Source organism: Notolabrus celidotus, chromosome 11 (genome assembly GCF_009762535.1).
Source record: "Notolabrus celidotus isolate fNotCel1 chromosome 11, fNotCel1.pri, whole genome shotgun sequence".
Classification (NCBI taxonomy): Eukaryota; Metazoa; Chordata; class Actinopteri; order Labriformes; family Labridae; genus Notolabrus; species Notolabrus celidotus.
Window position 1 is genome coordinate 14124860 of NC_048282.1, and position 288358 is coordinate 14413217.

The window sequence follows — 288358 nt, forward strand, 5'->3', positions numbered from 1 at the left end:
ACAAAGAGAGCAAATACTTTATTTATCCATGCACCTACCATCCTCAAAGCAATCCTGTGTTTCTCTTTCTTTCTTTCTTTCTTTCTTCTTTCTTTCTTTCTTTCTTTCTTTCTTTCTTTCTTTCTACATTGCTTTATTTCGGGTATTATTTCTGTTCTTTCTTTCTTTCTCTCTATCAGAACGTTCTCCTATCACGTTCTGTCCTTTAATTCTGTATTTCTGTCTGTGTTCTTTGTTTCTTTGTTTCTTTCTTTCTTTCTTTCTTTCTTTCTTTGTTTTCTTTCTTTCTTTTTTCTTTCTTTCTTTCTTCTTTCTTTCGTTCTTTCTTTCTTTCTTTTTTCTTTATTTCTTCTTTCTTCTTTCTTTCTTCTTTCTTTCTTCTTTCTTTCTTTCTTTCTTTCTTTCTTCCAGTGCTTTCTGTCTGTTCTTTCTTTCATCTGTCCATCTTTCTTTGTCATACACAAGTACACATTGCAGTCTTTTGGATTGGAAATCTTTAATTACAAAATCAAATTTCAAAGATCAGGAGTTAGCCTACGTTTGGAAACAGTGTCGTGTAACTTCTCACTAAGAGAGTCATGAAATGGATATGCATGTAGACTATCTGTTACTAGTTATTCAGTAATGGCTATTTTTACATTTGAGTTGTGATGATGGGAAGAAAAGGCCTGAAGTCTGACTCATCCTGAAAGGTGGCTGTCTTTATTAAATAAATGAACACCATACAGCTGTTTTCTTTTAAATGTTGTAATGTTGGCCTGGTATAAAATTTACATGATGTCTTAAAAACGAACCTTTTTTCTTTACTATTTCTTTATTTTGTATAACCTACAGTACTGAATTGCAATTTGCATTATGACTTATGGAGTGACTTTGAACTACACCTCTTTTTCAATCATACTAAGATAATAATAAATACGCTTGTAAGAGAGCTTTTAAAAATTGTATGTTTTGATCATGTAAGGCGCATTAACAACTGTGACTGAGATATGGTGTTGTAAAAACTGTTTATCAGTCTGACATGATATAAGACTGAATACCAACAAACGTAACAGAACTCTGGTTGATAACTCTATCAAAAGACACTGTGCTTGAATGTATGTTAAAAGGATATACACGTCATCCTGTATCATCTTACTCGTTCTTTCTCTCTTATCACATCCTTCATCATCAATGCTTTAGTTTGTCTTCCTTCCCGTGAACTCACCATGCTGGCGTGTTGTCTCTCCTTCAGCGACCCAGTCACGCGTGATCTGCAGTGAGAATTTCTGCGGTCAGACTTTCTCACACTCAGCCTCATTAGCGACAGACAGATACAGGACAACTAATCTGACACGACAGCCCTTTAACAATACAGCATCTACAGTGAAAAGCCAAAAGGGTTTCACCCCACTCTGATGTGATGTGTTCACTGTAGACATGGCAGAGTGGGGTTTCTCCCTGTTTCAGTCGTTTTAGCTAACTTTATAAGATCGAAGGTCTTCATTTATTGTACACACAATAACTTCTGGCTGCGTCTTATTAAAGAGACAGAATAGCAGTGCCAATGCAAGGATAAAAGAAAGCACTATAAACACACTTCACAGTATTACAAAATCCAATCTAAACATTGACAGGTCACGTGTTACAATAACAACGGCCTCTTTATGGGATTTTGAAGTTCTTATAGATATGTTATCATTGTTCAAGCTTAGACATTAAATGTAGTCATGACATAATTCATGTATAATGCATTTCATATTATTCAGACAGGTTATCAAGTTAGCTTTATGCATTCACAAGTCACGTTTTTCAGTTCAGTTAAATTATATACTGCCGTGAGACCTACGTTAGCACGTTCGTTACACAAACAGGTATAAGAACAACTTTTGGAAAAGGATAAAATAACATACCAGGTTCTAACTGCATGGCCCCATGCCTGTCATTTAAAGCCCACGCTGCAGTGCTCTCAGGTCGTTGCTGGTTGATGACTGCAGTTGTATTGAGCGCCCTTTTCCAACACGAGGTTTAGGGCTCAATGACAGAGAAGCGCTGTGTTTGTGGGCGGGGACCCAGTGCAGACCACGCCCCCGATGAGTGGGTCCATCTCTCCTGTACAGAACTACACAACAAAAAGAAAAAAAATAGCCTTCATATAGAAATATAAAGTTCTTAAATTATATGAGAAAAATGTTGAATTTGCGACAATTTTCCCACTTTTTAAAGACCTAATAATGGCTGTATTTTGTTATTGATTATTTTGTCTCTTTAATATAAGTTAGAAATTATATTCAGATACTTTTTTGGTCATAAACAGCTTTATTTTCAATTTAAATGTATTCATAAACATCAATTTCTATGATAATATTCAGAAGAAATTAAGACAGGCAACCATAGTCATACATCCAGGACTGTCATAACAATGATGGAGACAAATTGAATCAGAAGCAAACTCTTTTTGTGGTGAAAAACCCTTTATTCCCATTTTATTTAATTGTTGTTAACAGTAAATAAATGAAATGTGTAATACTTGTAGATCATAAAATGATCTGAAAAACTAAAATAACATGAAAATATATAGGCTACCTTATCACCTGAAGACCAATTGAGAAGATGTTCTTCTCTCTCTTGGACATTGTAGAAACAACATTTTGATTTGTGTGTGTGTGTTTGAATGTGTTCTCGTGATTAAAAGCACCCTCCACTCTTTAATTTCCCCCCGGACAACTCTTAATGGTCCCCATGTCTCTGTAACTTCGGCATAATTCATCAGAGCAGGAAAGCCATCTGCTTCCATTGTTTGCCTGGCTCGTGCTGTTCTCGTGCCCCTGATATGGCAGCACAATGGATCCCCCTCAATCAGAAATCCAATATTCGAAAAGCCCGCCAACAAGCCTCCTGTCCAGCCTGTCCAATAGCTTGCATGCGGCAGGCGCAGCTCTAATCCTCAGTATAGTAGCATAGAATTAAACGCAAACATCTAGAAATAAACATAATAGTACTCACTGAAGTGTAGGATAGTTTCTCTCATGTCTTGTTCTTAAACACTCCGGGAAAGGGAGACTAAATTGCCTTTTGGAGAGTTCTTGTGGCATATCTGAGGAGGAGGGTGGAGACGCCAATGCGACGCTCTTACTTTACCTTTGTCAACTTTACACAGCAAAACAAATGAGCACCACCAGATGTGTGTTGTGTCTTAAAGCTTGGCTTTTGGCTTGGTTACGATATTCAAATCCTGTCTGAGCCATCTCCCATCTGATTTATGCAGCAATTACGCAAAAGGTTTTTTCCAACTCAGACGCCTGACTGACGCTTTGCACTGTTTTAGACTTATTGAAAGAGGGACAGAGACAATGCGTGATATGATAAAGTGCATTTAAACATAGAAAGGCATGGTTTATGTTTTCTATAAAAACTTTCCAATTCTGGTCATTGTCATTGAACATTATATACGCCTAGTTTTTTTTCCTTTTTCCGTGTTTACGCGATACTTTGATTACTTTGGGTCAAAAGCTGCCTGTTGAGTTTGTTCCTTTTCTCTTTAAAAAAAAAAAAAGATCTGCAGAGGGAACGAGCTTTAAAAAACCCCACAATATATTAGGCTTAAGGAGCTAAATCATTTGACACTATTATAAGATCCTTTTGTGGGATGCTGGATTCTATTTATGGATATGGTTCTGCATCCTGCACTGTAAATAACGTATTTGAAATGTTTATTTATCTGTACTGACAAAGTGAACGTTTCTTCTGCATTTTCTTCTCGTTTTATTTCTCAGTTTCTTTCCATTTAGATAGTTTGATTATTGCTGTTTTATTCAGAGACTGTACCATCATTTTCCTCTTAGACTCTTTTGTCAGCGTCTCATTTGTTACGTGACCTGAGAGATGCTGATGCAGGCTTCGTGACTGAATCCTGAATCAGTGACGTCAAATACACCTGTGCTGGAGGGGGAGTTTAAATATTGGTCTCTAGTGGCAGATGCTTTATGATACAGCGTTGTTTTAGGCTTGGGAAGCTTCTTGGTATATGTTGATAGGTCTTCTTTTGGCATCCCTAAAGACGCAACAACATCACCTCAATGCTTCGACAGAATACACGAAGAACAAAGAACGCTACCTAAAATATGTGCTCAAAATATTAACTTTTTTATTCTTAAAACAGTAACCTGTAAACATATATTACTCTACCTTTATATTCTACACTGCAGCCCCTGTTTAAAGTCAAACAAAGAGCATATCTATTTGTAACACACTATATTTACCCAATTCTTATTCACAGCAAAATATGTCAGAGCATTTAACAACAAAATATCTCACATCAACAGTTCAGGATTATTAAAGCACAAACACTTTGGAATAATTAGAAACATATAAAAATGAATGTACAATACCTGGGCACTGATAGCACCTGTTCAACCCAATGTGACCAACCATGCTCTTATATTAAGCGTAATATTTGGTTTGTATACATCAACAGTCCAAATATTACTTACTGGCTTTAAAGGCAACATATTGCCCAAAATCAATACCAACAGTGACTTCAGTAATAAACACAGCAAATACCTGCTTTTATAGAGGATATACGGCGCTGTTTTATTGTTGTGCATTTAGTTGTACTCTTCTCTGAAGTGGCAAATGAGTGTAAAGCTAAGCTAAAATAATTATAAGTTAATCCTTTTTTATTCATATAACACCATATCATATCAAAAGTCATATCAAGACACATAACAAAGAGCAGCTCTAGTCAAACTCATTGTTAGTTAGAGAAACCTAACTTGAAACCCCCAGGAGCACGCATGGTAACCTACTATATCAAGTGCTTGCTCTTAAGTTGCACTTGTTCCCCAGGATCTCATCGTTAGTACATGAATTCTAACTCTGGGAGAAGAAAGGATCTTTCTATAAGAATGTTTCCTTTTGGACCCCATCTTGTCCAGTGTCTTTTACATACTGTAGAAAGTTAAGAAAACTGAAATGTAGAAGGGCTTCATTTGGCTTCTCTCTGTGTTAGGTCCAGCCAGAGAAAACCTTTCTCCTTTTCATTAACACACACCTCAGAGTGTCAGCTAATCAGACAAGATGTCAAAGTCAAACTCTTGTTTCACATCTGGCTTTCAAATCACCCACTCCCTCTTCAGAACCATGGACAGAGGTCACCTCACAGCACACCAGCGCAGCTAGGTGAGCTATGGTGTCAAAAAGTTATCCTTATTTTACCTTTTCTTGTCCATGGTTCTTTCATGAAGCTGTTTTGGGGCCTTGTCTTTGTCTTTAAGAGGTGTAAATTCAGCTCGTAATTTTCCAAGTTAGATTCAGCAACAAGCCTTTTTACTGAGGGACTTTCAGTAGTGACCTTTAGACAACTTGATGTGCTACTAAAGACTGAAAGACTGTGATGTTGTGGAAAGCTGCTTATGTGTGTGTTTTTGTTTTCTATCAAAGCCTGAAGTTGTGTGCAGTTGAAGTCCCTTTTCACCCCAATTCCCCAAAAGTATGAATTGTATGTGAATTGTTGGTAAAAACTGTATTTAATTGTATGACAATCATTTCAATATTTAGTTAAAAATAGGGCAAAGACAACATTTTTTAGCAGAGAAATTGTACTGATTTGTGAGAAAAATACACTTGTTATGAATTTGATACATGGAAACCTTTTTTAAATGTTTAAAATTGTGTTGCATCACCACTTATTTTACATCATCTTGTAAACATTTTGGAATGAAGTATAACAGTTTCTGTAGTTTTAAAAGAGTAATGCCTGACATAGGTTCACCCGCTTAACAGTTCATGGTCTCCTTTTTTTCACGATGAGCTAAATGTTTTCAATGTGTGACAAGTCTTTATTTCTTCTATGAGCCATGCTGTTGTAATACAGGCAGAATATGGTTTAGCATTGTCTTGCTGAAATATCTAAGGCATTCCCTGAAAAAGTAATTGTCTAGATGGCAGCATATGTTGCCCCAAACTTGTTTATATTGTTCAACATTAGTGATGCCTACCCAGATGCTTAAGCTACCGATGGCATGGGCACTTATACATCCCATAGCATAAAGACTTCTGGCTTTTGAACTGTGCACTGATAGCAAGCCAGGTGGTCCCTCTCATCTCTAGAGCGGGGGATGCAGTGTCCATGATTTCCGAAAAGGGTTTCAATTTTTGATTTGTTAGACCACAGGACAGTTTTCCACTTCATTTCAGTCCATCTCTATTTGGGCTAGGGCTCAGAGAAATCAACTGGACGTTCCTGAATCATGTTTTTATTTGCATCGTACAGTTTTAATCTATGCAGCGACAAATTGTGTTCACAGACAGTGTGATGATGTGATTTTTTTTAGCATTACACAACTTTTTCAGTGTCTTGCAGGCATTAAATTTGAAATGAGTATGTATTTATTTCTTAAGAATACAATTCTAACTTTTAACAATTGATATGTTGTCTTTGTATTGTTTTTCAATTAAATATAGAGTTTAAATTATTTGAAAACCATCTAAATATTTTCTATTAACATTTTAAACAGTGTCCTAACTTTATTGTAATTTGTGTTGTATGTTAGTATTTCATGTTTGGTAAATGGTGGTAGCTGTAAAGTTGCTGCAATTGTAGCAGTGCAAGGCTTTGTCACTGGCTTTGAGCATGCTTCAAGGAAGAAGCATCCAAACTCAAATTATGAATACATTTTATCCATCACCAACAGTCAACTCACACACTTGAGTTGACACTAGTTAATTATATATTAATTTAAGAAAAAAGGTAAATTGGGAAATGGCATTTTGTTGATATTATACTCAAGGTAAATAACTTTTGCTGCCACACACACTGTAATAGTTTGAAGTGGTTTGATATTGTACTTTCAGCTGGAGGCACATCAAGTCTCTGGTGAAATGAGCAGAGAAGTCCTGAGAAAGCTTTTGTTAAAACCAACAACTGGGTCAGACTCGCCTCATGCAACAATGATTTTAATGTAGGGCTATAAACTATTGTTATGGGAGCTGGAACACTTGATAAAGCTCATATTTCAGCCAGACATCCAATTAAGACCTCCCTGTTCAAGCAGCTTGAAGCATCACAGCCACTGATCCTGCTGTCACTGCAGCAACATTAGAGAAGAGGGAGACATACTGAAATAAACACTTTATCAATGTTGTGAATTGTGTTGTTTCCATTTCCTTTTCTTTAAGATGGCTGGGGAAATAGTTTCAACCAAAGCCTATGAAAAAGTGTCATAATTAGCAGTCCAGGTGCCGATCTGTGGTGGGACATAGACAAAAAGTTCAGGGCAGAAAAAAATAGAAATGCTGGAATATAGTAGTGACACTGTACTCAAAACAATTTCCCTCAGATTTAAAATGGAAATTCAGTAGCTGTTTCTAATAGAAATAGGATGTATCATCCCAAGTACCATGCTTATATTTGTTTTGCTACACATAAACAATAGACAGTCATCAGAAGAGAAACGAGACAATGATGGATTAAAACAGTTCATCAGTATACTGGAAAAACTGTCATTATGACACATCCAATAGTTCTAGTTCCTTTCTTTAGCCTACCTGATATCCACATTATCCACAGTTAAATTCTTGGCTCAAATGTAATATATTTGAGAGGATTTTTCCCAAGTCGACCCTATCCAAATTAAAAGTGTAAGTTAACTTTACTGGCATAAAATTATTTAAACAGTATTTAAACTGTTATGTCTGGTATGCACCCATGACAATAGACGATAAATTGCATTTAGATATGTCTCTTAATATGAATCCTGGAGTAAATTAAGTTCCTCGTTGTTAAAGGCAGAACATTTTAAAATGAGTCAGGTTTATTGAGATGTAATTATAAACAGAACCTCACCAAATTCAATCCAACCCTAACTCAATTCAATTTAATCTACTTGTCTGAATGCTGAGTCAGACACAAACAGCAGCCAGCTGTACGGATGCTTCAGTGTGATGCGGATCATGTTGGCGTAGATTTCGGCTTGGGATGCCAAACATCCTTTCAGCTGAAAAAAAAAGCAATTTGAAAGTTGTGAATCTTCGAGGTTTGGAAGCCTCCACGTAGTAGCTTTGGAGACGATCACCTTCAACAAGAGAGTCATCGACGCTTATGGTTTCACGCATCAATAACCGTGCAGGCTCCATCTGTCTCGACACTGTGGCTCGTGTCAGCCTCATGCCTTTTATACAATCAGATATGTATTTATCACATGTCACTTTTGAACAATCAAGATCTAGTTTTAAAGTGATGCCCGGGGAAAATTAAATGTCATGTTTCGCTCCAAACAGGGCTTACCCACAAATGTTGGTGACGTTGGAATAAGCATTAATAACAGAAATGAAACATTTTGAGAGTGTGAAACGGATTCAATGTAATCTAAATTCAAAAGGAACTGGGTTTTATAGTCTGTAGTTTATGATTAGATTCTTACAGTGGCTAGCCGTGTTCCGATCCTTATTGGAATGCTTAAAAAATCTTGGTGAATCTACTTTTCTGCATCTTCCCACAAAGGATCCCTGTGCTCTCATCCTGCACAGATGGATACCCACGCTGTAACTAGGACAAAAAAAGGTCCCAAGCCTCTCTTGGACTTTTTTGTGTCTTATCTCTCCCGTTCCCAGACTGGACATGATGGCAGTTATTTGGGGCCCCATGGGGCAGGGCGCGTGCAAAACCTCGCATCTATAATGCTTTTTAAAAAAAGGACTGAAACCCTCAAGCTAGAGCGGAGCAGCTTGCAGCCGAGGTGCTGTTGAGTCTTCAACAAAATGAAATGAGCCTGTCACTACACGTGTTTGCCATTAAAACACACTGTAATAGAATATATTTTTCATCGTGTTGAACACTGAAGGCTTCTTTGGAAGTTGGGGGTACTAAAGTATACAATTTAATGCTTCAATTTGTGCGTAACACGTGTTACAACACATATACGAGTCCACAGTCATTCATGTTAACACTCATTTTAGTTATGTGACTTGTTGTGCTGTCCCGATTTCACTTAGTCTGGTTCTTATAAACTCAGTATTCGATGCGTTATAGTGTTTGTGCGCTGGTGCCCAAGCTTCCCTCCAAAAAACCCACATTGTTGGTGAAGGGAAACAAACACAAAGAGCAGTAGAGCTGTGGTCGGGATGCTGATGGAAGCAGCAGCAGCAGTATGGTTAGCCGGTGGGAGGCAGAGGGGACGGGGGGAGAGGAGGGGAGGGGGGCCGGAGACGGAGGAGGAGAGGAAAGGGAGGGGGGATTTCCCATCTGTTGCACAGTTGTGGCGCGTGCCGAACGCGTGAATCCTATGCTCGCTCACCTCGCTATTTGGTGAAATATATGCAGGTGCAGGGATAGAATAAGAGTATTTCAAATGGTCAAAATAAAATCAGTTTCTTTAAATATCTATATATTTCTATTCATGATTTTAAATAAAGTGTTTACAGCCTGGACGTTTGTGGGAACATCTTCCTCCCTAAAAGATGTTTAGTCTCTGGCTGAGTCGTTGTTCGGCTGTTTCTGCAGGGACGTCCGACTCGTTTACTGTATGGCTCTCTTTGTGTTACACAAACACGCAGATACGCACCTCTGCGCTTGAGTTGAAGGTTCGCACGTCACTCAGTCTCCTCCTACTCTGCTCCAGGTAAACACTGTGTAGTTGATATTGGAAACAAGCTGCTGATGGTTCCCAAGCAGATGTTAATCCATACATGGCGTCGCTTGGGTGTCTGTTTTATTAATTTTAGGAATAGATTAGTCCTGTCAACTTAGAATCACTCATCTGGCTTTGTGTTTCCTTTGTTGGGGGGAGGCAGGTGGAGTCTGTAAGCATAAAGAAGTTCACTAAATGTTCCTTTATGTTTGTTTCATTACATTTTTTTATTTTCTGTGTTGCAATACAACTTTCTTATAACCCATCAAACTTGAATGAGTATGTACAGAGTAAGCCGCTTATTTATAGATGTATTTACTACCACATTGACAAAATAATGCACATAAAGAACATCAAACTGTAGCTAAACCAGACAAAAAAGAACAAGAACATGTCATAAAAAGGTACTGAAAAGCAGCAATTTGATAAGCTGAAGCCTGTGAGTGAAGGAAAAGGAATACCGTTATACACTTTGTATGTGTAATTAGATCTTGGATGAACGTTAAAGCTTCAAATTTTAAACACTAAAACGCACGAGGAACTCCGCATACCAGCGGTATACGCAGGGGCCCCGACCTGACCAGATGGTCCCAGGGGAGCTCCGCTCAGTCCCAGAGGCATCGCCCCCCCTTGACAGACACTTTGCATGATGGCTGGTGTCCCCTCCCCTCCGACGCGCTGGGGACGTATAAATAGGAGCCTCCACGGCACTGAGGCACACTTCAGCTTAGCCGCTCCAAGAGCAAAGTACTCTCCTCAAAAAACAAAACACAACAGAAGCAAAAGAAATGAGTCCCAGCATCACTGCCGAGGCCACCCAGCCTCTTCCTGCAAGGTCCACCGTGGCACAGAGAAAACAGGCCAACGAACTGAGAAAGGTAAGGGAAAGAGACAAACTTCAGAGCTGTGTGATAAACAAATGTTTTCTGATTTCATTCCTCAAAAACATATTATGGATGACTAACGATTCTTAATTATTTCTTTCAGACTCTGAAACCTTTACTGGAGAAGAGACGACGTGCTCGTATCAACGACAGTCTCAATGACTTAAAAAGCCTGATTCTTCCTCTGATTGGCAAAGACAACGCTCGCTACTCCAAGCTGGAGAAAGCTGATATCCTGGAAATGACCGTCCGTTTCCTCAGAGACCTTCCCTCCACTCCAGCCAAAGGTGAGCGTCTTCTCCTGAGCTGCGATCTAACACTGCACTCATGTTTTATTCAAAATCAAAGGTTACAAATAAAATTCAAGCCACTAATCAACCTCTTTTCTTCCTCCAGACTCAGCAGAGAGTTACAGAGAAGGCTACAAAGCCTGCCTCCAGCGCGTCTCCGCTCTGCTCCCCAAAACAAGCCTGGATCAGGACGCGTGCCAGCGCGTGAACGAATTCGTCCAGCAGTCCAGGTCTTCGACTGTCACCCCAACCTGCCTGAACTGCTGTGCCCAGAGCTCCAAGACACTCCCTCAGATCCAACAGAGACTCTTGAGCCTGAAATCCAGCTTCAGCTCCAGACTGGAGAGCCAGTCCCGCAGTAACAGCGGCGCAGTGGCTCCCAGCCGCGAGCAGCCAGTCCCACAGGCTGTGAGCGCATCCATGTGGAGACCCTGGTAGATTAGATGGACATGTATCCAATGTGTGTTATTTATTATGTGATGTTACTTATGCTTATCATATTCTTATAACTGTAGACATAGCCATTAAGATTTATTGGATTTGCTGTATAATAATTGAATTCAGCATTTATCTCACTAGGCGTTTAATGCCAGTGAGCACACGAGCACAGATCTTAGCACAGGTCTATGAACGTTTTTAAATGCAATCCTCTTTGGGGTTTCAAAGATACGGGTTGTTGACACCACTTTTGTAAAACCCCAAGGGTTGTTTTGTTTGAGGTTTGCACGATGGACTTATTTCTTACTATACTTATTAGTATCTCGGTCTGTGCAAAAGAAGTCTGTAAACACTATGTGTTAAAATAATTTCCTAATATTTACTGACATCATGTGTGGGAAGAAAAACATGATTGTGACACTTCAAATGTTTTGTCATTGAGAAACCTTTTTTCAATAAAAATACACGAAAAGAAGATGGTTGTGTTGTTTGATCTTTAAGATTATTTTGTGGTCTCATAATCTTAATCTATTGACTAAAATCCTGACCTCTAGATGAGAGCAATCTCAGTATGAGAGCGGTGAAAAAGGCGCGCAAACGCATAAAGCCACAGGTCCGCTGAGCCCATTGACACTGATGAGCAGCTGCTCTATTGTTGCTGATGCGAGGCGCCTCTCATGTTGCCGCCAAATTGGTGGGAAGAGGTCGGACTGGTTGTTAGATGGAACACACACGGAGACGACTGCATTCTTCATTTACAATGAAAGATTCAGAATAACCCCAAACACACAAATGTTTCTCTGACTTGCAGGGTTTTTAATAAAAAGGGTTGTCAGACGATTTTACACCTCACTTCATAATAAACCCAGTGCCTATAAACTGTGGCTTTTTGCAGGGATGTTGGTTGATATCCTGAATTGTAAATGATACTGAAAAGTTGGTTGAACCCTTAAGCCATTTTTTGATATTTACTACTATGCTACTATTATAGCGTCTTCTGAACAAAGCACGTGTTGTATTAAATTATATTTTGCAATATTCACACAATTTCAAGACGTTCACACCTCTCTGAGTAAATTTGTTTTTCTTCATAAATGTGTTATAGGCGGTAGCTATGTATACTCTGTTAAACAGCAAAATTACTTACTGGAAGCAGAAAATAAACAAAACAACAACTTCTCCTGCCATTCTGACAAGATGTTTTTGAGACCAAGTCTAATTCTTGACTCTCTGAAGCTTTATATATTGTGGGCAGCCATTGCTTTTATTCACTTTAACATGGTTAGAAAATACCTTTGACATGAAAATGTTGACACATGTATACTAATCTGTATTCAGTGATATTCTGTTCATGCTGCAATGAAACTGGAGGTAGAGAAATTATTTAAAATCTCACTGTTGGTGCATTCAAAGTTTGTACATTTTCTGGGATTTGAAGCAGCACATATTGAATTCAACAAACTAAATCAGATGATCCTTCTTGCAGCATTCTAACTTACTATAAATGCAAATTGATTATGCACTGTATATAGGCAGACCAGCATTAAAATGTTGTTGATGGACCTACAACACACAGAGGCAATTTCTTAACACACCAGCTATGTTTCAAATTGTTTTTCTCTCTCAGTTGACTGTCAAACTGGGAGAACACAAACCATTGGCTCTAATCAGGAGGGAAATGTAGAAGGATGGTCAGTAATAATGCATTTACAGAAACAAACAGTTACAGTCATTTTAACGTAGATTTAAATGAAATTTTGAAATAATTATCACATGGCAACACATATGACATACTGTAATTGGTCCTGCTGTCTATTATAAAAAAAAAGAGTTTCAGCATCAAGATTGTTAGTGCCCTGTATTTTTGTTTCAGACTGATTCAACCTGCAGCTAAAATGCAGCTCCAAATTTTTGCCTTGAACAGTGCTACGATTAGGCTCATAGAACGAGGCATTAATTGAGTCCAAGAAAATATTTTCTGAGAAACTGCTAACTCAAATGAGAAATGGAGAATGTAGATCAGCAATGTTGGAAGTCAAAGTAGTGCAGGGATGTTTTGTTGATATTTGATGGATGCTGTATGTCAGCTTTTGGAAAAGCGACAGAAGGAGATACAAGGTCCAGCTATACCATAACATATGTCTGTGGGTGCCTTTGCCCTGCTTCCATTACTAAGAAAATAACATGTTAGTCAAGGCAAGGTATTTGTACAGCAACAAGGCATTTTAAAGTGCTTCACACAAAATATCAAAATAATCATTACAAAGAGCAAAACAAGAAAAAACGCAAACCTTATAAGAGGGTATGTAACATGATTGAGATAACCCATTAGAAGCCAAGATATGAAAAAGTCAGCTAAACAGAAGTTGAAACATGAGGGCAGTTATAAGAGTAAAAGTTGCAGTGTGGGGTTATGAAATGAAAATAGTTCACACATTTATTAAGATGAGTGCATAAAAGGCAGTTGTGAAAAGAAGAGTCTTCAGCCTTGAAATAAACAACTTGTCACTTTCTGGGAGTTTGTTTCAGATGTATGGAGCATCAAATCTTAAAGCTGATTCCACATATGCCTCTGATTCTAGAACAAAGAGCAGACCTGTCTCTGAAAACCTGAAGGTTCACAATATATTAAAAAAGCATGGACATGTTTTGGGGCTGAACAAATCAGGCTTTATAAACCCACAGTACATTTTTGAGTTATATTCTCTAACAGACAGGAAGCCAGTGTAAACACACTGAACATTACCATCATCAACGACCATTAGCTGACCAAGATGTCTGAAGACACAATAAAAAAAGAAGTTAAGCTACGACAAATCTCACAAAAAAGAAGAAGAAAAAAATAGCCAAACTAAGCCAACCTAAAATCTTACCAGAGTCCAAGCATTCTTTAATTATTTCTGGCTCAAAGTTTGTATGAAACCTATAATACAAAGAGAATAGAGCTACAGTACTTTATAGAACTAGACATATTTTTTTAACATTACATGTTCTGGCACCTGTTAAGGGATGAATTTAAATAACCATCTCTGACTCTGAAAAATATATGTTGTTCTTTTTAAGTTTTATCTTTGGATTGGACAGCTGAAGAGAGACAGGAAATATCAATAACAGTTTTATTACTAAAGCCCCTGACCGGACTGTGATCTGATTCTGGGTATGGGTATAAGACTTACCCTTGATGACCTTATAGGGCTGAATGGGATTTAAGTATGTGAGCAGGTCAAACATCAATGTCAGGAGCAGAGAGTGGGGAAAGACACGTAGCAAACTGTTGAGGCAGGGAGTCGAGCCACCAATTGCTTCGTTGGAGTACTGACTAATATTCTTAACTCTGATTTGGACAAATACTGATTGTGGTTAATTGAAATGATTCAACATGAACCAATGCAGCCAGAAACTACTTGCCTTTAGAATATTAGATATACTATATGCTCCCAAGACAAATGGTTCACCAAGAATATCCACTTGCAGCAACTGCCAGTCTTGTGATTAACAACAACTATTATTAAGAACTGATTTTCTCTGTGTCTGTGGTTATGTGAATCATGAGTTGTGTCCGTTGGTAATTGTCTTTTGGTGGTGAGTTTTGTTTTGCTGAGAAGGTTTAATAAAATTCTGAATTGGCCCTGTGATTTTGGATGGGTGTAATGTGACTGCATATGAAAAGAAATGTGTTTTATGGTGAAATATAGTCCCGCTGTAATGCACGAAAAAGCAGAATCAGATGGTTTAAGATATGTTGGTCAGGAATGTGAACTCAGATAGGTTTTTGAAATTAAGCAATTTGGAGGAAACTGGTCTAAAGCAATGCTTTGACAATGTAAGTCTTTTGAATGTCTGTTTAGGGTTTAAGCTATCTTTTTGTAACAGGGTGTATGTGCTATTGTTCTTTAACTAGACTTTCTTTGGTTAGCTTTGCTTTATTGGCAGTGTGTAAGAGGTTAACCTGTGATCTATGGAGTACTTGAGCTGTACAAACATATGGAGGCATTTACGGTGTCTTTAAAATCTTGATAAAGTGGGATGCCATTTTGATCAGCTTCAATAATACTAACTAGGACTCAGATGTACATTAGATTAATCTAGATGTCAGAATGAGATGGTGCACACCTCTGGCCAATGGCAGTTATATTGACCCTACGGTATTTTGGTGTCTGGTGGGGAGAGGTTCAGACCTAGAAAATAGTCTATATTTTGGCAGGTTCTTAAATTATGTTGGATGTGGCCTGTCTGGTAAACTGTAAATAGTACAATTTACTTGTGCATGTATAGCCATTTTTTAGGCTTGAGACTGATTGAAGCAATGAAGATGCTATGTTAAGTGCCCACCAGTATTACAGTAACTAATAATAGGCATACACTGATGGTTTTGCCACTAAGGAGCCATTTGGGGTTCAGTGTAGGATATAAGCATGTGGACTTGCAAGACCTAGGATTGAACAGCCAACCTTCTGGTTGAGATGCTGATTCTCCAACTGAACCACAGCCACCCAAAACAGTTATGTCTCTGTTGGGTTGTAAGTCATTTTGAAGGTACACTGACTGTTTGATTGATCCAAGCTCTACTTTTATGTTGAGTTGTACCCTAATCAGCCATGACACTATAACAACCTGCCTAGTTTTTTGTGGGCCTCTTCTTGTCAGGTCAGGTCGGGGCCAAAACAGCCCTGAACTGATGAGACATAGCTCCACTACACCTCTAAAGGAGTGATGTGGTATCTGGCACCAAGAAATTAGCAGAAGATCCATAAATCCTGTAAAACAGGGTACACACTACTAGATAATCCAAAATTGCCCAAATTTTGGAATTTGGAGTCAGCAAAGGTCAGGTTTTTTGATCGGTTCTAAAATTATCCTGTCAGATTTTCCCATGGGGTGGGGTATGTTAAGAGGGATTTTAACCTCCAGGATCTAATCTGACTGATCAGGCTACACGGATTTGAAATTTTTAATATAAAAAGAGTTCAACATTTATAACCAGAAACCCTTTTATGTGGGTGAAACCTTTAGGAAACCTTGTAAATTGTCACATAAAACAGCTGGAAACATGCTGACAGAGGAAGGAAGCACAACAAATGCAGCCGTGGTAAAACAAGTATACACAAAGACTATACTTGGATGGATGTCAGAAATGGAGGACCAACTTGTTGTTTGTGGCAACAACAGAGGTGTTATACAAAGTGTCCCGTAAAACATATCACAATTTAAAGGACAAGGAGAGGAGTTGAACAGAAATTGCAACTGCAATAGATGTACCAAATAGCAAAGCAGGTTGACAAACATCCAATCATCTGCCATGTTGGTTTACTCTAAAGTCACGCTTGACCATAAGAGATTTGGCAACATATGCAGTTTTGAGATTCTGGACTCTGGTGGTTGGTGAAAGGAATCTGCTAGTGTGTAGAGTGTTGTGTAGGACACATCATTGCGTACCACACACTAAAAACTGTCTAATCTGTCATTATGTGTCATCATGTATGGGGCATCTCACACTTTCAAAATCTGTTAAGATTTTAAAAATCTATGAATGTGTGCCAGGCTTAAGTTGCAAGGTGGGGCCTCTATGAATCAGATTAGATTTCCCAGCACATCCCACAGATGCTTGATCGGAATAAGATCAGATTTCAGTCCAAGTCAACCTTTGGAGACCAAGTCAACACCTTGAACTTCTGGCTACCTAACTCTATTTATTGCACTGGTCCACTTGTGCCAGCATAGAGAACAAGCTGCAATTCTACTAATCTCACACCTTTCTATCAGAACCAGCATGAACTTTTCCTGCAAATGTAACTCCAGTAGCTCTTCTGTAGGCCCGAACATCCAGGCCAGTCTTCACTCCCCATGTGCATGCAGCTGCCCATTTCTTTGTTTCTGGTTTCCTTCCTTGGAATACCTTTGGTAAGTATTGACCACTGGAGAACATCTCACCAAAGCTGCAGTTTTAGAAATAGTCTGACACAGACAACCAGTCATTTCAATGTGCCCCCCTCAAAGACCCTCACACCTTCACCCCTGCCTGATTTTCCTGCTCCCAACACATCAACTGTGAGGATAAAATGTTAATCTGCTGCCTGACATATCCCACCCACTGACTGGGGACATCGTAACACCTCACCTGTCAGTGGCCATGCTGTTATGGATGACAGGTGTATCTTCTGCTAAATTGCTCTTTAGTATTAGATATCAGCTAGTTGTCAGTATGCTTTTACTGTCTGTTCAGAGTCAAGATTTTGTATCTTTTATGGGGCAGTTTTCTGGTCCAAATGGGACATCTGAGATCCCACAATTTATATCATATAAACCCACAGGGCAACAGTTATTGTTACAGCAGGAGTACAGCAACTCATCTGAAACAGTTATCACGTTACTGCTATCAACCCCAAAAACTGAGAGGGAGCCCATCCCAGCTGTCACTGGGGGAGAGGTGGGGTACACCCTGGACAGGTGGTCAGCCTATCACAGGGTTTACATGTAGAGACATTGAAGCATTCATAAACACTGACAATTTAGAGTTACCAGTTCACCTAAAAAGCATGTTGTTCGACTGTGGGAGGAAGCCGGTGTACCAAGAGAGAACATGGAAACTCCACATAGATTTTGGGATTCCTATCATGCTGGGCAGGCAAGGGCTCCAACCACTGCACCACTGTGCAGCCCAAATATCTGCCTCAACCTAAAAACACAAAGTAGATCAGACATTTAGCCAATGGTTGATTTGTTGTTCAATATTCTTTTTTTTACCTGAAAACTGATCACTAGTTGCAAAGCTACCCTGTAACCCAAACAAGTAATTGAAAAAAATCGTAATCTCTTGAAAGAAACTGGTGCTACATAGAGATCAATGTCAGACCAACTACAATTGCATATTCAACAAACCAGCAGCCTCTGCCCCAGCAGAGCTTCTGCCACTAGACAGTGGAGGGAAGTGGGGGTGGGGTGGGGGGATGTTCAGGCATATGGAGGATTCAGCCAGGGAGAAAAAGGAGCTAGCTAGAGTGACCCAAAAGCAGAGGCTCCCTGGATGAAATGTTATTTGAGCATAGATAAATTGGTCTGTGGAAAATGTTGATTTTCCTGATCACAGTTTACAGATCTGACTGCATTGCAAGTTGCAGTCAGGTCCTTTAAAGAAGAAATCAGTGTCTGAAAGAATCATGGTAAACTTCACATCAATGTTAGATGCAATTGTCTGGGACTGCTGGAACAAGCTTCGTGCATGTAAAGGGAGCCCACTCACGTTCTCTCATTTACTTCAGAAAAAACATTTTTCAGTTTTTATATTCCAAAAGTCAAAAACTGGATATTGTTTTCAAAAAAGTGACACACTTCTTTCACTGTCTTTCACACTTTTTGTTCACTTTTGTTAGGTCATTTGAAAGGATTTATTTCATATTATCCCAAGATATCCTGATAAAGTTGCACTCTAATAATTGTGGACCCCAGGAAGAGTAGCTGCTGCGTTAGTGGCAGCTAATGGGGATCTGAATAAAGAAAGAAAGAAAGAATGCCTACCATCTTGCTCTCTACCATCTCTACACTGTAAAAAGGGATTTTAGGTTTTAGTTACCTCAGCTCACTTTCTCAAGTCAGTTCAACTTAAATGTCAGTTTTAATTGAAACATCAAGTAAAATAGTGTCCAACTAATCAGTCCAGCCAGAGTAGTTCAGGCCACATAGATTTCCTTGTTGATACAACTAGATGTAAGTATGGCCCCTGCACAAATGCACAGGAAACCCCTTATAGTCATTGGAGTGACCAACCTTTACAATGCCATGTGCTGCAAGAGACACTCGGTTTGGATCAATGTTTTAATACTTTTCTGCATGCAGTGCAGAAGCTGAGTGTTCACCAAAAGAGAAATGTTCGATGTGTGATATTTGTTGACTTTTTTACTACTTAGTTTCTGGTTTTATACCTACATAGTTCTTATATAGTGAGAGCACTCTTCTGTTATTCTGCTTACAGTTTTGTAAGCTAAGAGTTTACTTCTAGATAAATATTGAACAGGGAACAAGCTCGGTTGCTCTCTTCAGTAAGGCAGCATGGACATAGGGGACTGTGCCTCTGGAGTGGCAGACGGGTGTGGTGGTTCCCCTTTTCAAGAAGGGGGACCAGAGGGTGTGTTCCAACTATAGGGGGATCACACTCCTCAGCCTCCCTGGAAAAGTCTACTCTAGGGTGCTGGAGAGGAGAGTCCGGCTGTTGGTTGAACCTCGGATGCAGGAGGAACAATGCGGTTTTCGTCCTGACCGTGGAACACTGGACTAGCTCTACACCCTCGGGAGGGTGCTGGAGGGGGCATAGGAGTTTGCCCAACCAGTCCACATGTGCTTTGTGGATTTGGAGAAGGCTTAAGACCGTGTCCCCCGAGGTATCCTTTGGGGGGCCCCCCGGGAATATGGAGTGGATGGCCTGTTGCTACGGGCCATTCGGTCTCTGTATTGTCGGACCCAGAGTTTGGTTTGCATTGCCGGCAGTAAGTCAAAATCGTTCCCAGTTGGGGTTGGACTCCACGGGGGCTGCCCTTTGTCACCGGTTCTGTTCATAACTTTTATGGACAGAATTTTTAGGCACAGCCAAGTGGCAGAGGGTGTCCGGTTCGGTGGCCTTGGGATTCCATCTCTGCTCTTTACAGATGATGTTGTTCTATTGGCTTCAATGAACAGTGACCTCCAGCTTGCACTGGGACGGTTTGCGGAGTGTGAAGCAGCAGGGATGAGGATCAGCACCTCCAAGTCTGAGGCCATGGTGCTAAGTCGGAAAAGGGTGGCTTGCCCTCTCGGGGTCGGAGGAGAGTTTTTACCCCAGGCGGAGGAGTTTAAGTATCTTGGGGTCTTGTTCACGAGTGAGGGGAAGAGGGAGCGCGAGATTGACAGACGGATCGGGGCGGTGTCTGCAGTGATGCGGAGGCTGTACCTGTCTGTTGTGGTGAAGAGGGAACTGAGCCAGAAGGCAAAGCTCTCAATTTACCGGTCAATCTACGTTCCAGCCCTCACCTATGGTCATGAGCTGTGGGTAGTGACCGAAAGAACGAGATTGCGAATACAAGCGGCCGAAATGAGCTTTCTCCGCAGGGTGGCTGGGCTCGGCCTTAGAGATAGGGTTAGGAGCTCAGACATCCGGGAGAGGCTCAAAGTAGAGCCGCTGCTCCTCTGGATCGAGGGGAGCCAGATGAGGTGGTCAGGATGCCTCCCGAGCATCTCCCTTGAGAGGTGTTTCGAGCATGTCCGTCTGGGAGGAGGCCACGGGGAAGGCCCAGGACACGCTGGCGAGATCATATCTCTCAGCTGGCCTGGGAGCGCCTCGGTATCCTCCCAGAAGAGCTGGTGGAAGTGGCCGGGGAGAGGAGTGTCTGGGCTTCCCTGCTGAGGCTGCTGCCCCCGCGACCCAGACCCGGATACAGGGAAGAAGATGGATGGATGGATGGGTGGATGGATGGATGGATGGATGGATGGATGGATGGATGGATGGATGGAAGAAAAAAAATATTGAAAATTGCCAGCCTTACCTTTCAACTCTATAACAACCATCAGCTGAACTTCCACACGTTTAAAACCTTGAACTTGTATGACTAAATGGTACACACGATTCGATTACCTTGTAGAACTGTTCTCTGAGAAAGCATTTCTCAGCATCTCAAGATTTTGTATGTCCCTTGTTTCTAAATAAAAATGTGTAAATGGTATGATGGTGGTATTCTTCTGCAGTTATTTCACTTTATATCATAAAATATATCTCTGTCCACCACTACATTTTACAGACATGCCAAATTAAAGGAAATTGAAAGAAATTTGAAACTTACGGGACCTGTACCACCCCAACACAGAGAAGCTAAATATGAACTTTTTTTTTTTAACAAAAAACTGTAAAATGAAATATTTTATAGCTGAAAATTTTAGTTTGTAAAATGTAATCCAATTGTAACTTTTAAATGAATAAAAAAAATCAAGAATTTTCAAAATATAGATAATTTCAAACTATCTACATAAAAAGGTGCGCCAATGTTATATGCCACGTCGGAAATACTCAAAAAAATAGAATAAATTAATAATAAAGTAAACAAATTGCCTTTTTTCTCCTTGCCACTTCAGCAGTGTAAACAAAATCCTAGTGTGCAGTTTTGTTAATTTGACAATACAAAACAAATATAGAAAAACTCCGGGACTGCAACACATTTAGCAAGGGAATGAACATTTTCAACACAGGGCTACGTGTTTATATCAACATGTTATGCTAAATAGATCACAAACAGTAACTTAAAATCTGGACGTTAATTTGGTGCCTGTGACTGTTGCTCTATGTTCTCACACCTTTACTGCATATGTCACTCTTAAGGTTTCTCTCACCCTCATATTGTTGCCACAACCCTCAATATATCTCTTACTGCCCTCCAATTCACTCCAATTGCAGTGAAATGGAGAGAAAGACAAACTGTTATTTACCCCTGATCTAACAAAATACAGCCTCTCTCATAGTTTACCATCATTCTCTCTCTTTTGAGAACATTTTGAAATTCTGTTAAAACATATTCAGACATTAATCATTTGAAACTAAGACCATTCCATTTCTAAGTATATCAGTTCAACCTGCACATCCAAAAATATTTATTTTCTGTTAAATGATTTGGGATAAAACCCCTGCTCCAAGCGTTCCTCTGTGCCTCTTTTGCGTTCCACAAAAAGGTATTTGATGCTCCACACTCCACTTGTCATGTCTTGTCTAAATTGTTCATTCAAACAGTTTGTTTTTTTAGCACTTGAGCCTTTGTTGAGAGGTGGGTGCCAATCAGTTCCATCACAAGTTTTTGTAGAACCTTAAATGTGTACATCAGGGTTGTTGGGTAGCTCAAGTCCAATGAGTACATGAGGCCAAATAAAATGGCGAGTGCACTTGCAGTGTTACCAAGATCATGAAGCACTTCCACTCCTTCTATGATTATTCCAACATCTTCCAGGGGATCTGTGGGTTCTGCACCTTCCTTCTTTATGAGGAAGATTACCAGTGTCGTCTGCTCCCTGATTGCCTCCTCGGCCTCAACATCCTCAAGACAGAACGAATAAGCCTTCAGCAAAAACACACATGCACACACACACACCAGTAAAAAATCTCTTTTGCTAAGTTACATCTATCCAGGCCCCAGATTACTATCCCTCCAGACTACATTCAGTGTAGGTTGGTCTTTTCTAGTTTAGACATTAAATGCTGTTGGTTGCTTGGTTGTTGGTATCTAACCAGACTAGTTACATTTGAGAAACTAAACAGCACAATCCATTAAGAATACCTTCAAAAACAACCTGAAAACTGCCAGGGCTGTCAAATAACATTCTAAATTTGAATATATATTTTCGAATTGTAAAAAACACCAAGACATTCAAATATGAAAATTAATATTCAATACTTAAAATATGGGTGAGTAGTACTTGCCGTCTTCCTACGTTTGTACTTTTTTAAACAGAAAACACATTTTATTCTGTGATTTGCTGTCAATGACATACAATAGAGCCAACAGCAGCAACAATCATTACCAATATTAATGGCCAATACTGTAAATATTTTGGCTTTTATGAATACAAGTTACAACACAGGGGTTGTAATAGAGTTCAAATATCTGGTGTCCAACTCAGTGAACTGAGACATGAGAACATCATCAGAGTTATTTCAACTTGGCCTGAGACAAAGAAAAATATATTTAAAGATATCTCTTGAGACTGGAGATATGTGAAAGCAGGCATTTAAGAGAATATGTGGTAAATTGAAAGCTCCTACTGACATTATGAGAGTTGCAGGAGCTGCAGTTTTTGAAGCCTGGTGTTTAATACACAAAATCATAGATCTTTCTGAGTGTCCTTGAGCTCTCTTTTCTCGTAGGTTACTCTGGATCGTTGTCGTGGACATCCCAGACTCCAGCTGCTAAAGCTACTGCTATCTGTCTTACCACTATCATCTCTTTCTTATTCTCTTCCATCCCTCTTTCCAACCCCAACTCGGTTGGGGGAGATGACTGTCTATGGCTGTCTGGTTCTGCTTGAGGTTTCTGCATGTAAAAAGAACGTTTTTCCTTGCTGCTGTAACTTGCTAAATACTGCAAAGTGCCCTACTCATGGTGGATTAAGATGAGATAAGACAGAGTCCTGTCTGTAAAATGGGTCTGGATCTTATCCTGCCTTGATGTTGGGTCCTTGTTAATAATAGAACATAGTATGGTCTAGACCTGCTCTTTTTGTAAAACATCTTGGGATAACGTTTGTTAAGATTTGTCCCTATATAAATAAAGATTGACTGATTGATTGATTGGTTGAGAATATTTGCTTCTTTTTTATTTTGGCCATTCCCTCAATCCTGGGAAATGGTGATCTTGTTGCAATATTTTTTATATAAGTTTCAATGGGGTCAAATGTATTTGCATGTTTTGGCTTCTGATTGTACTTTGAATAAGATTAGTTATAACACATTTCCAGCTGGACCATGATGGTATATTGATCAAGTTTAAAAACTGAGAAAACTGAATGTTTTCTGTCAGGAGATGGGATGAGTGGCTCTCGTGGAAGCTGCAGTTAAAACAAAAGACAGTTTGCTGCTGCAACCTACACACCCTTCTGAAACAGACATGCAGTTGGATACTTTGCTCAAATGCGTTACTTTAAGCTTCCTTCACATTCGATATGAACGTATTTGCAATTGCATTGCGCAGTTTTCTGAATGTTTCAATTACTTCTGAGACAAAATACAACAGTAACAGATCTTTATAGAGGAGAAGAGTGGCTTCAATATCATGGAGGCATAACGACGCCACTATACGACCCAAGCTCAATGAGTGATGCCTGGCTTGTGGCTTGGCACTGAAGACAATAGAATAGGGCATTTTGTTTCAACAAGAGCACTGCGTAAAATTGCTGCCATTACGCGTTCCAGAAATCTAGTGTTTTCAGTTGGTAATTTGAGCACTTTAGACCTGATAATGTTCAATAAGTCGATCAAGCTCAGCTCACAGTTGCTTTATCGGGATATCTTACGTAAACTATTGTGTAGCTGGGAAAAACACAGAAGCAGCCGCTTTCCCTCTGCTCGCATCACGTTGCTGCAAAAGTTCAGGTGTCAGACAGAAGTCCCGTTTGCTGATCCTCCCCCATCAGTCCGCGTGTGATTCTTAATTCCCATGAAGTGTCGAAACATTTTCAGACAAAGGCTCCCTGTTATCCGGCCAGCACAGATGGGTTACCGACGCTGAATTTGCTCTAAAAGACAAAAGAGGACTCTAACCGTAAGAGTGGAACGGAGAAGAAGTGCACCTCCGCCCAACCCCCACCCTCTCCATCCTCCCTGCATCCCAGAGGGGCGGAGAGGGGCGCGTGCAGCAAGTGTGCCTTCTAGTCTTTGGTTAGTGCATCGCTTCGTTGATGTAAAAAAACAAAACAATACAATGTCTACATAATGGTCCTCACATCCTACCAATGTTGAATGTGTCTCTTGAAAGTTAAAAATGTTGAAACTTTTTTTTAACCAAACCCCAAATAATTTGTTGCAAACATTCATATTCCATTTTCACTGAAACATTTATAACTCAGACTTCCTTGGTGGTGATTTCATTCCTATTTATTAAACATGTTTTTATTTTAAATTCTGTGCAGGGTCGTTGTCACCATATCAGGATAAAAGTTCAGCTGTATGCTTATAAAGACGCCTCAGTGTGTGTTTTTCAGGTGTGTGAATTTGATATTATACGCTATACGATTTAAATTATAGCGTTTTTTCACAAAGACAGACATTCTGCTCTGCTAGACCAATATCTCAATTTCTATCAACAGATTGCGCTTTGTGTTTCGTCATCACCATACAATATTGATAAAAAAGCATATCATGATAGCTTGGACGCCAAAATATCCTGGAGACAAGCTGATATAGACAAATGCAGCATAGTTTCCAAACAGGGGGGGGAGGATGGTTTGTTTCAGTTGAACCCATGAGACACTTACAGATGGGGTACCCACGCTAAAACTGCGTCGAGATCATGTGTCGTGCGCGTGAAGTTACAAAAAAAAAAGTAGATCATGCAATACAGTGTGTGTGTGAGCGTGCGTATGGACGAGAGATGCATGGGTCCATGGTGAGACAGGGAGACAGGCTCTATAGGATGCTGGTGCAGAGCAGGTGGGGCGTGTGGGGGGTGGGGGGCCGATGGATGGAGTTGGGGAGGTGGGGTTGAAGGCTCGGTAACAGACAGCCATCTGGTCACTGTGGCGCGTGCGGCGCGCGTGGTTCCCCTGAGTGCAGTGGTATTTGATGGGCTGTCATGTCTTTCTGGTTTTTGTTCAATTAGGAGAGTCATAATTCTGCCCAAAGTTTTACTTTTACCCACCACGAGAGCACGATGATAGGTTATTAAACTCTCCAAGTCTACATATAAAACTTTTAAAATTAACATCACCAATAAGGCAAAGCCCATGATCTTTTTCTATTCTTATTTGAATCTGGCTATTGTCACTAAAGCACATGCACTCTCACCCTCCCTCTGTTTTCCTGCCCCCACCGCCCTGCGTGAGGCGTTGGCAGCAGCATAGTATACAGCCTACAGGTAGAGACTCCCCCTGGGCAGAAACAGCAGAAAAACGTCATATGCAAAACTATTGTTGTCAAAATGTAAGAGCAGATGTTATTTGAAAGTAGCGTGGCTTGGGTATGAGATTTGAGAAAGAGTCTGTATCTCTGTGCAATTTTCCATACACGCAAGCCTGACCCCTATGCCAGTGATGTATGTATTGCACCTTGTTGTTCCAAGTGTATACATTTATTTTAAGATCATGTCTAATTTAATATATTGTATCAAACTTAACTATAGCTTTTGTAATTAAAAAAAAATAAAGCTTTAAATATAGGCAAGGTCAAATTGTCGACATTATACAGCATGAGGCAACTAGCAGGCTGACAATTCTTCACAATGTAATCATTTATTTTTGTTCAAAAACTCGTTTTAATGTAGGTCTAGTTTGTTATGCTTCACAAGATAAGGAATAAATAAACAAGTATCTCTCCTTTCATTCCAAGCCAACAAAGAGCGGTGCGTAATTACCCGCGTAACTATCAGCAGTAGGCTAATCACATGCGCCTTGCATTTTACGAACATTTTCCATCCGCTATATTAAAAAATAACCTTAGTGTGTGCTTTTAAATGTAATATAAAATACAACGCTTGTAGACGTCGTATTTGGTGAATGAGTATTCGGAGCGTCCAAACTTTAAGCGTCTGTGCCCATATTTTTTGGAGCTTCTGGACAGTTTTTGTTTGATGGATCATAATGCAGACACGCTCTGCAGTAGTCACGCATGGATTAGTGGAAAGGACAGATGGTTATCTTCCCAAATTTAATGGTTTTGTGTTGTTTTCATCATATATTTGGCCACTCCAAATCGTTGCATGCGCTTGGGGGCGTATCCATGACGCACGAAAACCGACGCCACGGACCTGCATATATACCGCAGCCCGTGGCCGTTAGAGGCACATCTTCGCTGACTTGTGTTCTAAACACTTCTCTAGCACAAAGAAGACGCAGAAAATGTCTCCAAATATGACATGTGAATCTCTCCAGTCCTTTGCTCCAAGGCTTACTGTGGCCAAAAGAAAAGAGGCTCTTGAGCTCCGAAAGGTAAGCGAATTGATTTACTTTTGCTTCGTTATCTTTGATATTTACTCGGCTTTTCTACACTTGGTGGATTGAATGAATTCTAAATTGTTTATTTTTTCTTTCAGACTATGAAACCTTTGATGGAAAAAAGAAGACGCGCCCGTATCAACGACAGCCTTGACCATTTGAAAAATCTGATCCTTCCCCTCACAGGCAGAGATGTAAGTTGTTTTAAGGGTTTTAATTCATGCAGAAATAACTTTTTCAGATGTGCTGAAGTTAAGGCATTTGATTGCACGTGTTTGACATTGTTTTTGTTATTATTTTTTTGCAGAAAACTCGCTATTCTAAGCTTGAGAAAGCCGACATCTTAGAAATGACTGTGAGGTTCCTCAGCGACATTCCCCCTGTTAACAACAAAGGTGAGTTATGGTTCTGCCTGTCTAACACTCCAAATTCATGAAAATGTGAGCCTTACTCCTTTAGAAGCACGAACATAACATTTCATTTCCTTTTCGATTTTCGCAGATAACTACAGAGATGGTTACAAAGCCTGCATCCAGCGCGTCTCCGCTCTGCTCCCCAAAACGAGCCTGGATCAGGACGCGTGCAAGCGGGTGAACGAATTCATCCAGCGTTCCACGCCCGCCACCATCACACCAACTTGCCTGAAATGCTGTGCCCACAGCTCCAAGGCCTTCCCTCAGATACAGAAGAGACTTCAAAACCTGAAATCAAGCTTCAGCTCCAGACTGGAAAGCAGCAGCGCTGTGAATCCCAGCAGCGCGCAGCCAGTACCGCAGGCTGCGGGCGCACCCATGTGGAGACCCTGGTAGATTTCTTCAGGGTCCGAGTCTTCCGACAGTATTTGAAAGACTGCAAAGTGTTTCACATGTAGGTTACATGTCTAAACTGCATCACTTGTAAATATTCACAGTGATTCACCGCTTCTTATTGTTGATGAAAAGCTAGAATTCATCGTTAAATCGTATCGGTTGAGTATTATATACTTACATTATCGCGCACGAGTCTGTTGTCCTGTATCATTTGATATATTCAGATAGTCGTATTTCTTTAAATCTGCATGTATGTATCGGTTAAATATTTAGTCATCTTCGCGGACTAAGTAATAAGGGCCGTTGAAACAGCCCTGTAAGACCCAAAGGGTCATTATGTATGAATTTGCACAGAACATTTCATTCTGTGCAGATGGAACTTGTAGACATGTTATATGTCTGTATCAGTATCTCTGTTGAGGTGTGATTGATTTTTGCTATTTCCAGCAAATGTTGTACATATGTTATTATATAAAAATGAATAAACTGCATTTTCGTGGTTAAATCTTGTCTTGTTCTTTGTTACGTTTTTTGGTCATTCATCAGAACATAGCCTGACGCATAATGTCGAATATTTCACAGCCTAAAACACTTCAAGGAAAGACACGGAACATTACACAATGTGCCCTGTGTTAAAGAGACAAAAAATAGACACCGACAATAAATATAACACAGCCTCACACGGAGCATAATGGTAGCCTATAGAATTATGGCGCAAATTACAGAAAGAAAACCCAAAGAAAACTGTTTATAGGCTGTATAGTTGTAACTTGGTTTATATGAAAAATAAGGACAGTGGCACCTGCTTTGGTGCAGCAAATATGTTCTGCTGTTCACACAGAAAATCTCTTTGTTCTATCAACAAAAAAACAACAACTGTGCAACCCATCTGTCCAGCACATATAGGCCAGAAGTATGAACCGTTAAACACTGCTCCGGATTTGACTGTGTGGTCAATGGTCAAATGCGCCTATAACAGGTGACATGAAATACTGCGCCTGTGTGGATTATGCAGTAAAGTAAACGCGGTCTCTGCTGCCCTCTTCCGACGGATGCAGGTGATGAATCTGCTCTGGTTTCTATCCTCGTCGCCCTTTCTCGTCCCCATGTCGGCAACCTAGAGGCAGAGGCCACTCCATCCCAGCCAACCTCTAGTTATTATGTTGACTGTATCCAATAAAGCAGGGCTATTCAATTAAATATTTGGTCTGGCCGGATTACATTTTTTTTTTCTATTAACCTTTATTTAAACAGGTAAACAATCCATTGAGATCAGGATCTCTTTCACAAGGGTAACCTGGCCAAGAGGTCAGCAGCATATATCATAAAAAACAATCTGACTAAGTACATGAGCTGGACCGGACATTTTTAGCAGATAGTGAGCTGTTAACTAAGTTAACCATTTAAAAGAAAAACGAATAGATAAGATAACAGACACACTGGATGTTTATTAACATATTGCCACAACCAAAGGGGCGTAAACACAATAAAAGAGCAGTACTTAAACTAAACCTATGCTGAAATACTGCTTCTTTAAATTTTACATATCAAACACATAACTTCAACACATTTTGACAGGTAAATACAAGCACATGTTCAGGTGCATATGAACAAAAAAAAAACAAAGTGCATATTAGGAACACCCTGTTTTGTTTTGATCACATCTGAAAGTGCATAAAAAAGTAACTTGCTTAACAGCAACTTTCAGAACAAAAAACACAGTTTGTCCCTGTCCATATTTGGTCCCATCTGAGACAGTCACAACTTCAGTGCATATAATCAACAAACATAGTGTGCACAGTTTTTTCTTGCCGGACCCAAGTCACAATCACACGGCAGTTGCTTTCGGGCCACTCGAGGGTTGCTTTCGGGCCGCTAATTGAATAGGGCTGCAATAAAGGCTCCTCTTGTTACAGACACGCTGTATGAACTGTTAAAAAAAAAAACGTGACCACGTTACATAAAATATATTTTAGAGTTCATGTGAATATTTCTGACAGATGACTCATTTCTGACAGAAACTGTGACCACGGCTGCTGGCGGACGCTGGAGAGGTCTGGTTTCCCGTCACATCACTCAGATCTCGCTGCAATACGAGATCTACAAACCCCGAGACCTCCGCATCCTCATCGTCACAATGTCGGTACCGGCGCGGACGCGTGAGGCAGCATCCACACTTCAATTATGCAGGTAGGACCATAGAGAAGGACGTTTAATAGGAAACATAAAGGGAGAGGAAACCTCGTGTGTTAAGAACGTGCTGGTGGTCGACAAGTGACGAGGAAAGCGAGGCTACCAGCGTCATCGCTTCTTCCCTCAGTCAGATAATCCGCTTCGTGTCCCACAGTTATACTCAGTAGAGTATAGTCTGAATGCACACAGTCTGAAGTCTGCTGGTTATCAGTAAAATGACATTAGTTTACGTCTGGCCTATCAAACGACACGTTTTTATCTCGCCTATGCTGCCGGCAGAGGTGCAGAGTGCCTATTAGCATGTCGGATGTTATGACCTCACTACGATTAGCACATTACTGACTCGCTTAAATAGGACTCATCATGGTCGCCAACACTTCACCAAAACTAACAGAAAAGTTGTATTTCATTGCGAAAGCTTGGGCATATTGGCTTTTGTTAGTAGTTTATCCGCAATGTGCTATTAGCCAGCTGCTTCCTTGTTGTTATCCCCCCCTAACATTACAGTCAGAGAAAGAGCAATAAGAATACAAAGGAAGTAGCGGTTTCAAAGGTTGCACAGCTAGTGCAGTGGAAATGACTCATTGAAATACATTTGCAATGAATAGGTTTCATATTCCTGCAGTTTGCAGATATTGCTGTGCAGCTGCTCAACAGTAGGGGGAGCTGTACAGCTTTGTCAGATAACAGCTCTGTCTGCATGGTAAGACTTTCTACAATAGGAAAACACGTCACTAATATTACTTGAACTAAGGTACAAGCATTAATAAAAAAAACAATAAGTACATGATCAGTTACTCAGGTAAAAAGAACTGTGCTAATACAAGAACTTACTGTTTTTTATAATATTTACACAGTGATCATTTGACTTTGCTATCATGCTCAGGGTTGGATGTAGTAATAGAAAGGAAGTTGCATACACTGACGTTTACAAACTTAGGGAATTGGTCATTCTAGTTCCATAAGTTTATCATTTCAATGCCTCTCAATAGATCAGCAACTGAAAAGACCAAATTCAGTAAACCAGTGAAAGTTCACAATTTGAAGTACCATGATCTGGATATCATGGATAGGACAGAGGAGAACCACAGATATACTTTAAAAGTTAAAGGTACAGTGTGTTGCATTCAAAGGAGCAGTGTGTAGTGTCAAAAGGTACAGTGTGCAGTATTTAAAGGTGCAGTGCATAGTGTCTAAAGGGGCAGTGTGTAGTATTTAAAGGTGCAGTGCATAGTGTCTAAAGGTGTAGTGTGTAGTATTTAAAGGTGCAGTGCATAGTGTCTAAAGGTGTAGTGTGTAGTATTTAAAGGAGCAGTGTGGAGTAATTAATGGTACAGTGTGTTGCATTAAAAGGAGCAGTGTGTAGTGTCAGAAGGTGCAGTGTGTAGTGTCTAAAGGAGCAGTGTGTAGTAATTAATGGTACAGTGTGTTGCATTCAAAGGAGCAGTGTGTAGTGTCAGAAGGTGCAGTGTGTAGTGTCAGAAGGTGCAGTGTGTAGTGTCTAAAGGTGCAGTGTGTAGTATTTCAAGGTGCAGTATGTAGTAAAGATAGAGTGTGTAGTATTTAAAGGAGCAGTTCATAGTATTTAAAGGTAGAGTGTGTAGTATTGAAAGGAGTAGTGTGTAGTAGGCATATTTAAAGGTGCAGTGTGTAGTATTTAAAGGTGCAGTACGTAGTATTTAAAGATACAGTATGTATTATTCAAAGGAGCAGTGTGTAGTATTTAAAGGTACAGTGAAGCCTATAGAATTTAAAGGTGCAGTGCGTAGTATTTAAAAGTGCAGTGTGTAGTATTTAAAGATACAGTGTAGCCTTTAGAATTTAAAGGTGCAGTGTGTAGTATTTAAAGGTGCAGTGTCTAGTATTTAAAGATACAGTGTGTATTATTCAATGGAGCAGTGTATAGTATTGAAACTTACAGTGTGTATAATTTTAAGGTGCATTGCGTAGTATTTAAAGGTACAGTGTTTAGTATTTAAAGGTACAGTGTGTAGTTTTTAAACGTGCAGTGTGTAGTTTTTAAAGGTGCAGTGTGTAGTATTTAAAGGTGCAGTGTGTAGTATTTAAAGATACAGTGTAGCCTATAGAATTTAAAGGTGCAGTGTGTAGTATTTAAAGGTACGGTGTGTAGTATTTAAAGATACAGTGTGTATTATTCAATGGAGTAGTGTGTAGTATTGAAACTTACAGTGTGTATAATTGTAAGGTGCATTGCATAGTATTTAAAGGTACAGTGTGTAGTATTTAAAGGTACAGTGTGTAATTTTTGAATGTGCAGTGCGTAGTTCTTAACAGTACAACGTTTAGTATTTAAAGGTACGGTGTGTAGCATTGATAGGAGCAGTGTGTAGTATTTAAAGAGGGAACAAAAGATAATTCAGTTACTACCCTCAGATAACAGCTAGCATGAGAAATCAGCCACTGTATTATTGAGCAATAGTTAGGTCCAACAAAGTCATCTAAATGTACTTGTATGAAGGATACAATATTGCTGCTGATGACTAACCTGCCTAACCACTGAGACTTCAACTATGTGATGTGAATGAAGTAAGCTAACCATTACAGCTGCTGGTCTTTGTTTTAACATATGAAGGTGGTACCGTTGAATCACAAGCCAACAAAGCATGATTTTGTGGTAAATTCATACTAACACACAAGTGTACATAAAAAGTTTATTGTCTGCTGGGATGACATAAAAAAAAAAAGAGAGTGAGAAGGATATTATTTTGTGTTTGGCAACAGTCAGTAAATTTTAAGCTAACATTAAGGTATCATTTCTCATAGAAAGAGGTGGGAGGTAGTTGAATGCTAGCTGTTGTATGACTGTAAACAATTCACATATACAGTTTCTCCCCTGGCTGAGGTTAATGATTGTACTGTATTTTAATATTGTCACTGTCCTGTTTAATTAAGAAATAATGAACTGGTGCATGTTTATCTCAGTATGTGAGCTTGGTGGGTGATTTAGTTTGCACACTTTTTTGTGTACTTATGTTTTCTACCTTTGCCTTATTTAATAGGACAGTGGATAGAGTCAGAAATGTGGGAGAAGAAGGTGGGGATGACAAACAGTTATTGGCTGAGGGTTGGAGCTGAGTGCAGGATTGCTGTGTAGAATACTAGGCCTCTGTTTATTGGTCTAAGTCTAACACCTGAACTTTTTACTATATTTGAGTTCCTTGTCTTTTAGAACAGCAGCGGCCTCAAAGGTGTGGTCAGGTTTGTTTAACTGGAAGGGGTACTTTCTAAAACTTGTAACTGTATTTTTGTGAAACTGGTCTAAAGACAGGTTTTGTTGCACTGAATTCTTTTTTTTTTCACAGTCTTAGTCAGGTATTTTTAGTGTTGTTCTGTCTCTCATCTACTGCTCTTAAATTTAGTTGTGACAAATTGTATTGGCAAACCACTTCCCACTAACTAATTACTAACTAATCAGTGGGTGTGCTGGGAACCAGTCTGACTAGTCATGATGTTGGAGGCGGGGTCAATGTTAACACTGTATGACGTCACTCACTACAGCAACGTCAGGGCCTTTTAAAATTTTAGCAGATGTAAGAGTAAGGATCATTTAGGAGTGGAGCGTGTTTGAGAAAGACAGAGAGTCAGTCAGAGAGTGAAGATGCTTTGTATTAGACCTCCCAACAGACGGATGCGATATGAATTGGATTACAAAGCGTTACTCAGTGGGCAAAGTGTTCAACTCAGCAGGTAGTTCATCTCTGATGAATGCGACTCACACACAAACACTCACACCGTTTCATGAGAATTGTTGAACTTGGGCTATTTTTGAGGCTGCATCATGTGTTACTACTATTTAAATAGCTAAACATTTCAATTTTAAAATGGTGTTGCTTTGATGTAAATAATAGATGTAATATTAAGGTGAGTGTCCTTTTATAGAATACAGCATCATATAGGCTACATGAATCACACGAGGGTACAGCAATATGATTTTTTACTGTATTGTTGTCATTGTCTACACTAATCCAAGTCTGAGGTACTTGTGTGTCTTATGGTAAGAATGAGTGAAACCATGCCTACTTTGTTGGTTTGAGGCTTCTGCTTTGTTGATGTTTTGCAACTCTAAAATCCCCGGCATTTCTAAACTCTGACTCCTCATTAAGAGGAAGTCACTGGTACTCTGATTTTCATCACAAAAAGGAAAATAAATCATTTCCAGTTGCTTAAAGTGGATCTTGAGATGTTTCTTTTAAAGATGTAAGTAAAAAAACCCATTCCATATCAATATTGTTAAATATTATTACCCAGTTTTTGTGAAATAGAGGATTAATAGTGGTGTTAGGATACGGAAACCTTTGCTTTGAATCAACACACATGCACTCCCGCACACACATTCCTATAAAGTTTAACCATCTGATGAGTACTCAGATGTCTGTACATACCTGTGTGGTGTGTGACCTCAGAGTATGTAAACAGATTAGATTGTAACTGGTAAAACTAGTTTAACTGACACACTGAAGAATTCGGAAACAGCTGATTTACATGACCGCGTGTACAGACAGTAATAATGACACCGTGTGCAGTCATGAGGTAGACACAGAGGGCTGGGGATTGTCTCAAAGGAACATACCATTGACTCTGAAAATACTCTGTCACGTTTTATAAATCAGTGTTGGGAAGCTTTCTACACTTCCTCCTTTGTGCCAGACTCTATAGACGCACAATCCTACATATGTTAGCTTTTTTTTTTGCCAGAAAATATGATAAGCTGTCAAACATTGAAACCTGCTTTACACATGCTTTAAACTTTTCTTACATTTTGGCTCATTTCTGCACATCAGCATCATAGTACCAGCTGCTGTTTGAGGGGAAATCATAGCTCAAAGATATTTTACTCTTTATCTTTGATTATTCATAATTATAATAATATGAAAAAAGTGAAGTTTTCAGTGAGTAGTGTAGGTTAGGTTTGTCACATTCAATGATTGGTAGAGGTTTTATATAAACTGACAGAAATAATTAACTATTCAACAAAGATCAACAAAATTCTAACATAACAAAAGCATACAAGGAAAATCCCCTGAAGGACAGGCAGACGGGCAGCAATCCCCAACTCAAATGCCTCTCCTCCACTATAGGCAGAAGTGGACTTTTCAAGGCTAGGTGAACCTCATTGTCATCACAGTGTATTCACCTGCTGGGAATACAATGACAGAGAAAAGAGGGGAGGGAAAAACACACAAAACATACAGCCGAAACAGAAGTATTATTCCCACCGGATGTAATAAAACTCTGATAGAGAGAAAGGTCTTGTAGCACAAGTTGTAATCCTCCAATTAGATCTGACATGATGCTAACTAATGTTGTCTTTAATGCAGGATCATGGGGCCAAATGATGCCAACATTGTTGGCAATGTCCATGGGGGCATCATCCTCAAGATGATCGAGGAGGCAGGATGCATCGTGAGCACGCGACACTGCAACACACAGAATGGGGTAAGAGACCACAACTACACTAAGCACCTACTTTAGACTTTTCTATTATACCACTGTTGGCGATTAATGACTGTTTGACTTGCCTATGAAAAACAATAAGTCTCAGGTTTATTTCGATAGCAGAGTGCATTACAAATGATCAAATATTAAATGTTGCAGTTAAAAAATAGACTTGAAACAACATTGGCAAATAGAAAAAATTGAAAGAGAGAGATTCTCTCGCTCTTCCCATGAAGTGATGATCTTTGCCTTTAATCATAACCTTAAGAGTATATAGCTATGTTTTTTTGTTTTTAATATTTAAATGATAGATTAGATATAAAACATTCTTAATTATATGAAAACTTTGATTCCACCTCACTCATCAATGTTATATGTGAGCTCTGAGTCCCATCAGTCATGAATTAATGTTTGTCTTTGTTCAGTATTGCTTCACCCAGATTTGTTTTTCCTCTGTGCTGGTGTTACTTTTTACCTGGTGAACTTTAACCGACTTTTGACATTCAGAATGATCATCATTTGATTGTCATCTCACTTGCTACAACAATGTGTTCACTATTATGTCCTGTTCAGATAAGACATTCAGACAGTCACATGATATGTATGACTAAATATGTATTTACATGTACTGCAGCACATACAGTATGTGCTTCATGAAGACAAATTGAACAGTTAGAATTGAAAAATTAATTAACTTTTTTTAATTTCAAATCATTTGAGAAATATAAAAACCAAATTAAAGGTGACATGTCACGCTTTTTTCATCAATATATATTGGTCTAAGAGGTCCCCAAAACATGTCTTTAAAGTTTATGCTCAAAAAAACACTTTGAAATCAGATTTTGGTCTGCCTGAAAAATCCCTTTCTTCAGTCTTCCTCAGAACACTCTGTTTTCTCTCTGACCACGCCCCCTCAGGAAGTGGATGTGGTCTCGGCTCTCCAGCACGTTGATCTAATGTTTACATGTTGGCTGAATATACACGGCTGCTCACAGATCACGTTACTTCAACCCTCTGAATCTGATCCAGAATCTGATCCTGACGGAGAGGCGCCTGTAGCAGGACCTTTCTGAAGGATTGGTCACAGATTTAGTGTTTCTTGTTGTTTTATTTATCAGTATGTTGACGTGTGTCTTGGTACACAGCTACGAACATGTAGCTATGTGGCTATGCTAACTAGCGCTAGCACTTATCCATGATAAATAAAAATCATCCACTAGATCTTCAAATCTGCAGACGTGGGGAGTAAAACCGACCTCTGCCAGAAAGGCAGCAGGACCTTTCTGAAGGATCGGTCACAGATTTAGTGTTTCTTGTTGTTTTATTTGTCAGTATGTTGACGTGTGTCTTGGTACACAGCTACAGCTATGAACATGTAGCTATGTAGCTATGCTAACTAGCGCTAGCACTTATCCATGACAAATAAAAATCATCCACTATATCTTCAAATCTGCAGACGTGGGGAGTAAAACCGACCTTTGTGTTTATTAAGCACACATTTGTGCAGGTAATGAAAAACGGAGGAAGGGTTGAGTTGTATTTTATATAGTCTATGGGCTGAACAAGCTCCGAGCTCTGACTCCGTGACAGACCGGATATTGTTGTTACGTAACAAAAACACGGAAGTCTGAAACGGCTCGTTTTAGACACATTTACAGAAAGGTGTAGAAATCAAACAGGGGCAGAATGGATTTTTTTCATTCTTGGGGGGTTTGTAGACATGCCGAAACTCTCCAAAGTAAACAAAGTTAAACTTTAAGCTTCTGAACTAGATATGTGTCGACTGTGATTAAGCTCTGGATTCATCAGGGTGAAGACTACTCCATGTGCTTCATGTGTAATTGCTGAGACTCACCCTCGTTACTACAGGTATGCTACAGGTAACATACTGTAGATAATTGGGAGAGGGGGTACATTGTACAGCATTGACAAGGTGACAGTGGTTTTTCTTGCCTATACTGCTCATGGCATGCGAAAACGATCACTGCGCTCTGTCTTCACAGCCCAACTATGAGGAACAATGTCATACAATGTGATTGACTAAAGAATGCAAAATGCAGGATCAACATTACCTAGCACCACTTAGGAAACATGAAGTAGTGACACAGCAAGTTGAATCCAAAGAGAAATCTGTTAAGTGTGGTGTATTATTTTTTAGATTAAACTTTGATACATGACCAAAGTGTTATAATAATTCTGTTGCACATCAGGGGGATGATATATTATCATGTCAAAATCTGGCCCACCCTTTGTAAACATCTATTGTTAACAAGAAAGGATAGGACAGTGGATAGAGCAGAAATTGGGAGAGAGAGAGAGAGAGAGAGTGGGGAGTGAGTCAGTATCAGATGACATCTGCATGAGTTCAAGGATTGCTGTTTCTTCTCCTCAGGATCGCGGTGTGGCTGCTCTAGTTCGGGTGGAGAAGACAGAGTTTCTGTCTCCTGTATTCATTGGCGAGGTCACCCATGTCACCGCTGAGATCACTTACACCTCGAAGCACTCACTGGAGGTGCAGGTCCATGTCATGGCGGAGAACATCCTCACAGGTGACCTCTTTTGATGTTTGAAGATGGCATTAGATAATAAAATGCTGCCATTGTTTACTGCAGTCGTACATTTAGACTGATCTTGTCAGAATCTGATGCTCAACAATGTTCACCTTTAGCCTTGTTTTCACCCACATCACTACAGAGGAGGAAAAGAATGATAGACATTCACAGACAAGGGTTCAGAGACACACACACACACACACACACACACACACACACACACACACACACACACACACACACACACACACACACACACACACACACACACACACACACACACACACACACACAGAGATATAAACAACACACAGATATAAACAACACACATGCACTATTGGACCAATGTCAGACACCTGGGATGCTTTAGTTTCCAATGAAGCAAACAGATGCATTGGTGTGTTTTATGAAGAACAAACAGCCAAATAATAGTTCACAAAACATGGGGTATAAAGGTCAGAGTGAAGAGTATGGATTCAAAAGGTGTGTGAGCATTGACTACTGCAAGAAGGCAAACACACCCAGATCATGGTACATTGGCACAGTTGCCCTGTTATTGACTTCAGTGCAGTTCTGAGGTTTTACCAAAGGCTGTTATGTTGTTCTAAGCCCATAAAATTCAGTAAAATGGCAAATACAAATAACTCAGATCATTTTAATATTTTTCATATGTAAAAGATGTCACATATTTTGAAATCAAGGTAACCACAGAAGCGGTTTGGCTGGTGGAGCTGCAGCAAAAGCACACATTTAACTTAGCACATCAACGACCCCTCAGGTCAGTATAGTTCACAACAGAACAGATACTGATTTGAAGCAGAAAGTCATGATTACAGAAAGTTCAGTGACTCGTAAGTTAGTGTATTTCATTTTTTTTTTAAAAGTTGAACCATGTTTCTACTGTTTGGATAGAGGAGGCAGGCTTTTCTGACCTAGTCACCACTGGGAGCTCAAATGTTTGGCTTCACTTTGGGGGAGTGTTGTCCTTGTTTTCATACAGTCTATGTCTGATAACCATTTAAAGAGATAGGAAATAGATTCATTTACATTTGTTATTGTAGATTTCCTTTTTTTAAAACTTTGGTTATTGGCTTTTTCACAATTACAACAAAAAAGCTAACATTTCGTGTTCAAATGCACAAATAGAGACATAACACTGGACAGTCAACTTGCGGCATGTTTTTGTTCACATGTGCAGCTCATCCAGATCATGTCAGGAATTTTTCAGGATATTTTGTGCATATCTGAAAGGGCAATAGAGTCACTTTTCCAAATGCTGGTTATGTCATGCTGCTCTGATTCTGGTTAGGTCAGAATAAAAAAGGACCTCGCTGTGACATTCTGCTGTTTGGCCAGCAGAGAGCAGCACACAATAAAAAGTACAGCTCTGAGAAGCATGGCGGATGAGACGCAGCTTTCATGACATGCTGCATTACGTACTGTGACAGGGGAACAGAAACTCAGAGCCGTGTTGGTCCCCTGATTTAAATTGTATTCCAAGTGACCCCGTTTGTAAGTCATGTTTATAACAAAGATATATGTGCATTACACATAGTTCATGCACACATTAAGTATCAACACACATGAAATCTCTCTCTCTCTCTCTCTCTCTCTCTCTCTCTCTCTCTCTCTCTCTCTCTCTCTCTCTCTCTCTCTCTCTCTCTCTCTCTCTCTCTCACACACACACACACACACACACACACACGCACAAACACACATACACACATACACACATACACACGCACATACACACACACCACACTACACAGACACACACGCACAGCCGAGTCCCTTGAGTGAAGACGCAGAGAGGATCACACTGGGCTGACCGAGCATTATCTCTGAGCCTTTAAATGCCAATGGTGTGAGGGTGATGCACAAACTGTCTGTATTAGCCCAGTGTTAAGTGTTGACAGCTTTAAAACTGCATGAATATATATCAAAGAGGAGAAGGTCTACACATAAGAACATGGAAAGACTAAGACAATGCTGCGTTTTGATGCTCCTTATAGATGAGTTTCAGTGGAAGAGAGAGAGTTTTGTGATATTTTACCATGAAAACCTCACTTTTTCGTTTTTGTTCTTGTTCCTTCACCATTCTGAGTCAGAGGGCACCGTCCAGCTGTCCTGAAGGCACCGAGGAAGAGACAGATAAAAGGGGGAGAGGGGTTAAGACAGACAACTGAGAGGCACATGGACACATTGATGGGCAAATGATGACACAGGGAACGAGATAGAAAGAGTGAGAGTATGGAAGAAATAGAAGAGGGATGAAGGAAAGGAGGTGCAAGAAACAAAAGAAGTATCCCCTAGACAGCCGTTACCCTAGCAACAGGCTTATACTGGTTGGTTGGCTGGTTGCTGGGCTGGAAGCAGGTTGATGGAGGCGGAGGCAGGAATATGAGATGACAGGTTCAGAGCTGGGTATATACATACAGGCATCGGTACGGGCAGCCTGCTACAGGGCACGGCCTCTTAGGAAGGTCCAGAAGAGTGGAGGTTAGGAAGAGCAGACACTCAGAGCAGCATGTCAGGGACCTATTCAGATTTTCAATATCTGTTCAAGCATTTACAGATACAAGTTTGTTGTATTTACCAGTTATTTGCCCTTTAAGAGGCATATTTTCTACTACATCAAATTACACTCTTATAATCCACATGATCAGTATCTACCTCAGACCTGGCCCCCATGATACTTTGCATGAATTATGAGTACAACATCCGGAGTGTTCCATCAATTAATATGAAACCTGTGTTTTCCATAGACACTGGAGGCTTATCCTGATCACACAAGAGTGATTGCGAGATTAAAAACAAGGGAACATCATCTGTTGCACATTAAACAGGATAATGTGATCATCTTCTATAGAGGGATGGGAGGACAAAATGAGGAAATGGCCTTAGCTAAAGTACATTAGCATATTTAAGCTCTTTCATGAGCTCTGTTGTTACAAATGGCAAAGCAGTGGACAACCTGAAAAGCTCTTGGGCATATCCATATATACCAAAGACTGTATAAAATATGGACGTAGTATCCGTGACGTCACCCATCTGTTCCTGATCGCTGTTTTGAAGCCAATCGACGGCGGCAGCCATATTGGAAATGCGGAACTCAACCAGGCAGAGTGTGACACAAAGGGGCGGAGTTTGAACCTCCTAGCCAACAGCTATGTGTTCCTGTCCGGGTGTCAAGTCAGTCATGTCCTTATTTGGGCAAAAACTCGTAACATAATATCTTCTGAACCGTCACGTTAGAAAATAATTTACCCACCGTACAGTGTGTGCCGATAGAGAAATTAGCTACTGTAGCCAAGCCGCTTTTTGAACCAGGCTGTAAACATGTTTATTAATGCTGCAAAGATCGTCTTTTTTGAATTGGTGTCTATGTGGTTTCTGGTGTTTCTGCAGCCAGCCTCAAGTGGATTCGCGATGTATTGCAGTTTATAACACTTCCGCATGGGCTTCATCGTATGAGACCGGAGGTTGCCGCTTGATATACACACAGTGATATGGTCCAACTCTTTGACATCAAGCTTACCTGAATGTAACATTTATTAGGGCATGAGACTTCATCACAGCTGTAACTTAACTTGTGGTACTGTTGCTTAGGCTACATGTTTTTTTATTTAAAAGTGATATTTTTGAGCATTTTTGCCTTTATCGATAGGACAGCTGAAGAGAGACAGGAAATGTAGGGAGTAAAGAGTCGGTGAAGATGTGCAGCAAATGGTCAAGGCTGGGAGTCAAACCAATGACCTCTGCGACGAAGACTATAGCCCTTGTACATGGGGCGCGCTTAGACCACTAGGCCAACGGCGCCCAAGGCAACGTGGTTTTGTCTCTATTTATATTAGCTTTAGTTTCTGAGAATATTTGGAAAACATCTGGATTTTTCTTTGTCTGCATCGGGGAATATAATTGTCCTTCACACAGATAGTTGTAATAAAATGATGCCATAAGTAACTTTAACATTACATTCTAAACTGTAAAGACAATAGTAAAACTATCTTTCTGTTCCTTCCCACACCTGAAATCATATCGTTACCCAAAGGTAGTCACATCCTTTTTGATTCCTCTTCTGTAGGTAATGGAAACTTTACTGCTTATTACAGGGGACAATCATTTTTGTCTTAGGTACATGTTCATAAAACTACAGTTTAAGCCTTGACTGATCATTACCACCAATGGCACAACAGGTACAGAAATGTCTGTGGATTTAACTTCAGCATTGTGTACTAAAATAAAAAAGGCCATCTCCAGTATCCTTATTCTCTCCACAATACAATGTCTTTGGATCAGTGAAGCACATTTTTATTCCAACATGTTCTGTGCTGACCAAAGTTTAGATTTGCACAGTAAGTAAAGTTTATTTGTATAGCACCTTTCAAGAGCAGAGGTCGCAAAGTGCTTCACAATGGAATACTAAAGGGTAAAACAGAGGTTGCATTAAATACAGACAAACGACATAAAAGCAGACATTGATAAATTAAACTAAGGCAAGTCTAACCTGATGGATCTTCAACTGCTTTTGAAAAATGTCAACAATGTCCACAGTTCTACATTCCAGCAGGAGACTGTTCCAAAGTTTAGGAGCAACAACTTCAGAGGCACAGTCTCCTTTAGTTTTTCTGCCTGGTACGAGACACCAACAGCAAACCCTGATCAGATGACCTCAGAGTCCTGCTGGGGTTATGTGGCTTCAGCAGCTCTCTGATATAAGCTGGAGCCTGGCCATGCAGCGTTCTGTACACAGCTATGTAAATAAACAGAGGAAAAAGAGTTAGCTATTCTGGAGGTGTATGTGTAGTGTCAGGGCAGTCTTCGTGTCGCCTAGATGAGCATGGCTACAATTAGTGGAGAAGGCAGGTTGGGAGGTGACTTCCTCTGGGACACCCAACTTTGCTGACACAGTGTATGAAGCCTGCTCAGAAAAAATGAACATCTGTGATAGGAATGGCTCATTTTAGAGCCCAAGTTATAAATACAAACTGTGCTGTAAGCTCTGATTGAAATAATATGGCGGTTTATAAAACACAACAAATAAATCATAAATTAACTACTAATCCAAAAGAGGTAAAAGGAAAGGTCTTTATTGGATTTTCCAATGCAGAGTGGAACAAGAAGACAAGTTTATGCCCTCATATTAGAAATACATGGAGCTTCAACACGGAAAAAAGTGCTGGAGGAGATGTCGTGGTCTTTTGGGTCACAGCTATAGGAAGTAGGTCATATGTGTGCAAATGTATGTGCCTGTGCACTTGTGTGTGTAGCTTTGAGTTGGCACAGCTATTATTCATGCTAACATATGGATGTCCTTTTTATTATAGATGTATTTTATTTTCAAACCTCATAAACTTTTCCCATTTTTATTGAACTAAAACCGTAGAGTGCGTGATGTGGGCTGGAGCATGTTTGTGTTGAGATTGGAGGACTTTGTGCAGGAGATTATTTGTCAAATTAAAAAAAAAGGTTACATAAGCTTAATGTGCTTCACTTCGCACTATGCGTTTAAAACTCATTGATTTATAGATTTGTGTTTGTGTATGTATTGTGTAACACAGTATGCATATGCACAGTGGGTGTGTTCATCAGTGCTTTATTCATGCCTGTGTGTGTGTGTAGGTTTGTGTGTATGATTTCATCAGTGTTTGGCCCTTTAAAAGGTTCCTGCGGGGCCGAGGGGGAGAGAAGATAACGGGAGCAGACATTATTTGCTTCTGTCATGTCGACTTAGCGTCAGGCCTCACACACTGTGGCTCAGTCAGACACGGACGCCAAGTGGATGTACCTGCACACATGCTCCAACACGACGCACACACTTACCCAAAACATACTGACACACACATGCGGTAGAGGAGGGACAATCTGAGTCCATGTGGAGCCTGTGATGATACATTGTGCATAGGAAGAGTCACACTGCGACAAAAACTCCCTATCTTCCTTCTTCCTTCTAGAAGAAGTCTCATATTGAAGCAGATTGCGGCTTTACATGTTCCTGATGAATGGCGACGGCTTGAATAGGGATACAGAAGCAGAAATGTGACTGTCAAGTTGTTGACAATATTCAAAGTTTCCATTAAATTTGGCTGAATGCTTGTGTAAAATGCCTGTTTCTTGCAGTGTCGTAACACCTCATATACTGCACCAGTCAGTATATCGGACTCGGTTAACATGCACTTTTGTATTTCTGCATTCATCTTTATTCCACATGTACTTGTGTGTGTTTGTGTGTGTGTTTGTGTGTGTGTGTGTGTGTGTGTGTGTGTGTGTGTGTGTGGGATGTGTGTGTGTGTGAGAGTTGGGGGAGGAGGCAAGAATCCAGGTTCCACAGTCAGTCAGGCAGCATCTCGTCAGGCAGGCCTCAGTCACGGCCCCCCAGGGGAGGGCTGCCTACTGTGGGCACGAGCCGTGATGATTGTTCCCGCTGGGGGGATTGCACATGCGCACTAAGACACACACATGCGCACTTACACATGAACCCACACACATTGGCACACACCAATTTGCATATACCATGTGTGTACACACATGCAGTGACATACACATACACACCCCCCTCCAAAAAAAGAAAAACAGAAAACAGCACACAGTCACATTCACACACTGATTCAACATGATAAAAGTAGACCCCCCCCCCATAGAGAGATACATGTGCACAAGCACACACTCTGGCTTTTGCTCTCACACGGGCACAAAGATCTGCAGATGTGACATTTCCACACATGAGGAAGTCTCAGCATCATTTCACGAGTGCACACAGGTTTTTGCACAGCCACTGAACACACGTGCACAAAAGTCCAACCAACGTAATAATGCGTGTGTTGCATGCACACTCAGGTAAAATAACTTGCATACAGACAGCATACATAGATGCTGCCCCTTTAACACACACACACACACACATACACGCACAGAGCTGAAAGCAATGCGTTGTGAATTGAGGCTTAAAATAATCATGACAGTTCCTGCCATGATCCTGGTGTTTCACACAACTGCATGTACTCAAACAGAGCTACGTGCACAGAGAAATACAAAATCAGTAACCTTTGCTTTATGAGTTCATTGTCCTTTAATCAACTTCTTTTACAGTGAAAATAAGATGAATGAAAATATAGCAAATCTAATATAAACATAGAATATCAGATGAAAAGTAAAAATACTGGAAGACCTTTGGAAATGAAGTTGGAGCCTTGCCTGACTTTTAGCAGACAAGAATCTCCCAAGGGCGTAACTGAGGTCTGTAACAGGACAAACAACACTACAGCAGGAAGGTCATTTCAGTACAATAGAAACTGTTTTGTTGCAGCTGTTTGTTTTACAGTGTGATTCCCTAGTTTAGAATGTAGCTTGACTAGAGAGACACTCACAGTGCCTCTGATCAATGACTAGTATTGCACAGTCAAAATATACCTTTATGCTTGAATTGAGTTTTGATTTATCTGCTTCTGTCAAAATGCCTCATCCTAAAACTCCTGGCATGGTTTCATCTATTCCTATCGGGCCGAAACATCCCACAGTGGGACTGTAGTCTAGTTAAAAGTAATGGAGTCTTGGCTCAGCACAATGGAAAATCTGTGGTTTTGATCATGGGGATCAAGCAGTAAGAATGAGCCTTGCTGCACTGTGTCTGAGCTGGGGAACATGCTGTTCAGGAAGGAGAAAAGAAAACAAGGTTTTTTTTTCTACTCACAAGGAAGAAGAATGAAGGGGTTTGGGGGAGCGTCAAAGTGGAGAGCAAAGGGTTGAATGTGTAAAATGTGGCGATAAATCAAGTGAAACTGCTTGAGGTGAAAGAAATAGATGAGGGAGCAGTGGGCAGAAAGAGAGAGATTGCAAGGAAAGATAGGAAAAAGGTGGAAGAAAGGAAGTAAAGATGAAATAGTACAGATCCCTGTGTGGTGCAGACTGGGACTCAGGATTTAAAAGTCTTTGACAAAAGAAAATGTGAATTAAGGAAATTTAGGTAGTCATTTAGAGAGTGATTGATGCCTTTAAGTTAGATAAAAGAGAGTGGATGATGGATAAGCCGGGCAGAGGCACATAGGTGCCCCTGATTGAAGCACCTATGTGAATACTCAAATCAATGCTCACAAAGACTAATTTAAACTCGCAGAGCTGAGTGCTGTGAAATGCTGCTTATAAAACATAGCCTGCCTGTGTGTTTAAGGCTCCTTGAAAATTGTTCTCATATTGTTTGTTTTGTTGTTAACACCAGATTCACGCTTTATTTCCTCATGATTAGCTTAAAGTTACTTTTTTTTTGCTGGACTCGCCAACAAAGAGATTAATTTAATTCGCCTTGCTCATCCCTCATCAGATCGTTGGTCTCATCAAAAGTGGTTTCTGTTGTTTCCATGCTTACACCATCATGAATCATCATAGTTTTCGCTCAGGTGTTCTCTGTTTGCTGGCATTATATTTCAGTAAAATAAGCCAAGTGTTGCGAGCGGGATTGTCTGCTTTGTAATAGTCTTCTGCTCACATGCAGTTGTCTTCTGGCACATTCACGCACTCAGGGCGCTGCTGCACTAATACATCATCAGTTGAAGAGGAAAAAAAGAAACCGTGACTTCCAGGCGCCATTCATCTTAGCTGTCATCATAGCACTTTTTTACGTCCACAGAGCAGCTTGTTTAAAGGCTGAACTTGAAGAACCCAGAACAAAGTCACCGTGAAATTCACCTGTGTAGTGGGGATCTTGTGACAGAGTGTGGAAATTAGAGTGAGCAGGTTTTTGGAGTTTGTATTTCGGGTGGATCTAGCCAAAACCGTCCTATTCGCTAATTCTTTAATGCTAACTAAGTAAGCCAGCTGTCTCTGCTGCCACTTGAGACCCCGCCTTTGGGACTGACTTCAGTTTTCTGTCATATCATGGATTTAATTTCTCAGCTGATTTTAAAGGATTTTTTGTTTGACTGGATAAAATGTTTGTAAAAACATAAAAGTAGTGTTTTACACCTTTTTTTAATGGTTATGTTGTTGCTTTCCTTAACATGGTTTATGATACATTCATGAGGAGAAGAGGGGTAATATGTGATTTGGCAGGCATACTTTGAAGGTACAAAGAGGGTGCAGGTATGGGATGACATGGTCTAACAATGAAATGAACTTCATTTAACACAGGGGTATTTGAAATTGAAAGCCAGTTCCTGGTCACATTTTGGTCAAAAAGGTCAACAGTCGTACGGGGAATGGTTCCCTATCCCTCTCTTATTCACTCCTCGCCTTCCCACTTCCCCCCTCCAACCTAAACACAATCCCCTTCAAAGGTCCAGCAGGAGCTAATAATAGACTGGAGTCACTCAGTCTTGGTAGAGTCAAGGATATGTAAATGTGCCTTTTCTCCTCTCGGCAACTTCCTGGTTGCTGGCAAGGGCGGGAGCCAATGTGAGGTGGAGGAGGATGACAGAAGCGTGGTTGGCATGGCAACGTGACCCGGCTGTATGCACGGTTTTAACTCGGGTGTAAAATGCAAATGTTATTCCCAACAGGCCACAGCTCCCACTCGTTTCTCTTTACTCCACTTGTTCTGCTGTTAAGTCTCCGTTATGTTGACCAAGTCATGTCACAATTCTTCATGTTCATCAGGAGTGATTTATTCATGAGATGTCACTTATGCATATGTTTACAGCTCTAAGTTGTAAGTACAGTACAGTTGAAATACTGGTTTAATTGTATTGCATCAGTGAAAAGATTCCAAATCAAATCCTCCTCAGGCCTTATGAGACACAATAAACCTCCAAATTCATCACACTGTAATAGTAATCGTCAAAAACACTTATTTGAACCTGCTGGCCTTGTGCTGTCTTTAATCCACGCGCCTCCCTTATGTGCCTTCACAACACAACCTCAAAATAGCCCCCCTCTCTCTGTTAGCACATTAAGAGAAAAAGTGTAGGCAGCATAGAACGGATATCACTATAGCAACCTCTCCGCCTGATTGCTAGGAGATGTGTTCTACAAGTTATATGGTCTTAACTTTCTTCAGAGAGGAAGAGTTAGTGCCACCGCCTCCACCAGACAAAGTATCTCATGCAAGACATGGAGACTCATGAAAGAACTGGACAACATATTCATTACATACTTATATCCATACTGTCCATTTACTTCACCCGTTGATGTTGGAGATGGTTTAATGTTGAGATTGAACACAGAAGGGAGCACTGTAACTCCATTTGGATGGTTTATAATAATAATAATAATAATTCATAGGATTTATATAGCCCTTTTCTGAATACTCAAAGTTGCTTTACATAGAATAAAAGTAAAAATAAAACAGGTAAATAAAACAAAACAAGAACAGAGGTGGGGTGGGGTTATAGGTCATGTGCTTTTTTGAACAGGTAGGTCCTGAGGTGGTTTTTGAATGATTGAAGTGAGTCAGAGTTGTGGATGTGTCCCCCAAGGCGCGGTGCTTGGACTTGGTGATAGGGGACAGGAGACAACACTTTATACTGGACAATGACAATTATACACTTATTATGCAATATTCAGGACAGCTACATGCACCACACCTTGCCATCCTGTTCTAGTTCCTCTTTCTGTTTTTTTGGATGTTTGGCTTTTTTTAAGTAATTTTATGTCTTCTTTATTTTGCAGTACTTGCCTTTGCACTACATAGCACCAAAAATGCCATTTCATTCAGCTGTAATATGATTAATATACAATATATTCAGATAAATGACATTAAAGTTGAGTTGAAAAGGGAAGAAGTGAAAGGCTTATTTGAAACACTCATCCAAAATGTTCTCACACAAAAAATATTATCCAGAAAAATGACAAACTATATCAATGAACTAAACAAAGTTATAAGATCTATGCATTCAAATTATTCAAATCATTATCTATACAAAATGTTCAAAAAGCATTCTGTACTAACAAACTTTCTAAGATCTAATAAGTGTCACTACAACACAAGTTTATAACCGAAAAAGGTTCCCCACATGTTCTGCTGTTTTCTGCTGTTTGTCAGTACGAACTAAGTTTGTTGAAAGGCAAAGCAAGTAAGAAAAACAAAGTTATCTCTGACACAAAGCTGCTTTCAGCAGGCACATCAACATCCACTTCTATGAAGGGTATTACTTAAGATTAGATATAAACATTGTTCTGAAATACCTGTGAAATTATAATTATAATTATCGGTGCAATAAGAGTATCTCAATGTAAATATTTGTATGGTAAGCTAAATGGGTCATTTTTATGGTCCTTATAATAACAACATAATAATACAGAAAATTGAGGATTAGGGGATTATGCCAAACTTTGCACTCTGAAGGACAGAGTTTAGTGATTGTGAGCATTTGTTGTTCTGAACAGACATCATAGATTGTCTTTGAAAAAAGACGCTCATTATTTTCTGCTCCTTTGTTTGCTGAAGAAAGGCTCGTCTTTGCGCAGCGTGTCTGGATTTGTGAAAAACACTGGATTTACTTTTATTGGGGTGTTAATAAGAGTCTGTTTTGACAATGGCTATTTCAAAATTGCTTGCTTCATTGTTCTCCTATTTTAAAGACTTGTCAAAACTTCATGTTAGTTGGTTTACTGTCACAAACAGTAAGAACGTCCAAGAATTGAACCTTTTCTCTGTGACTGCAGGGGCGAAAAAGCTGGCCAACAAGGCGGCACTGTGGTACGTCCCCTTCTCTCTGCAGAATGTGGAGAAGATCATGGAGGTTCCTCCCATCAAGGTACGTGAAAACCTGGCTACTCTGACATTCATGAACTGAAGTTTGGCATTTTACCTGTCAGCCTGCTTCCCCTGTTTGACCGCCGTTCTCCATACCTGAAATGACACAAGCAAAATCCATGACAAGGGATGTCTGGTCAAGGTTACAATATTGACATTTAACAGTCTGAAAATCACTTTCACAAGACTTTGTTTGCCTTGACTGTCAGTGTAAAGAAATTCTTAATGTACCCATGATGAGACAAGTGTGAGTAAATGTGTACCTCTTTCCATGTGTTAATGTAAACATTCTGTCTGTAGTATGCCACTGCAGAGCAAGAGGAGGAGGGGAAGAAGCGTTACGAGGCTCAGAAGCTGGAGAGACTGGAGACCAAGGCGAGGCTTGAAGAGGTGGTGCCTCCTCTTCCCAACCCAGGTACAACCCCACATGCAAAAGACACACATCAGATATCTTAGGTGTTGCTCCATGTCTTTCCTGTATTTGATTCTCACAATTTCATCTAGAGTTTTATTATGTCTGAGTTTGCAAACACAGCAACACCTCCACTTAAGGTCAAAACACTACAGAGCATGTGATTCCGAACCAGTTTCCACTTTTTCTCAAATCTATGAGCAGAAACTAAAGTAGGTGTTGTAATAAGAGAACAACCATGTAACAATAATACGGGACACCATGTTCAGTGCTTGGGTTCGTCAATCAGATGAATCATATTTTTCTGGTGTTATACTAAGAATCATTTAGTTAAGTTAATGTGTTCAGTTCAAATACTGAGTTAAAGTAATGGTACCACACTGCCCTCAAGTGTTTCGGGGTAGTAGGGGAAAACGGGGTTGGTTGTCACACTTATTACTGTTTTGATGATTGCTCATCATCAAAACATCTTTCAATAGTCATTCCTACATTGAATTGAAGCTTAAGGTGTTGGCTTGAAATGTGTATCCCTCTCATTTTCCAACTCATTGTAACAAAGAGGCAATTAAGTATCAAAGACAGTAACGGGGATGGTTGTCACAAACTATGCGGTTGGTTGTCACAATGGTATTTTAATGGGAAAAATATTTAAAAAAAGGCAAGAAGGCAGAACTAAATTTGGATGTTTAATTGCACTGACAAGTGATATGCCTACATAACTTAATGTATTTTAACATAAAATGAGCAAGGAACATGAACAGGAAACACATCTTTAGGCCAGCCTATATAACAACATAAAGAACAAAACAAGTAGGCCTAACAATAATGGCCTACTCAACTAGGCTACATGCAGTCACTGGCTGAGTTACGGTGATGGCAAATGTAGGGTCTGCACACTCCAACTAATTTCACCATGCATGATTTTGCCAACCCCAACTGGATTTTTTTTGCTAGCATCAAGGCTAACAACCATCTAACAAGTAGTTAGCTAGCTAATACAAATCTAAACTATAGCTTTCCCCTCACACTTTGTAAGGGTAACACTTGTTTTGTTATAAACCCATCGTTTAAAGGCCTAGAAGAAAAATACTGAGGAGCTGAATATTTAAAATTTGACATGAAAAACACAAAGAGTCCTCTCACCTCAAGTTCAGCTGTCTTACTCCAGAGAAGACTATGTAGGTGAGCTCTGATCCTAATTCTGGAAATGTCCATACCCCAATTTGAGAGACAGCGCCCTCTGGTGGGGAGATATAACGAGTGTGCCAACCAACCCGTGTGACAATCAACCCCGTTCTCCCCTAACGCAGAGCTACACGGAGAGTAGTATGTAATGCTCGCGTCCCTGTTCGCCACGGCTGCGTAGGGTCAACGCAGAAGTGTAAACCAGACTTCAGATATTCTTTACTCTCATGTTCATTAGTGGGGCATTCTTACAATGTAAATGTATTATACCATCATGATACTAAAATTGCTAATCCATTCTTTAATTTTGTCATGCTTACTCAATCCTAGAGGACCGACCAAAAGGTATGTTACTCATCAAGCTGTGTGTCAGAACAGTGTATCGTTGGTCCCCATTGCCTACTAAATCTTTTTCAATTGATGATGAGTCACCTGAAGGAAATACACGGAGAGGTTCTGGATGCATTTTTTCTTACATTTCTTCTCTTGTGTGTGTGTGTGTGTGTGTGTGTGTGTGTGTGTGTGTGTGTGTATTTGTCCATTCTTGATGCAGAACGACACACAATTGGCTTCAGTCAGTCCACTCTGATCCATTTGGTGGGCCCCTCTGACTGCACACTACATGACTATGTTCAAGGCGGTGAGTCTACTCTTCTCTGTTTCATTTACAGATTGTAGTATGTGCAGACTGAAATCACTTAGAAAACAGAGATTTCATGTTTTAACAGAGACTGTTGAATTTCTTACTTAATACCAGAGTGAGTCTGTTACAGAGTCCGTCAAGAACCCTTGCCAAATTTTTTTTATTCTTTTACGGGCAGTTGGGCAATTCTTGAGTCCTGCTGAGAATTTACTTCCAGTAGTCTGTTGTATGGTGCAGGTGAAGTCTTGCAGTCCTCAACATTTCCCACACTGTTGAAGCTCAGAGATGCTGATCGTTCACATCCTGAAAAAACAACTAGCAGAGATGAAGGGAGCCGGTAGAGAAAGACACATCTGGCTGATCTTCTCAGGTTTCTGTTCCTCTGAGGTATCTGAGAATAAAAACAGAGCCAGAGGGCCAGTGAGCAGCAGTGTTTGTCTTTGCCTGCTGTATGTGTGAGTGGGCATACTTTGGTTACAGAATGAGACAATTAGTCAATATAATATCAAAGCTGTGTTTCTGTGAGCTTGTTGTGGATTTCTTTTCTCACTTAAATTGGCTTTAACTTGTGACCAAAATGTTTAACAAGGAGCGATTGATGTTTTCTAACTGAATCCTGTCAGAAAAACACTTAGAAGAGTGTTCTAAACCTACTGACTAAAGAGGCTTCCATCCCTTGTTTACATGAATCCAACCAGCATTTACATTTACAGTTTCCTGGAAGAGGCCGCTGCTCAAAATCTGCAAATGTACGGTTGTATACGAGGAAGAACTGCAGTTTAAAGGGATATATTCTCAAACAATGTTCTAATACACTAAAGGCAGACCAATCAATGGGCTTGCAGTCTGTGTCGATTCTACGGGTAGTTACATTTTGGAGGAGGAGCACATCAGCTACGTACGTAGGCCTCTGCGTAGGTACGGGAGCTACGCGGACCCCAGGCGTAGGCTATGCCGTCGATTCAACGCAGAAGTATAAATGAGCCTTAAGTATGGACAAATTAGGGTACATTTATCAGAACAGAATTGAATTGATGTCTCAACACTGACCACACTCTGTGATTGAGACAGTACTAAAAGCTGCTGACAGACCATTTCAGAACCCAAGTCGCTCTCTGCCACTTAATATCCATCAGATATCTCTATTGTTCTCCCACAGGTAAAACGAGGAGCTCATGATCAACATCAGACTGTTTAGTATTCAAGGCAGGGAATGTTCTGACCATACACAGCATGAGTACAGTATGGAAACACAGCAGGAGAGAGGATGAAACAGATACCTACAAGAGAGAACATATAGACAGAAGTAGAAAGACACAAAGGAATGACAGAGAGACAGAGGCCTGCAAACATAAAGATTAGGTGAGAAAGAGAAGACATTATATCAGCTGTGACTCATTGTTTTATAATTTCTACATGTATTTAACCTTCAATGGTTTCCCCATGCTTTCTGACAAGGTTCCTGTAAGTTTGGCATAAACCCCAGGCTGTATATTGGTACAGCATGTCCTGTGGCAGCACAGACAGGCAGAGAGGAAGAAATACTGCTGAATTTAATCCAAAGTGATGCGTCCTTGAGAGAGAATTTTATAGCTTTTAGTCACTATGTACCCCCTTTAATTTAATGGACATAGGATGTCAGAGAAAAAGAAAAAAAAAGCTGGTTCAATAATGTCTTAACATTTTTCAAAGAGAGCGTGATTACTTGTGGCTGTGGTGAGTTATTATCATGTATCTGTTAGAGTGTGTGTGGGCACTGTTTTGTCACTGAAAGAAGTGCTTGGGTTGCTGTAGCTGCTGTCACTTTGTCACATTCAGAGCACTCTGTGCTGTTTGGAACATTTCCTAAAGGTGAAGGACCTATTTGTTGTTGCAAAAGACCCTAGGGTTTTATAATTCAGCTAAAAGAGCTAAGGTAGCATGTGGAACATAGGAAACTGGTGCTTGCTTGTACTCATTTCACATTAAATAGAAGTGTTTGAATTAAAAGAACTGGGTCAGCAATAAGAACAGTTCTTCTTTGGAGAGCTGTCTTTGGGAACAGCTGACGATAATCCTGACTTCATGCAGAAATAATAAAGTGTACATATGAGAAACACAGAACTAGAAAACTTGCCTGGTATGGTAAGCGCAGTAAACAATACCTGCTAATTATAACTAACATCTACATAAAATAATACTACAATAAAACTTTTTTTTTTAAAAAGCTGCAAGCAAGATACACTTTTGTCTGATATTTGCATGAAAAAAAACTCTAAATGTGCCAAAATCAAAACACAGCTGAGGAGTCAAAGCCTGCCCAAGAGCAAGCAGTTCACACCTGTCACTCAGACCATTCACCTAATTATACAAATCTTAAATCCTTATCACATCAGTGGATGACATCAGAATTTTAATTGGATAAGGACATCCAAACTCCAAACTGTATTTTTGTAATAACTGGCTGCTGCAACATTTATTTATGCTGTGCAACTTGGCATGGATGGACTTGCCTTTCCAGCCAGCCTAAAGAGGCCTTTCCAGGTAGAGCAGTTTTTGGCGCTGCAGCATTGGCTTCATTCTTCAGACCAGGTTGTAGCTGTTTGTGAAGCAGAGGATGACAAGGATGAAGCAGGAATCTGACAACTAGCCCAACAAATGGAAAATACAAAGTCTTTGTAACAGGACATTTAAAGTGCTGATGACATTTCCAATTCTGTGCTTTGAGGACAAGATGGCTTGTTCAGACACTTAAAATTGTCATTGTGACCCGTCTTTTGACCTTGTTGGATAACTGACCAGGACAGCTCAATCATCTTTACACAACCGGTTTTATTATATGGAAAGTGTGTACAAAAAAGGGAACTGAGAGGCTCCTTGCTGGCCAAAAGATGAGGCTTTTTTTTTGTTCTGGTCACATTCATGAAAGCACTTCACTTCATCAGAATCTTTTGTACTAGCTTTTCACAAATAAGACCCCTTTGTTGCATTTGTTTCTCCTTTTGCTCTTTCCCAATCCAGATTCCTCAAAGTCAAGTTTAGGAGGTAAAAATGACAAACATTTCAGGCAGTAGCAAACTGTGATAAATTGCGAGATAAGAATGAGTTAAATTCGTATTTGAAGGTTCAGCCATCCATAACCAAAAACTTGGTTATCTGATGTCCCAAACAACAAAAAACAGCAAGGCCAGTCTGGAAACTATTTTGATGGCATCTGTAACAAATCCATCATTTTATCAGCACGGAGCAGATGCTTTTTATTCGTGGAGGTATATTGTTTCTGGCAGGTTATTTCTGCCTCTTAGTGCCATTTCTATTAAGGTCAGCTATGTAAAGAAGCCATCAGAAAGATGCACCAGCTAGTGAGGATGAAGAGCAAAGGGGAGATGTTGACTCAGAAGGAGAGAAGGAGACTGGACAGGACAGCATGGTGGAAGGAGGAGGAGGAGGGTGCAGGGTGGGACAGATAAATATCGCCTGTGTCATGGCTGCCTTTTTGATTTTGAGAGCTTGCTGAAAAATCTGTCCAATTAAAAATCAAATGTGGAACAAGCATCCAGGTCATTTAGAATACACACACACCAACACACTGCCACTCTCTCTATACATGCCATTGCTCATTAGACAATGTTCCCTGTTGTTCGCTGCTGCTGCTGCTTTCATACACTTATTATGTTTACATGACTGAGTCAGTTTGGGCAGCCAGAGTGCTTGCTCTCTCTTCTTCTCCTACTGTCTTACTCTCTCCTGATCCTCCTCTTCTCTTTACTCTTGTTGGAGGAAAGCAAACTTTCCTCCACATGTCAGCTACAGCCTTTACTCTTACAGCATGTCTCCGGTTACGTGGTGTGGAAAAGTGGCCTACTTAGCTGAAGCCTTAGGAGACATGCAGCACATGCAGGAACACATGAGCGAGAACACTCATGCATGCATGTTCATATTGTGAATGGAAACAGAGAATACCTTTTCACCTTGAGTACATTTCTTAGTCTTTTCTCTTCCAACCACGACCTCTGTAGGCCTCAGGGAATCTTCCATCGACGACTCCTGACTGATCAACGGCCGATGTAAAGAGCAGGACCAAAAAGTGACTACAGTAGCTTGACTTCACAGTCTGATAAAAACATTTCTGATAAAAACCCTAAATGTTACGCATGTGAGATGTTGAGGAGTGAAGGCCTGTGAGAGCCTGGGTATGAAATGAAATTCAATGAGCTGAACAAAACCCTAGAAATTTCCTCAAAACACTGCCAAGGATCAGAGAGCCAGAAACTTCTTGGATGCCCATTAACTCTGCGTTCCTTCTCTTTCCTCGTCTTTGTTGCTTCTTCTTTCCCATCCGCCCACCTCTCGTCATTATCTCTCTCTCTCCCTTCCTCTCTCCCTACTCTCTTCCCTCCTTCTTTCATGTTCTAAGGAAGCGTACCACCTGTTTCCATGGAAACAGCAGTTGATTGCCACAGGTGGACAACACTGTGGTCAGATTAAAGCACAGTGACCGAATAATGCAAGAAAAAACATGTTACATGTTTACTGACACAGGGGTTCTCATAGGAGCAAAGACATAAGAGACATATTTTTCTTATCATGTGTGAACAAAGAAAGCATAGGCCAGTGTTTGACCTCGCTGTTACTTTACACACTGCCTTTTGTTTTCTGAACACATCTGTGTGAAGCTCTGTGTGCACTGCATATGTGTTTGCATGATTGTGTGCGAAAGAGGGGAAAAAAATAAGTGTGCCTACAGAGTGGTTGGCATGCATGCATCGATTCAATGCACTGTGTGTGTGTGTGTGTGTGTGTGTGTGTGTGTGTGTGTGTGTGTGTGTGTGTGTGTGTGTGTGTGTGTGTGTGTGTGTGTGTGTGTGTGTGTGTGTGTGTGTGTGTGCGCGCGCGCGCGTGTGCGCATGTGCGCGTGTGTGAGAGACAGAGCCGGGCCCTGGATTGCCTGAGCACAGAAACACATCCATCACTCTAGCTCTACATTATCTGCCCTCTGCTCTGATCTATGCTCAGTGGGTATATAAACATGTCACTGCCTGAGACAGAGGGATTCAGTGAGACAGAGATATGTCCACTGGAGCTTGTGTGTTCGATCTTTGTCAGGAGTGTGTGTGTGTGTGTGCATGTGCGTGTACTAAGATTTGTGTTAGCATTACCTTTAATTAGTTTACCTCTCAATATTTGTCATCTAATCTAACATTGATTCAGAAATAAAAATACTGATGATGCATTTTTAAACTCTAGAGGAGAATTTTGGCATATCAGGACATCTGAGTGAAGAACTAGCTCCTCCCCTTTAAGTATGAACGATAGAAATATTTTGAGAACACTATTTAGTCCTTGAAAGAGTTAAAAAGGGAATGATTGTTAATCATGCTATGAAGAAGGGCAGAAGAGTTACCTTTAACAATTTAGTCATAGTATGAAAACATCAGTTATTGTGTTTTCAGTAATGGAGGTCCAATACCAAAAAAGGAGATTCAGTAAACTTATATTGATAGTAATACTGCAATGTGTAAAGGTTGCATGTTGTTCACTGCCTCTTCTTTAGTTTATATTAATTTTTCTGTCTGTCTGAGAGTTCAAATGAATAAGTACGTTTCAAGAGAATATCTCAACACCCAAACATCTGGTTTTGCTGAAGTGCAAAAGCATAGTCCTGACCACTGTAACAACACCCACTGATGGAGGATCAGAGATGAAACAAACTTGTAACTAGAGAGTGAAGTAAAACAACTTTTCATTGATTAGAAAATAAACTCTTGTTGCCCTGAATAGTGCTTGGGCACCAACATCCTCCACCAATCACAGGCTATGGCAGCATGTACAGGCTGAGGACGAAGCCTGGGGCTAAAATAAAGTCATCGAGAATGTTGCTGTGAGGATCATATCCAATATTTTTAACCACTCTGAGTGTCTCTCATATGAATTTCGATAGCTTGTTCTGAGTTCTGATTTTAGTTCCTACTTGGTGCCAGTTTTACCAAGCAAACAAGATTAACCAACCACAAAATAGAATAAAAGTCCTAAAATAGTCATTACCCGTTTAAGGACAAAGCACAGTATGACCATGTTTATTACTTTTATAAAGGTTCTACAGCTAGAAAGGTAATGTGTAGGAGCAGATGACCTTTACCATCGCAGCTAGAGATGCATTTTAGCTGCAGTGGCTCTATCTGACAGAATTTCCATTATAGGAATCACATCTCAGTGATGTTTTTTCCAAGCCTATGGTGTGCATGGAGCACACAGTTAAACAGTAACCATGACAGCACTGGCTCGCAATTTGCAAAACTTAATGCTGCGCACTAATTTGTCTAAGTGCTGAATAAAGCCCACCGAAGCTGGAATGGTAAATATACAAAGAATATGCAGCTTATGGGTCCTTCTGAGAGAAAGTGGGCGGGTTACAGGGTGGCTGTAATGTTAACCGGAGGTGTTTCTATAGTAACAGCTCATTAGGAGGCAGTTTGAGCTGTTTGACACTGTCCATGATTAAAGCACTTGTTGGGGAGGGGATAGAGGGGATAGAGGGGGGGGGGGGGGGGGAATTGTTAGTGGTAGATTAAGATAGGAACAGGGAAAGAGCAGGAAGAATTAGAGCTGCAAAGATAAGTTATGAAGGTTTAAGAGAATATGTGAAAGGTCATGCACGCTTCTCTGTTGATACCTTTTTGTCCCACACTTCTTCCCCTCTGATGAGAGAATGCCTTGCACAGTGTGTTGCATCTGAGCTGGTTCTAATTAAGAAAGGCTTGAAGTTAGTAGACAAGAGTTGATGGGCAACAAGAGCTGCCCAGCAAACTCCCTGCATTGTTCTCATGCCTCTTGCCCTTGGACAGAATTGTGCATAAAGATTTTGGGAAATGGTCAGAAGGAATCTTATCACAGAGGTACTTTGCCTTTGGCCAACTGGGCTGCACTTGGGACTTGGTTACTAATTGCCATTTTTTCCCCCATTCGGATTGAGCTGTCTTTCCTCTTCATACACACCAACTCCAGTCCTCCTCTCCCCCCTCCTGCCTTTCAAGTTCCCACCCCACGGCAAAGGGAGAGTCATAGTGTGCCATGTCACCCTGCAAATGTGTAACGCCAGGCCCAGGGCTGTCTTGGCCTCGCTTGTCCTCATTTGTAGTCTCACATTGAGCCTCACTCCAACCTTTTACATGGACTGTACAAGGAGAAGAGATTTTTGCATGAGTTGCATTCACAGTACCACTGATGGTAGTGATTAACTAAGATAAGCATCTTTGGTACTGAAGGACACTGCTGTCCTCCACTGATCTAACTCAAGTCACTACATAATTGTGTTCCTTATTCAAAAACTAAAGAGATGAAATCTTAATAAAAACATGGATCAGGACATTTGGTAGAAATAAATGATATAATAAAAAATAAATTTGGTACAATATATGTTAGGGCAGTATATGATGATGGCAAGCTCAGCAGCAAGATGGTCAACACAGGACAGGGTGATATATTTACATGACATCTCATGTTGATGCAGTGAAATCTACAGTTAAATCACTGAAACATGGCCAATTTGTTTTATTCTCAGCTCTCCCATGAGAACTTACTTTAGCTAAACAACAGTGCCCACACTTGAGCTTTTTACTACCTACAGCTACTTTTAGGTCGTGGGAAACCTCTAAGGTAGTATGGCAAAGTAAAGAACATGAGCAAACTGGGGTAATTATCCCCACACAAGCCTTGTTTTCATGTTGAGAGATTCTCACACTGTGTGTAGAACAAGAACATTGGAGCCTACTCTAGATGCTCCATTCTGCTTCAAAATCCTTTAGAGGGTCCTCAGTATTTCTCTATTTATAATTTTCATTCAAACTTAAACAAATCAGGTCATATTATAAAATAACATTCCTAGCTTTATTCCACAAAATGCTGTGTGGGCCTTTTCCCTGTTTCTTATCATTCCTTTATTCACCCTGAATGACCTCCTTAAGACCGTTTCATTCTCATAAGAGCCTCATAACATTACCGAGAAACTGAATCAAATTTAATCTAATTCATACCATGTAATATTTGCAAATGGAAGCTCAAATGAAATCAGATCAGATGATATCTCCAAAAAAACGCAGGGTCACTTTGTTTCAAGGAATAATATCCTTATATCCTTTCAGCTGATGCAAACTGCTGCTGAAAGAGCAAGTATTTTATGGCTCTGCTGTGAGTTAAAAACAGAACCTGTATTTCCTCTGAATAGGTAACAAGTATTGCCCATTACATCTGATATGGCTCTTAGATTATTTTGAAATGCACAAAGCCAATCAAACGTTCTTCTCAGACCTAGGAAGAGCAATATTTTACTGAAAATGTGCATTTGTTATGATTTTATTTGCATTTCTTCTTATTGCATTGTCACTTTTGTTGTTATGCAAGCTGTTTGGATGCACTTTTAAAGTTCTCTTTACTATTGGTAACGATGTTGAGTAGCGTTGTGCCGACATGCTCTCACAGGTGATGTTCATCAATGTGTAATCAAGAACCGGTACATTAATGATGCTGAACGTGAAGTGGGCGGGACATTGCAGGAAAGCCTGCACACTATTGGTTGTTGTGTTATGATGGACAGGGGATTGATCCAAAGATATTACACAGCAGGGACACCGTGCTATCGTTCCCCCCTTTTTTTCCTTCTTTTTTGACAGGGAACTCAGTTTTTAGGTGCTGTGAAAATTATTGAATTCCATATAATCCACTTCCTAACTTTTTAAATCATAAGTGATGCTAAAGAAGCAGTTAATCCATAAGCTTGGCCGTTGCTTACTTCTGCTTTCCGAAACCGGAAATCCAGTGACATCTGGCCCAGCACACTGCATAACAGATCCAACAGAACAGTCATACTACACACTAAATTCAAACACAGTATGCAGTATGCAGTCCCTGCTGCATACTACATTTGTAGGTAGTATGTAGCAGGGTGTTTGGAAATCAGCCGTAGTGTGGAAATGTTTTGACCTGTGGGACAACAAAAACCATCACCCATTTTACCTGGGTTACAAGTCCAACTACAGCAGACCCTCACTATTAATACTCTTAAAGGTGACATATCATGCAAAATGGACTTTTTAATGGTTCTCTACCTGAAATATGTTTCCCTGGCATGTCGACAAACCCCCCAAGAATGAAAAAAATCCATTCTGCCCCTGTTCTGATTTCTACACCTTTCTGTAAATGTGTGTGAAACGAGCCGTTTCAGACTTCCGTGTTTTTGTTACGTAACAACAATATCCGGTCTGTCACGGAGTCAGAGCTCGGAGCTTGTTCAGCCCATAGACTGTATAAAATAATAATGAATCCCTCCTCCGTTTTTCATTACCTGCACAAATGTGTTGTAACAAGGAGCTTAGGATGGAGGCATGCTAGTTGTAGGCTGTCTTAATAAACACAAAGGTCGGTTTTACTCCCCACGTCTGCAGATTTGAAGATCTAGTGGATGATTTTTATTTGTCATGGATAAGTGCTAGCGCTAATTAGCATAGCCACATAGCGACATGTTCATAGCTGTAGCTGTGTACCAAGACACACGTCGACATACTGACAAATAAAACAACAAGAAACACTAAATCTGTGACCAATCCTTCAGAAAGGTCCTGCTGCCTTTCTGGTAGAGGTCAGTTTTACTCCCCACGTCTGCAGATTTGAAGATCTAGTGGATGATTTTTATTTATCATGGATAAGTGCTAGCGCTAGTTAGCATAGCCACATAGCTGTGTACCAAGACACACATCGACATACTGATAAATAAAACAACAAGAAACACTAAATCTGTGACCAATCGTTCAGAAAGCTCCTGCTACAGGCGCCTCTCCGTCAGGATCAGATTCTGGATCAGATTCAGAGGGTTGAAGTAACGCGATCTCTGAGCAGCCGTGTATATTCAGCCAACATGTAAACATTAGATCAACGTGCTGGAGAGCCGAGGCCACATCCACTTCCTGAGGGGGCGTGGTCAGAGGGAAAACAGAGTGTTCTGAGGAGGACTGAAGAAGAGGGGTTTTCAGGCATGCCAAAATCTGATTTCAAAGTGTTTTTTTGAGCATAAACTTTAAAGACATGTTTTGGGGACCTCTTAGACCAATATATATTGATGAAAAAAGCGTGATATGTCACCTTTAATAATGCTGTTACACATCTGGAAGGAAGGAAGGAATCCAACTTCTTTCCATCTTTCACCTCCATCTAACTGCTGCACTTCTCCAATGTTTTCTTTCCCCTTTACTTGGCTCTTGTCTTCTCATTCTAAGTCAGTGCAATGACATTCAGTTTACTCACTCTCAATCACAGCTGGTCATAGGTTTTCATGAAAGCACTTTGGCACAACACATAAAGACAAACGAAATCACTTCAGAATAAATCAAACCTATAAAGGAACCCTTTTGCCTAAACTTACCATGATAAATGTAGACCCACATGGTTACAGTTCCATTAGTGCTGAACATAATACAGGTTTTGGAATATAAGCTGCCATCCATTGCCTGTTCCAGAGGAGACGGTGCTTATTTCAGTAACACAATGCCAAACCACTTTCTGCCCATATTGCAACAGCATGGCTTCAGAAGAGTCCAGTGTGAAACTGGCTGGCCTGCTGTCCTGACTTGTCCTGTTGAAAACATTTGGTACATCATAAAACGAAAAATATGAAAAAAGAAGCCCAAAATTGTTGAGCAGATGAAGCCTTATATCAGGCAGCAATGTGACAACATTTCACTGTCAAAACTCCAGAAACTGGTTACCTTGGTTAACATACATTTACATGATGTTGCTTAAAGAGGTGATGCAACACAATGATGAACTTGCCCCGTCCCAATATTTTTGAAATGTATTGTTGGCCTCAAATTTAAAATGATTACACATTTCACTTAAAACAATAACATGTGTCACTTTCAATATCTAATATGTTGTCTTTGCACTATTTAGATAGCTAATCGTCTAATGGCTCCAAAAAATTATACTAGACTGGAACAACTGTCTCGTTTACGACAGAAAATACTCGCTGAGAACGATCAAATGGTTTTGTGAGCAAATCAAACAGTTTTTTTTCCTCCTTTTTTTGTTCCTTATTTAAAATTTTTAACTATTATCATTATTTTTTTCAGTTTGTGGGGATTAAGAACATTTTTAGCTTTTGAAATTTGAAAGCCAATAATTAATGGACAATTGAAAATGCAATTTTGTTCATATATCCTTAATTATTTGCATCACAAACTAATAGACCAATATACAACAAGGATGATAAAATAGATAAAATAGATAATAACAAATAATAATAATTGTAAAATGATCTTACTGTGAATTAGAGTAATTATTTTTTTTAATAAGGATTTGTAATTTGCTTGGAGTGGATAGTGGCTGTTTAAAGCTGGGGTTGGTAATCAGATTTAGATACACTTTTTGTCATACTGGTTGAAATTATCTTTGTCCTGATGGCAATCAATACATGATGTGTTCCTAAAAAAGAGTGAAAAAAAACTGCTATCCACAGCCGGAGTAAACCTGGGAAAACACCAACCAATCACCGTTTTTTGGCTCCCCAAATTTTAAACCAATCAAATCCCGTCCAGCCGTTCTGCCCTCCTCCTGCGCGTACATATCCCCGGCGTGCACTCCTCCGAGTCCCCGTCTCCTGCCTCTACTTCCCCTGACTCTATTTACTGCCCCTCCTGCTCGTCCTCGGGCCTGTCCCCTCTGACCTGATGAGGTGCTTTGCTCAGGACTGTAGTCCGGATCAGAGTCTAAAACGCTCTCACCAACAAGCAGAATAATTAATGATGTTCAGTAAGTCCTACAGAAAATATATACGTACTGTAGCGTCCGTCCGGACGCTGTAGTGATGACGAGCCGATTCGTGAACACGTTGATCTTTAATAACCGGTCACTGTCGGCTGTGATCACGCCAACCAACAAAACAACAATCAATGTTTGAATGAATGAAGAACTTCTCCTCTTGTCTCTCCTCTCTCCCGCTCACACACTCTACACCTCTCCTGATGCCTTCACTGACCGTCAACACTGTAGGAATTAAGAACATCTACACTGAACACGTTTAACAAACAGTAGAGCTGTTACAGTATTATATGTATTATAACTTTTCTCCTGATATCGTGTCACCGGTACAACTGGATAATGCTAGCATGATAGTTGTGAGTACTAACAGCAGCCATGTTTGTTTGTGTTTTTAACTTTCACTATGATAATGTTTTGGTGAGGACCGGTTTTGAATCAGTCACGATCGTATGGTCGAGAATCAGCGGCGCTCGTGCATGTGAGCGGGGGGGGCGTTGTTTTGGAGGAGCTCTGAGGGAGGAGGGGAGGGGTTAGACGGAGTCATGAGGAAAAGCTACATTCAAATTCATGCTGGTTTACCGAGACTACCAACCCTAGCTTTAAAGCAGACCGAGGTTAATCATGAGTTTATTACAGTGTGAGAAAGCTGTCAAAGTGTACCGATGTTTAATGTCTTCCACCATTACAGCGTTGTACAAAACACAAAGAAGGTTAGGTGCAAACATACGTCACAACAACCTCACACATAATGGGGTAAACTGAGAAAAGGAGAAAATAAATCTTGGATAAATAGAGTATCAGTTAAGGCATACCCAACAATGATGAACCCTAGTGTTGTAATCTTAACAGCCCACTACAATGTGAAAATTGTTAACACTCTCCCTGTACACCTTTCAAAAGAACAAGTTAGCCAGAGTTCATAATTACAATCTCCATGATATTTCATGTTCAGAGGAAGATGCAATAAAAAGACAGAGGAAGAGCCTTTTCCCCACAGCACATTGTATCAAAGCAGTTTGGTATAATGTCACAATGTGCTTTAGCAACACAGTAATCCTCTTAAAACTCAGTGCTAAGCAATCAGGCTGTAGAAAAATCTCAGAATGATGTAACCATTGATGAGAAAAACTAATAGAAAAGAGAAGACGTCAGTTTCTTTATTCAGACCTGAGCAGTTGGAGGCCCTAAGGGTATAGATCCAAAAGTCTTAATATGAAGGAGACTTGAAGTCAGTCATCTGCCTTTGCAGTTTTCAGAACAACCTTGATGGGCATGGATCTCAGAGTTTTTGAGGTAGGTGTAGCCTATGGCCACAAAGTGCTGCATCATGGGTAATTGGGGTGGTGGGTCCTAAATGGGGTTAATATGGTGTTAGCCGATCTCCCCTGTAATTTGTGTTTTTGTGAGGCCCACAAGAAAAAGTCACACTCACCGACTCACTTTCAATTTTGTTGCATTTAGCATAGTTTTGGTTTTGTTCTTGAGGAGCAAATGATCTCTTTTTCTTAGACTAGTTAGGTGTCCAGAATCTTGGTAGTCTTCAATGATCCAAAAGTCTAAAAATGACAATTTGGTCTTTTTTTATCCAAGGCTTTTTTTTTCGGTAGGGGCCGGTCACCTTAAAGATCCTCCTTTAGTCTTCCCTGTAAACCGATGTATCATGTAAAAGTATAAAGTTGCCTATGTAAAAAACAAACTGATACAAAACAGAACTGGCATTCAATGTATTTTAGGTTGATCTTTTGTGCCACCATTTCCTGAATAAGATATCTGTTTTATGCTGCATTTTATTCCTTTTTGCATTTCATCCAGTGTACCTAAATACAATTAATAAAAGAGGCAAGAGTGAATCAATACAGTGAAGAGGTTCTACCCCCAAAGTGAGCCAATTTGTTAAACTGACTTCAATGCCAACTTTCCTTTTCGCTAGCTGTCATTGTTTTGAAAGTCAATACAGCTCATGGATGGGTGATCTGTTGAGAAGCCTCAGGCAAGGGCCACAGTGACACATACATGTGTGCGTGTCTTTCAATTTAATCGAAATGTTTAGATTCAGTTGAGTGTAATTCAACTTTTTCGTTCAATTTCATCATCTTGTCAAGTCATGATCCCTCTCCATTAAGTGTTACATGCTCAGACACGACCACTCCGGGCTTTTGATAGCAGCAGCCTGCTGTGCCTTTTACCCAGGGGAAATTTTCTGTCTTAGGTGAGATCCCATCAATTTTCACAACAGAGTGGAGATTGAGGGAGGGGGGGATGGACAGGATGGGTTTTGGAAAATGTACTTCAACAGGCTTAAATGTGGAAGAGATGTGTTTTCCTGCCAACAAATGCTTAAAGCCAGACATGCTGTTGTCACCATTCTTGCTATAGTCCCATTGGTAGCCCTAATCAGAGAGTGCTTTTAATCCTCTGATCACCTTTATTTAAACCACCACTTTACTATCAAAAGTGTCCTGGTGGAACTGAAAGTACATCTCTGGTATACCTCTGAGAAAGGTCTAAGCTTGAGAGAACACGATGACTTTCCAAACAAACCTCTGGTATGATCAGCAGAATGAAATGGAAGGGATTCTCAGGCCATTTGGGATGGGAGGATGTCAAAGTAATGACATGTTTAATTCTTAATCAAGTCAGTGGGAGCACTCTTACAGTGAATGCTGCATTTGGGAGCAAGCAGCACATTCTGTTTGTACTCCCACACATTTGGCTGTCATAAATAGAGCCACACAGTGCAGATGGTGGGAGCTTTTGGGATACACACCAACCGTCAGCAAGCAGACTTATTGATTTTCTGTAACATGAGAGATACGAAAAGGAAGTCAGAGGAAATGTTTGGGGCAATCGAGGTGTCGAGTGAAGGTCTTAATATCTTTAAATGAGCATGAGTTCAGAAACACACACATTACTCATGCTCTCTCTCTCTCACACACACACACACACACACATACACACACACACACACACACACACACACACACACACACACACACACACACACACACACACACACACACACACACACACCATATACAAGATTAAAAGCGGATGCCACCATGTTCCTCACTTGTCTCATATCCATCCCATCCACTCTATACAAGATGTCCCACTTTTTGAGAGAGACCCACAAACAACTGCTTCCTCCACACATGACACAAGCTGCCAAGGCTGCTTGTGTGGCACAAGCAGACAAATGAAGGTGTGGATTTGAGAATTCCTCTGTGTCTCCTGTGTGAGTTCTACTGCTTCATAAATAATGGGTGTCAAGCCTTGCTGTAATACTCAACTTTGATTCCTGGCTCAAAGTGTTCCCTTGATTTTTAAATCAAAGCTTTAGTGTGGGATTGTCAAAGTGCTATGTTAACTTTTTGATGATGGACTTTTTGATGTGCTTTCACATCTATGAGTGATACTCTACCCAAAATGTGTCTTTTTATGATCAAATGCTCACCTCCTGTAGGTTTGAAAGGTGGCTTTAAAGTCTTTGTAGTTTAATCTGTCATAGAGAAATACTGGGGTTCAGATTTCGGTAAGCTTTCATTGTGGAATATTAACGAAGCATCTTTAAAAACAAAAGAGCATACGGTCATTTGGAAATCTTCAAAACATGCTGCGCCTAACAATCTAAACCTAAACCTTGCTGTAAACAATCAACATGCTTTCCTCAAATGAGGCCGTGGATTTCAAATCTCATGTGCTGAGGCAATGGTTCACCTCAAGCCCTTTCTCTGACTTATCCTGCAGCACAACCAAAGTCTGTGTTGTCACTGTAATCCAAATATGTACGATGCACTTTAAAAAAAAGAAAAAGGCCGGTGATTGAGCGAGAGACTAAGAGATTTGCAAATTAAAGCAACAAAATGACCAATAAGATCATTCCACAACACCTCATCTAAGTGCCGTGTTGTCTGCCTTCTAAAATGAGGGACTGGTTAAGTTTAGGTTGCTAAAAACATTTGATAAGGTAAAAGAAAGGTGAACCTTAGGGGCATACTTGGAATAGTACTTATTTACTTTTTTTTTTGGTGATAAAAGCGCATCCACTATAAATGGTTGATGTAGCACGGAGAAAGAAAAGGTACTGCTGAAGGACCAGCAAGGGAGCATAATTTAGCCCGAGGTGAAAATGTATCTTGTTCTGTTTAAATCAGGAACTCAGTTGATTCTATTTCAAGCTTAAAGTTTCACCTCACTAGCTAGATTTAATGTGATGGTTTATTTTTCTAAAGAGAATGTAAGAGTGCTGTTCTTTTAACGGCAACAGTTTGTAGTTTAAAGCCTGGGGACAGAGTTTTTGATTGGATATGAAACTGACTCAAATAATATCAATAAATAGTTATGATCTAAAAAAAACCCTATAATGTATTATAATGTATTCCTATTCTAATCTTTAATGTCTGTAACCACTGTAGAGGGGTAGGTGTCAGATGAGACTATTTATAGCCCTCTGAATAAACAGCCTTCTATAACTATTTCCACAATGGAAGCAGATGTGATCAATTCTCTGTTAAAAGAAAGTATAACATTGCTGTCAGGCAGGAACCTTGTATATCCATATTTAATCCTTTTTCTTTCCATTGATCAATACTTTTGATCTTCTTTTATGTCTGTCAGTGGGCATTGTAAAATCTAACAGATGAAAGTATAAAAATAAAACTTGTGGTTGAGTCTCATGCAGTATTTCGTTTTTTTTAAACTTCCTGGATAGAAGTGGTTTTGGAGATACAAGGTTTCTGCTTGAGAGTGACAATAATTAAATTTTTGTCAAAAATCCCAACTTACACATGTACATAACAAAATCAACAAAATGTAAGAGGTATCAGTTTTCAGACAGGGGGCGCAAAAATCAACACAAACAGAAAGTCCCTAACAGGAGCTTTAATGACAAATGTGGTTCACTCTTGAACCTGAGTGGCCGACCATTCAAACTCAAGAGACACCTCCTGTCTGGTTCTGACAATTTCAACCTCATCAGACTATCTCATTGTATTTTAGCGTTTTTTTAAACGTATTTCGTTAGATCTGACTTTAAACTAATTTTTTTAGCATTTTTAGCAGTATACTGTAAACTGAGGTTGGAAGTTGACCACAAATAAATGTTATCACAGGATTGAGTTTTGGACAATAACAGAGGAATCTACAAAACTGACACACAAGGTTAACACTTAGAACACAGCACAGGATAAAACTGTATTTATTATGGACAAAAGAGAAATAGAAAAGTAAATGCCAAATACTCTGATAGTGATGAGTCATGTGATAAGCGGGATAATGTACATTGAATAAGCTGTTATAGTGGATGAACCCAATCATGGTGAGACAAGACCCCTCTGCTTCACTCTGTCAGGGTTCCTCTGTGCTCCAATAACTGGCCCACTTTCCATTATTTCTTACATATATCTTTTCTGTATGTTTAGTCTATTTAATAACATTTTGATAACAGATACCATAATGAAATTTTATTGATGGTGAGAGATAAGATGACATCGGATTATCATTAAATCTAAAGCCTTCTCGGGTTGAGTCATAGTTTTTCTTCTGTCAGGCTACTTTTCCAAGGAAATAAAGAAATGGATCAAAATGTTAGAGGCTATGTTGTGTAACTTGAGTAATTAATGTAAAATAGCATTGGGATAAGGTTACACTATTATAACTATTCACTTTTGTTATCCTTTTTCCATAACATTGAGAGACAGTAGTATTGACTGATTCTGCAGTTTGGAGCTGTAATACATCTTACTAAAGTGAAACTATATGTGTGTGTGTATGTGTGTGTGTGTGTGTGTGTGTGTGTGTGTGTGTGTGTGTGTGTGTGTGTGTGTGTGTGTGTGTGTGTGTGTGTGTGTGTGTGTGTGTCTTGAACAGGTGTGACCATGAAGCTGATGGACGAGGTTGCTGGCATTGTGGCAGCACGTCACTGCAACAGCAACATTGTCACCGCCTCTGTGGATGCCATCAACTTCCATCGCAAGATCAAAAAAGGTGAGCAGGACAAAGGGACTCCACTTCTTATTATTAGTATTATGATGCAGGAAGCTATGTCAGTATCCTTCACTGTGCTGCATGTCTTACACTTCTTTCCCTCAACAAACTAATGAACTGCATGCTCTAAAAAGCTCAGCTATGATAATGTGGAAAATGTCAGCAGTCTATAAATTCAGCCTTAGACAGGGCTGTTTTAAACTGGGCTAAAGCCAATGTTAACAGATGTCACACTTTTACTAACCAAGACAAGTTGTGTTTTGTTGGGCTGTCACTTCATCTGGACAAACACATCCTTGTTATGATTTAACTTTTTTCCATTACCAATCTTTGTCCCTGCTACGTGTCCTCACCGTTCCAGAGAAAAATCATTAAGGGCACGTGTTCCACATCGCTTGCCCGTCCGTCAGGTTCAGATTTTATGTGGAAAGTTCTAAGGCTCTTGGCTGAAAAATCATTTGAGGGTTTTGACAACCCCATTTTTCACCATGGTTCTCATAAGGGGAAACAGGTGACTGCTCACAGTGTTGATACCACGGCTTTGTTTTTAAAAAGCACTAAAGGTTTTAATGGCAGTACTTCCTTAGACAAACAGTGAATCTAAAGTGCTCGCCAGGACAGCTGGAGAGCCATACATATCCCCTCACCCACATATATCAGTATATTAGAGGGCCTACGTCACTCATTGGTTTCCAATGAGTGGTTTTGAAGACAAACAATGGCGGATGATGGTGACGATGGTCAGTAATGCTAACTCAGCCTGACCTAGAAACAAGCCAAGTATGTGGAGCTGAGTTGACCTTTTATCCTCCAGGGAAACTGCTACAACCTACCTGTACGGCCTGTCCAGCCGTGGCTCTAATTATTTGAATGTATGTAAATTCCTATTCTCTATATTATCGCAATGGACGCATTATAAAACATTTCACCACTGCACAGTGTGTACGAATAAAAAAACAAGCTATTGACCTGGGCTCGTATGCACTTCCAGCCATAACACAAACGGGACCATGAGTCTTAACGTACCGTTATAGAACGGCCCATTCAGCAGCATTAGCCGCATGCACAACTGCAAATGATTGGCCAATTAACTAATTGCGCCATGAAAGCGAGGCTGGTGCAAAACATCATACAGTGGGGTGCGAAAGTTTGGGCACCCTAAACAAGAATTGTTGTTTTCATCTGTATTTTCTATTTCCTTCAGTGTGGCAGCTTGCTTCTCACACATCTGATAACTGACAGAAATACAGACATTTTCAGCATGAAAACTTATTTGAGTTAAATCAGGATGTACAATAAACTCTGAAACAAAATCAGACCGGTGCAAAAGTTTGGGCACCCGATCCCTTCAGTATCTTCAATACTTAGTAGAACCCCCTTTTGCTGATAGAACTGCCTGTAAACGTTTCTTATAACTCTGGATGAGTCCCTGGATCCTGGCTGGGGGGATTTTTGACCACTCCTCCTTACAAAAGGCCTCCAGCTTTGTGAGATTGGAGGGCCTCCTGGCATAGACAGCACGCTTCAGGTCATACCACAAATTCTCTATTATGTTCAAATCTGGGGATTGTGATGGCCATTGCAGAATGTTGTATTTTCTTTCTTTAAGTAATCCTTTGTCGATTTGGAAGAATGTTTAGGATCATTGTCGTGTTGGAATACCCAACCCTGCCTTAGCCTCAGCTTCTTGACAGAGTCTTGGACATTTGCCTCCAGAATCTGTTGATATTGGGCCGAATCCATGCGACCTTCCACCTTAAGAAGGTTTCCAGTGCCTGTACCGGCCATACAACCCCAAAGCATAACAGACCCTCCTCCAAACTTTACAGTAGGGAGCATGTTCTTCTCCTGGTATGCCGTACTTTCGCACCCCACTGTATGTCCAGGGAACCTCCCGGAAAACCCCTATCCAACAAATTTGAATTGCGCATGCCTACTACGCATAAACAACAATAAACATGGTGAGCGGTACCCGTGTGACTGAGAGAAGATCAAGAAAAAACAATTTTTCAGCAGAAGAAGAAATTAACATTTGATTACAAGAATATAGAATGAACAAACAGCTATTATCAGAAAGTAAATCGTCAAAGATAACACACAAGGAGAAAGGGAAAGTTTGGTCTAAGATCTTGAACCGGGTAAATGCGTGTGGTGTTTCTGAGCGCACAGTAGAAGACCTAGAAAATAAAATAAGCAACATGAAAACGGCTTCGCGCAACAAGCACCTTCACCAACGTGGTTCAGGTGGAGTACAACCTGCTCCCCCATTGAAGGATGAGGACTTGTTAATGGAGTTGTTTGGGAAGGATTCACTTCACAGTATTGCTGGTAGGTTACCTAAGAATTATGTTCTAATTCATTCATGTGAATCATAAGCACGATGTCCTCCATCCTTTAAACAGCCTAACAGGTGCGGTACTCCTGCCGTTAGCACCTGTAATGGTAGGGTCTACCGCCATTAAATATAATGCTTTGCGTTAACCTGGCTCATGCATACCACTAATCGATTTTTTTTTCACAATTAGTACAAACGGCCTGTTTTCATTGCTAATGGCTGGACGTGCATAAGATCCCAGTCTGTAAATATGTTTAAATATGCATTAAATTTCACATTTTTACTTAAGACATATAGAGGATTTCTTCGTTTTTGGAGTCAGCCTCTGAGGAACTGCAGTTTTCTGCACCTCTGCATTGGCTTCATTTTTCAACACTGGATGTTGTTGCTTGAGGCCTAAAAAAGCAGACCAAAATGGATCTGTCACACATACTCTGTACTAGGATTAATGAATTTGTTTTCTGGTATGCGCCAACAGGAAAACTTTGTTTGCAGAACATATAATGAAGAAAACAGCGCTTGGGGAGACTTAGAAGTTATGTTCTCATATGGTCTCTCTGGAGAGGGACTCTGTGCTTTACATTAGTCTAAACTCTGTCTGTGGAACATGTAGCAGAAGAAAATCCCATTCCAAAAAGTTTGTATTGTCTAAGTTGGGCGCAAATTACATACAAAGTTTATTTCCATTCCAACTCAAAAAAATTACAGTTTCAGCCACATCCGTGGTCAGGATTTGTGTGTGTTGGTATCAGACTGAAACATCTGACAACAGTTGGGCTTTAGTTCATGTGAGAGACAAACAACATACTTGCTCAGACTACATGATTATTTGTTTTTACAGTGTGTTCATTAGCTTTCTCGTAATATCTAAACATGTCACCAGGGACTGAAAGCAGTCTTAACCAAGTGGGGTAAAACGGCCCTTCACATTTATGTCTTACAATATTCCTCTACTCTGTGTGTGTGTTGTTTGTGCTTGTGCTGTAAACGATGGAATCCAGACGCTCAGATGTTTTGATTACTACAGGATATGATGTCAACAATGAAAAAGCTACATCTCTCCCCACTGTTGACTTATGAGGTGGAAAGATCTTTTTGATATTTCAAAGCTCAGCACGACTGTGACAGGTCAGCTTCAAGCCAACTGCCTGAGCTGTGTGTTTGTGTTTTCAAATAAACAAGACTTTACTCAAGCAGGATAAAGTCGGTCCAAAAGGAGTCCTGAGTTAGAGTGGGTGGCTAAGAGGGATGTGAGGGAGGTGGGGCCACTTTAAACATTTAAAACATACCTTAGGTATGCAGTGAACCTGAAAACAAATCAGCACAGATTGACTGAAAACCATGTCCTAATGTTTCAGTTGCTTTTGGTCATTCCATTTGCTCCTTCCATGCAGGCATCAGTAGGTTTTCTAATGTGCTCCTGAACAACTTGAGGTGTTCTTGGGACAACAATGGTCAAAGATCCAAACAGAGTCCTGCCCGTGACTCTGGGTTTGTAGGATTGACCTAAATTTAATCAGAAACCTGTTTCCTGTTTTAACAACCAGCTACATTCACATGATATGAAATAATTTAAAGAATTTAAAGCCAAAAATTAAAAAATATCTAAACCAACTGTTTCAATGAGAGGCTTTGATTGAAGCACAGACATCATGCTTCCAAATTCCAAGTGTTGCACCAATGTTCAACATTCAACAAGTCAATGGTGAAGCCAGCAAAGAACAGAAGTTATGAGTGAGTCCTTAGAGAAAAAAGACAAAACCTAGCAAATGTTTTTATCTTATTTATTTTAAAAAGTTATCTCATTAATAAGCGTCATATTAGCCACATTCACCTGACAAGTCCAGATAACCAACTTCAAAATATTAAAACCAAAAACACTTGTGTGTTGTGAATGCATCCACTATTAGCAGATATTTTTACTCATTACAGGCAAATCAGGTCTTATTTTTTCTAGTTATATATTGAAATAAGACTTTTATCCAGACTTATCAGGTGAATGTGGCTTTTATTAACTTAGATGAGTCATTTTTACTAGAAGTAAGACAACAACACTTGCTTGATTTTCCGTGTGCAGTGTTTATGTCAGAGTTAGTCACATTACTTCACTGAAGTGCACAAACTTTTTTAAGGTAGAATTTTGTCACATGGACGACATTGTCACCTCTGCCTCCGTCATTTCAATAAAGTGGTAAATGGACTTGCTTTTCTAGACTTTCTGACCACTCAAAGCGCTTTTAAACTACACCTCACATTCACCCATTCACACAACATTCACTCACTGATGGTCAAAGCTGCTATAGTGAAGGACCATCAGTATTAGCTAATATCATTCATACACATTCAAACACCGCTGAACAACAGCAAGACTAATTTGGGGTTCAGCGTCTTGCCCACGGACACTTTGGAATGTGACTGCAGGAGCTGATCGAACCGCCAACCTTCCGTATGAGAGACCACTTACTCCACCACTGATCCACAGCTGCCCCAAAATACAAATATTACAATCTTTATAAAGAAAGAAAACAACAAAATACATCTAAATGAATTATTCAGTCTGCCCCACGGTAACTTAAGAAGCCTTAGCACTCTTTTCATTCTTAATCTAGTCTTGAGGTGAAAAAGTAGACACAGTGGGTTCATGGACAGAAAAATAAATTGTTGTTAAGATAAGTCAGAACTTCTGAAACGTTACACAGACAGAGGTCTGTCTCTGCACAGGGCTCATGGGGAGGATGTTCAGATGATTTGTTTCTGAGTTTTTTGGAGGTCCCACTGTGTCTAGCCTGAACAGTCCACTTCACTAATTGCACATATTTTGAGTCTTGTGGGATTCGTCAGCAGAAGGGCTGTTTGACAATTTAAACAAATATCATCAGAGGAAAGAGCACAGAATGAAAATCAAATGTTTTCTTTGCCTTGTTAGAAGTCGACAAAGAGTCCAGATGTTTACTAAGTAAAATAATCTCTTTTTTGTCGTGCTGCAGAAAAATATGCCTTTAAAAAAACGTGGATTAATTTTGTTTTATAATACCGATGCCTTCAAATTGTTTAACAGTGAACTGTGATGGTGATGAATAATAGCGCATAATGTATCATCAATGCAAAAGCAGAGCAAACCTAAAGTAATTTAAGAAGAAACATCCTAATTGAACACATCACAGTAATACATGCAGTAATACTTGGTTAATGAAGACATGGATAATAGAGGGATGGATGACAGGTATTAAAGGATACATTTTAAAAATTAGTAGCATTTGCTATTTACAGGGAATGCAATAAAAAGTATTTGAAAATACTTTATCTAAGATTTAACAGACCAGTTAAATAATATATAATGCGTTATTTAGCTTCTTATCACTCCATAAAGTGTCTTACACTTCCATGAGCACAAACACTACTTTGTTTTGCTGTTAAGGTTTTAGTATTTGTCTCCTTTAGTATATGATTATCTTGTCTGCAACATGTTTGGCATGTTGTCAGATCAAATGCATGCCCCTGTATTGTTGTGATGTTGAATTAACTCATGCCTGGTTAGAGCTGGGGAGCTACACTGAGCCGTCAAACATTAGAAAATGGCTACATTCATGTCATAGCTTGTGAGTCACTTGTTCATTAGTGTCTTTTCTTGTTCTTCGCCTACACAGTGAAGTGTTCTTGTTTCCCCTCCTTACCACAGACTTTGTGTAAGGCAAGTGCAATGTCTTACTCAACAACATTTTGTGTTATTATGGCACTGAACAAATATCAGTGATGTGTTGGCCATAAAGTACTGCTGCAGTGTTTGGTCAGTGATCTTCTTAACCATCTACAACAGCAATGTGCTCAGAGGTACATGATTTGGAAGAAAGGCATATAAACAGGAAGAAAAGGAGATTTATAGTAATAGCAGTACGCTGAGGTACTTTGGAGTCATTGCTGTGGTACAGTGGAGTAAAAGATCATTATGTGTCCTGAATATGAGGCATTTTCTGTGCAACAAAAGAATTGTGTTACTTCAGAAGTACTACTTTACCTTATTTTGCTTTGTTTCACTGCGTTTGTAGCCTGTTTCAGCCTCTTGATAATGCAAAAAATGTAATCTCCAGGAATAGAAAGAGCATCAGAAAAACCTTAACTCTGCTCATGCTTGCAGGCTTCAGGCTGTAGCTTCAAAAGCACATCTTAAAGGTATTAAATTCTCAGTTTAGTGCGCCCAACAAGAAGCCTTGGCGTGGACCCTCTTCACAGCTGATGAGCTTTATCAAATGTCTCCACAGAGATGAGACTTGTCTGACCTTCAGTACTGTAGTCGCAGACCTACTTCCTGTATTCATCAAATATTAACCATGAAGGGTTTTTTTTTTCAAATCACTAGATCTCATCAGAGCTCTTTGTTTTGTTTAATGTCATTCAACAGAGCATGCCCCAGTAAGCTTAATATCTCTGGTTTACCTGAATGCTATTGGTGGTAACATGCAAAAGAAAAAACAACAACATACACATTCAATGGGTGTTGAGTTACATCACAGTCAGAACACTTAATCACACAGTGGGATTTATAATCACGATTATGTCATGTAAGATCTCTGATGAGGGTGACATAATGTCGTAACATCCATCTGATAGAAGGAGAAGATTCCCAGCCTTCAGTTAAGTTTTACAGTTTAATACCTTTGTGCAGTTTAAACTGTGACTGAAATTGTTTAACAACAGCTTTACAGTCATCTATCTTTGAAAATTGCATTCCATGGAGAAAAAGTTACACTTCAGATCTGCAGAAGTGTCTTAAAGCTAGGGTTGGTAGATGGAAAACGTAGTGAAAGTTAAAAACACAAACAAACATGAAATGTACGTGCAGGAGGCGGGCAGAACGGCAGGACAGGATTTGATTGGTTTCATAATTTGGCTCCTGATGGCAGGGATTGTTTGTGTGTTTCATGCATTAAAAGTAAGTATATAAATGATGAGTTGTGTTGCTGATGGCTTTATTTGCTTTTGTAGCACATAAATAGGCATCAGTATTAATTTCAGTCTTTTTCATACTCAGCTGAAAATTCCTCACTGGAGCTTTAATATAATGTTAAGCAATAAGATTCCAATTGATACAAAGTTATGTAAATGTCCACTAATTATATGTGTCTTTTGAATAACTTAAAGTATTTCTTAAATTTAATCTTACAAGATACATTTTAATAATGAGACAAAAAGAAAAAAAAATGGAAATTAAGATAAATTTGATTAAAAACAGAACACAGAAAAATGCTCAACAAACCAATCAACTAACAAATGTAGACCGGATTAGTTCATCTTTTTCATGTTTTGTCGTAGTACGTTATTTAATGCTTCTTGTCTTTTCCTTCTGTGGGATTGTTAAGTGTGTTTCTTTGTTTAGAAAATACCAAGAAATACTGTTTTCCGCTTTATGACCAGAGGAATATATTAGAAGTATGACTGTCTAAAGTCTTCAGGGGTCTTTCCTAGTGCTGAAGGTTCTATTTTCAGGGACATGTCCGAAACTTAATAAAACGGAGCCTTACAACCAACAACAACCTAAACCAAAAAAAACATTTACAGATTACAGTCAACATTTTATCCAGAAACTCCTCACAGGAGATCAATTTAACCAAAGAAATATTTACCTTATGTGTTGTGAATACCTGTAGCTCTCTTAAAGTTGCACTCAACCTTTCCAACAAGACCAAATAATTAAAAAAGTTGGTTAAATATCTTCAAAACATGTTACAAAATCTAGAAGGGTTGTGGTCACTAAAAAAACAAATGATCTAATACTTATAGATTTGCACAGTGTTCTTTTATAAAGTCTTGTTTTTTTTATTTTTGATGAACACATTTTATTATTATTATTATTATTATTATTATTATTATTATTATTATTATTATTATTATTATTATTATTATTATTATTATTGTTGTTGTTGTTGTTGTTGTTAGTTATTGTTATTGTTATTGTTATTATTATTAGTATTTGGTGACTTTGGTGGTTTCATAAGATCTCAGTCACATACTTAAAATGTGTCTCAGACGTAGAGCACCCTCTACCCTCATCTCTATGGCAACAGCAGTAATAACACAGTACCAGCACATCAAAGAGAATAAAGAAACACATCAGAAATGCCTGATTCTATTAGTTGACTGTTTTCTCCCCACCTCTCTGCATTGACTAAAGAATAAGAGCACACATTTTGATGACTCAGATGCATTAGATGACTTAACCACGGCTCAGGTTGAATTCAAAAGCAGGAGAACTGTATGAAATGTTCTGCTACAGAGGACCGACATGTCCTCATTAATACACAATTATGAATGTTAAAAAGGGGTTTTAGGTAAACGCAATTTAACGTCTTTACATTCTCAGTTGTTCTGGCTGACTTCATTTCTACTTTTTATAAATCTAAAAAAAACATGCAGCTGGGTCGATTGGTTGGCTGTAGATTTTCAATTCTTACAGCCAGAGATCATCAGCATGCCTCGCTCTGCGGACTCTCTCAGTGGAACTGACTTCAACAAGTTCATGATGCAACCATGTGAAGTAGATTGCAAGAGCAGATCCAGAGGTGTCCCAGGCTGAATGAATCTCTGTACCAGCTTGTGTAAGGTTCAGCCCATAGCCAGTTATATGTAATAGAAGCTCTTTAGTAGCCCTGCATGGTATGAGAAAAACATGTTATGTGATTACATTGTTCAAGATTGCGATAATAATATGAGATGGGATAAATAAATTGCATTTAAAGATTGTATATTAGCTAAAACTCACAATTACTTAAGTTGGTTTGCTTGTGTTTGCAACATGTTTCTCCTGAATCCCCCAAAAAAACAGAGCATTGTTTTTTCCACCTTTAAACTGGGACTAGTTTGCCTGTATGCAGGGTTCCCAAGCATCCTGGAAAACCTGGAAAACCTGGAGTTTTCCAGTACTGGAAAACACCTGGAAAATGGGAGAAAAAGTAAAATATCCTGGAAAATCACATATAGGCCTTGAAAATTATTCCAACATGGCTGTGTGCGACCTGACCCTATTAAAAAAACACATCCCCATTCATTGAAAGTTGAGTGCATGCTGTGCTGGAAAAGACAGCGACACTGCGCAACTGTTTTCACATTTTTTTCTCCTTCACTTCATAATCATGCATTCACAGAAAACGGGGGTATATTGTTTATGTTTTATGGTACATTAACCTTGTGGAGTGCTCTTTTGATTCAAAGAGTCTTATATTTAAGTTATAGTGTGACCAGCGGAGTTGGGCAGAGAGCTTGGGGGTCTGTGCCTCACAACTTTCTCTGCAGGCTGAGAGCTCAATTACCGTACTCTAGCTCAGTTGTTCTCAAAGTGGGGTCCTGGGACCCCTGGGGGTCCGCGAACCATAGTGGGGGGGGTCTGTGAAATAATTTGAATTCATTTCTAATAAATACACAATATACACCATTGTTATGATACCATTTGGTGGCTCAAGGGATATGTGAGTCTTGCTACTGTTAATTTTCTGAAAGCGTTTAAGATCAATTACTTGAAAAGTATAAATGCTGTCATGTTGAGTCCACAAGCAATGAAATGACCCTCTGTTTTAAAGTATACAAGTGGTATTTACTTGATTCAAATTGAAGGGTTATCTGTTTATCACTATGGTACAGGTCTGAAGTATTTACATTGATACGTTTTACAATACAAATAGTTCCAAGGGAAACTAAGAGTGCAAATAGTAGTCAGCATCTGCTTTAGTGATGGGAAGTTCAGCTCTTTTCAGAGAGCCGGCTCTTTTAACTCGGCTCCCAAAGACGAGCCGGCTCTTTCGACTCCCGAACGGCTCTTAATTTAGGATCTTTTGTAGCCGTATGTTTGACCTTAACTTTGCAAAAAATAATGGTTTGTATTGAAAACCCAAAGTACAGTGTTTTTATGACAAGCCTTACAATTGCCCAATTTTGTGCATTTATTCTTTTACAAAACCATTCTCACCCTGATCCTAGGGTTAGGGTTAGGGTTAGGATTAGGATTGTGATTAGGGTTAGGGTTGTGGTTAGGGTTAGGATTAGGGTTAGGGTTGTGATTAGGGTTAGGGTAAGGGTTAGGATTAGGGTTGTGATTAGGGTTAGGGTTGTGATTAGGGTTAGGGTTAGGGTTGTGATTAGGGTTAGGGTTAGGGTTGTGATTATGGTTAGGTTAAGGGTTGTGATTAGGGTTAGGGTTAGGGTTGTGATTAGGGTTAGGTTAAGGGTTGTGATTAGGGTTAGGGTTAGGGTTGTGATTATGGTTAGGGTTGTGATTAGGGTTAGCATTAGGGTTATGATTAGGGTTGTGATTAGGGTCAGGGTTAGGATTAGGGTTATGGTTAGGGTTAGGGTTAGGATTGTGATTAGGGTAAGGGTTAGGGTTTTGATTAGGCTTAGGGTTGTGATTAGGGTTAGGGTTGTGATTAGGGTTAGGGTTGTGATTAGGGTTAGGGTTGTGATTAGGGTTAGGGTTGTTAATAGGGTTAGGGTTACGGTTGTGATTCGGGATAGGGTTAGGGTTGTTTTTGGGGTTAGGGTTAGGGTTGTGATCAGTACCGAACCAGAAGCGAACCAGAAGTGAACCAGAACCGACTCAAGCAAACAGAACCAGAACCAAATTTGAGCAAACAGAACCAGAACAAGAACCAAACTCATGCAAACAGAACCAGAACCAAACTGGAGCAAACATTATTAATGTCCTCAGGTTGGCATTGAGAAAAATCGGATGCCTCAGCTTGGATGGGCTGATCCGATTTCTCCTCTCAGTGAGTATTTGCCCGGTCTTCAAGAAGACTTTCTCTGAAGGAACAGGTGTAGCCAGGATACACAGCCTCCCCTCCATCATCCATAACCTATATCCTCACATGTGATTGGCTTCATGGCCGCCATGCTGACTAATCAAAACAAATTTCTGCTGTGAGCAGAGCTGTGGCTGAGCACTGTGAGAGCTAAGCAGCAAAAGGAAAAAACTGGGAGCCGGCTCTCTCTTGATGCGAGCCGGCTCATCTGATTCACTATAAAGCACCGGCTCTCAGAGCCACAGCTTTTGATCATGACACATCACTAATGTGCTTAATCTGTGTTACAATTATGAGGGGGCCTTGGACAATTTTGTCACCTGTTAGGGGTCCCTGGCTCCAAAAAGTGTGAGAACCCCTGCTCTAGCTAGCAGGAGTGCAAACTCCCGATAGTGAAAACAAACGGAACAAAAAGAGCGACACAGCTGCACAGAAACTCCACGTTGTAGACATCACTGATCATAAATAGACATCGCCACACAGGAAGACAGTTTACATTTTTTTAAATGTCTGAGAGATCTTCAAATACAGAGTGCGTCTTTACACCGGTGCGATTTTGTCAGAGTTTACGGTAACTCAAATAAAAAAACGTGACATTTGCTTTGTTTTATATCGACCACTAAGCAGGAAGAATATCATGATTAAGCAGGTATATTTTGAGTTTGAGTTGAGTTGAGAAACATTTGTGGCCATTTTTGTCATTCAGATCTATTTAGGTCATTAATGCACTGATCCTCTGATCATTATTATTATTTAATTATTTCAGTAAGGCAGCTTCCTGATTCCTTTGCAGGCTCTTTTGTTTTTTAACTTAGCTCATTTTATAATTTTTTGAGAAAAGAGAAAGCTGAGATGAGAGTTGCCCATAATTGTTACTTGGCTGCACTTTAAAAGTGAAGTGCTGTACATCTGTGGTTGCATTATTCTATTATCATTTGCCATAATTTTTAAGTATGTAAGAGATGATTTCATTGATAGCCATAGACTACATGTCTTTCAATGTAGACTTCCACTGAGAGGAACATAGTAGACTATTTAGGAACTAAATTAGGAACAAAATTTAGACTGTCATACCAGCTTGATCATAAATGAAAATGTCCTGGAAATGTCCTGGAAAATTATCTCTGGAAAAGAGTGGGAACCCTGTGTATGGCCAATATAGCCATGCCTCCATCCATAGGTAAGATATAAGCATGTTGATTGAGCATTGCATGTTTGTATGAAACGGTTTCTCTCATTTAGGCTATTTCTGACTTTTGGGGGGAGCTGGTTTGCCTCAGTAGTTCATTTGTGCACTCTATGTACAGAGGCAGTTCTCCTCCAAGCAGGCAGCCCAGGCTCAAATCTGACCCGCAGCTCTTTGCTGCATTTCATCCCCCACTTTCTCTCTCCAGTTTCCTGTACACAGACCTGTCCTCTGAGTAAAGGCATTAAAAGACTCCATAACATTTTAAAGAACAGATGAATAAATCTTTGCTCATAATGTCATACTGATGAAATTGTGTTAATTGCATGCAGCTCTACTCTATAGTTTGATTTCATCTTCGAGAATATAATTTTCTTCATCAAGAGTTTTCAGGTAATTTACAAGTTTTGTGTCCCTCAAACTCTCCCACAGCTTCCTTATTTGAAATCCACATCATAATAAAACTTCTCTGGAAGGCTGAGGGTCAGAGCACTTTGAATTTACGACTTGTCTCCTCTTTTTTCTTGTCTCTTCAAGGCTCTGTGGTGACGGTGACAGGGCGGTTCACATTCGTCAGTAATAAGTCAATGGAAATTGAAGTGTTTGTGGATGCAGCGTCACTGATGGAGGCAGAGAAAGGGAAATACCGTGCGGTCTCTGCCTTCTTCACCTTCATCTCCCTGGACAAACACAACAGGCCTCAGCCTGTCCCTCCTCTTAAGGTTGGTGCCACTCAGTCTGAGCTCCGTCAGTTCATTAAAGCCTGAATGTGACGTGTACTTGATAATGTACATCTTTCTATATTTACGTGCACAAGGCTAATTTCTTCAGGTGTGCTTTACTTTTCTTTTTGATATTTCAGGTCAGGGATTTTTAGAATGCCTTTCTTCTTCTTCTGCACCTTTTTTCAGTTTCAAGATGAGCACTGATAAAGAATTAGTCCAAAACCTGCCTCGGGACTTACTGAATAAAATAAATGATATTTTATGACATATAAAAAGTACTTTAAGAGCAGACCTGTCTGTCTACAGGCTCTAAAAAAGAAATGATTTACTAAGAGATTGACATAGTCCTGATAACTTCTTTGTAGTCCACTCAGATCATACATCAAAACTCATAGTTTTTTCCAGTTAGCTTGCAGTGAATTCTCATGCTGATACAAGCAGTGGGTTCTTTGTCACACCCTAATTTAACATCACAGACACTGTAGTCTCTTTCCTTTCCCTCTCAGTGATTTTTATCTAACGTTTCTCCGTTTTTGGCTAAATGAGACATTCCTCTCAGTCTGTGACTTTTGGAAAGCTCAAATTATTATCGCCTCTCTTTTTTTGGAAACTTTAAACACCAGTGCCTTGTCAGTGCATTAAAGTCTCTGCTGTGTCTGCATATCACGAAGCACTGTAGGCTGAATGCTAATCTATGTCTGGTTGACTCAGCACTTATTGTCGGGATGTAAGTCGTGCATGTGCACCTGCAGACTGGAGAGGGACGCCTGCTGTTTGTTCTGGCTCGACAGTACACGACGATCCAATCCCTATTTATGTGCAAACACTGTACACACCAGCCATCTGTTTGAGTCAGCACATTTAAATTATTTCCTGGCGCCAATCGCATCCCCTGATTGTCCCTGTGATGATGGCTTTAAAACACATCCAAGTTCTGAGTGTGATGAAGTCAGGCTGGCAGTCAGCAGGTGTAGAACATTCAGGAGAAATTATACTCACAACCAAAACTCTTAAGTTTAGGATTTATCAGATTTTGTTTTGTTTTGACCGTTTTATCATGTTGATCATGTAAATTCTCACCCCATATTTAGTTCATTTTGTTCTATTTCATGCCTTTGGACATTGCTTGCTGGGCTAAATGGCTGTAATGATGCCATGCACCACACAAAAAACTTGGACATGGTAACTTTGACATTGCTGTACAGCTTAAAGTACTTTAGGCTACTCATTTTTAATATTACATGTTTTATATGTTTGTTCTCTCCTCATCCAGACAGCAATCAATAAATAGAATAATAAGCCTTTCCAACTAGGTGTCTACATATGTATCCACCAATCTGAGAGCACTCTGGTAGTGCATTCTTCTTTAACTAAAGCAAGTGAGTTAGTTTCACAAGATGCAAACCCTGTGCTGTGCCTCTTGTAGCAATACCTTTAAGTGTTTAGGGGGGAGCGGCCACTTTTAAAATATAGCTTACTCCTGCATCCCCCCCCCCCCAAGTTCCCCAGCCTAGATTTAAGTGAAGTGCATTACAATGGCATGGGCTGAGAGGCTAGCTTCAGTTAAATTTGCCCTACAAACAGCAGACCATTACTCTCAAGTGCTCACTTGTACAAAATTCAGGGGTTGCACCTGAGCTGATCATTAAACTTGAAGTGAGTGCAGTGGACGGGGTAAGCCAGGAAAGTGCATTTGAAGACCAATCAACTATAGCGAAAAAGAATCAAGTACAATGTAGCTTTGTGGGTTTATTTATACCTTTTCTCTTACCTTAATAAATACACCAAAGAATGCAGCAAAACTAGACATTTTACATTCAAAAAACAGCTGTGTACTTACCCTAACATCCTAAAAGGGAAGTGGTTCATAACACAATGTCCTGCATGCTATGTTTTAAGAAATACAAGCACGCAATGAGACATTTACTGGAAGAAAGTCAAGCTTGGCAGCTTTAAGAAGGAAGTGTGGCATAGGGTTGTTATAGGTGTGTTGTTGTGCTGAAAAAGTGCTACAGTGACCTCTGGTACCATGAGCATTTACACATTTTCAAAACTGGATCATCAGCCTTTTACATCAGGACATGTTTATATGAAAACAGACCTCTCATCTTCTCCTGCCAGACAGAAATGTGTATTTATTCGTGAGGATTAGCCTTTTCAGAAGCTCCCATCAGTCTCCCTATTTCCATTTCACAAAACTCCTTGTTTGGTTCAGTCATTGTGTGCCTCCCTGCATGCATGTATTACCTGTTTTTCCATCACGCACAAGCTTCTCACATGCTTTGTTTTAATGTTTTAATAGCTGGGAGTCTCAGAAATGATTGGGGTAATAATAATTTCTCCATTCCTCTCAATTTTTATGAAAAGAGCCTGAGAAGAAAATTTCCCTGATGTTTTTAATAATTCATCATTGTCACTCTAAATGGAAGTCTAAATGGAGCCTGGGCTGCCAGGGATCTGATGTAGCATGTCAGATAAACAAGGACAAGAAGAGAGAAATGTGATGTGCGCTCATGTGTTAGAGCACAAAAAGTTGGGACGCAATTCAATATCGACAGACTGTGTGTTTGTGTGTAAAGGAAGACAAATAAAGGATGTCAAGGTTTGTGTGTGAGGGGAACGGCTCGCATGTGGATGGGCACGTGCTTGAACAGATCACTGAGCACAAATGCGTGTGTGTTTATTTATATGAGTGAGAGAGGGATGATGAAGCTCAATCAGGGCTATTTCTGGCTTTATGACTATTTACTGGGAGCTTAAACACAGGATTAGATTGAACCTAACCAGGGGGCGGAGGGGGGCTGTCCAAACTTTACTGAAGGCACTAAACGGATTCATAGACGTCAGTCCCCTGGTGTAAAAGACAGGCGTCGCATGCAGGAAATACGGTTTAACACATCAATCCAATTAACACCTGAGTTTCCCCTGGCAGTGAGATGGGACTGTGGGATGGAAACACAATGATGACAACAATTAGCCTTGTCAGCAACAAAAGAAAGAAAACATTTGACCTCTTTGTCCTTTCATTAAAATCTTACTTTTAGGGAAGTTTTACCATAATTTTTTTCTCAATGATATTTGATAATATTTCATAAATTAATGTGCTCTTCATGATGAAACAGTTTATGTTCTTAATTGGAAAAGTTGAGCTGATGAAACATTTTGCAATTACATTACATAACTGATGACAAAATACAGAAATGCTGATATAAACCTTTTTCACATGGATTATATATATGTTGTATGTCTGTATGGCATCTGTCACCCTAGTTTTTAAACATGCATTTATTTATTTATTTCTTTATGGTCTTATCAGTCATTTTGCCGGAGTATACTCCAAGGTTGATGTTAAAAATGAAGGTCTGTTAATAAACCATGCACCCAAACAAGGTCCCGAGGTCAGGTCGAGGCAGAAACAGAAATACACAGGGTCAAAATCTAGATCGGGGGAATTGATTGTAAGGTTACGATGAGGCGAAAAGCTCAGCCAGTGAACAAAAAGACAATTAGACCTACAGCCTCTAGAAAGTAATACATGTGTAAATGTACCATGGAAGGATAGTTTATTTAAAAACAGCTAAAGAAGCAAAAACCTAAGAAGTGTTTTCTGACAGAACAGGTGTGAGTAAGCTTAAACGTAGCCTAGTTTGAACGTAATTTCTCATTTAGGATGGAGTTTACACTCTACTAACGTTTTGGACGTTGCACCAGCTGAGATAGTTCCAACGTTAGCCTAAGTTCCAACGTAATTCTTACACTTAGCTCCAGTAAGTGTAAAGTCCTGTGTAGAGTATATCGGCTGCCATGGCGTATCGTTTTGAAAGGTGGGATGATGTGGAGGATGAGGTGATACAGAGGTTTCTCCCAGCTTTGATGACCAAGATTTGCGCTCCTGAGTATTAATATATGTTGTAGTTGATAATTTTACCACTCTATATCACTGTTATCATACACACCGTAGATTAAGGCTTTAGGCTATAGTTATCACCTTACTTTAGTTTGTTTCAGCTGTTGGTCAGTTCAGAGACGATTAGGCACGAAAGATAACAATGCATCAAAAATGGTGCTTTCCTCTGATTGGCTGCTGGAAGTGTTAACGTCATATGTGCGACAATGTTCTGCTTAGTTTGGACATTACGGTCTACTAGTCAAGATGAACCGATAGATACGTCTATGTGGTGAAACCAAACAATGACACAACTTAAGTTACAAACTAACTAGTTTCAATGTATGGTTTAGGGTGGACTTTACACCCTAACTTAGGACACAACTTATGCACAGCTGGTGCAACAGGCTGCTGGTATCATAGACTGTATAAAATATGGACGTAGTATCTGTGACGTCACCCATCTGTTCCTGAGAGCTGTTTTGAAGCAAATCGACGGCGGCAGCCATATTGGTAATGCGGAACTCAACCAGGCAGAGTGTGACGTAGTGTGAGCCTCTCAGCCAATGGTTGTGTGTTCCCGACCGGGAGTCACGTCAGTCATGTCCTTATTTGGGCAAAACTCGTAATCCTAATATCTTCTGAACCGTCACGTTAGAAAAAAATTCACCCCCCGTACAGTGTGTGCCATTAGAGAGATTAGCTTCATAGGTCCAAGCCGTTTTTTGAACCAGGCTGTAAACATGTTTATTAATGCTGCATAGATCGTCTTTTTCCCATTCATATCTATGTAGTTTCCGGTGTTTCTGCAGCCAGCCTCAAGCGGATTCTCGATGTATTGCAGTTTATAGCACTTCCGCATTGGCTTCATCGTTTGAGACCGGAGTTTGCCGCTTGGCTGGTATATGAAGTAACTATAAAAAAATGTCTTATTTCTGATGGTCTTATTTGCTTTTAAAGGTCATATAGAACCATTATGACTAAATTTAATTCTGTTTTATTACCAGCTAAAAATTCCTCACAGGAGCATTGAGGTCAAAAGGGTTACAAGATGCAAAGTCAACAGTCAGGCCTAACAGAGGGAAGTCTTGAAAAGGTTGTCTTCTTTGATTTATTTCGAGCCTTGCATGAGTGCAAGAGGTCAGAGCTGACACTCGAGCTCTCTCTTGACATGGTAGTGTGTATTCGTTGTGTTATACTAGATTAAAGATATTTGACATATAACATAAACACTGACCATGGAGAAACTGCTCCCCTGGCTCAATTGTATGGTGACAATATCTGTCTGCCAGCACTTATCCATGCAAAATGAACAATTTTTGATGTGTTTCTGCAAATTTCTCTCAGGGAAAGTTGAACCTGTCCTGAGATATAATGTGTAACACGGGCTTCATGGATGTTGCTAAATTTGTAAAAACTAGGCAGGCTCTTATACAGTCATCAAGTTAGGCTAAGTTAACCGTCCTCTGTTTTAGATTTACAGTTTTTTCCATGTTATTTCACCAGTAAGTAAGGTTTCAAAAATCAGCCCCAGTCCACTGTGACTCTGAATCTTTAACACTGATCACCTGTTTATCATTGTTATAGATCAGTAACTCAGTGTAAAGTCCACCACAACCCACCAAAGCCCTTTCCTTGTTCACCAGCTTTATGAAAAAGCAGATCAAGATTTTATGTAGCTTTATGCTTGTTCCTGGATCCTTCTTTGTAAAGCTGGCATGACTGAAACATAGACATACCCTCATGTAAAAATCCTCCCTAATGAAATTTTCATGACATTGTGGCAGATTATGCTCCAGTTGTGCTCTATAAATAGCTGGATCGAAAGGACAGCTTCTGCTATTTTTGACTGCAGGTGCTTTTCCCCCTATTCTCTCAACCTCACTTTCTCTTGAGTGAGCTTGCTGCGTTTGCTATTTTTAGATTTTCCCATTTTAGCTTGGCAGGGGGTTCTGTGTGTATGCGTGTGTGCGTGTCTGTGTGTGGAGGATGGGAGGGGTGTTTGTATTATCGATGGGCTGTCACTAACAGTGGCATACTATTGGTGAAGCTGAAGACAGGGAGTTTATCTTGGGAATGCCTCACCTCTCGACAGCAGTACTTGTAACGAATGAACTGAAATAATGTATGTGCACACTGGGCCAGCTAAATACTAGCTGTTTTTAAGGGATGTGATTGTCCTGTGGTTTCACTGGGTGAAGCCTGAGTGTCTGTGTATTCTAAAGGTATGAATGTAAAGTTGTTAGCTGCCTGCTTGATATTATGCGCACATTCAGCAATCCCCGTTCAGAGGCATAAAGGTTTCAATAAATAACTAAACTGCTAATGTGTGAACCCATCGTAGTGAACCTACGATTGCTTTAGTTTCACTTAATACCTCTCTTTTCATTCTTTCATAATATCTCTCCATCCTGCCTTCTTCAGTTCAATCTATCCAGTCCTCTTTGCTTCAATTCCTGAATTATCCATTTTCTTCATCGCTCTCCTGTTTTCTCCTCCATCTCCTTACTCCCTATCCTCCCTCTCCTCCCTTCCTCGCTGCCGGGGACTCAGCTGGCCTCCTGTGACACAAAAACAAGCCTAGTTGTCATGGCAACCTCCTGTAGACCACATGAAGTGATGCACATTTATTTTTAGATGCCTTCAATTCAGGACAATCTGCAACGGGTTAACAGGCACGCTCTTGCTAGAGTAGCAGATATTTCTCACTGATCGAAGGCGCAGGGATTGGAACATACCAACATTTCCTCTTGTTGGGCCTCAATCTGTGAATCTACCAAAGATGATTCAGGATTTGAGTACAAGGAGTCATTTATTTTCTTTGTAAGTATGGTTATATGAATAAGCACTATATCATTTCTTTAGAGTGTCAGTAACATCCATTTATGTCCACCAATCTGCCTTTACATTACGATCACTTACTACATGTGACAAGAACATCACTGATAACCGGTGGCAGTGGCACTTGTCAGTGGGTGGGGTAAAGGGAACACTTTTTCTATTGGGCTGATTTGTTGGGAGCATCAAAAATGGGCGAGCATGAGGACATAAGTGACTTTGACAAGGACCAAACTACAATGGCTTGATGACTGGGTTGGAGCATCTCCAAGAACTGAAGTTCTTATTTGATATTCCTGGTCTGCAGTGGTCTGAACCAGTGATTGACCAATATCGTTTTTGCAATGGCCGATGCCAAAAATTTGACAGCAGGTCAGCTGAGGCCGATATGAGAAGCTGATATCACATTGTTTATTTTGCATTTGATAAAATACAACAATTTAAGAATAGATACAACAGAAGAGCTCCTGAGGCTCAAACTGCTAAAAACGTTAATGCTGGTTTGGATTGAAAGGTGTCAGAACACACAGTGCATCACAGTTTGTCGTGTAGACCAGTCAGGGTACCCCTGTCCATGGCTTAAAGTGCCTACTATGTACACATGAGCATCAGAAAAGGACCACAGAGTAATCTGATTGAGCATCTGTGCTGGACAACCAAGTCTGATCCACCATGGAGGCTCCCCTTATGTTTTCCTGGATTCATAGGATCTACTGCCAAGGTCTTGGTGCCAGATACATGTCCATGTCTTGAAGGCCAAGCACTGTGCCTCCTGTGATGGTCTTCAGAGAGCTATGGCTCATTAAAAAACGCCACTGATTACAATTGAAATGCGTGTTTAAACCCTACATGTAATTGTAATTCCAAAACCAATGTGTTCAGATTATGCTTAGGGTCTATTTATGTATTACACGAATGTTAAGGTAAATAAAAATTTCCCATCAAAGTTTCTGAACTTTGAGGTATTGCAGTTGCATGCTTGAACACATTTGAAAATGTATTACTTTAATGTTTGGCATTTGTAAACATATGATGTTACAAGACAAAAAACTAAATCCAAAATACAGCAGTACAAGCATTACCATTCACAATCAGGTGATCAGAAATGCAACTCTACCATTGCTGAGACCAACATTATAAATATTTACTTTAAAGTCTGAACGAAAGACAGGAAAACTGACTGCAGGAAATATTAATTGTGACTGAACAGATGGATCCCTGGAGGGACAGAGGTCCTTTAAGTTTGGGTTTGTTTTATGTAACAAATGAAACAGCTTTCTCCATTGTCTAAAATGTCATATTCTGTCTCCTCTGTATTCATCTCTCCTCCGCTGTCCCTCTCTCTCCCACTCCCTCTTTCACACACAAACATATGTGAGTATCCAGACCCTTGTCAGTCCAGATGGCTATTATTTTCTTGAGCCAGTTGCTTTCAGCATAGTGCTACTTTTGAGACTTGGGCATTTGGCAGTCACTGTGTTGCCCCTTGCCCGCTCTAATAACAGCTTGTGCCAAACACAACGGAACCCCTCTGTCCTTTTTGCTGGCATTATCTGAGTCCCTTTCCCACAGCTTGTCCATTTTCCAGGTTTGTTGGGTTCATCTAGTTCCTTTCAGAGGTCCAACTAATGGACGGCCATCATGCTTAACTGCTGTAATTCTTGCCCATTTGACCTGATACACTAACTCTCTGTGGTTATCAGTGGACAGTGTTCTGGTGTAATTTATTGACTAGTGTCTCCCTTTTGTCCGGACAAAATTGCCTCATCAGTTAGTAAATGAACTGACATAAAATGTTATTATGTTTGAGTGCGTTAGCTTTTCATGCTTAAACACCTCAGACTGAAATTGTAATTTGACCATAATGATGTAATTAGTATTTGACCAAACACTAGTTTACTCAAGTTCATCTGCCACAGCAAGTGTTCATAAGCAAGCTAACATGCTGAACTTAGTTATTCAACTTAGCAGACATACCTTTATTCTACAAATCAGCACTGTTGTGCTTTAAATTGAATAGAGCATATGGAGTGAAATTTCACAGAGCCACCAGTTTGTTGTCAAACTCTACTTGTTTTTTTAAAAAGGAGCAAAAAATAAATAAATAATGGTCTAAACAATGATTTAGGCCACACTGTTTGGCAATAATTTGCACAATGTCAATACTAAGATACATGGACTGTAAAACACAAGAAACGCTGTTCAGTATCATTATCATATGATCACTGCAGTTTCATTTTTTATCTTCTACCTAATTACAACACAGACAATAAACTATAGAACAATCAGGGGTTCTATATCTGAGAACGTTCCATCAAAACAAGTCTTAATAAATCCGAAAACAATGCTTAGTGATGTAATTTGCTGAATATCTTGATGCCTGAAACCCCAAAAGTATTGGGACTGGACTTTCAAGTTGAAGACATTGTAAGAGATTTACCTCATTATGGGAGCTTGGAAGGTTCTGCCTTAGAGTCAGCAGCAGTAGTTGATGATCCTGCATAATCATAGTTATCAGACTGAAGCCACTCTGGGAATACTAATTACATGAGGACACCAAAAGGACATCACATGCCTAGCAATGAATTGTCTTCCCGAGTTATGCAAATGTGATCTGCATGAGCATAAACATATGCATGCACATGTGCAGCCTTGCAGGGATGCAGACAAAGCACAAGTGTAAACAGGACAAATAATCTGCATACATGGACACAAAAATTGAATCACTGGTATTAAGGTTATTTTGCTCTTAATATATGACCCAGTAAGAAAAATCCTTTTACAGTGAAAGACTGAAGCAACGTTTACAGCTATTAAGAAAATAACAGTGCTTAATGCAGCAGTTGTGCTAAAGTGAATTCAATAAGTCAGATATTCTCCTGCAGGACTCATCTGACTCTAGCAGAAACTGATGAGGGTAATATCTCCAATTGTTATTAATTATCATTCTTCATTAGCAGTAGTCAGGTGTACAGTTCCTTTTAACTGGCTTGCTCATTAAACCATCTCAAGGTGGAGTAGCTAGCTCTCCATGGTGTAAAAAGTGTAATTGAATAATGGTTACGTCCTCAGAGACCTGAGTGACAGAGATGGGAGAGAGAGAGAGAGAGAGAGAGAGAGAGAGAGAGAGAGAGAGAGAGAGAGAGAGAGAGAGAGAGAGAGAGAGAGAGAGAGAGAGAGAGAGAGAGAGAAGCATGAGGAATTAGGGGGAAGAGGAACACTGAGATAAAAAGCAAACAGCCTGCTTGCACAGAAGTACAATTAAGTAAATAATCTACAGCTTGCATTTGCTTATCATTGTGTTCAGTGTGTGTATTTGCTTGTATGTGGGTTGCATCTCAAGCATTGATTTGCATCCCTGTATTTTACCTCTATGAAGACTAATACCCACACTCTGTGCTCTGTGTCGTGTACATAGAACCTCCAGGAGAGGTAAATATGAATTTTTCAAAACCCAACGCTATTCTAACAGCTTTCTTTATTAGATTTTGTCGACTTTTGATTGTGTTATCCTTTGACACCTGTGACAAGAGTTTCAATTTACTGCCTTTTCAGTTATTCTTCAGATCAAGAAGAGTCTTACTAGCTTTTCGTCTAAGTTTTGTGTTGCTCTGGTTGCACTGCTGCAGTCCTTTAAGATGGATGTCTTCATTTTCTACTGCGTCTGTGTTCAAGTAGGGTGATTAATAAACCTCTGTTTGGTGTCAGGTTTCCAAATCACCTTGTCAGGGCTTATTTTGATAATTATTTAATGATCAATTCCCTGTATATTATTCCACTTACAGTCCGAGAGGTAATGTTAATTAATATAGCCTGTTATGCCATCCATTAACTACACTACATGATCTGATAAAGGCTGTGGATTCTCCAAAGAGGTAGTGACTCAAAGATATAATAGAGGCTTGATTGTGCAGCTGTATGCCTTCCAACGTTGACTAGGGTAACCACTGGTAACCACTTGAAAAGAAAATGCATGCTTTCTATGCTGTGATGATGAAGATAAGGCCTCATATGTATGTTCCATTATGACTTATTCTGTACTGTGCAGCTGATGCATTATGTTAACAAGAGCAACGAGCAACACTCCCCACAAAAAGAGAACAGGTACAGGAAATCGTTACTTCAATTCACGTTATATCCATGATCCTAATGTGAAAGCATACACAGACAGTTTGTAACTTGGACACACTGGAGCACATTTCCCACAGTCTTCCACAGTTCTAGGTTGTGCCTGTGTTTACAGATTTGCAGCAAGAAATCCACAGTTTGAAAAATAGATGGGATTTGAAAATGCTGAAACTGTGGTGAAACTTGATCTCATTTTTTTCTTTTTAAATCAGTGAACTGGAATTATCCATTACTTACAGTTGAACACAACATTGACTGAGCAGTATGTTGACTGTTATATAACCCACATGCAACAAACACACCAATACTACATCTTTATGCACCTGAACCTACTGCACAGGGAAGTTAATCTCACCGGTGTCGTGTTTGTGGCTCAATGTCAGTAGCTTTAATTTCTCATCACATTAGAGCCATGACCCCTGGGCTTGTCCCTTGCATGAAATTCTGTCATATCTGTTACCTCTCTACTCTCTCCATAAAGTTAAGGCGCCATCTGTTCGCTTTGCACCCAGAGTGCTGCTGAGTGACAGGTGCTCTGTAATCTGCCAGCCTCGTAGTGTGTGTGAACAAACAAGGCCTCCATCTGAAAATTGTCCTTAACACCAGAATTCACCTGTGCTGTACGTGTAACCTGCAAACACTCGCACAAATATGTACAGGAACAAGCTTACTTACACCACACTCCCTTGTTCCTCTGGAACAGTGTGCAGAAAGGGGGGTGGGAGAGCTAGCAGCACCATAAAAGTAAGTGTTGACACTGTTGCTAGTTGTGATATTGTTGTTTGAGTCACGAGGTTGCCAGGCAGTCTAATTAAACTGTGCAGGCTAGCAAGTGCCTCCGCCTACGAATCAACATCCAAACTGAGATAAGTGAAGAAGGAAAGAGTCATCCTTTACAAGCTGGAAATGCTGAGCCCAGAATTACCGGTAGGGATGGTGCTATCAATATTATAAGTATAGGGCCATTACAGTACCTCTATACTCCCATTATGCCACCATAGCTGAAATATGCCTGTATCATTCTTTTATGGTAAAAAGATAATGGTGCTACAGTTAAGTACAATGGTACAGCTGAATCGTAAGGATCAATTCAGCTGGGAGATGCATCTTTGTCATTTCCAAAAAAATTGGAGAAGAGATTTCTCCTTTGTGTTGCAAGACGACAGAACAACAATCCCCCAAAAATTCATCTAAATGATCCAAGTGGTGACTCAAATGTAATGTCCGTACCAATTGTAAGCACTCTGACAAGAAATTGTCCCTATAAAGTGATGTTTTATGATCAGAGAAATGCACTCATGGAAAATAATTTAATGGAGTTGCACCTGCGAGTTAGTTCAGGCAGGCAACTGGAGCTGCACTACTTTCACATTTGCCATGCATCATTCCCACAATCACCTGACAAAGTATCCTCCTAATTAGGTGATCTATTTAAGCTGCAAGATGTACGGTCTCTGCCTCTGCTTTGCCAATGTCAACGCTAAAACTTTCAGCCCCAACATCCACCTGCCAGCTCAGACTAAAGAGGCTTTAAGATATTATGTTAGTACTCCTTAATTTCTGCATGAAAATTAATCTGCAAGGAGAGATGATCTTGGATGCCAAAGTTTTGATCAATACTGACTGAGTTTAATGACAGTACAATCTTTTGACCTTGTTCCAGGTGTTGGTTTAAAAAGTCACCATAGGTGTCACTGGCAGTCATAATGATCTTGTGTAATAGTTTGTTAAGAATGCTGTTTCAAGAATTTCAGATCCTGCAAATGTCTTGCAAATTGTACAAGATTTATTAAACGTCACTAATACTTATTCAAGTGCATATTTTGAATGCATGTAAAGTGGAGCCTCTCCTTAATTCAATGATTCATCCTGTGTTTCATCAAGAAGATGAATGGCAATAACAAGAGCCCAGACTGATAGATTAGATTAGAGTGACATGCTCACAGTAAATATAATAAAGACGGGGGAAACATACCAGAGCACAATATGTGTAAATGATGAATGTGTCTGAAAAGTAATCTTTTCCTTTTTTGTGTTTCCCCAGTTCAACGGGCAGGAGGAGGAGAGACGTGCAGAGGAAGGAAAAACGCGTTACCTCCACAGTAAAGCAAAGAGGCTTGCAGAAAGGGAGCGCCTAATTGCTGATGCTGACCAAAGTTAAACCCTGCACCAACAGTATAACCAACACCACATATAGGGCTGGGCGATAATTCAATAATGATAATTACCGTGATATAATTTTCTCAATATAAATATAACAAATGTTGGATAAAAATTGGATATAAAAAAGACCTGTAATTACACAACCCAATCACTGGAAAGGGAGGGGGCGCTAATGAGCCTTAAACGCTAGTTGCCACCTTACATTAGACAGAAGAAGAAGAAGGCATTGAACAGTCAATCAGGTCTCAGGGTGAGAAGGATCTACAAACTAAAACTTCACAAAAATCCCATCTTACACAAAAGACCTGCTTCCGTTTAGCACTGTCAGAAATTATGGATTCAAGAAGCTTATCAGAGAAGAAAACCAGATACAAGCAAAGAAACAAACTGTCTGGCTTCTTCAACTTTCGCTCAGGACCAAATATCTGCCTTTAAATTTAAATGAAATAATGGTTTGATACTTATCTTGATAATTATCGATATCTACTGGTATAAAATATTTTATCGTGATAACATCTTTTTCAATATCGCCCAGCTCTAACCACATATACAGTATGAAAAAAATGTCTCCTATTCTGCAACTGTAGCCTCCTTTTTAGACTGTAACCTGTGACTAGTATTTTTCTGTACAACACCAAAGTGTCCACATTAAGCAGAATATGTGTGAAATAAGCGTACATATTTTATTTTGGTGAGATTTGTATTCCTGTTTGAAAACTGTCAATGCAAGCAAGAATTCTATTTTATTGTAGGAATATTTCTAATGATGAAGACTTCATGATTGGTGCAAATGCAAAGTGAGAGTCTGAGTGCAAAAATATGATGAATAAGTGAGTGATGAATAAAGATCCAAGTGTGAGTCTGGGGCTCTTGCCTTGTGTCCTTGCTAGTTTGATGACAATGATGTCATTGTCTTGGGCATGCCTTGGCAGAGAGGGCACACGCTATCCATCTTTTCAGCACTGTGTCTTTCACAGAGAAATCAGGGGAGCTCAGGGGGCTTTGACTCAACTCGCATCTCTCCCACGCCCACCCTCTCTCCCTCCTCTCTCCTCCCTCACTGCTCTCCTCCTCCTTCTCTGCTTGTCTGTCACACTCTGACTCCAACCTTCGCTCTTGCGTCGCTGTGCTTGCCTTCCCATCTACTGCTTACTGTCATGTTCTCTCCATCTCCAGTCTCTCTGCTATATCCATTTTTCCGTCCTCTCATCCACTGCATTTGTCCCTCTTTCTCCCTCAATCTTCTCGCCGTCTTACTCTCTTTGTCTTCAAATGAGATGCGAGGCCTTGCAGGAATCAGAAAGACAAAAAGAGAGAAGAAACATGTCTTTATGGGCATTTTTCTCTTTTATACCTCCTGGGTTTGTGCATGCATGCACAAGAATAATCACAAAGATGTATCAAGGTCAGCTTTAGTCAGCATGAAATCAAAATCCTCAGGACTATGCCTGGACTGACAGTTATTACCTGCCACAAAAAAGCTCCTGTTCAAACATTTAGCAGGATTTGAATCGGGGTTTTGAGACTGATCTGTCTCGAGGAATAGGTGGGCTTTAGTTTGATGCAACAGATGGAGAAAAATGTTTCAGATCCAAACCAATCACAATGAAAAGATGGAAGCTCATTGAAGAGAGAGACATTTGTTTGAACCTTTGCTCCTCTAACGTTTTCTTACACTCACAGAAACTGTTTGAGTTTGAATCTTTAAGGTTATCATTTTTCCCTCGGTCCCCCTGTGTGTTCTTTCTACTTCCTCCATGAAAATAAAATTAGGCCCAAGCTGAACTGGGGGTGGGGGGGTTATATCTATTTTTAACCCCTGGCAGTCAAGACTTCCCGTGAGGGAGGAAAGCACAGAGAGAAAGAGGAGGGAAAACATGATACAGAGGTACAGGATCCTTCTCTAGTGGAAAGATAACACTTGAGTGAAATTTGACCCTCACACACAACTTGAGTACAAGCATGTTGGATTGTCCCCGCTCTGAAAACATTCAAAAAGACGTGATTTTTCTTCTTTTGCAACAATGGTCTCGAGCCATTTCAGCTGGTAGCAGCTGGCTTCTATACATAGACACAATATGGTAACCATGGTTACTTATGTGGAAGGACATATATGAAATGGAAGCCATGACATCGTTATAAATGTTCCTCTTTGAGATAGCAACAAAAATGTCTAATTCTGCTTTAAGGGTGTTATCAACTCTAATATGTAAATGTTTGTTGTTCCTGCCAACCGGATCTGCAGTTTATAGAAAGTGTGTTCACACAGTGTCACCAGAGGAAGCTGTTTGTCAAACTGCTTATTCCCATCAGAGAATAATGCAAAAAAGGCAAAAAGCTGATCCCACATTTCCTCCCATGTCTTTGCATCTAAATGAGGGGACTAGCAGCCCTCTCACTGCGCTATCTCAGTGTAAGGAGACTGACAAGACTATTTAGAAGATGAATGATCCTTCAGCGCAGGAGAAAAACCATTACGGACTCTGAACGAAGGATAAACGATAAAGCAAGGCGGTGTTGAGAAAAGTCTCATCTTTTATTACCAAGAGACCCACTTTGCATTTTCCTCTGGTCTCTGTTGTCAGTCTTTTTCTGACAACAGGAGCTTTTACTTCCACACATGAGACTACCCACAGAAACCTGAACCGTGTGCATGTCATACTTCAAGGTCACGCTGGAAAATAAGTTTGTCAATATCTGTGTGAGGCAAAGCTCCTGTTATGCACTGGCAGGAGATGCAGATGCTCTGAGGCGTGGGCCTCAAACAGGAAAAGGTTACGCAAGTCAATAGTTCCCTCTTTTTGGTAAATGTTTTTTTTGTGCTTCATGGAACACTTTCACAGAGCCGAGAGATGAGTCCTACATTCAGCCTTCCTGTGTTATCTGGGCTGAGAGCCAGCGGGGCTTTCCTTGCAGAGGAGTAGGTGATGGGCTGCACTTTGTCTAGCCTGGAACCTCCCTTTCTCTCAGTCACAGGGGACCTCACTGGGACTACCTACTGCTAAATTAGGCTGCTTCTGACTGTGAGGCGCACAACCTCCACACGAAGAGGTAGCAACGCTTTAGAGGACATGAAAGTAGATCGTAAGAGGGCACATCAGCAGGACATTGAAAACAGTGTTAACAATTAAAGATCTACTATGTCTGTGCTTGTGTGTGCGATGTGATGTGTGATGGTAGAACTGACAGTAAGAGTGGGGGCAGACCGTTGCCAGCGGAGCCAGTGGGCGGGAATGCCTTCTGTTGCTTTTTACTTCCAGGTCACCTAGCATCACACAGGAGAGGTTAGAGATAGACAGTCACATTCTTTTAGCAAACTCAGACTCATATGCCCTGTCCAGATCCAATGATGGCTTTATTTATTGTCTAAAATCTCAAATCTGTATCCACATAGATCATAATAAGAATGTTTTTATTATAAGAAAAATAGGCTTACAATCTGATAGTTTCCTTTAACAAGCTGAATTGAAATGTATTTAAACTACAACAAACACATTTAATGTATTTGTTGCAAGCCAGTCATTAAATCAGGTGGAATTACTCGATGTCCATAGTAAATCTGTAACTAGATTACTTATTTATGCACTCTCTGACCAATTCACAGTCCTGCCTGACTCCACACTGCAGACTTAATAACGCACATCTGTCAGTTCCGGAGATTTAGGTAGATTATAGCAAGTTCCAATGCTCACAATCAAATGAAACTTCTGTGCACTGTAAGGCAGATTCTGTTAATCAAATTTTTTACTTGCTTCAAGATTGCTAAAAAATGTAAATTCCCTTACAGTTGAAACTTGTGACTCGTTTGCCTTCACCACTTTCCCATTATGTGTTCTCTTTCTCTCGCACACGTATTGGCTGAGCACACTTTTAACTTCTTTCATCTTGTTTGAGTCCCCACAGGCTCTGTTGCATTACAAAATGACTTCTACTACTTCTGATTTTTAACTTATTCTTACAAAAATGAGGGAAACCTGTAACGGTGTGAGATTGTGCCCTTATAAAGTAAGACACTGCTGCAGTGATACTTTCATAGTTATAACTCATCACATTTTTCTAAAGTTTCACTTTGGGCAGAGTTTCTTTAACTTAAATGTAATTATCTAGTCCTGTTGTGCATCATACACCATTCTGACCTGTTTGGAGTGGGATTCTAAAGGGAAAGTTGGCAGATGTCCAGCTCAATCTACAACAAGTGTTGTCAAAGTTTTCTGTGTCTCTGGGGAGCAGCTTGAAGCTAAAAAATCTGTTGTCCATGTGTCGTTTTCATTACTTTATATTCACTACATTATTTGGACACTCAGAAAGACTATTTTCAACTTTGTCAGCCTCTGCTTGTTGTCCAGGAAACTTCACTACCAAAAATGATAAAATACAATCTCAAAATGGCTAAGGATATGTTTCAAAGTGTTTGTGCTTGTGCACAATGCATCCTGGTACATGTAGGCACTGCAGCATGCACCTGTGAGCAGGATAACTTGGACAGCCATGCACATACTGAGATATCAGTTTCTTTAATGAACTATATTTAAAAAGATTATTTAACCTCCAAAGTTAGCATGGCAGACATTTCCCTCAAAAGACAAATTATGCCTTTTTTCACCTGGGTGAAATATAATAATATGAGTAACAACAGCCAACAGACACACAGTTAAAACCACTTATTGTGAAGGGAACCTAAAGTACAATTTCTGACATCAATCTTTATTTATCTTGCGCCAAATCATGACAAGATAAGATTACGTTTTTTTCTCAATGTACTATGAGTAAAGCACTTTGCAGCATTTAGGAAGTTACAGTGGCAGAGACAACTTCCTTACAACAGGCAGAAACCTTGAGCAGAAGCAGACTCATGCTGAACAGCCATCTGCTGGGACCATGTTGGACTTGGAAAGAGGGACAGGGGATGCAGAAGGAGAGATGGATAGAGACAGATGACTATGACAATAGCTGATTGAGACTTATGGTTACAGTGCCAGTACTGATGGTAAAAGTGTTAGCACTATTTTCAAAAATTGTTGTGCGCATAGACGAAAAGACAGGAAGCTGCAAGGAAGGCCAAGAGATCAAAGTTAAAGCATGAGGTGATACAGTAGACAAGAATCTAACAGGGTGGTTTCAACAGTCTCCTTAATGGTTGAGCAGTTGTTGTAGATTAAGAATAATTTTGTCATAAAAATTGGTCATTTTAAAATCCCTAAGTGGGAGTAAGATATACCGTACTAGTAAGAATCTTAACATTTGTGAAAGGTGAAGTGATTGCATTGGTTACTATTGCTCTCCCTCTGTAAGATTTGAATGAGAAGACTGCAAATCTTAAGGCTTCAGTTGTAGGTAAGTATTGACTGGATCAATGGTGAAGCTCGGGGGACATTACCTACCCCGCCTCTGCATTTGGAGGAGCTTTTCTTTATGGCACTTCAGCACTGTACAGCACAGCTGTGTAGTGTACAGAATGGGTAGCTCCCAGGTGTGGTGTTGCTGTGTGAATCTGTTTAATGAATGAGAAGCTGGGAGATAATGCTCTGCTCATCAGTCCTTCCACCAAACAAATGAAAATGACAATAATCCTTGATAAAGTGACAAAAACCAAGGCACCAGGGACTTCTCTGTGTCTCTCCTCTCATGTGAGGCCTATTAGTTTGCTCACATGGGTACAATGTATGCCCAGAGGGAGGAAAACTGCTCTTACAGAATCATCCAGGGAAGGAGTCTTACATAACAAGTCGTATAATGTCAATGAAAAGGGCCCATTAGAAGAAGCGTATGAAGAAAATCTTGCATCAATGGGACTGATACAGAGGAGGGTCAATGCAGTTGCATACACATAGTTAGAGAAGGATTAAAATTGAAAAAACGAGATGATGATGATAAGCTGGGATCTGAGCAACATTTCTAGCTGTAAGGTTTCAGCAGACATATTTATTTCCTATCAAGGCTTGTGAAGTTATAGCACATGAGCTCATTCATAACATACACAAAACCATATTTTCATCCAGATATTTTTATTGTATTTTATATTTAAATTTTAGATATTTAAAAGCTGGAAGAGAGAAACAGCATCTCGTTTTTCATGTATGTTTCGTATATATAGTGAAAATTGACAATAAAAACCTTTGAATCTTTGAATCTTGAGGTATCATCAATACAATGGTATGGTTTTAATCCAAAGCAATTGTGCAACATACAGGAGCAGTTCTCTTTCAGTCAGAATGACAACCTTTTTTCAATGAATTATTTCTCAGTGCGGTTCACTCCCACGACCACTGAGCGTCTGACCCACGAACGAGCCTGTGCTGCCGGGAGCGCGCGTAGCAATGATGCCTCGTCCCTCGCTCGTCTTTCCATTGTCGGAAAACAGAAAAAGAAATCCGTCTTTTACCCACACTCTCACACTCTTCTAGCGCTCGTGTTGTCGTGCGACCACCAGCTTTGTTAGTGTAAGACGCCAGATTTTTTTTAAATCAGCAAACACGTCGATAATCAGTTCTTTACCCCCCTCTATATAGTCAAAGAGGGCACTAAGACACAGGAGAGGTCCAGCTGTGTTGATGTGTGTCGGGGGCTCATCCTTCATCCTTCATCTCGCAGGTCGTTCCTTTAACTTGATGCTGTCGACACCGCTGACGCTGTTCAGTTTGGGGATGTAAACGCAAGGAAGCCACTCCAACGAACAAATGTGACTCAACGAGTGCCTGAATCCACTGGAACAATGAGCCTCTAGGAGCAGAAACGCGCACCAAAAGGTAAAATGGGACTCACAGCGGATAATACTAACGTTTACATTTACTGTTGAAATGCTTATTTAGCTATAAGGGGAAGAAAACAGGGCTTCGTCCATACAGGTGGTGTCCTGTAGCACGAGCAGCTCCATTGATGAGGAAAAAGTGAATTCACATTTGAATTGAAATGATGCCTACCCTTCCCGCGAAAATACCTTATCAATAATAACCTTTCTATGCACTACATTGTTATCAAATTACATACAAGACACATGTAGATAAGGAAGTGCCTAATTGGAGTGTTGTAGGTTATTAAAATTATCACTGGCTGTATTTCTTTGATGAGCGCGCACATTAAATCTGTGCTGGATTAATGGTGTTTAAAGGTTCTAACTGTGGGATTACCGTCAATTTACAAGATTAGACACCGAGTTTACGCGCTGTTGGTGATACAAAAGAAAAACTCACCAGTAATTGAAACAAACAGGCTAATATGGGTATTGGACATCTATTGACTTGAGGCAGTTTGTGACACAAGAACATTGAGTCTCCTGTGAACACAGGCTACATACACACATTGTAGGCATTTTTGAGAATATGTAAGGCACAATCTTTTTTGATTGATTAGGTTTATTTTGGTCTGCTTCAACAACCAACACTTCCCTCCACAACATAGGAGCCATGTAAAAATTACAAATAGAAGCAAGAAAACAAAACAGTCACTGAGGGATTCATCAAGAAAATATATATAGAGTCTAGCATATACACACTCACACATATCGATGTCTACATGCATATGTACACAAGCACATTCATGCATACATATACATATGTATATATATACACATCCACATGTATTTTAGCCAATCACATGCTGACCAAAAAAGGTGTAGGCTGAAGTCAAGGCTTATCCTGCCTATCCCTTTAACATAACTAATACCATATAGGCAACATTGTTCAAGTAATTGTGTTATTTTATAACAAAGCAATCTTCAAACGTTTCATTCAGAAACAAACTTACAACCAAAAAACATTTCAATCTCAACAAGCAGCAGTTCTGAAATCTTTATGCATCCATAAAATAAAATAAAATAAAAATAAAATAAAATAAAATGAAACTTTATGTATGTTTGTGTTTTTATAGTTCACTTTTAAGTTATTTGAAATAGCCTTTAAACAATAATTTGGAAACTTTATATTCTGCATTTGCTGATATTCCTCAAACCTTTATCCAGACAAATCAATGTAAATACAACTATCTTAAAAAAAATATTTGTCGACTTATTTAACTTTAAAAAAACTGCATCCCACCTCATAAATGTGGAATGAAAATGTCAAGTTTAGCCAAATATCTTCATCTGTCATTCCTTTTTTTTCTCTTGTTCCTAAAGCACATGTTACAGCTGAGGCAAGAAACTTTGAGTAAACCAAAGAGCAAGTCAGATTTGGAAAGTATCCAACTGAGAGTTTAGAAGCCCTAACACATGAACATGCTCTGTCTCATCACTTTTACTGCAGGATGAGCCCCAAGAGAGCATTGTAGGGAGGAGCTGAGCACAGCGTTACAATCATTAACCATATCTATTTCCTTTCTCTGGCATTCGTGTGTCATTAGCATGCTAGCTGTAGCTTGTTGAAGACTCTACTCATGATTGGATGTTTTTTTTTTTTACAGGCCTGTAAAAGCCAACAGATTATTTGATTATTAAATGCTTCGAGAGTGGAAGGAGAATTTAGACAAATTAGATAAACGCTCGTAAAATAAACAGCCTACTTCACATTAAATTACAAAACACACAAAATGAGTAGGTAATTGATCCTCTCATTCTTTCAAATATTATCCAGATGCATTAAGTCGTAGTTGCAATGGAACGGGGATAACATATAGTCACAGGTCAGAGTGAGGCCATGCAGCCAACGATCACATTCACTGCACAGAGAAAGTGCTGCGGCCTTCATGTGACAGTTGGTGCTACACCAAAAAGCCTCACAACAGATCTGTGTTTCACAGGGCGTATGTGACATTTTGTTTGTCACACATTTGGCTCAGTCATTTTGTGAGCGTGTTAGCCCATGTTCCCAATTTTCAGTTTTTGACTCAAACACAACGCATCGACCAGAGTCTGCCTTGACAGAACTGTGTGCTAATGTGGAGTAAATGACAATGAGAGGAGAATTGAATAATTATTATCTCTTTTGAACACTTCAAGTCTTCTGCATAATATTTGATTGAGTGTGATTTTATTAAAATATATTTGGTAGCTCTAATTATTCTCATATGAATTCACTCTAACCGCATGCCTGTTTCGGGACACTCTCAAAAGCCCTCTGCCATATGGTGCACAGTGATCCAGCCACAGTCATAGCTGGAGGTAGCTTAACATAAACAGGAAGAGACCCTCTAGGGTTACATTTGTGATGGAAAATTCAACTACGTACTTTGTGACAATCTGGTCCCTCAGCTAAGAAGTGCTTGTAACATCAAACAGCATGTTTGATTCTGCTTTGTGATCTTTTCAAATCTTTCACCTCATTATTAAAGCCAGTCAACGTATTAACACAGACTGTACTGTGACTCCTGTTAATCTTAAATTCATACTCCAGATTTCTGTTACGAGGGAGCAAGTGAAGGAAGGGAATGGAAGAAATCACAGTAGAAATTAGATAACAATATTGGGTTTGTGATGTTTTTTAGTGACAGTATTTATGAAATAAAGACAAAAGATGGTTGATGTAGTAGATTGCTAATGAATCCATAAAGGCTAAATAAAACAACAGACATATTCTCTGTCAAATTGTAGTCATTATTTACTTTGCTTTGTAATAGAACAGTATAATACAGCACATTTTGAGGCTCATCTATTACTCATAACATACAGTGAGGTGAGATTACCAGTGGAAGAAAATATGCATTAAGGATATTTTATTTATTTAACCTTTATTTAACCAGGTAAGTCAATTGAGAACAAATTCTCATTTATAATAACGACCTGGGATATATACAACCCTGGTAAATAAAGTTGGGGTACTGTATAAAATGTTAATTAAGGGTTTTCAAATAATTTCAACCCTATATTTAATTGAAATAGTGCAAAGACAACATGTCTGAAAAGTGTTATTGTTTTATGAAAAATATATGCTCATTTTTAATGTGTGGCCAACAATATTTTTCAAAGAAGTTTGGGCAGGGTAATGTTTTCCATTGTGTTGCACCAGCTCTTCTTTTAACTCTGTAAATATTTAGGAACCAAGGGGACCAGTTGGAGTTTTTAAAATGAAATTTACCATTCATGCCTGATATAGGATACAGCTGGTGAACAGTTCTGGGTTCTCTCTGTCATATTTTTCATTTCTTGATAGGTCAAATGTTTTCAATAGGTGACATGTCAGGACCAAGCAGTAACCTCCGGTCTAAAAATATGAGTCCAATGCGGAAGTGCTAAAAATTGCAGTTCATCAAGGATCCGCTTGAGGCTGGCTCCGGAAGTACCAGAAACCACATACACACCAATTCAAAAAAGCTTTACAGCAGAAATAAACATGTTTACAGCCTGGTACAAAAGACAACTGTAGTCTGAATAGCTAATTTCTCAATCAGCACACACTGTACGGGGGTGAATTCTTTTCTTACGTGGCAATCTCGAAGATATTGAGATGACGAGTCTTCCAATGAGAGGCACAGCTGACTTGATTGACAGGCGGGAACACTGTAGCTGTTGGGTAGAAGGCCCAAAGCCCGCCTCTTTACGTCACAATCGCTCGACAGCAGCAATATGATGATTGGCCTCAGAACAGCGCTTCAGAAACAGACAGGTGACGTCACGGATACTACATCCATATTTTATACAGCCTATGGTCAGGACTGCAGGCAGACCAGTTTTGCATCCAGACTCATTTTACTCAGAGACTGGTATTTCTCTCTATGTTACAGTTTTAACTCACATCTGTGGATGTAGCAACACACTGTGTTCACAGACAATGGTATTGGAACGTCATTTTGAGCCCATGCAGTGATTTCCACTACAAAGTCATAATTCATTAGAATGCAGTCCTGCCTAACTGCTAAATTCCACCAGATCCATTTCTGGTCCATCACAGCACCGAAGCTGATATGTTTCAATCCTAGTCAATGTGTTTACTTACACTAGATCCTCTCTGTTGAGTTCCAACTCCGTTTCAGATCTGGCAGGTCGGGGCCCTCCGCTGCTGATACGCAAGAGTTATATTTTTGCATGCACGATGCATCCATCAGCACAGAATGGATCAAGTGAGACAGGAAGTCAGGCACTGACACAACATTAAAACTTCCAGTTAATTTTAAACATTGTGTTATCGCCAGATCGTATTTTTTTCTTAACTACAACAACAAACCCTCATGTAGAGCGGAGCCAGACCCTGGAGTCAACTGGTTAGAGGTTTTCAGAGGCCAGTAAACACAACATGGATGAGAAAGGAAGCAGAAAATCTGATTCAGTTGTTACCATGGGAAAAACTTGGTCCTGCTGCATGCTGCATCCTGAAAATGCAGCTAATAGGTGTCGACTGACGAGAGCGTAACCGCAGTACGGTGGAAGTACAGCCTTGTCTTTGTTTCAGAGAGATTCCTGCAGACTATCCCTTTCTCTTTTAATGATATCATGTACTATGGATGATGATATCTTTGAAATGTTATGCAAAGGAACATAATTCTGAAACTGTTAACTATTTGCTGACACAGTCTCTCAGAGGGGAGAACCTCTTCCCATCTTTACTATAGCAGCTGACGCATTATTGGCTTGGACCATGATTTGGGGCCAATGTTTGGCATTTGGCCGAACAACTGTATCATCACTTCATTGTACGGATCGCTAATAAAATTAATTAATTAAAAAGTGCTACTTTGGCTGGGGGTATGTATTTCCCTTTAGCTCTATTTTCAATGTTTTTTTGTCCCTGTAACAACTTTTTTTATTCTACTAAGTGTCCCATCCTTTTTTGGAATTGGGGTTGAAGATGGAACCTACTGCACGGTAAAATGTAAAAGATTTTTTTTTTATGGTTATGACTTCTATCTAAACTATAGAGAGCATTTCAAAGTATAATACTAAAATCCGACAGCTATTTAATGAAAATCAAGAAGGTTGATGGTATCAAGTTCTGATCATACCACAATCTTTAATGACTTGTATAAAGACAGTAGGTGGATGTTTAAAATGTTTTGATACTTGTTTCAATGAGGCGATTTCAAAAATGGAAACAATGCTGTCCTGAATATAATTATTTTCAGACTTAGAACATAAAAAGGCACACAATTGCGGATCTTTGTACCTCACAGTTTTTAGACTTGGTGCTTCAAAGCTAATCCTTGTACTGCTCAGAAGTATTGGGTTTCAGTGGTTTGCCGGTTTGATTTTGAAACTAGCCGGGGTAAATTGATTCAACAGATAAATTACCTTCCATTTCCTTTCTTGATAGGAAGGTCAAAGGTCAAGGTCTCATAGTGTCTGCTGACTGGAGCTGATAGTTTTTCCATGGCTTTGTTTAGAGACTTCAGTGGAGCTGAAGGGTTGACACAGGAGCTTAAATCTTGGTCCTGTGGTTGGACTGCACGCTGCTAACTCACTCGGCCTCCCTGCTGCGCAGTACTGGAACTCTGTGATCAAACGGAAAGTGGCATTTGCCCACAATTGCCCACATGTTATTGCTGTTTTTGTTGTTTCAGTCTTAACGTGTAAGTGCTTGTGCATATTCAAGAGCTGCTGTCATTTGTTGTAAGTGGATACTTTACAATGACAGCAACTAAGTAGTTTTACCCACTATAGAGAGATCATTATACAGAATATGAAATGTTAGCTGCCATCTCTAATAACAGTCAAAAGTAGCACCATCCAGAATAATGTTTCAAGACAATGTTTCATTCATAACTGTAAATATACCAGCTTCTGCAAACTGAACTTCAGCCCTGTGTTTCCCAGTAGGCTGCAGTAAAATGGGGATGTGATTGAAAAGCTCTGGCAAAATGGAGTTGAGTAGCTTTTAATTATCCAGCATGGAACAGATGAACGTTTCAACCCATTCATCATGGTTTAAATTACCATTACACTGTCCAAACTGTATTCTTCTTTTAGTGAGGTGTATTATTTGGGCAAGTGAGCCTCATATCCTGCTGTTAAGCGTCCCTTAGATTCTAGAACAACTTTGATTTAACAGTCCAGCTTTACAAAAAACATCACAAACCAGCACCTTGACAGGATTGGTTTTATAATTCATTAACTAGCTTTCTTAAACAGTTGATTCTGATTATGGTTGCAAAATTCATTTTCAAAGTTGGAAACTTTCCATGGGAATTAACAGGAATTTATGAGAATAAATGGGAATAAACCATGAATTTACTAAATTGAAGGTTGGCTCTTAAAAAGGAACTTAAATATAGTTCAGGAAAATATATTTTAGCATGATCCTGACTAAAACAACCACATTTCATGCAAGTACAGTGAAACATCTATGCTACTCCTGAATCACATGCACATAGCACACTGCTTACTGCAGGGCTATTGAGACCACGCCCCCTACATGCACTGTATATTCCTCCATCACAATCACAGATGATTTCTATTAGATTGATGTCTGCTTATAACAAAACAAATATTAATGCTTGGATATGATACCTTTTACATTAAATTACCCTCAAATCCCAGTTAGTTCCCATAATTCCCATGGAAATTTACCTGAAATGTTCCACCCCTTTGCAACCCTAATTCTGATTGGTCAAAACCACAAAACAACGATAATTGATTTTCTTCAGCAAAAGTGACGCAAGAGACAACCAGATCACACTTGTCGAATCAAATCAATCAGCAGAAGGGAGCCTGGCACATTTCACCTCTTTCAACACTGTTGCAATAACAATAGTTTTAGCATTCTAAACCCGTAAACTAACATGTGGACTGTTTTAAATATTAGATTAAGGGGCATTTAACAAGTACTGACAAGTATAAGACTAAGCTCAGTCTCAGACCATTTTTGCTTAATTCAAAAATTAACAACAACACTTGTAAAGTGCACTCTTGCTACACCACAGCTAGCCTATAAAGCTAGAAAATCAGTCTGTTCACTTTGTTATTGAGCAATCATCATGTAAACATTTGTTTCAATAATAAATGTCTGGTATTAACTGGATCAGTTTGCTTTCTGGTAAGGTTTAATGCAACACTATTGCATGGTAATCTAGTAATAGTTTAAAAAAGGTAGAAGCTTGGCCAACTCCAACTGAAAGAAATCATCAACTAATCAAACCCAAACTCAACTTCTACATGATTATACATAATTATAGTACCCATGTGGACTGAATCTGATGTTGTAGTCTTCATGACTCATATCAGAAAAGATGAAGTGTTTCTTGCCTAAATTTAAAATGAGTGAAACTTATATTTGTTTCAAATGATAATCATGTAAGAGTTAGTAAGCATTTCAGTGTGTTATTTTTATCATGGCCTTTTATAAATGAGACTCTGTTTACCTTTACCGTCTTTGCAGTGCATCACAAATGGGTAACCTCACACCAAGAGACACAGGGCCTGCTGCTCATAAGCTGATTTACACTTATTACCACACTGAGAACTCACCGGAAAACGTTCAATGTGGTCAACATGCCATTTGTTAAGCCCATGCTCGGCATTAGAGAACAGAGTGTGTGCATTAAAAGTGACATCACCATGCATCCGTGAATGAGTACTTTGTAATGCATTTGCAGACTCTGGTCACATCTTAATGCTTCACAAAGTAACATCTTCCTATTGCACACTCAATTAGATGCAGTCCTGCAATTCAGGCAATAGCAGCAGAACTGCTGAGTGCATATCTCATTGCTGATTGCTACATCACAACTTAAACCATTAGTAACTTCAACATGAGTAGCATAAACCATAAGCAGGACACCGCTGCTTCATAACGGGGGCCTGCTCCCCCTATTGGGATTCTAATTTGCATAACCACCTGCTTACTAGATGTCATCCCTTACATACGTGTACACCATGTTGTCTTGGAATGAAGGCGATGTAGTATTAGCCACCTACATTAGCCACATTAGGGTGAGCTGAACAACCTCTCTTTACTTGACTACTATTGGTTCCACCTTTGGTAGCTTAAATTCATTACATATTTATATCCAACCCTGAATCATCCAAGTAGTGATTTTCCCCACTATTTCTGTTTCAATGATCTTTGGATACTTTGTGTACCTTCAGAAATCATACATTGTAAGAGTCTGTAGACCATCACAACAGGCTGTTTACTGGACAAGCTTCGATTAAGTCAATAGGCCACATCAAGGGTTAATTAGCAGATTTATTTTTATATCCAGGGAGCGAGCAGGTAGTCTGACCTCTGTTTCTTGCTGAATGTTTTCTCCAAGAATGATGCAGTTGCTATGCAACAAACACAATATATAGTTGCCAGTCTGATTTCAAGTACAGTGGAACAGAGTACCTAATGTAATAGCAGCTTAGCTGATCTGTTAAGTTGGAGGGGACCAACAGAGATTACAGGAAAATTTGGGTGACGGGATTATATAGGATAGGCCCCTTTTGAATACAGGTGTATTTTACATGGGGCCAAAATGTGTGGATAGATATTAAAGACTGTTAGCCTGGATGTTACTCTATCCGATGAGGAGGTAAAACAACAAGCACATATGAATGAAAAAAGTAACTCCATCCCCAAGCAAAGTCATGCATAGTAATAAAGACAATACCCAAGGCATGGCTGTGTTTTCATCCAGTTTTTCTTTCTTCCTGATGTACTTCTGTACAAAAACATAGAGAGCTCAACATGAGACAGAAATATCAGCCTGATGAGATTAGAATATCACCTTTGTTGTCTGCAGGGAAGTGAGCTAAAGCCAGTCTGTCTGATCATTTGTTACATAAGGAGGAACCTCTCCTGCTCTCTCATTGATAACTATAATGAGTGAGAAATAATGAGTGCTCATTGGGGATGAGTGTGATTGATGGTGTTGTTTCCTCTGAGGGCCATTGTAATCCCTCATGGAGAGAAGGAGAGCTCTTCACCTGCACTGAAAGGGCGCCACTATGCACCACATGTAGACTGTCTGATGCTATTTAAAATATGATGGAGTAGTGTCAAGGGTTTGTATAATACTTCATGATGTACTCCTTAACATAAATTATTAACTGTATTAATACAAGTCCAGAATAGGAAATGTATTATATCATCTGATATTCTCAACAGTTCATCCTCCTGTTGCTGGGATCATTTTCTTCTCCTGGCCTTGATCAATCAACTAATTTATTCTTTTCTAATCCCAGTCACATGTCACATGACATGTCCACAAGCCTTTTTAATAATAAGCCTCTAAAATCCAGAGAAGTAACTTTGGTTAATACTCTCCCTAGCAAAATAACTTTATCTTTACATAAATAATATTATGGTGAAGCGCAACTCAACAGGTTTGGATGTTCATGAACGCTGTTCCCTCACCTCCCAAATTTGCGTTTCATTGAAGATCAGTTCTCTATTTCTGCATTTGAACAGTAGTTCAGTTGTTAGATGCATAATTCCTGCCAACATTGTTAACTTAACTGTTTCAAAACAGAAAAGAAAACCAGTTTCAGGATGTGTATTTCATGATGATAGCTATCAACAGTAATTTGCTGAAATAATTCAATGCTTCAAGATATAAAGCATTTTCATCTTAAAAAACAGTGTTTCTCTAACTCTTCTGTGGACATGGTAAAGGCTTCAACAAATTCAGCTATGAGGTGCCGTGTCCACTGCCGCCGTTTTGCACTGGGAGCGCTCACAACCTCACTTTCAGAGCACTCTCACCAGCGTTTACTGTTGCTAGGTTACAAAAGTATTCCTGCGGTACCTCTGCTTCCCTAAGAAGTGACCCTTGGGTCTGTTTTAAAATGCTCTGTATGCTTCATACTTGCTTTCATTCAACCGCATTTCATCAAGAAACTGTAAAACTATTGCTAGAAATCGTGTCATGGCATTCGCAGCAGCTCTAAACTTATAAATTGTACCTTGAAAAAAGGGTGCGATAACTTCTCCTCTGTACGCACCTCTGCCATTGCTGTTGACAAAGTTGATTTCAGAAGTTCCCCACCTTCTTGATTCTGATTGGTCAGTGATCAAGAAGTGACATTGTTGAGAGTCGAGGTGTTCCAAAAGTTGAACTTTTTTCAACTGAGAGCGCTGTGACAAAAATCAGCTGACGTTGAGGGCGTCTGTGTGCTAAAAACACTGAATCACATTGAGTTTGAATAGAAAACAGGCACTGCCAGCGGGCAGTGGACACGCCACCTAACCACTAATATTGCAAAACAACAGGTAGTTTTTGATCATCCTCAAAGTTGAGCTGACTGAGGGAAATTAAGTTCTCTTAAAGGAACCAAACCAGGAGACCTGTAGCTCAGAGGGCTCAGCTTTGACCCTTTTGAGTTATGATAACTTCTCCTTAGCAGCACAACTTCACAAGAGACAACGACCGGTCTACACTACATCAATACAGTAACATCCCAGTGCACACAGGACAGAGAAACTTCAATGCATGATATCTACATGAGTTAATAATGATAATAAAAAAATGTAAAATCTTCTTTATGAGAAGCGGAGTTGATGGCCATAAACCATATCTGGAGTTCACAGGGCAGAAAAGAAAACAGCCCTCTAAGCTGAGAGAACCCTGGGTATGATACAGAGCATTTAGAAAATGTAGAGTGAGTCAGAAAACTAGAATAGAAATCAAAAATCGTAAAATTGAAATGAGAGCATTCATTTTGCGAGTGAATACTTAGCTTTTCCCCCTCAATTGTGATTTATGTTTGTGACATCTCATTCATATTGGTTTCTCCCAGAAAAGTTGCCGGGCCTGGCGACAAGTGTCTTCTATCTGGCAGGTCATTATAATGTGTGGTGTTTAATACCTTATTTATTCACCCCCTTTTAAAATCACTGGCTACCAAGCGGCAACCGCCGGTCTCAAACTATGAAGCCCATGCGGAAGTGTTATAAACTACAGTTCATCGAGAATCCACTTGAGGCTGGCTGCAGAAACACCGGAAACCACATACACACCAATTCAAAAAAGACGATCTTCGCAGCATTAATAAACATGTTTACAGCCTGGTTCACAAAACGGCTTGACCCTACGAAGCAGATTTCTCTATCGGCACACACTGTAAGGGGGGAGAATTTCTTTCTAATGTGACGGTTCAGAAGATATTAAGATTACGAGTTTTTGCTCAAATAAGGACATGACTGACTTGACTCCAGGTAGGGAACACATAGCTATTGGCTAGGAGGCTCAAACTCCGCCTCTTTACGTCACACTCTGCCTGGTTGAGTTCCGCATTTCCAATATGGATGCCGCCGTAGATTGGCTTCAAAACAGCGCTCAGGAACAGATGGGTGACATCACGGAAACTACGTCCATATTTTATACAGTCTATGCTGTCTACCTATTCTTTAAACCTATTACAGACAAGCACCACAACAAAATAATTTAACATAACTAGCAACAAAGTTTGAACGCTTACTGAAAACACTTGCTTACAAATGTTGAATGGCTACTGTGCTAACTTGATCCGCCAAAAGTTCCAGAAGTAAAGACGGCTGGCACAGGCTGTGTCCCCTCTTTCATTACTTAAGTCAATAAAGACTGAAGTTAGTGCCTGTTGAAGGGACGTCATTAGCTTCTGTAATGTTTGGAAAATTCGGCCTTTACTTTTTGTAGTGTTTACAGTGTCATCCTTGGTGACTGGATTACCAAGGACAATATGCTAAGCTTTACTGGGGAACAGGAGATCGCCCTTGGCTTCACTTCCACTGTTTAGTGGATCCCAAGCAGATGTTAAGTCAGTGGAATTCTGCAATCTGAAGAACTGTTGACTGTTTACCAGGAAACAACCATAACCACGGGTTATATATAATTATATAAGTTATTATATAACACTTATTATTCAGGGCTCAGACACACCACAAAGCATATTTACCGACTGTCAAAACACACAGTAACATTAGAGATATGTTAGAGTTGGTTAATACAGTGCACTTATTACAGTCTGAATGAATGAAACAGGATATTCAATAATAAGTAACTTTTTCAATTCAGAAAAAACTAACTGTTATTGAAAGAGCACTGCAGAGCCTTTTAGGAATTTCCGATGTTTAATAATTGCTTTTAAGTGGGACAGGGAATGAAGGACTGCCCCTGACATTTCCTGTATAAAGCACTTAACCCACAAAGCTGCAGAGGACTGCACTTGTACAGGGCAGCTGCCTAGCACGAGTGTTTTTAGTGTGTTAATGTAAGGCAGGGTGCTGCTACTGCTGCAGAACAAAGGAAAAAAAATCAGATCTGCTGACTTGACTTTCAAAGTAAAACACCTGCCATGTGTAAGCATCAGAGATGTAATATTAAACACTGCCCAGGGGAAAGCTGTGCAGCCTCAGGGGGCAGAGTATTTTCCTCTCTGACAGCTTCAGGGACGAGTGGCTGCTTGGGCAATAAGACCCCATGCATCACACCTGTCAGCAGGAAGCTTAGGAACAAGGGCCTGCCTCCTCCATCTATTTCAGCACATACCAAATCACAGCTTGGAGATGTGGGTCAGCACCACACACATTGGCAGTGCAAGGGTAAGACTTTTGGGCTACAGCCCTACCAAGTTTTTTATTGGCTGCACCATGGAACCTCCAAGAAAATTAAGAATCAAAATGAGTGCTACAGCTGACCTGGTCCAACAGCGCCTCGGTATGTAGTGTAGTGTTGCAGTATACACCTTAAACTGATCCGAGTTCAAAAGCAAATCTGTCATTCAGTATCCAAATTAGTATTCTATGTCTGCTACAGGCAGGGCTGCTTGAGATAAAGGCCTGACAAGTCAAATCTTATCGAGCTGTCCGCACCAAATTTGAGTGTTTTTGACATAGTCAACGAAGGAAGTTCTTTACTTCATTCTGAAATTTGACCCTGCACATGAAAAAGTCTAAGCCTGCAAAAAGAAATTAACCTAACAAAGAGAGGGAAAGCAGCATTAGCATCTTTGCTAGTGACGGACCATGGCTACAGCAAGGGATGGAATGCAACCTGCAAGTGATGAAGAATTCCCCCTGCTTCCTTTCACTTAAAGCAAGTTTCCACTTGCCAAGAAACCTGCTATCTGTCAAATCCACACTGTTGACAATGCTTTCAAATCTGATGATGCCATCCCCATGCGAGCCAACCTTATTAACTCAAGAAGTCATTCTCTTGAGAAAAAATGATAGAGACTGTCTGTTCTGAAAAAAAAATTAAGAAGGAGAAGAATATTCTCATTGAAAAATGAGTGGAAAGAAGTGGGGAGTCGGTTTTGAAATGTGTGACTTGTGGCAAAATTTCAAAGCTAAATTTGTGACTATGGTGTACTACAAGCTAATAGAAAACATGCTCACGGAGGTTATCGATGTTTGCCAAAAAGTACCATCTGAGAGGGAAAAGATGTTGCTCATCGAGTTGGGAAAATGCGCCAAAACGACTCAAAGCCCTACAGTATCCACATCAGGGCCATCTCCCAACTATATGAGGAGGATATATGTAAAGCTGCAGAGAACAACACTTTCCTTCAGTCCAAAGGTCCGTGCTTTACTGAAGACTTAACCAAGGAGGACAGAGAAAACTGACAAAAGTTGTGGCCTAAGACAATAAAAGCACATAATCATGGGGAGACAGCTTACTTTGTGGGAGGCAGAGGATTCATCAGTGGTTTATAAATCCATCTATAGACATGAATGACTGTTGATCTTGAAGGAGGAGACCTCGGGCCTGGTCGTCTGTTTTCTCAGGTTTATTTAAAGTTCTTAACTCAGCTGAGGGCCTGCTTACAACCTCCTTAGTCAGTTTGCTTATTTATAATGCTAGGCTGTTGCTGATGATGCACTTTTAGTTCAGTCTCCATCAACGTCTCCTCTCTTTTCTTCTGTGGAATAACTGCTGTATGATCAATGGCAACATGTATCATCTCAAACTTAATACAATACGCTCAGAGTCACCACAGTGAGTACCCTGTGTAAAAACAGGTAGAAAAAGTAGTGGGACCAGAAACAGGCGATCTGACTATAGAAAACACACTGCTGACAAAGCACCAAGGCAGAGTGTTACAACATGAACCTGATGCACAAGTATGTAGTGCTCACAACAGTGTTGGCCACTATGGCATAGAGTCAATGCAGAATTATAAACCAGGCTTTACTAGACCGTAGTAGTCAGGGTTGCCAGGTCTGCTTTCCAGAAGAATTGAGCTACTTTATGGATGCTGCCACGGGTAGCTTTTTTTTGTCAGTGGGTTGAGTAGACCTATATTTGATTACTTAATATTAAAAATCCATATCATAAATAGACTACTTATTTAATGCTCAAATCCAACCAAACTGACATGCAGATAAGCAGTTATTATGGAATGCCCCACCAACACACATGCACACAAACAAGGACTATTCGTTTTGTGTATATGTTTAAAAATAGAGTGCATCAACATTTTAAGATGTTTGGTTGATATTAATGAATCACATGCACATTAAGTCAAATCAGTTCCTTTATGCTGTCATCAAATGGGTTCTTTGCATGTGCTATGATATACAGCACTTTAAATAACTCAAGCAACACACGAAGTAGATCAAACATATCTGTAGGGGAAACTAGGTATGCTGACCATTTAAGGTGTTATTTTATAAGTAGTACAATGTATTTCACAATGATGGTAATACTAGTGTACTTTAATGGCAGTATAGCTGTATGGTGTGGCTGCTGTTTTATGGGTTTATTTTTCGGTTACATTACTGTGGATTGGTTTTACTAGCCGTTTGGCTAGTTTCGGGCTAGTTTTGATTGGCCATTGGGCTGGTTTTGTCAAACCTGGCAACCCTGCTTATAGTAGTGAGTTGTTAGCTTAATAGTTGGGGAGGTTGTGACAATTCTTTGGATCCATGTATTTTCAAACGTCCATGGACAGAAGAGCTGATGAAAACCACCACACATTCACATCTGAGGTGAATGAGTGATGGCTTTGAATGTATTTTTAATATTACAGTGAATTTTATATTTTGTTGCGTTTCATGCTCTCTCTCTGTCTCTCTCTCCCTCTGCATCAAGAGTGTGACACATGATGCGGTCAACAACGCGTGGGGTTTTGGCCGGCAGTTGTTTGTATTTACTCTGCATTGAAAGTCTCGCATTGTTTTGCATCCCACCTCTGCATAGATTAGCCCCACCGTTGTTCAACCCCAAAAATAACCTGGTGCCGCCACTGTCCACACATGTATGTGTATGAAACCCAACACACAATTAACATGGTTAGATAGAGACCTTGAAAATGATAGTGATCCTTGGAGAAGTCTCCATGTAATAACTGGTCTGATCTTATTCAGACACACTCTCATCCATTTGGCCTTAAATTTAAAAGATGAATAATGTATGTATGCTTGCCAAAATCTGTCGAGGAACACTTGTCTCTTCCTCTCAGTATCTCAGCTGATTGTAGTTTTGGATGAAAAATGTAAAAGGCACATTTCCCCCAGTCCAAATTGTAAGAAATGTGGGAAGTGATAAGTCAGTCAGCCAGGAGATTATACTTCCCCATGTAGCAGTTCTCAACAGCAATTCCATATGCTGATGGCATTTCTATAAACGCTTCTGTACAAACAGACTGCAGGCTTTTTGTTGACAGCAACAGAAACATTATTGCAGTAAATGACTTATGCTGTGCCTAGAAGAGAGACAAACAATGCTGAGTGACCTGTATTGAAACAGACAAAGAACGCAGTAGGTCATTTATAGTTTAGCTATGGGGAATCTCCTGGATATTTTCTATATTTTAAAGTTTGCAGGGGAAGGTTGTTTCTAGCCTTGCAGATATAAAACACTGATAATATTTGTTTTAACACTTTGACTCTGAAGCCTTCTGTCATAAAGAACTTTGAGTGAACATTAATTTATCAAGGGATGTTTGCTTCATGTGCTTTTTTTCTGAAGCTGTTCATCACTTTATGATTTCAACAGTTCATAAAAAATAAATGCAAAACTGCGTAATATATTTTAAAGCCATCATGACACATTGCTCTCCCGTAATCCTTCTTCCATCAACACCTGACGAAAGCAGCTACCCATTTGTTAGAGATTAAGTAACCTGATATTAGAGAAAGTCTTGGCAGCGTGTGTGATTGTCAGTGCTGATTTCCCCCGTGTGTAGAGGACAGATTTGGCTCAGAGATAGAGACCCAGGGGATTGTGGGTGATGGGGATGATGGTTCAAATGTGGTAAGAAGGCCGAGCCAAGTCAAGAGTTAAAATAAAACTAATGCTTCAACTAGTGCCTTTTCTGTTCATACCACAAAGACTCCTTTGATATCAACTATACCACTACTTCTGTCTGTACTTCACTAATCCTTGATTCTAACAGCAACTAATACGTTTTCTCTACTAAATAATTTTTATTGATCAGTATGAAAATAATGCCTAGAAAGGTTGTGTATGAGGCCTTCAAATAATAATTTTGTTTTCCCTGATTGAACCCAGATTCTGTGTCCAATGGTTGCTTTATTCCTATTATGGAAGTGTACATTTTACCCCGAAAGCTAGAATGAGTAGTTCAAGATCAAGAAGTCCTTTAGCTGAAAAAAAAAACATTGAACAGTTACACAACTGAGTCTTTGCATTAGGGATGAGTGTGTCTTAAAATGTTAAATGGACTCTATTTATATAGCCCCTTATACAGTCTTCTGACCACTTAAGGTGCTTTTACATTACAGGTCACATTCACACAACATTCATATGGCAGAGGCTGCTATGTGGAGTGCCTATCAATATTAACAAATACCATTCACACACTGCTGGCATTGCATCATGGGCAGTTTGAATTTAAGTGTCTTACACAAGGACACTTCGATATGTGGAGAGCAGGACCTGGGATTGAACCCCCAACTCTCCAATTAAGTGACGGCTGACTCTACCACTGAGCAACAGCCGCCCCTACAAAAAGATAAAATGTTATCAGCAGAATTACAAGTTGGTTCGACACATTATTAATATTTGTATCAATGCAGGTTGGAAATGCTGGTCTATGTTTTATCTAAGCAGTATCTCAGCCACCTGCTGCTTGCAATGGCTACAACTCCAGTTAATGGCCATAATGCTCTACTACCTGGCTGTAAACAAGCACAGATGACACATGGCAACTTTTGGTGCTGTACAGTTCGGCAGTGTGGAAAATGGAGATACATTTGTATTTTGCTGTGTCTGATTAAACATGCATATAACCACTCCAGTGAAGCAATGTGTAACCAGCACATGCATGTGGACATATACCTGCAAGTAAGACTGAAAGCTGGCCAAGCTAGCTCTGCTAACCTTAGCCACACTCTGCTAATCAATTTAACATTGTAAACCCGCAGCTGTGTGAATTATGCTCAATATTGACTGATTTCTAGGTGTTTTCTTACCTTTAGAGGAGTCAGTCATTTGGGATTTTAATTTCTGTTAAAATAACCAGGAAGTCGCTTTGGAACATCCATAGATTGCTTCTAAAAGCTTTTACCGAGCACTATATAGGATTACTTTAAGGGCCATAAAAATCTGTGTTGTTTTTTGCCAGTTTTATCTACCTGCTCCTTTCATTTATAACACTGCTGCAACTGTCAATACAGGGAGCTGCTAACTTCAGAGGATTGTAGATTTGAATTGATGAAAATATAAAAGATTTTAGTTTAATACCAAAATGATGATGCAGGATGTTTCCATTGTTACTTCTCAATAGACAAATTGTCTTGATAAAAACCTTAAACCATTGAATAAAACTCTGGAAATAAAAGTGCACTCTTTTAAGAGGCTTACAAACAACCAGGAGTCATCTTTAGATGCTTATTGCAGTCTTACATCAGCCACAGTAGATATTTGAACAGGCATTGTTAACCAGCTTAACCTGTGGGAGAGAGTGAGTACTAAAAGATTGGAAAATCTAAACAGAAGCAAGTACAAATAGGAACAAAGTTAAAGACATTATCCAGCTATTGATTTGTTTTACCTCCACTCTACTCTCACTGTTCCCACAGGCAGAGTAACTCCAGTCGCCTGCAAACATCCTGTAATGACCCGGTTAGACCTTATTGCAATTTCTTGTATTAATTGAAAGCTGCCATTGTCCCCCTGGAGCCTTGTGAATCACCCTAGCAGAGGAACGTTGAGTTTATTTTCTGCTTCTCTCAGCCTGTGCTGGTAAATTAGAAACACAGCTGGATAGACAGAAAGAGGACTTGTTTTTGTATACTGTGCCTAAGTTGAAACATGACTTATCGTGATAAAGAAGCACAGCTTTGGTGAAGTGGTCTTCTCTGTATAGTCTCAGGAGCTGTGTGAGGTTTTATACAACATTTTCCAATATGATTAACAAAATGAGTAGAGGGCCTCATTCCTTCACTGTGGTTGAAATGTCTGCTACAACATGTTACTGGTCCACAAGACCTGAAGCCTTACAGATGCATCCTCAAAAGTTTAACTAAAATTGGTTTCCTTTTCAGAGGCAATGTTGATGTTAAAATCAGCAATTTGGGTTGTGTTGCTGGGATGCTAGAAGCTATTTCTTTTCAATGTGGTACATCTCATTTTGTTAAGGGGCACTCAAGAAATATCCAGCTGATCATATGTCGACCAAATAAAAGGAATATTTTATTGTTATTCATTATTTTGGTTGTACAGTTTTATCTGATAAAACAACAGATAGAAGTTTCTTTCATTCACTTATTAACAAGCCTTTACATTGCGACGAAGGTAGGCAAAAGGTGCTGCCAGTTTTCTGAGGAGAAAAAAAGTCCTCAAGGAATCTTTTGAAAGATGCATTGAATAAATATGAGGCCACATATATATACATATATATAGATATATTTATATATATCTATAGCTACAGCTAGCATAGGCACCAATAGAATGGCAAGGGCCACAGTGTGGATCTACAACTACAGTAAGTTTATGAGAAGCAACCTTAAGCTAAAGCAATCAATCACAAAATCACTGAATTGATAGCACCTGATTACCAGACCTATTCCCGTAGAAGTAGATATGAAAGAATTTACTGTAGCTAACAGTGGAACAGTATCAGTTGCCACTACTTTGAAGAAATCATGCTTTCTCTACCTTTGAGTTAACTACTCAAAGAGCTTTTACATTACAGGTCATTCACACCACATTCATACACTGATAGCAGAGGCTTCGATGTAAAGCGCCCAACAGAATTAACTCTCCTATTCCCAGTCTGCTGGTACTGGCACCAGGGACAGTTTGGGGTTCAATGTCTTGCCTTAAGACACTATGGCATGTTGACAGTGGACCCTGGTATTGAATCCCCCCCTAACCAAAAGTAGTCAAAGTACATGTGAATAGAGATGAAAGGGTAAATAAATGATGTTAATTCATTGGTGTGTGCAAACATACTCCATGCCACTGCTGGATAAAGACTGATTTATACTTCTGCGTCACCCCTACGCAGCTGGGGCTGACGCGGACATGAGCACTGCATACTTGTGCGTCGATGTGTCCGTGTCGCACAGATATTTTCCACCGAAAACGCCTGAGGGCAGTGTGGTCTCCATGATAGATGGTTGCCTGCTTCTGGCCCTGCTACAATCTCTGTTTACTTTTCCACAGCGATTCAGAGCGTGTTGTTAAATGAAGTTAAGGTGTTAACTTAGATTCGGGAGCAGGACCACGCCTAAACCACACCCTCAATCACCTGACAAGCCTTCTTAAACGTAGCCAGCCTACTCCAACTGCTTGTCCGTGATTCTTAAACCCACCCTCCCTCACCTTACTCTCCTGCACTTAACCTATTTCCTTGTCCTCTCCTACTCAACTCGTGCTCGCTCCTTCTATGCCTGGGTACAACCTGGGTCAAGATCAGCTCCGGCAGGATAACGCTGAGACGGAACCCCCATCCTGAGTCTCCTTCTGCTGGGCACACCACGCACAACTAATTCATTAAATGTTCAACTTATATCCTTGTGTGGCGTGGTCCTTGCTAGTGAATCTACAGCTTATACATGTTACTGTTTATCATACAGACATGATTACATGAAGAATAGAGGGGAAGAAATGAAATACACGGCCGATGTCCGGGATCCCGGAAGTGTTGTAAATGCGGGAAACACAATGCCACCGAGCGGACCAATCACAGGGCTTTCGGTCTGCGCCGATTCTACGGGTAGTTACATTTTAGAGGAGGTGCACGTCAGCTACGTGCGTAGGCCTCTGCTTAGGTACGGGAGCTACGCGGACCCCAGGCGTAGGCTACGCTGTCGATTCGACGCAGAAGTATAAATCAGCCTTAAGTCAGAACCTAAGTTGGGTTGGACAACTGACTGTCTTTCAATCTTCTGTCACACAAAATAGAACAATACTGGGTGACCTGCCTCAGTCAGGGTATTAAAATGAACAGCAATGAAATGATATTAAAGACCTCATAAAGCAACAGAAATGCTGATAATGGGACAAAGAATTGCGTATTGTATAAATGTGTAACTTGATGCATCTATTTTACCACTGAATGCACTCTTCATGCCTTCTTTTTATTTCCAACAGCTTTACATGTAGAGCTCTAAAACTTTAAACTTATACAGGTTTTTTTCAAATTCTACTTAAATATTGCATTTAGTTAATACTCCCACTTGATGAAGTAGATGTGGAAATCACTTCAGGTTTTGGCCAACTCAAGGTATAATTAGTTTTCATTGATTGAATATTAAGTGTTCAAGTTGTGAAACCAGCAGCATAAATCAGACCTGGTCTGTCTAATATAGTCTGTAGCTACTGTGTTGGAATAATCGTATGAATGCTCTGCTGTATGAGTTTCGATATTACTGAAGCAAACAGGGAAGAACAAGAGGAATAAGAAGGTTAGTGGCATTTTTACCATAATGTAACAGTTCAACAAGTTTTCAATTACATATTCCCTCAGATGGGAATCAATATCCCTCACAGCAAACATCATGAGTAAAGGATTTATGAAAGTTTAGTGCTTGAAGGCCAATTTAAATATAAATCCATCAATCTTGCGTTGGAGAACATCCTCCCAGTCAAATCAGTAGATATGCTTAAAGAAAGACAGATCATTCAGTAGAGATAGATCATAAAAATGATAAGTGTGGTAAGTGCTTAAGTGGGTTTCAGATTATAAATCCTACATCAACATGATTCCCATGTTACCAAGTAAATGCTGGGGCCAAGTCACAACAAATGTTATCTCAAGATGCTTAACAAACATTGCAGGTCTAGACCGTACTCTATGTTGTATTATTAACAAAGACCCAACATCAAGACAGGATAAGATCCAGTCCCATTTTACAGGCAAGAGTCAGTCTGATCTCATCTTAATCCACCATGAGCAAAGCACTTTGAAGCATTCATCAAGTGAGAGTGGCAAGGAGTAACTTCCTTTCAACAGGCAGAAACCTCGAGCAGGACCAGACTCATGTTAGACAGCCACCTGCCTCGGCCAAGTCAGGGACTGTGTGGTTCCTGTTGTACTGTGTTCCAGGCGGAGGAAGCAGGGGAGAAGAGGGCGACATTCCCTGATATCTGTACAGAATGAGGTGATGAATATAATTTTAAACACTTTGAATGGATGCTATAGCTGAAAAAGTCACATGACATCTTGATCGATAGAAAAGTGCAGTCCAAAGATGGTGTCACGAATGCTGTGCTATATGTGCAAAGTCAGGGACACCAATACAGCATTGATATGCAGGTAAAACAAACATAAACCTTTAAAATAGTTTTGTCAATCAAGTTATTCAGTATTTGTTTCAGTCATACTTTTAGACACTGCAAAACATTCTGCTTTATTGGCCCTTTTGTATTTGCATGTTGTGAGGTAATAACGATTTGTGACGTTAACCAGTATTTTAAGCAGTTAGACTGTCGTTGAGAAGTAAATGTGTAATATTTCATCCTGGGATGTGGAAGTAGGAAGTGCATTAAAAGATGTACAAGTTCCTTAGATTTTGATTTAACCACAGTACTTTATAAAATGTACAAAGATTCATAGAAACACTGTTTTTCGTGCTGTTTCCTACACAACAGATTCAGCCTTTGGATTCAAGTGGATGGGAGCAATTCAAAAGGCAGAGAGACCGAAATAATGAGCGGTTGTTTCTTATAAAATGTGTGATGATAATTCTCTGTGGATTCATCGCTGTCAGAAACCCCATTCCATTCAGTAATGCATCCAAATATACTCATCCTCAGTGTCTACGTTTGATTGTTGTTTGGAAATGTGTAGGACTTATTTAAAAGAAGTGATGTCACATTCATCCCTGCAGAATTCTTGATGCGTTTTGGTATTTTCATTTGGAGAAAAACAGGCAAAGCTGAGTAGATTTATTTCACAAATTCACTCAGCAGTAACATGGGATAACATGAAAATGGTCAGCGCGACACAGTAAAGCACATCAAACATGTGTGTTTGAAGGAATAAGGTTGGAGTAATCTAGATACAAAGCTTAGTCCATTTTGGTCAGCGGTATTCCAATGTCAAGAGAGAAATTATGAGGTTAAATGATGTTTCATCAAACAAAACCAAAGCCTCTCTGTGTTAAGATCTGGAATGAGTTCAACTGGAATCATGAGTGGCACACAGTCACAGAAATACCTCTCTGATGCAAATTATTTGTCGATTTTGATGCAAATGAAAATGGCTCCTGCTGTGACTGCACCTAAGTCCACATTGATAACATCTGTGTTGATTTAAATTTATGTAAATGGAGGGCCAAACAATTCAACCCACATATATTGCCACTTAACAGCTTTGATGGCATTCCTGTGCCAGCCTTCAATGCTCCTATAAACAAAACAGTTACATCACATTTTTCCATGGCACCAGTGCAGATGGTCTTTGAACCTTGTGGTGGTTTGTGTGCTACTTTTGCAGTGTTTAGTGCTTGACTCAACTGAGGTTTCAGTCTTCAGTCAACAAACACACTGCAGCTCAGTCTGTCCCACCCACCTGGGAAGTCCTGGATCAAAGCTATGAATCATTCCTTTTATATCCTGGCCTGCTTTAATGTGTGCTTTTTTTTTCTTAGATTCTTCAGCATGTGATAACACTTTAGCACGGTGCTTCACAGATTTTCCCTATCGTTGAATCTTGAAATCCCAGCTTTTTTTCTTTTCTTCTTGTTTGATTGAATTCACACCTCTGAATGACAGTTAAGCAACTTATGAGGTGTCCTCAGATGTTCAAAGCAGAAGAAAAGGACTAACTTAAGTAGATGTTTGCTCTCATTTTATTCTCATTGTTGTATGCATTCCAAGAATGAGACACTGCTGGCCATCAGATGTCAATTTGGCATCATTCTAGTAGGTCTTGTAAATAGTGAACAAACTGCGCTCTGTTTTGCTGGGACTTTAGATTGATTTTAATAAGAATTGTTTATGGTTGAATAGCAAAGTCAGACGATTTAGATGCTACATACATATGCAGCTTAATAGACCAGCTGAAGAATCCACTTTGTATCTCATAGGGAGATCTCCTGACTGTTGTGCTCACACAGGTCCTTTGGAGCATATAAAAATGCTGCTTCATATCTTTCTGCATCAGCAGGACTGAATCTGATTGGCTCAATGATGTTTAGGATGCCATTGGAGGGAAGAGTGAGAAAGGAGGATGAGATCAGTGGGAGGGGGAGCAGAGTGATAATGACGTGGTTCTTGTCATTTCCAGTGTCCCCTCTCAGGGGTCTTTGCCCACAGCACATCAGTGTTTGAACAAGCCTAAAGACAGGAAATAGATGTGACAACACGCTTCAGCTGTGGCAAGCATTTTTCACTCCACAGTTGTGGAGGCAGAGTCCTCTGCTTCTGATCGGGTATACTGGGAATGGTCTCAAGAACGGCCCAAATTTTTGCAAAGTGAGGGTTTTTGTTGGTGTTCCTTTCTCAGACAGCACAACACAAATTTAGTAAAGGTTAGCAAAATGAGATTGCAGCTCCAAATTTTTTCATTGGGGACTAATGTTATAATGATTCCTATGTGTTTTGTCCAAGCAGCAACCTCCAGTCTAACAATATGAGTCCAATGCAGAAGTGTTAAAAACTGCAGTTCATCGAGGATCTGCTTGAGGCTGGCTCCGGAAGTACTGGAAACCACATACACACCCATTCAGAAAAGACGATCTTTACAGTAGAAATAAACATGTTTACAGCCTGGTACAAAAGAGTAGTCTGAATAGCTCATTTCTCCATCGGCACACACTGTAGGGAGGGGGGATTTTTTTTCGAATGCAGCAATTTCGAAAATATTGAGATTACCAGTCTTCCAATTAGAGGCACAGCTGACTTGATTGACAGGCGGGAACACTGTAGCTGCTGATTGGCCTCAAAACAGCGCTCCAGAAACAGATGGGATACTACGTCCATATTTCATACAGTCTATGATGTTGTCTTAATTTTAGAAATAAAACTTTTAATTTGAAAAGCTAAAATCATCTTGTGCAGTTTGTTTGATGGTCGACATTTGAACTTTAAACTTAACAAAATATGGTAAAGATATTTTTTCAAATAAATAGCGTAGTATTGAATTTGTTTAAAGACTTTCTCTGTCCACTTAATTTTTTTAGTTTTGTAACATTTTTCAGTGACATGCAAAGTATCATGCCCTCTCTTAGTATATATTTCTTCCAGCACAACTGTGGCCATTAGAGCGGTTATGATTCACTTCTGTGATTCACTTTTTTTCTGTCAAATAGGAGTTACATATGACAGTAGGTTTATGCAATTCTCTGTCATACTCCTTGCAGCATTTTAGAATGAGCAATGCTGACTGATTACTGTTCTGTCTTTACTGCTTGAAAAAAATGCCTTTCAGTAGAAACAGTAATAGTAATCAGTTATGATGAGTATAACCTTATTAGTTCACTGGGATGACGAGTTATGTAGGATGTAGGAATATTTTAATTTGAAGTGACTCATAATTTTATTTACATCCTCCCTCAGTCTCTGCTCACTGTGCCTCCCTCTCTGTCTCTCTCCAGCCTCAGGCTTGTGAGGGAACCGGCCTGGCTCTTCATCCTCCCCTTCTAACACGGCGACCATGTCCTTTCCCTCCGTTGCCCATCTCATGGAGAGTGTACTCCCACCCAGATAAGATGCCTGCCCTGTTTGACGCCCTGCATCCCCTCCTGCCCATCATCACCTTCTCCTTCTCCTCGTTTGTACCTGCTCTCACCAACAGCTCCCTGCGGCCCCCGAGGCTCCGCCCTGCAGTGCTCCAACATGGTGGATGAGGTAACCACCATGAAGGATGACATCATCAACGCCAACACGCTGGCTTGGCTGGTCTGCTCAGGCGTGTCCATCCTGGCTAACACATGGAGCATCCTTAGCGTCAGTGCCAAGCAGAAAAAGTGGAAACCACTGGAGTTCCTCATCTGCACCCTGGCAGGCACACACATCCTGAACATGGCCATCCCCATCACCATGTACTGTGTCATTACGCTGCGACGCCAGCACTCCAACTATGAATGGAACGAGGGGCTCTGCAAGGTGTTTGTCTCCACCTTCTATACTCTCACATTGGTCACCTGCTTCTCAGTCACCTCGCTCTCTTATCACCGCATGTGGATGGTGCGCTGGCCTGTCAACTACAGGTAAGACAGCAACAAACAAAGAAAAGGTTTCTGTTTCAGCTTCTTAAAACATCCTTTGGTAACATTTTAAAATGTGGTGATACCATTTAAAATGGCTCTTCCATCTAAATTACAAACTTGCTGGGTAGAAAGAAACAGAATAGTTATATTGGATGATACAAATCCTCAGACTAAAAATGCCTCAAAAGAACTACTTTCTCATCATGAAGCATTTAGATAGAGTCAAAGGTGTACAATAAACAGTTTCAATTGTTATATAAGAGGAATCAAACTTCAGCATATTTTATTATTAATTCCTTCATTATTTTCTGTTGTTAAAAGAACATTAGTCTGAAATGTTCAACAACCTAGATACTGTAGATGTCAGATTAATATGAATTAAAACGCCTTTTTGTAGATTAAAGTTAAAGAACATTGATATTTTAATGTTATTTAAAAAAAAATCTTAGCAATACATTTATTACAATCAGGTTGCAAAAAAATATTGCAAGTATCATTTTAAATTCTGCCAAAGCTTCCTCATAAGACAAAAATCTGACATGCAAGCTGCTAGTTTCTGGCACCTTTACTGCATCATATAGTAAATCCTTCAGATTGGTCTTCCACTGTTAAGACTAGTGTCACTTTCACTATTTGCAACAATTTTTAAGAGTGATGCTCGGCATCAAGTGAAACCTCTCTCCTGCCAACACATCAGCTTCATGTTGTTATTTGTTATAACACAGCGTACAACCCTCTAGACAAGACATCTGCTTACTCTTGCTTCCAGCTTCGTTTGTTTCCTCACAACACTCAGGATTACCAAGTAACGCTGAATAATACAGATAAGATTCACCTCACACTAACAGTCAGCACTTGCTGCAGTAACACCAGTTTGGACTTGTTAGACTCCCAAGACATCTGCTCTTCACACAGTATCAGATGTTCATAAGGAGATTGCTGCTAAAGACAATATTTGATTCTCATTTTGTCTGCAATCAGGGAGGAACGAGCATTGCTTGTTTACTTGTGGTCTGATAATAGAAAAGGAGTAGCCATTGTTTTGTCTTTTCTTTTGGCAGCTGTTGGATTTTAAATGACACCTTTGCAAACACAATGCATTAAAGTCAAATTAAAGTGTCTGTGAATGTTTTGCATCAGCATCATGAATATCAAACTTATCTGAATTGCTGTGATTTAGCAAACTAGGTATGTTGGTGTATTTATTTAAGCTTTGTAATTCCTCTGTGATAAAACAGCACAATGATGACTGTATCATTATGATAACTTAGAAGTAAATATCCTAAAAGTAAACCGATCATATTAAAAATAATTCAAGTGCTTGAGGTCTTGGCTTTGTCATCCATTACTTTTTAAAATGTTGTTATTCTACATGCAGATGAAATAATACAAATATTAATATAAATTATGATTATTATTATTTTTATGATTCTTCTTCTTCTTATTATTATTATTATTATTACTATTAATATTATTATTATATTATTATTATATTATTATTATTATTAATATTATTATTATTATTATTAGAAGTAAATTATTTTTTATTATTGTTATTATTATTGTTAATATTAATACTACTACTACTACTACTACTACTAATAATAATAATAATAATAATAATAATAATAATAATAATGATACAGAATGTATTACAAAACAAGAATTCTTAAACATAATTCAATATTTCTTTTATTGTTAGTAATAATAACAATACTAAATAATCATAATAACAACAGTAATAATACTGATTTTATTGATAAAGAACTTTTTTATTCCAAACATACCTCAAAAAGTCACAAAGCTTCAAATAGGCAGATCCTGTGTAAAGCACAAATAAAATGTTGCAAATAACAGTATTCAGTTGCCTTGCTCTTGTCTTCTTTCTCCTCTTCTGACAAACAAAGTGTGATTGCACTTCCTGTGGCATTAGGCCTGCAGATGCTCAACCTGCAGTCAGCCCAACCAATTCTGTAGATAAGCAGACGCTCAAATAAGATATGCAAACTTCCCTCTTAATCTATGCTCAATCTTGCTATCTTAACTGCTTGTGCAGCTGTCATTATTGGACAATGCCTACAGAGAGATATCAGGCTTTGCACAAAGACTTTCATCTACCTCGTCTGGTCTCTCTCTCTCATCTGACTATACCCTCTCTCATCTCCTGTCTGGAAACATTGACTTTTCTCTCTGCGTCTCCTGTACTTGTTTTCAAGTCACTTTTAACAACGATATGGCGGAGTAATAGCTCAGGCGATGCACCGTGTAATTGCTGTTCATCTTTCATTTAAATCGCTCCACTTTTGCCCTGCTGAGGTAGCATGGCTGCCTTGTCTCTGACGTTAACACACACTGAAGGCCTGAATTATGAATTTCAACCTTGTACTTCGGCAGCTGTTCTCATCACCCTGCGCTCACTGTCTTTTAGGAGCTTTTTTTCCTGGCAAAGCTCTCTCTCTGGTAATAGATTCCAGCGGCTTTGTGACGTAATCTCTCCATCACATTCACCCCAGGCACATTCAGGAAAGGCTAGCATAATTATTCACAGTGACAACAAGACCTACTTGTCTTTGCCAAAGATGGAGGAGAGTGCTGCCCCCTGTGTGCCACTCATATAGTGCTGGTGCATAGAAGCTAATGCAATATTGATTTAAATATTTCTGACAATGATTTTGACTCATTTAGTTTGAGAGAGTGATACACTCTATATCTAGCTGATGCTCCCCTGGAGGATTTTGATGAGGAAGGAGAGGATAGGCCACATGTGCTCTGGCTTATATAAGGAGACAGATTGAATTTCTTGCCAACTATGTTTGTCGATAATTGAAGATTAAATTAAGCAGGAGAAGAACAACTATGTCAAATGAAGCATTCTCTTTGTATGCACCCGCTTTTATATATTGTGCCCTCTTTTAAAGAAGACCAATTTATAAATGCCACTCTGAAGTGATGATGAAATTAAAAGTTTCAAGGGCCTTTTTTAGTGGTTTCATCTCCTCCATGAGCTCAAAATGAACTTCTGTCGTTGAAGGATTTTCTGTACGTGCCTTCAAAAGGTCAGAGTGCTTCAGATGCAAATGTCTCGACAATAGCCCACTGTTTTTTTCTGAGAACACAGGTTATTTTTTAGATGTTTATGATCTGTTGCAAACCTTGAAAAGAGCTGCACCACCAGAGGATATAAAACACGCTCAGCAAATTGCTCAACTGTAACAATTACTTGGAGGTGAGAGGAAATAGAAATCCCTTCACGCTGAAATAGACCTAGATGACAAATAGAGCGAGGGACGTAAAAAGCAATCTTTTGCCTTCAGCACAGCATTGATTTTCCTCCACTCATCTCCAGTTTATCTAAGTGATGACTGTGTGGGATGGATCTTTTTTACCTGTATATGTCCTGGTTACAGATGTGCCATTTTGGGGCATTTACAGCCTTTTGAATAGCTAATAACAGAAGGTTTCTTCTTCTGATGACCTATTTCTCCACCATCAGCTTTATCCATTAAAATGAAACTGTTTTGTCAGACATCTTATTGTCTAAAATATTTAATGCACATTGCAAATCAGCACACAGCTGAGTGGTTTGAAATGATGGGACTAAATGTCCTGAAAAATCCAATTGTTATTGTGTTTAAATGCTAGCAATCTGAAATCTGTGCTTCCTCTTCCAGGTTGAGTAACACCAAGAAACAGGCAGTACACACAGTGATGGGTATCTGGATGGTCTCCTTCATCCTGTCCACACTTCCTGCAGTGGGTTGGCATGACACCATTGACCGCTTTTACACCTCTGACTGTCGATTCATTGTGACAGAGATCGGTCTGGGCTTCGGAGTTTGCTTTCTGCTGCTTATCGGGGGCAGTGTAGCCATGGGTGTGATCTGCATCGGCATTGCTCTCTTCCAGACCTTCTCCATTCAGGCGGGACACAAAGCCGACAAGAACAAGTTCAATGTCCCCACCATAGTGGTGGAGGATGCCCAGGGGAAGCGTAGATCGTCCATCGATGGATCGGAGCCTCTCAAGACGTCGCTGCAGATCACGTACCTGATCAGTGGAATCGTTTTCATCTATGACTTCCTGACTGGCTTCCCCATACTGGTGAGTTAACCTTAACCTACATGCCTTAATGTAATAAAAGCCAATAATGGAGCTCATGGCAGAACTAACCAGCTGTAGGGTTTGACTGACTTGTCAAAAGTTCCAGTTATGGCAAACAATATTTCAACTCAGTTGTTAGACATCTGACATGAGTTCTTTGAGAGTTCTTCCAAGACTCTTTTGCTTTTCTCAGTAAGGGATAATGTATGGTTAGCAGGTTGTTATGGGAAAAAGAATCCCAACAGGGTGAGACAAGACACTGACGCAAAACGGAGGGGTCTTGACCACCCTGAAGGGGTTCTTTTTCCCATAACAACCTGCTAACCATACATTATCCCACTTATTACCCGGCCACTAACTTAAAATACAAAAACATTGTCAAAAACATTGATTAAAATGTTATTTTATTGATTGAGAATGATTTATGTTTACAGTTTTAAAAAATAGTCCCAGTGATTCCACGTCAGTTAGCGTTCCATGATGATGGATTTTTATCTGCCTGTTAAATGTGACTGAACTCTTTCCAGTGGATTGTTTTGACATGAATGCATGCGTTCAGTTTGACTCTGGTGTTGCTCGTGTTAGTGAATGTTAATAACCGCCGTCAAGGGGTTGTCAAGGGATTTTGACCAGTCAGAATCAAGCTTCTTACACAACTGGAAGATCAGTAAGAAAGCCGGGTAATAAATGAAAAATATTCCTCTTCAGATTAAACAAGACTGCCGACTGTCTTCACAGGTTGGATCTCTATTGTCCTGAATGTGTATATTTTGCATCGTTGTTGTTGATGTGACAAAAAGGTGTACATTAAATAAGGTTTGTGCACGTACTCAGAGTCAACACAGCTAATATTATGACTCAACATGAAGGATATTACAGAAGGAACTTGTTTATGTACCTATACTTTTATGCCAGTTTTTCAAAGAACGGTGCAGTAATTTTTTGCCCCGTCTTTTGAAACAAAAACACACACTAGCATATAATAAGGTCAGACAGACATTTTTCAAACCTCTGTATTACTCTAAGATGAGGAAGGTGACATGACATGGACCACGTAAAAAATAAAACTCTCCCATTAAAGAAGAGTTGATACTTCTCCCATACCAGACCGTTTTATTATTTACGTAAACCTAATGTTTCTTTCTCATCTGGGGCTGTAAGTAGGTCAGACCATGTGTGTGATGTGTGTCTGAATGTATATACAGTATGTATGGTCCACTGAGTGTGGGAGGAGGGGTGAGAATGTATTCTGTCTTTCATGCAAATAATAACTAAATGTTGGCCAACAGTTTTTTGAACAGTTTTCGTGCATGGGTCACAGACGGAGATGAATCAACTAAGCTCTATCGTCTGTTGAGGAGCCCTGACTTTAAGAAGTGTTACTCCCCTCTTCCAACAAGAGAACCTGATTCTTCAAGTGCATTACGACGGAGTGAGGGAGGGAGCCCTGTCTTAGTGTGTCGCCATTTGGTTTGCAAATTCCACCCTCAGGTTCTCATCCATTTTTTAACAAGTCAATTCATTGGTTTTCCACGCAGACTTGAGAGCTCGTAGAAAGCTTTAGGCTTATTTCTTGTGATGCAGCCAAAACAGCCATCCTGTCATCTTAAAAGCAAGCCACCGTGGCCTCCTGTAAGGAAAATGCCCTTTGACAGTTTTGTTTCTACCAAAGCAAGGGCCCTCTGTTCATGTTTAAGCCACAAGGATTACACGGTGAAGTATTAAATCACATTGACTTTTCATATACTAAAGTGCCTGAGTTCTAGTATCATCTCTACAAGCCATCTGTTGGTAGTATTTCTCATTCATTAGACTGAAGTGTTGTACACCTGAGGCAAGCCAAACAGAAACAAAGCACCACTAAATGTAAGCACCTGTACTGCAGAAATCTGAAGCATTAACCATGATAGCTAACAGTTTTCTACGTATTAGCATGAGAAATATGCTCTATTGTTCTTCAATTCTCAGTTGTCTCAAGTTTTCTCAGCAGAACTACCTGGCATTACCATACTCTGCCATCAAAACACTCTCCAATAATAATTTTGCACAGAATCATACTGTTGCATAAGAGAATAGAGATCCTTCTTTTCATGTAAACTTTCCAGTGCTGTTCCTGTGCTCATGTGAGTGTGATTATATTGAGTGTCAGGAAAATGCACTGCTGTTAATGCTTACTATTGCTAAACTACTAGAATTACAGCGAAGTGCAGTCTAATTTCATTATCTATAACCATCCAGTTCACAATTGGTTTATACCTGTGTCCCCCCCCTACGCAGCAGTGATCAACGTAGACATGAGCACTACATACTTGTGCGTCGATGTGTCAGTGTCGCGCAGCATTTCTCTGCCGAAACCAAGCGGCAACCTCCGGTCTAAAAATATGAGTCCAATGTGGAAGTGCTAAAAACTGCAGTTCATCGAGGATCTGCTTGAGGCTGGCTCCGGAAGTATTGGAAGTCACATACACATGAATGGGAAAAAGCTGATCTTTACAGCAGAAATAAACATGTTTACAGCCTGGTACAAAAGACGAGTGTAGTCTGGATAGCTCATTTCTCGATCGGCACACACTGTGAGGGGGGTAAATTGTTTTCTAAAGCAGCAATTTCGAAGATATTGAGATTATGAGTCTTTCAATGAGAGGCACGGCTGACATGATTGACAGGTGGAAACACTGTAGCTGTTGGCTAGGAGGCTCAAAGCCCGCCTCTTTATGTCAAAATCGCTCTACAGCAGCAATATGGCTGCCGCCGCTGATTGGCCTCTAACTGCTCTTCAGAAACAGATGAGTGACGTCACAGATACTAGGTCCATATTTTATACAGTCTATGGCCGAAATGCTTGAGGTCAGTGTGGTCTTTCTGATTTCGGGTTGCCTGTTTCTTATCCTGATACGTTTTCTCTTTACTTTTTCACAGCAATTCAGAACGCTTTATGTTAATTTAGAGCTGATACATGTTGCTGTTTATCATACAGCAAAGTTTACAGGGAAGAATAGAGGAGATTAAATACACGGCCGATGTATGGCCGATGTGCGCCGATCTCGGAAGTGCTGTAATTGCAGGAAATACCAACCTGCCGAGAGTGGACCAATCACAGGGATTGCGGTCTGAGTTGATTTGAGGCGTAGTTACATTTTGGAGGAGGTGTGCGTCAACATTCTTATGCCTCTGTGTAGATAAGAGGGCTACGCAGACCTACGCGCAGGCTATGCCATCGATTCAACGCAGAAGTACAAATCAGGCTTTAGATGTTTGATTATCTTTGAAGCACAAAGATGGAACAATCTGTCTTATTTCCCAGGATGTCTGTTTTAAACCTTGCAGACCAGGCATCCTGTTTATTGTAGAATCATTAAAATCTCATTGTTCAATAGCGGCTCACCAAGAAGTATGCATAGAGCATGCCAAAAATATTTCAAAACATTCTCTTTAAAATGTCTCCAAGAATGAATTGCTGCGTTTTCTTTATATTAGGGTGTTAAGGTCATACTAAAAAACACCTCATCTTTTACACTCTGTTAAATACTTCTTTGTCAAAAATGTGCTGTTACACATCAACATAAATACTGTACTATAGGTCCTAGCTGGGATATTGCGCAGATGGTAACAACGGAGAGTTTGCACTAACAAGGGAAGAAATTACAGGGACTGAATGAACTCCAGTAAGAAATCCGTGCTGGTGACAGCGATTACTCTGGACTGATGAGCACACAGATCTTCCGGCACCACAGCTGCTGTTTGTTGTTGAAAAGAACCAGTACACTAGGAAATGAATACATAGAATATTCCACTTCAGTTATTTTCATCTTCTGTCATTATGGTGCACTGCTGAATTATGGTGTGTGTTGTATTTTTACTTGTGAGGTTTAATGACATCATCATGCCTCCAAGCTGACATGTTTCAATTCAGGCTCAAAGGTGAAACAGCATTTGTGTTCATTTATAAGTTTATGTTAAAGGCAATGGTAAAATGTAATGCACACACATAAGAAACACAAAGTTTAGTACACTGTAGTGTAGATGAAAGATCATATTTCTAGTGCAGTGCCCGAAAAAAGGGGCTGCCAGCTCTCTTTATAACCTGATGTAATGAGCTATTTAAATGCAACGAAAGCTGTGACACACACACACACACACACAAATACTGAGAAATAGACGAACAGAGCAGAACAGCATCAGGGAAAACTACTGTAGATGCTTTAGAATCAAAACAAAAATTTGATTATTAACATGTGCATACGATCAAGCCCTGGCCAGTGAGTTATAATTCATATGCTTCAACAATAATGCTGTAATGAGATGTCACCCTCCCAAAATATTGCCACATACAGTATGTATTTGTGTAAGAAGTAACACTTATGTAACAGAAACCCTCATCATATGACTGCTTATAATAATATTACATCATTGCCAATTCAAGTTATCTTATATCAAAGTTCACCTTGTCAACATCTTAGCAATTTGTTGGCCTGATGATTTATATGAAGTGTTCAGAATGCACAGGGGTTCACTGATACATACTCCACCAATAAGAAGCTTTCTTTTTCTTTTTTGTGATCAATTGTTTATTGTTTTTTTTTTACAGTGGCTTTGACATTGCAAACATAGCATAAGTGATGGTTCAGCCATGTCATTAACAATAATCAATTATTAATCATGATGACATTGATAATAAACTAAGAAAAGTAAATATATAAATAAAATTCCTATCCCTCCCTGATCTTGGTAGTACAGTACATAAACTTAAACAATCCCACATATTTGTGCATACACACACATATACATACATACATACATATATATATATACACAAACACATATATATACACACATATACGTACCCATATGCACAATAAGAAGCTTTCTAAATAACAAACTCAGCACCTGTCAGTGCAAAAATCATCAGCTGTACAAGCAGCATAACCTCGGTTTTCATAAACCTAATATTGTGTAATGCAGAATGATTGTGGAATGTTAGATGCACACACATATATTACGCTCTCTGGATTTAGGCATGTTAAAAAATAATCAGCAGGTGATGGATCCTGATGGAGAGAAAACTTGTCATTTTTAAGTTTTTACTTGCCTCCCCTGTCCTTGGTGCCCCCGTCAGTTTTAGATCAGGCCAGCTCAGTAGGCAAACAAGGTCACCCTCATTTATAACATTCATGATTTCATCAAGTCACAGAGTAATGTTCTCAGAGTTCAAGGTGTGACCAGAGCAATAATGAGTTTGAGTTAATCAACTGATCAGTGTCTTGGAGCAGTGCATTAGAGAGGAGGATTAGACACTAAACCTGTCACCTTTAATGACCAGATAATGCCCTCTGTTGCTGTGCTGAGGTAGATTAACCAATATTGGCTGAAGTGCATGTCCTAACAGGGAATCATGAGAAAAACTGATGTCACCTTTTTTACACTAAAAAGCAATTCATCCAATCAGATGTGATTTTCATCCAGAATCTGGTGTTGTTTTAAATCTGCACCACTTACTACACATCAGAAAACACCATTGCGAAACATCACATTTAGGTACCATTTCTGGCACAGTGACATAAAGCTTTTAGCCAACTTCTTGTTGACACTCAGACACTCTGAGTGCAGAGTTTTTACTGAGAGCACCAGAACTTGAATATTAGAAAATGAAGAGGGTGATTTTTTTTAACCGACTCGGGCACAAATCTGAAGAGTCTCAGAGAGCAAAAATATAGCTAGTTCCTGCTTGCTAGTCTAAGCTTGTCTTTGAAAAGTATGTTGATCCCCTAAATAAAGTTACAGACTGTAAATCTCTGGGTTAAGCCCATGCATTTTAATCTTGTATAAAACTTTTACTTGATGCAGTATGGATCAACTCAGGGGGCTGTTTTAGAGATCAAGAACATCATAGTACAAACTTGTACCTTTTTACTTTGTGTATTCATTCTATTTGGATGTGTTATCTATGTTTCGTGTCCCTCAATCACTGTTTATAACACATTATGAATTAAAAAATGACTCTAGAGCTTGCCAGTTAGCTTAGCTTAGCTTAGCATATGGAATGGATTTGGAAGGAAACAGCTAGCCTAATCCACCTTCTAGTTCCTCTAAAGCTCACTGATTGTCAATAAACTAAAACTTGATGGTCAGACAAACACCAGCATTTATACTTCAATCTTAATACAGTTGGACTAGTTGATGTATGTGTTGACTGCTAACCTGGGAAGCTTATTCGTGCAAGATTCTCACCAAACAGTTATCATCTGCATTGAAATTCAATCTAGAAAATGACTGGACATGCAAAAGGGGATTTAGGAGACTCGTTTTTAGAGCCATGATGTAATGCACTTTCACAGGTATCAGTCAGAGCTCCCTCCACAGACTCCAACTAGTTCAAAATGCAGCCGCTCTGATTTCAACAGGCACATCAAAATATCAACACACCACTCCTGTCCTCACCAGCTTACATTGGCTGCAAGTTTTTTATCGTGTCGATTTTAAGATTTTATTGATTACTTTTAAAATTTTAAATGGACAGGCCCCAACCAATTAAGCGACCTTTTAACCCCCTATGTGCCTGGGTGGCCCCCCCGGTCTGTGGATGCATCTCTGCTGGTTGTGCCAAGATCCTGCCTTAACCCTCCTGTTATGTTTGTTTCTCTGGAACAGCAATAATGTTCCTGGGTCAATTTGACCCAGGGCATATTCAATTATCCAAAAGTTTTGTTCATTCTATTTAACATTTTGGTTTTATTATTTTTTATGAAGTGATGTTGATAAATTAACACGACAACTCTTCTGTCACATGCTGCCCAGATTTTTATGCTGCATTTTGCTGGTTTGGAAGGTACATATTACCTAAAATAGACTTAAAAAGGGTCAGTTTGACCTGCAACAAAACAGGAGGGTTATAACAAAAGGTGACTTTTCAATCAGAGCTCCAAGTTTGTGGAACTCCCTGCCACTGACAATTAGACAATCCACAACATTAACTGCTTTTAGACCCGCTCTAAAAACATTTTTATATTGAAGGCATTTCTCCACGCCTAATTCTTGAATTTGCTCTGTATTCAGATGTCTTGTTTTGCTTCGGTCTTTTTTCTTGCCCGTTTGCATAGTTTTTATGCTTTGTAATTCTCTGCTTTTATGTTCTGAAACACTTTGTAACGTTGTTAAGAAAAGGGCTATATAAATAAAGTTTATTATATTGTATTATAATAAAAAATGTGTATAATGATGTATTTCAGTTCAGTCATTTGGTCTGTTAATAAATGTATTATTTATAACTTTTAAAGTGAATACATTTGTAGAGAAGGAAGATGCTTCAGTAGACATACCAGTCCTTTTTCAGCACGAGTTTGTGCAGTAACAGTGTGTTCGTGGCTTAAAACACAGTAGCTTTGTTATGCTGTCTACTGACCTCTCTGTAATCAACAGTTTTCAAACAGTATTTTATGGAACATAACGTAGTAAGAAGTCAGTGATAGCTAATTCTGTATTACTCCTAACACTCTTCTGATCCTGCCCAGGTGGTGAGCTTTGCCAGTCTAAAGTTTGACCGCTCCTACAACTGGATGGTGTTGTGTGTGCTGTGGTGCTCCATTGTGCAGTCCATCCTGCTGCCCATGTTCCTCTGGGCTTGTGACCGCTATCGGGCTGACATCCGCATGGTGTGGGAGAAGTGTGTTGCGATCATGTCAAACGATGACGTGGATGAGGGTAAGGCACTGTCAGCTGTCACCTTCCTGTCCTGCCTCCTTTTTTCCCTGTTCTCCACTTGATGACGTAAACATGGATAATGATTCCTATAGCGAAAGATGGCTTGAGTAGAAAACTTATGTAGTGGAATTTGATCTATGTGGGATATTGTTGTAATGATGCCCTGATGTTAAAGCACAAATAAACTCCCTGATTTAACAACAATTAAGTAACAGTTTAAATATAGGCATGACTCTCCGGGTCTGTGTTTTACATTTTTCTTCACTGTCTTTGGCCATAGGAATAACAGTGAAAAATATGATTCATCAACAAGGATAGTTTTGTCTCTTTGCCAAGGGTGTATTTCTATTTGAAAAAATAAGGTAAGCATCTTGTAGGAAGGACACAGAGTGTAGTATATGGCCTGATTTTTGATTTTCAACTCTGATCCATGAGGTAATGTAAGGTCCCAGTATTCAGAAGTAGATTAATTTCTGCATTAACCACTAAGATATAGTTAATTATACTATTTTTATACATTATATTTAACCCATTTAATGATGATTCCTTCAATTCCTGGGATCATTTTAATGAATGTTAAAACTGATCTCATAAGATAGAAAAGCCAGTTAAAATCAAAGATATATCTTTAACAAGAAACACCATCTTTGGTAACAGCTATAGTCAACACGGCTCATTAAGCACTAATCTGGCTGTAATTTAGACAGCTCTTTGGTGGGCTGAGAAAATGTTTGAAAGATGCTCTCAGAATGCTACAACATGATTTCTACTTGTTTAATCCCTAATTATGTTTCTTGGAGAAGTATCACTTGTGACAGTGACAGGCTAACTTTGTGAGAACAGACTCTGTTACTGTCAACTAGCAGTCTCATTTGTGTGGACAAAAATCCCAGATGAATGGAGCGACTATAAAAAAAAGATGGACCATATTAACTGATATGAAAAAAGTCTGTAGTCTTTGATCTGAACTGGTTTTAAGTTATGATTCATTAATATAATGCAGTTGTAGGATTTTCCAACAAGTATTAAAACTGAAAAAGTTAAATGTATCTTTATGAATTTAATAACTTGCCTCGAGTCATTTTGAGGCCAAGGCTGAAAATAGAATAGAAGAACCACTATGATAATATATCATGATTATAATATGACAATATTCAGATCACTTGTTACACTTGTAGCTCTTAACAGGGACATGTTTTGCATTTATTTAGATTTCATTATAATGTGATTAAACTTTAGAGTGGTTCAGACCTTCCATTAGAGCAATCCTGGATTTTTTTGGTATTGTAAATATTCTTAAAAAAAAAGCATACTACTGAGTTTCTTTTTGTCCTTACTAACAATATATTTTGCGATAAGGTCTGAAATTAGTGGTCAAATGTTATCATGTGACCTATCATGTGACCTTTGTTGCAAGAAGATGAAACTGAAGTGACAAGTGTCTGTGTAACATAACTCTCCATAGTGAAATATATGTTTCTGTGTAGTTTTTTTTTCTTCTGTGGTGTGTATCTGATAAGGTGTTTTACCTTACCATGCTATAAGATTGATGTCATTACAAAGAAAAAGAAGAAAGAAAAGTTGCTGGAGAAGAGACATAGATCTACCTGGCAGCACTTTTTTCTTTTTCGCTCCAATGCAGTGAAACTGGACGGTCTTCCTCTACACTGCCCTGGCATGAGAGGATGATAAATAAATGGTACTCCATTTATTTTTTTAAGATCCAGATAAACTGAACAGTTGTGGTAAAGTTGAAAAGCAGTCTCATGTCATAATGATGGTCATATTTCCCTCAAGTCACAATACAATACCCTAGTTTTTTTTTCTTGAAACATAACTGCAATGTATATAAAAATGAACCATGTGTCTATTCTTTTTTTAATTTTATTTTTGTTTGTTGGAATTTATTTGTTTGTTTTTATTTTGTGTGCCCCAGCCAACCACTCAGATTGAAGTAAAGCACAGTACTGTGAAATCATATTCAGAGACCTAGATAAAACGGCTCTTAGTTCACATCTGACTAATAGATAAAGAGAAAGAAAGCGGCCCAAGACGTGTATGTTTTATCACAGAGTTATCTAAGGGGGTTGAAATTGAAAACATTTTCGCAAGTCACAGACACTTCACAGAAAATTTGGTCCCAAAATGAGGTCACATGATAATCATAGAAAGGCTCATGGAGTGCATCCATGACTACTTCACCACAAATTTATGCAAACTGATGACAGTATGAACCATTTGTCTTTTTTTCTATTGGCACTGTTTAAACTCAACCCAATCTGAACCCCTCTCTCCTGTTTCTAACCTTCCACACCTTCTGATTTCCTCCCTCTTTACACCCTCCCTGATAACCGCTCTAGTCCAGCAGGAGCCATAAAACATCTCAGGGCAGGCCACTCTGTGTGATAATTAACACTGCCAGTTCTCTGCTTTTTTCCAGAGGGCTTGCCATGTATAACTCACCACAGTTGTATGTATAAGGATTGTTTCCTGTTTTTTTTCCGGAGCTACTGACTTGCATGCCAAGCTGCCTGTGCAAAAAGCTACTTTCATCTTCCATCTTTTTTTGGCCAACAATTTTCTCAAGATGAGCATTTTACACCAATTGATCTTTAAGGAACATGAACGCAGAAATTGGGGAAGCAAACTAGGTTGATGGGTATTCAGAATACTTGACATTGTATGATTTTGTTGAGAATATAAACTCTGGACCTTCAAAGAATCTTTAAGCCACTTTAGTTTCTGAGTACAGAACCAATTTGGGACGTTTTTTTCCCACTTACTTAACATTTGTTTGATCATTTTGAAACTGAAAACTTTTGATCCAAACCACATATTTTCATGAGTAGACCCGTATGAAAAGTCAACTTTCCAGAGAACAATTGAACTTGTCTCTCTTATCTATTCGTCTGTCTGTCTGTCTGTCTTGTGTATTGAGTCCGTTGCTCTCTAATCCTGACGCTCGTGCTTTTCTGCACTTTGCAGAAAACAGCCAAGATGGAGGAATACATGCCGACTTAATAAATGACAGACCATATGACTATAGCTCGTCGCCTGAAATCGTGACGCTAGACCATAATGCCAAGTATGAGTTCTCAACCTTAGAAAGGGGGGTTCCACATGGGTATCCATTGAGGGAACAACAGGAAGATAAAATGCAGTATTTGCAGGTATATTTTCATTGATTTCCTTCATTTCTTTTAATTGATCAATTGAACGATTTTTACATGACACTTCATTGCTTATGTGCATGGTGAAATGGCCTCAGTGGCCCATACAATATCTTGCTTGAATTTTATGGAATCATCAAGACATTTTGTAATGCTATCTTCCAGATCGGCCTTTTTTGATTTAATGCAAAAATACACTGGCTGACTAATGTTTGGTAAATATGACCATCGACAGTCCCATGTTCTTCATTTATCACTTTGTCTTGGCCATGGACCTACATGCAATTGACTAAAGTTCTCTTTTTGAAGAGGGTAAGAGTTTAGTAAATGACTTACCTTCTATATTTCAGGAATCCTACAAGATTTCAGGAAAGCACCATAAACATCTGCTCATGTTTTACCCTAAAGCATATCTAGCATCCATCCCAGTCTGATGCAGAGCTATAAAAAAAACAAAAAAACTACTTTGTGACCTTGATCAAAACCAAAAATGTGTTCAGACAAACAACCCTCTAGGACAAAATAACAAAACCTTCTGATCTGCTTTGGTTTTAACATTGACCTTACCACTCATCCTGGCCCTTAGCCATAAATTGGATGAACTGAAATTATTGACAAAAGTTGTAATGATGATAAAAAATCTTGATGGACTTGGCCTGCAAGACTGTGGTGAGGATATGTTGATACAGAATCAAGAAAATGCAACCCTCACAATGTTATCTTTACAAACGAATCACTGTGTCATCTTTGTGAGAAACAACTAAGCAAGGGCTTCAGTGTTCTAAGAAAAGTCTGCAGCAAAAGCACTTGGTTTACCAGTAAACGAAACCAAATTGAAATTGGTATAACACCCAAGATGTCCAACATAATAAAGGACATTTCAAATGCCAACAGACTTCTTAAGAAGCCTTGAAACAGAGATGAATACAGTAGCTATCATGATCATTACCTCCATCCATTGCTTTGTGTATCATACTTCTCTTCATATGGTTGTACAGTCATTGTTCATAAAGTAGATTTAGCTGTGCTTGTCCTTGCTGTCCATGTGTGACGATGAAACAAATAAGATGCATGATTTTGATTTCAGTAACGTAAAGACTTACTGAACTGTGTCATAATCTTGTTATTGTGTCTCTGCTGTAAGGGTGAAAGCCCAACTAAACAACAAGTCAACCAACTCCTTTGAATCATATTCACGTAGTACCTCTGTTTTAGAAGTGCGATGACACTTCCCAAGTGTTCTGATTATGAAATAAAGCCTCTTTGGCTTTATGGCTTTTTGTGATGTGTGTCTGTTACTGTCTGTTCCTGTTTCCATCCTGCCTAAACTGTCTGAACATCTTAACTCATTCTAATGCTTGTGCTGCCCTCTGCTGTTGAGCTCTCCCACCCAACACACTCAGTGCTACTGTATCGTCTGCTGTCTCATTTCTCTGCATTTACTAAAAGCAACCACAGGGGGGCAGGCTGATATCAATCTTGTGGCTCTTGACGTCACCCTGACAAACCCTCTCTCTCTTGCATAGTTGTCAGAACAGAATGGAATGTGAGTATAACATGTAGAGAACTATCAATTTCTTTCTATTTCTATCTCCAATTAATGGAGGTTAACAGTAGTGCAGATATAACCCTGCCATCTGCATGTTATTATGTCCGAGGTAGTTACATGCCTGAGGGATTAATCAAGACTTAAAGTTGCTATTCACATCTTGAACTTTTATGTGTGACATGTAGGTTTTTATTTAAATATGACAATTTAATCAGACAACATAGAACAAATTCTCAAACATAAATGTCTCATTTAATGAGATATCACCAGAAAGTTTTCACTTCAACCACAATCCAAACACAAAGCAGTTCATTGGGACGACTGCAAATGAGTGTTATAAAGAAATTCTGAGTAATGTCACTCTAAAAAATTCCTACATGTAGTAATAATTATGATAAATTAATAAGGTGTTTATTATTCTAAAATAATGTGTCATACCATATCACTTGGTTAATGCGTTCATTTGTTATCTTTTGATGCAGAACTATTGGTGAAATAATTTCAAATTAACTTATAGACTGAAGGGTTTGGTTTGTGTGTTGCGTTTAGGTGCCCCCTACAAGAAGATACTCCCACGACGAAACCGACATGTGGACCAGCGACCGGATCCCCTCATACCTGCACCGATGGGGCTCCACCGAGGACATAATAGTGAGTGCCCACTACAGCTCCACCTTGCCACGCCACGAGAGGCGCAGGAGCAGCCTGGTCTCCTACCACGAGGAGAGCCACCATCATCATCATCACCACCATCATCATCACCCGCACCGCAAGCGGCGACGCTCTGAGGATAGTATGCACTCCCTCAAGCACCTGCCACGCGTGGTTTGCGGTGGGGAGCGCTACGAGGACGAGCTGCGGTGTTTCAGCCGTGATGAGGTGATTAACTTTATAGATGAGACGCCGCTCCCGAGTCCCAGGAAAAGCCCGCGGCGCACATCCACCATCTCACTTATCCCCAATGTGTACGAACAGCACACAGTCATCCTTCCTTACTTCCCACTCACAGACTTCGAGCGTGAGCCTCAAGCACTCAGGCGGCTCTCTGAACACAAAAGAAGCTGTAGTCGGGGCAACTCGCCTGAGGGTTCCCCGAAACCAGACAAACCTGCAGGAAAAAAGAGCTCTGGGATGTGTGATTCAGGGAAAGGCTGCCAGGAGCGCTCGAGAGACAGGAAACAGCAATGTGAAGCAGGCTCACCGGGATGCAGCCGTCAGACTGTGGGGCATTCTGCTTATAGGCCAAGGACAGGTGGGGGGGCAGGTGCTGGGACTGACTGGGGGCAAAAGAGGCACAAGGTGGAGGGTAAAGGAAGCACTAACAGTTTTGTAAGCACACCATCAGCATCCTCCTCGGGGTACATTACTTTTCATTCAGACTCTGTGGGCTCCACCACCTGAAAGCAAGTTTCTGTTAATGTCAACAACATAACTGAAGTCATCATTATGGAATCTTGCTGGATTTTGGAAAAGTAACCGGATTTAATGGGCCTAAACATGAATTTGTATGTAGGCTTTGTAAAGGTTAGATGAAGACTTGACATTGGGTTATCAATCCAGGAGACTTTTTGCAGCACCGGCACAAATGAACAGTTTTTAAACGGCGTGAACATTCCCACACCTAGTTTCTGCGGATTGATGTTGCTTTTAATGAAATGTTTAAAGGTTTGAGGGAGGTAGTTGTTCGGTTTGTGTTTTTTTTTAATTGCACCTTAAGAGCTTTAAGTTAAAGCTGTGTTTATTTGGCACCTGATAACTGTGTTTTGTTTTAGGGGCACGTTTGCTTTAAACTAAACTTTCCAAAATATGAACCATGTTTCTTGAGATTGGAGGATATGACACGTTTTACATATTTTTTTGTTTTGAATATGATGTAAACTTTTCTATTAACATCAAAATTAAAGACACATCCCAACATTTATTTAGAGCACCCTATGTTGAAGTAAAATGGAAGTGGTGTTCCATTGCCTAAAGTCCTGTGTGAGATCTGGAGGTATAATGTGAAGGCCCCTTAATTCTTAATGAAAATGTGAAGTCATTTTATGAAGATTGACCTGTCATGTACATATAAAAGATATTGACTTTATGGTTTGTTTTTTTTGGTTTTAGTTTATTCAAACCTTGCTTACAACATTTCCTCCCAGTTCTTCTAACTGTTTGTGTAATGTTTGTTTGTGTTAACTTTTGAGATCATCAGACACAACATTATGGGATATTTACACACAGAACATCTGACCAATACAGCTGGTAATGGTGCTTTATCCTCATGAACTCAGCATGTCAGCCTGACCTCACCTCCTATACGCTCCAGTAATGTGTTCAAACCGGTAATGAAGATGTTCAACCATCCAGAAGTTGAATAACCAAAGCCTTCAGGCTGAATAGATGTAGCATAACTTAAATACTGGTGTTGTAACTAAACCAACAAATGAGAATCATTGTGAACAGACAGGACACTGAGTTGGCTCTTATTTTTCAATTACGATTAATCAGCGAGTGGTGTGATTTATCAAAAAGTTCTCACAAGACTGCTTACTGTCCCATCTTGGGATATTTTTTATTATAAAGGGACTTTTTAATGCCTGATTCACTTCAATAAAATGTTCGCACCCACAAAGGTACAGTCCGGACTGCTGTTGAACATTTTTTAAATATCATCAGGTATAAAAAGTAAAGCTCAACAAGAGTTTGTTGAATTATCATTGAAATGCCCTCCAGATTAAAAAACAAAGATCCCAAGATGCCCCTCCAAAGAACACAGAACAGCCAACTCTTCTCGGCCACTGTTTACTCAACCATCAGCTTTTAATGTTTAACAAATGGGACGATTATCGGACAAAAGAGTTGTGGAATTCTTCCTCTGGTAGCAGAACTAACTTTAGGCTTTGACTTCTCTTGGTCTGGGACTGTGTAAACATGAATGTAATCGAACTGATTAGATTCCAGTTTTCAAAGACTTATTAAGACTTTACGGAATAAGATGAAGATTTTCCCTTTTTAAACCTCATCAGTTGATAAACTTGTTCTCTACTACCTCCCAATTAATAAACTTGCATATACATTTTTGCTCATCAGCAGTCATTTTAAATGTTGTTTGAATTCTCATGTTTAAGTGTTGCTCTCACCAGTTTAGGCCTATTCAGTTGAACAAATTAGCTAAAATGCGACTTTTGTTGGAAACATTACATTTCCCTGTCAAACTATGCGATGTCATAGATTTTTGCTCATTTGTGTTCACAATATTCAAATATAATTTTGTAACATATTAAATATCAATGATTTAAATAGGAATGATGTTAAATGTTATGATTTTCTTGTTTAAATGATGAATTTGTTAAAAGATATGACTGATTAAAACAACAAGATTATGCTTCAAGGTGTGTTTTTAACATTTTGTTACTTGTATTTGGTTGTTGCTGTGCAGATGTAGTTTTTATTCTCCCTCTACTATATGCTTATCATTTTCCCTGGAGATGGAGTGTAGCGTTATGATCTTACCGAAGAAAGATCCTTCTTTTAATAAGGCTAATGAAGCAAAAATATATTGGAATCATTCTTAATTTGTAATTTATCTGTTATGTTTGAGGGTCAGGATGTGAGCAGAGCATCAGTCAGTTGTCTCATGTGATGATTTGCCTCAAAAGCTCCAAGAACACTTGCCCTGAAGTGTTTTTTTTTGTGCTATTTCATATTACCAGTTAGCTTCAGCACAGGACTTTAACTTTGGTCTCTAACTACCCCCTTAATGTCCTCCTTTCTGTGCTCAAATTATTTAGTCAAACATACTCTGTTATCAAAGTTGTATTGAATGAATGTTTCAGATTACTTTACCTTAACAGTTGTAAAATATAAAACCTGTTCTCAGCTGAGAGTTTACTGACAGTAAACTGTATTAACAGGAAATGACTTATTGAAATTGAACTCCTAGACCTTTTAGAGCGCCATCTAGTGCTGGAGATATATCCAGTGACAACACTGTAAGGGAATAGCCAGCTCTCCTCTAATATTTTTAGTTTATATATTTATATTTTAATAATTAATACTAGTATTACTCTATACTCTTTATGTGAAACCTTGCTGACCTCTTTGCAAAGGTTTTGTATGAAATACAAGAAGGACAATCTTCAGAGTCCTAACTCTTTGTTTTATGCTTCTTTCACATACCATAGGGGCGGCTTTGGCCCGGTGGTAGACTCACAGTCGCCCTCAATTGGAAGGTTGAGGGTTCAATCCCAGGTCCTGCTGTCCACTTCTTTGGCAAGAAAAATTAACCTCAACACACTTCCCCTAGAGGCTGTGCCAGCAGTGTGTGAGTAGGATTAGTTAACACTGATTGGCACTTTATAGCAGTCTTTGCCATCAGTGTGTGGATGTGGTGTGAATGGGGGAACCTACTTTTAAAAGTTTTATCGTTGTAAATTTTAATATCAACATGAAGTTAAAGCACTCAATTGTCAGTATTTTGCAGCCATATCTGATCATTTTGATGAATATTACCACTTCATAAATGAGTGTGCTACATTTACATGTTTAAAATGTTGGTAATGTGAACTACTGAAGCTTTCAGACAAATTCAGTGAAATATTAAGTTAAATATTTACCTCTGAGTTTCAGTGAGGTGGAAATATAAATCGCCATAAACTGTCTAAAGTCTCGAAAATAACAAGTACAAGTTAAATGCCAAAAGGATGAAGAACGTGTTTTCTGCTCCATCTCCTCCTCCTCTGACTTTCCCCGGCTCTCATCATCATCATCATCATCATCATTATTACCGTCAACATTAGAGCAAGAAAATATATACTGTCAACTACTTTTCTGATATGTGATGAGTACTCAAAGTAAATACAAAAGTAATATTTAGTAGTTTTTTTTTCATAATTTGTCTTCAAGAAAATAAAACCAATTCAGAAACAGAGACGACCAAAGAGACCTCATGCAAGTTGCATTCTGTCATGCTGCATTAGCATTTAAACATTATATCTGTTCTCATGATTAAACTCTCTAAATGTCTACATGAGGACAGGAAAAAGCACAAGATAAATATTTATCTTATTATTAAATTAAGTAAAATAAACTTTAAAATGCAGTCATGAACAGTCATTGTTCATAATGCTTGATGTTACTTAACAGCTACAAGAAACAGCCCAACAAGTGAACTGTCCATACAGCTGGACTCTGAAGTGATTAGTTTGTCTGGTCTCTTTACTTGTTCCCAGTGAGGAAGAGCAGCTCCAGATATGTTCATGTCTGTGGTAGCACTTTGTTGTCCTAAACATCATCCTGTGTGTCAGCACACAGCACACACACACACACACACACATCCAACTGGACCAGAAAGTGTCACAGATACATGTGTCACCTGTTGTGCAGTACATTTCATACTCTGTCAAAGAGGTTTTTAATCATGTTTGAGTCAATCACAAATATAACATAAAGACTGAAATCAACTGTGTATTTGTTCTTCTAATAATACAGATCGACTGTGAGTTTACCTGATTAACATCCTTTTCATTTGTGTCATGTCTGCAATGTGTCTTTATGTGTGTTATTAGAGAAAATGCAACAGATGTGTCCTGTCAAACCAACAATAATTCAGTCTGCAAGGCTCACACCTTTGTACCTACAGATGTGAGCCTGTCATTAAGCTTCAATAGCTTACTTGTAGCAGTTAAGGGTGATTCCCCTGTGCTCTTTAGTTTAGCTGTAGCCTGCATGGGATCAGAGGACAGCTCTATTGGAAATCAGGAGTGTGTGACTCAGATTATATGTTGGGTCGCTTACACTGATTTACGTTTTTGCACAGTTTTTCTGAGTTTTACTGAACATGAGCGCATATTTACTAGCAAAATGAGCAGGGGGCGGAGGGTCTGCGCGCTCTTCATCCACGTCTGCTCTGTTAAGAGCGCCTGACTGAACCCAGTCTGATGCTAATAACTTCTCTCCCTCACTTTGGCCCTCAGCTCTGATGTGCGTCGCTATTATTGTGGCAAACCAAACTAGCTTACTTAAACAATGCTAAGAAGAGTTCATAGAAATTCTTAGAAAAAGTTTAAGGCCATTCAGTGTGGAAGTCACGTGTCAGCTCCTTTCTTGGATAAAACAAACTTTTCTTGTGCTGTGGGCCTCTGTTCTTCTCATCTAAAGAGAAGCTTTGACTTTGCTCCAAAGGGAGCATTAAGAAGATTTACTGACGGGTTTTGTGCGCTGATCAGACCAAACAAAAAGCTGAAATAACAAATACTTGCCATAAGGGGGCTCGAATCTGTGAGTTTACTTATTTGAGGGGGGAAACTTGAACGAGACAATGTGGAGTGCACAGGAGCAGCTCTCTTCCAGGGTGCTTCTCAGCGTCTTTTCAGCAGAGATTGTCTGAATGAGCTGTGGGCGTTTCAGCGATTCTCCTCGCTGTAGGTGCCATCCTCTCCATCGCTGCTCCTCTAAAATGGACAGACGCTTTATGACATCCCCACCAGAGCAGCGGAAGAAAACTATAGGACGCTTTAAAAGAGCTGACTTGTTGACATGTTTGCTGTGTTGCGCATATGTTCTTTATAGTATGTCATTCCGATCACTGTAACATGTAGATGGGCGCTGAATACAAGCCTGTGTCATTCAGATTCCACTTGGTATCTAACCACTGCTGCTTTCACTACACTTAAAATACTAAAATTGAATATAGTTGATTTCAAACGTTTTGATCGGCTCCACTTTATCTATTTTTATCGGTCTTTTAGGTCACAGGAGGATTTGCAGAATAAATGCATCTTAAGACAATTATTTGTCTGCTTACTTTACATGGAAGAATTGATGATTGAGGGACTTCATTAAGATTAAAGAGAAATTTAGTTGAGGCTAAAATTTGGGAATTGTGTCTTGCAAATCAGTGAGTATTAAGAAGACTGCGTAAAAATTAGGATACTTCGGTGTTGATGGTAAAGTACTATTTTGGCATGTGTGTTGAGGAGCTGTTCTAAATGACATCTCAGAAACATGGTTACAGAACTTCTATTTCAACTTTGGGGACAACTTTGAGCTACATTGGTTCAACTATGTATTTTTCAGAAGCCAGCCCAGAGCTCCCCGTGATATCTAAGTCCAGAGGCAACAGAAAAGAGAGCATGGCGTGAAATTAGCAGCTTAGAGCACGAAATTGTTGTGCTGTCCGACAAGTTTCTGATTTACCCGCCACTGTTTCGGTAGTTATGCGTGAAACCGGAGAAGATTAGAGGAAGAGAAATCAAAGCCCACTCTTCTCCACAAGATATTTTTTCTTAAGAAGTAATGAAGTATGGGTAATACAAGAATGAAAAATTAAATTTACACCTTAGCACAAGTCCAGTGTTCATAAAGGATACATCTGACATTTAACACCACTTGATGAATAAAAGATGCAACTACTGCAGGCTTAGAAATGTAAAATGTATTTTTGTTTGAGGATTAGAATGCCTGTTGGGTTTATATGGTGGCCCCGAAGGACAAAACAAATTTACAAAAGATGAAACCCTTTTACAAAGTTGGAGACAAATTTACATTTTGGAAAACATTTTTACATTTTATAAAACAAAATTACATCAGCAAAACACTTTTACCAAGGCCAAAACAAATTTACATTGAAGGAAACAAATTTACAAACAACGAAACACTTTTACTGTTAAGTCTGACTGCTTTTAGCCTGACTCTGTTTGGCCTGAGGCTATGTGGTCTGAGGCCATTTCATCTGAATTCTGACATATGATGAAAGTTTTGCAGAGATATGATGCTTTTTCATCTGAGGTCTGACACCTCTCTCTGAGACCCGAGGATGTCCTAATATGTAAACCATGTCCATCTCTGTTTGGTTTCTCTCCATCAAAACAAACTAAATGACCCCTCACTCGATCACTTCCGGATCACTCCCAGTATTTGGTACATTCCCTTTCCATAAAAATGTTATTTTAGTTTGTTTCAGAAATGGTAAACGTGTTTCACCTTTTTAAAATTTGTTTCCTTAAATGTAAATTTGTTTTGGCCTTCGTGTTTTGCTGATGTAATTTTGTTTTATAAAATGCAAAAATGTTTTCCAAAATGTAAATTTGATCTCCAACTTTGTAAAAGTACTTCTTCTGTAAATTTGTTTTGTCCTTCAGGGCCACCGTAGATTTAGATCGACTTGCATGTAGCTTCTGAGCCCCCCATCATGTAGGCTAATTAATCATGTTTTCATTGCCCATCTGCCAATTCTAGGCTCCTCAGATCAACCAGCATTCCCTATAAATCTTCCACATGCTGAAGGAAGTTAAGAACCATACCCCATTTAAATAGACCAATCATGACAACACGTTCTTTATTTTGCAGATTTTATTTAAAAAATAAACTATTGACAATATAAAAAGAAGAAGCTTATTGTGTAATTATATACAGTGCAGTTGTAAACATTAAAATTCTCTATGACATCTTTATAAAAGATTTCCAACAGTTCTACCAAGGCCTCCACACGTTTTCCCGAGTGTGTGCAGCTTCATTCTTGTGACTAACGTTGTGAGACTTGTTGTGACTTGGACTGTTTTCACGAGTATTTTGTTTAGGAGCCTGTACACAGTCAGCATCTTTGGTAACTTGTGGCTTCTGTGAGTCTTTAATTGGCAAAGATGGATTCGCGCTCGTGCTGTGGGGCTTCAGAGCTTTCCACGTGACCATTTTTCTCTCCTCGGGTCTCGCTGTAGATGGAAGAAGCCTCGGCGCCTCATCTCGTGCCTCAGCCTGACCCAGGCCGCTGTCCATGGTGCTGAAGACTTCCTCTCGTGCACGGGAGCGGTTGAGTTTACAAGAGAGCTGCGATAACATCAAGTTGTCTCTGCCGTTGACATTGTCCGCCATCATCAGATATTGACTGACGTTTGCCATGCAACTACGGAAGCCCATTTGATAATCGGAAAACTCTGAGGTAGAGGCAGCACCTAAAAGCAGAGAAGACATATTCAGGTCAGAAACACACCGAGGCTGTGAATGAAGTTGCTAAAACCAACAAGGTATTTAAATAGTTCAAAGTCTGATCTATAACACGAGTGAGGTTGCAACTTACAGCTCTGGATCTTTTGCAAGTTCCTGAGATGTTTCACTGTGAGCTCCAAGATGTCAGCCTTTTCCAGTTTGCGTTTTCGAATCTACATAAAGAGATTTAAAAAAATAATAATTATTCAGTCAAATTCGGTTTACAATCGTTTGCATAACTTAAGAAATCATTGCAACAAATATAATATAAATATAATAATGTTTTGTCCTTACACTGCTGCTATAGAAGTTCTCCAGCAGAGATTTTAACTGCTCCAAACATTTGTTTATGCGAGCTCTTCGTTTCTTTTCCATCAGTGGTTTGGAAACCTGTTGAAAAAAGAAATCTCAAATTATTATTGTATACAATACACTTCAGTGAGTCTGTGGAAATCAGTATCGTATCATTCAAACAAAGTTCTCTAAACAGTTTGATCTGCGCACCTTGTTTCCAACGATAGTTTTGGACTTCTCTGAGGAGTCTGTTGTCGCCACCATTCTGCTTCTTATTTCCTGGTTTCCTTGAAGGTAATCCCTTTGCCTCTCTTGCGAACGAATGAAGACAAGGCCCCCTAAGTGGGTTTATATAGAGACTCCTACTTAACATCTCAATGCAGACTGTCCCGCCTGTCTCTTGCGCTCAAATGAGCAACACTGGCGTCACTTGACAGCCAAAACCTACCAAACAAATCTTAACACACGACAAAGATTCAGATTCAAATATGCCATAGAAATAATAATAATTTGATACTGTTTAAAAATATATATGAATTTCGTTTTATTTAGCAATTTGCTTTTATATATTTACTTCAAACGTACTTTACATAAAGTGGCTTCACATTCGTATTCCCTATAGTTTTCTTATTTCTCACTGCTTTGCAAGACACAATTCACTAAATTTAGGTTACACTGCAGCAGTGGTCAGTCAACATCGCACTTAAGTGCAATCTGAAATAGGCTTGTATTCAGCAACCTGTTGCACTCTATCGGAATTACATAGCCTACTATGAAAGCCATATGCGCAACACAGCAAACATGTCACATTTGGCATCAGGCTCAAATCTCACGGACCACAAGTATTGGTGGGTACACTGTGTTGCCTGCGTGACAGATTGGAATCCACAAAAACATTTTGAGGGGCAACAAAATATCGAGGAGCGTAAAACTAAACTTAATGGGTAATCAAAGTGGTTCTACTTATTGACCATGGTGTGGGCACTATTGACTTCTGTATTCAATCTTTTATATGTGAGTTTCACGCTACCAGGTCGAAGGCAGCACCGTGGAAATTATATGTGTGTTCCCACAACATTTCGATTTTCTGGTGGTGACGTGTTGTTGAAGTGTTGCACCTTGTGACAGTTTGCTCTGCCTCACCTGAAGTGTTTTTTCTTTTCGTTTATTAAACAAATTGGACATGTGCACACACCGTTGTTCACAGACATCAGTCCACAAAGAAAATGTAAACTCGAAAAGCAAGATATATTTTTTAAAGTTCTTAACGCTTCAGGATTCTCTAGCTTTTGTAAGTTGCCAGTTTTTGTCTTCATACCAGGCGCGACGAGGCACCGAGGAGAATCGAGGGCCGCCCCTTGTCCTCGGTCCCTCGCCTCCCGATTTTCCACACTGCTCTCTGAAAGGAGCGAAGGCTTGGGAAAGTCATACCAGCTGAAACAATGTATTGACTATAGGTTCACTGCAGTTCATTGCGCATCTTATGCTCGCACACAGGCCGTCTAACTATACTTAATGGGAGTGAATTCAAGGTGAAGTCGCTTTATTATAGAACTCTAAGCTTAAGCTCTGTGGTTATGAGGTCCATGTTTTCATTTGTCCACTCAACTTCAGGTGATTTCTTATAAGTTAGATATGTTGCTGAAATTTCAGAACCTATAAGATATGGTGAACATGGTGCGTTATAAAGCCACGCGACACCGTTGAGCAAACCTTTCTAAACCTCTCTGTACCCCAAATCTTCTTCTTTGCCTTATCCAGAACACAATGTGTGACTTAAAAAGGATGAGGCTCGGGCAAAGGAAGGGCATTTGTCTTAGAAGGGGGCGTATGAAAAGAGGCCAGTTTATAGTAACGAGCCATTGATCTTTTCTTCTCGCCTGCTTTGTGACCACGAACGTGTGGGCATCATAAGATTCCCTCTGCTCCTAAAGTGAGCAAAATAAGCTGGTTTGCTTTCCTCAAACTCCTTATTACTGAGATAAAAGTAGACTCTCTGCACACTCTGTATTACCACTAGTTGTATTAAAACCTTGTAATTAGCAGAGTTAATTGAGATTGTAAGTAGTGCAATACGTGACATATTTTTGTGACCAATTAACTATAAGTTCATTGGTCATGTATTAACTGAGTAACATAGTTCAAACATAGATGTATCTGTCCAATAATGATGCTGAAATGGCCTCGCAGAACTAATCCAGTTTCATGTCAAAGCTTTGATATTTGAAACAGACTACAAAAACATGCATGTCAACACTGTGTCAGAGGACACTAGAGGACATTAAAGCGTAAAATGTACCGGAAACGTGTAGGACATAAAATGTGGTGCCATATACCGAGGCATTTAATTGGTATGAAATTTGGTCGAGCTGTGCTGGTGTAAGTGATCTTTCTGGTGGCTTTTGTCCTCCGTGGAAGCCACATTATCTGCTTTTTTCACGCTTGCTTTAAACACAGGACCGTGGAGCGCCGCTTTCAGCATGGAGTCGGGACATCACAACAGTCGCTTGTCTTGTTATTCTGTGCCACAGAGAGGACATTTCACCGCTGATTATTCGGTATAATTTCAATGAGTGTTTTCTCTCTGTGGGGTCAATATAGGCAATGGGGACTTTCAAAATAAAAGGGATAGGTGATAAGCTATTGCAAGAGGAGATTTGGAAGTTTTACTTTACAGAAATGCCTGGTAGTTTGCCTTTTTTAATCAATAGTAAGGTCATTAACATTTTCATTGTATTATGTTAGAAGGGGTAACTATTTGACATGGTTGTAAGGTTAGGCCCTATACTGATATCAACATTGGTGGAGTGATACAGTAAAGTGATGTATCACAGCTGTAGTTGGTGTTCAGTTATCATACGGTTGAGATGGACATTAAATATGTACGAAGACACACAGCAGACTTGATCCTTTTGTTCTGTAGCCACATACCGAAGGTATATTTAATTGAATTATACTAAGTTTAGAGTTACCGCTGATTCAACCCAGTAAATCCCACAATGACACGGGTGACGGCTTCCTACTGTAATAAGGATAAATCGTCTGCTGTAAAGTGATGCGCTTTAAAACAGTTTCCCTCCATTTCCACCTCACTTCTCTTTAACGTTATGTGCTCGTCGATCCATTAGAATAGCGCACCGAGAAACTTGTGTCCCCATTGGATATAATAATGAAAGTGCCATTACATGACAAGTTAAGTGTATGTTTATGAAAGGGCTCGGTCTCTCACTCTACTTTCACTTTTTCAGCCCCAGGTCATTCATTAACCCTAACGGACCTTTGTCATGGATGCCTGCCGGCGGGGACCTGACAATGCAGCTGTAATAATTGGACTATTGGGGAACTTGTTAACAACAATTAGTGAAGCAATTACGCAATTACTGCAATAAACTATTTTCTTCCTCGAGGGAAACTGTGACATTTGCAAGCCAATGTTTAGGCGTGCACCCAAACGGTGTAATAAACGGGGGTAGGGATCCACGTTTTCTTTTGAGCTATTTTGAAGAAAAAATCCACCTAGAATAAAGCAAATTGTATAAAAAGATATTAGAGAAAAAATACAATGTTTCAATTCCATGCAAATTAGTGAGATTATACTAATCTAACCTCAGATAATAAAAAAAGCAATGCTGAAAGGTGTTTAAATTCTGATTGTTGCTAAACGTTTTTCTTTTTAAACTTCAAATCTTCTGTGACTTCTGCCCATACATGTTCAGTGCTTTCCATGCACTTTTCCCCCCGAAGAAGGCAGTTAAAATATGCACACACACAGGCTCATAATTTGGCGCACCGTGAGCGAAGCAAATCGATGTACCGCCTTCCATTCAGATGGCCTGGAGGCAGCGCTGGTGTGACCAAAAGCTCTTTGTGAGTAACACAGCCACAGTAAAGAGAGCAGGTACATGAACAGGTGCACTGGAAACTTATTGGAAATATAGCCAGGGTTTTCTGAAAGCCACGCGACGGACCTGTTGCAGAAGCTCTGATCAAATAGATCAAAAAGAAATACCATCATGAATTTCTATAGACTGGTCATCGGGTTATTTAAAGACTTCTTACTTTGGTTTGGGAGCACAAAGGCCACTGTTTGCCTGTGTGTGCCGGGGTTACCGCTTGAAAGGACCAGAGGTGCACATTAACATCGCTTAAGGTTTTCTCAAGGGCCGAATGAACTGGCTGGAAAGTAACTTTATAACTCGATGGAGGATGAAGCCTTTGTCAAGCTCTGAACGGAGAGACACAAGTGCCTAACAAAAGGGGAGCGCCATTGTTAAAGACTAAAGCGCATGGGTATTGATGCGCCTTGAATTACAAAACATCTGTCATTTACTCTGAACCACTTGAACAAGATTTGAATGAGAATAACCAAGCACCCTCTGGCGCACTGTATTTAGCCGCGCGTAAGAAAACAGTTAGCCTACCACGCATAGGACTAAGGTAGAAATAAAGCGTTTGGTTTGAGAGTATAGTGCTATTAAAGTTTACATTTCTCTGTGTACTGGAAACGTGATGCTGTCCAACTTTACTGCACCTAGCGACTGGTTAGTTCTGCTTTGATGGATTTATGACTGAAGAAAAGATATACTCCTTTTGACGAAATCCATCTCTGACACGCACCGCCAGGCTTTGTATATTAAACCTACAGATAGTTTTGAACAAAAGCACGAGGACTAAATATTAACAGAAACGTGTTGTCGTTGCTGACAGGAGCTTGACTTTTTTTAGATGGATGCCCACTTAAACATGAAATCATTTAGTCATTAACTCTGTGCGTAAATCATTTAATTGATTTTCTTATAGTTAGGACCATAGTGTTTAGTGCTATATCAGTCAACCATGTTCATTCTAACAAAAAACACCTGATAATTCTATACTGATAGATAAACAAGTAAAGCTTATTAAAGTTAAGTAAAATAGCGGAGCTGATCTATCAACATTAGCACCCTTCAGGCGAGAGACATTCTAAAGGAGACAGTTTTAAGTCAAACCCCATATGGCCACCAAACACAAATGGTCTTCATATATAGTTGTTTTGTTTCAGCGTTGGCAGCAAAAAGAAGGACCAGTTGCTGGCCAAGTTTTTTTCCCAGGGTTCTCCCTTTATCTGACCAGAGTGGAAAATTGAAAGGTACAAGTGAAAGACATGGGGCGTTCCTCCGATTTTCCTCGCTCCATATTTTGTAAACCAGAAATATGTGACCTCTCAGCAGAAATGCTGCCTCCCTCAACTTGAAAACAGTTACAAATACTTTAACGATAAAACCAAACAAGGAATGTTTGACGTCTTACGTTTAATAAATCTGCTGCGCATCAGTTTTTTTATTCATAGCAGAACCGCGTCGATTTAAACACCTGATGAATCTAAATGTTCAGGATTTATTAACATATAACTTTCAATTATTGTAATCTCGCCAAGCAAATTATGTTGCTTGAAACTCAAATAGTGAAATTGTAACGAGTGGAAAATAGACCCATGCTAAATGTCTGTGGAACAACGTGTGTGGCGAATGTTACTCCGAAATTGGTATGAAATTGTCAATTTGTTGGTGTCAGCGTTCGCCTCTCCAAACGTGCCATATGCCATGCTAAGTGGCACTATTTACCAATTCGTTCCTAGTTTCACGGTCCATCCTCCCCTTCTCCCTGCCAGGAAACTGAATAGCTTCAACAAAATGGCAATTTACCCTCTGCAGTGGCCACAAACCCCCTGCGGTAAGGCTCTTTCCGTTCCACTTTGTGGGACACCCCAGCATCACTGAGCATCACGGCGTGAAACTGACTTTCAAATGCAGACAGAAAAGGGTCCATCGCGACCTCTCTCTCATGTCAGCGCTTCTAATGCATCACTTATTTCGTGTCTGGTGTGGCCTGTTGTCAGAGTGAGGTACACTTGTTAAAGCAGTCAAATAACTTGTCTTTATCTCACTTTAACACTCAAATGAGATGTGGGAAATACAAAGCCCGCATTGCAAAACCTCAAATGGGCATTAGTGATGCTCCATGAATATAAATATATATACATATATACATTTAAATTAAAATATACCTTTCTAGAGTAACACCACTGTCCAACAAGGATACAATTAATACACATACAGCAGTAATAAGAGAAAGAGAGAGAATAAACTAAACACATTTTAAAGTCAGCTACTTGGACCATATAGCACCTTTCACAGCCAGCACAGTTAGAGCAACACAGGAAGCATTCTTAGGACCACTGATAAGTTTTAAATAACGTAAAGTATCAGAAGAAAATAAACAATTATCAACCCATTATTCATAAAACTGAGCTTTAGAGCTCAAATTGATTAAAAAACTGTACCCTGCTTCACAGTACCAACCTTTCTCTAACCCCAAAACAGCAGTTATTTTAATACAGGCTTTGCATTTAAGTAAAGCAAGAAGCATAAGTTCAGTCCACATGTTGACTCATCAAGATCACATCCTGTAAATAAATCAATACAGTTGAACAAAATTTCTTACAATTGTAATTTTCATGTTAAGTGCCAATATTTTAAAGACTTATCAAAAAATGTATATGCAAAAACTAAGTTGTCCCTCTGAGGAAAGTTTTTAGAAAACAGCTTATACTCCCAGGTCAAAAAGTACACAAAAAATGGGACAACTCAGTAAATCACAAAAATAATGATCAAAGGTTGGATTTAATAAGTACAGATTATAATATTCACATAACATTTCCAATACATCTTGACAGAAATGTGTTGAATTTGTGTTCCCAACACTGTTTAGACGATAAATGGTGCATATGATGTATGCATTTGATGTACCTATAGGCGTTTTATGTAATTTTTTTTCTTTTCAAAACTTTATTAAGCCTCATTTTATAGCGTCTGTGTTAAAAAAAAGAAGTCACAGAATGAAAGCTATTTTTTCCCTTTTTGTTGTTCTATGATATTATCACCAGAGGGCGCTCTTATAGCGCTCTCTGACTTGTTTCTCTAATCAGCAAAGGAATACATGTGACAGATTTATTCAGTTATCATGTTACTTTGAAGGATAGACAAAATAGTTCAATACAGAAACTAAATAGAACACCACACCCCAATAATTTCTTCTAATCTTTTCATTTACAACCCCATTTCAAAAAAACAGTTAGGACCTTGTGTAAAACGTTAGTGAGAACAGATTTTGATGGTTTTCAAATCATTTTAAGACACTATCTAATTAAAAATACTGCAAAGGGGTTGCTTTTGCTTGGTGGTCTAAGCGCCACATACAGAGGCTAATATTCCTGGTTTGACTCCCGGCCGTGACCATTTTCTGCATGTCTTCCCCTCTCCCTACTCCCCACATTTCCTGTCTCCTATTAATAAAGGCAAAAAGCCCCAAAAATTAGCTTAAAAAAAAGGATTAAATAAAAAATACAGCAAAGTACGGACAACATATCAAACATTTAAACTGAAAATGGTATGCTCATTTTAAATTTGAAGTCGGCAACACAAAAAAGTTGAGAGAGGAATAAAAGATACTGAAAAAGTTGTGTAGTACTAAAAATCACTCCTTGGTTAACATCTTTCAGTTTATTAAGTACATTTGAAAAAGGGTCAGTAACATGACTGGGTATTAAAGGGCATTTGAGAGAGTCCAAAGCTCCATCTGAATACAGATAAGAAGAGGTTCACAGCTTTGTGAGAGACTGCATGAGCAAAAAGTTAAACAATTCAGAATAATGTTATAAGCTTAAAATTGTAGGAGTCAGAGAATCTGGAGAAATATCTGTACAAATGGGACAAGGCAAAAAAAACAATCTTTGATGGCTGTAGATCTTTGGGCCCTCAGGGTGCACTGCAATAGAAACAGATATGATAAATCACTGCAAGGGCTAAAATCCCATACAGAAACCATTGTCTGTGAACACAGTTTGTCGCTGTGTCCACAAATGCAGGTTAAAAACTGTGCAAAGAGGAAATCATATACAAGCATGATCCAGAGATGCCTCTAGGTCTGAGGTGAAGTGGGAAACTCTCCTGGAGTCTGACAAATCAAAACTTGACATTCTTTTTGGGAATCATTTATGCCTCATCCTCTGCTGAAAAGAGGAGAGGGACCAACCTGCTTGTTATCAGCGTACATTTCAAAAGCCAGCATCCGTGATGTAGAAGGCACCATTAAAGCCTGTAACAATATAAACAGGTTTTGAAACATCATACACCGCTAAACTGGCCTGCCTGCAGTTTAGACTTGTGAGCCATTGAAAACATTTGGCGCATCATAAAATGAAAAATATGACAAAGGAGACCCCAAAGTGTTGAACAGTTGAAATCCTATAACAGGCAACAATGGGACAACATTTCACCTTCAAATCCCCAGAAACGGACCTACTAGGGGGAACCGGGGTGATGCAACACATTGATGACATGCCCCCGTCCCAGCTTTTTTTAAAAACATATTGCTGGCATCAAGTTTAAGATGTCTATATATAGTTTTTTCATAAAACAGTCAAATGTTTCAGTTTCAGGCAAATTAATAAGCTTCATCTAAATTCAAAGTGTCTATTTAAAGGTTCATTGTCACAAATATAATATTGCTTTAACATGAATGCGGGATATGCAGCTTGCATATCACTTGTCTCAAACTTGGGTGAAATACTAACATAAGAAAATTCAGTAATTCAAGTATAAAGTGGAACATCACTGTGGAGTGGTGCCATCAAATGATAGGATTAGTGTAACAGCAACCTCAAAGTAGTATTGAACATGAAACAACACACATTCTCTTTTGTGTTTGTTGATTGCATCTCTTTTATTTTTGTATTACAGTTGATAAAATAATACATGTGAAAGAGAACAGCAGTGAAACGGTTTAAAGAAACATTTTTAAGGTGGCTAAGAAAAAGCATCTACACTCTGCAGCTCACTTCAGTCTCTTCTTGACTCAGTACATTACAAACACAAACCTTTAGGGATAATTCTGCGATGATGATATTTGTTCTGACCTATTTTGAGTTTGAAGCTATTAAAACTGAAGAGGATATGTTATTTACAAAACTGGGTGCAGTCCTTATTTACATTTCCATCTTCTCACCACAGGATACAAACATTAACATACTGCAAAAGAGCCCCTCTCAACTTCCTGTGGTTGATTTGATTTTACTATTTACAACTTCAGAATTCGATTGCAAAATGCATGAAAACATTTACAGATTGTAGTGTTTTTTTCTCTTAAACAAGACACCATGGGATATATGGGATCCTGCCAGTCAAGCTTTTGGGTCGCAACTGTGGCCCCCACATCAGCTCTTAATCCTGATAATGAACTCTTTGTTGGGTATTATCCTCTATAAATTTCATAGGGGAAAAACATGAGAAAAATATTTATTTCCTTTCATGGCTACCTCTTGCCTTTTCCCTGGTCAAAAAAAAAAAAGGTATTTCCTGCACTTACTCTACAGTCTTGTCATTGAAAATAAGTAAATATCAGATATCTTTTTTGCTTTGTCAATGAATGATTATCTAATATATATCTTTCTTTGACATTCTTATCTTCTTTTCTTATGAGCAATGCTTTAATTCAGAAGTTATAAAACACACTGGATTTTCAATTTGATGCTCTCATACCTACTTTAATCATCTACTGGCTTATTGTTTTGGTATAATTCTGAATGAGACCTTGGAAGTACTGCTGTGTGTTTTTGTGAGGTTGAAAAATGATGATGTAGCATTTTGGGAGGAAATACCACAACAGGAAGGAATAAAGACTGGAGAGTACTGCCAGGGCATTACAAGTTTGGATGTACTTGCCACGGTAAAGCACCTGTATGGTTGCAAAGATGATCCAGGTGAGGATCAGCAGGAGCAGGCAGAAGGTTATTGCTTTGGCTTCATTGTAATTTTTAGGGAGGTCTTTCCCCATGTAGGAGAAAATGAAGCAAAGAGAGCCCAAAGACACAAGTACAATTGCTGAACCAGAGAATGCTTCGAATTTAATTCCACAGCTTAGTATGATTTCTTCTGGATACCAAACTGTTTCATTGTAGGGCTTTGGGGGATAATAACTGTAGCATACAATAAGAGAGAAAGCCTGAATCACAAATGCCACAGTGATGATCAGCCATTGACCTTGATATTTCATCCACCAACTGTAGAGCCTTGGGAACTTGGCAGCCATTTTGAAAATGCAAACTATTTGAAAAGAGCGCACAACGAAACATGCAAGACAAACAGTGTAAAACAAAATAAATGGCAAAGACCTCAAAGTACAAAAGGAAGCTGTTGGCTTACCAAAGTAAAAGAACACACTGAGACTACACAGACTGAGGCAGCCTAAAATGAGGAAGCACATTGGTCCCCCAGCAGATCTGACAATAGGGGTGTTGTAGTTGATGACAAAGAGAGCAGACATAGATAGTGTGAGACCATCCAAGGCCACAGTCCCGAGCATAATCAGTATGGCCCCACTGTCTGTGAATGGAATGTACTCCACTGAGCGCAGATTGCATGATGTACTTCCCGCTGTGGACCATTCTGTCTCCTTACAGCTGATGCAATTGTAGGGATCCTCTGGTTGACATGGAAAAACATAGATTGGTGATAAAGTTAAGGCTTACTTGGAAAATGAACATCCGAGGAAGCAATGTTATGGTCATGTCAATTTTGATTATGTAGTCCATTTTTACAATAGTATCACAAGTCTGCCTCAAAGGGGCTTTCATTCTGTACAGCATACAACTAATACAAAAAGTCTTGGATCCACTTTTTTAAATAACAGAAATAAACACTTAATTTTTATACTAAATACTATGACTTAATACTAAAATACTAGAAAGCTGCTGTGTTTTTTCTTATCCATTCCCACAAAGCCAAATGTAAATTACAAATACCCTTAGTAAGGCCTAGAGCAGTGTCAGGAACTGGCAACCTGCTATGTTCTCTGATCCCACGTTAAGGCTGATAGGAAATAATGTGATCCAACACATTAGAGATCTTCTGTTTGACCCAAAACATACGGTAGGTCACAGACTGACAGTGAATTCTAATTTTACACAATTTATTCTTAGTCATCTTTAAACTCCTGAATAATTGACCCTAGCATTGGTCAAAGTGAAAAGGGAAGCCTCAGGTTTAAAGCTGTGTTAATTTTTTTTACACAAGGAACACGAAGCACCCCTGAACATCACATGATAGCTGCCATGCTGCTGCAGAAATGCTGCTACCAGCCTGACTAAAATCTTGAACAGATACGAAAAAAAGGAAAGGGAAGTGCTGCAGCACATGAGCTGTGGGCACAGCAATGCAGCCCAATGGAACTCTAACCTCTTAACAGGCACTCTGAGGATCCCCATACACCAGTGTGATGGCAATTTTAAAAAATAGTTTTTTGTCCTCATGTGTAAAATACTTAACCTGTTCTGTTGATATAAGTTCCATTTGGACAGATTTCACAGGTGAAGCAGCATTTATGGATTCCAGTTTGCTCTTTAACGTAACCTACAGAGCATTCTTTGGAACACAGGGAAGTAGGCGCCTGTACAAAACAATCATTTAGCAGCACATCAAATATTAGTAAAGTCCATATTTTTAAATGAATGATTGTAAAATTAATAATAATTGTAGATAATGAGTGGTAAATCTTACACATTCAACCTATGCCATGAGCAACCACCACTAGTGGATGCTAATGATAATGTTTGACTCTGTCATAGATATTAGCAATAAATCAAAATATATGTCAAATATATATATGTCAAAATATATATACACTCAAGTTCAACATGCACAGAAATATTTCAGTTTTACTTGGAGAAAGGGAAGAGCAGAGAAGGTATTATTTATCACCATATCATCACACTCTTGACATACTTCCATATGTTTCACTGCACTTATTTTAATAATGAAAAACCCAACTCACTTCTCCATTTGTGTACCACTGGATTTTGCTGTCATTGACGAAGAAATCTATCGAGGGGTGAAATTGATAAAAGCCAACCTCCTCTGCATCACCACTGTGGTTCCAGAAAATGACAGAGTAGGATCCATAATCAGGGTCACCATGCTCATCAAACGTAATATGTTGGTCTAAAAGTGTGAAGTTGGACTTCTTCAGCTCTGCTAGAACCTGACGTGGGTACACAAAGTTCAGATTAACATTCATTTTGCACTCAAATATTTAATTGAAATAATTGTGTACTGTCCAAAGTTTCAGAAACCATAACCAACACAATTCAAACATTTACAGTAAAATTGAACATTTCTTAAAAGTACACATACCATGTATGGGTACACTGTAGTATTGCCATTGCAGTGGTTGTCTCCACATTGCAGGGTTTTATGCAAGGCATGTGCAATGGCATAAACAGCAGAGTAAACAGGAAAAGAGAATGATGGGTCCGCAGAAAGGATTTCTTCTGCACTGAAGCTACTGCTGTTGAAAACCTGATTACAAAACCTACTTCTTGGCAGTTTTTCACTAACAGTCTGGCTTTTAGTAGAATAGATAAAATCATTGAACCCAGGTATGGTCACAAATGGTTGAGAGACCCCAAGCACAGTTCCAATATTTTTGATTCCTTCCTCCTTAGGAAGCATCTGATTTAAAGACCATGCATCTCCCGCTATCCACACTTTCTCGGTGACGTTCAGCTGTATTGCTGACATAATGAGAGCTTCAGCAACCGATTTAGGAGCAAAAACAACAACAGCGTGCATCTTCTGTACCTCTATCTGTTTGAACATTTGTGGATAATCTGTTTTATCATCAAGACCCTTGGTATACGCCAGACAGATCTCTGTGTCCTTGATCCTTTTTCTGAACATATCAAGCCCATCATTGCCATAATTATCGTCACTATAAAGGAAAGCAACCCAGCGCCAGTTGAAGTGTTGCAGGATATTAACAATCACTTCTATGACATCTTTATTGGGATGCACCGTTCGTATGAAGGAGGGGAACTTTGCTTTTTCTGAAAAGACAGAACTAGAAGATCCATAATTGACCTGTCAAAAGGTTAACACAGAAAATCATCATTCAGAGACATCATAAAGAAAATGTTGTTTCAAAGAGTCATGGCAAAAAAAATTGTACTATAGAACATAACAATTTTTTTTTTAACTCACCATGGGTATAAGATCTGTCATGAATAGAGGGGCTATAGTCAGGGCCTTAGTGCTTGTAAAAGGTCCAACTACTGCTATCACTTTGGATACATCAGAAAGATTTGTTTGTTGCTTTTGAGGTTCAACCCACGGTTGGATCAGTCCATTGATTGAGATAAGTTGGAAAATACTTGGAAAGTTTTGTGCATCTGAGCATTGGTCAAACATCTCATAGCCAAGGGATATATCAGGCAGGAGGCTGGTTGAGTTATTGATTTCCTCCACAGAGAATCTCATCAACTGAAACCTCCGATAATTTGGCAGATGGATGGGTTTACTGAGGACAGGGAGGACAACAGCAGCTCAGGGTCACTAACAGTTTTAAGAGCAGCTTGAAAAATTTGATTTTGCAATACATTTTCTCAGTTCTGCTGACGTTGTTTATACAAGGGCTATGGTATGCTATGCTATGCTAATGCTATGCAAGATAATTTGATCATGTTACAGGGTGGTCATTGGGTAAAATAGCTCAAAATTGGTTCTGTATTTATTTATTTATTTATTTTCTTAAATGTGGCATCAACATTTATTATAAGACTCACCTGGAGCAGTCAACAGCTTCTGGTCTGTCGTAAGAAACAGGGGTAGTGATGTGATGAATATCAAAAAGTCCACCTATCAAATAATCTCCATCCAGATGAAACTCTGCGCCTGGTACCGTGCATTGAGCCAGAGCATGAATAAAAGCTCCCAGAAGACAAAGAGAAGCGAGGAACAGGTTCATTGTTTGTGCTTTAAAAATCTGATGAACAGTAGATCGTAATGGAGATTTGCCTCTGCTTTTATCAAGTCATAGACACAGGTGGTAGCTATTCATTTCCATGAATTTGGGAGTACATTAGGTGTCATAAATTGAAACTTATTAATGCTCGGAGGGGAACACACAAATCAGTATGCAAAATTCATCTAAACTGCCGCTGCAGAATACCACACAGTGTTCAACAATCATCATGGGTAAGTATGCTTCTATCATGAATAAGCCTGGTAAAAGAAAAATATAGAAGATTCCTCCTCAAGTTAAAATTATAAATTCACTTAAAGTTTTACTCCATACCATCCCCTGGTTTAAAGAATTCAAATATCTCAAAGAAAAGGAGAAGAAGAACATTTATTTTGGAATTACTTGATTGTGATGTTAAGCAACTCAAATGTTGAAAACACAGGAAGCTCACATTAAAATAACAATAGATTCAAAAGAAAAACAATATTATGTTGACTGTGATCAAATGTGTGAGAATATCTTTGCCATGATCAGATCTTTAAAGTACGCCTGTCATGTGTTGGTCATCATATCCTGGTTTCTGAAATCTGGATGTGCCACCCTTAGTGGAAACCAGGAAACTGCCTCATTTGAACACAATATCCAGGTTTCTATACACTTTTTGATGGTACTAACTGAAGTGGCTGAGATTTTACGAGGTTGAATAACATTAGCACACAGATTACAAAAATTGTCATGATCTGTGTTCACACAGTTGCCTTATCGTTGGCACAGGCAACATTTTATAAGCATTTCAACAGCATTCAGTCTTTTCATCATCTAATTCAGTTCAGATGATGTTTGTTTAATGTGGCCAATTAAATTTAACCTCTCTACTTATGTAACTTAACATGCATACTAAATATAACATGGCTGGGTTTGAAATGGGCACTCCAGAGAGGCTGAATCTTGCAGAAGTTTCCTGTATATAAAATTGCAAAGAATTGGAGGATTGTATCAACAATTGTACATAATATTATTAAAAGATTCAGGGAATGTGAAGAAAACTCTATTTAAAATGGACAAGGCAGATAACTGATACTGAATAGTTGTGATCTTTGGGGCCTCAGGTGGCATCATATTGAAAAAAACAGAGATGACTCTGCAGTGGAAATCCCAACATGGGCCTAACATCCAAAAACCCTTGTCTGGAAACACAGTTTGTTGCTGCATCCAAAAATGCAGGTTAAAACTATATCATGCAAAGAGGAAACAATCAACATTTTACTCAGCTTCCCATCTTTTATGGAATTGGGGTTGTAAAAACAAAATCAGGAGAACAGGTAAACAGGATAAAACTCTAGCTAACCAAATAATGCACACATAACACACTGTCCATACAGTAATAGGTGTAGTTGGGTAGGTTTTGAATCTTTTTTTTATACAGAAGAAGATTAACCTAGTTATGAAATTTGAATGATGGACAGATTTCTCTCAAATGGTCACAATGTCAAATAGTGAAACGTGCCCGTCTTCCAGCCTCAAAGCTTTGTCATTGTAAAGATGATGCTTAATGAAGCATTTTACTTGGTACATCAAGTTTTCAACACAACTGTAGCAGAGAATGCTTTGTCACCAAACTGCCTTTTGAAGAAAGTTACACTATGAGAACAATCTGAAGTATGAGCTTGAAATATCATACAGGACAGAGTCACAAGCAAATGCACACAAATTAAATGAATTCATGCCTGCATCTCTGATGTATGCTCCAAGGCAATTTCCTCTCCCAAATGATCCCTGCACTATTTAACTTTGGACCACACAGGTAATTTGAAGTATGAAAATTTGCAATCACTCAGCCCATGAGAGAGACAAATGGCAATGACCCTCACCAGAATTTGAATACAGGCAACCTGCTGGTGTGAGAGCGGAAGTCCCTGCTCTGCTCGGCAGTAGGTATAGGCCCATGTCAAGTAAGAGATACTGAGACCTATTCAAGTTGCTAAAAAATAATGTGGTTTAGCTGGCTTTAACCAAGACTCCAAATTATAACCAAACATCCCTAATAAAACACAAAATTAAGGCAAATAAAAATGTGTATTAAGTTCAAACACACCCAATTTTTACTGGCTTTATCCTGAAAAATCTATACTGACATACTTTTACTTTACAATCAACCGACATATCCAAAAAGTGTTTCACTCTTGGTGACAAGCCCCAGCTGTTGGCAGGGATGAAACATATGATGCATTTCCACCAAGTGGTCCGTTATGGATCAGTACAGTTTTGTACTGTAAACCCTGAGTTTGCTTTTGTTTTGGCCTGTAACATCTACGTAACAGCTTGTGTGTTATGGCATGTATGTTAACAGATCAGTCATTCTACTACTGTGAGTTAGGAGAGATATACTCCAGTAAGATCTCTCCTTCCCCCTCTGATTGCAGTGTTTCTAGCTACACATTAAGAGTCAGCTTAGACTGCTGGGGGAACTGACACACTGGGATCCTATCTCTCTCTTCTCTCTGCCTATCACTAACTTTAACTCTTCCTGTCTCATTAAAGTTACTAACCATAGACCTCTCTGGAGTCCCTGAGCTCCCTTGTCTTGTAGGTTCCTCTGAGTCGCTGCCATAGAAGGTCTGCTGCTGTGGATGTTCCAGACTCCAGCTGCTACAACTACTCCTCTTCATCTCCCTCTATCCCTCTTTCTAACTCAGGCAACTCGATTCAGGCAGATCACTGTCCAACATGAGCCTGGTTCTGCTCGAGGTTTCTACCTGTTAAAAGGAAGTTTACCGCTTTCTTTGTGAAACAAAAAGCATCACAGTATCTAATGGCCCACTGGTGCATGTCAGATGATTGAGGGATCCACAGGGTTATCAGATGAGACACCTTCTTTAGCTGGACAGCACCTGCCAGGACATTGTCACGTTAGAAAGAGGCTGTCTTCTTGATGTAAGTTTATGAAATTGGACATTCTGCCAAGTCTGATTTTAGGGTAGATGTTATGGATTTTTTCCACATCATCTCTAATAGTAATAAGCACTAGACCACCCCCTTTTTATTATTATTATTATTATTATTATTATTATTATTATTATTATTATTATTATTTTTATATATTTTTTTTATTATTTAATTTTTGTCTTTTTTGTTCCCTTTTTCTTGAACTGTGTTATTTTTTTTTTTTTTGGGGGGGGGGTTGTTTTGTGTTTGGGTTATTTTATTGTTATGTCATTTTTCATTTAATGTATGTAACACTATGGAGAAAAAAATGCAATGTACTTGAAAGTACAATGATCTGTAAAGTTGAAATTTTTTTCCATGCAATAAAATAATAAAAAAATAAAGAAAAAAGAAAGAGACTGTTTTCTGAGCACAATGTGCCTTTGAAATTGAGACTATTAGCTTTGAACAGTGGAATGACCTAAAGAAGCAAATATTAAACCTTAAGGAAGTATTATGGGAAAGTCTTTGGTGCTTGGACTCTACAGAGGGTTAGGAGAGAAAAGGAAAAAGATGACATCAATATGATGGATTAACAATGATGATGTGTTGTAGTACTCTTTAGAATATATAACCTGCTGCTGATGCCTGCCGGAAAATATGACTCTATAGAATATCACTCTATCTAACAGTTTAGCTCCAAGTCCTAATCCTCGACACAAATCCTATCTTAATGTTAAATGATACACTTCTTACACCTCTTTATTATTTAAACTCTGTGTAGGAGTACAGACAAACTCAAGCCAAGTCAAGGAAATTTTTTGTCAAACTCATTTTATTTTTAGAGTCCAGTATAACACATAACACACAATACATAACACACTAAGGGTCTTTACAAGTTGTGACCCATATGGTAGGTCCGGAAAAAAATGGGGATCCCTCTCCCATGTATGTTATGTGTGAAATACAAACAAAACAAATACATTAAAAATAAATTATGATGGGAAAATGTCAGGAAAATGTTTTTTCTATCAAGAAATATGAATCAGGAGGGGATTTTGCTGCATTAATTATCACCACCACTGATAACTGGAATGAAGAAAGGCCACATAAAACACAGCATCAAAGTAAGGGCTGACATTATATAATAGTCTGGATATTAGTCATAGTGAGTTAGATAATGTTTCTGTTGAACTTTTTTCAGAGCATAGCTGTGTTTAAGAATCACACACAAGTACAGTAAGTATGATACACATGTTAGATTTCACATGTTCATTGAATGATGTTTACTGAAAAACTGTACTGAATATACATTGATATATGGAATTGTACAGGAACTTAAATAAATGACTTTGTGTTTTACCATGTGTAAAGGTTGTAAAAAAACACATTACCTGATAATATTGAATGTTGTAGAGACTACACTGAATCTCACAGATTTCAACATTACAAGCAAATGGTGTTGCTAACTTGGTTTTGTACTGAAAGCAGAGATGCATATTTTCCTCAAACATAAGGTGAGATCAATTCACAACTTGGAGAAAGACAGAGATGAAGAGGATTCAGACCCTGAATTGTTACTTTTCTACTCTGAAAGGACAACAAAATAGACTTTTGATGAAAAAGTTAAAGAGGCATGAACGATAAAGTGGCTCACAGTCAGTTGGTGGACCCCACATTGCTGCTAAGTGGCATTGTAATGGCAATTTCTTGTTCAGGCTATGGTGTCAGCATGATAGATGAAATAAACTCATGGAGCGACAAATGATTGTCTTTTGTCAAGTTTTATTATCAGCGTTCTTTGCAAAGAGGGAGAAAACAAGTGAACTTCACTCAGTCGAAGTCAGATGTCTTCTGCCCCCAGAAATGTGAGTTCAAACAGTATATAGAAAATAATCAAAACAGGTGTGGTACATTGACAGGAAGAGTCTTACAAAAAGGGTAATATCCTGTGGTCTAACAAAGATCATTGATGGGTAGAATACAGGATCTGTAAAAGAAGGAGTTATGGGAATACAGGAAACCTTACTTCTTATCAAACAAAAGCCTTCTGTGTATGACCTCGGAGAACTGCACCTGCAACAGTTCCTATCAGTCTTACAGAAGCACAGAGAAACACAAAGCACAGCAGTTTATTCATTCATTTTCCACCACAGCATATCCAGTGATGTGTTTATGTGTACAAAACAGATTAGTTAATACTGATGGACACTTCACATATCATCTTCTAGCATCAATATGCATGTCTGTGAATGCTATATACATTGTAAAAGCACTTGGAGTGGTTAGAGGACTAGAAAAGCACTATATGATCTATTTACAATAATCATCTGTTTTTCTGTCTGTAGAGAAACATATTTACTAAAGGCATCTACTGGCTTATTGTTTTGGTGTAACTCTGAATGAGACCTTGGAAGTACTGCTGTGTGTTTTTGTGAGGTTGAAAAATGATGATGTAGCACTTTGGGAGGAAATACCACAACAGGAAGGAATAAAGACTGGAGAGTACTGCCAGAGCATTAAGAGTTTGGATGTACTTGCCACGGTAAAGCACCTGTATGGTAGCAAAGATGATCCAGGTGAGGATCAGCAGGAGCAGGCAGAAGGTTATTGCTTTGGCTTCATTGTAATTTTTAGGGAGGTCTTTCCCCATGTAGGAGAAAATGAAGCAAAGAGAGCCCAAAGACACAAGTACAATTGCTGAACCAGAGAATGCATCAAATTTAGTTTCGCAGCTTAGTATGATTTCTTCTGGATACCAAACTGTTTCATTGTAGGGCTTTGGGGGAGAATGAGAATAGCCAATAAGAAGAGCAAAAGCCTGAGTAACAAATGCCACAGTGATGATCAGCCATTGGCCGTGATATTTCATCCACCAACTGTAGAGCCTTGGGAACTTGGCAGCCATTTTGAAAATGCAAACTATTTGAAAAGAGCGCACAACGAAACAGGCAAGACAAACAGTGTAAAACAAAATAAATGGCAAAGACCTCAAAGTACAAAAGGAAGCTGTTGGCTTACCAAAGTAAAAGAACACACTGAGACTACACAGACTGAGGCAGCCTAAAATGAGGAAGCACATTGGTCCCCCAGCAGATCTGACAATAGGGGTGTTGTAGTTGATGACAAAGAGAGCAGACATAGCTAGTGTGAGACCATCCAAGGCCCAGGACCCGGCTATGATGAGTATGGCCCCGATGTCAGTGAATGGGACATACTCCACTGAACGCAGATTGCATGATGTACTTCCTTCTGTGGACCATTCTGTCTCCTTACAGCTGATGCAATTGTAGGGATCCTCTGGTTGACATGGAAAAACATAGATTGTCAATAAAGTTAAGGTCTCCTTAAATAAAGACTAGCAAATCCAAGGAAGTAGTGTTACGTGTCTAATCTTTTATGTTGTTAAGTAATGTCAATTTTATGTATGTGGCCTAGTATTACAAATCCCCATATTTCCAGAAATGTGGCCTTTTCAGTGAGATAAGAGCGTGCTCACATTCCATGTCCTGCAGAAATTTCTGCCAAGATTTTACATTAGACTAAATGGGGTAGTTGGTCAAGTTTCTGTGACATTTGGGCAACTACAAGATAAAGGATCCATTATTTTGCTATGATAAGCCACTTGACACAAGCAGCACAATATTTACTTCATTTCGTATGTGGACTGAAGTTTGTGATTTTTGTGGCAGTTTTTCCAGAAGATTTATTAGATAATTTCAACAGCTTCTTCATTCTAGTGATTCCACGGCTCATTATGAGTCTAAACATTCCTTGAATACACACTAATGGAAAAATGCCTTTTAGGGCTGAAAAACCTAAAAACTAAACTTAAAATAACAAAAAAAGATGTGAAAAAATTGAAATGGTATGAAAAATGTTGAATGATGGTAAAAAAAAAAAAAGCCTAAAGTCTTGTGAACATTTCAAAGGTTTAATGAAGTCACTATGTACTGTAAATGAAAAACAAACAAACCTAGAAAATACAATTTCTGAGGAAATTAATGTTGCATGCTGAATAGCTTGTGCTAAACTTCTGGGAGAAGTCACATTGGAGAGAAACAGTTTACAGCAATAATAGATACTTATTATAATGCTAGATACTTATACTTAATACAAGTACTTAAAGGGTTGTCTCTGTTTGATAAATTTATTCCCACTAAGCCATATGAATAATATAAAATCTTATGTTCCCTTAGGAAAGCGTGCACTATTCTTAAGTCGGGGGTCATGGCTGACAGGAAACGGTCCAGTGATACAAAATTTAAAGCTGCCATCAGGAACTATCAGTTTGTGTTGATCTTGGCGACCCCTTGTGGACAAATATTTACATCTTAGCTCTTTGCTGATTTTTTTCTTGTACAGTGTGACACATGCCAAGTCAGTCATTATCAGTTAAAAAAAATGGTAAAGTGCTATATTTGAACAGATGCACCTTCCCACGGACCCTTAGGTCATTGAGAGGCATCAGTAATAATATCAAACTGTTTCACAACCCATTAAATGTAAAATGTAAAAAAAATTTGTGTTAGGGGGAATCTGCCATCAGTTTAAATGCTTAAAGCTCCTGTGAGGATTTTTTTGCTGGATATTAAACAAACTGAAACTAACATTGATGCCTCTTTATGACCTTTAAAATAGAAGATTGACTATTTCTTTATATAGTAGCTCCTTTTGTAGTTTGAAACAGTGGCTGCGTGGGTTTCAGATAAAGTGTTTCACTACATCAGCTGAAAGACTCCTTTTTTTGTATTTTCATTTTTCCCAGCAAATGTTATGCATGAGTGATACATTCGGGTGCTGAAAGAAAGGATGAGATTAAAAAAACAACCAAAAAAACAAAAAACACTACGTACACATATAAAAGACAAGATCGGTAAAGGCTGCTTTGTTCAAGGGGGTCACTTGACAACTTGACTCAAATCAAAAGTTCCTGACAGGTACTTTGAGTGGGAACAGCTACTAAGTCAACTATACCTTTTTTCAAGTTTCAGCCTATGGTCATTTTGTAAGGTTCACAGCCTGTCTGTGCATTTGACAGAAGAGTTTCTTTACTTTTTACATGGTTAGCATCAATTTTAGAGGCTTCTTGTTCAGCCACAGCTTTGATAACAAAAATGATTAAAAAAAAGTTTTATCTTTGCATATATGTTTATTGTCCTCAATGTTTTTTATCATTTCATCAATAACTCAATAAGATCTGTTTCCTCATTATTTGACACAGAAGCAACATCATGTTGCGTTATATTTAACATCAAAACAGGAAAGACAGCACTGCTTCTACTTATTATCACCTCATGTGTGAAATACTTTACCTGTGCTATTGATATAAGTTCCATTTGGACAGATTTCACAGGTGAAGCAGCATTGATGGATTCCAGTTTGCTCTTTAACGTAACCTGCAGAACATTCTTTGGAACACAGGGAAGTAGGCACCTGTACAAGAAAGTTTTTCAACAACAAGAGAAATTATATCTATCAATCTATTGATCTATCAATCCTGCAACCACAAACACCAAAACCAAAACATTCCCACATTGTGCACCACACAAACTCCTGAAATACATTGTGGAATAGGTATTGAAATAAATCAACTTACACCGTCATTTGTATTCCACTTGATTTTGCTGTTGTTGATGAAGAAATCTGTAGAGGGGTGAAAATGGTAAAAGCCAATCTCCTCTGCATCACCAGTCTGGTTCCAGAAAACTATTGCGAGGGGGCCGTACTTGGGGTCACCATTTTCATCAAACTTAATATCTTGATTTAAAAGTGTAAAGTTTGACTTCTTCAGCTCTTCTAGGACCTAATGAGGGCACACAAAGTCCATTCATTACTCACATGTGTGTACAATCTACTTATAAGATACTAATTACAAAGTTGTTGGTAATTTCCTAATAGGGAGGAATTAACATACTGTAACTTACTTGAATACTTACCATATAAGGGTATACTGTGACATTGTGATTACATCGGTCAGTCCCACATTGCAAGGTATTATGCAAAGCATGCGCAATGGCATATACAGCAGAGTAAACAGCAAAGGAAAAAGATGGGTCCACAGAAAGGATTTCTTCTGTACTAACATTGCTGCATTTGCATACCTGATTACAAAACATTTTTTGTTTTGGATTTTGGCAATGACTCTGGCTTTTAGTAGAATAAATAAAATCATTGAACCCAGGTATCATCATGACTGGTTGAGACACCCCAAGTACAGTTCCAATATTTTGGATTCCTTTCTCCTTAGGGAGCCTCTTGTTTAAGGACCATCCATCATCTGCTATCCAAACCTTGTTGGTGATATTCAGCTGTATTGCTGACATAATGAGAGCTTCAGCAGTCAGTTTTGGGGCAAAAACAATAATGGTGTTAATCCTCTGTGCCTGTATCTGTGTGAATATTTGAAGATAATCTGTATTGCTGCTGAGACCTTTGGTGTACGCCAGACAGATCTTTGTGTCCTTGATCCTTTTCCTGAACATTTCCAGTCCATCAATACCAAAATCATTATCACTGTTGAGGAAAGCCACCCAGCGCCAGTTGAAGTGTTGCAGAATAGTAACAATCACTTCTATGACATCTTTATTGGGATGCACTGTTCGTAGGAAAGAGGGGAACTTTGCTTTTTCTGAGAAGACAGAACTGGAAGATCCATAACTGACCTGCAAAAACAGAATAACATTTTTAAAAGTGTGTAGAATGAAATACAATTCTGAACTGAATTTATTTACTTTTTAATAGAGCACAGCAAATAATTACATGTTTTCCTATCATTGGTCATTACCCGACTTTCTTACTAAACCACCCTCGTATTGAGCACTTGATTCTGATTGGTTATAAATTCTTAATAGTGTGAGTACCTGCCTTAGGACTTCGGATGAAATTTAGCTATTGTGCTAACTCCGGCATATTTACATTGAGGCATACTGTTGAAACGTTGATTAATGTGCATTGTCCTGATCAAATAAACTCAAATTAAATTCAATAGTGAGAGCAACACCAGAGTCAAGTGCAGAGTGAGATGCTGCAGTTGTTTTCTACAACTGTTGGGAATTTCAACATTTAAACGCTAATGTCTTGACGTGAATGAAAATGTTTACTTTGATTTATAATTTTTTTAAGTCATTGTTTTGGGTATTTTTGCCTTTCAGCTTGTTTGTATCTTTAGTTGGCAGTCTGGTAATAAGCAGGATAATGTGTTGTCAGCAGATGATTGTGGGAAATGGAATCCTTTCATATTGTGCATGAATCATCTCTCATCCTGTTTGGATTCTATTTGCACAATCACCCTCTCACTATACATAATCCCTTACTCATGTCTGGAATTTTCCTTCAAACAGTGGTAATAAAATGTACCATAGGAATGAAATCAGCCATGAACCATGGGGTTACAGTCAGAGCCTGAGTGCTTGTAAAAGGTCCAACCACTGCTATCACTTTGGACACATCAGAAATATTTGTTTGTTGCTTTTGAGGTTCAACCCACGGTTGAATCAGTCCATTGACTGAGATAAGGTTGAAAACTTCTGGAAAGTTTTGTGCATCTGAGCAGTGATCAAACATCTCATAGCCGAGGGATATATCAGGCAGGAGGCTGGTTGAGTTATTGATTTCCTCCACAGAGAATCTCATCAACTGAAACCTCCGATAATTTGGCAGAAGGAAGGGTTGACTGGGGAGAGATGAAGAAAAGGGCAGCAGACACTGTTTTTAACTTCTTAATATCAGAATATTTCTGGAAGCATAACTGACCGTATGAATATACAGATTCAAACCCCCAAAATTAACAAGTAAGACTCACCTGGAGCAGTCAACAGCTTCTGGTCTGTCATTGTAAACATGGATACTGACATGATGAATATCAAAAAGTCCACCTATCAAATAATCTCCATCCAGATGAAACTCTGAAGCTGGTATAGTGCGTTGAGCCAGAGCATGAATAAGTGATCCAAAGAAGTACAGAAAAGCAAAAAAATGTTCCATTTTTGGATTTGACTGTCTTTAGTTCACTGGATGACACTGGTTAAGTGTCAATGATCCTTTCAATGCATTTGGGAATGACATACCTATAAATGGTTGGAGGAGAATTTACAAATCAGTATGCAAAAGCATCTTGGCTTTTGATACTGCACAATTTCCTGTTGATATGCACACACTTACAAACATAAACACAAACACACATACAAAAATAAACACATACATACATACACCTTACGTTTTCTTTTTATAATCCTTAAAAAAAACAATCATTGCCATGACCTTGTTGCCCGTTATAAACAATTAAGAGTAACCACTACGCACAACGCACAAAATACCACCATATGTTATTCAGCAGTAAAAATTTTAGAAATATATACAGCCTACCTTTTTCGCTGTAAAGAACATGGGATGTTAGTTACTTATTTTTTTCTGCCAATACTGTCCACATGTCCAGAGTTTGAAATAATGAATGAAGTTACACTGCTGTGCATGGTGTGTGTATATCTCCACGTTTGTAAATCTGGACAGTCACTTTGGCTTACTGTGCAGAGGTATTGTTTCAGTGCATGTAACTTCAACCAGACTGTAATGCACTTTGTGCCATGCGCTCTAGACCGTGCATTTGAGTTTGTTTAAGAAGGGCCCTTGTTGTCTTTCTACAGTCAAATCAACCACATGCAAAATGTCTGTCCCCATTTACTTTCAGAAATATAAAGTGAGAAAACAATATGATCTGTGACGTGTTATCATCTGTGTTTGTGTGTGCTTTATGAATTCCTTCCATGGAACTTCACTTTATGTAGTATGCCATTACTGATGTTATAAATGTTTTAAACCGAAGAGATAAATAGGACCTGCTTGAGCCATCACAGTCAATCCATGCTCTCGTCATGGAGTTGTGGAGAGCTCTGCTCCCCGGGACCTTGAGTCCTCGGGTTGAGACTGCTACTGGTGCTTCAGGCAGCGAACTCGAGCATCAGTTGCTAATGGAGAAGCTACAGAGCTCTTAGTTAGTTAGTTAGTAAGATCATTACCACCAAGCATCTGTCTTTGATGTACACTGTTTCTCTCCACATCAGTCCATGATTACACTAATTTACATTACTTTCAGAACACAACCTTTTCTCTTGACTGGTGCTTTTTTTTTTTTTTCAATCATTTGGGCCTTACCATGATTTGACATATGCACTCGGTTAGACAAGCTTGAGAAACAAAGATTGCCGACTCTGAATGAGCAAACTTTTCTGTAAAATCACTGAAAGGTTCAGAGCTTATATGTGATGCAGTTCTAGCAAAAACTTTACTTTGAAACTAACCCAGAACCTAACATTTTCTGTACAGGTGTAAAGAGTAAGAACTAAGACAATGCTACAGTGATTGAACATCTTTTGTTAAGAAAGGACAACCACAAATCATCTTTCACACAAGCAAAACATTTCATGACATATTATTGGAAAAATAATTATATAATGACTTTATCAACTACAGACTTTATGAAGAACATTTTCTGCTGTTGGAGGGAATGTTTACAGATTGATTTGCCTTTCAAAAAGTTGTAACCCCTATGCTGACCCTGATCTGGCTGAGCAGAAGTTGTGAGATCACACAGGATACAGTCATGAGTGAATATACACACACATTTAATTAATTCAAACGAGAATCCTTGGTTTATGCTTAAAGGCCACCTGCTCACACAAATAATCCTTGCATGGCTTAACAATGGACCACATATTTGAAAAAGGGAAAATATGTAATCACCCAACATGCCAGGGCTGAATGGTCATGAGTCCAACCAAGATTTGAATCCAGGTATCCTCCTGTGGAGAGGGGGGAAACTCATTGTTCTGCTCTGTTTGGCACATTAAGTGTCTTCTTATTAAGTAAAAGCATGTTGAGTCTCCTTTACAAATGCTCAGGCTCAGTTTTAGGTTGATTGCAAATAGAGTGTACTGATAAGTGAGATGCCATTGCCAAGCTGTTTTGAACATACCCCTGCTCAAGTACACTTTAAACATACCGTTATTACTCTAATGTAATCAGAAGTCACAGAAACAAAGTGAACTTTTTCAATCTTCAGGCAACACTTACAGTAACACTTGTAAAATGTTACAATCCTCAAACTTCTAGTGGGAGGTCACTTTTCTTGATATAAGACTGCATTTTCTTCTAATGAGTGATCATACCTCAGACAGTGTGGTGTGAGAGGTCTATTTCAGAAACTGTACCTACAGTATACAGCAGGTTAAATTTGTCCAGACACTGAAAGCACTTTGTTCTACAGGTCACTTTCACCCAATCATACGTGCATTTATACATGAAACTTTAACTTAATAATATAACTTTACTTAGAACAGACTAGATGAAGTGGTTTGCCCAAAGACACTTTCGAGGGTGCATCAAAAAGTCCCCATCACCTTGACCTTTTGCATATCCTATTGACTATCAGTAGGCCAATGTTAATATTATTTGTTATGCAAATGAGCGGCAGTGGTGAGCCAAGTCATCCTGAGCAGACGCTGACACGACACCAATATGTTTGTATCTAAGGTGCACGGATTCCAATTTTGTACACGGAATTTCAATTCATACAAATATTTGGTGTATAATTTACAATAGATCTGAACTTCATTTGTTGACCAAGTTACAGCTCTTTCACTTGAATCAAAGTAGAACAAGAAGTCTTGTAATTTCGTGATTGTAAATGTCGGTTTGTTAAAAGTCCAGTACACACAGGTCAAAATAAATCCTTTCATGTTCAGAGTTCAGAATTTCAATTTTTTTATCTAAGTTCACAGGTTTAAAAAAAAGGAAAAAATAACTAATTCATGTTAATTTATTTGTTTATCCACCAGTAGCTCTTTTTCAGTAGGGCCTCCAATGTTTCTATACCAAGCCCTCAATCATTGCCATTCCCCAAACCAAATGCTTGTAACACACGACTGTGTGTATGGGTTCATCAACCTAATGACCACACGTGTCCACAGTGACCTTCTCTTTATTTTCTCACACAATGGTTCAACACAAATCTACTTCTGCACCAGGAAGTGTTTTAATACACGGCAGGAGCCTTGTCCTGCTCCTCCAGCTCTCCCCGTCTCTCTCCCTGCAGGTAGAGGAGAGCAATCAATCAACAGTTTTCACCTGGGTCAGATAACCCTGGCACTGCTCCAACAACCCCCTCCCACACATCTCTCCCCTGCAGCTGAGCCTACACCATGCCCCACCACCACCATGCTGTACCGTATTCTACTATAGAATCATAAACTTACAGATTCAGATATTAAGTGTTAAGGCCAAGAAAAACACATCCTTGTGATAATATGTTTTACCACTTAAACAATATGCAACAAAGCAGGACAACTCAAAACAGACCAGTTTCAAATCTGCATTATTCAGCATGCATATTTTTTCATCCTCTTAAATGCCAAAAAAAATTATTAATATTAAATAAGTGAATAAGTTTCTCTCATTTTATTTGAGTTTTTCATCTTCCATACTTGTTTACCCAGAATGAAAAAATAAACTTGAATATTTAGATGCAGCATTTAGATTGAGCAAACCAATCGTACTTCCTCTTTAGGTGTAAAAGCCTGACACGAGCGAAAATTTTCTCGTGCAGTATTTAGCCTTCACATTTTTACGTCAATACCTGGCTGAACGCTCTGATTTAAACATCCGTATACACATCCAAATTTTGCTTCTGAAATGAGCATGTGTGATGATCCCTTACAATCAAAGAAGTAGGACGAAACACAAATAAACACAAAATATAGAATAGAATAGAATGCCTTTATTGTCATTGCAACAAGTACAATGAAATTGAAAGGTGCAGTCCTCATTAGGTTCCATTTAAAAGAGACAGAAAAAAACAACAATCAAGGGATAAAAAGTAATAAATACAGGAATAAAAAAACCCTGTCATACACAAACAACATACAAATCAAATCACGGAGTCTTATTATTGCACAGTTTCTTATGTTATTCTCTGTTCCCATAAAACTGCATGCATGTAAATCAACACATTTCTGTCCAAAGATCTTGCCCCACAATAAGTCCCTAAACAGATAATACTAATCCAATCTTCCAATTAAACTGTTAATTTATTTCATTTTTTTGCATTGAAGTGCAATTGAATCCCAAAGTTGGCATCACCAGGACAGTTTTTCCATGCCTAGATATTTGATTCCCATTTTTCTAGAGCCACTGGAGAAGGAAGGGTAGTGTTGTATTTTTGAACAGCTTTTTGCACTCAGCAGCAGCATGTACTCGCAAACCCATCTGTGGTTGGTGCTTCCAAATAATTATCCACTTCAATTTTTTCTTGAAGTCTATTGGTTTTGTTAAATCTGAAAAATGATGCTGCTGTCTTTCTTGTCAATGTCACCACTAGACCTTGACCTTCAGAGCTGTTTGCTTCTGACTCATCAGAGTTAACATTTTGAAATACCCATCTGACATCATTCTGTACTGCGGGCTGTTCTCTTCATCTTCCACTCAGTCAAGCTTGTATAATGACAGCATAACTAACAATATGTGTTCCTTCTTCTTAGGAAAGCCTCCCAGTCTTGTTCTCAGTGACTGTATGATGTTCTGTATGAGGGGACAGCATGCTGCCAGGCCTTGTGTAGCAGTAGGCTTTGTGCTCTTATCAAACTGACCTAAGAATCTCTGGGCATGATAAACTGTGCTCATAGATTTGTAAACTGTGGGAACAGATTTACAAATGGAAACATTTTATCTCACCACCTGAGAGCTGGGGGGCCCCACAAATCTGCAAAACTCGAATTTGCAATATCAGTTTTAGCAGAAATTGTGTCAGTAAAATCTAAATTCAGATCATATGAACTGCCTGATTTGATTAATTCAACATTTGAATTTTTGTTGTTGCATTGTTAGCTCTCCGTTTTCGGTTAATCAGTGTTTGAGCAGCATCTAATGAAATCTGTGTGAAAATGGCTAAATGGGAAAAGACATAATCTATTTTTTTAAAACTTATTTAACAGCTCTAATCAATAGATACGTTTGTAATTTGACGTCTCTCTGGATTTTCTCTATAGCCAGCGCTTTGAGTTTAATGATCATTTAAATACCCAGACATGCCAACAGGATCAGTTGGAATCTAATGATCAAACATACACTTTGTTTTCTTTACTTTCAAAATGTTCCACACACTTAGTTGAGATTCATACAGTAAAAAAGTTTGGAGTTAAACAGCAGTCCAAATAAATCTTCAACTCGGCCTCAGATAGTGGGGACTCAACTTGGACTTAGACTCAGGCATGGGGGACAAGACTCTGAGTCTTCTTTGATTCTTCTCTGGTGACTCCGCCTGGATTTGAACACTGGGGAATCGAGACTCAGACTCAAGGTTTGGTGACTCTACTACACTTTACCTTTTCCCCAAATCAGGGGCAAAACTGTCACCCTTAAGAAGTTGGTAGAAGTCACATATTTCCACTTACTGTTAATGTTGTTGCATGCTGTTAATTACAAAGTGCTTGCTTCACTGAGGCATGCCGAGATAGTAGACCACATTGTTTACCACCAAGACAGAAACAAAGACAAGTATGACGAGGAGGAGGGTTGCGAATCTATGTCAACTAAGGTTGTATAATATTGTATATTTGTATATTCCAACACTTTTCAATGCCACATGTTGAAACAATATAATATTCATTATTTTGTGCGTTGGTAATATCAAAAGCATCAAAGCATATTACAAAAAAACAATCCACACTCATATTTTAACCAGCAGCTGCTGTGAAACAATATATAAAACAAAAAACACATCACAGTTAACTTCATGTCTTTATTAAGATTATTTTTTAATGAATTCATTTTATTTGACTTACTCTTCAACATATGGTTATTTAACAAGATATGATCTCATAGCATTTTAATATGTGCAGTTAAATTAGTATAACTTTGCAATCGAACAAAGACATATTGTCATGGATTTAGTTATTCAAGGACAAAGGCACAAGTTTCATGACAGATCCTTCTTTTGTGGAATGACAGTAAATGACAAGAAGTGTTGATGGACTGATGCCTGGTCCAGTGCTGCACATGTTTTATGTACTTTCTGAGTACACAGATTCCCCTCTGCAGATGGTAATCTTACCTGAGAACTGTGTGGATGATTTAATATTTAACAAGCAAATAAATCTTATTTAGGGCCATCAAACTACATCCAGAATCTGTTGATAATAATTTACATTGTATTGTAATTTTTCAAAAATAATGGACTACATTTTTTTAACCTTACTGTCCACCCTATCTTTCAAGTTGAATCTCATTCAAATTACATTTTAGTGCTTTCTTAGCGTGAGTTAGTTGGGAGAATTAATACCACTTTTATATATTTTTTTATCTGTGAAAGAATATGGGTAAAGCTGGTGGATAAGTAGCATACAAACTTTAAAAAAAAAAATCTAATTAATTGGCTGTACATGGTATTTCTTGGCTTTTCTGTGTTCAAAGTAACTTAAAACATCTTCCTTCCAGCACATCAGTCTCAACAACAGTTTTTATTTTATTTTGGTAATTACTCTTCAGTAGAGTCATTAATAGACCCCTAAAAAATATACAATAAGCGTTCAGAATTCTCATTTACTTACATAAACACAAAGATTGGGAATATTGAGCTAAAGCTGCTGTATTTACAGGAAAACACAAAAGAAAAAGACATACACTGCAAAGTTCTGTAAAATTACTAATCATTATGGCCTAAAGATTTTCAGTAAACACATATTAACTGAAGCTGCTACTGGCTCATTGTTTTGGTATAATTCTGAATAAGACCTTGGAAATACTGTGCAGTGTTTTTCTGGGGTTGAAAAATGATGATGTAGCATTTTGGGAGGAAATACCACAACAAAAAGCAGTAGAGGCTGGAGAGCACTGCCAGAGCGTTTAGAGTTTGGATGTACTTGCTATGGTAGAGCATGTATTCAGTAGTAAAGATGATCCAGGTGAGGATCAGCAGGAGCAGGCAGAAGGTTATTGCTTTGGCTTCATTGTAATTTTTTGGGAGGTCTTTTCCCATGTAGGAGAAAATGAAGCACAAGGCACACAATAGTACAAGTAAAATCACAGAACTAAAGGCTGCTTTGAGATCAATGTCACAAGTAAGAATGATTTTGTCTGGGTACCAAAATGTGTCATTGTAGGGCTTTGGGGGGAAAGAGGAATAGCCAATAAGAAGTAAGAATGCCTGAGTAACGAATGCCACAGTGATGATCAGCCATTGACCATGATATTTCATCCACCAACTGTAGAGTCTTGGGAACTTAGCTGCTATTTTGAAAATACATACGATTTGAAAAGAGCGCACAACAAAACAAGAAAGACAAACAGTGTAAAACAAGAGAAATGGCAAGAATCTTAAAATACAAGAGGAAGCTGTTGGCTTACCAAAGTAAAAGTACACACTGAGACTACACAGACTGAGGCAGCCTAAAATGAGGAAGCACATTGGTCCCCCAGCAGATCTGACAATAGGGGTTTGGTAGTTGATGGCAAAGAGAACAGAGACAGCTATTGTGAGTGCTCCCAAGGAGACAGCCCCGAACGTGATGAGTATGGCCAGGCTGTCAGTGAATGGGACATACTCCACTGTGCGCAGATTGCATGATGTACTTCCTTCTGTGGACCATTCTGACTCCTTACAGTTGATGCATCTGTAGGGATCCTCTGTTTGACACAAAAGGAGAATATGTTATCAGTGACGTTAAGGTGTACTTTAAAGTTTCCTGTTTTACATCAGAGAGGGACACAAAGTCTGCATGAGGCTGACTTGTGGTTTTAATGAGGCCTGATCCAAATTGTTTGCACAAAATGCTCAAGATTGAACTCATGGTCAAGAGTCGAACCAGTGACCGCTGCACGGTGGCCTATAACCTCTGTACAGGGAGTGTGCGCCAAGATCAACTGTCTATTATAAGCTGTCATCAAGCCAAGATATAACTCCATCCAGCTTTTCTCAGTTTTCCATCAGATACAGAGGCCCTCACTTTGGAACAGTTTACCTGGCCATATAACAAGTAACACAAATGTTAACTCATTCAAGAAACAAACCATAACATTTTTATTGGGTGAATTAAGTAATGCAACATGATTCAATTTGAATGCATATTTACAAACACATAATCTCCCCACTTTCCTGACGTATAAATAAATATTCTGTTCTTTTGTGTTTTGTTTGTTTTTTAACTTTCCCTTCTTTTCTTTTCATCATTGTTTTAAATATTAATCCCTTTTATTCATCTTTTTTTGTTTTGTATGTAGATATTCTGTTTCTACATTGGTACTTTGTCTTTGTGTTGATTATTTTCTATGGAGGGCCACTCGACAAGCCTGTTAGGGTTGTTTTGGCTCCTCCTGCACATAGCATGTTAGTGGTTAATTTTATTATTGAATTTAATGTTATATCTTGGCTCGTGTTATTGAACATGCAATGTTTTTTTTGTTCTTTTATATGTGAAATAAATAAATAAAAATGAGGACACTGCTCTTAATATTTTCTTCATTATCTGTTGAATAATTTACCTGTGATGTTGATGTAAGTTCCATTAGGACAGATTTCACAGTTGAAACAACACTTATGGATTCCATTTTGCTTTTTCTCATAGCCGTCCAAGCACTCTGAAGAACACAGGGCAGAGGGCGCCTGTATGAGAGAATTGTTTGGCGTTAGCATTTTCCATGTATGAGAGGAAATGAAAAACAAAGCATTTTCACTATTAATCAAACATTAAGGTTTTATGTAGAAATTATTTATACCTGATGTTTTTTTTCTCTTTTCATATGTACACAGACTTGAGGCTGAGCACTAAACCAGCATGATCTCAGAGTACTGTTTTAAGCTTCTTGAAAATCATTGCACCACAGTCAGTAAAAGAAAAAAATTACTTACATCTCCATTTGTGTACCACTGAATTTTGCTGTTGTTGATGACCAACTGGACTGATGGCTGAAATTTAAAAAAGCCGATCTCCTCTGCATCACCATCGTGGTTCCAGAATACGATGGAATAGGATCCAAACTTGGGGTCACCGTTCACATCAAACTCAATACTTTGGTTATAAAGTGTGAAGTTCAACTTTTTCAGCTCTGCTAGAACCTGATGAAGGTACAGAAAGTTCAAATCGTTTGCATGTGGGGGAAAACAGAGTGAGGAAATGCAGTATAAATTCTGTCTTTACAGGTTTTATGAAATTAAATCCAATGTTTTTTTCAAAAGGATTTTAATATACTTCACGTCATTACTATCAGCTGTATTTGTACTTTAATTACAAAAATTTAACTAGGTGTATGACATTTGATAAGTGTGTGATGACAAAAACTCTTGACAAAAAAGGTCAGGCTATCATAGTTACAAATGTGAGCAAGTTTAGTGTGTACTTACCATGTGTGGGTACACTGTAATATTGTCATTACATGTATCAATTCCACATTGCAAGGCATTGTGCAAGGCGTGTGCGATGGCATATACAGCAGAGTACACAGGAAAAGAGTAAGATGGGTCCAAAGCAATGATATCCTCTGCACTGAGGCCACTGCAGTTGCAAGCCTGATTACAAAACATGTTCTTCTCTGCACTTTCACAAGTTGTCTGACTTTTGGTTGAATAGATAAAATCACTGAAACCAGGTATTGACACTACTGGCTGAGACACCCCAAGCACAGTTCCAATATTTTTGATTCCTTTCTCCTTGGGGAGCTTCTTGTTCAACGACCACGTGTCTCCTGCTATCCATACCTTGTTGGTGATATTCAGTTTTATCGCTGACTTAATGAGAGTTTCAGCAGTCAGTTTAGTAACAAAAACAATAATGATGCCTATTTTCTGTTCCTCTATTTGTTTGAACATTTTGGAGTAGTTTGTTTTGTAATCAAGACCTTTGGTATACGCCAGACAGATGTCTGTGTCCTTTATCCTCTTCATGAACATATCCAGTCCATCATTGCCAAAATCGTTATCACTCCTAAGAAAGGCAACCCAGCGCCAGTTGAAATGCAGTATGATTTTAACAATTACTTCTATGACATCTTTATTGGAAAAAACTGTTCGCATGAAAGAGGGGTATTTGGCTTTTTCTGAAAAGGCAGAACTAGCAGCTCCATAGCTGACCTGTCGAAAAAATAAGAGAATTACATCATTTCCAGTGAACATGAATTCTTGATGTTGAGTTACAACTTATGTCTATTGTACAATATTTGACTGTAAATGTAAAAACACTGCAGTTATCATACTTACCAAAGGAATGAGATCCACCATGAAGAGCGGGGCGACAGTCATGGTGTCGGTGCTTGAAAAAGGCCCAACCACCGCAATAACTTTTGACACTCTAGACAGGTTTTTGCTCGGTTCACTCCAAGGTTGAATTGAGTCATTTACTGAGATGAGATTTAAAAGTCCTGGGAAGTTGCGTGTATCAGAGCAGTGATCAAATATATCATAGCCAAGTGAAACATTTGGCAGTAGGCTGGACGAATTATTGATTTCCTCTACAGAGAATCTCATCAACTGCAACCTTCGATAACTTGAAGGGACTTGGTGTTCACTGTGGAGAGAGATAGGACCGCAGTACAATCTGAAGACCTCGACTAAGATTAAATGCTATGCAGAATTATAGCTGTTCACAAAGCAATAATTATTATCATTTGAAGACTCACCTGGAACATTGGATAGCTTCTGGTCTTTCAAAGTAAGCAGCGGAGATGACATTATGAATATCAAAAAGTCCACCCATCAGATAATCTCCTTCCTGTTGAAACTCTGAGGCTGGGACAGTGCATTGAGGCAAAGCATGTAGAAGTTGAAGAACACATAAAAAAGCAAGAACCAGCATCGTTGTTGTAATTGCCCGTCTGATGTGAGCTCTACTGGGATTTGTCTCTACCTTTAATAAGCAATGTATTGCCTGTATTGGCAAAGCCACAGTGTTCATTTACATGCACTTAAGAATGCATGGCTTCAGATGTCATAGATGCATACTTGTAAATATGGTTGTGGAGAATACACAAATCAGTATGCAAAAAGCAACTAAGATGCTCCCTATGATGACATTGAATTAAAGCAATCATATACCTCTGTCTTCAATTAATGTTAAGATCATGAAAAAAGTTTTAGCCTAAATGAAAAAGCTGGCACTAAGTTCAATGGTGAACATTAATTGAGTAAAGCATGACATGGGAAATAATGTATTTATTTTCAGACCAGAAAAACTTAACAAGCTAAATGTGAAAGAAGAAACCAGCAAGCTGTAAGAAGACTGAAGGAGGCTTAGTGCCAGTGTGTTTCCCTCTGATGCATATTTTTGGATGGTCTATGGAATGTCTCAAGAATATATCCCACATTTTTCAAGATGTCTGGAGCGCACCAATATATAGTTTACAGCTCCCTTTGAAGGCTCAAGCTATAATTTATTAAAATGTAACATTTTTATTTTCAAAAAAAAAAAAGTCATTGTAATTGTTTCACGTGCAGCAGATGTCACCCATGGCCTGATTCCCATGACTGGTATTTGCATGTTTGCATGTTTGAGGCTCATGGTTAACATACCAGCGACAACTGATAATTGGGTGCAAGTCAGAGAGGTTTTGTCAACCTTGAACAATGGTGCAACATGGTTCAGGGTGGCCATAAGGACAGGAATATGCACAAAGGTCAGGATGGGCAAAGATGAAATGTTCAAACCAAGCCAGAAACCTTGGTGCAGTCATAGACTCAGACCTTAATTTCAGCAGCCGCTTTATGACAATCAGCATTGTTATCACCTTAAGAATATATCAAGGATTAAAGGACTTATGTCTCAGCAGGATGCAGAAAAACTCATCCATGCATTTGTCTTTAGTAGACCAGACTACTGTAACGGTGTCTTTACAGGACTCCCTAAAAAGTCCATCAGACGGCTGCAGCTCATACAGAATGCTGCTGCTCGAGTCCTAACAAGGACCAAAAAAGCAGACCACATCACTCCAGTTTTTAGATCCCTACACTGGCTTCCTGTCTATCAGAGAATAGACTTTAAAATCCAGCTGATGGTTTATAAAGCACTGAATGGTTTAGGCCCAAAATACATTGCTGATCTGCTGCTACTTTATGAACCATCTCGACCTCTGAGGTCATCAGGTACTGGTCTGCTTTCAGTCCCTAGAGTCAGAACGAAACATGGTGAAGCAGCGTTTAGTCATTAAACACCACATATCTGGAACACACTCCCTGAAAGCTGTAGGTCCGCTTCAACTCTCACCTCTTTTAAATCAAAGATAAAGACATTTTTATTTGCCACTGCCTTCCTATCTTAGCTTATTTTAACTCACTTTAAATGCAAAATTTAAATTTACTTTGAATATATTTCTAATTATCCTTTTCTTTTCTGCTTCATTATATTTGTCATTTTAATTGTGTTCTTTTATGCCTGTCCGAATGTTTCCAATGCTTTTAATGTTTTAATGTAAAGCACATTGAGTTGCCCTCATGTATGAAATGCGATATACAAATAAAGTTGCCTTGCCTTGGGCACAGTCAGAGGCAAGGTAAATGGACTGTACTTATACAGCACTTTTCTAATCTGCTGACTACTCATGAGACACTTTGATTGACGTCACCTGGATGTGAATGTCTATTTAAAGACTCAAAACATCTAATGGCAGGAGACAACCCTGATGGTGTGATCTCATGAGTACTTGCACTGTTATGGGGAAGTGAGGCTGTAAATGTTTCTTCTTTTGGTCTGGCTGGATTTTTTCTTGCATCTTCTCCAATCTTTCTGGGGTAATGATAAGCAAAGTGGGTTCACATATTACTTGTATTACCTGACTTGTAGATCACCACAGTCTGGAAGTGTCTACATATTGTTTTATTGTTTGTCCATCACCTGTTCTCCTTTCTCATTTCTTGACACAAGGAAACTGAAATGTTTTCACACATCAAATTGAAAAGCTGCTGGAGCATCCACAATTTCAAGATCATCTCTCTGTCCGCCATTTTTTGCTGAGGCAGCAAGCAGGGCGCAAAGAATGATGGGCATACATGTGAGGATGGTCTCTTTAGTTCTCACTTCCCTCAACTCCAATTCTACACTGCTGAAATAAAACTACACTTTGCCTGGAAGAGCTATTGTTTCACACAGCCACAGGTCCACGATGGTATTGAGACCCTTTTGTTCTCACGGTACTGTGATATTGACAAGGCTGTTACATCCCTGTTAAATATATCTTTGTAATATGAGCATGTGGTGTACACTTCTGTAGTTGAAGCCACAGGAGGAATTGAAACAGTGTAGTCAGAGGAACAGCTGGATAGTTTGGCACCACAGGCTTGATCAGGAACAAGTTTGGGCTTGATCTGTTGTATGAGGTTTAAATAAGTTATTCATTTTATAGATTATACCTGGAATTAGAAAAAACATAATTAACTTAAAATCAGAGACAGAAGTTTTGTTCAAAATCAAGCAGCTTTTCTTTACTGATAGGTTAGAAGTTCACATGGGTTCACAAGCAAATGCATACAAATTAATGAATGCATTTAACCAGGTATCTTTGGTTCAAGCTAAAATGTAGCATCCTCTTACAAATAAGCTTTGCATGGCTGAAACTTTGGTCAGACCGTCATTTGACAGGAGATCATTTGCAATCACTCTGTGGACGGCAATGATGAATGGTCAGGCCGTGACAAGGTCTCTCACCAAAGTTTGAAATCTGACCATCTCCTTATGTAAGTGTAGTAATGTAGTTCCCAGTGTAGGGCACGTAGAAGGTTGAGGCAGGGTCAGCACAAGGTTGAGGCAGGGAGTGTGGAAGGGAGAGAAGAAGGATGAGGCCGGGAGGAGCAGGACAAAAAGCTATGAAGTCCATGAAAATCCAAACAAAAAGGTGAAAAAGCAATGAGAAAAGTACAGAACTAAAAAAGGACCTTTGGTGGTATAAGGTGGTACTCTCCTCTTTCTCAGAGGAAATCATTTGCAGGGGAAAAATAATCTGATTACATGTCATTTCAATATTCTGTGGGAGGATTAACTGAATACATATAATTTAATTACATATATACTTGATTAATTACATACTTAAATTGCATACTTGAACAAGTACTTACTTGATCAAGTACACACTTAAAGTACATACTTGATTAAGTACATACTTTGAGTACATACTTGATCTAGTACATACTTGTTTAAGTACAGATTGAAAGGTAGCAGGCCTAGTACATACTTAGACAAGAACAATATTGATTCTGTACATACTTGAACAAGGTGGTGCAAGACGGTATAAGGTGGTTCATTATTTTGGTTGTTGATCGTGAAGACATCAAGCAGGTTTAACTCAGTTATTCATACAAGTTGTGGTGAATGACAGCATTAATAGTTTCACAGTCTATTGTAACCTAGTAAGATCCATACAAGCATATGTGCCGATTAATGTTTATGCTGTTGGTAATGAAAAGACCTACAAAAGAGAGCTCATTGAAGCATCCCTGTGGTGTTGAGGATAGGCCTGCTACCTTTCATATTGATGGTTCTGGGTTCAAATCTCACTATGGGCTTCCAATGTGGCATGTAAATGAAACACTTTCATCATTTTTCGTCCATGAGCCGTGCTTTTTAACTACTAAAAAAAACTGTGAAATCAAAAGACCTAAAGAGGCACGCACTGAAAAGTTGGACTGTGGTGTGGTGGACAGGACTGCTGCTTTTCAATGCAAGGGTCCTGGGTTTGAATGCTGGAGGGGACTGTCCATGGGAAATGAAAATGAAACATTTTTGGCACACTGTAGTTTGAACAATGCTTTTGAAGTACAATATCTAAAGGTGGAATGAAAGGCCTACAAAAAGAGTTCATTGAAGTAGCCCTGTGGTGTTGAGGATAGGCAACATGTTTTTTTGTGAAATGTTGTGTTTTATTTAATGTTGTTGTGTTTTCTGAAATGTTTCTGTGTTTTGGTCATATTTAAATACCTTATTTACATGATACTCTGATACAACTTGCTCACAACTTCGAACAATGTATTGAAAACCAACTAAATACTGAGGAAGCGCATGAAGTAAAATGTCTCAAGAAATGTTTGAGACGTGTCTCCAAATATGTTAACTGTTAACATTCATTATCATGTCTATACAGCAGCAGGGATCAAAAGAAATAAGCTAAAATAGACATTTGAAAATGTAATGTATTGAGGATTATTCTTTTTAAAGGTAAAAATCAGATACCAAGAATCTTTAGCTTAATTTGGATTGGAGTGTAGTTTATTGGCAGGGATGATGCATATTAACAAAGTTTTAGTTTGTGTAATACAGAGTAACTTTTCTTTTTGTCCAGCCTTGTCACCAGTTGGGCCTTTACATCAACAGTTAATACACAGCTCTTAGTATCATTAAACCACGTAACACTGCTGATATGAAGATACAGAAGACAATCCATAACCCAAGACTAGTTATAGTTATTTTTAAGTTATGAGGGATTCACTCATGGGTCAGTTATTTGCAGATAGATTTATTCATAGTCCTGTGATTGATTCTTTAATCTCAATACAACAATTTGATCAATACAGAAGTACATCAGAGTGTAGTTTGGCCTAGAATTCATCACAGTGAAGTGGTGCCCCCATGTGGTGACTGAAGTACTAGCAGCCTGAAGAATGTTTCACAAAAAGGAAAGCACGGTCAATCTTAAATTACTGAGTTGCTTTTGCCACAACATAACTGCTGCTACATACAAATATTATAACTGCACAGCATATTAATGTTGTGTTTTGACAGACCAATAACCAAGTTTTGCATGTGGTGTCGTGGGAAATCAGCTGAAAGTCAACACATTGATCCAGGACTTTAATTTGTTGTTGTTGACACTGATGTTTTTCTCATCATCATCATCATGTTAGAGCCTTTCACAAGTGGGGAGAATGTTGTGGGCAACTTCAAGAAATATATGTGACACCTTGGGACATGATCAAATTAAGTCTTAACTGTCATCTCAATATCTGACTAAATATACAAAATGAAGCTGAGACAAATGTGTACAGTTCGAAGGGAAACAGCCTCTTTAATAGCATTTGGAGTGAAAAATTACACTTAAGTTATTAAAATCAAGTTTTTGTTTTTAACTGTAGCACAAGAAAACAATAACATGCAGTCCATTATAAACATATTTTAATTTATCAAATCAAGAACCCAATTAATCAGCTCTGCTTTCATCAATTTCAATTGAGATGGTTTTAAACACTTGGAAATGGTGGTTGAAAGAAAAAAACAGAAATAATAATAATCTCAAAAAAAAATTCATATTTTAAAATATATATATACAACAAATCCTCCTGACAATCTTTTGTAACACAAACTTTGTACAGAAAACGTTTTGATCCCTTACTACAGTGCTGATCAAAGTTTATGATGACAGAAAATCCCCAGCATTTTGATAAAAATGAAGACAAAAATTAACAGGCATAGAAAACAGCATGTTCGCCACCCACTTCATCCATTTCTTACAATAAAAGCTTTCAATCTCTGTTTTCTTATGTTTCCTCTGCAAAAGAAAGAGAACAAAAGTTTGCTTGGAATGACTATATTTACCATATTTTTTTCAAAGTATACACAGATTATTAAGGACTACTACAGCTAGTCTACACAAATCGAAGGACCTGAGGTTTCGAAACAAAGATGGGTAAATGTTTCAAAAGGCAAAGGTCGTATGGGTACCATGAAATTGCTCTTTTTGTCCCCTAGACTAGACACTAATGAATTTGACTTGAATACTGGCTTTGCACTTTTGAGACAGTGAATTTTCAAACTAGAAACACGTAAAGTTGATCAATTGAGTTATAATTGTGAGCCAAATGTCTCCTCAAAGAATTTTGAAATTTGATTTATGAGTTGGTCAAGCACAGGGCATCTGATCTGTTAAACTATATGCAGGTATGAAAGTGGAAAGCTGATTCAAACAAAAACTACAAGCTAAAGGAGACTAAACTGATTGGGGCAGTGACACCCGTGATCAAAAAGCATTTAACGATGCATTGGGTGGTTGGAAATCATGTTAGGTTGCTAATAATCATCTATAAGGATGCCTGCTTTAGCCTCAGGTTAAACACAGCAATTAAGTTTCCAATTCAATATAAAACCCTTTGAAATAGTATCTGTGCTGAGAGTCATTACTAATTCAGCTAAAAATGGTAAAGATAAAGATGAAATGTTCTTCTTTGCCTGTCATGAATGCATATTCAAGTGAGTAGTGACTGAATCTCCAATCTGTCTAAATTCAGTACAGAGAGCAACTTCAAGACTGTCATTTCCTTCAGGTTTCATCTCATATATCTCATCATGTTATTCTGCTATCAACACTACTGACTTTCATATAAACGTGTTACAAATAAGCAGGTACCAATGTATTAATCAAAAGTTGGCAGATTTATTTCACTTCAAAGAAGGAAATGTAAAGGAATCCCCATCATTTAAAAAAATGATCACAAAACCCATTCCTTTTCTTTTTCAGAGGGGTTCCTTCTTGACTTTATACTTACCCCTTGGGGTTAAAAAAGGCAAAAGGCAGCACTGAATCTCCCCCACTACTGAACAAATACAGACCCATCCTAAAATTAGGACTGTGGTCTGAAAAAAGGGGAAAAAATCCTACCCCAAAATAGACAAAGGCAATATCCCCATAATAATTTGATCCGTGCTGCTCATATCCTTATCCAACACTGTGAACCATGGATCAAAACTATATTTTAATGTTATGTTTTATGTTACTGTCCCTCTTACAAAAAAAAGAAAATTAATCTCTAACCCTTGTCACTCCCCACTGGCTGTGACAGATACATTTTAAACAAGGAGGGGAAGGGGGGGGTGGGGGGGGTTTAACTAGCAAAAGGTTTCCCTGTTTCGTCCTTGCCTTTGTATGTCCTCTTCCCATGTGTGAATGGTAGGTATCTGTACTTCACCATGTGCTAGAGGAGGTGGAGAAGAAAAGAGAGGAATCAGTGTCACATTTTTTTAGGGTTTGCCAAACATTTTAGAGTAGATAAAAAAATAAAATAAATAAATAATTAAAGTAATATCATCCAGTAGTTGGCAGTAATGCAACAACTACGGATACTAGCTACTGTTTAACTCCACAGAAGAAGAACATTAAAAAAAAAAAGAGATGTAATTGAGATTCAGGAAGTCATATGAAAATGAAACAAATGCACTGCTCGCAAAGGACATGCACGCTCTTTACCTTGATCTGCCTCTTCATGGTGATGCAGAAGAGCATGATGAAGTACATTACAAGTATAGGCCAGAACACTGGCACGTTGAAGGCATCGAAAAATGTGCAAATCATGGCGATGACAATGCCTTTTGTTGCTGAATGCCTGTTAAGGAGAGGAACATAAACTCAGTTCAAACAGTTTGTGACAAAATCCTTAGTTCTAACATATTGACACTTAATCAGTATGTGAAGGATGTCTGCACAGTCAAGGAGACCTTCATAGGCTCTGATCTACACGCTGTAGGGCATATATCTCTGTAAGTGAAACTTTAAAACTGATACAACTATTTGTGGGTGTGATCGTTGATGGCATTGGTGGTTGTGTTTGAGGCTTACAATGAATGTACATACCCATACTTGAGTTTGAGAGAGTATAAAGAAGCACCCGCACCAGAGCTTGGTGTTGGTTTCAGCAAAGTAGGGCGCTTGGGTTGAAAAAGTTCAGACTGTGTCGATTTGACTCTGAGCTAAGGCTTGTATACAACTGGTCTGTGTCAGGCTAGGACTATATATTTTGGCCCTTGAGTTTTCTTCCTTGGGAGGGGTAACTTGAGGTTGCTAATGCCATGCATATTTTGTCTGGCTGGCTATCTTGTACTGAAAATGAGAATGTTAAATAAAAATTGCATCTGTAAGGACAAATCTGCAAGTATGTGGCAGCAGGATGTGGAAGAAAGAAAAAAGGAAGTGTGGAAGTCTGAACTAAGTGATGAGAGATTTACTTTTTTCAAAAAGAAATACTTGTAGATCAATAAAATAGATCAGTTGATTGGAAACCAATTATCATAGCGTTTATTATCTGTGTTATTGCAGGTTAAAATATTTCTTAGCCACTTTTTTTTTAATTTACCAGATACCTGCAGATAGAACAAAATGTGAATATTGAACTGTGGCTGTAGAGATCATCTTTGACAGAGCAGGAAGGAAAAAAAAGAGTTTAAATTGAAATAAATAGATAATGTAATATTTTTGATCAAAGCTCATCTTCTAATTTCTTTGCAAATGCACTATACACAAGTTAAACTTTGGAGGCACACAATCATTTGACTTACCAGAACTTGAACTCAGGCAACCTCCTGATGAAAGGGCGGAACTCCTCATTCTGCTTGGTGGGAAGGGATGGGCCCTCATCTGCAGGTCGATTAGAGTGATGAAGAGGAGAATTAAAAAAGGGACTTATTTAGTCTTTATTCAAAATCAAAACACTAGCACACTAACTACTCCAATTAATTTAAATACTTGTTTTATATTCTTAAAGAAAATTTGAACACTGAAACTGACCAGTTGTAAGAATCTAATGTAACAACTGAGTACATAAAAGAGGGTGTATAGTGAACTAATCACAAATAGAACAAAACACTCTCTGTTGTTATCTATTTACTCCCACGAGATCCCTCTCCCTGATGTACTCTGGCCTTGTTTCTAAAGTTTGACCTGTTTGACTGTGACTGTAGTGCTACTTTGTCTGAGTCCTCTTCATGTCAGCTTACACACTTCCAAAACATAGAAAATCACAAAAAACACATAAAAAAAGAGTTTCAACTATATGCACAATCACATAAAGGTGACATAGCACACTGTTTAAATTACTATATATACTGAGGAAGCTTTGTAACTTCAAATAGGTAGATGTAAACCTGTGCTGTACATGACAAACATTCTTGGTAGGTTGATTTTACTTGTAAATGAAGTGAGATGGAGCATGATTGTGATGATTTAAAACCCCCAACCATCAAGTGGTAGCCCAAAGTAAAGAACACAACAAAGCACAGGCATAGATGTGATTTCTAATGTCTACTTGCCTTCTTCAAGCAGTGAAGGGTCCACTTTTGGCGATAGAAAAGCAATGAAGAGATTGAGATGGTAGATTCCCAAAGCATATGTTACTATATACCAGCCCTGTAAAGAAACAAAAAAAACGTTATTATTAAAAAGCCCAAAGTGCAGGGTTGCTAGCTATAATGCCATATATAAACAGCAACAGAATCAGCCTAAGCTAACAACAACGAGCCTACTGTTCAAATGCACAGCAGAAAATACGAGTAAATAAGAGTGTGTGAGTGACCGCCTCTCTCCCGTACAGTCACATTAAATTTGACGATTTTGTAAAGGGACTGCTTTTAGTGCTACATGAACCTCACACGGCTTACAGGAGAGGTTCATGAACGTCAGCAAAAGAGGAGAAACATAAAAGACACAACTTACCTGTAGTATGTACACTCTGATCATGTAGACAGCTGTAAGTAGAAGAGTGGATGCCCATCGCACTATATAGAACGGCGTTGACTTGTCTAGCCATGACTGATAGACCTTTTAAAAAAAATAAAAAATACACAAATAGAAACAGACCACAACATGTTGCTATTATTCATACAAAGTGTATCACAGAGTGTGGTAAATCATACAAAAAAGAACAAAGCATGGTGAGTGGTGAGTGATCACAATGAGGAGTCCAATACATGAGACAAACCTAGGAAACTGAAAGCAAGCAGGTTACTGCACTGAAGCTACATGCTACTTGATTGCTATTACATGCTTAAGGATATATTATTCAAACTGCAATTATTCCTAACTTTGTATTCCTCTAGAATTCCTGGAAAATATCATCATTGTGTTGTGAAGTATTGTATTTGTGGTTCAGTGCAAGTCTCTACTTGTGATGCTATTTTTGGGAAACTTCAAGATAGACAGTGATATCAGGTAAAGGAGCACTGGTCCGTTAACATTCCAGTGCAGAAGAATTCAGGAAGTAAATGTATCTGACTGATGCTCTTGAAGTTATATCATCAGTTTAACTGAAATGTATTCATTATTAAAGTAGCAAATCCACAAATGTGAACTCTGACATTGTAAGAAAGGTATTAGACTTAATGAGATAGGCAATTGTTGCTCTGAAAAAATAAATACATCTTTGTAACTTGAATGATATAGTACAATATGTGGGATCTATGAGAAGGTCACTTTACCTGGCCAATCCGTGTGAAAAAGGCGGCAACTACAGATGGTTTCCCATGGATTGACTCACCAGCACTATCCCCTTCTGACATTCTGAAAGTGAAGATACAAAATTACCCTTTTGATTATCAGTGCATCATGTATATAGCATGCAAGTGAGTCTGTGTGAAGAAGACTTTATTTGTTGCTGTACACAGTGCCATAATCTAGTATACACAGGACTAGCATCTTCGGTTCTTTGGTGTATGGTCTGGCATTTAAATTACGTTTTTGTGAATGTAACACACACACACACACCACAACTCACCTGAGCTTTTAACTTGTTAACAGGCATAAACTAATTGAAGCAAAATTGGATATGGAACTTTAAACCTCCTAAAATGACACAATTGTATTTTATGAAACATGTAAAAGAGTGCTGGCCTCAGCTATAATTTTGATGCTGTGCCTAAACAGTGTAAATATGCACAAGAACTTTTGAAATAAAAAAAATCGATTTTTGTTTTTCATTGAAATATGTAGTTGAATATACTAATTTGTGTTTGTACTCTAACCGTATGCAGGGTGATACAGTCCTTATATGACTGTGTTATCTCAGTTCCTATCCAGTAATATCAGGGGATGATAAACATGAGCTGTTATTACAGAAATTGCGCTTGTAATATGGATATAAAATGCTGATGCGGTCCATAGTAATTTCAGTTTGTTTCAGGCATTTCTGTAAATGTGTTCTTAGTTTTAAATTAACTTTGTGTTACTGTTAAAGGCAAGCACAAACAAACAAAACTACAACTAACGCTGACTGACTTAGACTGTAAGGTAGTGCTGGGCGATACCACACTTTTATGATTTGATACCGATTACTTTATTGGCATATTTATTCGATACCCATACCGATACTTTCAGTTATTTAATATTAATTTTTTTATTTAAACACTTGAAAGACAACTCCCATGACAAATACTGTTCATTTAGCAACTTTAATATGTAAATCCTTAGGTGGCCTTTTTTTAAACAATGAAATAAAATTAGAAAAACACAAATTATAAATAATTACCATAAAAACTCATTGAAATATAATATATTTTTCCTGCATAGTGGTAAGCCACGGGATGCTCTGTTTTTTAGTGTCTGAAAAGGTTGCTTGTGTTGTTGCAGTGTTGTATATTTTTACAGCACAAACTACACCTTGCCATAGTTTTATTTACGCTTGAAAAACATGTCAGGTTGTGTTGGTACAAAACTTTGGAGTAAGTTACCCTATAAAAATCAGAAGTGACACATATGCTTTTATTTCGCGTTTATTAATTAGTATCGGTATTTTTTTAAGAGTGATCGATCCTCAAATGAGTAGTAGTGGGAGTATCGATATATCGATACGCCCACTACTACTGTAAGGGGACTCTAGTAGCAGGTTTTAACCTGTTTGTCCGGAAGCTAAACATGAATGGTGAATGGGGATGGCCATAATATACATAATAATGGGGAAAATGGCTAAGTGTAAAAAAGGTAATCATTCTTGATTAAAAACATTTAAATGAAGTATCAGTTTGTGACTTTACCTACTTCAAACTGACCGCTACATTAAGTAGTTTCGGCAAACATTCCTCCCCTTTGGACATTTTCGAGATCACCTCGAAACGAGAGGATTATGAATGATCAAGGTAGAGATCAATTACTCAACTTGATATTCGAGGTCATTATTCAGATATTCGAATACCAGTTTACCAAGTGACCAAGGGATTTTGTAATCCGGCGTTTTGACAGGTGACGTTAGCTAAAAAAGGACAAGACCACATAGAAGTGTTCGTGGTTAAAGCTAACGTTAGCTGCATAACTAGCTAACCGGCTTGGGCAGTCACGAAGGAAGCTAAGGAATAATATTCATCTAAACAGGCTGTCTGTAAAAAACACGACATTTCTATGACCCAAATGTATAATGAAATCACTAATGAAAACAATTTGTCAAGGAGAATATAAGAAAGTACCTACGTTAGCTTACAAATTAGCCCACCAAGTAGCTAAATAGCCATCCAAACGTAGACTGCCCTTTGGCCCATATAACAGCTTCTAAGGGTAATGTAGTTTCAGTGAAGCTTCAGTCAACATTCATCAGCCCATGTTTTATATTGTGGAACTACATTTCACACAGAGCCAATGAAGAGTTTTTTAAAACAGGCCAAGAGAAAATGTATTTTTTGTCTCGATCGCTGTAGATTGACATCCCAGTTTATAATGAGAATCCAGAACTACAAATACCAGCTAGATATGAAACAGATTGACAACTCACTTCCGGTGATATGGTCCTGCGTTGCCAACGACTCCACAGCTAGCAAGCTAGCCTAGTCAGAAATCAAACAGCTCTGCAATAACCAAATCGCCCCCAGTGAATGTTAAACACGTATGAAACGACCCCTTAGTTGCATTACGCGTCCTTCTACCTTGAATATATTTTCTGTTAAATTAAAAGTAAATCAATAGCTGTCCTTTCTTACCTGATACGGCCGCTGTGTCACTACCCGGCTCTACCTAGCTAGCTAAACTAGCCACCTCTTGGAGTGAACACGTCAGTACTTCCGCGAGGTTTTCGAAGATCCGGCAGGCAGGATAGTCGAGCCCAGAAATCGATGAACTCGATTAGATCATTTCAGACTTTCGAGAACACTACAACTACTACTACTACTACTACTACTACTACTACTACTACTACTACTATAATAATAATAATAATAATAATAATAATAATAATAATAATAATACTATTGATAATTAAAATAATAATAATAATAATAAGAAGAATAATATTCATAATAATATTCATAATAATACATTTTATTTATAAAAGCGCTTTAAAAGTTTCTCTAAGACACTTGACAAAAAAAATAATTATACAATATATAAGCAAAGGAAAGCAAAGCAAACAAAAACAAAAAACGAAAACAGAAACAAACAAAAACAAACAAACATTATAGGTTAAAAGCCTTTCTAAATAGGTGGGTTTTGAGCCCGGATGTGAAGTTGGTGAGTGAGGGACAGAGTCTGAGGTGTTGGGGGAGAGAGTTCCAGAGGGTGGGGGCAGCGATATAGAAGGCCCTGTCCCCCTAGGTTCGGTGCTTGGGTTGGTGAGAGAGTTGAGGAGGTTTGCATTGGTGGAACGAAGGTTGCGTCTGGGATTGTATTGTATGTATGGTTGCAGAAGGTCGGTGAGGTAGGAGGGAGCTAGATTATGGAGGGCTTTGTAGATGATGAGGAGGATCTACATTCTGGAGGTGATGGGAAGTCAATGGAGGTTCTGGAGGACTGGGGTGATGTGGTCTCTGGAGCGGTTGTGAGTGAGGAGGCGTGCAGCTGAATTTTTTATGTATTGTAATTTGTTGAGGAGGGTGTTGGGTGAACTGCAGAGGATACATTTGCTGTTCAGACCAATATTACCGAGCCAATTGTTTGTATAATGAACTAATCCTTTCTGCTTATTTGAATTTAGCTCTTCCGTTTTTAAGAGTGGTTGCTTTATTGACCATTATGTACTGTTTGTCTCTGTCAGACATTTATTTTCACTCCTGTTAAGTGCTACTAGTAGTTGCCAACTTTCTCACTACTAAATAAGGGACAGGTGCACGGTGCAGTGGTGGTGTGATCATAATGTGTGAATTCAGCGTCTATTCATATTTTGATTCAACTGGAAATGCAGAAAGAGTGTATATTCCCTTTAATCCTTACTGTATCATTATGTAACCTCATATGAATAAACCTCAAAGAAACCACAATTTGGTTCTTTATATCAAAAAACAGGCAAATGAAAAATTAAATGCAAAAGAGGAGTATGACTCACAAAATTTAGTTTTTCCATGGATACTTTTTGCTGCTCTTGACTAACTCAAGCAGTTTTTTGTCATTTTGCACAGCCAGAGATAAGTCCTTACATGACAAATCACAGTTTACAGATATTTGAAGTTCATTTTTGGTCAGCCCTGTGCTGCATCTGTTTCTTGAGTCTGACCATTTAATGGCCATCAGAGAGAAAATCCTCTCCCCACTTTTTTGCAGGTGTGATTGACACATTATCCACTGTGTTTATCTGATCTAGGATCTGTATAGTGCAGTCTGCTGTATTTACAAGAGGTAATAGTCTATATACGGGACAATTGAGGTCTCATATGAAACATATCAATTTAGTCAAATATACGGGATGTCCCGGCTAATACGGGACAGTTGGCAACCCTAACTATTACTACTACTACTACTACTACTACTATCACTAATAATAATAATAATCATAATAATCATATTAATAATAATAATAAGATAACTATATTTTTTCTAAGATGAGCAACTTTGAGAGTAAAGGGAGGCAATTATTTTAAAATCATGTTATAAGAAAAAATAATACTGAGCTTGACAATCCCAAAACACAGACATTTATAAACACTGAGAACGAAGTACATGGGTAAACATGTTAATGTATTTTCAAATCAATTACAAGAAATGGGAAAAGAAAACTTACCAGGAATATCAAAGCAATCACAATTTATTTTTTACATAGTGGTCATGTATAATACTGATCATTAGCACAAATAATCCTTGACTATTCCACTTTTAAAGCATTAAAGTGCTCTTTCTGTGACCAGTTGGTGTTTAATGGGTGAAAGTATACGTCTTTGAAGGCATTAATAAAAACATGGCCGCAAGATGGTAAAAATGACTGTCACTGTACAATGTCCTGCAGTTACTCCAAACACTTTAGACACCATTACTAAATTATATCACAAGTGGTCCTGCTGAAGGGCAATCTAGAAATCAAACTGGAATGTTGCAATTAAATATCCACACTCAAGTGCCATGAAGAGACATACGAGGTACACAACTAGCTATAATCAGTATGAACATCACTATGAAGACCTTGCCCTGCAAGGTTTTTTAAAATGGAAGGGGAACAAGAGAACACGACTGTTTTATCTAGTGTCTTGGTAAACAGGGATGCTACACTTAATTATTATCAAAATTCTCAGCAAACCCCTGTTCCTAAGATATAATACTGATTTCCATATTTTGTGTCTTAACAGTTTTTTCTGTATTTTTCTACAAGAATTAGCATAGTATTTCTTAAACATGAATAAAAAGGGAATGGCAGCATTAACTAACTCCTATCACAATGTGGTGAGTTTCATGACTACACACCATTAACAAAGCCCATTAAACATTTGCTATCAATAAAATGACAAAGGCAGACTGAACTAGAGGTCATCACAATATGGCCATTAAATATCTACAGGACCAAGTGTTTCTGGTGCTGTGATTTTGATTCACCATTTAATGCTGGACATTTGGATTAAACAAGAAAAAAAACACTTTTAATCTACAACCCCCTTTTTGTGACCACATCTAGACTTAAACATTTACAAGATACAGTATATACATCTGTACAAGTAAAGTTAAACTGAAAGAACAATAAATACTTATTTGTATTAAAACACAAAACTGGAACTAGCTAGTTGTGACATGGGCAAGCTACTGTAACGAATGTTAGGTAGATCAATGAGTACCTTTAAAATTCCCTATTGAAGAAATGCAGTTCTTCAAAAGAAATATGTGTCGTGTCATATTGCACAGTGCATCAAAAATATCCTGTTTTTCCAGGAAAGTATTCCTGTCTTTTGACATGAATCATGAGTGCCCAAATAAAAGTCCACATCATGGCTGCTAAGCATTGCCCTAAATATGCTATGACCCCATGTTATTTCAGCTTGTGATGTCCTTTTGTGTCACCTGTTGTCAGTTTTCTAGGTGAAAATGTCCCATATTCAAAAGAAACTTCTTTCCTGTATATTCACTGACTGAATTATGACAGCATATTTGATAACCATTTCTGAACATTGGCAAGAAAAAGCCCCAAAAGTCTTTTTAGGCTCAGTGAATGTCACTTTCCATAAACTCCTCCTTGATGGAGTGCTTACGTGACAGTTTGCAGTCGGGCATGTCGAAACCAAAATCAGCCCATTCGTCAGCTGCTGCCATTCCTGCAGTCCCAACAACTCCTGACCTATTTGGGATTGTGATAGTGTGACGGACACGAAAGTGCACAGCCTCCATGACGCGCTGGCGTTGCAGTTCCCCACTGGCAGCACCAATGGCGGCCATGGCAGAAGCAGCCATGTTGCTGCTGGAGCGAAGAAGCTGCTGACCGTGATAATCATGATGATGAGTTGATGCAGGCAGTTGGAGGGAGGCACCTTGTTTCATGTCCTGCAGTCCTCGCCAGATGACAATGCGGGTTTGCTCTGGTATTTTCAATTCACCCAAATCCTAGTGTGGGCAAAAACATAATAAATGAGACTAAAGAGGTTACAAAAACCTAAGAAAAATCAAATGCAAAATTAGAAAAAGGTATAGGGCTTGTATTGGGCAAAAACATCACATGCTATATCTATTATTAATCAATCAAATCTGAAAAACTTCTCTAGGGAAATGTTACATTTTTTAAATAAAATTTCTAATGTTTTATGTTCCCAATTATTTTACTTATTATTACCCTTTTCCTTTTCTGTTTTCTAAACCTTGTGCACAGTACATTTCTAAATTCCAATTTCCACTCTGAGATTGTGAGTGCTGTGGTTACCTCCATGGAGAGAGTCTGGAGATGGTATAGAGACTGGAGGCCTTGGGAGGTGAAGTATTCAATGAAGTTCTGACAGCCCAGACTGGTTAGAAAACTGTGTGGGGAGAAAAGCAAGGCTGCTTAGACTGCCATCAGATCACAGCTACAAAGCAGAAAGAAGGACTACCACTGTCATAAGTCATTAACTCTGATGAAAAGTGCAGCGTGCTGTGGTAGAATAAAATAAAACTTTCCTTGATAAAAAAGGTCAACTTTTATTTTTTAGAGAAAACATCACAAGAGCTGCTCATTCTGTTATGTCATTACTTCCCTTTCAAGCTGTTTCTAATTTATTTTTAAACTGCATGAAAGAACAGGGGCAAAGCTCTAACATAATGCATGCAGATACTAGACCTCTTGATAGATGCAGAGGAAGTAACACGATAAACATGCATTTATACCAATGATTCATTAGGCCATTCTTGCTTTGATGAAGAACCTTTATTATAAATACAAAGAATGTGAAAGTATTGGCAACATACAGTGCAACTGATAAAGAAGCTAACTGCAATTTAACTTTACAATAAACATAACATGTAGACATAAAAAAATGTTAAAAATGCAAAAGCAAAGTAAAAAAAAACTGCATTTCAACATAATCTTAGAAAAATAAGAAATAATGTTTTTAAATTAAGCAGAACTCACACAATGAAAATTCCTTTCAAAAACATTTTTGTAGTGCATTGCAAAGGATGGGTTTCACTAACAGTGACATTTTGAATGATTTCAGTGTGCTTTTGGATGCTACAACAAGGAAGGATCCGATTGAAACAAAAACAGCTAGACTTAGTCATGTAAGGTTAGAAAACCAATTGTTTTATAAATAATTATTGGCTGGCAAAGATACATAAAGTTTTCAACTGCCAAACTTTGATAATCAAATCTGACTCTCACGTTCAGTTTAAAATAATCTCTATTAACCTCCCAATGCTATTTGAGCTATGGTTGTATCCATAATTCTATCAAGCTGGCTATGTAACATAGTTCCATCTCTACACACATTTTGCTGCAATACGTTTGACATTTTTTAAAATTGAAATTTCTATAAACATATCCAAAAATGCTTATTTTAGCATCAACATATTCAACTTTATCCTGACAAGTGCATCTGATTGTCTGCTGGCCCTGTACAGTAGACAAGTAAGAGTGTCATTGGAGGGTGAGGTACCTGACAAGGCTGGGGTCAGGGTTATATGGAGGGGGCGGGCTGCAGTGGGAGGCAGACATTATAGTCTGACTGCTGTGGCCTCCGTTCAGGTCGCCATTGGCCTGCATGTGGTGGCTGTTGAGCATATTTGAACCTGTGAGAAAAGTAATAGTGATTAATAAAATAATCTCCAGCAAGAAAAGCATCCAAACTGAAATGAGTAAAGAAGCATTACAAGGCTCTAAGGACATTTGTTTCCTGTCAGAAATACATTGTAACACATTGGTTTGAAATCAAGTGGCAAGCTCTAGTCTTAAGGAAAGGAGCCAAAGTTGTGCTCAAAATTTAAGCACCGGAAAAAAAAATACACACCCACTCAAAAAAGCAGCCCAATGAAACAATAAACATGTTCACAACCTGGTTAAAAAACATTTTGGGCTGAATAGCCAATGTCTCTATTGGCACACACCGTACAGGGGGTGCATTAAAATTAAAGTATTATTTATCAAGATATTAAAATGACTTGTTACTCATAATTAGGGGCAAGGCTGATTCGACTGACAGACGGGCACACTGTAGCTGTTAGTGAGGAGGCTAAAAGCCACCTCAACTCCACCTTTTTGCCTGTAGTTAGGTCGTCTGAACGTTAGGTTGAGTCAGCATCTTTAATATGGTAAAAGATGAGGGATTCAAAACTCTGCTTCAGAAACCAATGGGTGACGTCACAGAGACTTCATCCAATGAAATATGGCCTTTATAGGTACCTTTGGTTTTATTGAAACAGACACTGAATACTCACCCATATGAGATATGGGGGCAGTTTGGTGTTGCTGGGGCTGCTGCCCCATCATCTGGTTGACTGATGGCTGCTTGCCGAGGCCTCCGTGGGTATGGAGCTTGTTCATGTTGGATAGTGGAGAGTAAGAGGATGGGGATGCTATATGGCTCCTAGAATAGAAAGAATAATGTGGCTGAGGTTAGAGGCATTGTAGTGTATGATTGTTGTAAATGTATAGTCACAAAAAAAGTTTGACTGAGATTTTTATTTAGCTTTTCAAGAAGTTCTGTACTCTGAGTTTATAACTTCTTCCGATAATGGACTTTTGGACTTTACCTGTGGAATTGATCCTGGAAAGAGAAGTAGCTATATGCTCTTTTTACTTGCATCTTTGCATAATCCTGTGCTTGAGTTTTTTTTTTAGATCCAACACAATTGTCTATAGGATGAGTTGTAAGTACAAAACAGTATATATAAGTATACTAATAAAACAAAAACATTAACAATTATTATAACAACAACAATAATAACATGTATTTGTATCCTTATTATTATTATTGTTGTTCACATATTAGTGTCAGGGGGACTCACGGTCTTTGCAGCAGCTGCTGTTGTGTTTGTTGTCTGTAGGAGTCTACCAGTGGCTGTGGCACCAGCTCTACCAGCTCCAAACTGTCTTTAATCTTCATCAGCAGTTCAAAGTTCTCTCGGCCACGAACCTATACACAAACACGGCGCATACAAGATCTTTACTTCATCAATAAAGGAGTAATGGGGGACTTATGACTGGTGAGCATGTTCTGTACAAATGGTACATATGTGCCCTGTGTTTGTAACAATGCCACTTGACACTGTATGTCTTATACTGTAAAAAAAGAAAAAGCATCTTCTTAAAGGTTTACATCTGAAACTGAAATCATAACCTCCCTTTGTATTTCAATGTAATTATTTTTGCATGATAAGTATGTAAAAGGTTCTTACAGGAATATAGTAAATCTCTTCCTCTCCATGCCGCCTCTTCCTCATGTTAATATTTGGACTGGGAATATTTGTTGGACTCTGTTTGAAGTCTGCAGAAGAGAAAAAATAAATATAATGAAACAAATGTGTAGATGACATTTCATAGTTTCATTCTACAGGATGACCAAGACAACTCTGACAAATTTAGTCAGGCTTTATTTTTTAAAGTAACATCCAGCCAAGGGACAATTAAATTCCACTCACTACGCTTATTGGCACTGCCATTTTTGGACACACTGTCATTTAGGGCCTGTTGTTCCCTGAAGTGGTCCTCATCTGCTTTGCGGTCTCGGCCAGGACATGCACATATCCGACCCTCAAATGACCTTCTGCCCAACACTTGACCACTGCAAAGGTGAAAAGAAAAAACAAATACACATTAAATATACACACACACACACACACACACACACACACACACACACACACACACACACACACACACACACACACACACACACACACACACACACACACATATACATACACACACTTAAGAACCAGTTTTGGCTGTTGTATGAGGTGTGTTCTGCCGACTTACTCTCTTGTTTCCAAAGTGATGATGATGAGGATGGGCCTCCTGTTCATGCCACCCACACAGCTGCTGTTGCACATGAAGTTGTACAGGATGGTCGTAAACTCAGTCCCCACCTGAAACCCAAGTCCCACCATTAAGTGTTTGCTTCAGGGTCTGAGTCTTTGGCACTCATACTAGACCATCTCAAACAATTTCTGTTAACCTGCACTACCGTGGAAAAACCAACCATTTCAAATTGAATGTCAGCAATCCACCACTAGAGGGCAGTGTTGTTGTGTAGCTCTATGTGAAACAGGCCCATCTTGCTTTTCAATAAGCACCTCAGGTGCAATCACAGACATGATGATTTCTCACTTTTGTGCTTGTGAAGACATGCCCAGCGTCTTTATTTATAGATGTGACTCCTATGAGGGACCTCACTGAAATGGACTGTTGCTGCGGTTTGAACTTGACTGACACAATATGTGCTTAAAACAACAGGATTTAGACTCAATGTTGAAAATATTCAGACCAGCTCTCACATATTCATATAGTTAATCTACATAATCTAAAGCCATCTCCACACATCCTTTCCAAAAGCTACTATCAGAAATCAATGAAAATGCCTCATCATTTTTATATTTTTTGCATTCACCTTCAATAATAGTTTCTGATGCTCAAATTTAAGCATCTATTAAATTACTTTTTTTAAAAAGGCAAGAGGAAGGACATTTACATTTTCTTATGTAAGACCCAAAAATCTAATAATTTAGATGTTTTAAAAATGTCTATTTTAATTCTTCAAGGGGAAGTAGGTTGTTTGTCGGGCATTTATCTTTTTTTTCAGTTTATTTGTTCTGTATAACCTCATCTTATGTAGCTTTGATTCAAATCTTTGAATAAAATATGCAGTTTTTATCATCTTTAGTGCTGATTTAGCTGATCCTTAGCTGGATTTGGCCCATGGGTCAATAATTGAACAGGCCTGATTTAAGGTACCATAAAACATAAAATGCACTGGTTACTTCTTTTGAACACAGTTACTTATGCATAACTAACCTGTGGAGCCTCATATGGCACGAAGACACTCTGGCGCCCCGTCACAGGATCGTCCACGTACTGAGAAAGGTTATTTCCCTCCACTCGGATCAGGTGACTGGCTGGGGCTACTTGACCTTTGGAGAGAATGATGGAAGAAAGGTGAGGGCTCAGTTTGCTTATCTAAGCAATCACACACGCAAGACCCAGGATGTGTTGTTTGTTGAAAATCAAATGTACAACATGGTGCAAAATTCTAATCAAAGTATTAATTAATTTAGGATAATCCTCTTTGAATTCATAAAATAGAATATTAGGCGTACTAGTGCAATCAGTTGTGGTCAACCCATCTAGCTCAAGGAGCATACCATCATTAAAGTCTCGTCCCAGTTCGTGGTTAGGGCAGCGTTTGACCACTTCTGTGACATGCTCCGCCTTCTTGTAGACGGGCATGGCTCTGAGGATGCTGCCATGTGGAGGAGAGGAAGAGAGCTTGATCTGGATTGGGCATGTCTTTGCAATCTGACAGTAGAGCTTCTTCAGCAGGGGAGAGTACTGGAAGAGAAAGGACAAGCTTAAGTCATTGATCCTTGGGGGAAAGTTCTAATGTTAGTCTAATGTTAGTCAGGCAGTTACAGCAAAGTGCAACAGGAACATGCTGAGCTGCATGTCTAGTCACACACATACACATATCCAGACACACACACACACACAGAAAGAGAAAGAGAGTTTGTACACTTACACAAATGTGATATCGAAAACCAATATCAAAACCAAAACCATATTTTGTACCAGTCTATAAACATGTTTAATTCTGCAGTCAAAATGGGCATTTCAATTAATGTAGGACTGTGTGGTGTTGTCCTCTCAAGTGGACAATCAAGAAACTGCAGTTTTATGCTCTACCCCATTGACTTCATTTTTCAACCCCTGAGGATGCCACTTGGTAAACCGGAGGACAGATGCATCCACTGAGAACGGGACAAGGATGGGAAAGCCTAAACATGCCCCAACACAATCATGAAATCTAAAACATCTTCCCTGTGGAAATCAAACAGGGACCTTCCAGGGAAAAAAAAAAACAGCTAAGACAGTTGTCCTGTGTAGACTTGCTTTTATAGTACAGAATACAAATGCAGCTGCATATCTTATGGCAGAATAACAGTCGCTGTTATGCTGTATGTAAGGCTGTGAGTTACTTGGTTTCCATGTCAAATCTACTTGTTGCCTTTCAAAACACCAAATGTTAGCTCTCCAGTTTATATCAAGTTTTCAGTTTGAGTTTATTCGATGAATATGCATTCAGCATTTCGATTCAAACATGAATTAACCTTAACAAAGATATTATCTGTCAAGTGTCCGTTAAGTTGCAACATCAGACACTTCCTGCTTTGATTTGAGAATCAGACAGTCTACTATTTAAGTTGCATTATGGGAAGTTTGGTATGCAATGACCTTTGATGCAGAATGGAGTCCACATGTCAGGATAACTTGACTGCTTTAATCAAAACCTATTTTTAAATTATATCTCTTGCAGGTCATCCATATGAGTGCTATGGTCTCATAAACCCACAGGTCACATCAGGTCTTCCCTTCAAGCCCCTTCTCAACATTTTCCTTTAAAACACCTGACCCTGCGTACCCAGAAATATTATTCTGGATTATTAATTAGTCTGCTTTCTCTTTTGGACTTTTGGACATTTTGCATCTGCACAATACTAATAAATACATTTTAGGAGATTACTAATTAGAATTTAAATATATTCTTGGTGCTTTCTTTAAAATGTATTGATCCTCAATTAGAATCTCCTACAAAAAAAGGTCTGTGGCATGAAAGCAAACTGGGCCAGACACACACACGCACACACACATACTCTTAGCTATGAGCACTCCCTTGGGGCAATGAAAATACCTGTGCACATTACAACTTTACCTTTTCTCACCTAGTTTTCCCCTGACAAGTTTCAACAGCACATCCTTACCATGAATAAATAATTTCTCTGAAATGCAACAGCCCGAGAAAACATATCTTTATAGACCTGTTGACTTTATCTATGACAACAACTTTGAATACTGATCCAGTAGTTGGCTTTCCAGCATGACCACAGCAGAAGTAGAAGGAGTAGAGTATTATGTTTTTAAGCATTTGAAAAGAAGAATGTTGTTTGATGTTTACAGGAGTAGGAATCATCACAAAGGGGAGACAGTGATATCCCTTCACGGTGATAGTTTTATTGCATTTTTGTAGAAAAAAGCAGGTGACACCGGTGCCTTAATGCGTTTTAGTATTTAGCTACTGCATCACTACAACGATGCTCTTCAGTAGCTCACATGCAGAGGTCAGATGAGAAGATAAGACTAGCTTAAAAAGTAATGGTTCTTAAGCATTTAATTACACAATTAAGTGGACCTTTGACCATAAGACATATGCCATTGATATCTGAAGGCATGTACATATTTTTTTCTGAAGGTAAGAAAATAAATGCATGTGAAGATAATGTATTTATTTAAAGCAGTATGGCACTAACTTATATTTCCAATAAATCATCAGGATTGTGAACTTCAGATGATAAATCCATCTTGAAAAGGCTGTTGAAAAACAACAACAACAAAGAGTTAATTTTATGTCCACAACAATGATCAGTAAGTGAGTTGGAATCACTGTTTTGAAACTCTTAAAAAGTGATGAGCTACTTTTAAAAAATCTTTTGGGCTGCAGATGCCGTGGGGATGTTTCAACTTGTCTGCCACACAGACTGGTGTGCGCGCGCACACACACACACACACACACACACACACACACACACACACACACACACACACACACACACACACACACACACACACACACACACACAAAGATCTGCAGGTTTTGCTCCACGTGTTATCGTCAGATGAGCACAGCACTAATACAAGAAATACAGTATCTGAGGTCTATCATCTTGTACAGACAAGAGGTCTCTACTGATGGATAAACTGGGATTTCATTCAGCAAGCAGAGATTGGAAAGGGAGGATGAAATAAAAAAGATGTTGAGAAAGAACAAACATGATTAAAGACAAAGGGATATTATGAAAAATCTTCAAGGTGTGAGAGAAGAAGAAATTAGGATTGGGACATTAGGAAGAAGAAGAAAACTTAAATATTAGAGAGAATCAAATTATTTATTTTCAAATGTTTGGAAAATCCTTTGAAGTTAGCTGGATCAGCACAGTAGAGATTGACCAATACCATGATACATAAGACAACCCGTTACAAACAGATGGGGATGTGATAAATTTCTTTAAATACATTAAACGACATAATTTTTTCATTTCTGGATGCCATATGAGTTTTCATACTAAAAAAGAGATGCAATGCACTTTTAGCATAAAATACATGGCACGCTTTAATTAACATTCCAGTTTGATTGCAAAACCGTTGATAAATCCCCTAATTTAGCCATCAATCTTTCCATCCAACAATGCATCACACCACCCATCCATCCCACCATGCGTCCCAGCCTCTACACAGTGGACCCGGTACAGGCAGGTCCTGACAGGCTCCAACAGACAGAGTGATAATTGCCAGACATCCATATACACAAGCAGGAACTTGCCTGCCTCAAATTCACCAAACAATCCAAATATCCAATATGTTTTACGCACATACAGACACACAAAACTGGCATACACTATCCCTGCTGTAAACAGTCTGATCTAAATTTTTAAAACATGATTAACTTAATCGAATTTACATACATGTTTAAATTTGAGAATCTGCTCCACTTTCTTTAAAGTCATTGAGAGCAGTATTTTTTTCTTTTAGAATTAAGAGTGAGATAAGGATGAGCTATAATGACCTGCCAAGAATCAAAACCAACTGGCTACTATTGTCCAAACTGTTTCTGTTATTAATGATCAATGCTTGAAAATATTGGTGTCAATTATTGTCTTTTATTAAACATCTATCACCGTAGATTGCAAAAATTAATAATTTTAAATTCTAGGGTCATAGGAAAATATTATAGCAAATTATAACAAATGAAAAATTATTTTGAGCCACCTAGCTTGCTGTTAACATACTATAAGAGTAAATTAGTAAGTTTTTTGTTGCCAGTTATTCAATGTTCTCTCAAGGATTCAATTGAATTCATGGCTCAGTCCATGAATGTTGAAAAAATGAATTCTTGATGGTAGAAATGGTTGCACACACCTAGTGTTAACATGATTTTTAAGTGACGCAAAGGAGAATAGTTGTTCCTCAATCCAAAGCATCCCAATCCAGATTATTTCATGACCAGTGCTAAACCTCACAATGTAACTGTGCGATACGAACCTGGAGGTCATTCTCTTAAAGCACCTCATGTTCAGATGGTGAAACCTGCGTTTGCAGTACAGATTTATCAGAATCATACAAACTTTTAAGAATTTAGTCACAACTTCCTGTGTTTTCTTCTTCCTGTGTCACTGATAAAAATAAATCTGAGAACTGGATGTGTCAAAAATCTTTCACATAGAATGTGTTTTCCTCTCCTCAGCAGGAAGGCTATCGCTGATGTGGCTGCTGATGATGCATTGGGAAAGGAAGGGAAAGATGCATTGTGCAGGGCGTGTTGGAACCTGTGTCCTAACAGAGAGATGCTAATAGCTGGGAAGAGCAGCTTCTGACAAGCCGCCTTGCAGTGCAAGCTCGAGCCCGCATCCACCACATCACATGCCCCCCTTCCACTGACACATACTGTACGCATAAACACACACACAACACACACATGCACGCACGCACACACTCTGGTTGAGTGTACGGAAAGAGGCCTTCTTATTTGACAAATCTAAGGTGTTAGATCTCATTTCCAGCTGCAGTGAGGCTTGTCTGCGTCCATGCCAGGAATGATCTTCAACAGGCAAGGCAGTGGCAGAGTTTCAGAGACATTTACACTAATGCACGGTGTCTTTACGAGACAGAAGGCGGACTGGAAGATTACCAGGCAAGCTTAAATAGGCTTGAACGGATTGACTGTATGTGGAAACATTATGATTGACGCTTCTGTTCCCGTCTGTTCTCCTGGTTTTTGTTCTTCTCTTTTCTTCTGTTCTCCTTTCCTTTTCTTTCTATTTGAATGTTGAAGCAAACTTCCCTGAAAGCCAAAGGGAACCAGTTTTCCTCCCTCCAGTCATTCAGCTGACAACTTGTGAAAATTGGAATTTATACAGTTTCCTTTATGCAATAGGCTGTTATATTTCTCGTAATCTCCAAAAACACTGCATACCAACTTCTCCAAGTAGGAGGCAGAGGGGTGGGGATGAGGGATGAGGGATGGCAAGGCGACTGATGAAAGTGAATATGCCCCTATGGTATCGGTATTCCCCACTGCCTGCGGCAATGAGAAATCAACAGGGAACACAAGGTCTGTTAACTCCTTTATTTAACAAAAGTGACTCAAGTCCACTTAGTCATTCTTTTTCAAGCATGCACAAACAGTAGACTTTTTATTGGAAGTGGAAAGAGACACTGTAACATCACCAAATACATGTCTACAGGCCTTTTTGAGTCCAACTCGGTGGTTGTCCCTAACATGGTTGCTTGGAGCAACAAGACATATTGGAGCAACAGGTTAGCTAAAATAATTAAGTTATAGTGTTTATTCATCATCTCCCACAGGATGGAACCAAAGTTATTTATTAAACTATAAGACTTAAGCCAACAACAATCCTGAATATCAAGTCAACACAAACGGACATATGGATAACACTGTGCGAGTTTATGATCCACATACAGGAAGAGCATTAACTGATACTTGCTAGATAGTGCCAGTATTAATATTAAATAATTCCAAAGTTTCAGTGATTGAAAAAAAGGACAAACAAATCTTGGATGTTTTTTGTGACGAAAGGTTCAGTGACTTTTTTATGGCAACTCATAGTCAGGGGACACCTTGCAACACCTACCTGTCATTATTCAGAACCTTAAGCCCAAATTTATTTCAACAGGTACACAATATTTGAGTGTCCCGAATTCCAAATACTCCCATTCCCATTCATACATAGCTTTTATGAATGGGAAAATAGGCATGCTTTACTGATATCAAAACTATCACTGTACCAGGGTTGGGGTTTGGGCTGAAGATCCTTATCTCTGCCTTAAAGTTAGGCATATTTTCAAAATGGGAAGTGTAGAAGTTGATTCAGTTTTAGTGGCCATTTAGGGAACTGCAGTTATAGACACTTCTTCTTTTTAAGTGTTAAACTTTTGCTACTTGGTTCAAATTCAGTGCTTACTAAGAATTTTTAATACAACACTCACAGATGAGTATGCACCCTTGGTGTTGGTGGATTGCTAGTAGTATTTTCATCCTTATGCCCTAACAGCAGTTGACATAAAGTACTCCAGTTCTTGAAAGTAGTCAGCCTTTTACTCATATCCAAAACCACTTCTTCAAACAACTTGCCAACTTGATCTGAACCTTTCTTTTTTTTTTTCCCCCAAGATGAAATACAGCTCAGGAAACTTCTATGAAAAACAGTTCTCTTTGTGTTTTTCTCTGTAGTATGAATGATTTCATGTGTTTCTAAAATGTTATTGAAGATACATTTCCCTTTTGCTTTTGTAGAATTTGATGATTATGTAGTAAAGTTGCTGTACATCTATGCAGTGTTTTATTCCATCAGTATGGCTCCCTGTAAGGTATTCACTGGTATCCTAGTGTATCCTACAAGTTCACACATGATCACAATGCATTATATTACACATAGTGACTGCATAATAACACTTAAATATATCTTCTATTATTTCTCCAATCCTATAATCAGGCTTATAATATAAAAACAAAGCATTACAGTAAACTCCATAAAAGCCATGAGTAATCACTGCGTCTCTCTCTCATTCTAATCCCTTCTGTTTAATGGCAGCAAAGGCATCTGAATAATCACAGGTTTCCTCACAATCCTTGTTCTGCTGTGTCACCATCGACAGTTTATCTCAAAGCTGATGCTACTCAAAAATCCTTTGTCTCTCCGCTCATGGTAAAAGAAAACAAAAGTATCTGACTTGTATTGTTTAGCCAGGTGAATTCAAAGCCACCTGGTCTCACAAAACTTGGACCATTTTGCAAACTGCTGTGAGTTTTTTTTGTTGCAAAGGCAAAAAAGCAGCTCACTCAAACAATGAACTCCCCACAGGTGCAAGACCACAAAAAGATTACTAAGAGAGTTTTTCCATTGCACATAGGTGAGTGGGATGGAAAACCAGCAAATCAGTAGATGTGTTAGCAGAGACCCTAAACTTCAAAGTTATAAAAGGAAACTACAGTGATCTAAAGGTTGATTTTGAAGGCAGAGTACTAAATATAAAGTCCATTGAACAGGATTAAACAGATTTCTTCTATATTTCAGGATTATACGGCATTGTGATGATTTTTTTTTTTGGAAAAAGACTTGGTTTTTATGCACGTTTTCTTTGGTGTCTCTAAATGTAGTTCGATCTTGAGGAGGACCGTAACTTCACAGAATGGAAGTGAGAAAGAGGAGATGATAGGCGTATTTTCAGAGGATAAGGTGAAACTTAAGGTGCCAGTGGTGACAGCAATGAGTATGTGTTAAGATCAGAGGAAGAAGGACTCAGGGATAAAAAAGCTACAGGTCAAAGACCACCACTCTAATGTCCGGAGGGAGATCTTCTTACATCACTTTTGGCTGAGTAAAGGAGCCCACCACCACGCATGGTTACTTCCAGCAAACACAGCCGCTGCGGCGGAGGAGCCCCTCAGTCAATCCCACAGACACATTCACGGAGTGAAGGAAGTGCTGTTTGTCTCTCGGTTCTCTTGTTTCAGAGAGGTCAACTGTGTGACAGTCAGCGGTGACACCTTTCTAGCAGGAGACCTCTCATTGGGTCATGACAAATTACACAGCTCCCATTTCACCTGTCTCTCACCACATCAAAAAGTAGTTGTTTGGAGATGTGGTGCCCTCAGTTCCCAAGTTCAGTCTTTTTTTTTTTGTTGATCATGTAATAGTGTAGTACATCTTCTGCCATCTATTGGTAGGGCCGAAGTAGTAAAAGGAATTGGTTTAAAACATTATAGGCTTATTATATTTAACAACATATGTAAATGTGTTTTTTGTCATCTTTGTTTGAAACCTGATTTTTTTTATTTCTTCCAACATCATGTCCTAAAAGCTTGTATCAAATATTAGATGTTGTCTGATACCACAATTCAGTGCACTTTTTCAGCATTTTCTTATACTGCAAAGTTTGTCGCAATATTTGATGAAAAAATGTTAGACTTTAGACAATCCATACTTCAAAAAACTCAGAGAGACTGAGTAATATTAAAGGGAACTCGTGGTTTTTCTTTCGATTATTTTGAGAGGAAAAAAAAGGATTGTCATTTTAGAATTAGGATAAAATGGTCTCTAATGAGGTCCCAATAACTCATATACTCATAACATATGTTTCTTAAAACTTTTCAATCAAACTTTGCCATCTTTCAGGAGATTATGGGCTGATAACCAAACTTTCTGTGTTTCAGTCATCACATCAGAACTGACTCTGAGAGGTAAGTAGAGGACAAGATGAATCACCTAATGATGCACTACTTTCTCTTGCATGCAACACGCCTGCACATGTATTGGCTTGTGTGTGTGTGTGTGTATTTGTGTGAAATAATGCCACTGTAAAAAAAGACAGCCAGAGAGACAGAAAGAGGAAGACATACAAATACACACACACACACACACACACACACTCACACACACACACACACACACACACACACACACACACACACACACACACACACACACACACACACACACACACACATTCACACATTCACACACTGCATGCCCAAGCCTAGAAAGTGTGTGTACTCACGGTCCATGTGGCAGACTTGGCGGTGCTAGACTGCTGGAAGGACACCTGAAAAGTGTGCAGTCCGGGGTAGTCGGTGTTGGAAGGGATGGCCGGGGCAGGCGACAGGCCCTCAAAGGTGGAGTTGGGCTGGGAGTAGGGCGAGGGGGTGGGCACGGCCGACGAGGAGGCGTTCTCGGAGCTGTAGGGGCTGGCAGACGTCGCGCGGCTCCCCAGGCTCTCCATGCTGCTGCTCAGCAAGTTGTATTGGGACTGGGGAGAAAAGAAGAGGAAAGAGAATGAGGGAGATAAAGAAGGAGGGAGGGGGAAGGCGGAGGGAGGGCACAGGTAGAGGTGCTGGAGAGACAGTGGCTATGAGGCTTAGGGAGGTCGGGTTACACTGGGAAGGGAGAGTTACTGGTATAGTGATGATGCATGTGTGTGGGCAGGGTTCCTACGTAGGTGTCCTAAGCACTTTTTTGTGTGATTTATACTTCAAAAACTAAGATTTTGAAATCAAATCTCCAGTGCAAAATCTCACTCACATGTGCATGTATTCCTGTGTGTATCTGTATGTATGTATGGGAATGTAAGTGAGTCAGGTCCCCACAGTAGCCTCCTTGGGGCTATTGGAAACAACTTGTAAAACACAGGCGTAATCTGTCTAATTGCCTGCCATTCCCCCTCTTGTCCTCTGCTGTGTTTGAGAAGAGGAAAGATTTGTTGCGCTGAGGTGTGAGTGGTGTCACACTTGTCAAAGTTAGCACAATCGAAAGGCTCAGACAGTATATATTGGCACACAGAGTTGGAAGCTTCAGGAGGAAAAAAAATACCTTATGTCTGCTTTTTTTTGTCATCCATGATCTTTTTATGATTTCCAGTCACACTAATCTTTAACAAAACACTGAGAAGTCAGAAAGCATCATCAGTAAACTTTCGAGCTCTCTTGCCGGCTTCTTTTCAGTATTAATCAATTATTTTCCTTTCACAAAAAAGCACCCCAAAAATGATCCTTACAATTAAACAACACCTTACACAGATCCAACAAAAAACAATGACCATTAAAACTCATATTAAAACAAATATGCTGCATCAGTACTTGAAAGTAATTCCGTTACATATGCCTGCTGCCTGTACTGCAGATATGTGTCAAACAACTCACATAAATGATGCCAGTTCACACAGATATAGCCACAGCATTGCACACATACACACAGCCACACACTCTATAAAAGCAGATAAAGAAAATATATATTTTACCTTCTTTTTCACGTAGTACATCTTCTAGCTTTAGTCTCATAAGTCAACTGTTCTGTCTGAAACGTCCAAACACAGCAGAGCAAAGAGAGAGTGGGACCATAGCCTAACCAGAGAGTTCAAGCAAGGTGTGCATCAATAGATGCACCACACACACACGCACACGCAGACCCACACACAAACACACACACACACAGATGGACACACAGGAACAGAGACACATGTACAGCCAGGAAAGAGAAGATGGTGAGGACTGGTGTGGAGGCAGAGAAACCATAGACTGAGATGAGGGGAGAGAAGGAGAGAGGGAAAGAAGGATGGGAACCCAAAAAATGGTACGACGTTCTAATTATGGCATGCCCGGACATAGACGGCAATGCCGGGTTGCATGTACACACAAGCTCCAAAACACCTTGTGAAGGCCTGCACTAAGTAAACACTGTCTGGTCTGACGTGTAGAGAGAAGAGAGAGAGAGCGAGAGAGAGAGAGAGAGAGAGAGAGAGAGAAACGAGAGAGAGAGAGGAACGAGAGAGAGAGAGAGAGAGAGAGAGAGAGAGAGAGAGAGAGAGAGAGAGAGAGAGAGAGAGAGAGGAAAAACACACAAAAGACCAATAGTTCAATGGTCACTCCCCTCCCCTCGTTGTATATCTTTAAAGGATTAAAAAGAAGCTTACAGCATCAGGGTCTTTTGAATTAAAGTCCCTCTGACTCTTTCCACAACTTCTAATAAAACATTGATTCCCGGTTGGCTTTAATAAAAGGTGTACAGGAATGATTTTAAAATGAAAAGTGAATGTTTTGGGGTTAATACTGAGAAAATAACACCTTTGAAACACTAAACCAAACAGAAAATATCTACCAAGGAATTTTACTTTCCCTCCATATTCTTTAGTTTCAATTTTCTTAGATTTAAATATCTTTCTGTCTTCTGCTTTAGATCTCTTGTTGTTTTCTCATTTGTCATCCTTTAACCAAATAGTTTGCAACCTGATGCAATACACAGCTAACTTATCTTTATGTCCTGCCCCTCAGCTCTGCTTGGTGTTTTTAACCTCAGACCGTAACATCTACCACAGACACAATAAGTGAGAGGAAGTAACACGGGGATAAGCAAACTCTGTGTGTTTCAGTGCCATGGTTCATGAGATGAAGGCAAAGGGACAGGTCAATGCTCTAGACTTAATGTAAACTCTATAGGTTGTATGAGGATGCACGCATGCGTGGGGGTTTGGATCTATACAGTGACTCTAACTCTAATACATGCAGCACAACACATCATGTGAGGGATGACTGGGTTCAAAAAACAAGTAATGCAAAACAGTTTTTCACTTGTTCACCTTTCAGTTCTTCCGCCTAAGTAACAACACAGGGCCACACTAAATCCTATATCAATTTCAGAGATGACGGGATTAACTGATTAATTTATCCATAAGTGAACAAAAACAACTTGTTTGGTATTTATATATACATGTCAGCAATTTTCTTAAATATGTAATTTCAACATTTTTGAAAAAAAGGTTACTTTTCCTTTGAAAAACAAAGTAAAGTGTAACAGGAGGGATGCATCTAAGCCTCAATTATGTGTCTTTCTTTTTTTTCTTCAGCATGATAAAGAACAATCACAGAATTGTTTGAGACACTTTTTTCACCATCAAACAAATTAAAATGAGTCTCCAGGTTGATGTGCTATTGTGATTAGTGTATAAAAGAGTCCTGTCCTCCCTTTAATATCTGGCGTCTCACAGGTATAGTTAACAGAGCTTTACGGGGCACAAGTTAAGCCCTGGTGTATGTGTCAACAACAAAACACACACACAGCCACACACACAGTCAGACAGACTCACACTCACAGGTGTGCTTGCTCTTAATACCTTTACTCATTTTTGCAACAAGTTGAAACAGAGCTAAAACCTGCGCTGCCACTGTGTGTGTATATATGTGAGAGTGTTCTCTCTGCAAAAGTGTTTAAGCTTCCCATTCCGACAGCGTCTGATGTCCCCTATGGGCAGCCATCCTGGTAGCTGCCACTCAAAGCAGAGCTTTAAAGGCTCAAAACATTTAGAAACCTGGATTAGTCAGCCACAACAACCTTCACTTGTCAAGATGAGTGAAGCATAATAGACTAAGGAGAAGAAGAGTGTCACCCTGCTTGTGACCTCCGCTTGTGTCTGCTTATTAAACTGACATGATTTCTTTAGCAGCACATCTAACACAATTAATACCAATGACTCCAAGACTCTGTCATCTGGTTCTTCGGAAATAGAAACAACAGGACCAAAATCAAAAGTCAGGCTACATAAATCACTGACAGAGCATCAAATGAAAAGTAGAGCATGTTTAAACAAGCAGCTATGTTAGATAGAGGTCAGGATGAAAGGAGGTGCAATTTGGAGTGTCATGTATGAAGGTTGCCCCCTGTTGGGAAAATTTAGCAAAGTGCAGGAACTGGATAGAACATACATAGTCCAGAGGATAACATTTTAGCAATGCTAAAGAACTTTAGTATTTTCTAGAACGTATTGGTAGATTACTATGATGACTTTGGAGTCACTTCTTAAATAGTCACCCAACTTCTACTCAAAATACTCACTCAACAATGTCAGATTGTAACACAGCAAGCCATGCTTTATGTGGTTTTATCAAAAGTCATCGCTGTTTCAGAGGGATGTACAGCATCAAACTGACTGCATTAAACAAAGCTTTGTATGAAAACACACAACAACAAGCACACGAGGCCAAACACAGTAAATAAAACCTAAATGACAATTAAAAGCGAACACAGGCCTGTTCTTTGAATACAAACTGACTCTGAAACAACATAATATACAGATTAATTCCATATGTTCTATCACCACCAATGTTACAACAGGGACCCTAAGCCAAGCTCATATAACAACTTCAACACAAACCCCCTCCTCTATCAGTGCCACCAGTTACACATCATTTCCAAACATTAAAACAAGAAGCTGGTTGACTCCACTTACCACATCACAGAGCATCTTAAGGCTCCTGAAAGATAAGACGGGATGTTTCTATGACACGGCTCTCATCAGACTTACACTCTGCCGTCTTCAAGCGTGACTGTAGCAGTCCACATGATGGAGGATACAGGAGATGTCCTGCCCCTCTTCTCCTCCACTTATTTCTTTTGCCTCACTGGGCCTTCTCAACCTTGCTTTGCATCTAACAACAAAGCCTGGCTCCGCCCCCTTATTTCTGTCATGACTATTCATTAACTGGCCAGGCAGGCCCAGGCTTGCCTACTTAAAGATTACATGTAGATCCAACCAATATTTCACAAGGGGGAAGAAAATATAGGTGTGTGTGGAAGTGAAATGATTTCCTTTTTGGGTGAAATATAGATAGATTGAACAAATGTGCAATATATAAAGTGCATATCAGTATGATCCTACAAAAACCATGCAACCTGCTCATATTCCAATAGTCACAGTCTCCTGAGTGGACTGAGAAACTTCTGTCAGATTAATTTCAAGAGAAGTCAAAGTGATTAAGTGGAGATACGTCTTCTTTCAAAAAAAAAAAGAATGCAAGAATGCAAACTTTTTGTCATATAAAGGTTCCATCAGCTGGAACAAGATACAGGTGCATACATTTGCAAGCATACGTGCATGTTAGTTTAAGTGCACAAACACGCACACACCCTCACTGCTGTTACACCCCAGATGGCTGCAAAGGGTCCTGGTTTTGCCTTTAATTAGCCTAACACCCTTAAGAGCGCTACCCCCACCCACAGTCACACACACACACACACACACACACACACACACACACACACACACACACACACACACACACACACACACACACAGAGAGAGAGAGAGAGAGAGAGAGAGAGAGAGAGCGAGCGAGAGGGAGACAGAGTCCCTACGGGCCAGTCCGTAGGGAAATAGAGAGAGGGAATAGGCTGTCGGGGAGAGGGAAACAGAGGAGGGAATCTCCTCAACAGTGGAGGGAAAAAATGAAAGAGGAAAATACATGGAAAAAGACAAGATGTTTGGGAGATTGTATTTCTGTGGGAGTGTCAGTGTGTGCGTGTGTGTGGGTAGTAATGGTGGGATGTTCAACAAAGAAACCACCCCATCAGACACAGGGGATGAAATCACCCTGTAGATAAATCTGCAGCTCACTCCAAATAAAAAAAAAAGAGTAAAGTGTATTCACAAACTGTAGTGAAAGCTAATGTTCCTACCATCACATTGTCGTTCATGTCCCTCATGTGGTAGACATCCATAGAGCCCTCAGCAGCAATGCTACGATGGCTCCCTGGGGTGCTGGTAGAAGGCATTGGACGGTCACCTGGCTGGCTGCCCGGGGGAAGCTCAAAGTAGGTGCTGTCTGGCTCCCTACGAACACATTACAAAGTTCATCAAGTTCATCAGAGGGATAAGCTTAAATAATGTACAGAGAACTGTAATGTAAAGCATTTGCTGTTATTGGAATAGCTAATAATGAAGATAAATAAAATGGTCTGTGGATAAATATTTTTTTATTTTGGCTGTTAAAAACAATAAAAGAGTATTTGTTTTATCTTACAGTAAGAAAGCTAACAGGTATCTCCAAAGAGTATGAAAGAGCTTATCAGGTAACCAGATTTACCCAATATCGGACCTACAGCCCACGCCCAGGCCAACGCCAATATTTCTTGTCTTTTTCACACTACAAGGACACTTTTTTTTTTTTTTTTTTTTGATGTTTTTTGTATAATGAAAAATAAGTATTTCTGTAAGCCTTAGTTTTATGTCAAATAAGTTTTACTCTTATTTGCTTAAATAAAATGACCCATTAGGTCAGGACAGAATAATATGTGTTTTTATTGGACATTTTATACGAGGCATTATGTAATGTGGAAAATATGGTCATTGAAGAAAAGTAAAACAATCGTCAGTAGGTGTTGTTGACACTCACAGGGAGCTCCAGAGGTGCTCAAAGGTGCCTCCTTCTTCAGTAACTGTGGACTGGGACATCTTACAGTCTGGTGAGGGGCAGATCACTCTGAAGAACACAAACACAAACAAATTAAAAAGGTTTTATGGAGCTGGGACAATTTTCTATCAAATCATGAACAAATTACTTCGAAAAGGCTTTGTAACTGGAAACAAACTTGGACACATGATAACTTTATCAGCGTTCAATAAGGACAGGATGCAGTTCAAACGCACACGCATGCATCCAGGTGTGATCACACCAATGTAGTCCCAGTGAGGTGGCACAGGGTGTCAGAGGGCCTGGGCGTGCCCAGACCTGCCTGCCTCATCACCCTCTCCCTCTGAGGGGAGGCTTCCTTCCTTTCCTTCTGAAGTGTGAGCATCAGCTCCTCCGCCTCCGTCTCACATAACAAAGCTGTACTGCAACCTTAAAACGCGTTCTGACATTTTAAAGGCGACAATAGCAAATAGCAAGTTGAGCTAAAGTGGACAGTCCATTTACTTGATTGGCATTGTTTATCATCATCAGGTTGTCTAATCTAAAAGTAAACACTTTGCCCAATTATAACATAGCCTACCAAACAAATGATAAACTCTTCTTTGTGCATGCCCTATATTGCAAATGACATTTGAAGTTGAAATGTACCTGTAAGGAGGACATCCGTGGCTCTGTGCAAGTTGTTAAGAGTCAAAATAAGCCGTTTTGAAAAACAAATACTTGACTGTAAGAAACAAACGATCAGCTGGACTGCAGAGCTTAATATGCGTAACAGATGTCTTCATTAATTCTCTGGTTTGATGTGCCACTTAACATCCAACACAAACCCTCCTGGACGTTGTTGATCGCACTAAAGTTTAGTAAATTCCCTGTGTCGCACCATAGCAGCGTCATATCTCCTTAGTAACCCCTCTGAAGGACTGCAGGAAAAACTGTGGCAAAGGTGCATGACTTTAGAAATGTTCGCTGCAACATCAAACTATTTTCCTGGAATTAATGAATGTAATTTGACTTCAGGTAGCCTATAGGCTATATCTTTTTATTTATTCGACTGTTACCTAAAAGTGATCGTGTCTGTTGTTGCATTTGTGACTGTATTCTTATCTCAACATATCCTAGGCTACATGTTATTTCCCTTATCGGTCAATATACTTAATCGATTGAAGACTAACAGCTCGGTAAACATCTGGAGTGATGTCATGACTGCTGACTAAAGGCTGTTTTTCTATGCATCCGATTTATTTTTTCTGTGAACACCATAGTTAAAGAATGAGAAATAAATAATACAATTTAAAATGAATGTGGTATACCCCGCAGGACGCAAATTGCAGGCTAGTAATTCGTGATTTCTCCAGCGCCAGCAGGTTCCCGCTGCTCCGGAGGATGCTGGCGCCTCAGAAGCCGATCCCCATTCCCAGTTCTCCTCATCAGACACCAGAGTAACTCTGGAGTTTCAGGTGATCTGACGACGCAATGTCAAGACTATAGAGGGACTTCAACGGGCTTGCTTTCGGTCGGCAACGGAGCTCTGATTCCACCTGGACACGGACAACTTTTTCACTTAAAGCATACAGTGGAGGAAAACCTCTAATTCCCACCATGACGAAATAAATGCTCATATTATTGTATCCAATGCAACGATTTGTAGGCCTATTATTCATATAGTGTCAGTGAACATGTCTTCATAGAGAAACGTGTAAACATAGGCTTTTAAAATAGTACCTATAAATAGGCAATTAAAGGAAACAGACAGAGGGATAGAGGAATAGAGGGATAGAGGGATAGATGGATAGAGGGATAGATAGATAGATAGATAGATAGATAGATAGATAGATAGATAGATAGATAGATAGATAGATAGATAGAGTAATTGGTAGGCTATGTTTTAGTGTTAAGTTATGTAGCTACTCTTATTTAGATATTCCATGAATTCTCCATGCAAGTGTTATTTCTGCAAAACACGGCCTCTGCTGGTTCTTTGTCTATAAGCTAAACCTTTAAATGTGACTTGCTTCTCTTATATTCACCTGTCTCCACTCTGTGTCTCCACACCCGGGTTACTGCACCCATGACAACACAGACACACATACACACACTGCTTTCCCCAAGGGCCATTTTCGGCATTGTCCCAACAGAGAGGAAATTAATTTAAAAACTATATACGAAATTAATTTAAAAATCGGATTCAGATTCGACCCTTTACAGCCCAGGTAATATATCTCACATTGAAACTGATGATTCAAAGGAGGTTTCCGTCAGACGTCATCGGTGTGTTTCAAGACATGGGATAGTCTATATTTGAAGCACTGACATATTACGATCTAAGCTCAATACATTTAAAGACAAAATTAACATCCAAGAAAACAAGTTAAAGATCTATAGGATAGATACGGCCTGCTTCTTAATAAATTGTATGTTTTTAAGTTAGAAAAATGTATTGCAATACATTGATCGTTTATACCCTTTGATGTTGCAATAAAAGGTAAATAAATAGAGCAACCCATTTACAAAAAATACTAATTGTAACAAAACCCAATTGTTATTTATGACCACAGGCTTGCAATTGTTCCTGTCAGTTTATGTCCATCAATAGGCGTGTTTTATATTGCTACTATCCTCTGAACAATACTGTTACATATTCCCAGTCAGATAGCGAACAATAACAAATAAACAAACATCAGATAGCCTAAGTTTTAACCACAGAAGTTTGTAGATATTCATAGGCTACTATTAACCCAATAAACATACTCAAGATCCCTTTTTCGTTATTGTGAAGAAAGTTGAGCTTCTGTAGGCTAAATGTATTTCATATAGTCTATAGGCTATTTATTTTATTATATTTTAAAAATATTATTTGCAAAACAACGAACACCGAAGCTGCTCCGACTGTTGAGTGAAAAGGGCCCAATCTGTTGAATATGCTATCTCAAAACACATTCCTACAACAAGAAATTAGGAAATAATCAACATACCTTAAAGGTTAATATTATTCCAATCCAGACACCAAAGAATTTTGTTGCTCCGAGCACCTGCTTGTTTGTTATCGAACATGCCAAGAGAGTGACCCTCCATAAAAACACAGCGAGAATTAAAAAAAAAGGAGGGGGGTGGAATCGACAGAATTAACAGTATGATAACAAGGGCTTAAAAACATTGACTTTTCGGAGAATCAGAAGTAACTGCAAGGAAACAGGAGGAAAATTGATTTGCATGTGGTCCAGTGAGGTGTGATCTTTGCTGAATTAGACCGAGGGGGAGGTAAAAGTGTACTGCGCTGGGAGAAGAAGCAGGGAGGCGTCGCGCGGTTTGAGTGCACACAAGCGGGAAACCTTTTCAGTGAAGGGACAATGTAGGGAGATGGCCTATCAAAAGTATCCCAGTGATTAAGATTTAAGCTACGAAAAAACTGTGTTAATTTTATGTTACCTGTCAGCCTTCCCCAAAATATTCAAGATTCAAGAAAGCTTTATTGCCAAGTGAGCTCGCACACACAAGGAATTTGACGTGGTGAATGGAACACTGGTACTTAACAAGACAGCAAGGACACAACGAGACAGTAAGGACAATAAATATATAAACCTAAACACAAATCCAAAAAACTCTAAATAAAAATAAAAATACTGTCTGTACAAAGAAAGGTATATAAGTGTGCCTACCTTTAAAGACATGAAATCAGTTAAATTAGCCTAAGCCAGAGTGCACATGTAGTCGATGAATATACTCATAAATAATAAAATATGTTATGGAAACTGATCATGAGTATATCGTCGTTTATAAAAGTATGCTCGTAGAAGGAAGGATAAAAAACTACATTTCCCATAAAGCAAAAACTAGCAGCACGGCGATGATTGGACACTGTGGGTGTGACGTCATCTACTCATACAAACAAACTAGCAACAGTTAGGTGAACAGCTTGAGCCCCTGTGAGACAGTCATGCTAAGAAAAACAATTGTTAAAACTGTTTGTTAGACTTTGGCGGCTCTCCCGATCATCGAAGGCAATATAAGTCTCATTTGGGGGGAAGTTTAACCAAAGAGTGTGCAGATAGTGGAGGTAAGCTTCTTCCTAAGTTGCTAATATGCTATCACGACTGGTGGATGAGTCCAAGGATGGCATGAAGTACAGCAAAAGTCTACCTGCTGGCTGATTGAACTCACAGTGAGGAACAATGCAATGAAGTTACAATACCGACCCGGTTCATGTTTGATTTTTACTTTGCCTTCTCCTTAGTCTTTAGCGTGTTAGCTAGGCTGCGTTAGCACTTGTAACTCGGCAGTTTGCTTAGGGGTTGGGTTTAAACCAGTTTACTAGTTTTGCTAGCTGACTCAGATTATTACTATCCTCATATAGTGACCAACTTTCCCTCAGAGAAGAACTGTTTCGGTGTATGAGTATTAAACGTGTGAGTTTGTTTGCTGTGAAGAGCATTTTTAATAAATGGACTTAGAGCACCACCAAGTGTTAGCATTTGGAAATGACAACATTTTACTCGAGTAAGCAGTGGTGGACAAAGTACACAGCTTCATTACTTAAGCCAAAGTATACATACTCCTCTAGTCAATTATTACTCCAATACAAGTGAAAGTTGTTCTGTTAGATTATTACTAGAGTTAATGTACTGGAGTACTTGCTTTAAAAATACTTAAGTACTCAAAGTATTTTTTAAATATCTTAAAACATTGTATTTTCAGAATTAAGTGCAGTCAAGAATACATAGGAGTACATTATGTTACATTATATTTATCTAGAAACCATTACTTGAAACCTCTATAAACTATACCATGGAATAAAAACAGAAACTAAGTTACTCCAAGCACAGACAACTTAGTTTGAAATGTTCACCTGGAATGAAACAAATGTTACGTAGCTCAACACGCTTTCTCATTATACGTATCATTTCAACATTTCAAATTATACGTATCATTCTTCATTTTAAAAACGTCTAACACGGGCTGAAGATATGACCATGGGTGCTCAGGTGGAGAATTATAGCCATCATTACCACCTCTACATGAACTGCCTGATCTGAGTGATGCTCTGTGTTTGATATACAGGTATGACTAAACCACAGAGACAAACAGAGCTACACAAACACATTTTACTGTCCTAGGGATCAGATTTCAGAAAAGAGAAGGACATTCATGAGCTGACTTCATAGCAAAAGTAGAGAGTAACTAGAGCATTGATAGAAATGTAGTGGAGTAAAAAGTACAACAATTGTCTTCCAAATGAAGTGGAGTAAAAGTAATAAGTCCCCCCCAAAAATAATACTCAAGTAAAGTACAGATAATCAAAAAATGTACTTAAAGGCCCTGTGAGGAGTTTTAAACTGGCTGAGAAACAGACTGAAAATGATACTGATGCCTCTTTATGACCTTGATAGCAAACAAGTCCATCAGCAGCAACACTGACACCTTTTCTGTTGTCATTTTTAATGTCTGAAACCGCCCTGAGGGGGTAGGTTTCCGACCAGATGATGGACACCTCGCTTCAGAAATAGCCTTTATTTGACTGTTTTTCATGGAAATAATCACATTAACTGATAAAGGTGACTGTTAAAAGACAAGAGGATGAGGTTTTTGTTGAAAACACTACTTTTTGCATGTATAGGACAAGAGATAAAAGGTATTGCATTGTTCACAAGGGGCGCCAGAATCGAAAACAAAAAGTTCCTCACAGCAGCTTTAAGTACAGTACTCAAGTAAATTTACTTTGTTACTGTCCACCGCTGTGAGTAAGCGATCTGTCATCACAAATATTTGTATTCAGCTAACATATTTGTAATATACCTCTGTAACTGTTAATTTGTTTTGTACAGGAGCAGCTGCTGATACGATGAATTTCTCTGAGGTATTCAAGCAATCCAACCAGCACTGTAAAGTTTCTCCAGATGGGAAATATTTGGTAAGAGGTTATGATATTTACCTTTTTTTTGTGTGTAGGTTTGTTTAGTACAAATAATACTTTCAACTTTGTTATAGTCCACATTGTCGGGTTTCTAGTTCAACTTTGTTCATAGTAAAGTGTGTGGACTTTTTCTCCATGCCATCATGAACAACATCCACCACTCTCTCTATAACGTGCTGGTGAAAAATACATTCAGACCAAGACTCATATTCCCCAAATGCACCACAGAATGCCACGGGAAGTCATTCCTGCCTGTGGCCATCAGACTGTACAACTCCTCCCTCTGATCACTGATCAATAACCTGTGCTCTGTGCAACAACTGTGCATTACACTGTGCAATATCCTGACCACTTTAACATCCTTCTATATCACCTTCATTCCCAGCTCTTTTGTACGTATTTTATTATTATTTAATTTTAATTTTATTTGTACTTATATCTCATTTTATTCATTCTTTCTATTAATATTTTGACTTTCTTACATACTGTGTATAAGGGCTCTGTAATGACTGAATTTCCCTCCCCGGGATAAATTAAGTATTTCTGATTCTGATTTCTTCTGATTCTGACTTACTCCTCAGGCTACTTGTGTGCAGTACAGGCTGGTGGTGCGAGATGTAAGCACCTTGCAGATACTACAGCTCTACACTTGTCTGGACCAGATATCCCACATGGAGTGGTCTTCTGATTCCCTCTTCATCCTCTGTGCTATGTACAAGAGGGGAATAGTACAGGTGGGCTATTATAAAAGTTTGGGACCACGTTATGTAAATGATCAATCACATGCTTTGTTGATCACAGTCAATAATGCTCCTTTTTAATTAATACTGTTTGTGGTAATCAGGTTCATCAAGGGTTATTTTAAATGAAAGACACATCTCAATTGAAAAGGAGTACTTTGACAAAAGGCCAGAATAAGCAACAGGCTGTGTGTTGTAATCATACAACATCCACTTTTATGTTGTTATATAGACTCAATGTATTGAGAGAAAAAAGAAACTAAGATCTTATAAATCATTTGATAAAACATTCAATTGTTTTCCAAAATAGAGACATGACTGGGAAGTATGGTACTATATCATGAAAGAAATATTTACAATTAAGAATCAGAGGCCTTCAAGCCTACACAGTAGAATCTGATCAATGTATTTGCTGTGTTTATTTGTGGCTGAGAAATGAATATTTCTAGGTAGCTCTATATAACTGGAGATTTTTTGATGGAGAAGGGATTCTTGATATGTATACACATGACATGAAGTGCAATCTTTAGATTTTTAATTATATAATACCATTTTACTATCACATTATGAGTTGATATTTTTCATGACTTAATTTAACAAACGCAAAAATACTAATACCCTGCCAAAACCACTATTTTGTCTTTGTTGTTACTTTGAGCCTTCTCTTCAATTTGCTCATTTTATCCTGAACCTGTAAGGAGTGTTCTTTTCAACAAATAATGTTGCCTGCTTTTAGAAAAGAAATTATACCATTTATCAGGAATCTTTGAAAAATAAAAGGCTGAATCTGTGGCATGCATTGAATCAATTCATCTGATACCTGCCCTACACAGTGGTGTTATACATTACAAATAACGGTTTAGAAATAACTGATCTCATCACTGATGGTCTCATTTACTTTTGTAGGTCAGAAAGAGGCATCAGTATTAATGCCAGTCTGTTTCATTACCAACAAAAGTTCCTTACAGTACCTTTAGAAATATTCCTGCATGACATGCATGATTTCTGAATGCAAAGCTTGATAAACCTAATGTTATATTCCTGAAACTGCTCTACTTATGGTTTATTTTGCATCATGAAAATGTGGATTCTGCTTACGCCCCTAAATATGTTTGAACTTGCATCCTAATAATTGACACTTTGAATGACTTTTTAAATGCCTCAACAAAAATCAAACAAATATTTTGTATGAAAACAAGTCCTGCACACCTGTGTCAGTAACATGTGCATCAAAGTGCAAGTATCTTACCTTTGACACGGTATCCAGCGCCAGTCTTTCATGATGTCTGATGCTCAGGAGTATCTTACAGTTAAAAAGCACTTCTACAGGAGAGAGATACAGGACATGTGTGAAAGATGTCATCAGTAATAGTCGCTGTCTGTTTGTCACTCTCTGTCTTTCTATATAGGTGTGGTCTCTGGAACAGCCGGACTGGCACTGTAAGATTGATGAGGGCTCAATAGGACTACTCTCCTCCCGCTGGAGTCCAGATGGACGTCACATTCTCAACACCACTGAGTTCCATGTAAGTGTGAAGTTGGTGCGTGAGTGTGTGCTTATGAATATGCTTGTCTGGTTTCAACTGTTGCTGGCCCACAAGGAAGGGGGGGACCTGAAAATAGCCAGACACCAGAGCCTTTCTTGAACACCCCAATGCCCCCCCACCTGATGCATGTATTCAGCCTGATTTCATTGCTCCCCTCCTGTTAGCGTCCTGTCATACATGGGTCTCAAATACCACTGGAGCATGGGTGCGATGTGCATGTAACCCCCCCATGTTGCTCCACTATTTTCTTTGGCTGTAAGTCCTGTAAGAGATGTCCTGTTGTTCAACTAACAGTTACAAAATGTATTTTCACAAGTTACTGAAGAAACACTGGGATTTAAAAAGATAATGAAGCAATCAATTTAAGACATGAATATATAAAAACTAAAAGTAGCATTATTTAGAGTAGGTGAATTTATCAGCCATTCTGGGTTGCCCAGGTAGCATGTTACTCAAATCTATAGCGATGAGTAAAAGGCTCTTGTTTCTTTCATATGGTGAAGGTAATCTTTTAGTCTCAGTGCATTGTGTGAAACCACAGGTCACACTTTGGAGGCTAGCAAAGAATGAAGAGGAGATATTCTAGCAAAGAAATAGAAGTGTGCTACATTCTTTACATTTTAGCCCACAAATAAATGTACATTAATGAATCAATAATATGACCGGTTGCATAGTTTACTTTGCATTTTGTACTGAAATTGTCGGTGTATTGTGGTAATGTAATACAGATCCAGGTGTAGATGGAGACATTTATTAGTTCAAACCTTATAAGATAAGATAAGATAAGATAAGATACTCCTTTATTCGTCCCACAACGGGGAAATTCACAGAGTAACAGCAGCAAACAAGAAGGTGTACAGTGCAAGAATTTCAACAAGAATATATATAGAAAAAAAATGTCCATCAGAGACGACAGCTTGGCCATAATTCTCCTGTCAGCCACCACCTCCACAGGGTCCAGGACTGAGCTGGCCTTCTTCACCAGTTTGTTCAGTCTTGCTCTCCTGTATCTTGTCTGCCATCAGCAGGTGAAATCCTTAAATTATAACTTATTACTATAAATAAATATTCTAAATTACTTTTAATAATTCAGTTTAGCATCACTGCATGCTGCTGAAATGTCTTCCTCACGTTCTTTTCTATGTCAGTTTAGTGGCGTCTCCTGTAGGTAGAGAGTGGACTGGTAGAAAAACCTTTGGCACCATATTATTGAGACATAGCAAATGTATGCTCATACATATGCACTGTATGTTGTGATAAAATCAATCCTCACTGCTTTCATATCCGGGAAAAAAAGTCTCACAGAGAAAAAAAAAGCAGGGTATGTTGAATGGTGTTTGTTTAGGTCTGCAGAATGAAACCCAGACTAATAAAGATGCATTTAGTTCCTCTCTATGCCTCTTGACTCCTTGTTTAAATTCACTCCATCGTAAGCACACGCTGTAAGGGGTGAGGAGCTACAGCAGCTACCCTCAAGCCATGTGGAATATGACGGGGGGCCACCGTGGTGGGTTGTGTCTGTCATTCTGAACCTGACTCCAGGAATCATTTGACAGGTGTTGTGGCCCCACACACAACTGTGTCTGGTCTGGTGAAGGGTGCAAGGAGTGCAAGTGTCTGTGGCATGTCTGCTTTGTGTCTGACTGCATCCTCCTCCAAAAAGAAAAAGAATATCAGAACGGTACAGAAAAGACTCAGCCCCTTCAGGGGGTAAGGCGCAGACAGGGATCATCATGGCTCAGTTCTTAGAAAGTCTGTGTGTGAGTTGCCTGGCAGTCATCGAATGCTTTTCTCAATTTTCTTTCTAAATGTATCTTTGTCAAATGACTTGTCATTGAACACCACCTCTGCTGTTACTTACTGTTGTTAAGTTTCAAGATTTCCTCTTCCTTTTTTCGGTTTTCCATTTCCCCTTTACTTGTGTTTCAGTGAAGTTGAGATAGGAGTTGTTGTATGAGGTTTTTTGTGTTAAACAAGTTGTTTGATGAAATGAAAATTGTTTTCTAACACTTTAAATAAACAGCAGTTTATTCAGAAAATTTTAAAAAGCATTATTTTTAAGATTTCCTTGTTTTCATTGAATCCCTGATCTAGATTTCAGTAATTTAAAGCTAAAAATCAACTGAAGCACAGTTCAAATCTCATTCTTCTCTTTCCTAGATTATAAATTCTTTAAAGTCAATATGGTGTACGGGTGACAATTGCAAAGCCTTGGCATGCTATAAGAAATACAAAATGGCAAGTTGTGAAATAACAAATCCTCTCCCCTTTGGCCTTGTTGCTGTCACAGGGGATTTTCTGTAATTTACTGCAGAGTGCATGAGGGATGGAGAGCCAGTTTACGCCTGGTATTAACACATCTCCTGGGTGATCAAATCACAAGTGGACAGCAGTATGAACAGCAGTTTACACATTGTGATAAGAGTATGTTTCCACCAGCGTCTCTGGGGACCGCTTGTGTTCACATCTCAACACATAACCGACATCGTTTTGCTATTAAAAGCATCAACTGCTAAAAAGTATAACGCACACTTGAAGGACAGGAAGAGAGATGAAGTGGGGGCACTGTACCTCACCAACAGACTGCCGTGTGTTCTACATTTCTTACACATCCTTTTCTGTCATGTTTTCAAATGCTTGAAATGGCATGAGGAACGATGGAACTAAAAGAGTTTCATGAGACACGGCAGAGAGGTGTGTAATTGGGAAAAGATGACAGTCAGATTGTCAACTCCTGGTTATAACTGTTGCCCTGAAATCATAAAATAGGCAGTCCCTCATTGAGGCCTAGGTCACATTGGCATACATCCTGCTGAACTAATGTGGCCATATGCATTTTAGACCTGCAAATTAGATCTGCAAATGTGTCCTAAGTGATCTAATGTCACTGCATCTTGGGTGGATTTACACCTGTAGCCGTTCTTTCTGCATTTACTTTGATGAAAGCTTTTGGATTAACAGCAGGAGTGTAACAGCTGACATGAAACTAAGGATCAAATCAGATGGGGCTCACTATAGCTTCTACTGAATAGACAATCTAATCCCAGATTAGAGATAGACCGATAGGGTTTTTTCAGGGCCGATACCGATTATTGGTAGTCAAGAAGGCCAATAACCGATATTTGGAGCCGATATTCATTTGAAGTAAAAGGGAAAATATTGTCGTCAAAATTTTGAATTATACAAACTCCAATGCTTAACTTCGTATAAATGCCTTTAAGCATGTTTATTGAACAGCTTTTCAGATTTGCAACATGTTAAAGGTTTTGTTTTTATCTTAGACAATAGACATCTTTGTTTTAAAATTCTAACAAAAAGTGCAGGGAGCTCCCAGGCTCAGCAGCATGTCTGATAAAGTTAAATGAAAACTTAAACAAATAAATAACTACCTAAAGTTGTCTATGGTAATTTAAGTTTTCCAAAATTTCAATATAACTGAAATGTAATCTTTCACTTATCTTTCTTTTAAAGGGATATCTCAGTTTTTTTGAGTGGGGTTGTATGAGTCTTAATCACTAGTAGTTGTAGGGGCCACAACAGATGCTGCTCAGCTCGTCCCCTGTGATGAGAAACTGCAGGAGAAATGAGCCAAAATAACCCAGTTTTAAATTGATCTCTTATCGGCAGTCGGATTTTTAAAAAAAGGCAGATGCCGATATGCATCAAAATGCCGAATATCGGCGCCAATAAACGGCCCGGTCGATAATCGGTCTATCCTTAAATCAGATGCATTGATTAGTGCCAGTACTGATCACCCTTTTTTGGGAAGCTTTTTTTCCTGTCTTAAACCACCCATGTGTTTCCTGTTCAAAGTGTGCCAATTTGATAACTAAAAAAGTCTAATCAAAGGTTTATAATATATGTTTTTTCATTTAACCAAACGTGAAATATTTACAGTTAAGTGACCCCACATCAGTATTTCTGCTCAAAAACTTTGGGAAAACAATGCTGAGCCATCGAGCAGCCCTAAAGCTGTACCTTTGTATTATAAACACATTGTAATAGTCCTTTTTTATTGTCTGGATTACATTCTTGTGAGCTCATTGATGGGTATTTTCAATGGTATAATAGAAGAAAGCTTTTCATTGCAGTCCATAATACAACTACCATGATGTGATGAATTTATAAACCTGCCTTTATCACTTAGCTAAATGTAAGCAAGTAGTTAAAACTGCATACTGTCCTTTTGTTGAGGATGCAGAAGCAAAGCAGGCACCACATTGCCAAGGGCCCCACTGAACTTACCTTCACCCCTGCCCAAGATTTCATTAAGACTGTGCCAGACGGGTGTTCGTGTCAGGCTTGAGTTTCAGCTCCACTCATAAACAGCCTGCTATATTAACTTGTTTAGGGACAGCTGCCTGTGGGGTAGATTGTGCCTGTTTGTGTGTGTGTATGTGTATGTGACTTTTTTTAAGCCAGTGCAGTGTACATTGTGTTTCACAGCAAACTGCATACTTTCACATTTTTGTGGATAGACAATTTAGAGTTTACATTTAATATTATACAGTAACAGTAGCAAAAAGACTACAAATATTGGTCCCCAGTGCTCAAGTGTGTTTCAGTGGCAACCCTAAAAAGCCTGTAGTTGAGGTGAGCCACACATTTCCAGCCTGCCAGAAATGCTTTTGTGCTGTCATTAAACGCTTCAAGTTGAAATACTTTGATTTAGATGCAGATATGTTTACAACTGCTTTCAGATATGGGGTGGCGCCATTTCACAGGTTTAATAGAAAGTTGCATTGCTGAACATAGCTGGTGTATTGCGAGACTTCATGCAAGTCATCTCCTATATGAATTCCAATTGTTTATCTTAGGACCTCACAAAATGCGGCTCACGCATCCATGTTAATCCACCTTTACCAGCTGAGGGGTGATAAACTGAGGGTGGAAAAACTCCAGCCAAGGACATCACTGAGCTTCACCTCTCTAATGGTTTTTACATTGTTGGGATCGGATTAGCGATAGCATTCTTGGCCAGTACCGCTGGAGCCTCGCTAACATGTAGCATTGTTGGCAACAGTGCTACTGAACTAAACTGCAAACGTAGGCAGCTGCTGCTTTGCAGTACGGGACAATAGCTCACCCATACCTACGGGTGGGCTGTGAGGGGCTCCAATTCCTTGGTAGAATCATGAGGCTGTAATAGGAGAAATCGGCTATATTGGTTTGAAATTGCTTCCTATGTGGAATGCTTACAGTCTAATCCTCTGCTGACAGATAGGCCTATATGGCATCAAATACACTCTCCCATTTTCTGGCACTTGCTGAGGCGCGCAAAAAGAATAGCTGATAGATATATTTGATTTCAAGTTGCTGTCAGTAACTTTTGTCCACAACAGATCTTAGTTATCATGTTGCCTACAGGCCGTCTTGTTGGGAATGCTCCTTAATTCTTTGGGTTCTGTCTATGAATACTTGACGTGATGGTTCGAATTGAGCCTCACTTGTCACATTTGGCGGTGTCTTAACAAGACTGTCTTGTCACAACATTTTAAGTATACTTTAATTGTACATTTCTTAATTACACTAATAGTCTCTACATTTCTGAAGGGCTTACAGGCTTTATTATGAAAGACAACTATACATCCACTGAAGCCCTATTTAGAAAACCCTCTGATCACGATTTGCTTGAAATCTGAAGGGACCTCAGACAGCTTCTTATGATAAGGAACCCTTAGACATACAGTATAAAACAGAAAGATGTTCTTGTCTGTGATTACACTTAATGCTGATCACCAGTCACAGTTACGCTAACCAAGGCACAACATTTTTTTTTTCCGTCTTTGATGAATTAACGGCACCTGTGGTTTGGATTTTTGCTTCACGCCACCCTGAGGTCCCAAGTTCTTATCCCCAAGCGTCTGCTCACCTTTGGTGATGAAAATGTATCTAAGGTGTAGCTTTACCAACCAAGGATCTTGTTGCATACCACCCCACATGAAGAAGCATTTCCCACCTATTTTCCTCATGCCACCCTTCCTCCAACCAGTTTAAGGTTACACTGCCTTTCAGGGCTCGTCCTCCCTGCATCCCCCCCTATACGGCAGGTTCATGGCATCTAAGAAGTGTAAGTGTGTTTGTGTTTGAGCAGTGTTGATGTTAGTTTCTATGGCACCGTGTCTGAGGGGATGTCCAGGAAGCGTGCAGTGAGATGTTATTACAGGGTCTACACAGCTGGATGTCTTGAACCGAACAGGAGGGTCAACACTTCAGCCCAGTTAGGTGACAGACTTAGCTCAGTTCAAATGTCTGCCCAGACACTATGATGAAAGCCTTGACACTTCAATAGTTTTATCTCTGCAGTTACTCAAGTGAGCCCCACTTTGTTGTTTTTAACTGTGATTTTTATTTTTCCCTCTCTGACATTAACTTTGCTCTGTGTGAGAAAATGTCTGTGTTTAATACACAACCAGGTGTCTTCATTTTTTCCAATCCTAATAATTTATATGTGGCATACCATGAGCTGTAAAGGAAGGTGTGAGGGGCATACATACAGCACCAATGTAAATGCATTGTAACTAACTATTTGCTAACTTATTGCAAATAACTATTGTATCCATCTGAATCGCACTGTTCTTCATACTGTGTATGTTTTTTTTAAATAACCTGGTGCAATTTTATCCATGCAATAACTGACCTTACTATCTATGTATCAGATAGAAGTGTACATAGTGTGTATACATCTGTAATAGTTGCCATATTTTATTTTATTTTATTTTATTTTATTTTATTTTATTTTATTTTATTTTATTTTATTTTATTCTATTCTATTTTACCTTTATCATTATTATTCTTATTCTTATTATATTTTTAACTGTTAGTACATTGTTGTATTTCCCTGTCCCGTGTTGTGAGCTGCTGTAACAAAATAGTTTCTCCCAATGGGGGACCAATAAAGTATATCTTATCTTATATTATCTTCTGTAAATTGATCAATAAGATTGTATGCATCAAGAGGAATCTTAATTAGACAGAAAAGAAAGCACCATTACTATTACTAGCATTAAATGTATTGAAGCTGTGTGTGTGTGTGTGTGTGTGTGTGTGTGTGTGTGTGTGTGTGTGTGTGTGTGTGTGTGTGTGTGTGTGTGTGTGTGTGTGTGTGTGTGTGTGTGTGTGTGTGTGTGTGTGTGTGTGTGTGTGTGTGTGTGTGTGTGTGTGTGTGTGTGTGTGTGTGTGAAATTGCAGAACAACACAGTAATGAAGCTGTAATTGTATTTATAGAAAGTTTTACATAATGTCATGTATTGGTTTGCTGCCACATGTAGCCTGTGGGACCTCAGCAAAGTGTTCTGTGTAAACTTATAAGCACATAGTCAGACATGCAGTGAAACAGACCACACATTCCCTGTCAGTGTCTCTAAGACCTGTTATATGATTCTTGTGTCTTGAAGATCAAAATAAGCTGGTTAGTATTTGAATGGCTCCTGCCAGGATTGGGCATTAACGCTACTTTTTTGTGACTTGCAGCAAGAGCATTTCTCATTGGAACTGCTTCTCATTTTAGGGAATGCCGCAATCTGCTGGCTATGCAACTTCCTGTTGATGTGTCAATTTTAGAGCTCAATTACATCTTAGCGGACTGGTCTTCTTTCCTAATGCGTGGATATGTTGTGTCAGATCTGCTAATTTCATTTGAGCCCCAAAAGTCTGAATTTAATTTGTATGATCTTTTTTGTTTCTGTCAGTGACTGCAGCATCTCAACATGTGCTCTCACTGCTTGTGGAAATACACCAATAGGCACTTCTCCACACGCCAAGCACCTGACATAGCCATCCATGTAGTGAAGGATGGATTCTTGTCTGTGTCTCACATCCTTCACAGAGATTTGTCAGTGACCTCCTCAAAGACTTAAGGCTCTCTGTCCACAGTTGTTAAAGGGCATGATAGACCGTACTACACAGCGCTGTGGCCTAACTTGTGGACAAGTTTTGGTTGCATTGCCCACTAAATTGAATAGTGACTCTGTTTTTTGAGCATTCATACGGACACTGTAGATAACACTTAGTAGATCCCAGCCACAGTTAGGATCTGCTTATTGAATAAGAGAGCTGAATTTGATCTTCAGCAACTTCTTTTTTTATATTTAATTTATTTATTTTATTTAAATTAAATATATATATTTATTTAATTTGTTAACACTTTTCATATATAGATATTGGAAACAGATTTCCTTAATTATGAATATTTGAACTGGCTTTAAAATTCATTAATCCTCATGCATTCATTTGAATAGGCTTTTGCCTGTTGTGCTGTCTGGCAGTATGGTCTGCTTGTTAACTTTCCATTTAGAGATAATCCTTAGTTTGCCTTATTTCTCTCTTTTCTCTTGTGCCTCAACAGCTGAGAATCACCGTCTGGTCCCTGTGCACCAAAGCAGTGTCCTACATCAAGTATCCCAAAGCATGTCAGAAGGGTCAGTATGAGAGTAATATTGTTGTATTTATTTATTATCGCCTGGCTTATGATTGTATAAGTATTACACAGAGTACCTGAGGACAGGGCCAGTCGTCTTAGTGCCTCAGCGTGCTTCATGAATCACATGCCGTTCTTTACCTTGGGGCACAACCCTGGATATGTGGCCAAACTATAGTCCTCTTTGCTGACAGCTGTGCCCCTCTTCAGTAAATGGGGCATGCTCCTCATAACAGGCCTGTCAGCAGCATGGGGAAAAATGATGGTCTATGACTCTCCCCATTTTCCGCATGCAATACTATGCCCTTCTGAAACCTGTGAATCCTCACAGCCGTCATATAAATAATACGGCCATGATAGCTACATACCAGCGACCTGCTGGTGCCAAAGTGTCACATTAGTATATTGGATGAAATACACAAGCAGCATTTAGTAACATGTTCACTGCTCTTTTTATAGCATGCATACTGTTGTTGTTGTTGTTTTTTTTTACCACAATTGACTTTATTTGTTATTGCATTTATTAATTCACTTCTACTGCCTGGCTAAACTTTGCTTGAGAAATGTAGTATTATGAGTGATTAGTAGCAAAAAAACAACTAAGTAATAGTTAATATATGCTTTGTAATGACTATACCATACCATGTACTGTTAACTCTTTTGTTTTTGTTTTAGTTCTTAATACTTATTTATTTTCAACTTGGCTGTGACTGTATCATTGTAGGGTTTTTGTTGTTTAGTGATAGTACTCTGTAACTTGTAGTTACCTATATAATTATAGATTCTTTCAAACACAGGTATCGATTTCAGCAGAGATGGTTGCTATATGGCTTTGGCTGAACGCCGCGACTGCAAAGACTATGTTAGTGTATTTGTATGTGATGACTGGCATTTGCTCAGGGTAAGTAGAACTGAATTTTATGACCATTATTATATTTATTTCACATGTTAGCAGGCTACATAAGCAACAGTATGAAAACAAGAACTGATAAATAACTATGTAACCAGGGAAAAAAAGTTTGCAGTTAATCAATACATTTCTGTTTCAACATTTGATGTGTTGTCTTTGCCCTATTTTCAATTAATTATAGGCTTTGAATGATTTGTGAATCATCAAAATCTGTTTTTATAAACATTTTGCAAAACACCTCATTCCTTTTTGGAATTGGAATTGTAGTATGAATTGCAAATGAAATAATAGCAGATGTTACTTTGGTCATTAACCAAGTTGGAGGCATAACTTGTTGTTTGTTGAGCCATGCTAACCGGAACGCACAGTATTAATTGATATAACGTCACTCTGCTGCAGCATTTTGAGACTGAGACGCAGGACCTGGGAGGGCTGGAGTGGTCTCCCAATGGTTGTGTCCTGGCGGTGTGGGATAGCTGTCTGGAGGTGAGTCATTTGCTCCACAGATTCAATATGAGCGAGAGAATAGGACAGCGTAAACAGACTTGATCGTTTTTGGGGAATTTATTACTATTTATTTACAGTGTGTAGGCATGTTAGGTACATGGTTGAATACAACCTATTCCCTTTCCTCAGAAACTGTTGTAGGTATGCACTGCAGGACTCTCACTGAAGTCAGAAGTAGATGTCATTTCTGTACAACAATTTAATGCTTGAAATAGTTCAAATGTTTGACACCCTGTCATATACAGAAATGTATCAGTGACAAGCTTCATGTGTCTTTAAAGGAATCAGCTGTTAAAGGGAACTATCCGTCATCGTCAGAGCTCTGCAACATTTAATTCAATCAAGCCTATCCTTGACATTAACAGATGATGAATAGTAAGGCTGTTTCGTTTATGTTTGTCATTCATGCAGTACAAGGTGTTGATGTATTCTCTGGATGGCCGGTTGCTGTCCATCTACAGTGCCTATGAGTGGTCGCTGGGTGTGAAGTCTGTGACCTGGAGCCCCAGCAGCCAGTTCCTGGCCATTGGCAGTTATGATGAAAAAGTAAGGGCATCAACTACACTGTTGTGCCTGATGACAGTGAGAAATAGGATATCACATTAAAGCTTGCCACAACATAACAGACTCATAGTACCAGTAATCTGTAAAAAGCCATGTGTTTATGGCTGGTGACATTGAGACAACAGGTATGACATCAAGGCATTACGCAACACAACTATCACAAATACAGCTGATCTTACTGAGAACACATCTGAAAAGTTTTCTGTGTGTTTTAAATAGTAGGGAAGCACCATAGAGGTGCAGTCTGACATAAGCCAGTTTTTTTTTTTAAAGAAAACAAGATGTGTCTTTTTTTTTTATCCCACTTCTATCTTATCAGAACCCTTCACCCGCATCAACCATAAAACAACTCAAATAGCAATTGAGTCAGAGATCGTAAATGTTACTCTAGAAGCAGCAAATTTAGCTTAGAGCCACTATCCTCATGCGGATGAGATGCAAGAGACCACTTCACACATCCTCAGCCTCTTCCTTTTTTCATTTTCACACTTATTCCTCCACCCAAACTTTGTCTGACATGACTTGAGGCATTTCTCACATGCACACAGTACACATGTATTTGTTTAAATTGTCAAATATGTTCACATCGGGCTATAATTGCTTAATATCTGCAAAAAAAAATGACTGATACCCTTTTTATTCAGGTCCGCATCCTCAATCATATCACATGGAAAAAAATTACACAGTTTGAGCACTCGGCAACCATCAACAATTCCAAAGCTGTGAGTATTTTCCAGCCTTCATGATGAGCTTTGAAATCACTGCAGTTCAGTTACTGACTACTTTTGTTGTGTTTCTAGGTTGTATATAAGGAAGTGGAAAGAAGGCCAGCTGTTGGAAGTGATGACCTGTCGCTACACAACATTACAATTGGTACCACCCTCTTCAACACCCAGAGCCAATGTACACGTTTTTGATATCTTTCAGAAATATCTTAAAAGCAGTATCTGGATAAACTATTGAGGTCAAGTAATGAACATTTTCTAATCACAAACTCTGAATTAATGTTGCCGTCTCCACCAGATGAGATCTGTCAACCTCCAGTCCAAATTCCTGTGATCAAACCAGATCCAGATCGAGCCAACCCGAAGATAGGTGTCTCTGCTTTGGCATTCAGCTCAGACAGTCGCTATTTAGCAACCAAAAACGGTAAGCATTCTTACAACTGTTTACCTTTTCTCTGCATTGACTTCTCAATGCACAAAAAATTTCTTTTCTGAATAAGATTTTGCGCTTTTGGTCTTACAGGTCAACTCAATTGATAGCTATTTTCCTTTTACTGCCAGTGATCCATGGTTCCAGAAGCTGAGAATGCCTCATATGTGAATGTATGTTTCTCTGACTATAGACAACATGGCTAGTGCTGTCTGGGTGTGGGATATGCAGAAGATGACCCTTGAGGCTGTGCTTGAGCAGACATCAGCTGTGCGGTGCTTTCAGTGGGATCCACGACGCCCTCGGCTGGCACTATGTACAGGCAACACCAAACTCTATCTCTGGTCCCCAGCAGGCTGTGTTTCTGTCCAAGTCCCCACTGAAGGTAACAGACTTTAGTTCACACATGAACTCCTGGATTGTTCTAGACATAACAGGGACATCCAGTACCTAATGTATTTGAGAATTGCATTTCACACATGCACCTCATAGGGCAAGGTTGTCACTGTCAGCTGTGCTCTCACAGTTGGACCTACCTTGCTTGGCTCAAGTGAATGCCTGGAGAGAGTGTGATAGGGGCTTATGCCATTGAGAGTGCATTCAACCCCGGTATTAGTTTACCTCCTGGGTAATCAGATCAAAAATGGATAGCCAGGGTTCCCACGCATCCTGGAAAACCTGGAAAACCTGGAAAACAGTTGACCAGTTTTCCAGTACTGGAAAACACCTGGAAAATGGGAGAAAAAGTCAAATGTCCTGGAAAATCACATATAGTCCTGGAAAATTATTCCAACATGGCTGCGTGCGACCTGACCCTATTAACAAAACACATCCCCATTCATTGAAAGTTGAGTGCATGCTGTGCTGGAAAAGACAGCGACACTGCGCAACTTTTTTCACATCTTTTCTCCTTGACTTCATAATCATGCATTCACAGAAAACAGGGGTATATTGTTTATGTTTTATGGTACATTAGGCTCAATTACCGTACTCTAGCTCAGTTGTTCTCAAAGTGGGGTCCTGGGACCCCTGGGGGTCTGCGAACCATAACGTGGGGGTCCATGAAATAATTTGAATACATTTCTAGTAAATTATAAAATTGTGCTGCCATTACAAAACAGCATACACCATTGTTATGATACCATCTGGTGGCTCGAAGCGATATGCAAGTCTTGTTACTGTTAATTTTCTGAAAGCGTTTAAGATCAATTACTTGAAAAGTATAAATGCTGTGGAAGGAATGAAATGACCCTCTGTTTTAAAGTATACAAGTGGTATTTACTTGATTCAAATTGAAGTGTTATCTGTTTATCACTAAGGTACAGGTCCGAAGTATTTACATTGATACGTTTTACAATACAAATAGTTCCAAGGGAAACTAAGAGTGCAAATAGTAGTAAGCATGGGCTTTAGTGATTGGAAGTTGGGCTCTTTCGACTCCCGAACCGCTCTTAATTTAGGATCTTTTGTAGCCGTATATTTTACCTTAACTTTGCAAAAACTAATGGTTTGTGTTGAAAACCCTTTTACGTACAGTGTTTTTATGAGAAGCCTTATAATTGCCCAATTGTGTGCATTTATTCTGTTACAAAATCATTCTCACCCTGATCCTAGGGTTATGATTAGGGTTAGGGTTAGGGTTGTGATTAGGGTTAGGGTTGTGATAAGGGTTAGGGTTATGATTAGGGTTAGGGTTGTGATAAGGGTTAGGGTTAGGGTTGTGATAAGGGTTAGGGTTGGGTTGTGATTAGGGTTAGGTGAGGGGAAGCGAACCTGTCCCCCTTAATGGGGGGGCAGGAGGTGCATGGTCCTTCCCCCAAGGTGCCCCGCCCCAAGTCGTCCGGGGCCGGTACGGTGGTGGTCTACGGTCATCGTGGTCAGAGCTCATAGTGACACTTTTATCATTTTTAAACTATATAATTTAGTCTTTTTTGTTATTTTTTAAATTAGGGTTGTGATTAGGGTTAGGGTTGTGATTAGGATTAGGGTTAGGATTAGGGTTAGGTTTATGATAAGGGTTAGGATTAGGGTTAGGTTTAGGATTAGGGTTAGGGTTAGGATTAGGGTTAGGGTTAGGTTTAGGGTTAGGGTTAGGTTTAGGATTAGGATTAGGGTTAGGGTTAGGATTAGGGTTAGGTTTAGGATTAGGGTTAGGGTTAGGATTAGGGTTAGGGTTAGGATTAGGGTTAGGGTTAGGATTAGGGTTAGGTTTATGGTTAGGGTTAGGATTAGGGTTAGGGTTAGGTTTAGGATTAGGGTTAGGTTTAGGGTTAGGGTTAGGGTTAGGATAGGGTTAGGGTTAGGTTTAGGATTAGGGTTAGGGTTAGGATTAGGGTTAGGATTAGGATTAGGGTCAGGGTTAGGATTAGGGTTAGGGTTAGGTTTAGGGTTAGGGTTAGGGTTAGGATTAGGGTTAGGATTAGGATTAGGGTTAGGATTAGGGTTAGGGTTAGGTTTAGGATTAGGGTTAGGATTAGGTTTAGGGTTAGGGTTAGAATTAGGGTTAGGGTTAGGTTTAGGATTAGGGTTAGGGTTAGGTTTAGGATTAGGGTTAGGGTTAGGGTTAGGGTTAGGTTTAGGATTAGGGTTAGGGTTAGGGTTAGGTTTAGGATTAGGGTTAGGTTTAGGATTAGGGTTAGGGTTAGGATTAGGGTTAGGATTAGGTTTAGGATTAGGGTTAGGGTTAGGATTAGGGTTAGGATTAGGGTTAGGATTAGGGTTAGGGTTAGGGTTAGGGTTAGGGTTAGGATTAGGGTTAGGATTAGGGTTAGGATTAGGGTTAGGGTTAGGCTTAGGGTTAGGGTTAGGATTAGGGTTAGGATTAGGGTTAGGGTTAGGTTTAGGTTTAGGATTAGGGTTACGATTAGGGTTAGGGTTAGGATTAGGGTTAGGTTTAGGATTAGGGTTAGGGTTAGGGTTAGGGTTAGGGTTAGGATTAGGTTTAGGTTTAGGATTAGGGTTAGGGTTAGGATTAGGGTTAGGGTTAGGATTAGGGTTAGGGTTAGGGTTAGGGTTAGGATTAGGGTTAGGGTTAGGATTAGGTTTAGAACCAGAACTAAACTTAAGCATACAGAACCAGAATCAAACTCAACCAGAACCAAATCAGAACTGAACCAGAACATACCAGAGTTGAACCAGAACTGAACCAGAACCGAACCAGAACCAAACCAGAACTGAACCAGAACCGAACCAGAACCGAACCAGAACGGTACCAGAACTGAACCAGAAGCTAACCGGAACCGAACCAGACCCGAACCAGAACCGAACCAGAACCGAACCAGAACCGATCCATACCAGAACCGTACCAGAACCGAACCAGAACCGAATCAGACTTGAACCAGAACAAACCAGAGCCGAACCAGAACCAAACCAGAACCGAACCAGAACCGAATCAGAACCGGAACCGAACCGAACCATACCAGAAACGAACCAGAACCGTACCAGAACCGTACCAGAACCGAACCAGGATCGGAACCGAACCGAATCAGAACCATACCTGAAACGAACCAGAACCGTACCAGAACTGAACCAGAACTTGAACCGAACCAGAACCGTACCAGAAACGAACCAGACTTGAACCAGAACCGAACCAGAACCATACCAGAACAGAACCAGAAATGAACCAGAACCAAACTCAAGCAAACAGAACCAGAACCAACTCAGGTAAACAGAAATAGAACCAACTCAAGCAAACAGAACCAGAACCAAACTCTAGCAAACAGAACCAGAACCAGGACCAAACTCAAGAAAACAGAACCAGAACCAAACTGGAGCAAACATTATTAATGTCCTCAGGTTGGCATTGATAAAAATCAGATGCCCCAGCTTGGATGGGCTGATCCGATTTCTCCTCTCACTGAGTATTTGCCCGGTCTTCAAGAAGACTCTCTCTGATGGAACAGATGAAGCCAGGATACACAGCCTCCCCTCCATCACCTGTATCCTATATCCTCACATATGATGCTCTTCTGATTCACTATAAAGCATCGGCTCTCAGAGCCGCAGCTTTTGATCATGACACATCACTCATGTGCTTAATCTGTGTTACAATTATGAGGGGGCTATGGACAATTTTCTCACATGTAAGGGGTCCCTGGCTCCAAAAAGTTTCAGAACTCCTGCTCTAGCTTGTAGGAGTGCAAACTCCTGATAGTGAAAACAAACGGAACAAAAAGAGCGACACAGCTGCACAGAAACTCCACGTTGTAGACATCGCTGATCATAAATATCATGAATATCACGAATAAGCAGGTATATTTTGAGTCTGAGTTGAGTTGAGAAACATTTGTGGCCATTTTTGTCATTCAGATCTATTTAGGTCACTAAAGCACTGATCCTCTGATCATTATTATTATTTAATTATTTCAGTAAGGAAGCTTCCTGATTCCTTTGCTGGCTCTTTTGTTTTTTTCTTTGCTCATTTTATATTTTTTGAGAAAAGAGAAAGCTGAGATGAGAGTTGCCCATCATTGTTACTTGGTTGCACTAATAAAGTGAATTGCTGTACATCTGTGGTTGCATTATTCTCTTATCAATTTGCCATCATTTTAAGTATGTAAGAGATGATTTCATTGATAGCTATAGACTACATGTCTTTCAATGTAGACTTCCACTGAGAGGAACATATTAGACTATTTAGGAACTAAATTAGGAACTAAATTTAGACTGTCATACCAGCTTGATCATCAATGAAAATGTCCTGGAAATGTCCTGGAAAATGATCTCTGGAAAAGAGTGGGAACCCTGATAGCATTTGGTTGTAGCATTAAACGTAGCGTTAACACCAAATACCAATTACCACTTGTGATCAGATCCCACTTCATGAGCCTCATTTAGCTTGACTTAGAAACATGAATGATGATAAACTAATACCACATGTCGATACCAAGTTACAACAGGGTATAAAGACATGATGAAGTGGTCCCTTTTTCGGAATGCACATTGCTTTTGTTTCTCTCTTTTCTTGTATTTTTGAATTCATTGAGATTGCATTTGATTGTTTCTCTCTCCTGTCAGGTGGTTTCCAGGTCCAGTCACTAAACTGGCACTGCAGCGGAGACTCTCTGATCCTGCTCTCAAAGGAGCAGCTATGTTTGTGCTACATGGATACTGACCAGGAAGACAAGTAAAACACACAAAAACACAGGCCTCAAGAAAGACTGGATTACAGTTTAGGGTTTTTCTTATCATTCACTTGGTGAAGAATGTGTAAAAGTGATGATCACAAGACTGATCTGAGAGCTCCTCCTGAAAAAAATGTGTCTTAACATGTTGAACTGCTATTCCACTCCAAGGTGTGAAAGGTGCTCAGTGCTGGTTACTGGGATGTTCCATTTCATGTTAGAAGCACAAATATTTTCTTCTTGAGGACAAATAATGGATAAATATCCCTTTTTAAATAATTGAATGCGCACTTAAGGTCTAGTTTTTGACACTGAGAAGAAAGATGTTTACATAGTTTACTTTGTGTTCTTTTAATATATTTGTGCATCTAAATTGTGTAACTATTTTGAATAAATTTTGTTATAATAATGCATCTCAGTGTGAGTTCATAAAAATATGTTTGTTGCAGTCTGTAAAAACAGGGAGTTTATGTCTTTCAGTTTGTTATTTACAGTTAATTAATCCAAAAAATACATAATGCTTGACTTTAAAAACCTTGTATATAATAAGCCTCGTCTTTCTTGTTTCAAAGTTTCACAAATAATTAGGGACTGTGTGTGAAGTCTGCCCAGTGGATCCAAGACATCAAACAGGTTTCATTGTGTTTTTTATAAAGCATTTTGCAGTGTGCAGTTCTCACTGAAGTATCAGGAGCAGTATATTTCATCTTTGTAGTCATTGATAGCATGAACACAATGTACACACACCTCTAAACAAAGACCAGAGAAGAGGCCTTCACAAGAACATGTTAGCATTTATTATCTCCAGTGTGGCTACTGTGCTGCAAATACCTAGAACTAAAAGCAAACCTTTGTGTGTTCACAATAATAAGTTAACAAGTTAATCTCTTAAAAACTCTAAATAAAGCACTTTAGAAACGGCAACAAAATATGCATTTTGCAGAAGTATTAATGAATTAACTTCCTCAAAATAACAGCAGATAAATAAAAACTGACTAATGCTTACAAACCTTTAGAATAATCTCTTATAAGTCATCTGTCATGCAAACTCAACGTGCAGGGAACATGCGAAGACCAGAAGAAGGCATTGTGGGAGACAATTATTCATTGGCATTGCTGAGCATTAAAGTATGGCCGGTTACCTTTGGTAATACAATTACATCTTGTTTCAATACATCCAGTCTGTGGTTGATAAATTGAAGCAAAGCGTCCAAATCTGTTTCCAGTGTGCCTTAATTCAAGTTGCAGAACTTTTTAGAAAAGGTACAAACATAGACACTGAGCGACAACAGAAATTACATGAATATAAGCACATAGAGAACAACATTGGCTTAAGGTCAAGACATCATTCTTTAAGCTTTACACTTAAAACTGTTTTAATAACTCTTTTCACGAGTAATACTGATAGGCCTGTCAGTATAGCAGTCAGATTTATAACACTTTCCCTATTAGTAACATTTCAATAATCGGGATCCAACTGTTAAATTCCATCCACCATTTCTTCTTCTATGAAGTCACCCTTTGGCCCAAAGATCAGAATAACGCAATCCCTCATTTGAAACCATTTCAACATATCCATGTAATGTTTCAGTTGGTGTCACAGGTTAACTAGATGTTTGTTGCTTTTCACTAAGTGCTCTTTTTTTGCTTGCAGAATGTTCTAAAGGAAACCCTAACCCTGAAATAACATCCCTCATGTTAGCGTTCCTTTATCAGATTTATAATTTGTATTCGTTTTGACGGTCAGTTAATGAGTGGTTAAAGAAAGAGCATGAGACTTCAACAAGCTCATTCTAAATCAAATATGGAGTTAATGAATTGATGCAAGTGTCCCTTCTCTCCACTTTATGTCACATCAGCGTACACTCCTGAAAGCCCACTAGTAATTGCACAGCTGCAAGCAACTCTGTGACAAAAAGGGAGTAGGGGCGCAAAAGTGCATTAAGTAGACTGTCCATGCAATGCTGGGCATGTCTACCGCGAACCGCTTGTCTGTAACACCAACTCAAGGGGTTGTGGACATTTAATGGGCTCAACTCACACACAGTCACACACTACTTATGCATTTCACCGTTTGGGAGCAACAGCTTCCCTCAGTCAGCACAGTGTAACTCATACACATGGGTTGAACTCAGCTGTAATTTACAGAAATTGTGGATTTTAGAAGCCGATCTTGCCACGGGTCATAGAGTATCCCAGTTTGGCCTCATTGTTGATGAAGGACATGATACCCAGATAGGTCTCGATGAGCAGGGGTCTCTCCAGGATCAGGACACCGTTAGCCCTGCCTGGGATGGGGTGTTCCTTATGGGCTTTCTTCACTGCCTGCACCAGCTGGGTCCTGAAGTTGTCCATCTTTGTATTCAAAAGAAAGAAAAAATGACACAAGAACATCTCTTCAAACTTTTCTAATTAACCACAGTTGTTTTCTCCCTTTTTTTGTTTTCTTTTTACAAGTGTTCCCATATCTTTACACATTTCTTACAGTCTAGTTTAAAAGCAACATCTTTAGGAGCTGTTTACAAATGTGAATTTAGACCTCACAGCTCAAATGTTTTTGTTTAATTTTTTTAAAGGTAGCAATGCTTCATGGCTCTGAATGGAAAGATACACTTATATCTTCAAAATATTACCAGGGAACTGTTCTTTCCTTGGCAAAAAAAGCTTTGCTAATATCTGTTTATACACATGACTACTCTGTTTAATATGAAATGAATAACTAGCTTTCCCCGACTCATGAGTTTGTTGTTTAGGGCAGCAATCAGTCTATTGTTTCCAGTTGGACTGTGACTGCTTGAGTTGTTTTTGGTTGGCTATTGTGCATGAAAGACATGTGGCACCGGTGGTCACCATTGTTTGTCAAATGAAATAACACCAGACCAGCACAAAAGAGCATAATGTGCCTACCATTAAAAGCTTTTACTCCTAGATGTTTTTAAAACATCCAATAACTCAATGATTCAAATGATTCTCTGAAATGTATTTAAGGAAAGCCAAACGGATCATACCTGGCAGAGAGATGCCACCTTCTCATCAGCGTGGGCCATGGGATGCTCTGTGAATGTGGCATAGGGCATTTCTGTGGACCAGGGGTTCCAGCGGTTTACGAAAGAGGCCCGAGGACGTTTGTCCCATTGGACACGAATCCCAAAGCCTTCTCTCCTGTGACAAAACAACAGTGTAAGAGCATTGTGACCTCAAAGGATAGGATAGATACGCCAAGGCACTGCCAGCAAGCCCAGCTACATAGAGAGAAATTAGATTTAAGATCAAGAGATCATAAACTGAATCATTTTTTCCACCTTTTACTAAAAAGGTTTATAATGCCAACTTAACAGAGCTTGAACTGTCACAGGGAGCAGATACAACTAAACAACAATGACATCTTACATGCAATATTCAAAGGCCACATGCATGGCCCTATTACCCTCTAGAACACTATGCTGAAAGCATGCAGGCCTGCTCGTCGTACCCCTGGTCTCTAAAAGTAGAGCCTTCAGTAATCAGGACCCTCTCCTTGTGAATCATGTACCAGCTAGGGTCTGGGAGGCACACACCCTCTGTGCTTTTAAGAGCAGGCTTAACACTTTCCTTTTGATAAAGTTTAAAGTTAGGGCTGGCTCAGGTTCAGACCAGCTTTTACTTATGTTGCTATAGGCTTAGACTGCCCATTAAAATGACTAACCATAGATATTTCTGGGAGTCCCTGTGCTCCCTTGTCTCGTAGGCTTCTCTGGATGTAGACAGCCTGCTGCTGTGGATGTGTCAGACTCCAACTGCTATAACTACTACTATCAGTCTCACCACTATCATCTCTCTCTTTTTTTGCATCTCCCTCTACAGAGGCAGCCGAGGCAGATGGCTGTCTAAAACGAGTCTGGTTCTGCTCAAGGTTTCTGCCTGTAAAAGGAAGTTTGTCCTTGCCACTGTAACTTGCTAAATGCTGCATGTGCTCTGCTCATGGTGGATTAAGATGAGATAGGACTGAGTCCTGCCTGTAAGATGGGACTGGATCTTATCCTGTTTGATGTTGGGTCATTGTTAATAATATAACACAGAGTATGGTCTTGACCTGCTCTGTTTGTAAAGCATCTTGGGATAACATTTGTTGAGATTTGGTCCTATATAAATAAAGATTGGTTGAAGAGTTTTTTTTCTGAAACACTACTAATATAACAGAGTAATACTGATAAGCTGTCAAGACCAAAATGTGTTTGCTTACTTGTTAAGTGATTTGGGTGGGAACTCAAACTCGCCCACTGAAATTGTGTCTACAGCGTTGAGAGAGATCCTAACAACCTGCTGACACAACAGGTTGATGAAGTCATACTTGCACACCAGCAGCGACCTGCAAACACAACCAAAATATATCAAATGGTGCGTCAGCAGAACGTCCCAGAGGTCATTCAGTTCATTTCCTTAAGACTAGTCGTAAACAGAATTTTTGTTTGACCTACCGATCAGTTATGAGAACAAGTCTCTCCCTCTCATTGTTCCAGTGGTCCACTCTGTAGAAAGAGACAATGTACCTGTTAGTCCCAGAGAACAACTTAAAACTCAAGCTAAGTACTAAATCAATTATGCTGTCATTTACTGAGTTTCATGGTTACACAAAGGTTGAATACATAAAAGTGCAAGTCAAGGATTAAAATGTACTAATCCAGCCTGTATATCACATCAGTATTTCTGAAACTGAAGTGAATTTGTCTGTATGCTCGTGTATACCAGTCACAACAAAATGCAATGTAAACATGAGCTAATCCATACAGTTGCTTCATGTTTCCGGCTGATAACACAGCAGTCACGTGCTGCTGGGATACTCACTCTGCAAGCAGCCAGACGCTCAGCACCTCTCCATCCTCAGAGGGGAGTGCCACTGTCCGAATGTCGCACACAGCCTGCTCGATGGTACCTGGCTGAGATCAGCATCACACAACCGTCAACCCTCAGCATCATCACCAAAGAGGCCAGCCTCTCTTTCCTCCCTGCCATATACTGCTGAAGCTTTAAAAACACGCCCTGTAATGCGCTACTACTTACTACAAGTGGCTGCGTTAGAGACCGTGTTTATTTACCGCAAGTGTCCAAAAGAGCAGCATGAATGGGCTCATTTTGAAGAGAAATACGCATGGTCTTATTCATCACTCATCAGACTGGGTGCTAAATGAAAGAACGTGGTTTGACTTACCCTGAAGACGAAATAGTCCTTTACTTTCGCTTGCATTGTGGGGTTATGAACGTGGAAGGGTGTCAGGGTTTGTAAGGGAGGGCAGCAGGCCACGGAAGCTCCGTGTCCGAAGCTTCTTCCGGCCTCCGGCGGCGTAAAGGCGACCTCAACCCCTTCCTCGGTTTCTGCAGGGTGGAGAATCGCGGCACCCGGACTCTCCGGCTCCACCGAATCGTTTAGCTGAAGCATGCTGCAACAGACGCTGTTCGAGGTGCTCCTCGACAATGTAGACACTGTTAGATAAGGAAATGTCCTTTCGATGATGCAGACTCACCCATGGCGCACGGATGATGTTTTGATTTTGAGAGCTACGAGGAAGTAAGTCAGAGCTCTCCTGCTTCACTTCCCCCCAGTAATTCCCTTCCTCTTAAAGGGACCTCTTGTTTTCAGCTGGCTGTATAAACACAGTTTTAAGGAGAAGGGTACACTTCTGAAATGCCCATAATGACCAGTGTCATATTCTTAAGGGGGTTATTAATTAGATTTTGCATACTATTAACGCGTTATTATCTTGTAATTAATCTACACCAAAATTCCACATTTTCAGCATACTAAGGTGTTTAACTGACTTCTATCGGATATAATGTAGGTTTTATTCATGTCTTAACCTTTAACTACTACTGGTATGCAAGGAATTATCTCTAAATTTGTCCTTTTGTCTTTTAATGGCCCATAGGCTATAGGTTCCTCTGGATAACTGTTATGGATTGCCTCCATCTCCAGTATTTATACAGTCACTAGTCATTATTAATGCATTTCTATAAAAAAGACAGACTGGTAGCATTGTTATTATGTGTTGTTTTTATTGCCATGTTCAATTCTCCCTGTTTGTCTGTCAGTCTCTTTCCATTTCTCCTTTTCTGCCTCTTTTTCTCTATTCTGGCAGTGTCCATCTTATGGAGGCAGATGGCTGTTTCCATGCAAGTCTGGTTCAACTCAAGGTTTCTGTTAAAAGTAAGTTGTTGCAAATGATGTTTTAATTTAGGGTAGTGGGTTAAAAACTGAGAAATAATACAGGACTTCTCAGCTGGCCTGGGAACTCCTTGGTATCCTCCCGGAGGAGCTGGTGGAAGTGGCCGTGGAGATGAGTGTCTGGGCTTCTCTGCTGAGACTGCTGCCCCCTCGACCCAGACTAGGATAAACAGAGGAAGATGGATGGATGGACCTCTAAAAGCTGCATCGTGTCTGTTGTTCTCAGGTTTGAATACTATGTTAAAGTGTTAATGCTTATCAGTGTTTTACATCACTTCTTTCTTTGTATTAAAATGCACATTCAACATGTGAACTCAATTATTTTTAACCAGCTAGCCATAGGCTACATGTTTTTGCCTATTTACACTATCATCCTGTTTTTTTTTTTCTTGTTTAATCTTTAACTTCACTGAATCTAATTTTACATCTACAATTAGATTCATCTTAATTTTATTTGTCTAGATGTTTTATTATGTCATCCACAGGCTATGTCAAAACTAAGCAGCCGCAAGAATTGAAGCCAATGCGGAAGCGTTAAAAACTGCAGTCCATCAAGTGTCCGTTGAAGCTGACTCAGGAAATACCGGAAACCACATACACACCAATTCAAAAAAGACAATCTTAACAGCACAAATAAACATGTTTACTGCCTTGTACAAAAGAAGAGTATAGTCTGGATTGCTCTTTCCTCGATCGGCACACACTGTACGGAGGGTGAATTTTTCCATAACGCGGCAATTTCGAAGATATTAAGATCACAAGTTTTCTGTTATGAGAGGCACAGCTGACTTGATTGACAGGCAGGAACACTGTAGCTGTTGGCGAGGAGGCTCAAAGCCCGCCTCTTTACGTCACACTCACTCGATAGCAGTTAGGTTGAGTTCCGCATTTCCAATATGGCTCCTGCCGACGATTCGCTTCAGAAACAGATGGGTGACATCACGGATACTACGTCCATTATTTATACAGTCTATGGTCCCAACACTGAACCATGAAATATCACCCATAATGCAACCTTCACAGACACGAACAAAACTTCAAGTTTCAGAAAAAAAAGGGTTGATGCGCAAGAGGTCAAAACAGAGTTGGCAAAGGTATCTGAAACTTGAGGCAAAAGACTGAGTCCAAACAACAAAATCAGGTCTAAACACTCTGAGGAAATAGACAAAAGAATGTTGGTACTCACATGGAGGGTACATGACAAAGTGGACATGAAAGGAGGTAACACTGACACCGAAGGGAGTGGAGACTGTGGAACCCAGAGGTAAATACAGATGCAGGAAACAGGATGGCAGGAAGTAAAGTTATCTGAAACGAGAGACAAGGTTAAGTACAAAATAAAACAACATAACCATCCGGGAGATGTGACACCATACCTGCCAGCCTTTTAATGAAGTGACTGAAGGCATTACATAGCCTATCCTCCTGCATGCAGACAGCCACCACCAAACAGCAGCAACAAAAACCAAGCTAGCTGAGACTTCCTCTTTGGTCTTCTTCTGGTAGTGTGTTGAGGTTAAGTGTGTTTCTTCAGGGTGTCAAATCTAAAACATTCATGTATGGTGCTCAAGCTCACAATCACTGTGTACTTAGACGTTACTAGTAAAACAAGTAAACAACAATAATAAGCAACCTCTAAAACAATTGCACTGTATGGTCACGCTGGCAGGTAGTCCACTCAGAGAGGCTATTTGTGTAACCGAGAGATTCCTGCAGGAGTGTTTTTTTCCTGGGGTTGTGTTTTTGTGATGTTCACAATGCATCAACAGGACTCCATTAGCTGTCAATTACCTTTTTAAGTTGAGTTATTTGTCATAGAAGAGCAGGGAAAGGGGCTAAGTTTAGCATTTGTTTGGTGTTTTGTCAGTTTTTCATTCCTTTTTGGTTTTGGTCCATAAAAAGTAGACCTTTATGGTGTTAAATTGTAAATATACCCTATGTTTTCAAACTACTGCTGGAGTGTCTTAGTGTTCACTAATGGAGGGTGCAGACTAAAGGCCAGATGAGGGATCAGTGTGAGAGTGAGAGGGAAGGGATCAGGTTGAGTGCGCCTCTGCTCTGCTGCTGAAATCTTCTGCATTTGTTATCTTGCAGTCTGTTGCTTGTGTGGGTGAGGAATGTGAATTATTCTGTACACTGTTGGTGGATATAAGTAAAAATCTCAAAGCTCTGAAACAAAGAACCCTGCTTGTCTTACTGCCAAACTTTACGCCTTCATCCCTGCTGGTTTCCATCCTGTTTGTAGAGGTTCATTACCATCAAATACGTATATTCACCCTTCATCATTCCCATGTTGTCTTAACTTAATCAGACTTGGCGCTTTTTTTTTTTGCTGTGGCATAGTTTGAAATTCTATTTTTTCATTATAACTGGAACCAAATGAAAATACATTTCCACCATCTACAAACAGAAATGTTATTGACATGTCCTTGGAGAAATAAAAAAACAGAAAAGCTTGATTTTTGGCCTCTGGTATATCGATTAAAACATACTTTAGAACTGAATTACACAGTCCAGAAAATCCTAGATTATTTACTTTTATGTTGGTCTGATTTCTTTTTTAAGTTTTCCAGATTACAAAGAAATGGTAAAGTTATAATGGACTCAACAATCATCTTTCTACTGCAATTGCCAGAGACTGAGACAGATAGGATAAAACATTGATTAACATAAATCCCTCTTTTTAATACTTTAAAATATCCTGCATCTTATTCTGTCCTGTAAGAAGTTCCCTGCATTTAGAGTTAGATAATACACTGACGTGTGAAGTCAAACACCAAACATGGGACTAAATGTGAGGCTTTGACAGTTCAAACAGAAAATTCTGCATCACTGCTCATATAAGTGGCAGAACAACTATGTAGGAGCATACATGCTACTTTTTTCTAGGCTGCATCATTACACAGAAGTGACAGCGTGGACAAAGGAGACACCAGACAGAGTGATGAAGCAGCAGAGGAACTTATAGCAAGTTGAAAATGTGTGAATATGTTGATACCATTTCCCTGTAATACATGTTGTATACCTCTTTAACTCTAAGAAAATCCTGTGATGACTTCTATTGAATAACCAGAAGGGGGCACTCCAGTAAAAAAAAAAAGAATTAAATGTGGTACCTGCACTCAGTAAATTAAAAAATCCCACCACATGACACTACTTACTTACTGATTATCAAAGATCTCTCTAATTTCAACTGTCCTGTCGTATCAAGCTGACTCTTTAAAAGAAAAATCCAGTTTTTTTCACTGCAGTTGTTTTGCTTTTGTCTTTTTTTGTGACTCTAATGTCAATGGTAGTTCTTATCATCTAAGCATTCTGGCATACAAAAACAGAATCTTCAGATTATCAGGAGGTATGTCACCAGAGGGCGCCAAAAAATGGGCCTGAAGTGTACAGATATTTCAAGCAGTGATCTCCAGTCAGGTTCGTCCCCTGTTCAAGCCCCAACAGGCATAGATAACAACATCAGGATAATGTACTCACCAGGGGGAGACTGAGGCCCTTCACAGAGACCATCTATTGCTCAAGAGTTTATTCAACACTTAGAGAGAAGACAGATTTTCTCTTTCACAGTACATTTTCTTCAATCAAAAATGTATATGTATGTGTGTTTACACTAATGTGGCACTACCTTCAGAGAGGTGCTATAAGTCTAGTTTTTCTGTGATAGTTTCAAGTTAGGACAAAGCAATACCCTTTCCTTTTGATGGTTTGGGTAAGTTATTCCCAGAACTTCAAAGGAGTTCCATTTAGATGCAGAGTTTCCAATAGTCAAACTCTCCATACTATTCCTTTTATAGAGTCAGTGGCAGTGATTCCTCAGAGATTCAAAGGGTTTCCACCAGCTAAGCTAGAGGAAGAGAAGAGGACAGTGAGTTTGGAAAAGCCCAGAAGAAAAGCTAGACTAGTCTTGAGAATTATTGTCTGAGCAGAGGGTGTAGGCAGTACAGTACATCAATGTCAGCACCACCAACACAGTCGAGGCAGACTGATGTCTAACATGAGTCTGGTTCTGCTCGAGGTTTCTGCCTGGTAAAAAGACGTTTTTCCATGCCACTGTAACTTGCTGCTCTACTCATAGTGGATCAAAATGAGATAACACTAACTTTCTCCTTTAAGAAGGGACTGGATTGTATCTAGTCTTGATGTTGGGTCTTTGTTAATAATACAACACAGAGTATAATCTAGACCTGGTGTGTGTGTGTGTGTGTGTGTGTGTGTGTGTGTGTGTGTGTGTGTGTGTGTGTGTGTGTGTGTGTGTGTGTGTGTGTGTGTGTGTGTGTGTGTGTGTGTGTGTGTGTGTGTGTGTGTGTGTGCGCGCGCGCGCGCGCGTGTGTGTGCGCGCGCGCGCGTGTGTGAGAGAAAGAGAGAGAGAGAGAGAGAGAAAGTCCTTGATGTCATCCAGGATGGTCTTGTCTTCCTCATATGTCAGGCAGATATGTGTGTGTGCCAAAGGTATCACATGTTGGACCAAAGTTCATTATTAATGAGTTCTTCTAAGTTGACTTAAAACTGATAAAGTTTATTACAGATGTTGGCGTTGGTTGTCCTTTCAGAGGTCTCTCAGCTCTGTGGCCTTATAAGTGCACTATGTCTGTAGCAGGTGCAGGTATCCCCAGAGTGTCTCAAAACAAATCTGTAACACTTTGTGGTTCTATTTTTAAACACAATGAATATGTTTCAAAAAGGAAATATCTTTTATCTATTTTCTCTTTATGACCTTCAAAGCAATTGGGGCCGTGATGACAAGACTGACAAATTCCATATTGTACTTTCTATGACACTGTGAGAGTGAGATTATTTATAGCACACAGGAAAAAGCCTTTTTAAAATTTTCCACAGTAAGTATTCACAGTGAGTGATACATTTGACGGTTCAAAGAAAGTAGGATGAGCTGTTTTGTCAGAAAACCCTACTAACAGGGGATCTAAGCGGTACGACTTTGGGTAGCCAAATTTACACACTAATATAATAATTGTTAATTAAAACTTGTTGTAGCTTTAGTTTAAGAGCTCAGGTTTTGACTAAGCTGTGTAACTCCCTGTACATGGGGGGTAATCAGTCCTCCTCATGTCTGAATCATTCGCAGAATGCTGCCAGATTTTTAAGAGGTAATAACATGAGTATATCTCCTCTGCTTTCCCTCCCTCCATTGGCCTCATGCAAGTTTTACAATTCTTTTTTATAGTTTTATTACTTGTTTCAAAGTCACTTTGGACTGGTTCCCTCAAATTTATCTGACCTCTTAAGATCACTCATATACTCTGTGCCAGGGGTGGAGCTTACGAGGGACTGGGAGGGCGGCACTCCCACGGCCCGGGATGGTAGAGGGCCCGGGGAGCTGGGGGAGGCGGGCTTTTAACTTTACAACGTGCAGATTTACAAGTGGATCGCAGATATTGTCTCCAAGTGTATTTTGGGTAAAATACTCATCAACCCCAACGTCATCATCAGTCACTTGTAAGTGCAAGATAGGTGGAGCATTTTTACCTGATAAACCAAACATGAGTGGCAGTTTATATAAACATAATAGTAGAGCTGCAACGCACAAAGAAAAGGAAAAAAGAGAACAAGGGAAAGCCAAGTTACAAAAACTGGACACATATTTTGTTCGTCCTCCTGGAGATGAACCTGGCGTTGTTGGCAGCGATTCACGACCGCCTGCGCTCAATCTCCAAGTTAAAACGTACTAAAAACCACTTGAGGAGCACGGTGGGACAGGAGGGACTGAGTGGACTTGCCATGTTGTCCACAGAGAATGACAGAGCAAAAAAAATTGACATACAGCGCATCGGAAGGCTTGTCGTATGCCCTTCAAATAGCGATGAGTAGGCCTAGTACTTCATATTGATTTTTTGTTTGTATGTGAACATGTGGGCCACTGTGCCAACTTAACTACACTTTATAGCTGTTGATACAGTAGCCTACTGTGCTCTCATTAGCTGAAATAATCAAAGTGGGTGTCAGAATGATGCGGTCGCTATCCATGGTGCTGAAGTGCTTTGAAATTGTGTTGTTTTATTATTGGGCCTGGTAGCCTAATGTTTTTGTTGTTCTCTTGGTTTGTTAGACTTCTTGTCCGTTTGATTGGCTTCAAAATGTAGTAATGCTTGTAAGCCCTGCTTTTGCGGGCATGTGCATGTTGTATAGCATTTTATAAGGGCCCGGTCATGTGCCCCGCCCCCGGCCCGGCACTGATTTGTTCCGCTAGTGCTCTGTGCAGTCTCCTCTGCTTGACCCTGGGGCTGAACCAAAAGTCAGGTGTGACTGTGCTTTTTCAGCTCCTACTCGTGGAACACAACTGACCCTAGATTGAGTCACAGCAAGGCCACCTGATTTTTCATGATATTTGTCTGTTATTAGCACTACTTTCTGTTTTGTATTTTTATTCCATACAATGTGCTTAAATTTGTGAAACAGTTAAGTCGGCCTACAACGTTTGAAATGTACTATTGTCATAAGTTTGTCTTGGCTGGATTTTTGATCTTTCAAATGTAAAATTTCAGTTTTGATGAAATAAACAGCTCAGTCCTCACAGTCAATTTGTAAATAGTTTAACAGATTATGACTTCATGTATTTCCTGCTGCTGTTGCTGCTCTCTGTCCTTGGCAAGTTATTCATTAAACTGAGCCCTAGAGAAGTGAACAACAAAATGTTTTGGACAGCCAAGTTGGAAAAGGCTACATGTTTATTTTGTATTGAAATAGACACCCCCTATTTTTTTGTTAAATATCTGAACTGATCTAACACTATTTCAAAAGTTTGGTGTTAAGTCAATATCTAAGCACGTCAGTAGTCGATTGCGTTGTTATGCCACTGTGGATACACAAGGGAGACATTGTACAACCTGCTCTGCTCATGCGCCGCTCAGAATTAATTGAGCAACAGCGTGTAGTGATGGGAAGTTCGCTGTGTTTGATAACTAATGTAAGATTGTCACAAGTAGTTCTGTGTTTTTCAGAGACAGTGTTGAGATGTAGGCCTATAGTGACGAGAGAAACGTTGTATTTGTTGCTGCGTAGTTTTAAGTGTGTCTTATTGCATCGGCCACTGCATCACCATACTATGATAATTAAAGGAACAGGAACCCAACAAATCTGGGAAAAAAAACAAATCACAAAAAAACGGACTTCGGGGTGAAAAGGAAGAGGCACAGATGAAAATGGTTATGGTGTAAATCATACTAACAATTGTGATTAGTACTATTGCTATTATTACTGTTATTATCATCATCATTATTATAATGATTTAGTATTTAGTTATAGTATTTTAATTTATTCATTTAGATTTTTTATTCTATCGAACTAATTACTGTTATTATTATTACTCTTATTACTATTAATGTTATTATTATTATTATTATTATTATTATAATTATTATTATTATTATTATTATTGTTAGTAGTAGTAGTCTTATATATCTGTTTTTCTTTGTATTAACTCAATTTCTTACTTGCCCACTGAACTATTTTCCCCTTTTTATTATTTATTTATTTGATTTGTATGTAAGGGTAGTAATAATAATAAGTGACTATTATTATTATTATTATTATTATTAGTAGTAGTAGTAGTAGTAGTAGTAGTAGTAGTATTTAAATATATATTTTTTAATTCTATTTTTCTATCTTTATTTATATTTATCATTATAATTATTATTAATAGATTTTTTTTTATTTTTTATGTTTGGTATCTCTATTAGTTATTAATAGATTTGTTTTCATTAATTTCTCCCACCCAGTTTATCTCAGTTACTGTCCTATCTGCCACATTTAAACATACAAAGAGACACACACACACACAGAAACACACACACACACACACACACACACACACACACACACACACACACACACACACACACACACACACACACACACACACACACACACACACACACACACCAACACACACACAGCTTTTCCTGCTTCCTGCTAGTCACTGTTTGGTCTCAGAAAGGTTCACTTGTTGTCTTGTCTTTCACTTTGTTTTGCATATTGTTTACGGTATTGTCATGTCTCTCACCCGTCTTGTACCGTTATGCAACACTTTAATACAAAAAGAAGAAAAAAAAGAAATGTGTTTTAGGAAGGTTACAGCATATAAGTCAGTTTGCTGAAAATAAACAGTAGAGAAAGAGAGAGACATCATATTCAAACTTCTGTTTCAGTCACGCTTCAAGAAGCGTATTCATGCCATGATGCCAGACGGTTTTGTGCAAAGTTAAAACAGTGTTATGGTCAATGTTGTAAATGGTATGTGTATTGTAGTTTTATGAAGTTAATGTCAGAATTCAATGAGCAACAGCTGGAGCAAGACGCTAACTTTTGTCCTCTCTCTTATTACTCAACAGTTTTCAATGTTATTGGCTACACACCCTTGCCTGTGTAACCTTTGCTATCGGCCCAGCTATTCCCTAGGTGTGGCGCCGGTAACATTAACAGACCTGTATCAAAGACCTCCACGCTGTGCTGGGAGAGATGAGTGCCTCCCTAGAGGAACTGAGGGTGGAGATCAGGAACTTACAGAGAGAGAATGAAGGTATTGAAGCATCCACAGTAAGTTGAAACAATAACATATTCTCTCTCTCTCAGTCAAACAGGTGGCTTTCTCAGCTTCTCTGTTGGCTTCAGGCTCAGGGAATGTCGGACCATTTAACACACACACTCCTCTGGTGTTCAGGCACGTGGTCACAAACATTGGAAATGCTTACAGCCCAAACACAGGTACTTCAAATGATCAACAGAATAATCAGACTTTTTGTTTGTGTGAAGTTCTTCATTGACATCCACTGTCAAAATATGTCACACAGGTTTCTTCATTGCACCAGTGAGAGGAGCATACCACTTTGAGTTCTACATAGGTGCACACGGACATCCTTCAAATCCTTCAGGTGTTGTGTTGGTGAAGAATGGTGGATATATTTTTATAGCATGGGATCATGAGACTTTCGGATTTGGAAGCTCTGCTAACGGTGTAACTCTGATTCTAGAGGTCGGAGATGTAGTGTGTTTGCACCTGTGGCCGACTACAAGGATATTTGACAATGAAAGTCACCATAGCACTTTCAGTGGTCATCTGCTTTTCGCCATGTGAGATGGGAACGGTCCTTTATATTGTTCTGCTCCCTTGTAAACAAGCACACACTTCAGCAATGCGTCAGTATCAGTTTATATAAAATTATAATTATTTTTTCCTTCACATGGATTTGGTTGATAAAGCAGCACAAAAAAAAGTTCAGCTACCTTTTAATGTGAAATGGTTTGTAAATTCTCTATCCTCATCTTTTCCTTGATTTGCATCCAAATGTAGTCTCTCTTTTTTTAATGAGTTGCTTTTTGTTTGGTTTTGCATTCACTCTTCATTTCATGTTTCATTTTTTAGTTCATGAATTGTGTTTCACATATTGTAAGTATAAAGTACTTTTCGTTTTCTTAGTGCTCTCTAGCTGCAGTTTCTTGTGTTATTATGTGAGCCAGCACCCTTGTTTCTTTCACTCCTTGTGTGTGTAGTGTTTCGTGTTTTATAGCATCCTCCTTGTGTGTCTAGTCTACCTTTATTTCCTGTATTTTCTCTCTAGTTGTGTGCTCCCGTTTGTTTGACTTGTGAGTGTTGTAATACCTGTGTTGGATTACCCTGTATGTATTTAGTTTCCTGTTTTCTCCTCTCTTTGTTGGTTTACTGTGTCTTTCCTTGTGTCGTTCCTCCTCGTGCTCCCAGTGGTGGTTCTTGTGTTTTCGTGTTGGTTTTCAAGATCTTCTGTTGGTCTTTTTTAAATTGATTTCATGGACATTTCAGTAAGACTTTGTGATTGCTTTTAAACTTTTGTGATTAAAAAAATATATTGGTTATTTTGCATTTGGGTCCTTGCTTTTATGTTTTATTCCCTAAAATATGACACTTTTGACTTAACTAAGTCACTTGACGTAAAAAGTGTTGTTTTGAAACATGCAAACAAATATCTTATTTAAACTTTTCATCTAGTCTGATGTATAGTAGGACTGAAAAGCTTTATAACAATAATTCTTATATTGACTGTTTCGTCTCTAGAGGTCATAGAGGGGTGGTTTCTTCACTAAGCACTCATCCTTTCTTTCAGCACATGCACCTTGTGTTTTATTCCAATAGTCATCAAAAAATCAAAACATTAGTACGGTTACTAATTACTATTGTAACCAGCCACAACATTGTTAACATGACCCACATACACAATTACAATTGATCTTGAGGAGAACCTGTTGTGGGTCAAACTGTTGCAGAAATACTTTTAACAAATCTTAACTCAGTTTAACTCTGGCGTCCTAGAGCAACCGCAACCCCACTATGCAAGCTCCCACTGTCCATCATATCCACTACCAGAACACCCCAATTTAATAATCAACCCTTACAGTATTGTCATGTTCAACAGACCCAGGCTCCGTACATGCAAGCCCCATAGTGACAGCACCGATACTTCCTATACTACCTACTCTACCACCTGGCCCCTAGCAGCCCCCGCCACCCAAAATACAGAAATACAGGCCCCTCCACCCAACACACAGCAAGAAAAGTCTGGAGCTAGATATTCCAGGGGAGGGGAGGCAGAGTCAAGATGATATGCTGGTCTAGGCTAGAACTCATCCCGTGCCACTAAACCCCAACTTTCTGTTTTTGCCCCTCACTGATATTTTTTTCTCCTCATCCAGATCCACTGACTTGTTTTAACTGTTTTGTCTGACTTTTCCCTTACCATCTTTTGCAAATTCTGTCCATGCACTCCCAATTCTCCCAGTAATGAGATCGTTGATCATGCTACAAACCCAGTACATCCTACTTCTACTGGACAAAGTCTTACTTTCCAACCTCGCTCCTCTGTGTATAAGCTTTTACCTTTCATACGCCTCCTCCACTGAGTCCTCACAAGGCGCTGTCAGTTCTTAGAATAAACTTTCCACTGACTGCTTGACCAGAGCACTATGTCAGACCTCAGATTAGTGGAAACGATCTCCTGAGGCACTAAAAATTTTGCTCCTAAGTCTAGCTGCATCTCTGAATCACTTCCATCCTTTAGGTGACCTGACTCACGCCTATTTAAAAGCCTACCTCCCTTACATTTCTCTCCCTCACGGACAAACTGAATGGATGCACTCTTTTCCTGATTACACCCTGAAATCACCTTTCGCCTCCTACTTTCAATCCCTGCCGCTAAGCTCTTCAACACCTGGTTATGTTGCCATTTATACTGACCTTGGGACAAACTAACCTCACAACCTGACAGAATATGCCTTAATGTTGCTGGCCCTGCACACAATGGGAACGATGGGTCCCCCCCAATCCAACGTTCCAAGTTCACGCTATAAAGTTTGGTTCTGTCGAATCTAGGGATGTTCAGAAGAGACTACTATGCTTTCTGTTTGGACAGATATTGAATTTCCGACTAGTCCACTAGTCTAAAAAAAAAAAACAAGTCGAAATTGAGCACAATTTATCAAACATGACTTAACACAGAGTCAATGTCAAGGTTTACAAAGTGTGGCTACTTTAGCAGAGCAAGTTGCACCAGCCTTCGGTCCTCCCTGCAGGCTTATTTTTATTTTTTTTAATTAAAACCCAACCAAGCCGTGTTTCTCTACGAGATGCCATCTGTCATCTGTTCTTGTTTTCATTCCGATGGTAGTCTTACACAAATGGAGCTAGGGCTCCGACTAGTTGCGGATGGTTGCACTACAGCTCAGAAACAATAAATAACCCGCATTTCAGCCCAACAATAATGAAAATATCAACAACTTGTTTAACCGACTAGTAATTCTGTTGTTGACTAGTGATGGTGATGACGTTTAATCATGTAGTCAACTTAACCTTTGCATATAGTCTGATCACATTTACACTCAAATTACTGTTGTGAGAGATGTTAAAGATTTAACTAACATCTGCTTTTGATGAATTATAGTCATGTAATTTGTATTATGTTGGTATGCATGGCTGCTCATTGTCAGAAACTTTTACTGTGCTGCTGTCTATCATGAGTCTGGTTCTGCTTGAGGTTTCTGCCTGTAAAGAGGACGTTGTCCTTGGCCCCGTAATTTGTTAAATACTGCAAAGTGCTCTGCTCATGGTGGATACAGATTAGATGAGACAGAATCCTGCCTGTTATATGGGACTAGATCTTATCCTGTCTTGATGTTGGGTCTTTTTAACAATATAACATAGAGTGTGGTATTGATACTTCATCATTTCTAGGTTCGAACAAAGTGCACTGTCCAAAAGATGAACTAGTTCTCATTCCTTTTTTTTTTTCTTCTGCATTAAGCTTCTGTTTACCAGTAAAGCCCTGTAATACTTCAATCTCTCACCCTAAATCATTGACATTTTCTAAAGTAAATGAAGCACTGTATGATATTATAAAATGTTGGATGGAGTGTTAAGGCCAAGAACGAGAGTAAAAGTTTTACCACTGATGTGCCATAAAGCGGAACAACTCAAAACAGATCAAAATATACTTCATGTGGAATGTTATTCATGTGAAAGCTCTAAAACTCAGAAACAGCATTGAGCTTATAACCCAAATAATTTTATCATAATTTTTATCATAAACTCAGTCATCACAGTCACTCTGAAATAAGTATCAGATTATGGTTTCATGGTTGGTCACTCGTATTTGGGTCAGTAAGACAAGAGAAGATCACACTGCACGTGACTGCTCCTTCCTTATCTTTAATGTGATTACTGATCTGAATTTATTGAGGAAGCAAAGAGAAAAACATCTTTGTTATTACTTCTCTATCTTGGGTTTGTGTTAAATGCTGCCTTATCTCAGCCTGTTAACAGGCTAACAGAGGTCACTTTATCTGATGTTCTCATTAATCTGTGAATAAGCAGGGATGATATTTTTATGAAACACTTCTCAATAATTTCTATTTTCATTATTGACATGAAATCAGGGCTGCACGGTGGTGCAGTGGGTAGCGCTGTTGCCTCACAGCTAGAAGGTTCCTGGTTCGAATCCCCGGCCGGGCAGGTGCCTTTCTGTATGGAGTTTGCATGTTCTCCCCGTGCATGCGTGGGTTCTCTCCGGGTTCTCCGGCTTCCTCCCACAATCCAAAAACATGCTCAGGTTGATTGATCACTCTAAATTGCCCGTAGGTGTGAGTGTGTGCATGAATGGTTGTCTGTCTCTCTGTGTTAGCCCTGTGATAGGTTGGCGACCTGTCCAGGATGTACCCTGCCTTCTGCCCGAAGCCAGCTGGGATAGGCTCCAGCCCCCCGTGACCCCTAACGGGATAAGCGGTCAAGATAATGGATGGAAGATAATGGACATGAAATCAATGTCCACACTCCTATAGTTCACTGAGGATGACAGTTGAATCCCTCTAGTGCTATGTTGATAGAATCTGCCAGTGTTATCAGCCATGTGGAGGATTTAATGTTGATTTGAAATCTGTTAATCCACATTGATGTCATTTAAAAAAAAAAATTCAACTCCAAAAATCACACTCTTATATTTTCTCCACATACAAAATAAATAAAAACATATATTTGAATGCACCTCTTGAACTTTGGTGAATTGATTATCCCAGAGTTGATAAAGTATTTCTTTGTCTGAGCAATGAAGGATAAGATTAAAGTGTCTGTTTTTTCATTGTTGGTTCAATGACATGAACACTGTTGTAAACGTCTATTTATGTGTCTCTGTTGATAATTTCTGGTAATGATTGATCAGAATAAGACACTATTTAAGGCTGGGATTGACAGAGGAGCTCCATAGAAGAACTGCATAGACTTTGAGAATGAAGATGAGGATGTGTTTCCTGCTGTTGCTGCTGATCTGCTCTCTGTCCACAGCTCAGCTTCAAACGGACTCTGACAATGAAGTTATACCTCTTGGAAAACAAGCTGAGCCCCAGAGAAGTGAACAACAAAATGCTTTGGACCGTCAACAGACCTGTACCCAGGACCTCCATGCTGTGCTGAGAGAGATGAGCGCATCTCTGGCTGAACAGAGGGTGGAGACGAGGCACTTACAGAGAGAGAATGAAGGTACAGTGGAGTCATGCTACACCAGAGACTTTCAACCATACAGTTAATTCTTTATTTTTGTATATTACAGAGAATCTCCTGTATCTTATGTATAATGTAACAACTTTAAAGAAAGTTTATTGTATTAAAATAAAACTAATATTAACGCTTTTATTTCTCTAATAAAGCACAGGCAGCTAAACTGAGGGAACTGGAGTTACAGAAGACTGAACTGGACAAACAGAAAACTGAGCTGGACAAACAGAAGACTGAGCTGGATGAGCTGAAGCAACAACTTCAAGGTATTTTGGTGAAAAGTTTAAAGCCTGTAATAATGTGTTAATGAAATAACATGTATTAAAGAATAAACTGAAAAGTCCACAATTATGTGGAAGTGTTGTCTGACAATGCTAGTGTTCCTGTGGTTCTGGCAAAAACATTTCTAATTCAAAAAACATTTACACATAAGTGAAACCAGAAAGTGATGACTAAAAGGTTAATGTTTAAAGGGAATAAATAAATAACATCCTAAAAACTGTACCATAAGCAGTACTTTAAATTTTTACTGTTTTTCCATTTGGAAATGGTGATTCTGAACCACTTCTATTCCAGCACAATCATCAGAGCTGATCACCATGAAGGCCAGGTCAAATGTCACAGAAAACCATGTGGAGGCTCTGAGGAGAGATGGTGAAGGTGAGACACGAGAGTTAAACATCAGTTTGATCAATGAAAAAGCATTATTCATCATTGAATAGCTAGACTATAAGAATGCTGGCCACATTGTAGCATCCACAGTAAGTTGAAACAATAACATATTCTCTCTCCTTCAGTCAAACAGGTGGCTTTCTCAGCCTCTCTGTTGGCTTCAGGCTCAGGGCATGTTGGACCATTTAACACACTCACTCCTCTGGTGTTCAGGCACGTGGTCACAAACATTGGAAATGCTTACAGCCCAAACACAGGTACTTCAAATGATCAACAGAATAATCAGACTTTTGTTTGTGTGAAGTTCTTCATTGACATCCACTGTCAAAATATGTCACACAGGTTTCTTCATTGCACCAGTGAGAGGAGCATACCACTTTGAGTTCTACATAGGTGTAGGTGGACATCCTTCACATGGCTCAGGTGCTGTGTTGGTGAAGAATGGAGGACACATCTTTATTGCATATGAGCATCAGACTTCTGGGCATATGAGCTCTGCAAACGGTGCAACTCTGCTTCTAGAGGTCGGAGATGTTGTGTTTCTGCGTCTTTGGCAAAATACAAGGATATTTGACAATGGAAATCACCATAGCACTTTCAGTGGTCATCTGCTTTTCACCACGTGAGATGGGAATGTTCATTCATACTTTCTGTTGCTTTATTCACATGCACACACAGCAATAGTGTGTCAGTACATTTTTATTAAAGTATCATTACATTTTTCTTTACATGAAGCTTTTTAACAAAGCAGCACACAAACAAAATAATGCACTTATTATGACTTAATGATTGCTTCAGTAAGGAATGTGAAATATCTTAAAGTTATTGTCAGGAGAAGTAGTCAAAGTGCTGATTTTATACCTTCAAAGTAAAGTCTTGTATGCAGTATTTATCTAGTATGTATAGGTGGATAATGAAGCTTTACAACAGCAATCCTATTTGGTTATTTCTGTCCAAGTTTCTTTCAACTTCTCTTTTTTATATTTTCTAAAATAATTGTTATATGAACCAGCACTAATACTGTAGTGAAAATAATATTAAATAAACACACCTGTAATTCAAACTTGATTAATTGGAATGTTTCTATTATTTTTCTTACTGCCTGTTTGATCACATTCATATTTAAAATGAAGTTGTTATGGACACTCATTTGAAAGTTAAAGTTAAGAGACATGAGGCTGTGATGAAGATCACATAAACAGGATAAATCACTGCTGCTACCTACAGTGGGTACCTTTGTACGGCTGTGTTAGTCCTACTTGCATCTCTATTAAGTCAGGGTTTATTTAAGCCACAGATACCTGAGAGAGGTCACAATATATACATATTTATTTAATTTGATTTATTTAGAAAGGGACCATGTACAATAATGAACACAGTTTATATGACTGTATTTAATCCACATTATAGTTGAAAAAAAAACAAACCCAAAACATCACACTTACAATATCTGGAGTGCACATGATTGTGAAATGATTATTATTTTTCTTACTGCCTGTTTGATCACATCCATATTTAAAATAAAGTTATTGCGGACACTCATTTGAAAGTTAAAGTTAAGTGACATGAGGCTGTGATGAAGATCACATAAACAGGATAAATCACTGCTGCTACCTTCCAGTGGGTACCTTTGTACGGCTGTGTTAGTCCTACTTGAATTTGTAATAAGTTTAAAAAATATATCAACCCCAAAACATCACATTATGAAAATCTGAAGTACACATGATTGTGAAAATATTTAAAAGTGCACTTTGGATTGTGGTGAAATGATTGAAGGATTAAAAGCAACATTCCAACTTAGAGGTACTAATACATCCTTTATGACAGTGTGCTGTTTTCTGTGTAGTTTCCCCATAGATATGTAGTCAAGACCACATGAACTGAGACCATGACAAACCAAGACATTTAGGGACCGAGATGGAGTCAAGATCTAGGCCAAAATACAAGAGTTCTTGTTCTTTAATTGAAGTTTGCTTTTGAATAAATGTGACAGCAACAAACTGGTCTCTGTACTTTTGTTTTCAGAGCACCACAATGCAAAACATCTCAAATCTTAGACGGTTGTTCATTCAACTTCTTGTCAAAGATATATAATTTACTCATGAAGAGCTACATTCACATGACCAGTTTAGAAAGACTGTTCTTTATTAACACATGCATTATAAAGTGATGATAATGGAGAGACTGATGTTAATAGTTGTAGCAGTTTGAGTCTGACAAGTCCACAACAGTCGACCCTCTACAGCAACGATCCAGAGGAACCTACGAGACAAGGGAGCTCAGGAACTCCAGGAAGGATCTATCTAGTGTGTCAGTTCCCCCTGAAGTTATGTCTTTAGCAGCAAAACTACAAGCTGGTCCAAGCCTGAGCCAGCCCTAACTATGATCTTTATCAAAAAGGAAAGCTTTAAGCCTACTCTTAAAAGTAGAGAGAGTGTGTGCCTCCTGGATCCTGACTGGATGATTCCAAAGGAGAGGGTCCTGATAACTGAAGGATCTACCTCCCATACTACTTTTAGAGACTTTAGGTACAACGACCAGGTCTGCATTCTGGCAGCGTCTATTCTTGAGGAGCAGCAGGGTACTGTGTTTGAGCTCTTTAAGATATGATGGTACCTGACCATTAAGAGCTTTGTAAGTCAGAATATGGAATTTACATCAAACATTATTTAGGGAGTAATCGGGATTCAGAATAAGTGTAATGCTTAATATTTTTACTTTATTTATTGTTTTAGACACATTTATTGCTCGGATACACTTTGATACTGATGTTTATTTTTATCCTCTTAGTGGAGAACATCAGTATGACATATTAAACAATAACAGTTTGAGAAAGTACACAATAAAGCTTGACTGTTATTATTCACACTGATCTTATCTAACATATCCACATCAGATGGTTCCATTAGAGGATGATGCTTTAATCTATAGTAAATTGGAGGGGTAACATAAATCAGCTTTTTATCCTTAACAGTCTGTGCTTGTTAAAATCATCGATGTATCATTTGGTCCAATACTATACTTAGAGACAAAGTATGTTTGTAGTGTGATACCAGTCTTTATGGATGCATCTGCAGTTTTGTTGAATCTGTGCTCGTGGGATTTCTTGTAGGGGATTTTGAACCGTTAAGAAACAGATTACACTTAACAATGATCCCTTTTTATGACCTTCAAACGCAAACGTGACCACCGCGACAAGATTTACAACTTCTAAAGATTTTGTACTTTTGAATCCCTGTAACCACTTTGAGAGGGGAGGTGCCAGGTGAGATGATTCACAGAACTCTGCACAGCAATGTTATGAGAGTTCACACTAATAATAGACTAGCTCAAAGTTCAGCTCACACAGATTAAATGAACTAGTTCACATTCAAAGTCATCATAAAGTTATTAACCATAGATCTGTCTGGGAGTCCCTGAGCTTCCCTGTCTTGTAGATTGCTGTAGACGGCCTGCTGTTGTGGACCTGCCAGACTCCAACTGCTGAAACTATTAACACCAGTCTCACCATTATTATCACTGTTCTAACAGTGATGTTAATAATGTTAATGTTAAGTTATGCTAATGTTAATTTTGGAACATCTTGACTCCAACTGCTTTAATGATCATTTCTACCCCTTATACCAACACTATAAATTACATACAATTTACATTATAAATGTTGCAAAGTTATTAAATACTGTACGATATTATACAATTTTGAGGTTTTAAGTTATAAAGCCAAGAAAGTTTCATGTGAGTAAAAGTTTCACCACTTAAACGATAAAGCAGATCAACTCAAAACAAATACAAGAATGTTTTATGTAGAATGTATATCATGTGAAAGCTCTAAAAACAGTATGGAGCTTATAACCCACATAACTTCTAAGAAATGTGTAATCATCGTTATTTTAACATAGCTGGATTTCTGACCTTTAAAATGTTAAATTTCAGTCCTGATGAAATAACAAGCTCAGTCATCACAGTCAATCTGAAATAAGTATCAGATTATGGTTTCATGGTTGGTCACTCATATTTGGGTCAGTAAGACAAGAGAAGATCACACTGCATGTGACTGCTCCTTCCTTATCTTTAATGTGATTACTGATCTGAATTTATTGAGGAAGCAAAGAGAAAAACATCTTTGTTATTACTTCTCTATCTTGGGTTTGTGGTAAATGCTGCCTTATCTCAGCCTGTTAACAGGCTAACAGAGGTCACTTTATCTGATGTTCTCATTAATCTGTGAATAAGCAGGGATGATATTTCTATGAAACACTTCTCAATAATTTCTATTTTGATTATTGACATGAAATCAATGTCCACACTCCTATAGTTCACTGAGGATGACAGTTGAATCCCTCTAGTGCTATGTTGATAGAATCTGCCAGTGTTATCAGCCATGTGGAGGATTTAATGTTGATTTGAAATCTGTTAATCCACATTGTCGTCATTTTAACATTTTTTTTCAAGACCAAAAACCACACTCTTAGATTTTCTCCACATACAACATAAATAAAAACATGATTTGAATGCACCTCTTGAACTTTGGTGAACTGATTATCCCAGAGTTGATAAAGTATTTCTTTGTCTGAGCAATGAAGGATAAGATTAAAGTGTCTGTTTTTTCATTGTTGGTTCAATGACATGAACACTGTTGTAAACGTCTATTTATGTGTCTCTGTTGATAATTTCTGGTAATGATTGATCAGAATAAGACACTATTTAAGGCTGGGATTGACAGAGGAGCTCCATAGAAGAACTGCATAGACTTTGAGAATGAAGATGAGGACGTGTTTCCTGCTATTGCTGCTGATCTGCTCTCTGTCCACGGCACAGCTTCAAACGGACTCTGACAACGAAGTTATTCCTCTTGGAAAACAAGCTGAGCCCCAGAGAAGTGAACAACAAAATGCTTTGGACCGCCAACAGACCTGTACCCAGGACCTCCATGCTGTGCTGAGAGAGATGAGCGCATCTCTGGCTGAACAGAGGGTGGAGACGAGGCACTTACAGAGAGAGAGTGAAGGTACAGTGGAGTCATGCTACACCAGAGACATTCAGCCATACAGTTAATTCTTTACTTTTATACATTACAGAGAATCTCCTGTATCTTATGTATAATGTAACAACTTTAAAGAAAGTTAGTTGTAGTAGAAAAATTACTAATATAAAATTTTGCATTCATCTATTAAAGCACAGGCAGCTAAACTGAGGGAACTGGAGTTACAGAAGACTGAACTGGATAAGCTAAACCAGCAACTTAAAGGTATTTTGAGCCTTTGATAATGTGTGAATGAAATTACTCATTATATTAAAGAATACACTTGAAAGTAAAATATATACTGGAATTCTATTCCATTATATAAATTTTTTGTGACCAAAGCGCATCCAATTCAGAGTGATTCTGAACCACTTCTATTCCAGCACAAGCAGCAGAGCTGATCACCATGAAGGCCAGGTCAAATGTCACAGAAAACCATGTGGAGGCTCTGAGGAGAGATGATGAAGGTGAGACACGAGACTTAAACATCAGTTTGATCAATGAAAAAGCATTATTCATCATTGAATAGCAAGAATACAAAAATGCTGACCACATTGTAGCATCCACAGTAAGTTGAAACAAGAACATATTCTCTCTCTCTCTCTCTCTCTCTCTCTCTCTCTCTCTCTCTCTCTCTCTCTCTCTCTCTCTCTCTCTCTCTCCCTCTCTCTCTCTCAGTCAAACAGGTGGCTTTCTCAGCCTCTCTGTTGGCTTCAGGCTCAGGGTATGTCGGACCATTTAACACACACACTCCTTTGGTGTTCAGGCGCGTGGTCACAAACATTGGAAATGCTTACAGCCCAAACACAGGTACTTCAAATGATCAACAGAATAATCAGACTTTTTGTTTGTGTGAAGTTCTTCATTGACATCCACTGTCAAAATATGTCACACAGGTTTCTTCATTGCACCAGTGAGAGGAGCATACCACTTTGAGTTCTACATAGGTGCACACGGACATCCTTCACATCCTTCAGGTGCTGTGTTGGTGAAGAATGGAGGACACATCTTTATTGCATATGAGCATCAGACTTCCCATTATGGGAGCTCTGCTAACGGTGCAACTCTGCTTCTAGAGGTTGGAGATGTTGTGTTTCTGCGTCTATGGCAGAACTCAAGGATATTTGACAATGGAAATCACCATAGCACTTTCAGTGGTCATCTGCTTTTCACCATGTGAGATGGGAATGTTCATTCATAATTTCTGTTGCTTTATTCACATGCACACACAGCAATAGTGTGTCAGTACATTTTTATTAAAGTATCATTACATTTTTCTTTACATGAAGCTTTTTAACAGACTAGCACACAAACAAAATAATGCACTTATTATGACTTAATGATTGCTTCAGGGAGAAATGCAATAATATCTTAAAGTTATTGTTATGAGTAATAGTCAGAGTGCATACTATATACCTTCAAAGAAAAGTCTTGTATGCAGTATTTATCTAGTATGTATAGGTGGATAATGACGCTTTACAACAGAAATCTTATTTGGTTATTTCTGTCCAAGTTTCTTTCAACTTCTCTTTTTTATTTGCTAAAATAATTGTTATATGAACCAGCACTAATACTGTAGTGAAAATAATATTAAATACACACACCTGTATTTCAAAATTGATCACTTTGAATGTTTTTATTATTTTTCTTACTGCCTGTTTGATCACATTCATATTTAAAATGAAGTTGTTATGGACACTCATTTGAAAGTTAAAGTTAAGAGACATGAGGCTGTGATGAAGATCACATAAACAGGATAAATCACTGCTGCTACCTACAGTGGGTACCTTTGTACGGCTGTGTTAGTCCTACTTGCATTTCTAATAAGTCCGAGTTTATCTCAGCCACAGATACCTGAGAGAGGTCACAATGAATAAATGTTTTTTTAATTAGATTTATTTAGAAAGGGACCATGTACAATAATGAACACAGTTTATATGACTGTTTTTAATTTTTTAATCACATTATAGTTTTAAAAAAAATATCAACCCCAAAACATCACAAAAACGTAATCTGAAGTAGACATGATTGTGAAATGATTTAAAAGTGCACTTTGAATTGTGGTGAAATGATTGAAGGATTAAAAGCAACATTCCAACTTAGAGGTACTAATACATCCTTTATGACAGTGTGCTGTTTTCTGTGTAGTTTCCCCATAGATATGTAGTCAAGACCACATTAACTGAGACCATGACAAACCAAGACATTTAGGGACCGAGATGGAGTCAAGATCTAGGCCAAAATACAAGAGTTCTTGTTCTTTAATTGAAGTTTGCTTTTGAATAAATGTGACAGCAACAAACTGGTCTCTGTACTTTTGTTTTCAGAGCACCACAATGCAAAACATCTCAAATCTTAGACGGTTGTTCATTCAACATTTTGTCAAAAATATATCATTTACTCATGAAGAGCTACATTCACATGACCAGTTCAGAAAGACTGTTCTTAATTAACACATGCATTATAAAGTGATGATGATGGTGAGACTGATGTTAATAGTTGTAGCAGTTTGAGTCTGACAGATCCACAACATCGGACTCTCTACAGCAACGATCCAGAGGAACCTACGAGACAAGGGAGCTCAGGAACTCCAGGAAGGATCTATCATTAGAAACATTAATGGGACATGAAGATTTAAAGTTAGTGACAAGCAGACACAGCTCAGTGTGTCAGTTCCCCCTGAAGTTATGTCTTTAGCAGCAAAACTACAAGCTGGTCCAAGCCTGAGCCAGCCCTAACTCTAATCTTTATCAAAAAGGAAAGCTTTAAGCGTACTCTTAAAAGTAGAGAGGGTGTGTGCCTCCTGGATCCTGACTGGATGATTCCAAAGAAGAGGGTCCTGATAACTGAAGGATCTACCTCCCATACTACTTTTAGAGACTTTAGGTACAACGACCAGGTCTGCATTCTGACAGCGTCTATTCTTGAGGAGCAGCAGGGTACTGTGTTTGAGCTCTTTAAGATATGATGGTACCTGACCATTAAGAGCTTTGTAAGTCAGAATATGGAATTTACATCAAACATTATTTAGGGAGTAATCGGGATTCAGAATAAGTGTAATGCTTAATATTTTTACTTTATTTATTGTTTTAGACACATTTATTGCTCGGATACACTTTGACACTGATGTTTATTTTTATCCTCTTAGTGGAGAACATCAGTATGACATATTAAACAATAACAGTTTGAGAAAGTACACAATAAAGCTTGACTGTTATTATTCACACTGATCTTATCTAACATATCCACATCAGATGGTTCCATTAGAGGATGATGCTTTGATCTATAGTATATTGGAGGGGTACCACTAATCATCCTTTTATCCTTAACAGTCCGTGCTTGTTGAAATCATTTTTGGTCCAATACTAGTCTAGAGACAAAGTCTGGTTGTAGTGTGATACCAGTGTTTATGGATCCATCTGCAGTTTTGTTGAATCTGTGCTCGTGGGATTTCTTGTAGGGGGTTTTGAACAGTTAAGAAATAGATTACACTTAACAATGATCCCTTTTTATGACCTCCAAAAGCAAACGTGACCACCACGACATTATACAATTTTGACAGGTTTTAAGTTATAAAGCCAAGAAAGTTTCATGTGAGTAAAAGTTTCACCACTTAAATGATAAAGCTGTTACGGCTTGAGCAAAGGACTAGGACCCAAATGCAGAGTACAGGGAAAAAGTATTTATCAAGCAAAAACCAAGGTTCAACAAAAAGCGCCTTGCGGGTAAAAACAACTGAGAAAAAGTACAAAACTAGGAGTAACACAAAATCACCCAAAAGGGGAAAAAGGTTCTATCAAAAACTCACAAACAAAAACTAGGAATCAATCCTCTGGAAACAACTCGAGATAAGTAAACAGAAAAGCGTGGCTTGAATCTCCTCAGGAGCAAGGCTACAACGGGACATGGAGCATGCGGCTAGAGGAATAATCTGGCACTGGAGGAGTGTTTGGTGGTGGCTTAAGAAGCCAGTGCTGATGAGCAGATCAGGGACAGGTGTGCCTGATGAGCCTCACTGCTGAGGAGACCGGCCCCGCCCCTACCCATGCAACCTGCAGGCAGAGAGAGAGAGGGTTAGGGCAAATCACACAACAAATCAGGACCATAACAAAAGCAGAACAACTCAAAACAAATACAAGAATGTTTTATGTAGAATGTTTATCACTTGAAAGCTCTAAAAACAGTATGGAGCTTATAACCCACATAACTTCTTTGAAATGTGCAATCATCATTATTTTAACTTAGCTGGATTTCTGACCTTTAAAATGTTAAATTTCAGTTCTGATGAAATAACAAGCTCAGTCATCACAGTCAATCTGAAATAAGTATCAGATTATGGTTTCATGGTTGAACACTCGTATTTGGGTCAGTAAGACAAGAGAAGATCACAATGCACGTGACTGCTCCTTGGCCTCTCAAAATCCAACCCCACGTCCATGCCGTGAGAGGCCGGTAACGGCAAATAAGTACAGGGTTGCCAGGTAGGGCGAAGTATGGTGGGTGGCTTATTGCCACCCAGGCCGTTACGGTAGCCATGAAGGCCTGCCTGGATCTACCTGGAAACACATGTCGGCTAACGGGGCTCTGGTATAGCTAGGTGGGCCAATCACCCACTTAGTGGAAGAAAGAAGATTACAGAAACATTTATGATAAACTTTAAGCAAGGTTTGGAAGTGGAAGGTGTCTCTCCCCAGACAAGAATGACGCTGGACAACAAAAGCCGAAAGGAGGTTGTTCAGCTGACCCCCCTTCTTACAACCAAACACAACACAAAGATCGGCGCCTGGAACATTAGAACAATGTACCAAGCGGGCAAAGCAGCCCAGATAGCAGCAGAAATGAACCAGTGTAACCTTTCCCTAATAGGGCTCAGTGAAACAAGATGGACTCAATCAGGCAAAACACAACTCTCAAGTGGCGAAACAATAATATACTCAGGTCACGACCAGGACAACGCCCCCCACACAGAGGGAGTTGGAATCATGCTCTCAAGAGAAGCAGCCAGGTCCCTTATGGAGTGGGAGGCAGTGAATGAGCGCATAATCACAGCAAGGTTCTTCACCAAAACCAAGAAAGTCACCATCATCCAAGGTTATGCACCAACAAATGAGGCAGAACAGCAAGCAAAAGACAACTTCTACGACATACTACAGCAAGTCATCAATAAACAGAGGAAAAAAGACATCATCATCTTGACAGGAGACTTTAATGCCAAGATAGGCCAAGACAACACAGGCAAAGAGCAAATAATGGGCAAACATGGCTTAGGGGAAATGAACAATAACGGAGAACAATTCACAGACTTTTGCGCATTCCACAATCTCGTCATAGGAGGCAGCGTGTTCCCGCATAAAAGAGTGCACAAAGCCACTTGGATTTCCCCAGACCACAAAACAGAAAACCAAATTGACCATATATGCATCAGCAAAAAATTCAGGGGATCCCTCCAAGACGTCAGGGTGAAAAGAGGAGCGGATGCAGCTACAGACCATCACCTCCTAACTGGAACACTCCGGCTAAAACTCAAGAAATTCACAAATACAGCAAGAAAAGTCAGCACAAGGTACAATGTCAGCCTCCTCCAGGACCAGAACATCAGAGAGACATTCCAAATCAGCCTCTCAAACCGGTTCCACCCGCTGAGCCAACTGGAAGAACACCATCACACAGTGGACCAGCGATGGCAGAACATGAAGAAGGCATGGATAGAGACATGTGAGGAAACATGTGGGAGGAAGACAAGACAGCACAAGGAGTGGATCTCAGGAGAAACTCTACAGAAAATACAGACCCGTAAACAGGCCAAAGATAAACTCAACATCAGCCGTACAAGAGCTGCAAAAGCACAACAAGACTACACCACACTAGATAAACTGGTAAAACAGAGCATTAGGAAGGACAAAAAACAATTCATCAACAACCTAGCAACTCAAGCAGAAGAAGCAGCAGCTCAACACAACATGAAAGCCCTCTACGACATCACCCGGAAACTGGCTAACAAACGCAAAACCCAAGACAGACCAATACTAGATAAAGAATGCAAAACACTCACAAAACAACAGGACCAGTTGAAGAGATGGGCTGAACACTTCAGTGACATACTGAACAGACCTAGACCAACTGAACTAGCCAACATCCCTCCCTCGGCACACCCCCTACAGCTCAACACAAACAAACCCAACAAACAAGAAATAAAGAAGGCCATCCAAAAACTAAAACACAACAAAGCACCTGGACCTGACGGAATACCCCCAGAAGCCATCAAAGCAGACCCAGAAACAGCAACAGCTCTACTTCACCAACTATTTGGACAGATCTGGGAAGAGGAACGAGTACCAAGCGACTGGACAGAGGGCCACCTTGTGAAACTTCCCAAAAAAGGTAACCTGAAGGACTGTAACAACTACAGGGGCATCATGCTTATATCTGTGCCAGGAAAAATATTATGCAGGATCATCTTAGAAAGACTCTCAAAAGAGATAGACAAACTACTCAGAGAGCAACAAGCCGGTTTTCGACAAGACAGATCATGCACTGACCACATTGCCACCCTCCGCATCATTATTGAACAGACCATGGAATGGAACACATCTCTCAACCTCACATTCATTGACTTCCACAAAGCATTTAACAGTCTGGACAGAGACACTCTATGGAAACTCATGGCACACTATGGTATTCCAGAGAAGTTCATAACCATCACACAACAACTATATCTACAATCATCCTGCAGAGTAATACACAACGGTCACCTCACTGACAGCTTCACAGTAGAGACAGGAGTCAGACAGGGCTGTTTACTGTCTCCTTTTCTCTTCCTCTTGGCAGTTGACTGGATTATGAGGACTACAACAGCTGAGCAAAACCTGGGCATTCAGTGGACAATGTGGTCTCAATTAGAAGACCTAGATTTTGCAGATGACATAGTCCTCCTGTCTACCACCCAAGCACAAATGCAAACCAAATTCACAAAACTTGCCAAAACAGCAGCCACTACAGGACTTCACATCAACAAAAGCAAAACAAAGGTGATAAATATAGACCACAAAACAAACAACACCATAAATCTGGATGGAGAGGCACTAGAAGAGGTGGACACATACATATACCTGGGAAGCATTGTTGGGAGGGATGGAGGCAGCGACAAAGACATACAAGCTAGAATAGGGAAAGCTAGAACAGCTTTTTTAATATTACAGCAAGTATGGAACTCCAAACACATCTCCACGCAAATTAAACTCCGCATCTTCAACTCCAACGTCAAGTCAGTTCTACTGTATGGAGCGGAAACATGGAGAACCACAAAAGCAACAGCAAGCAAACTGCAAACATTCATAAACAGATGCTTACGACACATCCTAGGAATCTACTGGCCTAACACCATCACAAACGAAGAGCTCTGGCAAACCACACAACAAGAACAAATAGAAACACAAATAAGACGCAGGAAATGGGGCTGGATCGGGCACACCTTGAGAAAACCATCCTCCAACACAACCAGGCAAGCCTTAACCTGGAACCCCCAGGGGAAAAGAAAGCCGGGAAGACCCAAAAACAGCTGGAAAAGGACTGTCGAGGCAGAACTCAAGGAGAAAGGAACATCTTGGAAGGAAGCAGAGAAGATCGCTCAACGCCGAACCAGCTGGAAGAAGTTCATAAATGACCTATGCTCCCCCAAGAGCCAAAGGGTTTAAGTAAGTCAAGTGACTGCTCCTTCATTATCTTTAATGTGATTACTGATCTGAATTTATTGAGGAAGCAAAGAGAAACACATCTTTGTTATTACTTCTCTATCTTGGGTTTGTGGTAAATGCTGCCTTATCTCAGCCTGTTAACAGGCTAACAGAGGTCACTTTATCTGATGTTCTCATTAATCTGTGAATAAGCAGGGATGATATTTTTATGAAACACTTCTCAATAATTTCTCTTTTCATTATTGACATGAAATCAATGTCCACACTCCTATAGTTCACTGAGGATGACAGTTGAATCCCTCTAGTGCTATGTTGATAGAATCTGCCAGTGTTATCAGCCATGTGGAGGATTTAATGTTGATTTGAAATCTGTTAATCCACATTGTCGTCATTTAAAAAAAAAATTTCAACACCAAAAACCACACTCTTATATTTTCTCAACATACAACATTAAAAAAAACATGTATTTGAATGCACCTCTTGAACTTTGGTTAACTGATTATCCCAGAGTTGATTAAAGTATTCCTTTGTCTGAGCAATGAAAGATAAGATTAATGTGTCTGTTTTTTCATTGTTGGTTCAATGACATGAACACTGTTGTAAACGTCTATTTATGTGTCTCTGTTGATAATTTCTGGTAATGATTGATCAGATAAGACACTATTTAAGGCTGGGATTGACAGAGGAGCTCCATAGAAGAACTGCATAGACTTTGAGAATGAAGATGAGGATGTGTTTCCTGCTATTGCTGCTGATCTGCTCTCTGTCCACGGCTCAGCTTCAAACGGACTCTGACAATGAAGTTATTCCTCTTGGAAAACAAGCTGAGCCCCAGAGAAGTGAACAACAAAATGCTTTGGACCGCCAACAGACCTTCACCCAGGACCTCCATGCTGTGCTGAGAGAGATTAGCGCATCTCTGGCTGAACAGAAGGTGGAGACGAGGCACTTACAGAGAGAGAGTGAAGGTACAGTGGAGTCATGCTACACCAGAGACTTTCAACCATACAGTGAATTCTTTACTTTTATACATTACAGAGAATCTCCTGTATCTTATGTATAATGTAACAACTTTAAAGAAAGTTAGTTGTAGAAAAATAAGAACTAATATAAAATATTGCATTTATCTATTGAAGCACAGGCAGCTAAACTGAGGGAACTGGAGTTACAGAAGACTGAACTGGACAAACAGAAGACTGAGCTGGATAAGCTACAGCAACAACTTCAAGGTATTTTGAGCCTTTGATAACGTGTGAATGAAATGACCCCTTATATTAAAGAATACACTTGAAAGTAAAATATAAACAGGAATTCTATTCCATCAGATACATTTTTATTGGCCAAAGCACACCCAATTCAGACAGTGATGATGAACCACTTCTATTCCAGCACAAGCAGCAGAGCTGATCACCATGAAGGCCAGGTCAAATGTCACAGAAAACCATGTGGAGGCTCTGAGGAGAGATGGTGAAGGTGAGACACGAGACTTAACCATCAGTTTGATCAATGGAAAAGCATTATTCATCATTGAATAGCAAGAATACAAAAATGCTGACCACATTGTAGCATCCACAGTAAGTTGAAAGAATAACAAATTCTCTCTCTCTCTCTCTCTCTCTCTCTCTCTCTCTGTCTCTCTCTCTATCTCTCTCTCTCTCTCTCTCTCTCTCCCTCTCTCTCTCTCAGTCAAACAGGTGGCTTTCTCAGCTTCTCTGTTGGCTTCAGGCGGAGGGCATGTCGGACCATTTAACAGACACGCTCCTTTGATGTTCAGACACGTGGTCACAAACATTGGAAATGCTTACAGCCCAAACACAGGTACTTCAAATGATCAACAGAATAATCAGACTTTTTGTTTGTGTGAAGTTCTTCATTGACATCCACTGTCAAAATATGTCACACAGGTTTCTTCATTGCACCAGTGAGAGGAGCATACCACTTTGAGTTCTACATAGGTGCACACGGACATCCTTCAATTGCTTCAGGTGCTGTGTTGGTGAAGAACGGAGGACATATTTTTATTGCATGGGAGCAACAGACTTCTGGGTATGGGAGCTCTGCTAACGGTGTAACTCTGCTTCTAGAGGTTGGAGATGTTGTGTTTCTGCGGCTTTGGCAAAATGCAAGGATATTTGACAATGGAAATCACCTTAGTACTTTTAGTGGTCATCTGCTTTTCACCATGTGAGATGGAAATTTTCACATGCAATCATGGCAAAAGTATATATATATATATTTTTTGACACTAAGCTGTTTATCAAATCAGCAAACTTACAGAAATAATAAACTAATGATGACTTAATGATTGCTTCAGGGAGAAATGCAAAATTATCTTAAAGTTATTGTCATGAGTAATAGTCAAAGTGCATATTTTATACCTTCAAAGTAAAGTCTTGTATGCAGTATTTATCTAGTATGTATAGGTGGATAATGAAGCTTTACAACAGAAATTTTATTTGGTTATTTCTGTCCAAGTTTCGTTCAACTTCTCTTTTTTATATTTTCTAAAAGAATTGTTATATGAACCAGCACTAATACTGTAGTGAAAATAATATTAAATAAACACACCTGTAATTCAAACTTGATTAATTGGAATGTTTCTATTATTTTTCTTACTGCCTGTTTGATCACATTCATATTTAAAATAAAGTTGTTATGGACACTCATTTGAAAGTTAAAGTTAAGAGACATGAGGCTGTGATGAAGATCACATAAACAGGATAAATCACTGCTGCTACCTTCCAGTGGGTACCTTTGTACGGCTGTTAGTCGAACTTGCATCTCTATTAAGTCAGGGTTTATTTAAGCCACAGATACCTGAGAGAGGTCACAATATATACATATTTATTTAATTTGATTTATTTAGAAAGGGACCATGTACAATAATGAACACAGTTTATATGACTGTATTTAATCCACATTATAGTTGAAAAAAAATATCAACCCCGAAACATCACACTTACAATATCTGGAGTGCACATGATTGGGAAATGATTTAAAAGTGCACTTTGAATTGTGGTGAAATGATTGAAGGATTAAAAGCAACACTCCAACTTAGAGGTACTAATACATCCTTTATGATAGTGTGCTGTTTACCTTGTAGTTTCCCCATAGATATGTAGTCAAGACCACATTAACTGAGACCATGACATACTGAGACATTTAGGAACCGAGACCGAATCAAGATCAAGACCAAGGACGGGTGAGACCGAAACAATATGAGGCTGTCAAAATACAAGAGTTCTCCTTCTTTAATTGAAGTTTTGCTTTTAAATAAATATGACAGCAACAAACTGGTCTCTGTACTTTTGTTTTCAGAGCACCACAATGCAAAACATCTCAAATCTTAGACGGTTGTTCTTTCAACTTCTTGTCAAAGATATATCATTTACTCATGAAGAGCTACATTCACATGACCAGTTCAGAAAGACTGTTCTTAATTAACACATGCATTATAAAGTGATGATGATGGTGGTGAGACTGATGTTAATAGTTGTAGCAGTTTGAGTCTGACAAGTCCACAACAGTCGACCCTCTACAGCAGGGGTGTCAAACTCAAATACACAGAGGGACAAAATAAAAAAATCGGTGCAAGTCAAGGGCCGGACTGGTTTAATGTTTATTGCAAAACTTATTGAAATTAACTTACTGCCCATATTGAATATTGAATTAGCAAAGCTTAAGTTATTGCTATAAACATTTAAAAAATTAAAAAATATGTTGCATTCATTTCTTATTGCTCAATCTGCAACTTATCTAATGAATGAGCTTTACTAATTTCTTATGAAAATATTTTTCTACAGGCCAACAACATTAGCAAAAAAAGTTCTGCAAAGAAAAACCAAAAATGCCCTGTGGTAGCAAGAAAAAGTGCAAAAAGGAAACATATTTCAGCTCAGTCAGCTGCTCTGTGATGCACACTAGTCTAAACCAGA

The 288358-nt window shown here is 39.1% G+C and overlaps 15 protein-coding genes and 3 long non-coding RNA genes across 35 annotated transcripts; 10 read left to right on the plus strand and 8 right to left on the minus strand.

Moving 5' to 3' along the window:
• Positions 1 to 412: 412 nt before the first annotated feature.
• Positions 413 to 3077, minus strand: LOC117821260. Its single transcript, XR_004632929.1, has 3 exons — positions 2986 to 3077; positions 1893 to 2101; positions 413 to 1253 (listed from the first exon to the last, which is right to left on the minus strand). It is a non-coding gene; the product is annotated as an uncharacterized LOC117821260 (long non-coding RNA).
• Positions 3078 to 10334: 7257 nt separating this feature from the next.
• On the plus strand, positions 10335 to 11695 carry LOC117821248 (transcription factor HES-2-like). The gene is made up of 3 exons (XM_034695400.1): positions 10335 to 10486; positions 10596 to 10779; positions 10889 to 11695. Exons 1-3 carry the CDS (start codon positions 10397 to 10399, stop codon positions 11218 to 11220), a joined length of 606 nt encoding a protein of 201 aa, XP_034551291.1. The 5' UTR covers positions 10335 to 10396; the 3' UTR covers positions 11221 to 11695.
• Positions 11696 to 26678: 14983 nt separating this feature from the next.
• Positions 26679 to 28161, plus strand: LOC117821251 (transcription factor HES-2-like). The gene is made up of 4 exons (XM_034695406.1): positions 26679 to 26865; positions 26970 to 27065; positions 27179 to 27266; positions 27373 to 28161. Exons 1-4 carry the CDS (start codon positions 26776 to 26778, stop codon positions 27678 to 27680), a joined length of 582 nt encoding a protein of 193 aa, XP_034551297.1. The 5' UTR covers positions 26679 to 26775; the 3' UTR covers positions 27681 to 28161.
• Positions 28162 to 29691: 1530 nt separating this feature from the next.
• acot7 (acyl-CoA thioesterase 7) lies at positions 29692 to 96496 on the plus strand. 2 transcript variants are annotated; one of them, XM_034695385.1, is made up of 10 exons: positions 34011 to 34091; positions 35213 to 35330; positions 37723 to 37879; positions 49478 to 49569; positions 49869 to 49983; positions 51496 to 51510; positions 51719 to 51805; positions 69464 to 69580; positions 82428 to 82612; positions 95512 to 96496. In XM_034695385.1, exons 1-10 carry the CDS (start codon positions 34075 to 34077, stop codon positions 95626 to 95628), a joined length of 1020 nt encoding a protein of 339 aa, XP_034551276.1. In that variant the 5' UTR covers positions 34011 to 34074; the 3' UTR covers positions 95629 to 96496. The 2 variants fall into 2 exon arrangements, with proteins under 2 accessions (XP_034551274.1, XP_034551276.1); XM_034695383.1 differs by lacking the exons at positions 34011 to 34091; positions 51496 to 51510 and adding an exon at positions 29692 to 29870.
• Positions 96497 to 101895: 5399 nt separating this feature from the next.
• Positions 101896 to 146624, plus strand: LOC117821257 (probable G-protein coupled receptor 153). Its single transcript, XM_034695413.1, has 6 exons — positions 101896 to 102376; positions 127406 to 128020; positions 131692 to 132121; positions 139630 to 139819; positions 142805 to 142989; positions 145088 to 146624. The coding sequence occupies exons 2-6, from the start codon at positions 127647 to 127649 to the stop codon at positions 145937 to 145939; spliced, it is 2031 nt and encodes a 676-aa protein (XP_034551304.1). The 5' UTR covers positions 101896 to 102376; positions 127406 to 127646; the 3' UTR covers positions 145940 to 146624.
• A 6256-nt stretch (positions 146625 to 152880) lies between these two features.
• On the minus strand, positions 152881 to 154408 carry her3 (hairy-related 3). The gene is made up of 4 exons (XM_034695398.1): positions 154013 to 154408; positions 153803 to 153898; positions 153600 to 153681; positions 152881 to 153474 (listed from the first exon to the last, which is right to left on the minus strand). Exons 1-4 carry the CDS (start codon positions 154064 to 154066, stop codon positions 152996 to 152998), a joined length of 711 nt encoding a protein of 236 aa, XP_034551289.1. The 5' UTR covers positions 154067 to 154408; the 3' UTR covers positions 152881 to 152995.
• An 8985-nt stretch (positions 154409 to 163393) lies between these two features.
• On the minus strand, positions 163394 to 167638 carry LOC117821223 (taste receptor type 1 member 1-like). Its single transcript, XM_034695356.1, has 6 exons — positions 167457 to 167638; positions 166876 to 167191; positions 166030 to 166755; positions 165671 to 165877; positions 165166 to 165286; positions 163394 to 164322 (listed from the first exon to the last, which is right to left on the minus strand). Exons 1-6 carry the CDS (start codon positions 167636 to 167638, stop codon positions 163394 to 163396), a joined length of 2481 nt encoding a protein of 826 aa, XP_034551247.1.
• A 5293-nt stretch (positions 167639 to 172931) lies between these two features.
• On the minus strand, positions 172932 to 178546 carry LOC117822157 (taste receptor type 1 member 1-like). Its single transcript, XM_034696829.1, has 6 exons — positions 178365 to 178546; positions 177920 to 178235; positions 176500 to 177225; positions 176160 to 176366; positions 175876 to 175996; positions 172932 to 173860 (listed from the first exon to the last, which is right to left on the minus strand). The coding sequence occupies exons 1-6, from the start codon at positions 178544 to 178546 to the stop codon at positions 172932 to 172934; spliced, it is 2481 nt and encodes an 826-aa protein (XP_034552720.1).
• A 6561-nt stretch (positions 178547 to 185107) lies between these two features.
• LOC117821227 (taste receptor type 1 member 1-like) lies at positions 185108 to 189339 on the minus strand. The gene is made up of 6 exons (XM_034695368.1): positions 189221 to 189339; positions 188802 to 189108; positions 187950 to 188675; positions 187458 to 187664; positions 187091 to 187211; positions 185108 to 186235 (listed from the first exon to the last, which is right to left on the minus strand). The coding sequence occupies exons 1-6, from the start codon at positions 189295 to 189297 to the stop codon at positions 185307 to 185309; spliced, it is 2367 nt and encodes a 788-aa protein (XP_034551259.1). The 5' UTR covers positions 189298 to 189339; the 3' UTR covers positions 185108 to 185306.
• A 4683-nt stretch (positions 189340 to 194022) lies between these two features.
• rer1 (retention in endoplasmic reticulum sorting receptor 1) lies at positions 194023 to 202374 on the minus strand. Of its 5 annotated transcripts, XM_034695405.1 has the most exons (9): positions 202243 to 202368; positions 202038 to 202110; positions 199759 to 199840; positions 198998 to 199102; positions 198595 to 198691; positions 197845 to 197923; positions 196760 to 196895; positions 196433 to 196487; positions 194023 to 195067 (listed from the first exon to the last, which is right to left on the minus strand). In XM_034695405.1, the coding sequence occupies exons 3-9, from the start codon at positions 199837 to 199839 to the stop codon at positions 195057 to 195059; spliced, it is 564 nt and encodes a 187-aa protein (XP_034551296.1). In that variant the 5' UTR covers position 199840; positions 202038 to 202110; positions 202243 to 202368; the 3' UTR covers positions 194023 to 195056. The 5 variants fall into 5 exon arrangements, with proteins under 5 accessions (XP_034551296.1, XP_034551295.1, XP_034551293.1 ...); XM_034695404.1 differs by lacking the exon at positions 202038 to 202110 and having other exon boundaries at positions 202243 to 202373; XM_034695402.1 differs by having other exon boundaries at positions 194359 to 196487; positions 202243 to 202369.
• A 1775-nt stretch (positions 202375 to 204149) lies between these two features.
• Positions 204150 to 229399, minus strand: tp73 (tumor protein p73). 9 transcript variants are annotated; one of them, XM_034695359.1, is made up of 14 exons: positions 226582 to 226821; positions 225916 to 226002; positions 225200 to 225353; positions 219756 to 220004; positions 211271 to 211457; positions 210924 to 211039; positions 209889 to 209998; positions 209552 to 209694; positions 209309 to 209397; positions 208919 to 209046; positions 208349 to 208497; positions 207571 to 207703; positions 206364 to 206457; positions 204150 to 206050 (listed from the first exon to the last, which is right to left on the minus strand). In XM_034695359.1, exons 2-14 carry the CDS (start codon positions 225972 to 225974, stop codon positions 205655 to 205657), a joined length of 2007 nt encoding a protein of 668 aa, XP_034551250.1. In that variant the 5' UTR covers positions 225975 to 226002; positions 226582 to 226821; the 3' UTR covers positions 204150 to 205654. The 9 variants fall into 9 exon arrangements, with proteins under 9 accessions (XP_034551250.1, XP_034551253.1, XP_034551252.1 ...); XM_034695362.1 differs by lacking the exon at positions 226582 to 226821 and adding an exon at positions 228906 to 229399 and having other exon boundaries at positions 204258 to 206050; XM_034695361.1 differs by lacking the exon at positions 226582 to 226821 and adding an exon at positions 227961 to 228060 and having other exon boundaries at positions 204258 to 206050.
• On the plus strand, positions 226190 to 227566 carry LOC117821259. Of its 2 annotated transcripts, none has more exons than XR_004632928.1 (2): positions 226190 to 226950; positions 227289 to 227566. It is a non-coding gene; the product is annotated as an uncharacterized LOC117821259 (long non-coding RNA). The 2 variants fall into 2 exon arrangements; XR_004632927.1 differs by having other exon boundaries at positions 226190 to 226876.
• A 392-nt stretch (positions 229400 to 229791) lies between the features above and the next one.
• On the plus strand, positions 229792 to 251219 carry wrap73 (WD repeat containing, antisense to TP73). Of its 2 annotated transcripts, none has more exons than XM_034695376.1 (13): positions 229792 to 229987; positions 231753 to 231838; positions 232423 to 232575; positions 233991 to 234107; positions 242476 to 242548; positions 243345 to 243448; positions 243857 to 243943; positions 244376 to 244510; positions 245173 to 245250; positions 245329 to 245431; positions 245552 to 245677; positions 245877 to 246068; positions 250700 to 251219. In XM_034695376.1, the coding sequence occupies exons 2-13, from the start codon at positions 231770 to 231772 to the stop codon at positions 250810 to 250812; spliced, it is 1350 nt and encodes a 449-aa protein (XP_034551267.1). In that variant the 5' UTR covers positions 229792 to 229987; positions 231753 to 231769; the 3' UTR covers positions 250813 to 251219. The 2 variants fall into 2 exon arrangements, with proteins under 2 accessions (XP_034551267.1, XP_034551268.1); XM_034695377.1 differs by lacking the exon at positions 229792 to 229987 and adding an exon at positions 230047 to 230092.
• Positions 251220 to 251436: 217 nt separating this feature from the next.
• Positions 251437 to 256413, minus strand: tprg1l (tumor protein p63 regulated 1-like). Its single transcript, XM_034695390.1, has 6 exons — positions 255995 to 256413; positions 255631 to 255722; positions 255264 to 255314; positions 255029 to 255154; positions 253815 to 253968; positions 251437 to 253161 (listed from the first exon to the last, which is right to left on the minus strand). The coding sequence occupies exons 1-6, from the start codon at positions 256220 to 256222 to the stop codon at positions 252967 to 252969; spliced, it is 846 nt and encodes a 281-aa protein (XP_034551281.1). The 5' UTR covers positions 256223 to 256413; the 3' UTR covers positions 251437 to 252966.
• LOC117821258 lies at positions 255657 to 257675 on the plus strand. 2 transcript variants are annotated; one of them, XR_004632926.1, is made up of 4 exons: positions 255657 to 256351; positions 256873 to 256987; positions 257061 to 257231; positions 257491 to 257675. It is a non-coding gene; the product is annotated as an uncharacterized LOC117821258 (long non-coding RNA). The 2 variants fall into 2 exon arrangements; XR_004632925.1 differs by having other exon boundaries at positions 255657 to 256987.
• Positions 257676 to 271581: 13906 nt separating this feature from the next.
• LOC117821255 (complement C1q-like protein 2) lies at positions 271582 to 272421 on the plus strand. The gene is made up of 3 exons (XM_034695410.1): positions 271582 to 271694; positions 271832 to 271963; positions 272049 to 272421. Exons 1-3 carry the CDS (start codon positions 271634 to 271636, stop codon positions 272330 to 272332), a joined length of 477 nt encoding a protein of 158 aa, XP_034551301.1. The 5' UTR covers positions 271582 to 271633; the 3' UTR covers positions 272333 to 272421.
• Positions 272422 to 276404: 3983 nt separating this feature from the next.
• On the plus strand, positions 276405 to 278008 carry LOC117821242. Its single transcript, XM_034695394.1, has 5 exons — positions 276405 to 276714; positions 276883 to 276954; positions 277113 to 277196; positions 277408 to 277539; positions 277626 to 278008. Exons 1-5 carry the CDS (start codon positions 276465 to 276467, stop codon positions 277907 to 277909), a joined length of 822 nt encoding a protein of 273 aa, XP_034551285.1. The 5' UTR covers positions 276405 to 276464; the 3' UTR covers positions 277910 to 278008.
• A 6392-nt stretch (positions 278009 to 284400) lies between these two features.
• LOC117821241 lies at positions 284401 to 286864 on the plus strand. 2 transcript variants are annotated; one of them, XM_034695392.1, is made up of 6 exons: positions 284401 to 284423; positions 285076 to 285391; positions 285560 to 285652; positions 285813 to 285896; positions 286110 to 286241; positions 286328 to 286864. In XM_034695392.1, exons 2-6 carry the CDS (start codon positions 285142 to 285144, stop codon positions 286609 to 286611), a joined length of 843 nt encoding a protein of 280 aa, XP_034551283.1. In that variant the 5' UTR covers positions 284401 to 284423; positions 285076 to 285141; the 3' UTR covers positions 286612 to 286864. The 2 variants fall into 2 exon arrangements, with proteins under 2 accessions (XP_034551283.1, XP_034551282.1); XM_034695391.1 differs by lacking the exon at positions 284401 to 284423 and having other exon boundaries at positions 285034 to 285391.
• Positions 286865 to 288358: the final 1494 nt, after the last annotated feature.

Bases quoted from the DNA above. Each gene is read 5' to 3' on its own strand.
- LOC117821248 (XM_034695400.1), top strand. From the start codon at position 10,397: ATGAGTCCCAGCATCACTGCCGAGGCCACCCAGCCTCTTCCTGCAAGG. The intron at 10,487-10,595 runs GTAAGGGAAAGA...TATTTCTTTCAG, and splicing joins AGGCCAACGAACTGAGAAAG to ACTCTGAAACCTTTACTGGA. The intron at 10,780-10,888 runs GTGAGCGTCTTC...TTCTTCCTCCAG, and splicing joins TCCCTCCACTCCAGCCAAAG to ACTCAGCAGAGAGTTACAGA.
- LOC117821251 (XM_034695406.1), top strand. From the start codon at position 26,776: ATGTCTCCAAATATGACATGTGAATCTCTCCAGTCCTTTGCTCCAAGG. The intron at 26,866-26,969 runs GTAAGCGAATTG...TTTTTCTTTCAG, and splicing joins AGGCTCTTGAGCTCCGAAAG to ACTATGAAACCTTTGATGGA. The intron at 27,267-27,372 runs GTGAGTTATGGT...CGATTTTCGCAG, and splicing joins TCCCCCTGTTAACAACAAAG to ATAACTACAGAGATGGTTAC.
- acot7 (XM_034695383.1), top strand. From the start codon at position 29,818: ATGTCGGTACCGGCGCGGACGCGTGAGGCAGCATCCACACTTCAATTA. The intron at 35,331-37,722 runs GTAAGAGACCAC...TCTTCTCCTCAG, and splicing joins ACTGCAACACACAGAATGGG to GATCGCGGTGTGGCTGCTCT. The intron at 37,880-49,477 runs GTGACCTCTTTT...CTGTGACTGCAG, and splicing joins GGCGGAGAACATCCTCACAG to GGGCGAAAAAGCTGGCCAAC.
- LOC117821257 (XM_034695413.1), top strand. From the start codon at position 127,647: ATGGTGGATGAGGTAACCACCATGAAGGATGACATCATCAACGCCAAC. The intron at 128,021-131,691 runs GTAAGACAGCAA...TTCCTCTTCCAG, and splicing joins CGCTGGCCTGTCAACTACAG to GTTGAGTAACACCAAGAAAC. The intron at 132,122-139,629 runs GTGAGTTAACCT...GATCCTGCCCAG, and splicing joins TGACTGGCTTCCCCATACTG to GTGGTGAGCTTTGCCAGTCT.
- her3 (XM_034695398.1), bottom strand. From the start codon at position 154,066: ATGGTGGCGACAACAGACTCCTCAGAGAAGTCCAAAACTATCGTTGGA. The intron at 153,682-153,802 runs GTAAGGACAAAA...CTCTTTATGTAG, and splicing joins AGAACTTCTATAGCAGCAGT to ATTCGAAAACGCAAACTGGA. The intron at 153,475-153,599 runs GTAAGTTGCAAC...CTCTGCTTTTAG, and splicing joins CTTGCAAAAGATCCAGAGCT to GTGCTGCCTCTACCTCAGAG.
- LOC117821223 (XM_034695356.1), bottom strand. From the start codon at position 167,638: ATGAACCTGTTCCTCGCTTCTCTTTGTCTTCTGGGAGCTTTTATTCAT. The intron at 166,756-166,875 runs GTGAGTTAAAAA...ACCTTTTGACAG, and splicing joins TGACAGATCTTATACCCATG to GTCAATTATGGATCTTCTAG. The intron at 164,323-165,165 runs GTTAAGTATTTT...CATGTCAACCAG, and splicing joins AACTTATATCAACAGAACAG to AGGATCCCTACAATTGCATC.
- LOC117822157 (XM_034696829.1), bottom strand. From the start codon at position 178,546: ATGGAACATTTTTTTGCTTTTCTGTACTTCTTTGGATCACTTATTCAT. The intron at 175,997-176,159 runs GTAAGTTGATTT...TTTCTTGTACAG, and splicing joins AGTGGAATACAAATGACGGT to GTGCCTACTTCCCTGTGTTC. The intron at 173,861-175,875 runs GTAAAGTATTTC...CATGTCAACCAG, and splicing joins AACTTATATCAATAGCACAG to AGGATCCCTACAATTGCATC.
- LOC117821227 (XM_034695368.1), bottom strand. From the start codon at position 189,297: ATGGGTGGACTTTTTGATATTCATAATGTCATCTCCGCTGCTTACTTT. The intron at 188,676-188,801 runs GTAAGTATGATA...TTTTTTCGACAG, and splicing joins TGGTGGATCTCATTCCTTTG to GTCAGCTATGGAGCTGCTAG. The intron at 187,665-187,949 runs GTAAGTACACAC...TACCTTCATCAG, and splicing joins TTACAGTGTACCCACACATG to GTTCTAGCAGAGCTGAAAAA.
- rer1 (XM_034695401.1), bottom strand. From the start codon at position 199,839: ATGTCAGAAGGGGATAGTGCTGGTGAGTCAATCCATGGGAAACCATCT. The intron at 198,692-198,997 runs GTAAGTTGTGTC...GTTTCTTTACAG, and splicing joins TCAGAGTGTACATACTACAG to GGCTGGTATATAGTAACATA. The intron at 196,896-197,844 runs GTAAGTCAAATG...TCTCCTTAACAG, and splicing joins TTGCCTGAGTTCAAGTTCTG to GCATTCAGCAACAAAAGGCA.
- tp73 (XM_034695359.1), bottom strand. From the start codon at position 225,974: ATGTCCCAGTCCACAGTTACTGAAGAAGGAGGCACCTTTGAGCACCTC. The intron at 209,398-209,551 runs GTGAGTGGAATT...TCTCTTCTGCAG, and splicing joins TGGCAGTGCCAATAAGCGTA to ACTTCAAACAGAGTCCAACA. The intron at 206,458-207,570 runs GTACCTCACCCT...CTCCCCACACAG, and splicing joins CCTGACCCCAGCCTTGTCAG to TTTTCTAACCAGTCTGGGCT.
- wrap73 (XM_034695376.1), top strand. From the start codon at position 231,770: ATGAATTTCTCTGAGGTATTCAAGCAATCCAACCAGCACTGTAAAGTT. The intron at 245,251-245,328 runs GTGAGTATTTTC...TTGTGTTTCTAG, and splicing joins CCATCAACAATTCCAAAGCT to GTTGTATATAAGGAAGTGGA. The intron at 246,069-250,699 runs GTAACAGACTTT...CTCTCCTGTCAG, and splicing joins TGTCCAAGTCCCCACTGAAG to GTGGTTTCCAGGTCCAGTCA.
- tprg1l (XM_034695390.1), bottom strand. From the start codon at position 256,222: ATGCTTCAGCTAAACGATTCGGTGGAGCCGGAGAGTCCGGGTGCCGCG. The intron at 255,723-255,994 runs GTAAGTCAAACC...TGCTGATCTCAG, and splicing joins AGGACTATTTCGTCTTCAGG to CCAGGTACCATCGAGCAGGC. The intron at 255,155-255,263 runs GTAGGTCAAACA...TTGTGTTTGCAG, and splicing joins CTTGTTCTCATAACTGATCG to GTCGCTGCTGGTGTGCAAGT.
- LOC117821255 (XM_034695410.1), top strand. From the start codon at position 271,634: ATGAAGGCCAGGTCAAATGTCACAGAAAACCATGTGGAGGCTCTGAGG. The intron at 271,695-271,831 runs GTGAGACACGAG...TCTCTCCTTCAG, and splicing joins TCTGAGGAGAGATGGTGAAG to TCAAACAGGTGGCTTTCTCA. The intron at 271,964-272,048 runs GTACTTCAAATG...TATGTCACACAG, and splicing joins TGCTTACAGCCCAAACACAG to GTTTCTTCATTGCACCAGTG.
- LOC117821242 (XM_034695394.1), top strand. From the start codon at position 276,465: ATGAAGATGAGGACGTGTTTCCTGCTATTGCTGCTGATCTGCTCTCTG. The intron at 276,955-277,112 runs GTATTTTGAGCC...CTTCTATTCCAG, and splicing joins GCTAAACCAGCAACTTAAAG to CACAAGCAGCAGAGCTGATC. The intron at 277,540-277,625 runs GTACTTCAAATG...TATGTCACACAG, and splicing joins TGCTTACAGCCCAAACACAG to GTTTCTTCATTGCACCAGTG.
- LOC117821241 (XM_034695392.1), top strand. From the start codon at position 285,142: ATGAAGATGAGGATGTGTTTCCTGCTATTGCTGCTGATCTGCTCTCTG. The intron at 285,392-285,559 runs GTACAGTGGAGT...TATCTATTGAAG, and splicing joins CTTACAGAGAGAGAGTGAAG to CACAGGCAGCTAAACTGAGG. The intron at 285,653-285,812 runs GTATTTTGAGCC...CTTCTATTCCAG, and splicing joins GCTACAGCAACAACTTCAAG to CACAAGCAGCAGAGCTGATC.